This window comes from Molossus molossus, unplaced genomic scaffold (genome assembly GCF_014108415.1).
Source record: "Molossus molossus isolate mMolMol1 unplaced genomic scaffold, mMolMol1.p scaffold_m16_p_4, whole genome shotgun sequence".
Classification (NCBI taxonomy): Eukaryota; Metazoa; Chordata; class Mammalia; order Chiroptera; family Molossidae; genus Molossus; species Molossus molossus.
Window position 1 is genome coordinate 57,872,276 of NW_023425377.1, and position 284,903 is coordinate 58,157,178.

Consider the following 284,903-nt stretch of genomic DNA (forward strand, 5'->3'; position numbering starts at 1 on the left):
TGGTGATTCCCTGTGGCCCTCCCCTCCCAACTTTCAGGCCCACTTAAGCTGTTTCCAGTGGCTTTACCATAGGATTGGCCTGTTTTGGCTCCTGCTTCAGCATTTCCTAAATTCTCTCAAACAAGCAGCATCTGGCCACAGCGATCCGCATACCTCTTGCTAAGTGGCCCCAGGCCCGGCACTAGAAGCAGCCAAGACTTGGTTCACAGTTTGGCTTCTCCTGGGCACCTCCAAGCCCAGGACAAGAAGCAGCCATTGGCAGATTGCTTTGTAGCTTATGCCTAGTGGTCCTGGGTACAACACAGGCAATGGTTGACCTTGCCCCAGAGCTGGCGCACCCAGTGGACAGCTTCAGACCATGTCAAAGCACCACCACCCAACCACCTCGATAAGTGACACATTCAAGGAATGGACTCAGTGGGTACCAGAGCACTACTGAAGTGAGTCTTTCTCTGTGTGGTTGGGCCTCTGCACAGCTGATCCTCCAAGGTAGTCAGAAATTGGTGGTTAGTGGGCACAGCCAGTTCTTGAAGCTGATCAGCCTGAGTAAAACCCTCCCATTGACGTTCCAACAGCAATCAAGACTCAATTACAACAAAAGGGTGTAAAGTCCACACAAAGGATGCACCTCAAGGGCCCAGCTGGATGATCAGGGAGGCTGTGCCACAGGACCCTAAAGGACACTATTACATCAGGCCACCCTAGGAAGCCTAGGAGACATGGCAACTCTACCTAATACATAGAAACAGACACAGGGAGGCAGCCAAAATGAGGAGACAAAGAAACATGTCCCAAATGAAAGAACAGAACAAAAATCTAGAAAAAGAACTAAATGAAATGGAGATAAGCAATCTAACAGGGGCAAAGTTTAAAACACTGGTAATAAGGATGCTCAATGAACTTAGTGAGGGCCTCAAGAGCATAATAAATAACGAGTCAGAAATGAAGGATGCACTAACTGAAATAAAGAATAATTTACAGGGAATCAATAGTAGAGTAGGTGAAGCCAAGAAGCAAACCATCAAGTTGGAATATGAAAAAGCAAAAAAACACCCAATCAGAACAGCAAAAAGAAAAAAACTCCAAAAAAGGTGAGACAACTCACCTGTGGGACAACTTCAATCATGCCAACATTTGCATCATAGGGGTGCCAGAAAAAAAAAAAAAAGAGCGAGAACAAGAAATTGAAAACCTTTTTGAAACAATAATGACAGAAAACTTGCCTAACTTAGTGAAGGAAACAGACATACAAGTCCAGGAAGCACAGAGAGTACCAAACAAGATGAACCCAAAGAGGTCCGCACCAAGACACATCATCATCAAAAGATTACAGACAAAGAGAGAATCTTAAAAGTAGCAAGACAAAAGCAGTTATTACTTACAAAGGAGCTCCCGTAAGACTGTCAGCTGATTTCTCAAAAGAAACTTTGCAGGCCAGAAAGAAGTGGCAACAGATATTCAAGGTGATGAAAAGCAACAACTTACAACCAAGATCACTCTATCCTGCAAAGCTATAATTTAGAATTGATGACCATACAAAGAGTTTCTCACACAAGAAAAGGCTAAAGGAGTTCATCACCACCAAACCAGCGTTATATGAAATGTTGGCAGGTCTTTTTGAAGAAGATTAAAAAATGAACAATAAAATGGCAATAAATACATATCTATCAACAATTGAATCTACAAACAACATGAGAAAGCAGAACAGAAACAGACTCATAGATACAGAGAAGTTTTTGTCAGTTGCCAGATGGGAGGAAAGTTGGGTGAAAAAGATGAAGGGATTACGAAGTACAAACTGGTCTGGCCAGTGTGGATCAGTGGTTGAGCTTCGACCCATGCACCAAGAGGTCACTGGTTCAATTCCCAGTCAGGACACATACCCAGGTTGTGGGCCCAATCCCCAGTGTGGGGCATGCGGGAGGTGGCCAACTGATGTTCTTGTTCATCGATGTTTCTATCTCTCTCTCCCTCTCACTTTGTCTCTCTCTAAAGTCAATAAAGGAAAAAAATAAGTATATAAAAAAAAAGAAGTACAAACTGGTTGTTAGACTGATGAACGTCAAAGGGAAGGGCATTGGTGGGGTGGGAAAAGAAAAACCAAAGAATTTATATGCATATATACATAATCAATAGAAACAGACAATAGTGTGGAGAAAGCAGTAGGAAGACATGATTGGGGAGGATGGGGACAAAGTGGGGAGAGGGACATCTGTAATACATTCAACAATAAAGATAAGTTTTAAAAAAAGAAAATATCACAGCCCCAAAGCCAAAACCTGACAAAATCAATATATACAAAAATAATTAGGCCCATCTCAATTATAAATAGTGATTCTAACATTCTAACAAACTGATATCAGCTTTATGTTAAAAAAATATATATATATATATGAATTCATTCAATGTCACTTCAATAGATTTTTAAAAATCACATAATCATTTCAATAGGATTTGCTAAAATTTGCCATCTGTTCTTCAGGGGGGAAAAGGACCCTTTCTGAAACAGAATTTTAAAAATATTTTTTCTAACATGGTGAATAATTTCTATGTGAATACAACAATCATATATACTTGTTATTTCTCAAAATGTGTCTCGAATAATTATAAATCTAAGGGATTTTAATAGTAAGTGTAAAAATAGTGCTGTGGTCAAATAAATTTGATACATGATGAATTTAACCAATTTTTATGTGTTTATGTATATTCTAACTGTCCAAATGTTCTATACCCATACGACACTAGAAGACATTGCTCCCACACAGCATCTCACCAGACTAGTATTTTATAGCTATTCACTTAGGAAAATATTGTAATGACTGTCTCCACAATGATGTGGGAAACAAAATGAGAATGCTGCTGTTTTACATGAACCTTGTTCTAAAATTTCAGATCAAACTGTTGTCAGCTAACACATTGGTATGAATTGATATAAGAAATGGACAGATAATCATTGTGGCCATTGAAAGATGTGAATGATTCGCTCAACCAACCAGATCTACTGACATTTATAAAATGCTCCATCTAACAACAGCAGAAAACATTCTTCTCAGGTACATTTGGTATATTTTCCAAGATGGACCACACTTAGAACCATATAATAATTCTCATTATATTTACATTTATTTAAGTCATAGAAAACATGTTCTTTAGCTACAATAAAATTAAGGTATCATGCCCTGGCCGGTTTGGCTCAGCGGTTAGAGCGTCGGCCTGCGGTCTGGAGAGACCCGGGTTCGGTTCCCGCTAAGGGCATGTACTTCGGTTGCAGTTTGTCCCCGGCCCTGGTTGGTCGTGCGGGTGGCAGCCACTCGATGTGTCCCTTTCACATCGATGTTTCCCTCTCTCTCTCTTCCTCTCTCTCCCTCCTACTCTATCTGTACAAAAAATGGAAAAATGTCCTCGGATGAGGATTAAAAAAAAAAAAAGAACACATGCCCAGGTTGTAGGCCCGATCCCCAGTGGGGGGCATGCAGAAGGCAGCCAATCGATATTCTATCTCATCAATGTTTCTATCTCTCTCTCTCCTTCTCACTTCCTCTCTCTCTAAAATCAATAAAGAAAAAAAAGTTTTATTTAATTAAGACATCAGTCAATAGCAAATATATATATATATATATATATATATATGGACAATCCTCAAATATTTAGAAACAAAGTAACACAATCACTCATGGATAAAAAAAAAAAAAAAAGGGAAGAAGAAAGCAAAGCAATAACTAGGATGAAATGTATAGCACTAAATGCCTGTTTAAGAAAAAAAAAGAAATAATCCAATGCAATCCCCATCAAAATACCAACGACATACTTCACAGAACTAGAACAAATACTTCAAAAGTTCATATGGAACCAAAAAAGATCTCGAATAGCCACAGCAATCTTGAAAAAGAAGAACAAAGTTGGAGGGATCACATTACCACATTTCAGGTTATACTACAAAGCCACTGTAATCAAAACAGCCTGGTACTGGCATAAGAACAGGCAGATAGATCAATGGAACAGAATAGAGAACCCAGAAATAAACCCAAGGCAATATGCTCAATTAATATTTGACAAAAGGGGCAAGAGCATACAGTGGATTCAAGATAGCCTCTTTAATAAATGGTGTTGGGAAAATCGGACAACTACATGCAAAAAAAATGAAATTAGACCATCAACTTACATCATGCACAAGAATAAACTCAAAATGGATAAAAGACTTAAATGTGACTCATGAATCTATAAAAATCCTAGAAGAAAATGTAGGCAACAAAATTTCAGACATCATACGCAACAGAATTTTCACTGATACATCACCTAAGGCAACAGAAACAAAGGAGAAAATGAACACATGGGACTACATCAAACTCAAAAGCTTCTGCACAGCAAAAGATTCAATCATCAAAAGGGAAAGGCAACCCACTATATGGGACAGCATAATTGTCAATGATATATCAAATAAGGGGTTAATTTCCAATATATAGAGAGTGCTCATACAACTCAACAAAAGGAAGACGAAGAACCCAATTGAAAAATGGGCAGAGGAACTAAATAGACACCTCTCCAAACAGGACATACAAATGGCTAAGACACATATGAAGAAATGCTCAACATCACTAATCATCAGAGAGATGCAAATTAAAACAACAATGAGGTATCACCTCACACCTGTCAGAATGGCCGCCATCAACAAAACATCAAACAGCAAGTGTGGGCGAGGGTGTGGAGAAAAGGGGACTCTAGTACACTGCTGGTGGGAATGCAGACTGGTGCAGCCACTATGGAAAAAACTATGGTGTTACCTCAAAAAATTAAAAATTGAACTTCCATTTGACCCAGTGATCCCACTGCTAGGAATATACCCTAAGAAGCCTGAAACACCAATCAGAAAGAATATATGTACCCCCATTTTCATAGCAGCACTATTTACAATAGCTAAATTCTGGAAACAGCCCAAGTGTCCATCAGTAGAGGAATGGATAAAAAAGCAGTGGTACATATACACAATGGAGTACTATGCAGCTGTAAGAAGGAAAGATCTCTTATCCTTTGAGACGACATGGAGGGACCTGGAAAGTGTCATCCTAAGCGAAACAAGCCAAATAGAGAAAGACAAGTATCACATGATCTCACTTATTTGTGGAATATAATGAACATAACAGTCTGAGGAATGGGGTAGTCCCAGAGACATGGAAGTAGGGTACAGAGTGACAATTCCCAGAAGAGGGAGTAGTGGGGGAGAGATAAACCACAGAACTTATATGCATGTATGCATGAACAATGGACATGGACAACAAAGCTGGGGACAGGTTGGGGAGGAAGGGGGAAGGGAGAATCAGTGGGGTAAAAAGGAGAAACATCTGTAACAAAAATAAATTAATTAATTTAAAAAAAGAAAGAAAGAAAAAGAAATACTTCAGGCCAGAAGGGATTGGCATGACATATACAAACTAATGGAAATCAAGGGGCTGAATTCAAGGCTATTGTATCCAGCAAAGCTATCATTAAAAATTGAAGGTGAAATAAAGACCTTCTAACTATTGTTATCAGGAAGAAAGAAAGAAGACACAATTTAGATCAGAGAGTGACATGTCTTCAAGTTCTACAGATAATTAAAAAGATAATATGAGAATATCATGAACAAAAGTTTTAGCATAAATTCAACAACTCAGATGAAATAGACAAATTCCTTGAAAGACATAAATTACCCAAGCATGTTCAAAAAGAAAGAAATAACCTAAATATTCCTATACTTGTTAAAGAAATTAAATTTATAGTTTAAAATCTTCCCATGAGGATAACTCCATGCTTAGATGGCTTCAATGGTGAATTCTACCAAACATTTAAAGAAAAAATAATATCAATTCTACACATGTTCTTTCAGAAAATTGAGGAAGGAACACTTCACAATGTATTATATAAAGGCAACATTACACAAATACTTAAACCAAAGACATTGCAAGTAAAGAAAATCCCAATCAATATTCCTCATGGACATAGATATAAAAATTCTAAATAAAAGTTTAGCAAATTGAACCAAACAATGTAACAGAAGTATAATACTCATGACCAAGGGCAGTTTATCCCAGAAATGCAAGTTTCATTCAACATTCAACATTTGAAAATCATTCTATTGATTCACCATATTAACAAATTTAAAAATAAAAAGTATATTGTCATCTCAATAAACAAAGAGAAAGAATTTGAAAAAGTTTAACATCTGTTCCTGGTTTTTGTTAAAGACTCTCAGCAAACGAAGGATAGAAAGGAACTTCTTCAACCTTATAAAGATTATCTACAAAAACATTTACAAATAGCATCATACTCAACAGTAAAATACTGTGGTTTTCCCATCAGATTAAGATCATATTAGGATTTCTGTTCTCTCTGCTTCTATTCAACTTTGTACTAGAGGTTCCAGTCAGTGTAATAAGGCATTTAAAAAAATAAAGGCACCCAGGTTTCAAAGAAAAAAATAAAATTGTTCTTATTTGCAGACAATCTGTTTGTCTAGATAGAAAATCCAGTGGGGTCCACCAAAAGCTAGTAGAACAAATAAGCAAGATTAGCAAGATTGTCAAATCAATACACAAAGATCAATTGTATTTATAAACACTAACAAATAATTGGAAAATAAAATGTGTTAGACAATCTCATTACAACAGCATCAAAAAATACTAATGGGTAAGTCTGACAAAAATGGAAGATCTATGTGCTCTGCATCAAAGAAGTGGAGTGTAACTCTATACTCCTTAAGTGTGGCGTGTGCACAGTGACTTTCTTCAAAGAGAGCAGTATGTAAAGAAGGAAAAAGTGTAACTTTGCAGAGAAGAGCCCTGAAGAATACTGTATATGCCAGGCGATCAGGATTTGCATCAACAGTAGTAAGTCATGTTGGCAGTACATACCCTGGATATGATGTAATGGGATAGGATATGCTGAGAATGACATTTTACCTCTCTAGTCATCCTCTCAAATCAACAATCCCATCTAATCATAAGAAAAGCATCCCATACATCCCTACTGAATGACATTCTTCAAAATACCTGACCAGTACTCCTCAAACCTGTCAAGATCATCAAACACAAGGAATGTCTGAGAAACTGTCCATCTAAGAAGAGTCTAAAGAGACATATGTGATGTCCTGGATGGGATCCCAGATCAGAAAAAGGGACAATAGGTGAAAACTAAGGAAATATGAGTAAAGTGTGGTTTTAGTTACTAATAATATATCAATATTGGTTCATCAAATGTGACAAACACACCAGACTTACTTATATAACATGTGAACAATATCCCAGGGACACTGGGTATAGAGTAAGTGGAAAATCTCTGTGCTATCTTCACAGGACATCAACTTGAAAACCAGAACAGGCTACCAGGGGAAATGAAGAGCCCAAATCCTATTGTGCCTGGTTGGCTAATTGATGATACCACTGGTAAACTATTAGAAAACAGGCCACCTGTAACAGGAAGACCATCTTACTTAAGGGGAATGAAGGGGGTGATCTGAAACTGTGGCCGCTGGCAATCAACTTTTTTAGTGACTCATGTTAAATCTACACACCCACTTTGTATCAATAATCCAAATTCAGAATTATCCATTGGTCTCCTCATATACAGAACGTAGACTCTATCCCTGTGTTGCTGGCTGGGTGCTTGTTTAGAAGTAAGTTGTTCACTGACTAGGGTGATGTATTTTGTTCTCTTTTCTTGCTCTGCTTCAGGCATTCAAAAACTTGTTCTTGCACAGCTCACACATTGCTGCCATCTAGTGGGAAATCTGTGCAGCCTGCCAGAGCTAAGTTCTTAACACTTCATTCTAAATTCTTCAACAAATATTTTTTCAACTGATACCATTAGGTCTTAGGCCTGCCATCCAGGAGGAAAATGGTACGGTAATGGTGGAAAGGACCCCATATTAAACTAGAATTAAGCATTTAAGAGCCATCAAGCAAAGGACCATTCATCTAAGTGAGAACTTGGAATGGGTGGATGCTGAGTGGCAGGGTGGGGTGTGGAGAAGATGGAGAACTAAAGGGAAGGGAGAGGAGGAGCAATAATAACTCCAATGGAGCTATCCTTTGTGAACATTATAACATTTTAACAACTAGCCTTATATCAGATCTGCAAATGAGTCACTAAAAATTGATAGAAAACTTCTTGTGCAATAAACAGCAGGACCAGAAAAACTGGACATCTCGTCAACTTGGTCTTAAAACAGTTTAGCCCTGGCCAGTTTAGCTCAGCAGTTAGAGTGTCGGCCCATGGACCAATGAGTCGCGGGTTTGATTCTGGTCAAGGGCACGTACCTTGGTTGTGGTTTGTCCTGGCCCTGGTTGGGGCCATGTGGGAGGCAGTGGTCAGTATGTCTCTCTCACATCCATGTTTCTCTCTCTCTCTCTCCCTCTCCCTCTCCCTCCTTCCCTCTCACTCTATCTGAACAAAACAGAAAAATATCCTTGGGTGAGGATTTAAAGAAAAACAGTTTACATAAAAAGCTCACATTAATGATAACATTAGTGCCCTTGGAAATGAACTGGGCCAGAAGTATGCAGGCAATGGGCCTCTGGCCTCTGGGTGACTGCTCTGCAGTAGCTGACATCTCCATTTTTTCCTTTGTTCTATTTTCATTTTTTAAGACTTATGAATTCTTTGTGGATTTTTTCCCATCCCCTCAATTAGCTACATCCTCTTGCTTGTTTATCTTGTGGTTCTAGCACAATTCTAATCGCAATTATTTGTTTGTAAGTCTGCCTTCTACTCTAGACTGAGATCTCATTTGATCATTTTCTGTTGAACCTGGGTTTGGTGCAGGACCCATCTCTGCGCAAACTGTCAGGTAGAGGAAGATTCCTGGAGGTGTGTAAGCACAATCCATGCCACACTGCCTCTTCTCTCTGGCAAGTAAGCCCCCTGTGAAGGGGATTTATAGATAAACACTGAGCACAATTGTGTCAAGTGCTGAGGTCATAATCAAGAGATATCTGAGATGCAGGTAGAATCCATGGAGTCTGGCATAAATAGCTACAATACTTGGAAAATCAATTTCCCTTTTTTCTTAAGACAAAAGTGATAAAATTACCATCTAGTGGAGAATAATTCTGTAATTAATCTGAGAGTGGTAAAATCAATGGTGTTTCCATTCCTCTTCTACTTCTATCACCCTGGTTTTCCTTTGGCTAACTAACTCTTCCCTAGTGTGGCAGAGACTATGTTCTGTGACTGTTTCCTTGTCATCCTGGGACCACAGGAAACCTGTATTTCCCAAGCCTTTTGCATATAGGTGAGTTATGAAATGAGTTCTAGCCACTGGAATGCAAGTAAAAATGACATACCTATTTCTAGGGCTGACTTACTCTTCTCTTTCTCTCCCTCTTCTGCCAACACTGTAAGGCATGTGTTGAGGATGATGGTGCTGGAGAATGGAAGGAGCCAGGGTCACCATGTTACCACTTTGAGGAAAGACACACAGGAGAGCCTCCTGGCTTCGAATGGCCATGCTGGAATCTGCTGGAATAAACTGTCGCTGAGTTAGCCATTTTGATATAAATGTCCTGTGTTCCAAAAAACGTATGGTCTACTTTGGATGATGAAACATGCACCTTAAAAAGAAAATGACAGCCTGGCTGGTGTGGTTCACTGGTTGAGCATCGACCCATGCGCTAGGAGGTTGTTGGTTTGATTCCTGGTCAGGGCACATGCTCAGGCTGTGGGTCCAGTCCCCAGTTGAGGGCATGGAGGAAGCAGCCAATTGATGCTCTGTTTCATAGATGTTTCTATCTCTCTCTCCCTCTCCCTTCCTCTCTCTCGAGCATCAATAAAGAAAAAATAAAATGACAATAATAGCAAGCATTGCTATAGTGCTTATGATGAGCCAGGCATTGTTGCAAGCACCTCACATATAATAACGTATTTAATCCTCACTGTAACGTACAGGGTGGAAAATATTATCTCCAATGTTTGGATGAGGGGGCTGGGGCACAGAATGCTTAATTTACTTGCTCAAGAGCTCACAGGTAGTAAGTGACAGGTCTGGGATCTGAACCCAGATTAGTGAGGCTCCAGAGTATATGTTCTTAAATACTCTCCTGTCTGCTTATAATACAAATCAACTGACATTTATTCAGTACCTACTTGTGCAAGAAATTGTGCTAAATACTATGGGGGAATGAATAAAAGATGTCTCTATTTTTAAAGATAGCTGATAATCTCATAAGGTAAAACTGAGAAGTTTCTACTGAGTACTGAGTATTAAGTACTGACTATTGAGAACTGAGTATTAATACATAAGAGGTCAAAGAAGGAAAAGCTAGCAGTTCAGTGAGTGTAACAATAACTAACACCTACTGAGCACTGAGTGGACCAATGATCCAAGTGCAGTTTCATATACTAACTCATTTAAGCCTCCCAACAACCATAGAAAGGATGTACTGTTAATATACTCAACCTACAAAGGAGGAAATAGACACAGAATTTCAATGACTTGCCCACACTCCCAGCTAGAAGATGGTTAAACTGGGATTCACATCCACACAGCCCAGCTGCAGCACCCATGCTCTTACCCAGTAGAGTCTAAGGCCTCTTATGACTCAGCAAAAGAACTCAGGATGAGACTCCCGGATTTCACATTTTGTCATTTCCAAGACAAGAGGCTGAGCTCATTATTTAACTTCTCTTGGCTTCAGTTTCCTCATAAAATGGAGCTAACAGTTTCCCCTTTGCTCACTAAATTATATTTACTAATACTATTGATATTTTATTATTGATATTATTATTACCACCAGTATTATCATTGCATTCTGAGGTAAACAAAAGAATGAAGAAGGGTGGTATTCCAAGCAAACATGCTGAGGTAGAAATGCACAAAGATATGTAACCCTGCTATAAAATGTCTTGGAAGGTCTGCCAAGTATGAGAAATAACTCAGTCTTACTGAGTCAGTTAACTGCAAATATACCTTTGAAGATGTTTCTTTCTTGTTTTGTCAGGAAACTTTCCATGAGTGAAGGTTCTCCTGGCTTCCTCTACAACCTTCTTTTTCTACCATTTAACTTCAGATTATCAGTTTCATCCTATTCTATTTCCTATACTTAAGCTAGCAGGTCCCATGATCCACATTTTTTATATCATTTGCTGTAAATTTTATTTTCTTCAGAGAGGAGCACCTATATAATAGGAGGGGGGAAATAAAAATAAACAAACTCAACCTCTCTTGCAAACATGGATCACCTCTCAAGGCATAATTCCAACGTGTCATTTGGCAAAAGGTCCCCTTTATACCAAGTATGAGAATGAGACAGCACAAAAAAAGTGAAGGGACAAGCACGTTTGGAAAACAATAAGGAGACCAGTCCTTGCTGAAGCAGATTTTATTTAGATAACGTAAACAATTTAATGAAAGAGCCCTGGCCGGTTTGGCTCAGCGGTTAGAGCGTCGGCCTGCGGTCTGGAGAGACCCGGGTTCGGTTCCCGCTAAGGGCACGTACTTCGGTTGCAGTTTGTCCCCGGCCCTGGCTGGTCGTGCGGGTGGCAGCCACTCGATGTGTCCCTTTCACATCGATGTTTCCCTCTCTCTCTCTTCCTCTCTCTCCTTCCCACTCTATTTGTACAAAAAATGGAAAAATGTCCTCGGGTGAGGATAAAAAAAAAAAAAATTTAATGAAAGAAACCCTAAGAAATACAAAGTTCAAATTAGCATATGAGCTGGGAAGAGGAACCATTTTTACAACCAAAGCTGTTCCTTATAAGTCTACTCATGTACCAGCCAACCTTAGTACTGGTCCCTATCTGATGGAATGGGGCACATGGCATGGATTGCCAGGCAGCCACTGGTCAGGAGGTCCTTCACCATGATGGGTTGTCCCTGTCCTCTGGAGTGGGTGCTCTGGATCAGGACAGAGTGGTGCAGGGACTGCTGGCCAGCAGGGCTGGATATATGGAGGGGGCTCCAAGCTGGGGTGTGTTGAAGAGGTACAATCGGGGAACATGGGTTCAAGAAAATTGAAACAACTAGTAAGAGAGTTCAAATGCCCACCATAGGGTCCTAGTAAGATGCTAGGGGGAAGCTAACAGCCAGAGGACAACCAAGTCGCGTGATTGAAGGTGTAGGACATCACAAATGAGTGTAGCCCTGGCCAGTTTTTGCTCAGTGGCTAGAGTGTAAGCTGGTGGACCAAAGGATTATGGGTTTTATTTTGGTCAAGGGCACATTCCTGGGTCACAGGTTTGATCCTGGCCCCAGTGGGGGTCATGAGGAAGGCAACCAATTGATATTTCTCTCTCACATCAATGTTTTTCTCTCTAACTCCTCCCTCCCTTCCACTCTCTGAAAAAAAAATCAATGGAGAAATATCCTTGGGTGAGGATTAGAAACAACAAAAAGTGAGTGGGAGATAAAGATGGGAGCCCGTCTCCCTCCCTCTAGGCAGGATACCCGCAGTCCATCCCAGCAGGTGGTTAGCCCTTTTCTCCATGTTCTCTAGAGGAACAAAGCTGTCCTCTACTTCCTCACCTCTTAAATATGTTGGAAAAGATAAAAGATGTGTCCAGCAGTGGGAGTGCAACACCATGAATACATCGACTGAAACAAATTGCTGTGAACCCAGAGTCTCTTGAATTGCTGATGGATGAAAATGGCGAACCTCCGGAGTAATAGGGAAAATCAACGGAAATAACCACCAGAAATGGAAAGTCCACTGTAACTCTAGTCTTCTCTGAGGAAGGACTAACCTAAAGAGCTGTGAACAGCAAATCAGTAAGTTCTCCCCTCCTGCCCCTTTTTCTCTGAGGGGTCCACATTTGGGTCCTGTCAAGGTTTCCTGGTGTCCCATGAGCCACAAGATTAAGCTGAAAACAGCTGGTTCTGGGCAAGGACATCATAGCAGGAGTCTAGCTCACCTCTATCTGAACTCCACCCTGCTCTCATCACACACACCAGGCTGCCAGATGGTTCTGTGTTGTGGGATGAAGTTTGGTAGGATGAGTACTGTTTGTGTAACTATAGCACAGTTTAGCTGCCAAAATTATTCATCACATAATCTCAATGTAATAAAGTATTTAGGATTCCAAAATGACTGTGGAGTGAATGGAAGCTACACAGACCATCTCCCAGAACCAAACTGAAATTACAACTAAAACAAAGACAAATCAACGGGAAAAAGCAACAGAAAAGCAGCTTGCGAGGACCATATAACCAAGGACACTGATTCGATCCTATTGGATTGCAAAAGCGCGAGACGGGGGCTGCGGCAGCAGCCTTAGATGTGAGCAGCGCCCTCTGGTTAAACTCCCAAGCAGCTCCACAGCACAGAGCCAGGACAGAGGCTAAAATAGCCACAGTCACTCACCTTGGGCTCCAGCAGAGAGAGGGCAGACTGGACTGGAACTGTGTGGGGACACTCGAAATTTGGAGGGCGCTCAGAGCTTTTTCTGAGTTGCAGCCAGGCAGGATGGTGGCCATATTGCTCCTTCCGAAGGCTCTGGGGAGAGGCAGCAGCCCCTCCCTCAGAGATTCAACCCCACCCTGTGGGCCATTGAAATGCAAATTGAGGCTTACTAACAACCAGCATCTGCCCCACCCTTGGGAAATCCCCTTATGCTGAGCATGTGAGGGAGGTTTTTTCGGTTTTGTTTTTGTTTTTGTTTTTGTTTTCTTTCTTTTCTTTTTTATTGGGAGTTTTTCAATCAACTGACAACCCAAAACTCTTAAAGTAACCTCAAATGCTAGCCTCCAGGCAAAAAGCTAGAGGATAACAGTACCATTCCTGGGCTTACAAACTCTAATCAGGAAAGTAAGACTTGACAGTGCTGTTTAACATGGGTCCTCCCTCGCTCATCTAAACACAGGAGAGGGAGCCACAAACAGCAGAACACCAATACCTACAGGGAAAACTTGGCAGGCTCCAAAGCCCACTGAGATAGCCAAAATGGTGAAACACAGAAACAAAAGCCAAATGAAAGAACAAGAGAACTCCACCAAAGATAATATCAATGTGGAGCAGTTAGGCATGTTAATGGAGCTAGAATTCAGAGCCAAGATCTTGAGGAAGCTCAACAGTATGAGTAAGGACATAGAGATGCTTAAAATAAACCAATTGGAAATTAAAAACCACCAAGAAGAGATCAAGAGTGACATATCAGAAATAAAAAACATATTGGAAGGTCTAAAGAGCAAAGTAGAGGAAGCTGAGGACCGGATCAGTGAATTAGAAGAAGACAGGGTAGAAAAAAATCAACAAATCAGAAAACCAAAATGAAAAAATAACTAAAAAACAGGAAGAAGCTTAAGAGAACTGTGGGACAGCTGGAAACGTAAAAATATTCACATCATAGGAGTCTCCAAAGAAGAAGAAAATGAGCAAGGGTTGGAGAATATATTGAAAGAAATAGTGACAGAAAACTCCCCTAATTTGGTGAAGGAAGAAGGCATTCAAGTTCAAGAAGCACTGAGAGCCCCAAGTAAGAAAAACCAAACAGGCCCACACCAAGACACATAGTAATTAAAATGCCAAAAATTAAAGACAAAGAGAGAATCCTAAAAGCAGCAAAAGATAAGCAGCAGGTTACTATACAGGAACCCCCATAAGGCTCTTAGCTGACTTCTCACAAGAAACACTACAGGCCAGAAGGAAATGGCATGAAGTAATCAAGGTCATGAAAAACGGATCTGAATCCAAGACTACTCTACCCAGCAACGCTGTCATTCAAAATAGAAGGTCAAATAAAGAGCTTCCCAGGCAAAAAAAAAAAAAAAAATGGCTAAGGGAATGCATTAGCACCAAACCAGCACTACAAGAAATGTTAAAAGGACTGCTGTAATTAGTAGAAGAAATAGGAAGAAAAATAGAACCAAACTAAACAAAAATGGCAATAAATAAGTACATATCAATAATCACCTTAAATGTAAATGGACTGAATGCTCCGATAAAAAGACACAGAGTAGCTGATTGCATAAGAAAGCATGACTCATCTCTATGTTGTTTACAAGAGACTCAACCTCACAACAAAACACTCACATAGGTTGAAAATGAAGGGATGGAAAAAAATTTTCCAAGCAAACGGAGAGCAAAGAAAAGCTGGGGTAGCAATACTCATATCTGATAAAATAGATTTCAAAAAGAAGACCATAACTAGAGATGAATAAGTCTACTACATAACATTGAAAGGATCTATCCAACAGAAAAATATAACCTTGATAAACATATATGCACCCAATGTAGGAGCACCAAAATATAGCAAAAATCTTATGGAGGACTTCAAAGGAGAAATCGACAGCAATACAATCATAGCAGGGGACTTCAACACCCCATTGACACCACTGAATAGATCCTATAGACAAAAAACTAGCAAGGAAACAGACTCTAAATGAAGCACAAGACCAAATAGATTTAATAGATATCCACAAAGAATTACACCCCAAAACTACAGAATTCACATTTTTCTCAAGTGCACATGGGACATTCCCAAAGATAGACGACATGATAGGACAAAACCAAACCTCTACAAGTTCAAGAAGATTGAAATTATATCAAACATCTTCTCGGATCACAATGGCATGAAATTAGAAATCAATTGCAACAAAAACATGCAAAGACATCTGAACAAATGGAGGCTAAATAGCATGTTATTAAACAATGAATGGGTTACCGAGGAGATCAAGGAAGAAATTAAAAACTTCCTGGAAACCAATGAAAATGAACACACAACAATACAAAATCTATGGGATGCAGCAAAAGCAGTTCTGACAGGGAAGTTCATAGCACTACAGGCCTACCTCAAGAAACAAGAAAAATTTTTAATTGACTATCTAATCTCACAACTTAAAGAATTAGAAAGCAAACAGAAAGAAAACCCCAGAGCAAGTAGAAGGAAGGAAATAGTAAAGAACAGAGCAGAAATAAATGACATAGAGACCAAAAAAAGAACAATTCAAAGGATCAATGAAACAAAGAGCTGGTTTTTCGAGAAGATAAACAAGATTGATGGACCCTTAGCTAGACTCACCAAGAAGCAAAGAGAGAGAACCCAAATACACAAAATCAGAAATGAAAGAGGACAGGTAACAAATGACACCACAGAAATACAAAAGATCCTTAACAGCTACTATGAACAATTATATGGCAATAAATTTCACAATCTAAGAAAATGGACAAATTTCTAGAAACACACAGTCTCCCAAAACTGGACCGGGAAGAGATAGAAAACTTGAACAGACCAATAACAACTATGAAAATTGAAGATGTAATCAAGACTCTCCCAGGAAACAAAAGTCCAGGCCCAGATGGCTTCACGGGGGAGTTTTATCGAACATTCAAAAAAGAACTAACACCCATTCGCCCAAACTACTTCAAAAAATTCAAGAAGAAGTAAGACTTTCAAACTCGTTTTATGAGCCCAGCATTATTCCAATTCTAAAACCAGAAAAAAACACTACAAAGAAAGAAAACTACAGGCCAACATCCCTGATGAACATAGACACCAAAATCCTGAACAAAATACTAGGAAATCGGATCCAGTAATACATCCAAAAAAAATTATTCACCATGACCAAGTGGGATTCATCCCAGGGATGCAAGGCTGGAACAATATTCACAAGTCAATAAGTGTGATAAACCACATAAACAAAATGAAAAATAAAAACCACATGATCACATCAATAGATGCTGAAAAAGCATTTGACAAAATTCAGCATCCATTTCTGATAAAAATGCTCAGCAATGTGGGAATAGAGGGATCATATCTAGACATAATAAAGGCCATATATGAAAGACCTACAGCCAACATCATACTCAATGGGCAGAAACTAAAAACATTTCCCTTAAGAACAGGAACAAGACAGGGATGTCCACTTTCGCCACTCTTATTTAACATTGTACTAGAAGTCTTAGCCACAGCAATCAGACATGGAGAAAAAATGAAAGGGATCCAAATTGGAAAGGAGAAAGTGAAACTGTCATTATTTGCAGATGACATGATAGTATACATAGAGAACCCTAAAGACTCCATCAAAAATTTACTAGACTTAATAAATGTATTTGGCAAAGTAGCAGGCTACAAAATTAACGTCAAGAAATCGATGGCATTCTTATATACCAAGGATGAACTCAGAAAGAGAAACTAAAAAAACAATCCCATTTACCAACCCGGCAAAAATAAATTAAGATACCTAGGAATAAACTTAACCAAAGAAGTAAAGGACCTATTTGCAGAAAACTACAGGACATTGAAAAAAAAAAAATAGAGGAAGATATAAAAAAGTAGAAGCACATACTTGTTCATGGATTAGAAGAATTAACATCATTAAAATGTCCATATTACCCAAAGCAATCTGTAGATTCAATGCAATCCCCATCAAAATACTAATGACATATTTCACAGAACTAGAATAAATACTTCAAAAGTTCATATGGAACCAAAAAAGACCCTGAATAGCCACAGCAATTTTGAAAAAGAAGTACAAAGTAGGTGGGATCACAATACCAGATATCAGGTTATACTAGAAAGAGACTGTAATCAAAACAGCCTGGTACTGGCACAAGAACAGGCATATAGACCGGTGGAACAGAATAGAGAATCCAAAAATGGACCCAAGGCAATATGCTCAATTAATATTTGACAAAGGTGGCAAGAGCACACAGTGGAGTAAAGACAGCCTCTTTAATAAATGGCATTGGGAAAATTGGACAGCTACATGCAAAATATAAATAAATAAAACTAGACCATCAACTTACACCATACACAAAAATAAACTTAAAATGGATAAAAGACTTAAATGTGACCCATGAATCCATAAAAATTCTAGAAGAAAATGTAGGCAACAAAGTTTCAGACATCATACGCAGCAGAATTTTCACTGATACATCCCCTGAGGCAACAGAAACAAAGGCAAGAATGAACACATAGGACTGCGTCAAACTCAAAAGCTTCTGCACAGCAAAAGAAACAACCATCAAAAGGGAAAGGCAACCCACTGTATGGGAGAACATCATTGCCAATGATACATCACATAAGGGGTTAATTTCCAAAATATATAGAGTACTCATACAACTCAACCAACGGAAGGCAAAGAACCAATTGAAAAATGGGCAGAGGAACTAAATAGACACCTCTCCAAACAGGACATACAAATGGCTAAGACACATATGAAGAAATGCTCAACATCACTAATCATCAGAGAGATGCAAATTAAAACAACAATGAGGTATCACCTCACACCTGTCAGAATGGCCGCCATCAACAAAACATCAAACAGCAAGTATGGGCGAGGGTGTGGAGAAAAAGGGACTCTAGTGCACTGCTGGTGGGAATGCAGACTGGTGCAGCCACTGTGGAAAACAATATAGTGTTACCTCAAAAAATTAAAAGTTGAACTTCCATTTGACCCAGTGATCCCACTTCTAGGAATATATCCTAAGAAGCCTGAAACACCAATTAGAAAGAATATATGTATCCCCGTGTTCATAGCAGCACTATTTACAATAGCTAAGATCTGGAAACAGCCCAAGTGTCCATCAGTAGATGAATGGATATAACAGCAGTGGTACATATACACAATGGAGTACTATGCAGCTGTAAGAAAGAAAGTTCTCTTATCCTTTGAGACGACATGGAGGGACCTGGAGAGTACTATCCTAAGGGAAACAAGCCAAGCAGAAAAAGACAAATACCACATGATCTCACTTATATATGGAATATAATGAATGTAACAGTCTGAGGAATAGGGTAGACCCAGAAACACGAAAGTAGGGTACAGACTGACAACCCTCAGAAGAGGGGATGGTGGGGGTTGGGAAGAGATAAACCATAGAACTTATATGCATGTACACATAACCAATGGACATGGACAACAAAGCCCAGGACAGGGTGGGGAGGGATGTGGAGGAGGGTGTCAATGGGGTAAAAAAGGAGAAACATCTGTAACAAAAATAAAATAAAAAAAAAACAAAAACAAAAAACAATATGTAAATGAAAGGGTGTGGCTGTGTGCCAATAAAACTTTATTTACGGACACTGACAAAAAAATAAAAAATTTAAAAAATTATAAAAATAAAGTATTTGAACCATAATTGTTTTTTATTAATCCTCACCCAATGATTTTTTTTTTTTCTAGAGTGGATGGGAGGGAGGGGGAGAAAAAATGATGTGAGAGACACATCAATCGGTTGCCTTCTGCACGTCCCTGACTAGGCCAGGAATTGGACCTGCAACTCAGTTATGTCCCCATGACGGAGAATCAAACCTGCGACACTGAGGTCTAAGGGTTGACACTCTAACAGCTGAGCCAAACCAGCCAGGGTGAACCATAAATCTTTATATGCCCCTCACATTACATTCAGCTTTGCAAGGACCCGAACCAGCACTTACTTCTCCCCTTCCTGACTGTACCAGCCCTCTCCTGACATCAAATCTTCATAAAATGACCAGGTACTTACATGTCTAGGTGGCTTTGCTCCTTCTCAAAATATTTTTAATGATTTTATTTTATTCACGTTTGCAATATTCTTATAAAATTAATTATGTGCATATAGACACGTGCAATTTCATCAAAGCAATACAATTTCCCCAAATTTTGTATATATAACTTAATATACTCAAATTATTGTTTTCCTTTGCACTTTTTTGCCATTCTCTAAACTATGTTTCTTCTGGCTATGTGTTTTATAGACCTCTCATTTCTTTTTACCTAGAACCCATATGTCTCCAAATTCATTTTGGCTTCATGAGATTGTGTATTCTTTTCTGCAGCATTTATTTGTCCATAATTTTACTCATGGATCTGCCTAACTACCTGCACAGCCTTATCCTCTGACACTTTCCAACTTTTTCTCACACCCTCTAAGGGGAAGCTTTCTCACAGATGATAGAATAAGAGTAATAAAAAATAAATTAAAAAAAGAAAACATGGCCACTGGTCCCAAACAGAACGGGTTCAAAGCCTTGTTCTGAGCAAGTTGCTTAACTCTGTGCTTCTGTCTCATCTGTACAATGGCAAAAATTATTCTGGGTTGTGGCAAAGATAAACTTAGTTAATATGTGAAATGCTCTTAAAGTGTATCTGGCACATAATAATAGTTAGCTATTATCAAGGTGATTTTAACCAACAGATTGTTTTTATTTAACAGTCGACACCCTCTCTGATGTGCTATGATCTCTGCAGTCAACTAAAGATCTTTGCAGACATCAGTCTTCATCTATTTCTATTTTTGAAAGACACACTTAGGATGCTGTTTCTAACAGCTTCCTATCGTTCCTTCCCAATCCTCCACTCTGCACCATATCTGATCTTTGGCTTGCCCTTTCCAATTTGGACCTACGCCGGGAGTCAGGCTAAGTAGATAACACCAAGTCTACCTTGCAGAGAGTAAACAAGGCCCATGGAAGTGAAACAGCTTTTTGAGAGACACATACCTAATCAATAGCACAAAATGTATCCCCATCTCAGTTGATGGGAAAGGAATAGGTGGGCCTTTTCTTATACGATGTGTGCTACAGAAACTTGCCAAAGGATGTAACTTCCAACTCCAGACAACAAAGGATGAAAACACTTCCTGAAGGTATGCATTCCACTTACCTTTTCTAGGTGCTCTTCAATCTCTTTGGATTCGATCACTGTTTAGCCATATTGCACCCATGGGTTTCCCTCTTTGGAGCATCTGCCTCTTGGCTATACTGCAATTCCCTGCTCAAATGGACCCAAGCTTATGGCCAGTGCATACTCCAGCCTCTGCTGGGTCATCCTTCAGAGGGCAGAGTTCATAGCTGATGTGGGCAGGGAGTGTGCTAGGGGTTGGGCAAAACTTGGAATATAAACTGTGGTGTCCACAGGCATGAGCGTGAGCTCTGTCTGGTTATGGAATGAGGCCAGAGTAGGATAGGAGGTTGGGCTGTGGGCCTGGAATTTTTCTCTTGGCCCAAGTCCCAACAGTGTAAGGGTGAGCCTTTATGCTCCCTCTCCACCCCTACCCCCAACCCCTTGGAAGATTTTATTTTTCTTGATCACAATGCTGTGATGGGCACGCAACGAAGGCAGTGTAAGAGCCAGCTCTAGGCACACAATACTGGCTCCTGGGGGTCCCCACACTTGTCCTTGGGGCTGAGGACAAGGAATCTGAAGGATGTATTTATCTTTTGGTCACTATAAATGTTATATCACCTCTGGCCAGGTCTCCCTGTTTGGTATTTGTTGCTAGGTCATTTGGAGTTCGCTCACAATTTCCCAACCTCATGGCAGGTGTGTTGTACTAACTAGTCAGGCCTTATCTTATTTTTCCTATTCTCATTTTCCCTTTGCTCAAATATTTATAAAAGCTTTGTATAATGTATATATTTTTGCAAACCCCTGCTATGCCATTTAAACAGGGTGGGATAGAAAACAAAATGAGAAAGGAAGAGAAAAAGGTTTCATCAACACTATGACAGACCCGGGGAGCTCCCAGCACACACCTCTTTATTCCATGTTTTCAGAACCAGTAATGCCAGTGCCAGTTAACAAGGTCTGTGGGAATGAGCACCCAGCCTGCTCTCTCCCCTGATGTGCACTCTCGGTGCTTGCTTGGGGACAGAACAAGTGCTTTATATCTGGGTTCCTGCAAGCTCCTGGGCTGAGGTCTGGGTGCAAATCAACACACAATAGTCTCTATCTTCCACATTCTCATGCAGCTTGAGGGTGTCCCAGGGTGAATAAGCTATAAGGACACAGGGAGCCCAGAGGTCACCCACACTAACCTACATAGCACTAGCGACTTCCCAGGTCCATTGGTAGGTTCGTAGCTTGATCCTGAGCCCTCATGGCCTCTCTAGGATATAGTCTATGAATTTCTGACACCCAACTCTGCTGGGAATTAGACTTCAGTGGCCTGAGCATAACAACCTGGACATGCAGTGAAAACTCGTGAATTGGGACAGTCACCAAAACAAGGTCAAAGGCACCCATGAATGCTTCAGATGGGAGGTACTATTGGAAGGCCAGGCCAAGCAGCCTCTTGAACATTTCAATACAGACACACCCATGAAACAACCACATTTTGCTTTATTAGGAGTTCCATGGTAATATAACACAGAGTTCTTAAAGAATAATAAACACGAGACTTGTTTTTTTAACCATAATTATTTTGTCACTTAGAGAGTGGTTACCAAAAAAAAAAGGTGCTCTTCTGGCTACACACATCATGATCAGCTTTATCACTGAAAGTTCCTCCTCATGGGTCACAATCACAGTTCCAAGGGTTAAAAACCATCTATTATTAAATCCTACGCTGTTTTAGAGCATCAAGTCACTGCAGTTATTCAGTTCTGAGACACTGTCGATTTATTTTAGCATTTACATATGACATTCATTTAACAGACACACAAAGCAAGCCAACTGGTAAACATGCTTATACAGCCTGCGGAAATCTTCAGGTTTTAAGTTGTCTTAAGAAAACAATCCAAATAACCAAAATGACCATGGCCTGGTACAGGAAAGACAGGAAGACTCAAGTGAACACTAAAGAGCTGCAAGTGTTTCTTAGAATTGAAACAAAAAAAGTTTTTTTTCAATTGGTTCAAATTTCTTCTAAGTGCAGGTAAGAAAAAAAGTGAATATATTAAGTTAACCAATTAAGTCTTTAAAAGTGCAATTTCGTTTTCAAATAACAAATAAACAGCAACAATAAAAATAAACCCAAAGGCAAAAATATGTAGAGAGACAAATGGAATGATGGAATGACCTACTTTTTTGTGTTTGCTTTACAAAAGTAGATTTGGTTTTATAAAAGCCTGCAGACACAACATTGCTTAGAAGGACCTGTCACCATGCTTGGAAGGAATGCAACACAAATCAGCAAAGACAGGGATGGGCACAAAGGCAGTTAGTGGAGAGAGGGTCACTGAGACAAAGAGAGGGAAGATGTTGACACAGATCACCTTTGGTCTCTAAGGGGCCACATGTTTGATTTATAAGGTTTTCTCCTCACAACAGCTCTGCTGCGACATAGCATTCATTAAACAGATGTTTCCTCTTACAAAGTAAACTGGACTTTACGTCCAATTTCCCAAGAGTTTTCTGAGTTTAAAAGGCATCTTTATAGATTGATGTCCTTTGAAATAATGGGCCAAGAAAAAAATATTTTTTTCCCCAAAGTGAGATGCCCCATTTTGTTTTGGAACCCTAAGGGATGCTTAGCCGGGAAACAGCAGGCTCTTGGGGCCACACTCCCATGAGCTCAACAGTTCTGAGCTGGCGGTTGGCTTGAGGGGCTGGTTGGCTCACTTGGGTTTTGGGGCTCAATATACAATTTGATCATGTCTAACCAGCTAGCACTGCCTAAAGGAAAAAACTCTCACATCCTATAGCCTCAAACTTCTGCAATATCTCGGCAGTTTCAGGGTCTACTCTGGACCCACATGTAATAGTGTGGGTGAGTACCTCAGGCCTTCCCTGCACCTGGGAAGTGTCTCAAACTCACACGCATATCCTCATGGTGGTTGGTGGATAGCACCAGTCTTATAGGGACAAGGACAGCAGATTACTATGGTTGTGATGACAAGGCTCACCTCCTCCCAGGCAAGTTCTTATGACCATAGCAGAATCGTACAACTAGTTATTTGAAAAGGCAGTGGGGAAGGAGAGAAAACAGTGTCTCACAGACAAGGGCTGGAGGAAACACAAAGAAAGAGGTAGACATAAAATGAATTAAAAAGCTTGAGAGAAAGAGAAGAGAAGAGGAGAAGAGAAGAGAAGAGAAGAGAAGAGAAGAGAAGAGAAGAGAAGAGAAGAGAAGAGAAGAGAAGAGAAGAGAAAAGAGAGAGAAGAGACAAGAAAGAAAAGAGAATCCTCAAAAGATTTAATCTGCAACAAAATCTAGGCCAAAATGAAAACCTGCCCTTTATCAACAGTCGACCCAGAAGACTACAGAATGGTGATGTGGACATTCTGGAACTTCTCAGGAGTGTCACGAGTTTCCCAACCACCCTGAATCAGCTTGATGGTTACATAAAAATTGCATCATTAGGATGTCCAGTTCAAACCCCTTGTATTAATATTGAATTAGGCTTTCCAATTTAGTACTGTATTAAAAAAAATCCCCCCCCCCCCAACTCACCCTTCCCCAGCCCCAGAAAGAAAACTTTTTTTTTTTAATTTAAAAAGAAAAAGGCAGCTCTGGGCAATTCACTTTATCTTCCCTCCCAATGAAAGGAAGATGATAAGTACAACAGAGGTTAAAGATGGGAAACACTCTCATAGTGATTTGCTGTTTCTCATGTCTGTGTTGGATGCAGCCCCATGTGTGGGGTTGGTGAACAGACGTGGTGTGATATTTGTAGATGTATAGGGAAGTGGGTGAGCAAAATCAGTGACTCCGGTTGAGAGATGGAGTATGAGGCCCAAGAGGGAGCCCCATGAACTGGCTGCCCCACAGTAACTATCACAGGCTCTTAAAAAAAAAAAAAAAAAAAAAAAAGAGGAAGGAAGGAAGGTAGGAGGAAAGAAGGAAAGAAGGAAGTCTCAGAATGTCTTCAGGTGTTCCATCCCCCACCCTCCCATCCCCAAGTGGAATGGGCCTTGAACTCTAGCCCAGGCTGGTGATATTGGCACGGCCACCAGGAGGCGCCACAATGCGCTGGGTGGTGCGACGGGGGATGTTGTCATCAATCTGAGCACCTGGAGGGGAGAAACGGGTGAGGGTCAAAACAGAGTTATAGGAGTTCCTGCTTTAAGGGCTAGGTCCATTGTTTGTCCTCTTAAAACCTCACTGAAAACTTAAACTACAAAGAAATGATAAGCTTAAGGTGGCCAAAAAGTCAGAAGCCAGTCGGATCCATTACTTGAAAAATTAAAACTATATATGAAATAACACTACATTTCAGGCTTTCAAGTCACTCCAATTACATCCTGCCCCTGTTAGTCAGTTTGAGTGTGGCTTTTCTGAAGGCATAGCCCTCTCTCTGACATTATGTTCCCCTAACACTGCTCATCTCACTGTCTAATCAAAAAGTAGGGGCAGTGATGGTTCTTTATATTTGAATGCCCTGGTGACATAAGATAGCACAGATGTCATTACGCCCATTTTAATTTATGACAAAACTAAGGTTTGTTATTTTTAAATCTTTTGAGAATGGGTAATCTGGATATGGCATATATGGCAGTGTTCTAAAAACCAGTATATCTGACAAAAGAAAAAAGAGACCTAATTAACTGCTTAACACACCATAGAAATCTGGATACATTATCTTTAGCTCAGGGGGCTACAAACATGGAAGGATTCTAGTTATGGGCCAAACGAAGGACTGAACAAAATTTCAGTTGAGGAAACTCTAAAATCTTGACCCTTTCCTCTCATCACCCCTGACATCACACACTTTATCCAAGCCAATAGTTAACAACTCTCAAATGGCTCTATTCTAAGCTCTTTACATGCATATTAACTCACTTAATCCTCACAACAACCCCATAAGGTAGCAACTACTTATACCTATTCTAACCTATTCTATAGATGAGACTGAGTGAGGAGCAGCTAGCAAGCACCTGGACTACAAATTTAAGCTGTTGAAACTCCATAAGCTGAACTACAAAATATACTGTTGACCCTTGAACAATGCAGGGGCTAGAGGCGCCAACCACCCACGCAATCAAAACACTCTGACTCACCCAAAACTTAATTACAATTGGCACTTTGCATCTGTGGATTCAACAAAACATGGACCAAAAACACTATTTTAGATTTGTATTGGGAATCTGCGATTGGGAATGTGAAAATACTGTTTTTGATCTGTGTTTGGTTGAATTCACAGATGTGAAGAGCCAACTGTATTTATTGGAAAAAAAAAAAAAAACCACATATACATGGACCTGCTCAATTCAAATCCATGTTGCTCAAGGATCAACCATACTGCATATTAGGGGAGAAAAGAAATCCTGAAATACCATCACATCCTTTTTTTAGGATGGCCATAATACATAGAAAAAAAAAAAAAGATTCTTAATATAGTGGGTATTGTACACAGTGTATGCATCATGCCATCATATGTGATATAAACTGTTAATTCTGAAACACAACTGGCCACTGGCTGTGAATTACATCCCTGGTGATATTAGTATTTCCCACTTTGGGAAAAAAATGGGAATACCATTCCTTTCCACTTCTTCTCTTTCTACAAAAGTGATGCCAGACTCACCAACCCCTGAGAACTGGGCCCTCCCCAAACCATAACCATACCAGACAAACTGAATCCAGACTGGTGCAGGTTCCGGACAGGTGGGGCCTGCTGTTTTGCTGGAGATGTCTTAGCCGACGAGGCTGGAGTGACTGTCTTGGGTGTCACAGACACCTCACACACGGGTCCATCATACAAGCCACGAGGAACCCCTCTCAGCTCCGCCAGCTGCAAAACACAAGAGTCCTCAATTCAGGCCACATTCACAGAAGACAACTCCCTGGCAACCCTCTCAATGTGGAAGGAATAGAGGCTAGAACAGAGGTCTGTGAAATTTAGAGATGGAGGGCTCTTCTTATGGTGGGTAAGGCAGGGATAGATGTCAGCATGGGGACAGCCCCATGATTCCAGGCCAATGATCCTCCAAGGTGGGTCATGGGTAACTGATCAGTCTATAAAAATGAACATTTCTTACCATTTCCCAAGACACTTCTACTTAAACCTATGGAAATTCCAAACATTGTAAAAAGGATCTGTTTTCATGTTCAAGATCTGGCCCCAAAGTTTCTTGCCAATCTTACTCTCTCTTTAATTCCCTTACAACTCCATTCATCCTGGCCTCACAAACACTCTCTTCAAACCCCCCACCCCTCACCGTAGTGCTGCAGACTATTCACTATGTCCTAAATACAACAGACATTTTCCATGCTCATGACATTCTCTCTACATAATTACCTTGTTTCCCTTCTTTGACTCATCAAACTTCTACTTAACCTCCAAGACCCCACTCAAAGTGCCCTTTCTCCATGACACTTTCCTCCATGACTCCATGGCAGTGGTTCTCTCCTCTGAATCTTATCACAGCACATGTCACAGTCTCACTTCATTCTGGCTGGCTGTAGACACACCTGACTCCTCCACTGGTATTCTGAACCCCAGGAATAAAATAATAATAATAATAATAATAATAAACATGTTTCCTTTTTCTCTGAATCCTCTATACTCATCTTGATATTCTGATTCAAAGTGCTTAGGAAGGTTTATGAAATTGAATGAAATTCATGACAAAACAATTCACATGATCAGAGCTACTCACCCTGCTCCTTGCCTTGATACGCTTGTAAACAAAATCAGGGAATGGCTTTCGGGGGATGTAGCGCCCAGAGCCTTCAGTCACATGAAGTATGCCATCTTCTAGGACAATCTTCCCCTGGCTGATGACCACCAATGGAGAGCCACGACACTCCATGCCTTCAAAGATGTTGTACTCAAGAGCCTAGAGGAAGGGGGCACAGAAAACTTTAGGACACGCCTTGCCACCCTGGCTAGATTTAACCAGGCTAGCAGAACCCACTGCTCAACATCACCTGGACAAAAGAAAGGCCCAGAGCTGGAGTCCCTGCCCCAACTGACCACACCAACAGGCACTTAATCTTCAAGTCTTTTTTTTTTTTTTGGAAGGGAGAAAGAGGAAGAGAGAGAGAGAGAAACATGGATGTGAAAGGGACACATCGAGTGGCTGCCACCCGCACAACCAGCCAGGGCTGGGAACAAACTGCAACCGAGGTACGCGCCCTTAGCGGGAACTGAACCCAGGTCTCTCTGGACCGCAGGCCGATGCTCTAACTGCTGAGCCAAACTTACCAAGGCTAATCTCCAAGTCTTAACACCCCTGTCTAGAACATGGGATCATCTTTTCCCACTGGAAAAGCATGAGGATTTGTAAATGCTACACAAACATAAGAAAACGATTCCATGCATTAGCAGTGACTTTGTTCTCACTAACTCAAGCTCCAATCAGGTTCAAATGCAAAGGCCTTTTGTGACTGAGTTCCAAACTTAACCTTGAAGTGGGCCATCCTCAAGTAGGTTTTCCCACTGGTTTGCCTGGTTCTCCAATCTGTTAGCAGTGTGGTTAAACTGAAGTCCCTAAATGTGGTGATTTAAGATGCTTGCCTTCATAAGATGTTTGAGGTATAATTTCCCAAACATGCAGTCCTTTTGGTTTCAAGCATTTGAGTGAAAGAATAGCATATCTGTGTGCCCTCTTGGAAAATATGCAAGGCAACAGAAGTCAGGAGTACTGTGCTCACCATAAAAAACTCCATGTGTCACAGTCTCATCCCATAACTTCAGCTCACCCAGAGCTATCCTCAGGCTCCAGGAGGCCTCCTGCTTCTTCTTTTTTTTTTTTTTTTTTTTTTTAAAGATAAGTATTTATTTATTTTTTTATTTTATTTTTCTTTTATCCTCACCCGAGGACATTTTTCCATTTTTTGTTCAGGTAGAGTGGGAGGGAGAGAGAGGAACAGAGAGAGAGAGAGAAACATCGACGTGAAAGGAACACATCGAGTGGCTGCCACCCGCACGACCGACCAGGGCCGGGGACAAACTGCAACCAAGGTACATGCCCTTAGCGGGAACCGAACCCGGGTCTCTCCGGACCGCAGGCCGACGCTCTAACCGCTAAGCCAAACCGGCCAGGGCCTCCTGCTTCTTCTTACCTGCCTTGCTCACAGGTACCAATGTCTGTGCTGAGCCTAGGAATGGAGCATTAATAGGCAGCTCCAACCATAAATGCCACTTAGGCATCTGGGGGAATTCAGACCAGGTTATCTGCATTAGAGTTAGCCTATGAACAGAGAGCTGTCACTGCAGTAAAGGACAGCACCTCTGCTCAGTACACTGGCTTATAAGTATGGGGAAGCCCCGGCTGGCTCCTTAGCTCACATTCAGTGTCAAAATGCAGTGGTGCTGACTGAAAACAGTAATAAGGGACAGCCAGTAGTGTTCCAAGGCTCCAAGGGCTCATGTGGAAGCTACCAAAGGAACGAGCAGATAGGCACCTGGGAGGAGGGAAGGGATTCTACATGGGATTCCCAGGACCCGAGTGTGTGTCTCCAAGTCTTTCACCGATTCTAAGGCACTCTTCCCCGAAATCCAAATGTCTCTTACAGCAGATGGACCTGCACAGTCAGTCGCTGTCAGTGCAGACTGAACCAAGTGCTTTCAGGGAAAAGTGGGTTTGTTTTTCCCTCTGGCCTAGAGGATGGCCACACTGAATCCACTTGACATTAAGTTCTCAGCTTCAGGTTTGTCTGGACCCCGCAGGCAGCAGGAACTCACACCTCCAACTTGCCTGAGTACCAGCTTTCGGTTCCTATTCTCTGAGGAGGCATTTTGCCCTCTCTGTACGCAAAGCCAAAGTCAAGGCTCACAGACATTTGCCACCCCTTTCTACATGGCAGATTAACCTCTCACTTATCCTAAGCCAAGCACAGGCTGGCCCTTGGTGGCACAGCATATTTTTATAGAAATCTCCTCTTACCTTCCTCATCTTGTCTTGTTTTCCCTTTATGGTGGTACATAAACTAATGGAATATCTGAACATCGATGGCATTTAGATTTGGTGAAATCCAGAAGCTGTGATTATGGGCAGCTCACTTCAGCCCTGCCTCAGAACTTCAATCTCTTCAGCTGCCTCTCTCTCAAGGCTTGGTGATGATCACAACACAAAAAAAGCATCCTATGTGTGTAGATCACGTGAGAGAATTCTGCCATCTCTGAAATGACCTTGGAAAGGGTGTATGTCATCCTCTAAGGGCTAGATCAAGCCCCATCTCTTGCCATGTTGTTCCATAGCTAATTGTCTATATTCTCACAGACTCCTCTGCACCCTACTAGAGGAATGGAAACAACCTTGGACACAGTCCCATCTGGCTTGGTTTTACATCCTAGGTCTGCCATTTGCCAATTGTGTGACTTTGGACAAGTCCCTTACATTCCTTTGAGCCACAGCTTCCTCATCTATAAAAGGAAATGGCCCACTTTATAGGAATGATGAAAGGATCATAAGAAATAAAAGACAAGAGCATCTAGCATGCTACTTGGCAACAAGTAAGCATTTAGACAATACTTCTTCATTTACCATCTGGCTTTTTATTGCACTGTCTCAACAAGATTGCAAGCCCTTTAGTGTCAAATACATCGTAAGACACATATATTGCGTTTAACTACCTATAAAGAACTGATCATAAACTCCTGCAAGAGCTTTGAGCCATCTCCCATTCTGAAAAGATAGAGGAACCAGCCCCATGACTCTAAGTGACTTAAAACAAGTCAGTGGTCAGATCACAGCTCCTCTGGGTGTTCAGAACCCACCCTCTCTCTGTCAAACCATGAGGCAGTCAAGCTTTATCACCAGCTATAGAAATTTTTAACCTACATCTGCATGGGCCCCTAAAATTACTCATCTGGCTAGATGCATGGAAAATCCAAGCAGAGGCTTAGCAACAGGCTATCAATAATAGTTAGCTAAATGTTCCAAATTAAAGCTAATTAGCACCGTGGTAGGAAACACTGTGTTACACGGCATGGCCTCCTGTCTGTATTCTCTCAAATGATTAATGCTGCACAAGCACACTTAGTGTGGGCTCTTTAAAACAGGTAAGGGCTAGTTGGTCGTGCGGGTGGCAGCCACTCGATGTGTCCCTTCACATCGATGTTTCTCTCTCTCTCTCTCTTCCTCTCTCTCCCTCCCGCTCTATCTGAACAAAAAAAATGGAAAAATATCCTCAGGTGAGGATAAAAAAAAAACAGGTAAGGGCTAAAGATGCACTTGTGGAAGTCAGCAGTTCTTAAAGGTTTCCTGGAAGTAAAGACAAGGTAGTGCTACTGCCCCTGAAAGGTTCAGGTGGAACATCTGGAGGGCAGAATCTGTCTACTGGAATTCATCACTCCTTTACATCCTGTCTCTTCTGCCAAGTTAAGGTCTCCCAAGTGCAAGCTCCCATAATGCAATTTAAATCTAGTTCCTCCTTTATATTACCTCTAGGGAAAAGACTCTGCAAGAGAGGGGAAGCATTTTCTCCATTTAACCCTGACCCAGAGGCTGCATAAGCAGTCTGGCAGGGAAAAGCCTAGGACAATTTTGGGTTCTAATTCTGGTTCTACTGTAAAATAGCTAAGCTCTATAAGCCTCTGTTTATTTATCTTCCCAATTGGGATAATAATATCATCCCTTTATTGAAAGGCCAAATGAACGAGTAAATAAGAAGGAATATGATGTTAAATGCATAGGAATATAGGAGGGTTCACTGGGGAGGACCCTCTGACCTCTGCCTGTAAGGAAAGCCAACCTGAACCCCAAGAGGTGATCTAGGTTATAAGCTGGTGTGGTCATAAGCCTATGCTGCAAAGCTAAGCCAACCAGTGGGAAAGGATGGGGGGAAAAGTCAACTATAAATAAATACTGAGAGCTAAGCAGCCTTCCCAGAAGAGACCCACAATCCCAGCACCTACAGGTGCCAGTAGAAGTGAGAGCTGAGCCCTACACCTCAAAGCCATATGCCCAAATGGGACAGGACTGGAGTATGGCAAAGGGCCCAGGGCTGTCCTAGAGATATCCCTGAGCTGTCGTGGCACCTGGGGAGCGTGTCAGAACTTGCTGGCCCAGGTTAGCTGGGGTGGGCAGTCTAGAATTAGATTCCCTATTGAGCCTGTTTTCAATTCAGAAATTGAATTCAATTCAAGATTCATATGAGTTTCTGACAAAACACTTCTGTCCTATGCCCATTTCTTTTCCGAAGCTCCCCCTTTGCCCACATTCTTTCAATATTATATCTCTACAAATATATAGATATATCTATACATACACATGTATATGTAAGTTTTCTATGAAGAAACAATGGTGTCTAAGACCTCTGCCTAATGCCACTGACCTCACTGAATCAGAGGGCATTCAGAGATCTCATCTAAACATGTCAGTCTCAACTGAGAAGACTGAGCCATGACATGAAGTCACTTGCCCAGGGTCCCATTAACAAGACAGGGCATCCCCAAATTCTGTAGTCTAACTAAGAAACAAGATACCCAGGACCCAGGCCAGGTAGCTCAGTTGGTTAGAGCATCATCCTGATATGCCAAGGTTGCGAGTTTGATCCCCAGTCAGGGCACATACAAGAATCAACCAATGAATGCATGGATAAGTGGAACAACAAATAGATGTTTCTCAATCTCTTCTTCTCTTTCTCAAATAGATAAATACATATTAAAAATTGAGGGGGGGGGGGTGCCCAGGCCTGTGTGGCTAAGTTGATTGGGCATCATCCCATGCACGGGAAGGTTGCCGCTTTGACTCCTTCCTGGTCAGGGCACACACCCAGGTTGCAGGCTCCATCCTCAGTAGGGGGCATGCAGGAGGCAGCCGATTGATGTTTCTTACTCACATTGATGTTCCCATAAGGCTGTCAGCTGATTTCTCAAAAGAAACTTTTCAGGCCATAAGGGAGTGGCAAGAAATATTCAGAGTGATGAAAACCAAGAACCTACAACCAAGATTACTCTATCCTGCAAAGCTATCATTTAGATTTGATGGACACATGAAGAGCTTCCCTGACAAGAAAAAGCTAAAGGAGTTCATCACCACCAAATAGTATATATGAAATGTTGACAGGTCTTCTTGAAGAAGATAAAAAATATGAACAACAAAATGGCAATAAACACATATCTATCAACATTTGAACCTACAAACAAAATAAACAAGAACAAAAACAGACTCAAAGATACAGAGAACTTTTTGTTGGTTGCCAGATGGGAGGGGGTTTGGGGGTATGGACGAAAAAGGTGAAGAGATTAAGAAGTACAAACTGTTTGTTAGACTGAGGAACCTCAGAGGGAAGGGGGAAGGAGGGAGGTGGGCAGGAAGAGATAAACCAAAGAACTTATATGTACAAATGCATAACCAATGGACATAGACATTAGTGTGGGGTAGGCAGGAGGGGGGCAGGAGAGGGGAGGAAAGAGTCAATGGGGGAGAAAAGGAGGGGATATCTATAATATTTTCAACAATAAAGATAAGAATTTTTTAAAAAGATAAATAAAATTCAAATCAAGGAGAAAAAAATGGCTGTAGGGGATATTTTTTCTATTTGGAGAGAAGTCAAAGTCAATTAGTTTTAAAAAGAGCATCTGCCACTTAAATTTATAAAAGGCAACACTGACATTAGAAAACAATGGCTTAAAAGAACAAATATGCCTAGTGGGTACCACCTCAGGAGTGTTTATTTAGGTCCCTTGCTCGAAGCATTGCCATGAGAGTTGCTGCACCAAACTATAAAAATGGAATGGAGCCTGACTTCTAGAGACACTTCTAATGTCCTGGCATGACTTTGGAGGTTCTGAAGGTCTATAAATAGAGGTCTCTATCTATAAGAGAGGCTGCAGTACTCCAAAATGATGACAGTAACTTATTGTCAGTCTTATTGACCTCACTAAAGGAAAAAAAACTATTTTTTTCCTCAGCAAATTTCAAGTTATAATATATCCTTGGGAAGAGTTCATTCCTATCACAGTGAGTTCTTTTCATAAATCCTGGGGATTCGCCACATCTCTGTCTCTTTCTGTGACTGTGATTTATTGGGATTAGACCCGTGCAGTTCATAGGCCTTACACTGTTGTGGGTCTTGGCAGAGATGGTTTTAATGCTGTCGGGGTCCCAGATGACCAGGTCAGCATCAGATCCCACAGCAATGCGGCCTTTCCGGGGGTAAAGGTTGAAGACTTTGGCTGCATTGGTACTGGTCACGGCCACAAACTGGTTCTCGTCCATCTTCCCAGTAACCTGAAGAGTACAATACACACACACACCAAAAGCAGGTCAAGCAAAAAGCTGAAGGGTGGAATGCAACTTAGCAATAAAAGTAAACACAGTTTTGATAAATACAACAACTTAGATGGATGTTAAGGGCATTCTGCTGAGCGAAACAACGAATCTCAAAAGGTCACATATTGTATGGTTTTATTTACATAAACATTCTCAAAACAACAAAGTTACAGAAATGAAGAATAGAATAGGGTGACATGGAGATCCCTCCAGGGGTTAGGGATGGGTGTGACTATAAAGGAGCAGAATGAAGAGGGTCTTTATGCTGACCAAGGAAATGTGCATCTTGTTTGCAGTGGTGGTTACATGAATCTCCATAAGACGAAATGACACAGATACACACAGCACCATTGTTGACCTCTGTGCTTTGATATCTGACTATAATATGTGAGATGCAACTATGGGGGTAAACTGGAGAAGGGTACACAGGCCCTCTCCAAGTTATCTTTGTTACCTTTCTATAATTATTTCAAAGTGAAAGTGACAGGGCTGCAATGCCTCTTGAGGAAACATCATTTGACTTGAGTGGCTGTCCTTTTCAAGATACAGATGCAGACTTAGGCTTCTAGTCTAGCCAGGCTAGAAGTCTCAGCCCCATGTCTGGGTATTTGCAGCAATAGGTGCCAATCACGTTTCCTCACTTCCTTCCTGCACTTTCTCATCTCTACCACTTGAGCTCCATGTCCCTTTAAATGCAGAATTTGAGGACATGACTGCATATCTCTGAGTTAGAAAACCCACTCTAAATCTAGTGCAAAACTGGACAAAGGAAATGAGCTGGTATTAAATGAAAGAGAAAATATCAATGGCCCATAAGCATATGAAAAAAAAATATTCACTCCAATTAGTAACTGAAGGGATTCAATGCAAAACTAAATTCACCAATCAAATCAGCAATATTTGGGGTTTTTTTTATGATAACACCAATTTGGACTTGGTGAAAGAAACTGAGGGATGTCATATACTGCTGGTGGCATTCATATTGATGCAATCTTTCTATAAGTAACTTTGACAACGTATATAGCAAAAGCCTAAAAAATATACACATCCTTTGACCCAGCAATACCACTTCTAGAAATTTCTCCTAGAAGCATAATGAAAGATGTGTCCAAGGATGTTCATCCCAGTAACAAAATTAGATTCCATGTGGGACCATGAACACTGGATCAGTCCAGTGGATTGTGCTTGACAAGCCCAAGAGAGGCTGTCCATTTCTTCAGTAGGATGGGAAGTGGTTATTTGGTTAAAGTACAATTCAGAATGGCATATTCAGATGTAATTTAAAAACTCTATTTCACTGTTCATATCTATCAACAATAAGGAAAATTGTGCTTGGTGATGTTAAGACATAAAAGTACATGACAGCATTAGAATCATCACTACTTCAGCTTTCGTGTGCTCCAAGGCTTTCATAATTCAATTTTTTGGATTCTGTATGATAAAAATAAAATTTCACTGCAGGTGTAACAACTCAGTCACAGTAGAAAATAATTTCCACATAAAGGACATATCCAACTTCTCAACTTAATAAACATTGCAATAAAAAATCAGTTTCAAGACCACTTTTGCAGTACTACCAAATTGTTAGTAGTCAAAACAGAAATAAAAAACTTTTCCTGCATTAAAAAAAATTAGAAATATAAATGTTCAAATAATTGCAAGTGAATTACAGTTCAGCATTAAAATGGAATAGACTGCTATTAAAAAACAAGATTTTCAAATATATTTAAGGATGTGGAGAACTTTTCATGATATAGTATCTTTATAAAAGAGGCCACAAAATAATGTGTATGATGCCATGTTATTTACACACTAATACATGTACATATCATATACACAGATGTGTACTCTTGCACTGGCAAAAAATGGAAAGCCATTTTGCCAACATGTTAATTGTCATTAAATCTGAAAGAGGGTGTTATGAGTAGTTTTTATTCACTTCCATTCGTCTAGAATAAGGATATATTGTTTTCATGATTTAAAAATCAATTGAGAAACAGAAAACTTGTGCTGTTATTATGTTTTAAAGCACTGAAAATGAAAAAGTCACAAGACCCTAAAAGGTCAGTGTATGTTCTCCCAGCCACTGTGGGTCAGTGGACTGAGCGTGTCCCATGGACTGAGAGGTCCCAGTTCAATTTTCAGTCAGGACACATGCCCAGGTTGCAGGCTTGATCCCCGGTAAGGGGCATGCAGGCGGTGGCCAATAGACGTTTCTCTCTCACATAGATGTTTCTATCTCTCTTTTCCTCTCCCTTTAAAAAAAAAAAAATCAATAAAAATATATTGTTTTAAAAAAAAGGTCCTGGCTGGTTTTCTCAGTGGTTAGAGCATCGGCCCATGGACCGGAGAGTCCTGGGTTTGGTTCCTGCTAAGGGCACATACCTCGGTTGCGGTTTGTCCCTGGCCGCGGTTGGGGTCGTGTGGGTGGCAACCAGTCGATGTGTCTCTCTCACATTGATGTTTCTCTCTGTTTCTTCCTCCCCTTCTCCCTCCCGCTCTATCTGAAAATGAAGGCAAAAAAAAAATGTCCTCGAGTGAGGATAAAATGAATAAATGAATGAATGGATGGATGAATGAATGAATGAAAATTTTAAAAAAGGTCAATGTATGTTCAAAGCAGACTCAACAAAAGCCTGTAGTTGTAGTGGGTAGAAATGCTAAGCCCAGAGAGCCCTAAAAAAAACACTTTTAAGAAAATTGAGTCCATTTCCAATAGAAAATTAACTGAGAAAGTCACCAGGTTGCTAAGGAAGATTTTTCCTGACTGATCAAAAGAGTCACATTTTAAAGACTCTGAATTTTTGGTATTTTTTTAGTCTCGACTGATCAACGATGATAATGATAAAAAACATATATGAAATATTTAGGACGAAATTACCTATATAAGGACTGTCTTGGATTTCCAAATCTAAGAAATATTGTCACACAAGTACCAGCTTCTAGAATTTTCTCAACTGCCATTTCAAGGCCTACATAAGACCCATGGCCCTCAGATGAGGAGGCAGGGGAAAGCTGAGACCAGCTCATGAGTGAGACCACTGCTCCTTACCACAGCCTTATCCCAGATGACGGACATCCGCTCCTCGGTGCCATTGGTACCTTCAGGGATCAGCGTGAAGTTGTCCTTTCCTACAGCCTTCTGGGCAGTGTTGAAAGTACAATGGGCACTGCCAGTGACCTGCAGATCTCCACTAGAAGGAAAACATATGACTACCTTTTAACTAATCTTTGACTTTAAATCATCAAATTTCAATGTATTTTTTAATTCGCCAGGGCACAGATAGCTTTTGAAATAACCTATCCTCCCTTCAGGAGATAGGAAATTTGGAAAGATATGACATGATACTGAAGCTTCAGTGTAATACTGTGCATCTAAACCTATTTTGTGAGGCATCTTATGGGTGTCACTGCACCACAGTAAAATACTTTTGATACCTCATTCATCCCCTTTGTTTGACTTTCAACATGGTCCAAGTTTTCATTCTGAATCCCCCCCCCAAGAACAGTGTCAAAGTGATAATCCCCTGTTCCCAGTTAGTGATGGAGTTTGGAGAACAAGGCTCTGCCTGTCTGCAAGCCTGCTTTTGCCCACCACATTGTAACCTGCCAGGTCATGTTGGGTCTTAGCAAAAACTGAGCATGGAAAGTGTGAACAAGTGACCAAGACTCACCAGGACAGCAAGGAGTTCAGAAAGTCTGGAGTGGTCGGGTCCGGGCTCAGGGGTGGGGAGGTGACAAAAGCAGCAGCCTTGGCCCAGTTCTTGCTCCAGTAGTGGGAGCCATCAGTTCCCAAGCTGGCAGTAACAGGCTCGCCGTACACCACGGTTCCTGACAACAGAACAATAGCATTGAGTTCCATGCAGTGAGGAAACCACCCTTATTGGGAGTAGCCACTTGCCTGCAGCATGTCAGACTCTCGCCATCCCTTCAAAGAAGGTGCCCACCTGCTCTCACAGGTGAGGACACTGATGCCTGAGGAGGTCATATACCTCAGCCACCAATTCAAAGTGTGTTCCCCAAGAGCTAGCCTTGGGACCTTGCTCTTCTAACTCAACACACTCTCCCTAGGTGATCCCAAATGTCCCACTTCCTACACTACTGATTCTCAAATCTATTATCATTCTCAGACTGAAGGGAGCTGCCCTTAACACTACCAGATTCACAGCCGACTTTGTAAGAGAAACAAAGGACTTTGCACAGTTCAGTACTGAGATTTCAGAGCTTCCAGAAGACTACTCTAGCTCTATTAATACATTGTCAAGAAAGAATGTCAGTTCCCTGATGCTCAAATCATGTCTTCTCTGTCCATCACGCACAAGCCAGAAAGGTGGGAATCATTTATATCCATCAAATGCTAATGCTTTAATGCATGAAATACATCTTTTCCTCCACTCCACGTACCATCCCTAAAATCTTTCATCATTGCCCGGCCAGTGTGGCTCAGTGGACTGAGTGTGGACTGAGAGGTCCACTTTGATTCCCAGTCAGGGCACATGCACAGGATTGAGGTTGTGGGCTCAGTCCCCAGTAGGGGGTGTGCAGGAGGCAGCCAACGAAAGTTTCTCACATTGATGTTTCTATCTCTCTCTCTAAAAAATCAATAAAAACATATTTTTTAAAAATCCTTCATTATTTCTCCCCAGCTCATTCCAACAGAGCCTCCCAATCAGAGTTCAGATTTATTTTTGCTTTGCTAACCTTCCCTATCTCTCCATTCATTCTCCATGACACTCCCAAAGTGATTTTCCTAAAACATAATCTTCCCAGGCTATGTCCTTGCAAAAAATCCTCCCAAGGAGCATTTTGCCTTCAAGGACAAAAACAAACTCTTCACTGACACATCTGATGCCCTTCACTGTCTGGCAGTCTAACAAAGTTAATCTGCCCATAAACATCATCCAAAACTCAATCCTGTTCTCTACTCCAATAATCCAATAACTACCTCATTTGAATTTTTTGATTCTCCACTAGATGGAGATACCCTGAAGAAAATAAATCTGCCTGTGAATAGGAGGCGCTCAATAAATGTGTTAAGTTGACTAAAGGGTGTAATCTTTTATTAATGAAAGGCATCAGAGCTAGAATTTTATGTCAGGCCAGCCTTACGACCACCAGGAATTCACCTCTCCTCACCTCCTCCTACCACAGGGCTACCCCCATCCCTACAGTGGTCTTTCCAATCCTTCTTTGTTCTCCAAACATAGGGTCCTCAGGACCAAACACTTCTCAGTCAAGAATGTGTTTCCTTTCCTCTCCACAGCCTTTCCAAGGCCTTATCTCTTGATAAACCACAAAGCCTTCTCTGCTGCAGTGAGCTGGCTCCTCCCAGCTGTCCTCTCCAGTCTCAGGAATTTCATAGAGGAGTCCCTGTTTAGCCAGGGAGTGTTAGAGGCCACAGCAGGCAGCTCACTTGGAGAAATCATTAACAATCCAGAAGCCGGAGGGAGGGCTCCAAACCCAAGGGAAGCCTCACCCAGAAGAAAGCTCCCAAGAGAAAAAGGGTCACTGCTCAGAATCACCTGCAAGGTCTCGAGTTCCTGACCTACGCAAAGCCTCCCAGGGAGCATTTGGTCTGAGCCAGCTTTGTAAACAGCTCCAGCTCATCCCAAAGCAGAAAAACACTGCATAACAAGAAGGCCTTGGATGCTGCCAAGTCCGTTTATGAAAAGCAAATGGCTGAGCAAGACCCAGCACCTGCTGGTGGTTCTCACAGTACTGGTGGTTCTCACAGGGCCTCCGTTCCCAGCTTTGGGTTTGTAGCTCTTCTGCTCAGCCAGGTCTGATGTTCCTGCTGGCTATTGTCATAGCACAAGGGTAAGGTTGGTACAGGTCATTGGGAAAACAAAGAACTCATAACCCTAAAGGTTTCCTGGTTTTGTTGACATAAAAAAGTTCAAGAGAACAGAACCACTTGGAAAAGAAAAGAGTGGCTTACTGGTCTTTGAAAAATCCTTGATCAAGCATAAACAGTTTCCTAATTTCCCTGTAACTTGCTATTGCTCATCCTCAACCTGAATCTGCTCTTTGGTCCTGCTTTGGGGAAACTTGAGTACAAGGAGGGTAGGTTCCTGAATGCACCCTGAATCCCACACATATGAGTGCCCTCATCTGTGGTCATCATCTCAGTCTGTGATACACAGCCGCAGTCAAGTGTGGAGCTGGTGCCTGGGCTGGACCCCATTCTCAGCACACAGAACATGCACTCACCACAAAAAAATGAACTCAGCCTCCAACCTCTGGAAAATCCAGAAGTGGGTCAGAGCTCCAAGGCTAATGCTGACCAGACCTGCCTCCTTAGACCCAGGACTCCTGAGCCGAGACCAAGCTGAGACAGGGGCGCTTGGAGAAGGAGAAAGGCATGTTGAGGCTCATTTCTGCCTTGTCCTGTTCAGATTCCAAGCGGTTCCAAGGTGCTTGCTATCTGTTAGTTTATTCCTTTTCTTCAATCCCCAAAGGCAGGACAGGAGTTAAACCATCCTGTGGGAGATCCCCACCTCCAGGGGGAGTGTGGGCCCACAGACGGGGGCCTGCCTCCCAGCACCAATGGCACGCAGCCTGCCCAGGGTGCCCCTTGCGTTTTATACACACTGTACCTGTGCGAGCCATGGATGAGCTTCTGAACCTTAGTCAGGCCACAGACACCACTGACTGCATGCCAGAAACAACCACTAATAATAATAAACCACGGAATAGGCTCAACTGGCTGTTTTGCACTCCTCTGAACACACTGCTGATGCTTTCCTGGTGGAAGTTAGATCTTCTGGTTTTCTTCTCCAGGGAAAGTCTAAACTGAAGGATGTGACCCTGAGCCAGCAGCTGGCAGGTTCTCTAGACAAGCCTGGAATTGTAAGGGCCGTGGGGTGTCGTTTATTCACAAGGAGCCTGAGGACTGAGTGCATTCATGAGGAATAAATGTAAAGCTGGGATTGAGAAATGTTTGACAGCTCCTCCATGAACGAGAAGCAGAACAACTTCAGAGTAGAAACAATGGAAAACCAAGTACGTGTATTTCAACCCACAACCACAAAAGCACAGTTAAACGCTGCCTGGGTCTCTCTCAACATCTCTTGGTGCTTCACTGTCTCTCTACCTCTGTGTCTCTCTGTCTCTCTCTAAGTCTGTGCCAGAACCCAACAGTCCGACCCATCCATAAGTAATCCTGTCAGATTTTGGTACCAAGAATGGTTCCAGAGGAAGAGAATCAAAGTTCTCTGAATGAGTCTGGGGTTTGTGGAATTGGTTCTCTAATCTGATTTGACTTAAAGGCACGAATGACTTGTTTCCAGTAGTGAAGAGAGCACCCCTGCTGCGCACAAGCCACCACCAGATACTCCTGCTACTTATTCTAAGCATTGTTTTGGTTGACCATGTGTTTGATACCTGAGAACATTTGTGTCAACCAGTAAAAGGAGATTGGCTAGTTGTTCCTAATTATGCTGGACAATGGTGAGGAAAGAAAAGGGTGAGCTCAGGGATTCAAACTCATAGCCCAAAAGCCAAGGGCCAAGTGCCACAGCAATGACCCCAAAGTTTCTGTCTGCCCCGAAGGAGATCCTTATCTGCAGTTGCCTCAGGGTTCAGATGGCTGGAAACTAAACCCAGACTCACCAGTGGCTGTATTACAAATGCAAACTGAGTTCCCAACTTCTCTGTTAAAGTGTCTGCTGTTAAAGTGAGGGCAGTGACTGGAAAGGAATTTATGCCTCCAGACAGCCTTGGGGCTCCAGCTGCAACATCAACTCTTCCCCAAGTCTCCAAGACCCCTGGGCCCACCCTGCAAATTTCAAACTTGCCAGTGTCCACAACTTCATGAAATTCCTTAATCTCTCTCTCTCTCTCTCTCTCTCCCTCCCTCCCTCCCTCTTTCTCTCTCTCTCAGTTCTGTTTTTTTGAAGAGCTGTTGTTAACACAAATTTTGGTGAGATTTTATAACATGCACATGCCAATCCATTTCCATATTGTAGTGGTTATCATGTTCGCCTAACATTCACACGTCAAATCGTGTGCCACTCTGTGTCCAAGATTGCTACGTTGTGCATTAGCTTAACACTGAGGATTCATCCCCAAGTAGGGTGGTCCTCGTGGTCCCATAACCACATAGGGTTTAACATCCCTCAGCTGCCACCAGTTGTATTGAACATTTCTGCATCTGGGTGACAATGGTGGGTGAGGAAGACAACGAAGAAGGCTGTCTACCAGGTAAGGTCAGGCACTCACCCTACACACTACCACCCACACACAAAGCATCAGCAGCCTCGCTGGATTTCACATATGGACAAAATGCAGTCTGAGAGCCATTCCAGAGAAATCGCCACAGCGGGTCCTCAGTGGAGAGTGAGCTGGCCAGGAGTCTAGAACCCTAGGTTCCATTTCTCCTGGGCTGAATGATCTGGGGAGCAAAATATTCAATTTCCACATTTCAGTTTCTCTTTCATGATATGAGCCTATTAAGTTGACCAATGTCTAAGTTCTTTTGAAGAGTAAAAATTGCTCAAGGTAGTCTGGTCCTGGCTGTGTTTACATTTCCTTCTCTGAAGAATGGGGATGGTGACAGGCTGTCCTGCTGGATAGCACAGATTAAAGAGGCAGATTTAATCTGTCTCTGGGGAAGAACATGTGGTCATGGTAGGTCAAGTGGGCATGTGAAAATAGTTCTCATTTATATTTTATTTCATATCCTTGCTTACCCAAACACCCCATTTTAGATTTAGAACCAGCAGGTCTCTGGGTGGCTAACATATGGGGATCAATAAGAGAAGAAAATGTAGGATTATGATTTTTCAGCAGCTCCCATCTGCAGAGAAATAGTGAGTCCGTTTCCACAACCTGAGATAGGTGGTGGGCCTTCCTCTGTGCTCTGCCTTCACTTGGCTGCATCTCTTTGGTAACACTGACCATTTGCCATTGTGACTTTCTGCCTATGTCCCTCCTCTCTGGTAAAGGAGCTGAGGGCTAAGACCATTTCTCGTCTGTAGCACAAAGGCCTGAAGTATCACACAGTAAAAGCAAATACTAAAAGCTCTTAAATAAATAAAAAATCTCTCCAATTTATAGATGAAGAAATGGAGCAGCAGAAAGTTGGCCTCACACCTGCCTCCAGGGGCTAGAACCTACCTAAGAAAAGAATCCTTAGCAGAAAACCCTTGCCCTAGGTCAGCAGGCATCTTTCCTGTGATTTTCTAACCAGCCCTTCACTCATCAATCATGATTGAAGCAGGTATACTTATTATGTACATCTTTATGAACAGTATCTCATTTAAGCATCACTGTCACCCTGTGTGATGAGTCGCTATCACTACCCTCTCCTTGCAGATGGACAAATGTGACCTAGAGATGACACCTACCCTGCCTGGCATCATGTGCTAGTGCACAGTGGGCCTGGCATCTGATCCAGGAAAGGATATTGCTCCCAGAATGCGAACGCTTAATGCAGCCTTATATTCTTCTTCTCGATCCATGTTATCCATCAGGCTTCAGTTTTACCAAGTTTGTTGAGGAACTAAACCCCAACAGATACTGACTAGAAGATTGTCACATTTCCCATATTAAAAAAATCTCAAAGCATGAAGTCAGATATTAACATTGATATTCATGGCCTGACGTCAGATGGGCAATGATCAAAACTCATCTCCACCACTTGCCAGCTCCGAGGTCCCATTTACTCGGCTGTAAAGTAAAACAAAGTACAACGACCCCTGCTGGACCACCTCCCAAAGCTGTTCCAACAAGATAGAGTCTTAAGAGCCTAAAAAACCAGTGAGGATTTCTCATTCTTCCTCATAAGCACCCGAATGCATTGGAGATTTTCTGGCAGCTCAAGTTTCTCTGAATCAAAGGCTTCCACGGACTACAGAGTTAGCAAGAATGTGATGCGGGCACAGTTGGGACTTACACCTGGAAGGTTCTGGAATAAACAGACTTAAGTAGTCCTTTCTTCACGCTCACACCCTAATACTCACACAGGATCAAAGTCATAAAGACAACAGAGGGACATCATCAGACACTGAGTCACAGAGTATTAGAATAGGACTGGTTTGTACAATAACAAACTCCAGCTTCATATCTTCAAATGAGAAAACTGAGGCACAGAAAAGAGAAGGATCTCCAGTGCACCTGCCAGGGCTGGCCCAGAGCCCAGCACTCTGCAACCCAGACCAGGCAGCTCTACCTACCCTGACCCAGGTTTGGTGAGAGGCCCGACTCTTCCATCCTCCAATTTGGGCAAGTCTGAATTAAAAAACAAGGCCTCTGTTTTTAAATTATATTAAATTAAATGTTTATTATATTAAAATTACATTAAATGTTTAACTTTTTGTTTCTTATTATCATCTGGCTAGAGTATAGTTGTTAAAACAAATGAGATAAGCTACCCCGTCTTCCCCTTTTCAGACACTGTGCCCACTGTCCCCATGCTACGTGGAAGCAGCAGCTGTGACTAGTGGTGGGTGCTAAGGCTGGTTCCCACATGTGCCTGGCTGTATTACAAATGGGTGCCTGGGTGACAGAGGGCCCAGGGGAGGGAGGGTCTCTAACAGTCATCATCCACAATGTCTCTTAGAAACAACTCACAGCGCATTCTGAGTACATAAAGTTATTTTAGGTGAATGTTCTTTTATTTCAAAAAGGAAACTCCTTCCAGCTGCCAGGAAGAGGACAAGCTTTAGGAAGATGGCAAAGCAGCCACCTGATTTGATCTAGAGCCTGAGGAAAGAAGCCCCAAGAAAGTTCCAGGGAACAGAACCTTCTGGAAAATATCCTTTCTTGGGACTAGCTGACTCAGAGGTGACTCAGCAGCTTCTTCTAGGTCCTGCCCCAAGTCGCCCATCGGTAAGAAAATCCTAGTCCTCCTTATACATGTGGATCCCAGCCCACTGAGAACTAGAAACAAAACCACAGAAGTCAAACTGCTCCCACATTAACAGAAAAAGAGGGATGGAGAGAGAGAGAAATAAAGGGATAGAAGAATGAGAGAGACCAAAAAGAAATAAAGAGACCAGGAGAAAGAAGACACAAATCAAGAGAGAAATGGAGACACAGAGATGGAGAGAATAACAGAACAAGAAATAGAAGCAATGAAAAAATACAAAATTGGAGAGATCCAGAGAGGCAAAAGGGTGGGGAACATAATTGGGAGGAAGGAAAGAAGGAAGAAGGAAAGGAGAGACAAAGGCCCTGATGTGATATTAATGTTCATATCAGGCCAAGAGTCACCTTCAGAGTCCACTATATGTGATCAGGCTCTGTGCATGAAGCTACATTCCCAATCAAGGAACACATGGTGTGATCTAAACTTACTGCCAAGGGCAGGTTACAGCTGGGCTCTGCTGCATCCATAATAAATAAGGTGCCCAGGGAAGAGGCTCTGAAAGCTGCACTTAGTAAATTAGTTTCCAAGAACCTTCTCGATGGAATCCCAGTAATAAGAGAGCCAGCCTCAGCCCAGCATACATTAATATAATGTACAGGGAGTGACCTGGGCACCAGAAGGACTGGACATGACACATCCAGAGCAACATCCCCCACCCCACGCCCCCACAAGTCTCTCTTACCCTAGCGGAAATCAGTACCAGCCACAAGGGAAAATGCATTTTGCAACAGAAAGTTTCCCAGAAGGATGATTCTGTGGCAGATGGAAACTGATGTCATCTGTGAATGTGCCTAGTTTATTTAGACTGCATCAAATTAAAACCAACCTTTTTATAGAAGGGGGTGGCAGGAGGGAAATGTGCCCACACACTCTATGCTGTGTACAGCTTTAAGCAGTGGTTCTCAATCGTCCTAATGCCATGACCCTTTAATACAGTTCTTCGTCTTGTGGTGACCCCCAACCATAAAATTATTTTCGTTGCTACTTCATAACTGTAATTTTGCTACTGTTATGTCTTAGGCGACCCCTGTGAAAGGGTCGTTTGACCCCCAAAGGAGTAGCGCCCCACAGGTTGAGAACCACTGAAATAGAGACGGACAAGGCAACAGCAGTGGGACAGAGAGAGAAACTGGAGCTCCTTGCCTTGCTCAGCTGTAAGTAGGTTAATGCTAGAATGTGCTGAAAGCAGACTACTTGGCATGAGGGTCTGGAAAAGAAGCCTTCCTCTCCTCTGAACCAGCAGCACTTACCCTTTTTCCGGGCCTGGGCGATGACTTCGGCTGCGCTCTTGCTCATCACCTTGGTGATGTACAGGGGACAGTTGGTCTGGTTAGCAATGGTAATCGAACGATTCACGGCTTCAGCCTCAACCTACAGAAGAGCATCTGAATGTGAGAACTGTCCCCACTCCACAAGCTCATCTTTACCCTCCACCCTGCAAAAAAGGCTAAAATAGATGGGAGATCCCTGTGTCCTCAAGGTTCTACTCTGAGTGGCACTATAGAAGGGGGATGTGACTTGCCCTGTATATTAATTGAAGTGAGGGGGCATTCCCTCCTGGCCCTCCTGGATGGTTCTATGTGTGGTCTGCAGGCTAGCATCAGCCAGGAGTCTATAAGAAATGCAGATTCTTGGGCCCTGTCCCAGACCCACAGGATCAGTACCTCTTGGAAATGGGACCCAGAAATATGGGTCTTAACAACTCTAGGTGGTTTTTATGCTTGCTAACATTTGAGAACCACCATGCACAAAAGCATTGCTCCCAATTATAGCACATTTATTCCAGCTGCATGGTCTTGAGTCATGACCTTTAGTGATGTGATCATTTGTGCTGGGCTTCTGTTCGATGCCCACAGAGAAAGCCAGCACTACCAAAGGGACAATGTGGCCTCAAGGGCTCTGGGGATAGAACAGACAGCATTTGTGCAAACCAAAGTCCCTCTGTATGTAAAACATGACCATGGCCAGCAACAGACTGGTACGACCTTCAGCACAAGATGGGAAAGAACTGCTCTAATTAATAATCTGATTCTTTAAACCCAATGCTTCAATAGATGAGATTTCAGAGACCCCATGTGATGACTATTAAATACCTGATCAGGTAAGACTACTTAGAACAAGTTATATCTTACAAAGGAATCAGCCATGTATGAGTAGAATGGGCAACTGAAAAAACAAAACTGTGAAATGATAGATCTTAAAAAGTCTTTTGCTCCCTCTTAAATCATGGCAAAAGGCTGTGGCTTCAACTCTTTGAGGCACAGGGTTAGGTGTTACTCATTCTTTTGTATCCTCCATTGCCCACCCTCAGTAGTTCCCAACTTAATACCCAGTACACAGCAGGTGCTCAAAAATGTTTACTGAACAAATAAATGACTTCACTTTATGTTAATGGTTAAAACTACGCTATTCCATAAAGAGCTGTGATTTTTTTTTCACAAGAAATGACTGAACTCCTTACCAAATCATCTTAGCTAACCAAGTCTCTAGAGAAGCTTGGCCAAGAACTGAAGTTCTATAATTGCATTAACTGGTAATCTAATTTAATAAACTAAGACAACTTCTCTCATGTTAGTCCTTTCAGGCATCAAATATGTGAAGAGAAACGTCTAGAAATCTAAAGACAAACCATAATGGCTCTTGAAAAAAGCTCATTAAACATTCAAATGTTTTTAATTCCTAGAATAGCTAAATGATCAGCTCTCTCTTTCCCCTTGGCTCCAGTTACAACCAAAGTGCCTCTGGCCTGGGTAGCACTGAGGACAGACATCGTGCATCTCTGCAGTCACCTCAAAAATCTTTAGACTAAACAGTGAAAAGGACTCCCCTAGACTCCTCACTGCTTCCTAGGAGTGCCAGTGACTTCCCAATTTATTATCCCAACCAGAAACATTGAAAGTGAATAGAGGCACTATTTATAACTGCATGGGAGCAATGGGTGCGGATTGGACTGGAATGAGTTACCACCCTAATTAGGGAGTAAACGGAGTGAAAGTATCAGTTCTATTGGGCCCCTACCTCAAGAGCACTGGCTTCCAAGAAGACTGGCTTTGGTTTAAAGAATCTGGGTCCCACGGTCCCATCTGGATTTGCTCAACTGCTGTGAGGTTCTGTCCCCTCACCTACCCCAGCCCTGCACAGGCCTGGAGTGAGGGCAGAGGCCAAACTACAAGGTTACCTTGTGGAGAGAAAGGTCTTTTAAATACCAACTCTCCAGTTGCACCCAGAACCATGGAAGGATCCACATTTTACCCTCTGTGTGTACAGGTGTGTGCCTCTGACATACAACATAAACTGTCTTACACACACTGAGCTCTACTTTAAATATTACTGCTTTAAAACATTATAAACATTGTATTAGAGTTAAAAATAAAAACTTTCATTTGCCTCATTGCAGAGCTCTCAGGGTTTTAGGGGTCACTAGCCTTGCTTTCTGATTTTAAAGATGAGGCATCCCGACGTGCAGAGAGGAAAGCAAACTATATAGGAACACACAAAGTATCAGTACACACAACAATGTTAATATACACACCAGTTCTAGGACACACAAGTGTCAGTACACAACATGCTCAGTCCCCTCTCTACCCCCGTCTGCATAACCCTGGCACACCTTTCCCCAAGGCCGTTATAAAGCTCCTTCCCCAGTAAAGAAGTCTTCATCATCGTCACTGCCGAGTCCCCACTCTCTTCCCGGGGGCAGTCTCACGGCTGTAATTCACTCAGAGCCCCTACACTCTTGATTCTACCTAGTTACTTTTCTTCTTCCTCTTTCTTCCTCTCAGAAGGGGTCACATTATCATTCATCTCGCTTCCCCTCACAGGACCTTAATTGTAACATGCAATGCTCGGGCACCACTGATCACTGGGTGATTTCTAGATTTCTGCGTTTAACCGCTCAGCTGCAAACGGGAAGGCCCGGGTGGCCTCCCACGGTTCGGGAGAGCGGAGAGGGGCAGCAAGGCTCGGTGCAGTCCCGGCACACGACTACCATCAGGAAGCTGGCGGCGGGTCACCAAATGGGCCGGAACTACATTCTCGTGTGCCATGAACTACCATATCCTATGTATTAGCAGCATCTCCCTAGCTGAACTGTGAAGCTGAGTTCCCTCAGAATGGCTCTATGTTTTATTACCTTTATCATTCATGTAGGGCCTAATATACAACAGATCCCCAGCAACAAAATGAAATCATCACCAGTAGTCGAGGGCGAAGGTGTCGGATGTGCCTGGCGTTTGACAGGCTGTCATAAGAGGCACCAAGTCCTGTGCCTGGCAGAGGGCAGGTGCCTCTGAATCAGCTGAGAAAAGGATGACCTTGGAAAGCAGACAGAAGAGAAAGCCCCCAACAGCAGCCCCTCATGAGACAAGGGGACCCTCCCAAAGGAGCCAAGAGCTCCCCATATTGGAGCGTTCCAGGATCGGCCAGCCTCCAAAGAAGCCTTCTAATCCACTGCTGTGGATTCTGAAATTCTCAGAGCAACAACTACTACAAGAGAAGTCTCCTGTGTCAATCATGGAAAAATGGTCTTGATTTTTATGGTCAAAATGGCAACTAGAACAGTGCTCCTCTGGGAGTTTTGGCCTGTCCGGTGAACCCAGGGCAGGCTTTGCATTCTGTTTTGGGGTTTGCAGGGATCTGAGGACGCCGAGCAGACAATAGGGGAGAGCAGGAAGCAAGCCCCACAAAGACTCTAAATTTATAAGCACATGGCTCACAGAAACAGCCCCATGTGACAGGGTGAGTAGCATTTGCTTTCTCAGAGCCACCATCTTCTGCAACCTGTACAGTTGTTGGAACAGAGTGGGAGCAGCTCCTCGGCCAACCAATTGGATGAAGATGACAGGAAACTTTGTAATTAAGTCCTGCCCAGGTGTCACCACCTGGTTGCATAGGCCCACTGGCTCGACACTGAGCCGGGGCTCCCATGAGGCAGTCTGTGTGTTGGTACGCAAGCGTGTATACAAGATAGGAGGGTGCTGGGGAGTAGGCAGAACACTGCACCTTCCAGCTCTCTGACACTCGGCAATCATAACATCCCTCCACTGTGATTTCTTTATAAGAGACACATAGGTTATAAAGGCTTTGCACAACTCTAGGCAGCATCACACACAAGCAGTGGAAAATGAGTGGATTCCCTGGATAAAGCTGTGCAGTCTACATGTAAAGTAGGTTCTGTTGTGTCTCCCTCACAGAATGGTTATAAAGCTCAAATCTGAACTGTTGGGACAGGATCTGGAACCTCTGGGTGCTCTGAATGGGGTTTATAAGGAAAAGAAAGAAAGCACACGAGAGCCATGTCACTCCTCTGCCTCTCCTGGAGTCCTTGCAGCTCAAAGACCTGATTCCAAAACTGTTCAAGACTGAATGCAGGACCAACCAATTCTAAGGAGGATGTGCCTGAGGGCCATCATGGCCTATGCCATCCTTCCCACCCCAACAGGTTTATCCAAGGAAATTTGTTCACAATGGTCACCGAGGCAAGCTGTGAAGGGGAAACAAAGCCACAGAAAGGAATCTTCAGGGTGTCTGTGTAAGATAGGTTCTACATAGGTGTGTGTACATATGTGTAAATGTGCATGTGTATGAGCATTGCATTGTATCAATGCATATGTGTTTGTACGTGTGTACATACATGTGTGCGTGTGTGTATATATATGTGTGCACTTGTATCTGTGCATGTGTATGTGTGCATGCTTGTGCATGAACCAGCCTCAGGTGCTCTTAGCTTCAGCTACTGAGACTGTTTCCCTTTCTCCTACAGGCTGCCTCCCTGAATCACTCCACCAGCCAGTCATAGCATCGGGCTCCCTGCAGCTAATACAGGGGCCTAAAGAAGTCACCTTCCTCCCTCGCCCTCGTGATGGCTCCTGCTCCCACCTTCAGCTTTTTAGCACACCTGAGAAAGTAGCATGGTTATAAAAGGACCTATATCACATGGTCTGGAGAGGAACATGCAATACTGAAAATTTAACAGCTTCTGTCCTTTCCTGTAGGGAAAGGAAAATGTCCTCAGGGCCTCAAACAGGGCTGAAGGTGTCCTGGTGTGTGTGTCTGTGACTGCTTGTGTCAGCATGTGTGTCTGTGTGTCTCTGTGTCTATAACTATGTCTGTCTCTTCCTATCTGTCTGACTGTGTCCTTATCTATGTGTGTGACTGTGTGTCTACGTGTGTCTTTGTATGTGACTATGTGAGTGAGTTTGCAGTAGGAAGGGCAAAACAAGGAAGTGTGAACACTCAATGCAAGATATTCTGAGTGGCCCCACCTTCACTTCTTTCTGCCTTATATTCTTTCTGTTTTTCCAGCCTCAACCCTTCCCCAAAGCCTGAGAAAAAAAGGCCGTGGATGCTCTGCCACCTCACTCCCACCCACCCCAGGCAGCCTGTTGACAGAACCTTTGATTCAGCTTTTGTAAATCCATTTTCACTCTGGGGGAAACAGACATCTGCTGCACCCACAGGCCCTAATGTAGACACTTCCCAGATTCAGCCGAAACATCTCAGTTCTAAAGTTCTGAGATTTGGGGGCCCCGCTCCCATTCATACTCCTCTTGTCTATCTGCCCTTCTCTGCATCCAACCCTGTTCCATCACTTACTTCCAGTCAAGAGAAAGTCTGTTCATTTCCAGCAGACTCCCCAAAGTTCTCTTTACTCTGAGCCAAGTCCTCAAACACCTGACTTTGAACCTTTTATTAAGGAACCAACTCCTGAGAAGCACTGAAAGGCCATAAATTCTACTTTAGAGAAACTGATTCTCCATCACATACAATGTGGGCATTCTCCCATCCCTCCACCTTGTAACTGACAAGCCTCACCATCCAAGTCAGTGATTCTCAACCTTTGTGCCAACAAGGCCCCTACTCTTAATTTTCCCTTCCCTATTTTGAAAGAGTCTATCTACCAAACCCTGCTGATCACCCTGTACAGACTTACTATGGGAAAACATATGATTCCATTATGCTTCTTCGACATTTATTTATTTATTTATTAATCCTCACCCGAGGACACTTTTCCATATTTTGTTCAGATAGAGTGGAAGGGAGAGAGAGAGAGAGAGAGAGAAACATCGATGCGAAAAGTACACATCGAGTGGTTGCCACCCACAAGACCCAACCAGGGCCGGGGACAGACTGCAACCGAGGTACGTGCCGTTAGCGGGAACTGAACCCAGGTCTCTCTGGACCGCAGGCCGATGCTCTAACCGCTAAGCCAAACTGGCCAAAGCGCTTCTTAGACATTTAGAAGAGCTTTTAGATCCCTGTGACTTTGTTTTGGTGACTGTGAGATTTTGGAGGCCCCAGGGTATGAAACATGAAACTCAGATTGCAAGATGCTGATTAAAAAGTTCTTTGTCTCTCCAAGAAAGGGCTAGAGAATCAGAGACAGGAAGAGGAGTTATCAAGCTAAACAAGCCACAGTTTTACCCCTCGGCTCAGTCTAGCCCTTCCCTCTGCCTGAGTAAGACACACATGGGTAACCTGTGACTTCTCACAGGAACCAAAATCAGCATCTTGACAGGCAGGAGGGTGTGTTAGCTCTGGCAGCCCAAGGCAGACAGACGTTCATTCCATTTAGCACATGCTCACCTCCTCAGGCCGGCTCAGGACATGCCCCTCGGGGCCCGTGATGCCCAGATCCAGGATCCGCTGCTGCTCCTGCAATGTTTAAATAAAGACAGCTTGTCAGGGATTGCTGTTTGTATGTGTGCATGTGTGTGTGTCTCTGTGTGTGATTACAGGTGGCTCTGACTGCTAGACCTGGGTTAAAGTTACTCAGGCAAGATGTGTAAATGGCACTGCTGACCACTTGGCCCTGTTCCCAAGACCTGATGAACAGAAGGGCTTTCTACTCTGTTCTCAGTCCTGCCTGAGCTATGACAGATCAATCACAGCCGCTCACATACATGCAGCTGCTCCCCTGGGATACTACAGTGTAAAATATATATGGGGAGTCCACACCCCACCCCAAATAGACAGTTACATCACAGCACTGAGAGAAACAATGTTTCTATGGAAAGGGAATAGTTTGTATGTCCTACAGAACATACCAAGAGGTGACTCTGTCACACACTATCAGTGAGACTGTTAGCACAGAGCCCCAAGATAGTTACATTAGGTCCCCCTGGGAGTTGAGCTACAAAAGTCATTCCTTTCTCAAGCCTACCTCCCGCCCAATGGTTCATGCAGAAAGAAATGATGGAGAGGAAGGCACAGTACCTCTGCAATGATGTCGCCATTCTCTGCATGGACTTGGGCAATCGCACCAATATCTCGGATCACACTCAGTACTTCATAGATCTGAGAGAAGGGAGTTGGGGTCAGAGACAGGCACTTCCATCTTCCTGTTCACAAGTACAACCCTCCCCTGTCAGCCACAGGGATCAGAAATGGCACCCCTCTCGGCTGCTTCTACGAGCTGTTTTTTTACATACCCTGAAGGCAACGTTTCTGGCCCGTGTGGCAGAGCAGAACCTCTCAGTAATTAACAAAGGCAGAGTAACCTAAAAGGATGTGGATTGGGAGTAAGAAGCTCAGAGAAGCTGACTCTGAGTATACCTCTCAGCCACGCTGTCCCATGGCATGCTGATTCCAGAGCCTGGTAGAAGGCCTGTTGGGGGCCAAGGCACTGGGTTCACACCCTCCCTAAAGGTAAAGTTAGAGCAAGGACTTTATCTACCAGCCATGTCCCCTGAAGCTAAGGGATGTACATACAGTGGAGGCAGCTTTCAAGACAACAGCAGTGGTTGAGCGTACCAAAAGCCAGGGAACCTGCTCAGAAAAGCCAACTGTTCTCACCTGGGAATCTGTCAGCTGGAAGCGATCTTTGAAAGCCATGTACACGAGGAAGGAATTTACCCCTGGAGGACAGACAAAATGACGAGATTCATGACTATAACAGATAATCCAAATAATCTGGAAGGGAATAAAAGAGCTACAATTCCATCCATATGTATATATATACAAGGTGGGGCAAAAGTAGGTTTATAGTTGTTCATGTAGAAAAAGACATGCAGGTTATGATTATTACATTATTACAATGACTTTATTAACTCTGTTTCACGTACTCATAACTGTAAACCTACTTTTATGCCATCCTGTATATAGAGAGAAAGAGAGATGGAGATATAGAGAGATTGATAAAGCAAATGGGGTAAAATATAATAAACAACTGATAAATCTGGGAATAGGGTACAAAAGTTCCTCTTAGTATTCTTACAATTTTCCTCTAAGTTTAAAATGATATCAACATTAAAAGTTGCTGTATTTGTACACCCACACAAACACACAGCAACATTACTCACAATACCAAAGAGTGGCAGCAACCCAAGTGTCCACTGACAGATGAATGGATAAACAAAATGTAGCATAGCCATCTAACGGAATATTATTCAAGCTTAAGAAAGAAGGAAATATTTGAGGTAGGATAATAAGAAGCTGGGAAAATTCTTCGCCAAGTAAAATGGGGAAACTGGTAGAGAGCTGAGCAAACTGGCCAAGCAATTTACAGCCAGATATCGAAGGTCAATCCTTAGAGATAACATGTAGGGCTCAGTTATATGTTAACTCCAGGCCCAGAAAAGCAGCAAAACCAGGTGGATGACAGCAGAATCAGCTGCAATGACTAATGAAACCCTGCCCACACAACCCTGAAAGGACATACCTGAAAAACTGATGAATATTCTATTAAGATCCTCCCCCCTAAACTCCCAGTCTTTAAAAACCCTCAAAACAGCTTGGCCAGTGTGGCTCAGTGGTTGAAGGTCAACTCATGCACCAAGAGGTCGCCAGTTTGATCTCCAAACTGGGCAAATGCCCAGGTTGTGGGCCAGGTCCCCAGTGTGGGGGGCATGCAGGAGGCACCCAGTTGATGTTCTCTCTCATCGATATTTCTATCTCTCTCTCTCTCCCTCTCCCTTCCTCTCTCTCTAAAATCAATAAAGGAAAAAAAAATTTTTTTTAAGTAAAAAAAACCCTCAAAACAGTCCTGGCCGGTTTGGCTCAGCAGTTGAAGCTTTGGCCCTCAGACAAAAGAATCTCGGGTTCAATTATTGTCAAGGGCACGTACCTTGGTGCAGTTCGGCCCCCGGCCCTGGTAGGGGTCCTGCAGGAGGCAACCAATCCATGTATCTCTCTCACACCAATGTCTCTCTCTCTCTTTCTCTCTCCCACTCTGTCTAAAGATAAATGGGGGTGGGGTGCGGGGAGTAACCTCAGGTAAGGATTAAAAATTAATTAATTAAAAACATCAAAAAAAAAAAAAAAAACAGGGAAAAGATGGCAGTGGGCAGGACTGGAGGGAGGGTGAGTGTATGAGAGAGTGAGTGACTGTGTGGACGTGAAGGTTGACAACCAAACCCAAGCATTGCAGACACGCGGAGCAGAAGTTTCCTGTGCTGTGGATGGGAGCAGCCAGCTACCACGGTAAGTGGCCCTTCAGGGCACTTCTCCCTGCACATCAGGGAGGTCCTACCATTTTGGAAGATCCTGGGTCTTCCCTGGGAGGAGGCAGTGGGAGCAACTAGGGTCCAGCAACCTGAGCCCATGAGCGCACCTGGCACCAATGGACCAATGAACACTCTGTGTCAACACAGACCAGTGCACAGTAGTGGAGCTCCCAAGGTGCTGGTCACGGAAGCCACGGACAGCAGGGTGCCCAGCACTATCCCCCATAGTAGCAGCCCAATCAGAGTCAAGATATACCCCCAGCAACAGAGGCTGGGGGGCAGACATCCATCCCCAGGCAACAGAAGCACAGACCAGAAGCTGAGACCCATCCCCAAAACCTACAGCAAAAGCTGAGCAGGAGTTAAGCCCCACAGGGCAACAGCACTCCCCAGCCACCAGCGGTGGGACCTGGGGCTCCGCAGAGGCCTGTGCGGTCCAGCAGCTCACAAAAGCAGTGGGAAACTGCAGCCTAAGAGAAACTGGTGCAATGGAGCTGCACGCCAGTGGGACCTGCAGGGTGCAGGGACACCAAAGAGGCCTATGCGACCCAGCAGGGACTGTGTATTCCAATTACACATGGGGCCGGCAGTGTGCTGAAGCACCAGAGAGGCCTGTGCGACCCAGCAGGGACTGTGTCATCTAGTTACCTGCGGTACCTGCGGGGTGCTGAAGCACCAGAGAGGCCTGTACAACCCAGCAGCCCATAATACAGGGATAGAGTCGGGTCCCCAAATGGACTGTGCAATCCAGTTACCCACGGGACCTACAGGGTGTGGGGGCACCAGAGAGGCCTGTGCGACCCAGCTGTGCACAGGATAGGCATAGAGAATGTGAAAATGGAGCGGGGTGAATGGAAGCTACGCAGGCAATCTCCCAGGACCAAATGGGAATTACAACTGAAATAAAGACAAATCCTTGGAAAAATGCAACAGAAAAGCAGCAGGACAGGACCATGTAACCAGGGCCACTGGTAGGACCTGTGGAGGTGCAAGAGGGTGGTGGGCTGGGAGCCCACAGACAGCAGCAGCTGTGAGCAGTGCCCTTGGGAAATAAAGACCAAGCCTGCTCCACAGCGTAGAGAGCCTGGACAGAACACTAAAATAGCCACAGCCATTCACCTGGGGCCTACCACAGAGGGAGGGCAGACTGGGATGGAACTCTGTGGGAAAAAGCGAGATTTGGCGGGCACTCAGAGTTTTTGCTAAGTTGTGGCCACAAAGGACGGTGGCCAGTGTGCTCCTTCCAGAGCTGTAGGAAAAGCAGTAGCCTACCCCCCTCGAAAATTCAGCCTTTCCCAGGTAAGGCAAAGAAGTGCAAATTGAGGCTCATTAACAACCAGCATCTATCCCACCCTCTGGAAATCCTCTTATGCAGAACACCAGGGCTACATTCCAAGTCACTGAGTAACTGAGACTACAAGCCTCCAGAAAAAAGCTAGAGGATAAATGAACCTTTCCTGGGATTGCAAATCTATCCGGGAAAGTAACACTTGTCAGTGGTGTTTAACGTGGGCCCACCCAGGCCCATCCAAACCCAGTACAGGGAGCCACAAACAGCAGAACACCAACACGCACAGGGAAAATTTGGCAGGCTCCAAAACCAACTGAGATATCCAAAAAGGAAAAACAAAAAAACGAGTCCCAAGTGAAACAACAAGAGAAATCTATCGAAGATGAGATAAATGAAATGCAGTTAAGCAAATTATCAGAGGTAGAGTTCAGAACCATGATATTGAGGAAGCTCAACAACATGAGTAAGGACATCAGCACCATGAGTAAAGATATAGAAACACTGCCCTGGCCGGTTTGGCTCAGCGGTTAGAGCATCTGCCTGTGGTCCGGAGAGACCTGGGTTCGGTTCCCGCTAAGGGCATATACCTCAGTTGCAGTTTGTCCCCAGCCCTGGGTGGTCATGTGGGTGGCAGCCACTCGATGTGTCCCTTTCACATCGATGTTTCTCTCTCTCTCTCCCTCCCACTCTATCTGTACAAAAAATGGAAAAATGTCCTCAGGTGAGGATGAAAAAAAAAAAGATATAGAAACACTGAAAACCAACCAAGTGGAAATGAAGAATGACATAGCATAAATTAAGAACACATTGGAAGGACTAATCAGCAGAGTAGAGAAAACTGAGGACCGGATCAGTGAATTAGAAGACAGGCTAGAAAAAAAAAAATCAACCAATCAGAAAACAAAAAGAAGAAAACAATTAAAAACCAGGAAGACAGCTTAAGAGAAGAGTGGGACAACTGAAAACATAATAACATTCGCATCATAGGAGTCCCTGAAGAGGAAGAAAATGGGCAAGGGTTGGGGAACATATTTGAAGAAATAGTGACAGAAACTTTCCTAACTTGGTGAAGGAAAAAGGCATTCAAGTTCAAGAAGCACAGAGAGCCCCAAGTAAGAAGAACTCAAACAGGCCCACACCAAGAGACACAGTAATTAAACAGCTGAAAATTAAAGACAAAGAGAGAATCCTACAGGTAGCAAGAGATAAGCAACAAGTTACCTACAAAGGAAACCCCATAAGGCTCTCAGCTGACTTCTCAAAGAAACACTACAGGCCAGAAGGGAGTGGCATGAAGGAATCAAGGTCATGAAAAACAAGGATCTGAATCCAAGACTACTCTATCCAGCAAGGCTATCATTCAAAATAGAAAGTCAAATAAAGAGCTTGCAAGAAAAAAAAAAAAAAAACTAAGAAAATATATTAACACCAAACCAGCTCTGCAAAACATGCTAAAAAGACTGCTGTAATTAGTAGAAGAAATAGGAAGAAAAATAGAACCACACTAAACAAAAATGGCAATAAATAAGTACATATCAATTATCACCTTAAATGTGAATGGTTTGAATGCTCCGATAAAAAACACAAAGTAGCTGACAGGTTAAGAAAGCATGACTCACATATATGTTGTTTACAAGAGACTCACCTCACAACGAAAGACTCACATAGGTTGAAAGTGAAGAAATAGAAAAAAATATTTCAAGCAAACGGAAAGGACAAAAAAGCTTGGGTAGCAATACTCATATCTGATAAAGTAGATTTCAAAATGAAGACCATAACTAGACACAAAAAAGGTCACTACATAATATTTAAGGATCTATCCAACAGGAAGATATAACCTTGGTAAACATATGCACCCAATATAGGAGCACCAACATATATTAAAAATCATCTGGAGGATTTCAAAGGAGAAATCAACAGCAATACAATCATAGCAGGGGACTTCAACACCCCGCTGACATCACTGGATAGATCATCTAGACAAAAAACTAACAAGGAAACACAGTCTCTAAAAGAACTGCTAGATCAAATGGATTTAATAGATATCTACAGAGAATTATACCCCAAAACTGCAGAATTCACATTCTTCTCAAGTGCACATGGGACATTCTCAAAGATAGACCACATGTTAGGGCAAAAATTAAGTCTCTAGAAGTTCAAGATTAAAATCATATCAAGCATCTTCTCAGATGGCAATGGCATAAAACTAGATATCAATTGCAACAAGAACATGCAAAGACATTTGAAAAATGGAGGCAAAGTAACATGTTATTGAAGAATGAATGGGTTACCATGGAGATCAAGGAAGAAATTAAAAGCTTCCTGGAAACCAATGAAAATGAATACACAACAACACAAAATCTATGGGATGCAGAGAAAGCAGTTCTGAGAGCACTACAGGCCTACTTCAAGAAACAAGAAAAATTTCTAATGCACTATCTAACTTCACAACTTAAAGAACTAGAAAGCAAACAGAAAGAAAACTCCATAGCAAGTAGAAGGAAGGAAATAGTAAAGATCAGAGCAGAAATAAATGACATGGAGACCAAAAAAACAATTCAAAGGATCAATGAAACAAAGAGCTGGTTCTTTAAAAAGATAAACAAGATTGATGGACCCTTAGCTAGACTCACCAAGAAACAAAGAGAGAGAACCCAATGCACAAAATCAGAAATGAAAGAGGAGAAATAATAACTGACACCACAAAAATACAAAGAATCGTTAAAAAATATTATGAACAATTATATGGCAACAAATTTGATAATCTAAGCGAAATGGACAAATTTCTAGAACACACAGTCTCCCAAAACTGGACCAGGAAGAGACAGAAAACTTGAACAGACCAATAACAACTAAAGATATTGAAGATGTAATCAAGACTCTCCCAGCAAACAAAAGCCCAGGCCCGGAGGGCTTCATGGGAGAATTTTACCGAACATTGAAAGAAGAACTAATACCCATTCTCCTCAAACTATTTCAAAAATTTCAAGAAGGAAGACTTCCAAACTCGTTTTATGAGCCCAGCATAATTCTAATTCCAAAACCAGAAAAAGACACTACAAAGAAAGAAAACTACAGGCCAATCAATATCCCTGATGAACATACATCCCAAAATCCTTAACCAAATACTAGCAAATCGAATCCAACAGTACATCAAAAAAATTATTCACCATAATCAAGTGGGATTCATCCCAGGGATGCAAGGCTGCTACAATATTCGCAAATCAATCAATGTGATACACCACATAAACAAAATGAAAGATAAAAATCATATGATCATATCAATAAACGCTGAAAAAGCATTCGACAAAATCCACCACCCATTTCTGATAAAAATGCTCAGTAATCTGGAAATAGAGGGAGCATATCTTGACATAGTAAAGGCCATATATGAAAGACCAACAGCCAACATCATACTCAATGGGCAGAAACTAAAAGCATTTCCCTTAAGAACAGGAACAAGACAAGGATGCCAACTTTCGCCACTCTTATTTAACAAAGTACTGGAAGTCTTAGCCACAGCAATCAGACAGGAAGAAAAAATAAAAGGGATCCAAATGGGAAAGGAGGAAGTGAGACTGTCATTATTCACAGATGACATGATACTATACGTAGAAAACCCCAAAGACTCCATCAAAAATTTACTAGACTTAATAAATGAATTTGGCAAAGTAGCAGGATACAAAATTAACAGCATTCTTATACACCAATGATGAACTCACAGAAAGAGAAACTAAAAAAAAATCCCATTTACCATCGCAGCAAAAAAAAAATTAAGATACCTAGGAGTAAACTTAACCAAAGAAATAAAGGACCTATTCACAGAAAACTACAAGTCATTGAAAAAAGAAATAGAGGAACATATAAAAAAGTGGAAGCACATACATTGTTCATGGAGTGGAAGAACTAGTATTATTAAAATGTCCATATTACCCAAAGCAATCTATAGATTCAAAGCAATCCCCATCAAAATACCAACGACATACTTCACAGAACTTGTACTTCAAAAGTTCATATAGAACCAAAGAAGACTCCAAATAGTCACAGCAATCTTGAAAAAGAAGAACAAAGTTGGAGGGATCACATTACCTGATTTCAGGTTACACTACAAACCCACTGTAATCAAAACAGCCGCGTACTGGCACAAGAACAGGCAGATAGATCAATGGAACAGAATAGAGAACCCAGAAATAGACCCAAGACAATATGCTCAATTAATATTCGACAAAGGGGGAAAGAGCATACAGTGGAATAAAAACAGCCTCTTTAATAAATGATGTTGGGAAAATTGCACAGCTACATGCAAAAAAATGAAACTAGACCATCAACTTACACCATACACAAGAATAAACTCAAAATGGATAAAAGACTTAAATGTGACTCATGAATCCATAAAAATCCTAGAAGAAAATGTAGACAACAAAATTTCAGACATCATACACAGCAGAATTTTCACTGATACATCAACTAAGGCAACAGAAACAAGGGAAAGAATGAACACATTGGACTACATCAAACTCAAAAGTTTCTGCACAGCAAAAGAAACAACCACCAAAATGGAAAGGCAACCCACTCAATGGGAAAGCATCATTGCCAATGATACAGCAGATAAGGGGTTAATTTCCAATATAGAGAGAGTACTCATATAGCTCAACAAAAGGAAGACAAAGAACCCAATTAAAAAATGGGCAGAGCCCTGGCCACGTTGGCTCAGCGGTTAGAGCGTCGGCCTGCTGTCCGGAGAGACCCGGGTTCGGTTCCCGCTAAGGGCACGTACTTCGGTTGCAGTTTGACCCCAGCCCTGGTTGGTCGTGCGGGTGGCAGCCACTCGATGTGTCCCTTCACGTTGATGTTTCTTTTTCTCTCTCTCCCTTCCTCTCTCTCCCTCCCACTCTATCTGTACAAAAAATGGAAAAATATCCTCGGGTGAGGATAAAAAAAAAAAATGGGCAGAGGAACTAAATAGACACCTCTCCAAACAGGACATACGAATGGCTAAGAGACATATAAAGAAATGCTCAACATCACTAATCATCAGAGAGATGCAAATTAAAACAACAATGAGGTATCACCTCACACCTGTCAGAATGGCTGCCATTAACAAATCATCAAACAAGTGTTGGCGACAGTGTGGAGAAATGGGGACTCTAGTACACTGCTGGTGGGAATGCAGACTGGTGCAGCCACTGTGGAAAACAATACGGTGTTACCTCAAAAAATTAAAAGTTGAACTGTCATTTGACCCAGTGATCCCACTTCTAGGAATATACCCTAAGAAGCCTGAAACACCAATCAGAAAGAATATATGTATCCCCATGTTTATAGCAGCACTATTTACAATAGCTAAGATCTGGAAACAGCCCAAATGTCCATCAGTAGACAAATGGATAAACAAGCTGTGGTACATATACACAATGGAGTACTATGCAGCTGTAAGAACGAAAGATCTCATCCTTTGGGACGACTTGGACGGACCTGGAGAGTATTATCCTAAGCAAAACAAGCCAAGCAGAGAAAGACAAATATCACATGATGTCACTTATTTGTGGAATATAATGAACATTAACAATCTGAGGAACGGGGTAGTCCCAGTGACGTGGAAGTGGGGTACAGACTGACAATCCCCGGAATAGGGCATGGGGGTGGGGATAAACCACAGAACTTATATGCATGTATGCATGAACAATGGACATGGACAACTAAGCTGGGGACAGGACGGGGAGGGTGAGGGAGGGGGGGAAAATGATTCTTTGTATCAGTGGGGGAAAATGGAGAAACATCTGTAACAAAAATAAATTAATTAATTAAATTTAAAAATATATAATAATAAATAAATAAAAACGTCACAACAAAGGAGCCAGCCCGCCCACCTGTGGTCACCTTACTCCTCTATTTCCCCCATAAGCATGCATCTCCTAAACTCTAAAAGTCCCCAGGAGACTTGCAACTGGGGGAGCAGTGGACAGGGGCAGCTCATTCTGGGTTAACCCCAATCCTGTCCCCAAGGCCCCCTTTTCTCTGACTCTGCAGTGAGCTGACAGCAGCCCCACCTCGGCTTTCTCCTGTTGTCTCTTCTGTGCTAAGCCCTTCCTTGTTTCGCTGTTTCCAGCTTTAATATACATTCTCTAAAAATCATCTGGACTCATTTTTGTAAAATCTTCCATCATGAAGTGAAGAAGCCACACACTACTGGTGCCCGAGGCAGATGCGCTCCAGGCCCATCCCCTTTCCGATAACATTCTGATACATGTTACAACATGGATCAACCCTGGGAATATTATGCTAAGTGAGATAAGCCAGTCACAAAAAGACAAATACTGTAAGATTCCACTTATATGTCAAATTCATAGACAGAAAGTAGAATAGGAGTTGCCAGGAACTAGGGGTAGAGGGATGGGGAATTATTATTTAATGAGGACAGACTTTCAGTTTGGGAAGATGAAAAGTTCTACAAATGGATGATGGTGATGGTTGCTCAACAATGTAAAGGTACTTAATGCCACTGGACTGTACACTTACAAAGGTTAAGGTTATAGATTTTATGTTATACTGTATTTTACCACAATGAAAGTTAATAATTAAACACAAATGTTTCCCCCAAGTGTTGTGACTTGAATAAGAAAATAGATTAGTTGATCTTGTTGATGAAAATCTATAATAAAGTCTTTTCTTTGGTAAACAGATTGCCCTCCATGCTAATTTTTAAGAAAAGTACCTTGAGTGTGAAAAGCATATGTTGCAATTCTCATCCTGGTATTTTAGAGTTCCTGCCTCCCTAGGCACCAAAATAAACATCCCTGCCCAACATACATCACAGTGGTAAACAATTGTACTGACAACCTCCTAGCCTTGGAGCTTAATTCAAGCTAACCTGGGAGCTGGAAGCTGCCTAAAGTCAAGCCTCAGGACATCTTAGCCCTTCTCTGCTGCCAGGCAACAGTTGCTAAGTTAATTCTCTTGGCTGAGTTAGAGTAGATTCATTATAAGAATCAAAAGTTAAATCTTGGCATTCTCAAATGTGAGAAAAATCAAGGGTTAGCTATTTTCTTTAATGCTTGACTTTCATGCTATAAAGAATCTTAGAATATCTAGTCCAATACCCTCCTGTGAGAGACTTTTAAAAAAAAAAAATTGAGACTCAGAAAATTTAAGTGATTTGCCCAAGGTCATACAGCTAGTTTATGAAAGAGCAAAGCAATAAACCCAAGACTCTAGATTTTCATTCTGGGCTTCTTCTACCATATCTTTGCATATTTATCACATGTATGTCTAGCAATTTCCCTCCTGTCATTTTACTTACAATTCTTGGGACTTCTGAGCTTAGAAGTCTCCAACTCAAAAGCAATAGGTGCGTCCCCAAAAGTTAAGCTCCATTGAGGTCTACATATGACCCAGGAGTCAAGTTGAGTCTATAGCCAAATTCAGGGAGCCCTGGAAGACCTATTTGGGCAACACCACCCAAACCCCCAGGGTTCCTTTGGACAACAGGGTCCCAGAGGCATTTTGACGTAGTCAAGATTCCTCCAGCCTCCCTGGAAATCTTTCAGAACCTAATACTTAGAATCCTGCTCTTCAAAATAGTCCTACAGACCAACAGACCACTCAGGTTGTCCCAGGGCCTCCTCACCCTCAAATCTGTCCTGATTCTTCCGGGTTTGCAGGAAGAAGCTGCTCAAGCCCTCTACTCCAAGTCCCAGGCACTCTCCTACTACTGTCCAGAATCCTCACTGAAAAATCACTCTTATAGCCTCAACTCCCCAACATGGTTTAGGCATATAGTTTCCTCACACCAATAAGCTGCAAGCAGTTGTTACATAAGAACAGGTCCCTGAAATAAGGGTCGGGTTTTCATATCAATGAAAATGAGCTGCAACCAAAGCCCTCTCTCTCTGCAGGCCCAGGGTGAGGCCTAAAAGGAATCTATAAGTACTATTCACAGAGCTTGTCTCCACAGGGCCGTGCCAGTTCCTGAAATGAGGGTGCAGGATCAACACAACCTACCATGGTCCTTCACCAGGGCCTCCATCTCCTCTTGAATGCCCTTGTGCCACTCAGTGATATCCACGTGCAGAGAGTAGTCGCAGCAGGACTTGCTGTCGGCCCATTCCCTCCACTGGTCAAAGGCGGCCAGCAGGCTTGTCCCAGGCTCTGGCACGACATGGTCAACTAGAAAAGAAAAGATATTTGTCATCATCAACAAAAGCCTCAAGGACCTCTGGCCAACAGCTGTTTTCCCATTTCAACCCTGAAACAAGCCTTCTTGGTTTCAAAGTCGAGATGGAGATCTCTACAACCAGATTCTAAGAATCCACTTAAACCAGCTGACTACCCCCAAGAGGGAGAAAGCAGAAACTGAGCATGGCATGATTACTCCAGTGAAACCATGCATGAACTGTCCAGATCTGATTTCCCAGCTCAAAGTCCCTGAAAATACACACCTTGGACACATATCTTGGACAATGAGTCATTATGGACAATTGCAGTATCAAATGGCCATCCAGAGCTGCCAAACCCTTCTTTGTGTTGATAACTATTTTTGAGGCAAGTCCCCCCACCCCGCCCCATCACCAGACAGCAAGGAACTTGAAGTCGCTGGACCCCAGCCATGCAAACAGGGCCTTTTTAAAAATCCCCAGCGTATCCACTCTCTCATCACCACTCATATTTCTGCAGCATAATACCACTTTGTAATTTAAGGGAGAACTTTCATCATAAGAGTTCAAAGTGTTTTAAAACTGTGGTCATTGTTATATTATTACTGAGTTCCGCTGATATGGAGACAAAGGACTCTGGAGTCAGGCTGACCTGAGGTTTTGGGTTAGCTACTTAATCTCCAATACCAAGTTAAAATAGGGATATTGCCTACCACATACATTTGTCATGAGGATTAAATGAGACAGCATATTAACCTTAAGTTACTCCCCTATTTAAATCTGCCAATGGCTTCCCCTTGCTCTTCAGATAAAGATTAAAGTCCCCAATAAGGTCTACATGCTCCTGCCCAGCTTGGCCCATTACTATCTCTACAACATCACCTTGGAGCATCTCCCTCTTGCACTCTGCTCTCCAACCACACAGGCTGCCTTTCACTTCTTACAATATCAGCCTGCTCCCTTCTGCCATAGGGCCTTTGCACATGTTGTCTCTCTGAGGTCTTGGAGAACTTTCACCCGGTTACCATGGCAACATGAAGTTTACCAGAACTATCATTACTCATCTTCCACAGAGATACTTCATTACAAACTGAAATGACCTGTCCAAGGTCAAATCAAACTGGTGCAACAAAAAAAGAAGTAAAACCCAGGGCTCTTGACACCCTTAAGCAATCAATCATTCTTCTAAAAAATATTCGATTTTCTAAACCTAGGCAAGCAGTTCTCAACTAAGAAAATGCCAGCCCAAGCAATGCTAGTGGGCTCGTATTTCTGAAATGGATCAAATTTTGCAGATACTGCTAAATTAGAATCAACTGAGCTTGGCTGTATGTCTCAAAAATGTGGACACTAACCTGAATTTTCTTTCGACAAAATTTACTTTTTATAAGTGGTAGTATATGTAATTAAATGGGTACATACATAGCTGGTACTGTAATATGATATTGTCTAATGATAGCAATGAGGATGTGTGTACTTCTAATACAAGTCTGTTCCATCTGTAAAATGCTAACATAGAAACCCCGACAAAACAATTCCAGTATCTCTTCTTAAATTGTGTTTCCTGCCCTGGCCGGTTTGGTTCAGCGGTTAGAGTGTCCGCCTGCGGTCCAGAGAGACCCGGGTTCAGTTCCCGCTAAGGGCACGTACCTTGGTCGCAATTTGTCCCCGGTCCTGGTTGGGTAGTGCAGGTGGCAACCACTCGATGTGTCCCTTTCACGTCGATGTTTCATTCTCTCTCTCTCTCCCTTCCACTCTATCTGAACAAAATATGGAAAAATGTCCTCGGGTGAGGATTAAAAAAAAAATCATTTCCCTGACTTGAAAGGGGTGGGTGTTGGGGGAGTTTAGACTGAATCTCCCTAGTCACGCCCCCACACTCCTGGCTCCATCTCCCTCTCTCTTCCAAACCACTATTCTTAAGCAGGCAGAAGGATCAGAAGGATCCTTTCATCAGATTTCCTGATTAAATCCTTCAGGAGCTGGCCACCATCTTCAGAGTAAAAATTCAAACTCCTTCCTTGGGTTCTGTGGCTCCAGTCCTGGCTCATCTTCCCCACCTACTCTCTGTCACCTGCCCCCTACAGCTCACCACCTTCAGGCCACCCCAGCCATTTTCAGCCTATGACCAGCCCAACCCCTCCCAACCTCCAGGCCTTTGCACAAGCAGTACCCTCTCTCTGGAAATCCATTACCCTTGCTCTTTACTTGGGCATCTTCTCCTCATGGGCCTAAATGTCACCATCCCAGGGTTGCATCCCCATTTGCAGTCATTTCTGTATCAATTTCCATAACTGACTATCTAACCACTGCTACTACATTCTATACGACCTCAGAGCAGGGAATAAGTGCCTAGATACAATAAATGCTCAATAAATGTTTTCAACAAATGAATGATTTGTTCCCTTCCAGCTCACACTCCACCCTGCAAGACCAGGTCAAGCACAGAAGGAAGTGTTCTCCTGGAAACACATCCAGATTTTCCTGCTCAACCCCAACAGTGTGCTAGATCATCTGATACTTTGCTCCTCAATCATCAGGATATACAAAAATTATCTTAAGAGCTAATTAAAACATAGGTCCCTGGTCATCACCCCCAGAGTTTCAGATTCTGTAGGTCTGAGCTGGGCCGAGACCTGAGAATTTGTCTTTTTGTTGTTGTTAATCCTCACCTGGGGATATTTTTTCCATTGATTTTCTAGACAGAGTGAAAGGGAGGAAGGAAGGGAGAGAGAGAAAGAAACATCGATGTGAGAGAGATACATCAGTTGGTTGCCTCCTGCACGCACCCTGACCAGGGATCAAAACTGCAACCTAGGTGCATGCCCTTGACCAGTAATCAAACCCGTGACCCTTCAGTGCACACTGAGACACACCAGCCAGGGTGAGAATTTGCATTTTTAATAAGCTCCCTAGGTGCTAATGAGTCTGCCTTGGACCACTTGAAAATCACTAAGGGCAAATCTTTTCCCATTTACTTCTCCTGCCACCTCTATTCACTTGTGCCCATTTTACTACACAACAGCATTATCACTTACAAAAACAATCCAGTTCCCTGGCTGTCATACTGTGGCTTCCCCCCATATCCACAAAGTTGTGAAGCCTTGAAAACTCAGGACACAATCAAAGCTGAGGGCTTCAGAGAAATAAACACGTTTCCTCCAGGAACTCAAGACACTCAGAAACGTGTCCACAAAAAAGCTTCCACATGTTTTCCCACAGTTCTCTTTCCGTAGAAGCTCTCCTGGGAAGAACTGTTGCAGGGAACAGGGCAGAATGTCATGCTCACTTCCGGAGGGAGCAGAGGACACAGGCCTGAAATGACTTGCATGTAACTCACAGACCCTTTCTTGAGTGACTTTACTCAGCTATTTGTCCCTATATGAGCTTGGTTTTTGCCTTGCAGCTGACTCCAGCTCCCTAACCCAGCCTTCCACCAGGCAGTGAAAAGATGGACTTTGGGTTTGATGGGCCCCGAGCTCTGATTCTGAGTCTTGCTGTAGCACACTCTTACTGCACATGTTATCTCTGGGAACTCTACTTCTCCACATATAAAGCACGAGCATGAAACTACCTAGTGTTCAGAGCTGCAAGAAGTTTAAGAGAGTGTGTAAAAGCACCTGGTAAAATGGCTGCTACAGTTGTCATTCCCTCAGGATGAGCAAACAGAAACACCATTGTGGTTTCAGTAGTAGGCCTATGAATCTGGTTTATGAGGAACGTGCCTCAGGACAGTGGCCTAAATTGAGGGGTTATAACCAGTGTCCATAAGACACCAGCTATTTCCAAAGGACTATTATTACTTTCTTAAAACTGTCAAAGGATCCTAAATTTTTAACAGCTTTATTGAGATATATAATTCCCATACCATACAATTCACCCATTTACACAGTAGCATTCAACAGTTTTTAGTCTAGTCACAGAGCTGTGTAACCATAACCACAATCTATGTGTAGAACATCACCCACAAAAGGGGGATTACCCAAAAAAAGAAACCCTAGACCCTTGAGAATACCCCCCTGTTCCCTCCTAGCCCTGTTACTCCCAGCTCCAGGCAACCACTAATTTGCTTTCTGTCTCTATAGATTTCCCTATTCTAGATATTTCATATAAATGGAATCATATAGGATGTGGCCTTTTGTTTCTGGCTTCTTTCATTTAGCATAATGTTTTCAAGGTTTATCCATATTGTAGTGTGTGTCAGCACTACATTCCTTTTTACTACCTTGAGTGGTTCTAGTATCCTATTTTTTGTTTATTGCAAAGTGTTAGGCAGAATAAATAAGCTGCTCCTTTGGAATTTGTGGTATTTAAAGGACCCTAGCTTTTTACAACTTTTTATTTTGAGGTAATTGTAGATTCATATGCAGTTGTAGGAAATGATACAGTAAAATCCTCAGACCCTCCACCAAGTGTCGCCGAGGGGTGACATCCTGCCTAACTTTAATACAATATCACAACCAGGAAGTCGACATTGACATAATCCAAGACTCCAAGTTTTTAAAAAACCAGCATTTGGTATATCTGATCAGGTCTCAAGGGGCCCTTTTTATTTAAAACATGGAGATGCTAAAATGTCATCACCACTGTCCCTGTTGTGGAATTGCAGTGGCTGAGCAGGAACCACATTCCAGTCTGCTGTGGGGATTAAGCATGTGGGGCAGGAACAAGAGGGAAGGGGAAGGCGAAAACAGCCCTTCCACTAGGTCCCCACCACCACCTCTCCAAAGCCTCACACACAGTCACATACAAGGGCAGTTCTTGGCACTTCTGTAAGTCAGCACACACACCACCCTCACTCCCTAGGACATATACTCCATCAGAATCGCCCGTCTCCTGTTTGCTATTCCAGAATCATCATGGCCTCACTCTGGAGTCCCTGCACTTACCTGTGTGAACAGCAGCCTCTCCCCTTTCATCTTAGATAAATTAACGAACACGAATTAAAAGAATTAAAAGTGAACCATCAAGGAGATGACAATGCCAACCACTGCTGGCTTATCTGTGATGCTCCTATGCTGCCATCTACTCAGCAAAATGCTGGGTGACCCATTCAACAGGGAAGGGCTTTTGTTGATGAGAGATAAAAGGCCCTGGGAGCCCAGTCTGCAGTTAGGATAGCATGGTTTTGTTCTGGAAAAAGGCATAAAAGGAAGAAAAAAGCACCTCTCCCTGGGAATATACAGAGAGCCTGCAGGAGAGGTGGTGGAGGCAGACCGGGTGTAGATGCGCAGCATCTGACCAGTTCTGCCACTTACTCATCATGTGCCTTTGGACAAGATGTTCAACCTCTCTGGTCTTCAGAGTCCTCACCTGTACAATAGGGCTAATACTAGTATGTCGCCCCCAGGATCCCAGTAGGGTGAAAATAAGTTAATATGGGAACTACTTAAAAGAGTGCCCACTGCAAACTGTGTTCAGTAAACACCAGCAGGAAGACAGTTACATCCTCTATAAGGAAAACTACCATGCATAAACCCTTTAGTGAGGTATTCAAGTGCCGCTAGAGCACAAGCTGACAGGACTCACTACGTGCCTTTCGCAAATGCAGCTGGCCCTTGAGCTACATGGGTTTGAACTACTCAGGTCCACTTATACATGGATTTTTTCTATCTTTCAATCCTCACTGGAGGATATTTTTCTATTTATCTTCAGATAGAGTGGGAGAGAGAGAAACATCGATGTGAGAGGGACACATCGACTGGTTGCCTCCCACACAACTCCAACCAGGGCTGGGGACGAACCGCAACTGAGATACATGCCCTTGAGTGGAATTGAACCTGTGAGATCTTGGTCCATGGGCCGACACTCTAACCACTGAGCCAAACTGAGCAGGGTGGATTTTTTCAATAAAGACAGTAAAAGTTATTTTCTCATCCTTATGATTGTCTTAACATTTTCTTTTCTCTAGCTTACTTTACTGTATGAAGACATTATATAATACATAATACACACAAAATATGTGTTAATCAACTGTTTATGTTACTGAAAAGGATTCAGATCACCAGTAGACTATAATTAGTAGTTAAGTTTTCAGGGAGTTCAAAGTAGTTATACTTGGATTTTTTACTATGAGGAAGGTGGGTGCCCCTAACTTCTATGCTGTTCAGTCAACTGTATACTGCTTCTCCCACAACACAAAGAAGCATTTTCCAAAGAGGTGGAACTATCCAGAACGTTTATGCCTGATTTTCTCATCTACAAACCGGCAATAGTAACGTAGCTTACAGCATTACTATTTTCTTCTCTGTGCCCCCCAAAGCCCTGAGCAAGGGGACTGGCACACAGAAAGTTAAGCACAGAAGAGACCAAACATCACATGCCTCTGGCAAGCAAGGCCTTGGCCACCTTTATACTGGAGCGCTGGGAAATCTCTTCCTCCATGAGCCCAGCATGGGACTCCATGGCAATTACACCAATCTAAGAACCCATGGTGCCCCCCCACAGCCCTTGGAGCACACTGCAATCCCATCTAGCCTCACTGTGGCTGGCTTTAAAACCCTAGCTCTCCTGAATGCTGGTAAGGTACCCCACCGCTTTAGGTTAACACTAGTCAAAGAAATAGTGGCTAACTTTAATCTAAGGGTAATTCATATACTTCAAAGATGGGAATAATAATCAAAATAATTAACATGTATCAAACACTTCTTATGTATCTGGTACTATTCTGTGCATCTCCCATGAGTTATCTCCTTTCATCTTTACACCAGGCCGCTGACGTAGCAGCCAGGGTTGGCCCGTTTTCAGCTGAAGCAGCCAGCGGACTCAAGATTAAGTAACCTGCTCACATTACTTAAAACACACCCAGCAGAGGGCCTGGAAGGCTGAAGGTGTGCAACACTCACACCGCCCGTGACTCAGCCAAGGCAGGACCCTGGTGGAACTCTGGAAGATGGTCACCTTAGCCAGTGCAACTATTGAGGGCAGAGGTGAAATGTGACTCCAGATCCCCTACTTGTAACTACGCCTGCTCCAGATAGCGGGCAGGGGGTGTTGAGAAGTGAAATACAGCCTTATCCATTTATTGTTTATAACTACAGCAAGCAGTTCAATAATTCAATAAACCGAGTGGAAACCTGTGTGATTAGCCTAACAGTCACAGGCATAGTAACATGTGCTCCTAACTGCTCGAACCTGGATGCACTCCAGCAATCTGCTTATTTTTCCTTCCCAAATTTTCTCTAATGTAATCTTGTTTTTCAAATGGTATATCCATATAAACCAAGTGGAGCTGTAAGCAATTGCTCAGCACCCAGCAGTCACTGTTAGAATCATTAAACCAGAATCTGGCAGGAATAGGGCTGAGGCAAGATCCAGTGAAATGTATTTATAAACCAAACAAGCAAACTCAGGTGATCTGATGAGCACCCAGCTTTGGAGAAAACAAAGAGCTAAAAGATAGAAGCTGTGCCCTTAAAATATTTACATCTAGTTGGAAAAAAATTACATTTAAAGGTAACAAAGGAAATGATTCTGCATGATCCTTGGGCTCTGCCCTCTTCCCAGCCTATCCTTTCTACCAACTTCTAGAAAGAGCTGAATGCTGTGAATGCCCCAAGTTCTTACCTCCATTCCCTCTTGGCCCCCTGCAGCCTTGGCTCCACCTTGCCCCGCAACGTGCTCCTGGTTCATCCTATCCCTGTCCCCCTAGACCACTTTCCACAGCCATGGGGTGATCTTCGTAGCATCATAGCCTGTACCATCCACACTGGCCCAGCTTCCACACAGCACTCTAGAAGTCTGCCTCGGCCTCTCTGAGTATTTCTCGGCTTCTCTTTCTCCCCCACATTTTCAATGCTAGTGTCCCCTGGAGCTCTGTCCTACTGTGTTAGATTCCACTCCCATTTCTGGCATTTATTCAAAAGGTGCTGAGCTGAAGATCTGAACAGTGGAACAGCAGGTCCTTCTATGACTGGCCCAGCTGGGGCTCCTTTTCCCTGCTCTTGTCTGACCTTCTCATTCCTCCAGCCACATCTCTTGCCTCTCTCCTACTCTCCTTCCCTATTCCTTTGCTTTCCACACTCTTGCTCTATGCATCTTGGCCTCGATGCTCACCAGCTGATGGATTTGGGGACTGAAGCCCTCTTCAGTCTCAGGCAAATCTCTGTGATAAGCAGCTAAAAGCAGGTGGGACCCACAAGCTGCAATGCCTGTCAGGGTTGGCTTCTGTTGCATGAAGGAAGCTGCCCATCAGAAGCTGGAACTGGGCACCTGGGGCTGCCCACACCTGCAGCCCATGCTTCCTGCCCTCTAGATTTCCTTTCTGGTATCTTGGATCTGCTGAAATGAGGTTCCCGATTCTTTCCAGGATTCTGGAAGAAGACTCTGGGGGTCCAGGAGCCAGAGCCAGAGACTGAGGGTGGGAAAGGAGAGGTGGGAACAGGGTAGAGAGAAAGCACAGATTTTAAACCCAGTGCTATTTCTGATCTGAAGATGACCTTGGAAAGCCATCTTCAGCTTTTCATTGCACTTTCACAATCTAATACAAGCATAACCAGAGCTCTTACCTTTAGGAAAATATATTCAGATGTATTTTTTAATGGGAATGGAATGATTGAACCATGTTATAACTCCACACCACTATTTGCATTTATTTGATAGCAACATTATCAACCTCATATCAGTATAGCTTTTTAGCAGTTCATAAAGGGCTATCACATGACTTATCTCATTTGATGCTCAAACTAGGTAGCCAGGACAAGCTCACGATGCTCATGTCACAGATGAGGAAATTGGGGGCCAAGAGATTCGCCCCAAGTCATGCACTCACTCACTGACAGAGCTGAGCCCAAACCTGCCTTGTTTTATAGCCTTTCCTAACCACCGCCTTCTTGGCATTTCAAGAATAGCACTCACCTCAACTTTCCATACCTAAACTCTTTTCTATCATCGAAAACACTGAGAGGATCACGTAAGTGGACAGAGAGGGTTATTGCCAATGTGAGTCAGTGAAAGTTAATTTGGGATACCAAATAAAGAGCTTGCCAAAATGTCAGCAGCTCATAACACCCTTTTCTTTGAGGCTTGAAGTAGCTTGCACATGGCCTGCTGGCATGCAAGATCAAAGGCCAGGCTAATGAAATCTGTGTGTAGTGATGAAGAGTCATTTATTATGTGTAAATCCTAAGACTGACAAACCAAACACTGAGCAGAAAGAAATCTCATTGATTCACCAGAAACAGCCGTGGGGAGACAGGAAAAGCAGAGATCCCATCTGTAAGCAGGATGGGGTCAATCTTCCCAGGAAGGGGCCCACCAGAGTCAACCGGTGGGCATGGGGAGAGAGGGCCCAAAGTAAACCACTTTGCCAGAACCAGCTTTACTTGAAAATAAGCCTCCATGGCAGGACTTGGTAGTTTGCTCTTCACTCTACTCAGAATGGATGTGCATGAACAGATAGATCCTTGGGAAGGTTTCCTCACTTTAAAGGGCAGGAGTACTGTTAAACCGCCAGGAGTGCTTAAAAGACTTCAATCGTCTGACCACAATGATGCTACTAATTGCACATGAGTCTTACTGACATAAGCAAGCCTGGCAGACTCTACTGGAAGAGAAGGTTTAGTGGCTAGAATCAGGTTCACACCCAGGGACACTAAGAAATTGCTCTATCTTTTTACTGATGAGGAATCTGATTCCCAGGAAAGTTTCAAGAATTGCAAAAAGACACAAAATGAGATGTGGCATTATCAAAATTAATCCTAGGTATGAATCCAAAATCAGTGCTGTTTCCTTTTCTTTTTCTTTTTTTTTTTTAATAATAAGAGAAAATATTACCTATAAGCCGCCAACCTACCAATAACTATTAATCTTTTTAACTGTTAATCTTCCAGATTTGCCATGTGCATACCGAAGGTGTCCCAAAAAAACATATACAGGGCATCTAGAGATTCTATTATATTTTGAAAATGAAATGTATTTTAATAAACACTGGCTTTATAATTATTCAAAGTGTGTATACATTTTTTGGGACACCCTATATTTTATGTGGGTGTAATCACAGGGCATACTCACGTTTAACTGTGGCTTTTTTCTTAATACCATGTTTTTTTAGAGTCTTCATAATTCAATTTTTTATATAAGAGCTATTCGTGAGGAAATCTACTGTACCTTTCTTAGCCATTACCCAATGTTGAACCTATAGTTTCCTCTATTATACATAATGTTCTTATGAACATAATCACACAAATAACTTTCCCCCTATTTTAACTGGTTTTCTCTGGAGAGGGTCCTAGAGTAGAAATTACTGGATGACCTACGGTTCTTAATACAGATGACCACGTTGAATCCAAAGTGTTACCACTTTATACTGCTAGCAGCAACACAACGGGATGTCACCCCAGCCACTACTGCTATTTTTATTTTATTTGCTTCCTATTTAAGGGGGTAAAAAACAAAGCCCTATCACTAGACTAGGCCATCTCTGCTTCAGATAAATGGCCACCTTCCAAGACCAAATAGGGGACTGAGTAATCCCTAAGAGTTCAGATCCACCAGCTACACAAAGAAGTTACTGACAATTTAGTAAGAATATGATTAAATGGCTCCAACATCTTAATTCTAACCCCACTCAGCCTTCTCCCAGCTTTATCCACCTCAGTCCTAAGATGATTCCTACTGAGGCCACCTTGTCAGGTAGACATGAGGTAGGCAAGGAGGAGCTAAGTGGAGAGAGTTCTCACTTAAAAAGAAGTGCCACCCTTGCCAGTTTGGCTCAGTTGTTAGAGCACTGGCCCTCAGACCAATGAGTCTCAGGTTCGATTCCAGTCAAAGGCACATACCTCAGTTGTGGTTTGTCCCCAGCCCTGGTCAGGTCGTGCAGGAGGCAACCAGTCGATATGTCTCTCTCACATCGATGTTTCTCTCTCTCCCTCCCTCCTTCCCACTCTATCGGATGATAAATAGAAAAATATCCTCAGGTGAGGATTAAAAACAAAAAGGAAGTGCCATCCCCAAAGCAGAATGATGAAATTATGTCTGGGAAGAAGGCAAGGAGAGCCAAAGGTAAAAATCCCAGCCAAACTCATTAAAATGTAAAGCTTCAAACACCAGGTCCATGTAGAATTTTTTCAAGAGCTGCTGAAATCATTGGCTAACTGTGGGAGAAGGTTCTGTTTCCTGTAATTAGTCAGAGTCTGAAAAGAAGCCAAGTATCTCATATCCATGCACCATGCACTGCTGGGAGAAATACAGTTTACTTCAAGCTAGCATCTCGATCCTGGAATTCCTCCAGCATTCTGAAGTCCTAGGGAGTGACTTCTCTTGGACAGGGACTTCACATGTCCTCAAGCTTGCTGGCTCTCAAATGCCCTGCTCAGAAATCTGGCCCTCAACTCCACCACCTGAAAAGCTGAACTGAAAGATGCTCTCATCCATACAAGAAATGTCAGAGAACCAGAAAAAACAGTGCTGTGTGAGAATGGCCCTCAGTGCTTTTACTGTCCACACTGACTGTATGGGAAACAGCATGATGAAAACCCTCGGGGAGTGTACTCCAGAGCATACAGCTTTGGCTCCTGAGCTCACATGCTGATGTAGAATCTGAGCTGTGCCACTGACTAGTTCTAAGACCTCAAAGCAAACTACTTAATGCCCCAGGGTTTCAGTTTCCCCACCTGTATAATAAATAATAGCAGCGGTGCCCACTTTATAGATGACTTATGGAGTCAAGACTGCCTGAGCTGGCACCCCCAGCGCTGCCACCCACTTAGCTGTGTAACCTCAGGATCCTTTACCCTCTCTGGGCCTCAGTTTTCTTGTAAAATGGAGATAATAATAGTCCTCATTTACAGGGTTGTTATGAAATGGTATTTGTAAATGGTTTATAATAGTGCCTGGCACAGTTGGTCCTACATAAGCATTTGTTAAATAATTAAAAGTAACATTGGCTTGCCTGAGGATATAATTCTGCTCAACCCATTTCCCGGCATGCAGCTAGTCTTCGCCAAATATTCAATTTTACTTTGAGACATAACGTGAAGTGGGTCAGGGCTTGGGGGCTTTGGGGACATAGATTCTAGGAGGCTGAGGGGACTCTCCAGGGTGGCTGAGGGGTTAGCTCAGGACTCATGAGGAGTAACAGGGATGGGAAGGGATCACACAAAGGTATTATTGAGAGGAGGAGGCCCAAAGCTCCTGGTGCCACAAGAAAGATATGGAACATTGAGTCATTCATCTAACAGAACAATCTCCTGCATAAAGATAAATAAGACCAAAATGAGCAAAACTAATCTGTCCAGTGTACACAGCAAGTAGGCACTGGCCGTAAAATAAAAAATGGTAAGACCCCTGTCAACAGACATAAATGTAGGCTTTATACCTCCCGGGGTACCTCCCCCATACTCCTCCTAACCCCTGGATACCACCATGGAAACAATCCTTCAATCAAATGAAATGTATTAGGAATAAGTAAATTCACAATCCCCTATCCCCACCATGTTATTATGAATCAAACAAAAGAAAAACTGACAATCAGAGTGGATATGCAAACTAATCATCATTAACAGAGTTCAGGTAATTCCAATCACAAGCAAAAATACCTGATCCTACCCTTAAAGCATCACTTCAGTTAAATCATCAACAGCCTTTTTGACTGTTGAAACTGTATTTTCAGAAACCCTTAGGGATATGGGTTTTGTTCCCACAGGCAGGGATGGCTATCTGGTTCTCCCTTTCTCTTTCCCATACTCGGAGGAAAGGGCCTAGCAGGATATGCGTTTCCTAAGAGTTGCTGACTTTCCTAAGCAGAACCCCTTCATGAGCACCTCTTACTAGACACAAGACCCTGGGCACCAGGATACTGACCAGAGAGTGTCTGCATGTGCGTGTGTGCACAAGTATATGTGTGTGTACACGTATGTATGTACATGTGCATGTGTGTACACCTGTGAGTGCAACGGGAGTGAAGGAGGTGGGCTCCCTACTCTACCTCCCATGGCTTTCAAGCTGCCTTAAGGAAATGGAGTCTGCCATAAAATAAATTTCAGACTATGAACCAATTACTGAAAGACTACAGAGAAGTGATGAACAACAGGGAATAACCTAAAGGGACTCCACAGGGGTCCAGGTCAGACTCAGCTCTGAGGAGCTCCACCTCAAAGGAGGGGCAGCAGCTGGCTGTGTAGGACCAAAATGAGGTGGTTGGGAAACATGTGAGTAATGACACTTCCTCTGTTTGTCTCAGCTTTTGGTTGCCCGGGACTACCAGACCACAGATTTTGTGTGGGCATGCCAAAAATAAGAGGTTACAGGGCTGTGTGGAATATCAAAAAAGAACAAAAGTCATACCACATGCTTTCACGTGCAAAAACTGAGTTTCGCTGTTTTCCTTTCCTGATGGTTGCTTGTTGGGAAGGAAATCCAGCAACAAACTCAAGGACTTGTCAACAACAGGAAAGAACAAGGAACAAATAAATGAAACAGGGTCATGTTTACATTCCTATTGAAGTAGATAAACAAACCCTGATGACAATAACCCTTCTGTGCAAACATGAAAGGAAATAGAAAGCATGATGTTCACACCTACTATATTTCAGACATCATCTATGGACACACACCAAATCCTGTAACAAAGACACAAGCACCTAGTTCAAATAAGAACTAATGTATACACAGGACTCTACACCCTTATATAGTGAATGACTCTGGCTCTTGAATGCCCGGCTCAGGATTTGTATGGATGGTAAAGAAGATCAGCTATTGGACTGGAGTTTAACCCAGAAACAAAAGCATGAGGAGCCTGGTCTCTATTCTGTTTATTTCAATGCTAACAATTCTTCTTACATCGCCTCCAAATAAAGTCGAGCAGGAAAGGAAGAGATGGTGATGTCATATGTTGACTGGAATCTATCTAGAGCCAACATAATTGACGGGTGTTTTCCTCCTAGGAACCTGGACTGAATTCAAAAGCACAGCATAGTATCTCTGGAGCCTGAACCATAGCCATTGTACCACCAGTGCTCCCCATCTCAGCTGAGGGTTAACTGTTCAATGGGTTGGTTTTCTTCTTGCAGTGGATTAGTAAGACTGAACAAAAGCCAAAGTCAATGCATCTGGACCGCACGTTTAAGCCTGATAAGGGACCAGTTGTTCAGGGAACCTTTATTTTCCAACTGTGTGGACAGTTGAAGAGTTCGGGTCCCATGCAAGCACCAGCCCACACTACTGGACATAAATTCAAACACTTCCTCACATTATGTTCTCTTCCTTCCAGGAATGATGGGTAAGAAATAGTAACCCAGATGCAAAGGAATGCTCCAAAAGGACTTTTCTTTTTATAAAATTCCTTTAAATGCAAAAATATTTAAATGCCAAAAAAAAACTTGGGATACCAGAAAAAATTAATTTTCCATTATTCCATCACCCAAAGAAAAGTACTTTTAATATATTGATGTGTGTCTATTCAATCTTTTTTCCTACCCACTTATTCATACACATATAGTCTTTACAAAAGTAGTATCACAATTTTATGGTATGTAAATTGTATTTCCGTAACGCTCTTTTAAAAAGTATATTATCAAACTGCATAGTGATCATGACCTATCTTCTTCCATCATATATTATGCACATGTTTATATTAATATTTTCCACCATGGTTTTCAATGACTAGATACTAATATTTCCTAGAGATGGCCAAAATTTACTTTATCCAAACATCTAATTTGGTCATGTAGGTTGTTCCTAAAATTTTCTCATCATAAAAAATGTTATGATGAACATCCTCAATACTAAATGTTGCACACTGATTATTCTGCATCAAGGGCTATTAATATTTTTTGTTTAGAAACCTTTGAAGTTCTTATTAGATATTATCTGACTATCCTCCAGAAAGGCTACACCAGTGTAAACAGCTACCAGCAGTTTATGAGCACCCATTTCATTACAACCCTGCCAACACCTGGTATTATAATTCCTTTAATATTTAAAAATTTTGTAGACTGAAACTTAACTCATTGTTATTTTAATCTGTATTTTTCAATACTCATTCAGTTAAATATTTTTCATAAGTTTAATAGAATTATTTCTTTTGTGAATACTTTCTTCGTACCCTTTACTTTTGATTAGTGTGATAATTTTTATCAAAATGTTATTTCATATTTTAAATACATCAGTCCTTTATTACATATGGCAACTATAATTTCCTACTTCTTGTGTTTCTTTCAATTATTTTACTCATGTTTTTAATTTCTATGTAATGAAGTATTTCCATCTTTTCTGATTGCTACCTTTGATGAAATAGCTAAATTATATAACTCATCATCTGTATTTTCTCCCGATTCTCTTTTGACTTTGTTTAAATTTAGCATTAGCCCATATAAAATTTTGGTATGTGAGGTAAGAGGTTTACCTTTGTTTTCCAAATGGTTAACTATTCCAGCATAATACTATGATTATGTTATCGTTTCACCTAGAGTATGAAATGTTATTTTTTTCACACATGAAATACTTAGACACAGCTGTTTGCGCTTAATGGAATTTTTACTTTATCCTATTGATGTAGATGTCTCTTCTGCAGCTAGTGTCAGATCATTTTAATTATTATATTTCTATAATTTTTTTAACATCCAGCCAGTAGCAGTCTCCTGCCCATCTTCATTAAGTTATTTCTAAAATATTTTCCTGGCATTCATCGTCTGTTGACTATTCTACCTGAACTTCAGTCAAATGTCAAGAAACAAAAACAAACACACCTTTTGAGGTTTTGGTTGGAATCACACTAAATTTATAGATTAATCGCTACAGAATTTGCTTCTTAATAGGTTTGGGTCTTTCTATTCATTTTAATTTATCTCTTAATTTATTAATGTCTTCACTTGGATCCCACATATAAGAATGTATTCTTGTAATAGTTATTTTATATTTTGCATTGCTATTGTGACAATTTTAACAATATATTTAACAATTTTATATTTTAACAATATACATATTGTAATACTGGTCATCTTAACAAACTTTCTTCATAGAGCCAATATTTTCTTCAGTCAATTCCTTTGAATATTTTAGGTAAACCATCTTATCATCTTGTTTTTCCTTTCCAATATTTTTAGTTCTTATTTTTCCTACCTTATTTCATTGGCTAGGACTTCCAGAACAATGGAATAATAGAATAATAAAGATAATAATTGGCATTCTGGTCCCTAACTCATGAGAGAGGAAGACATTGAAGTAGTTATCCACAGGCCAAGAACCTGATGCAAAATGGAAGTTCAAGGCAAAGAGAAGACAGCCATTTCTACATATTTTCCACAACTGAACAAAATGCCTTTGAGAAACACATAAGATAATGAATACTGAAAAAGACCAAATGAAGACAATGCTAGTATTTTCTGTGGTAAACACAAGACTTAACAAGAAGGGGACTAGGTGGAGATGGTCAGATGTCAGACTTTTCATTAGCCCTGAAATGAAGGAGTGCTCAAAGCATCGCAACCTCAGAGCCCAGGGGCAGCCAGTAGCTGATTTCCTAGCTCTGTGCTTCCTCTTACTCTCTCAAGAGGAGGGAAGCAGGTACCCTCACTCATTCCTTACCTCCTCTTTCTGCAATTAGGTCCATCTCCCCCTCCTCCAGGAAGCCTTCCAAGGCTAATGTAAGCTGGCCACTTGCCCTTCAGACCTAGCAGAGTACTCATCTGGCTTTGACCTCCCCAATGGCATGACTTTCTGGCACACAATGAAGCCCTCTATCCCTGGCCACCTGACTCTTCACGTAACTCCACAAAGTTGCTATATAAGGCCTCCATTCAGTTAAAACAGATTGCTCTCAGGGAAATGTGGTCTGGATTCTCGCTCAGGGCCTGTATCTTCCTACTTTCACACAGTGGTGAGGATCCTAGTCATCAGGTTCCCAAACAGAAGGAAGACTTGAAATGTGAACATAAATGTGGGAGGGTGGCGAGCGCAGGCAGGCCTACTAACAGCGCTAAGAGAGAGAGGACAGGAAGGGAGGAGGCAGGAGAATGATGAAATGAAGACAAATATTCCCAATAGCTAGAGACCATTGGTGGGGGTTGTTAAAAGCCCAACACTTTGCAGGTAAGCACAGTGCCATAACATAGATCAAAATAACTGTGCCTTGGCTGGGTGACACAGTTGGTTAGCACATTGTACCATACACCAAAAAGGTTGTGAGTTCAATTCTAGATAAGGGCACATACCTAGGTTGCGGGTTTGATCCTCAGTAGGGGCATGTCCAATCAAAAGAGAGGTGGTGTGTGGATGGATAGAGGCCTGTGGAATTGGTAAATAAGAGTCTAGTAAGCTTTAGAATTTATAAGTACACCAGCAACCAAGCAATGTTTCTCTCACAAGGTTTCTCTCTCTCTCCCTTCCTCTCTCTAAAAAAATCAAAATCAATAACAAACATATCCTCAGGTAAGGATACAAACAAACAAAAAGAACAATCGTAAGTCATCAAAAGGCTCAAACGGTGTTTTATTCCCTTCACTTAGAAGGAACCACTACTCTTGAAGACATTATTTTTCATCAAAATAGTTAAAAGTGCTTTTATTTTAAAGAGTTAAATTTTCAGGAGAGGGTGGAAGGGACCTTTCAGAAAGGAAGGAACTTAACATTTATTAAGTGCCAGGCATATGCTGGGTACTGTGTACACTACCAAATTCAAGCCACACTATAACAGAAATCAGTGGCTCAGAATTACCATATGATTAAGCAATTCCACTCCTGGGTATATACACAAAAGAATTAAAAGCAGGGACTGGATCAGGTATTTGTTCATAGCAGCATTATTCACAATAGCCAAAGGCAGAAACAACCCAAGTGTCCATCATCAGATGAGCAGATTAAAAATGTGGCACTGCCCTGGCCAGTTTGGCTCAGCGGTTAGAGCGTTGGCCTGCGGTCCAGAGAGACCTGGGTTCAGTTCCCACTAGGGGCATGTACCTCGATTGCAGTTTGTCCCCGGCCCTGGTTGGGTAGTGCAGGTGGCAGCCACTTGATGTGTCCCTTTCATGTCGATGTTTCTCTCTCCCTCCCATTCTGTCTGAACAAAAAATGGAAAAATGTCCTCGGGTGAGGATTAAAAAAAAAAATGTGGCACTGCCTTGGCCAGTGTGCTCAGTTGGTTGGAGCATCATTCCATGCACCAAAGGGTTGTGAGTTCAGTTCCTGGTTAGAGCACATACTCAGGCTGTGGGCTCACAGGAGGCAATTGATCAATGTTTGTCTCACATTGATCTCTCTCCATCTCCCTTCCTCTCTCTCTAAAATCAATGAAAACATATCCTCAGGTGAGGATTTTTTTTAAAAGTGGCGTCTACATACAATGAAATAGCATTCACCCTTAAAAAGGAAGAAAATTCTGACACATACTACATCATGTATGGACCTTGGAGACATTATACTAAGTGAATAAATCAGTCACAAAAAGACAAATGGTAACTAGAGTAGTCAAATACACAGAAACAGAGAGTAAGATGGCGGTTACCAAGGACTAGAGTAGTGGGGAGAGTTTTACTTAATGGATATAGAGTTTCAATTTAGGAAGATGAAAATGTTCTGCAGATGGATGGCGGTGGTGGTTGTGAATATACTTAATGCCATTGAGCCGTACACTTTTTTTTTAAATCCTCACCCGAGGATATTTTTCCATTTTATTTTCAGATAGAGTGTGTGTGCTGGGGGGGGGGGGGGACATCAATGTGAGAGAGATACATCGACCAGTTGCCTCACGCACGACCCCAACCAGGGCCGGGGACCAAACCACAACCGAGGTGCACGCCCTTGACCAGAATCAAACCCACAACTCTGGTCTGCAGGCTGCCGCTCCCCCACTGAGCCAAACCAGCCAGGGCAAGCTGTACACATTAAAATGGTTAAAATGGAAAACTTTATGTTATGCATATATTACCACAGTCTTTTAGAATAGAGAGAGAAGAAGGGAAGAAGAAATAAATGAACTATGGCTCAAAGAAATGAAAAATGCTTCCCCACTGGACACCATGTGGCCAAATACAGAGTCCAAACCCTTTCCCTCCATGACACCTCCTGGGACTTCCCCTGCCCCCACTGCACACCCCTGAATACCTGCTCTCATATTGCAAAGGCATCCCTGTGGATGCCCTGCTTCTACCTCCAAGAACTGAATCGTTAGCAAAGGAGATTCCTCTGCCACCTGTCACCTGCTTGCCTGGCAGGCCACAGGCAGCCAGGAGACCCTCAGCACTGTCTAGGAGAGAATTGGCTGGACTGTGAGGGCAAAGAAAAGGGACTGGAAACTGGAGAGGGGCTGAGAAAAACAGGTAACCGGGGCTGACCTTCAAGCACAGTGAACAATGAACACCACTTGTGCCTCAGCCCTTCACACTACAACTCTCCTTTTAATCCCAGAAATACTGATTTACTTGTAAATTCTAAAACATATCACTTATTTACCAAGTTCCACAAGCCTCAATCCACACACCACGTCTCTTTTGGTTGGAAACCCGCTCCTGCTCACTCCAAGGCAAATTCTGATCATCCTATAAGTCTGGGCTCACAGGACCTGGTCAGGGAAGCCCTCTCCTAACTCTCACAGTCAGATTTTAAAGATTCCTTCTCTGTTGCCCCTGAATGTTAGTATAGAAATTATCACATTTTATTGTAATCATTAATATGTAGGTCTCCCCAACAGCCTGCAAGTCCCTTGAGGACAGGGGCCATATCTGCAGTTCTAGTGCCTACACCAGTACCTCCCACATGGCCTAGCAAACATGACAAATAATGAGATGAATGAGCAGGGATTTCTTAGCAGTGAAAACCACAGTGCTCATTAGCTTGGTTTAACCTGTTAACCGGGGAATTCCCTTTTTAGTTACGCAGCATATAACGGGCGCGAACTCTTTCAGAAGGACATGTAAATACGTCACGCCCAGAGGACGTAATTTCATATTATTATTGTTTTATTTATGCTTAAAATAAATGAAAAAACTATGAAATATATTTTTTTTTGTTTATTTATATATAAAGCACAAAGGAAAATACAAAATTACAAACAAATAGAAAAGAATACCAACATATATTTCAAGGACGTATTCATATGTCCTACCCGTACCCGATATTGTTTATGTTTGATGTATTTATACATCCCGCTCGGTTAACAGGTTAAACAGAGCAATAGATGTGATGGCAGTGGAAAAGTGACCACATCCCCTCTTCTCATTAGCACCGGGCCGAGAGTGCCAAGCCTGGCAGGCTCCAGGCTGTGTGCTATATCAGAAGAGGGGCACTACAGCAGAGAGTCTACAGGGCCTCTGCCAATTTCCCTTCTTGGCCCAGGCCCATTTACTTGCCCACCCTGCCAGACAGCAGAACAAAAGATGATCATAAAAGATGGCAAAACGGGACTCACTCAGGGCCATATGGTGAGAGGTAAGCAGCAAATCTGGAGGGGATGGAGTCAGCAATTCCTGCTAGCCAGGGACAGGGAATCCCAGAGAGAGGGCTCCAGGGAGTAAGAGAGGGGGAGGGCTAAGTCCTGCTTCTCTGGGACATCCCTGATTTCAATTCTTCTTTCTCATCACTATGAATATCCTCCTACTTTTCACATTAGATGTCTCCATGCAGGATTAGGAAAACATACTCAAAACCAAGTTTTCACATCATAGATCAAGATAAGTGTGGCTAAGAGTGAGTATAAAACTGAACTGGCCTTAAAGTAAAGCCTAAAGTCAAAACCACAATGAGATACTCACTCCCCAGGGATGGCTGTGACCAAAACGACAGATAAGTGTTCACAAGGATGTAGAGAGACTAGAGTCTTTAAACACTGCTGGTGGAAACATAAAATGGTACAGCCACTGTGGAAAGCAGTTTGGCAGTTCCTCAAAAAGTTAAAGATAGTATTACCCTACAACCCAACAATTCCACTCCAAGAGAAATGAAAACATATGCACATGTAAAAACTTGTCCATAAATGAACATTATTTTTTTAGTAATTTAACTTTTTTTTTTCAATCCTCACTCGAGGATATGTTTTTATTGATTTTCAGAGAGAGTGAGGAAGGGGAGAGGGAGAAAGAGAGAGAAACACTAATCAGTTGCTTATCCTGTACATCCCAACCAGCAATCAAATCCACAACCTGGTATGTGCTCTGACCGGGAATCGAACCTAAGGCCTTTAGGTATACAGGTTGACACTCCAACCAAGTAAGCCACACTGGCCAGTGCTGAATGAACATTATTCACTCACAACAGCCAAAAAGTAGAAGCAACCCAAATGCCATCAACTGATCAAGACATTAAAGAAGCCAGACACTTTACTAAAGGCCACATATTGTATAATTCCATTTATATGAAATGTCCAGAATAGGCAAACCCATGCAGACTGAAAACAGATTGGTGTTTGGCATGGGTTTGGGAATGGGGAGTAGCTGTGAACTGGTATAGAGCTTCTTTTGGGGTGGTAAGAATGTTCTGAAATTAGACAGAAGTGATGTTTGGTTGCACAATTCTGTGACTATGCTAAAAACCACTTAATTGTATACTTTAAAAAAGTAAATTTTATGGTATATAAACTATATATAAATTTTAAAATAAATTTTAGAGTCAATATAGTTTGTGTAAGCCAACACAGGAAGGAAGGAAGGAAGGAAGGAAGGAAGGGAGGAAGGGAGGAAGGGAGGAAGGAAGGAAGGAAGGAAGGAAGGAAGGAAGGAAGGAAGGAAGGAAGGAAGGAGCGAGCCTAAAATTATAAGACTCTGTTATTCAGCATCTTTTTTTTAATGAAATTCCTTAAAGAAGCAATTCAAATAGGCTGTAAGAACCAAGAGAATGAGGAAAAGAAAGGGCCAAGCCCACACATGAAGAGGTAAATCACATTTTCTGGTGCAATCATGGACGGAAAACCGATCGGTCACTAAAGGCCACCTCTAACTGGTACGGAGAAAATGGATATAAGGGACTTAGGTCAGAGAAGTAGAAATGGTGCACAGAATAAGGCGTCTGACTCTCCAAAACCTCAGTTATAAAAGTTCAAATGCCCATTCAGACAAGCAAAAGGACCCAGACAATACAGCTGAGTGAGAACTTTCCATCCCACCACAAAGGAGAATCTATTTTTTATCAATCATCTTTTCCAGTCTGACTTTCATGAAGAAGCCTTGCCATTTAAGGAAAATCCACATTTCACCACAAAGAGGGATGGTACCACCTTCTTCGATTGTTCTCTGGAATATATCTTTTTCTTAGAGATGAGTTTTTGCGGTGGAAAAGCTCTTTTGCATTACCAGCACTCACTGTCGGGAATAAGCTACAAGGCAACGTGCTACATAACATAGGCAGCACTAGTATAGATATAAACATGCACCACAGGAGAGAGGGCACAGAAGTTGCTGCAATCCTGCCCCCAAGGCCATACCACATAATGAGCCTTAGTTTCCCTGCTACAAAATGAGGAGACTGCAATAAACATAGCCCTCACCTGGTGTTTGCAATCAGGTGTCAGGCTCCCATGCATCCACCAGTAATAAAGATTTCAGTGTTGAAGCTGTACCTGCTCTTCAAACCAACCATTATTTAAAAATACTTTTTTCTATAACATAAAGGGAGAAATAATCAGCTATCTTGAATCTCCCTCTAAGCAAGATATAAATTTTACCAAAGTGGATCTTCTGTTTCCAATGGAAAATAAATTTTCATGGGGCAGGAGGGGCTCTTTAATAAACAGCTGAATGCTTTTAGCAAGAAAAGACATTCAGGTGAGGATGTGCCTCTGTAACATCAAAAAATGCCATTTCAGAGCTATGCTGACCATTTTAATTGTTTCTTGATGAAAGAAGGGTAAAAAAAAAAAGGTGTGTGGCGAAATAAGAAGGTTGGTGAACTCAATAACAAAAAACACACTTAGCCCTTCAAATCTCTAGTGTCCGAGTGTCATGATAAAAAGTTTTGACCATCAGGAGCAAAACTGGACTGAAGGGCCTAACCCCCACACCCCATGTAGGTAACCTGTCCTACCCACCATCTCCCTGAATCCTTACAGCAACCTTATTAGGCAAGAAAGGCTGACTCAAGCTCCTCTGACAAGTGACAAAAGTAAGACAGAGATGTGGGGCAATGTGCCTGAGCAAAGGAGCAGCAGAATCCAGACCAGAGTTAAGGTGTCCTGATTCCCAGCTCAGTAAAGATGTGTCGTCAAGAAGTTTAGGCCTTAAATTCTTTCTGTTACACCTCATGCTTCCCCTTGGATTATCTCCATAAAGGAAAAGCAACGTACAGAGAAGCAAACCCAACTCTGAGAAATTGTTTGATTTTCCTCCCTGTCCCTGTGCCTCCTCAAAAAATGCCATCTGCCTGAGGTGTTTCCCTACCAAAGAGTGGAGCCTAATGAAGCTCGATGAAAGACGAGACCCAGGCAAGAAGGCCTTTGAAGCTGCTTGCGTGATGGAGCTCAGCACAATCTGGCCCTGTGTGGAATACATGACATTAGTTACTCCTCTTGATTGCTCTCCAAATATGCCCTGGGAGGCAGGGGGAATCTAGGTCATTAATGCAGTGCTTCAGTTGGGCGACCAGAGGTACTCAACACACCATCATCTTGGTGAGCATCTTCCCCCACTGGGAACAGCCTCCTGCTTAGTGAAAGAGGTTCACAATCTGATCGCTTTCTTCCTTTATATTACAGAAAAAAAATACTTTTAAATAAAAGTTGGATCAAGGGACAGGATAAAGCTTAAACACCAAAATCTTTCTGTTTCTGAGGGATGGATCTAAGCTCAACACCTAATCGCAAACTCCAGGTGGGCGCTGCACCTGGTATGTGTGTGAAGCACCAGGCACAATGCAGGGCACAAAGCAGCATTCTCAAACACACTTTTTAATTATTAAAAGAAAACAGGGCTCTGTATCCTGTGATCTGTGGGCGCCATTGGCCCAGAGCTTGGATCAGAATTCCAGGCCTAACTCTTGCAAGCTCTGTGGCTTTAATCAAGTCACCTGGCTTATCTGGGCTCCCCACTTCCTCTTGTACATGGCATGAGGAGAAGCCCACCGTGGGGTCACACAGGGATACAGCCTGATTCCCCTTCCCAGTCAGTTGAATGGTGTCCACCTGACCAGTGACCACAAGGAACAGACGCAGAACAGCACAGAACCAGTTTTCCCACATCCTTCCCAGCCAGCAAGTTATTTGTCTTTAGCCTGCAAGTACAACCCCCTCCCTTCCCCACTGCTAGATAAGCCCCTGCAGGACCGACCCTGGCCCAGTGCAGAAACTTACCCTACCACAGCCATCCAGTCTTCCCTATTGTGTAAGTAATAAAAACTATGTCCTTTCCCTCGGGCCCCCACCTGGTTTTTTCAGACTATCAAAGAACAGCATGGCGCTCCCTGAATTAGAGCTCTTATAGTACAACCACCTATCTTCAGGGTTGACATAAGGATTAGATATAGTGTATACAGGGCTTGTGTGGCTCACAGATCCCCAATAAACAGTGTCAACTACCTACTCCCTCCAAATGACCATTCTTCTAACCATCTCATGTGCAGAGGATGAAGTAATGCAGCTCCTTGCTATGACTCCTTACAGGTCAGTGGAGGGGTCCAGAGAACAGCCACTGTCATTCCCTTTCTGAGCTCATCAGAGGATAAGAGGATTCAATGCAAGCCCCTGAGATGAAGAATGATGTATAACTGGGTTTACCTGGGGCACCGCTGGTATGCATTATTGTCCTGGGGTAAAAATTAATAGTACCCATTTTCATTCTCAAAAGCGCATCCATTTGGACAGTAACTTAAATGGCCACCCTACTTACAGGGCTGAAGCCTGTCTAATGGTGTAAAATGACACTTTAAAAACACACCACCAATACTGAGCCTGAGCTGTGACACTCTGGTTTCATTTAAAACTCTGAAGCACTGCATTTCTTCCAAAATACTAAGTCCAGCCCCTCCTTTGGGCTCAGAGAGGCCCCCAAGTCAATACCTAGGGCATAATTTTCTAACAACTATCTTCTTGCTTTACCTATGGATGTGCTCTGCTTGCCTTTTTATCCCCCATGATTTGTATAGCTAACAAACCAAGGCACAAACTAAATAAATAACAGTAATAAAGACTGCTAGCTGAATGAAAACAGCAGATGTGAACAGCAAAGTAAAAGCAGCTATCTCTCTGCCAGACTGGCAATGGGTAGGGGACCAGAACTTTCATCTGAGGAATCCCACACAGTCACTCCATTTGATGCCACGAAAAAAGAATGAGTCACTCACCACGCCTGACCAGAGGAGAGAGCCTTGCATCCTGCCAGGACTGACCCTCTATGCTTCTCTGAGTGTTAGGCCCTGAATAACTAAATGCTTCCTTAGCTGAAATACCCTCTGGGGAAGCACCCCCCACACACACACGCCCCGGGCCATGCTTGGAAGCTCTGCGAGTTACAGGGCTGTGCAAAGGGAAATACTGGTGAAGATTCAGGGAAGAATGCAGACCTCTTTGAAGAGACCATAATAAATCCACTAGAGTCAGAGGGGACTGGGCCTTCAACAGCTCAGTAATGACCAATTATAAAGTTGGTTTCTTTTGAATTCCTTTTTTTATTGAAAATTCAAATCTAGAACAAGTTATTAACTTTACGAGCTGTTTCCTGGTGCCACCACTTTGCATCTGCAGGACTAGGTGTGTTGTGAAGAAATGTAGACCCCAAATTCTCCAGAGATTATTTGGAGGAGAAAATAAGTGAAAAGCAAACTTTTTTTTTCCTTTATTGATTTTAGAGAGAGGAAGGGAGAGAGAGAGAGAGAGAGAGAGATGAAAACACTGATGAGAGAGAACATTGACTGGCACCTCCTGCATGCCCCCCACTGGGGATTGGACCCACAACCTGGGCATGTGTCCTGACCAGGAATAGAACCGGAGACCTCTTAGTGCATGGGTCGATGCTCAACCACTGAGCCACACCAGCCGAACAAAAGTAAACATTTATTTATTTATTTATTTATTTATTTATTTATTTATTTATCTATTTATTTTTTGTGTAAGAAGCTTCTTATACAGAGCTGTTTTTCCTTCTGTGTTCCAAACACAAACTCCATTATATGGGCTTGAAGATGAAGCAAGACTTCAACTCTCTTCCTGATCTCACCAAACAGCAATAAAGGGAGGTAACCTATCTGAAATCAGCTGACATGTGACTCTCCAGGGCTCAGGAGAGATGAATGGATGGAGAGATAGATGGATAGATAGATTCACACAAGTACGGAAAGTGTCACAATCTTTTTTTTTTTTTTTAGTGAGGAAAGAAAGGGGGAGGAAGAGAAAGAGGCAGAGAGACAGAGAGAGAAACATCAATATGGGAGAGACATCGGGGTTTGTCAGGGACCAAACTTACAACCTAGGTATGTGCCCTGAGAATCGAACCCGGACCTTCTGGAGCACTGGACAACACTCAGACAACTGGGCCATACCAGCCAGGGCCACAATAATCATTTTTAAATAGTTTGGTACAAACAATCTCACTTACTCTTCACATAATCCTAAGAAACAGGAATCTAGCCCTGGCCAGTTTGGCTCAGCAGTTAGAGCATCGGCCTGCGGTCCGGAGAGACCCGGGTTCGGTTCCCGCTAAGGGCACGTACCTCGGTTGCAGTTTGTCCCCGGCCCTGGTTGGTCGTGCGGGTGGCAGCCACTCGATGTGTCCCTTTCACGTCGATGTTTCTCTCTCTCTCTCTCTTCCTCTCTCTCCCTCCCACTCTATCTGAACAAAAAATGGAAAAAATGTCCTCGGGTGAGGATTAAAAAAAAAAAAAAGAAACAGGAATCTATTGTCTCCATTTTATAACATGGGATTAGCCATCTAGAAATATATTAGATGGTCACATTCAAACAAAAAGTACTAGAAAGAGAAATTACACATAGGTACTCTGATTCTTGGGGTGCTCCCATCCTGGCCTGTGTTGTTACTGCAATCTCACCTCTGAAGCATGTCCAGTAACTTTCACCAGCTGGTAGAGAGGCCAGGACAGATCTCAATGGTTGCCTTAAGAGCCCATGATTCTATGTTATTACCAGGCTCTTTTAATTTTTCCCTCACAGGCTCCCCACAAGGAAGGATTCCAGTTCTAACCTATCATTAGAGGGAGATTAGGTCATAAACACTATTGATTCAACCTAAAGGCAGAAGGGTTTTCTCAGGGAAACCAGCACAGCAGGTGGCCCCCATTCCAGCTGCACTCTGCCTTCGTTTCTCCCTCTCATCCCACCACCTGGCCCTATTCCTGCTCACCATCTCTCATCCCACTAACTCCAAGTCCTACCCAGTGTCCTAGTTAGCCAAGTAAAACCTCAGGACACCAAAAACAGAAACTGAAGGAGGCGGCCCTTTTCAGTGACATTAGCTCTACCCACCCCGCTTCATAAGCATCTAGAGATCACCTAGCTACAGAATCCACTCACCCTATGTCATCACAGTGTAATCTCCTTCCCTTCAAAGAGGACAAAAGTGTGACAGCTCTAGCTTTTAGATGTTCATTCAGTTTCAGCAAAAGTCCCACTGTTGGAAGAAGCACCTAGACCCATGGCTCTAAACCCTGGATGTCCCCTACAAGCTTGAAACTCCAACACCCAGGCCACCTTGAACACTGAAGTCACAAATTCTGGTCTCTGTATTTTATGAAAACTCCCCAGGGGATTCTAGTGTGCCTTTGAGGGTGGTAACTACTGCCCTGGCTCATTGCAAAATCCCTTCTACTAGATAGTCAGCCTCAGCCACAGAGACCCAACCCCTGTTGCACCCTCTCTATCATTAGGGGAACATTTAGTCACATTCAAAGAAAGCTGCCTCCCAAATGGGTTAACCAGAAAGAACTCTAATTTCTACTCACTGTAATGCTCCTGTATCATTATCATGCAGTTAAGATGGACTAAAAGCAAGGAATTTGGGTAATTGGCTTCAACCAACAACAGCAGCAAGTCAGAGGCAGAGCCCTCAAAACCCATAGAAATAAATAATCCATTTTCCTGAGAAGAAATAAGGAGATCGTCTCATAGAGGGGAAAGGGGGATGAAGAGAAGACCTCAAAGAGAGTGGGGTAATTTGGGGCCAGAGCTATGCACAGTAGGTAGAAAAACACAAATGACTTGGCCAACCACTCCCTAAGACAGTCACTTTTCCTTTAGAATATTGTGTACCATTAATTTTTTTTAAAGAAACAGTATTCACCTATTAGGGATTCTTGTGAAAAGCAAAGCAAACCAATGCAAACCTAGGCAGGGGAAATGAGTGTCCTGTCCTGGTTCTTGTCTTGAACAGAAGGAAGTATATCAAACAAAACCACTGAAAAGTTAGTGTGATTGTTAAGAGTTTTATTAAGTAACTAAGTGGGTATGTTCCTTCTTACTGAACACCCTTTTCCTACCATTTGACATGGGAGCTTTGCAGGGCCAAGGCTTTGGAGGGAAGATAAGCAATGGGGGCTGGGCTGTCTTCTTAGCTGTGCTTCCCCAAGCCCTAGGATTCCCCAGAGGGGCTGCCAAGATGGGGAGAGCAGGGAGAAAGGGAGCAAGGATCGGGGCTCCCCGACAGCCCACCATTCCAGCCAGAGCAGCTCTGCTTTAATCAGTCATATTTGCCAGCTAGAGGGGTCACATGTAAGATTTGTCATATAAAAAACAGTTGCCCCAGAAAGACAATGTTAAAGCTATCAAGAGTAAAAGGAGCAAGGAGGACAAGGTTTGGGTCCTGTCCATTTAGCTGCTTATCAGGCAGCTAACATGGGCAGTTTCCATGTAGGCTGAGGCCACACAAAAATGATAGTTCAGCCCTGGACAGTTTGCTCAGTGGTGAGAGTTTCGGCCCTTGGACCAAAGGGTCATGGATTCAATTCACCATTAAGGGCACGTACCTGTGTTGCAGGTTTAATCCCTGGCCCTTGTCAAGGTCACATGAGAGGCAACCAATCCGGTACATCCCTCTCTCTCTCCCTCCCTCCCATCTACTCTATCTAAAAATCAATGGAGCCCAGCAGGTGTGGCTCAGTGGATTATGCGTTGTCCCATGGACTGAGAGATCCTGGTTCAATTCCCACTAAAGGCACATGCTCAGGTTGCGGGCTCAATCCCTGGTAGGGAGCATGCAGGAGGTAGCCAATCGATGTTTCTCTGTCACATCAATGTTTCTATCTCTTTCCCTTCCTTTCTCTCTAAAAAAAAAAAAAAAAAATCAATAAAAACATATTAAAATAATAATAATAAAAATCAATGGAAAATTATCCTCAGGTGAGGATTAATAACAACAAAAAGATGAGAGTCCAAAAGTCTCTGCCCAGGTCACTCAGCCATGACAGAGACCAAGGGCATCCTTGGACATGTGTGTGCCATGCAGGCTCTTATCTAGCCATGCAGAACCCTGAGCCCATGGGATACTGACCACTGAAAGCCTGTCCCTCATATCCAAAGACTAGGAAGACTTTGTGGAGCCCCACAATTCCACTTCCCCCATAGCCTCTCCTGGCTCTAGCTGTCATTCTGGGCAACAGGATTGACAGGAAGTTCCCAACAGTCTGCACATCCTGCTCTATGAAAAGTCAGAGCATAGTCTCTGGGAGCACCCGAGTACTGACACTTTCCAAGCTCTGTGTTGGCAGAGTCAGAACTGGATGGAGAGGATGCAGATGCCATCATGAGAGAGGAAGGCCCACTCCCTTCGTGGGTAGGGCAATTTCCAAAGCTGCCAGTTCACAGGCCAGGAGCCAGGAAAGAAACCCTGGGAAGACTAATAACTACTACAATGTCCATGACATAGGGCTTAGAGATCCAAACAGGAATGCTCTGCTCTGGAAGGACCAGGCATACCCTAAACCCTACCAAGCCAGGAAGCTGGTGGGTGGAGACCAACCCAGCAGCAGCCATCATGAGAAAAGCATCCAGTAAAGTGTGTATGCTGGGTCTCCGGGAACGCTGTGCTATTTCTCAGGACACATCTTTTTCATGCTTTTTCTCCATTCTGCTCAGCACCAGGTATTAGGTGACAGCCCAAAATGTCCCAGGAAGTGGACAAATTCTTCCAGTCCAGCCATTCATAGGTGAGATTTGCACCGAAACACCTAGGCAGCCCAGTCTCGGTGTCTGCATGCAGAAGGCACTCATGTCCTCAGCCAAAATGTGTGACCTTGCCCATGTAAGGCCTGGGGAGAGGACTCAAGAAGGAGCAGACAGAGAGAGCCTATACCAACAGCTATCAGATGACATGGCTTTCTAATCACCAGGCCACAGGCAGATTTTATAGCGACTACTCTGGTCCTGGACTTTGAAACTTTAGTCTGATGTGGTCAGGCTATTTTGTAAACATTTTCTAACCCGAGTCAAATGAATGATGCAAAGGGAATAATCAAAGTATCAATTACAGATACATTCATATTATAGTGTGTGTGTGTTCACAGATGTGTACTCATCAGAAGTAGGAAGCAAACCCAAATGCCACAAGGATGAAAAAATGACAAGAAGTGGATGTGCCACAGTGACACTGAGCCACGTCTCTTGAGGAAGCCCAGCCAGCAGGGCATGGGAAGCCACCTCGCCTATTCTCAGGCCGCCTGCCTCATGGGCATGGCTCTCCAGAAGGAGCTGGGACAAACCCAGGAGTTGAGGAATGATCACTGGGTCTGCCATGGTACTCAGGGGCACTCCTCAAATAGATGTGACCCTGTGAACTCAGAATCAAACTCTCTCACAAAATGACCAGCATGAGAGCTGCTATGCCCACTGCCTTCAAGGATAATCCAGATGGAGGGAGCAGCCCCAATTACAACCTAAGGCTAAATGCTTGGGTTCTGTGCTTTCCCCTCCTGCCTCTCTCCCCAGCTGCTGCAACAAAATGGCTCACTGCAGGGGTAGGGGAGCAGCAGAAACAAGGATACTGTTGAAGAGGCAGCAAACACAATTAACATCAGACCCTTCTCCCTCCCCAATATTCTCAGTCTTCTGGCATCACTCAGATGAAGCAGAAAAACAAGTCCTGTTAGCGTATCCATCTATCCACCTATCCACCCATCCATTCATTCATTCATCATCCATTCATTCATTCAACAGCAAGTAGTTAGTGATGGAGTGCCTCAGGAGTGACATAGCTGGGTAGGGAATATTCAAACACAGGTTGAATGTCTTAAGGGCCATGGGATAAAAGCCCAATGTCTGCCAAAGTGCCAAGCAGATTTCAGTGAAGGGAGCTGAGGCGTTGGGATGGAGGTAGCACCTAGGCTGGTCCTCAAAGAATAATGATGATTCCCGTCAGCAGAGGAAAGAAAGGAAGGGCATTCCTGACTGAAGTGGCAAAGTAATTCAGGCTAAGCAGCAGGACTGAGCCACATTACGGAAGGCTCTACACTTGGGCTGCATTCTCCAAGTAAGAAGAGCCACAGAGGGTCTCTGAGGAGGGAGACAGGATCAGAGGAAAGAGCCCAGGCTGCAGAAGTCGGGGGGACGGGGCAATGAGACTCCTAAGAAGGCGAGGAGATGGCAGACGTCTGAGTCAGGGACAGTGAAGGAATGGGTGGGTGCAAGAGATAACACAGAGACAAAGCTGATTCAGTTCGGCATACCGTGACTGTGGTTTAAACCAGCATAACAATGAGGGCAGCCCTCTCTGGAGCTGGGCACCAGGAGAGAGGCAGGAGTATGGGAGAAATGGAAGTCTGACTGGAGATGGCTTCATGGAGGCACCTAAGGCACACCCAGGAGCCACATCCAGAAGGTAAATGACAAGTCCAGAATTCAGGAAAGAGGACCCTTTCAGCATGGCAGCAGCAGTCTGTCCTCGCCTTCTGGGTGCTCAAGTGCCATCCTGATCTCTGTTGAGTGTGGCACCTAGAGGCAGGGAAGGAAGCCCCCTTGTGCATGTTGTGCCCAGGGTTCTTTACCCTATAAGGGAAAGCCTTGAATTCAGGTTAGCAGAAATGACAGTCAGGCTCTCATCTTTGAGCTGTGGCTTCTGCTCCTTGGAGATCTAGAATCCACAGAGGTGGCATGGAACCCTGAGACCCATACTTTCAAAAGACAATCACCAGATTCAAATGCAGATTCACAGGTTACACCAGCAAATTCCCTCTTTGATAGGTTGGGTGGGGCTCGGGAAGCTGAATGTTTTAAGATGCATCCTGGTGACACCAGGATACACAGTCTGCTGACCATGCCCAAAGAAGCCCTGCTCCCAGCAAATGTTCAAGTCAGACCCTCCTGCAGCTGGAGCGTTTTCTCTGGCTCTCTTGAGAAAGTAGAGATCGGGTTGGAGAAGTCTCTACAGAGATGGGAGGTTGCTGGCACTAACAGGAGGGAAATAATACTAATTGTCACATCTGAGTGCTTACTACTCTAGCCAGGTGTGGCTGTGATGCCTCCAAGTCAGCATTTGAAACAATTCGCCCCATTTTGCAGTTGAGGAGATTGAGGCTTAAAGTCAAGTCATCCAGCTGATAGTGGTGGAGTCTTTCCAGAGCAGTAGGTTCTATACCTGTCACCTGCACTGATGCACAGAGTTAGTGTTAGCAAGTTATGCCCTTCCCTCTGGCCTCAGTCTTCCCCTCTATAAAATGGAGAGAACTTTTCCCACCTGCTTCCTGGAGACTCTGGGGTCCTAACAATGATGACCGTAACACCACTGGAAAGCCAGCAGCGTTTTCCCCACGCAGCAGCAGGGCCACCTCCGGGACACTTCAGCCAGTCAGGATGCTGCCTGCAGGGCACATCTGGAGCCTCTGCCCAACCATCACTAGATGGAAAGGGCAAAGGGCGTTCCTCTGCCCCACGCTGAGTGCTGCATACAAAGGTCTCACTATGCAAGTCTCAACAGAAGTTTCTTTGGTGGCAATAATATTATTTTCTGTTGCTGACATGTCACCTCCATTTTTAAACTGGGAATATTCAGCTGCCTTTTCCTCTGCAGGCAGTGCCATTTCAGACAGAAATGAGGCCTCCAGGTCTTATGACCTAGGAAACACAGCAGGGGGCAGATGGAGAGTCACCTGCTAGGACAGGTGACTTGGCTTGCAGAGACCCAGAAAGATGGGAAGAAGGAGGTACAGACTTTGTTGTACCAATTTACTTCAAAGGCTTATTTCTGCAAGATTGCACTTTAATTTTTAAGCATTTATTTCTGGTCTCAGTATTCATTAAAGAACCTACAATATCATTGAAGGAGCAGATCGCAGATTCCAATGAAGTCACCTTAAGCTAGCTCTTCCTCTTTGTAAGTCTCCCTCTCTGAAAAGCATGCATGGCCCTGGTCGGTTTGGCTCAGCAGTTAGAGCATCGGCCTTCAGACCAATAAGTCTCGGGTTCGATTCCAGTCAAGGGCATGTACCTCAGTTGCGGATCATCGCTGGCCCTGGTTGGTGCCCTGGGGAGGCAACCAGCTAATGTGTCCCTCTCACATCAATGTTTCTCTCTCTCTCCCTCCCTCCCACTCTATCTGAAGATAAATGGAAAAATAGCCTCAGGTGAGGATTTTTTTTTAAAAAAAAAGCATGCCTGGACCACTCAATCACTTGAAGCAATGCAGAAAGTATGACCAGCCAGTAGAAAACAAATCCTGATTTCCTCATCTGCATTATTACCACTTATCTCCTGAGGGAAGGAAGAGCAAACTAGTGGAATTTCTATGGAGTAACCATGGTGATTATCTGTAAGAGTAAACATATTTCTCCAGCTGTAAAAGCAGTCAGGCTGTAAAAGTTTGGGCTGTGACAACTCTGACCACATCCCTGCCACTTCTGATGCCTTTTATTTTTTGGAGTTTGCTCATTAAATCCCCTACTCTTTAGCATAACTGACTGCATCTCATACCCTGTATTAAAATGTGATCACATTCTGCCCAACTGAGCAGGGCAGGCACTCTGATTTTCATTTCTCCTTCATTTCAATTCTGCCATTAGGCTATCTGTTAACTATTCCATGTCCCCTGAGCCAGGTGTTGGACTCAAGAGGATGTCCCCTGTCCCTGCACAGAAGGAACCACCTAAAATGAAGGAAAAGCCCACAGCTGCTGAGAAAAATGGCCAAAGAGATAATTCAAGGCATCAGCAAGAAGGGATATGCCTGCCTGGTGAAGGTGGCGGGAAAGGGAAGGCACAAAAGGTAGAAGCAGGAGAGGGGCCAAATAATGGGTCAAGTGTGAAGAGTGCAGAAGAATACTCAGGAATGATAGGAGAAACAGACTAATTGGGTCTTTCAAGTACATCTGAGGAAAAACAGGGGACATTCTGTATCTGCTGAACAAAAATGCATTTTATTAGAGACAAACTCTGTCTCTGAGCTCAGTGGTAGGAGCTAGAAAGACCATCCAGGGTCATCTAGTGCAAATCTTTCATTGTGCTGAAGAGCAGCTAAAGCCCAAAGAATTGAAGTGACTTGCCAAGGTCATACAGAAAATTAGTGTTGGAGAGAGACCTGGACTGCAGACTCCTGGTTGGGGACATTTCCACCACAGAGAGCTCTGGCCAGCAGTTCCTCCGGTGGCAGACATCACTGATCACTCACTCAGGAAATATTAGTTGTGACTTATTAACACTCTGTGACCAATGCAGGGGCCTACGGGAACCCCAAAGACCCCTGGAACACCAGAGGCAGATTACAACCTTGACCTGACCTTGCAGGCTGACAGAAAGTGTCTGTGCTTTTCCAAGCTCCAAGTATGGCTCCCCAGCTGGCCTTGGAGGAAGGAATAGAAATGCCCAATGGTGCCAAGTGCATCCTGACAGACTCCGTTGACAAAACAGCAGGCTTTCCCACTAGGCCAGAGTTCCGAGGAGTGTGTGGAAGGCCCCCCTTGAGAATGTACCCACTAAGTTAGGTGATATATGCAGCAAGAAAGAAATACCAAGGCCTAAACTTGGAGGTAAACAAGGAGGTAAGTATGTGATTCAAAATGTAGGGGAGCTCAGACTAAGAGAGCATGGCAGGGCAACTTCTTCTAGGTGGTAGGATAGAAAAGAAGAAGCTTCAAAATGGACCCTGGCCCTGGCCGGTTTGGCTCAGCGGTTAGAGCGTTGGCCTGCGGTCCCGAGAGACCCGGGTTCAGTTCCCGCTAAGGGCACGTACCTGGGTTGCAGTTTGTCCCCGGCCCTGGTTGGTTGTGCGGGTGGCAACCACTCGATGTGTCCCTTTCACATCAATGTTTCTCTCTCTCTGTTCCTCTCTCTTCCTCCCACTCTACCTGAACAAAAATATGGAAAAACCTCCTCAGGTGAGGATGATAAAAAAAGAATAGACAAAATGGACCCTGAAGTCACAGGTAAAGAGACCATCAGCCTGAAAAATAACCAGTTAAAACAGGTTTTCCTAAAGCATCAATAGCTAAGTTCTTTTAACTTTGACCCTCTTCTGTTAGCTTTTAAGACAGACTGTATGTTGACTTTCACTCTTGGATAAAATGTTTTCTTCTTTTTTTAAAATATGTGTCTGCTGAGTCACTGTGCAGCTTGCCTGCCTCCCCAAAAATAAAATGATATTTGTCAAAAGGACAATCAGTAGGCATGTTGGAAACTGACCACAAACAAACCCCTAACATGTGTGCTATGATCCCAGGAAATATACTTTAGATTTGGCTGAAAGAAAAGCATAAATCCTGCAAAGCAAAACATGGCACCTAGCTGCTGATGGGAACAGTTTTCTCATCTAAATGACAATTAATATTACCTGTGGGTCCTTCTCCAAGCAGGGCTGCTCAATTCCATTTATGTCAAATCCAGGCTAGGAAGAACTGGCCCTATTTGATGTTCTTATCAGTGGAACAGAGATTCCTGGTTCAACATTTGCTGCATCATCCTCATGCTGAGAAGATGCACCCTCAGGAATTCTTTAAAAATCAGAATCAAATACTTATGAGCAACAGTTCTAACTGATATCTTTGAAGATTACTCTGAAAGTAACCACAATTAAATCACATTTTCAACTTAACTTTTGTCTAAAAGTTCTCAAGCAGAGAAAGCAAGAAGCCATTCCTTTTATCATACCACAATTCTCTAGATCTGTATTCTCACGTTCCACTGCAGAAGTTAGAGTTGGACAGAAAGTGTGGGTAAGAAAACAAGACAACCACCTGGCCCACCCACACTCCACTCCCTCATGTGGTAGATCAATCCACGGCTCATTTCAGCAACTTCTAGAAGGAAAGAGTCAAACACCACAGATTCATTTTCCCATGATAAAGGTTCCCAAGTCCTAAGATTATTATTTTAAGCTGTCTTACTGATCATGGTAGTTCCACCAGCCAGGGCTGCCTTGGTGCCTTGAAAGAAGTCATCGGCAGAAGTCATTCCCTGGTCAGGCATCTGGAAGCGGGTATGGACGTCGATCCCTCCAGGAATCACCATCCTGGAATGAGCCTCGATGGTTTTGACTCCTCCCGGTACAATCAAGTTTTCTCCTATTTGCCTAAGTTAAGAGGGTGGGTGACAATGGTGGTAAATGAAATGTCCTCAAATCAAATGAAATCTGACAGACAGTTTCACCAAGCCCTATCCTTCCCTATGTTCTCTAGACTTTTCCAGTTACTGTAATTACTCATAATATATGTGCACTCCCCACCCCCTACTCCCAACTAAGAAGCAATGCATCACTTACTGGAAAACAAGGTAAATAAAGCATCAGAGGCCAGATCCAGGAGGCTTTACCAGAAAACCCCTAAGATCTAATAATTGCAAGGCCCCAAAAAATGTACATAAAATGTCACTACACTTTATCTATAAACTCACAGTTGAGCTAATTATCCTATAGCAATTTCCTCCAGACCTGTTTGCACTTTACAAACATATTTTCACCAGATCCTTTGCAATATAGACAAAATAAGGGAGAAGCAAGAAAATAAATAAATGAACACTATGATTAAAACAATTGAGCCCTGGCCATTTTGGCTCAGCGGATGGAGTGTCGCCCTGTAGAACAAAGGGTCTCGGGTTCAATTCTGGTCAAGGACACATACCTGGGCTGCAAGTTCGATCTCCAGCCCCAGTTGGGGCCATGTGGGAGGCAACCAATTGATGTTTCTCTCTCCCATCGATGTTTCTCTCTCTTTCTCTCTTTCTCTCTCTCTCCCTCCCTCCCTTCTGCCCTCTTTAAAAGATCAATGGAGCCCTGGCTGGTTTGGCTCAGAGGTTAAAGCATCGGCCTGCAGTCCAGAGAAACCCGGGTTCAGTTCCCACTAAGGGTGCGTACCTCGGTTGCAGTTTGTCCCCGGCCCTGGTTGGTTCGTGCGGGTGGCAGCCACTTGATGTGTCCCTTTCACATCGATGTTTCTCTCTCTCTCTCTCTCTTCCTCTTTCTCCTTCCCACTCTATCTGAACAAAAAATGGAAAAAGTGTCCTCAGGTGAGGATAAAAAATAAATAAATTAATTAATTAATTAATTAATTAATAAAAGATCAATGGAAAGTATGCTCAAGATTAACAAAAAACAATTAGAAAATTTGAAAGCCTGTCATTAGCAACTCAGATAATAACACAGAAAAGTTAATATTCATTATGTTGAGGGATATGAATTCATTTTCAACTTTTAAAAAGAAAATGTTTCATCTTTCTACCCATTTAAAAAAATTTTTTTTTTATTGATTTCAGAGAGAGGAAGAGAGAGAGAGATAGAAACATCTGTCAGCTGCCTCCTGCAAGCACCCTACCAGACACATGCCTGCAACCCAGGCATGTGCCCCGACTGGTATCAAACCAGCAACCTCCTGGTACACCAAACGATGCTCAACCAACTGAGCCACACCAGCCAAAGTCAGGTTTGTTTTTGTTTTATTTTATTTTTTATTTTCACCCGAGGACATTTTTGCATTTATCTTCAGATAGAGCGGGAGGGAGAGAAGGAGGGAGAGAGAGAGAAACATTGACGTGAGAGAGACACATTGAGTGGTTGCCACCCACATGACCCCAACCTGGGCCGGGGACAAACTGCAATTGAGGTACGTGCCCTTAGCGGGAACTGAACCCAGGACTCTCTGGTCTGCAGGCTGACACTCTAACTACTGAGCCAAACCAGCCAGGGCCAGGTTTGTTTGTTTTTGTAAAAGGAAAACATAATCAAGGAGAAGTTGATAAAGTTCAAAAAGGAATTAGTGACAACTAAAAATAGCACTCAGGCTTGCTTACTTCTAGGCTAGTGTTTTTCTACTAGACCAGATCATGTGGCCTTCTAACTGAGGGAAAATGGGACAGGCAAGTCATGGTATGTGAGAGCCTGGAGCTGAGACTGTCATAAGCAAACACACACAGAGAAAACATTAAACGTGGAAATGGTAAGACCTATTTTAGGTCATAAATCAGGGTGTGAGTTTCCAGGCAACAGACACATCCACTACAGTTTCCACTCCTCAGGACTGGTTTGCTGTAGCACTTGAATGCTGTTTATTCAAAAGATGTCATTTGCAACAGTGTTTGTCTTTAAACAGATGTGCTATTTCTCTGGAGCCCTATGAGCTGTCCCAGTCAGAAGGGCACAAGGATACTGGTATGTACTCAACTCACTTAACCCTCTAGAATCCAAAAATACCCTAATGCAGTAACTGCTCTGTTGTTAGTAACATAATACACAAGCAACACAAGGGCAGTCTTATTGGTGTTTGTTGGCACTTAAAAAACGAAACCTAAAATTCCCTTGGGATGAGGCAGTAATTGTCTGTTACTTAATTTGTTTTCCTTTGGCCCCAATCACTTGGATTCTTCTTGATTCAAAAAGCAGATGTGCTATCTTAATAGAAGAGGATATACTCATTTGTATCCTTGTATTGGGCAAGCCTTGCAAACAACTACATTCTACGAAAACCTTTAGTACATTCAATAGATCCTAAACCGAGTATATGCGCTGGCAACAAGAAGAAATTGTGTCACCTATGTTAAAAATAGTAAATTACATAATGCATAAGGAAATGGGTGTGCATTTAATTGTGGCTTTGAATTCCCTAAATCTGAGTTTTCTAATTCACTAATTACTACCAATCAAAATGGGCTTAAACAGATATTAAGTCACTCTTTGAAGTCACTGAAGCTTGATATTAAGTGTGTGAATTGTAGGTAATGCTTGGGAATACTGGAAGGTACATGAATTCTTCTATATAATGAGTTACACTTACTTGATCAACCCATCTTCCATGTATATGTCTGCATAGAATGACTGGTCATCGTTAACAATTTTACCTCCTTTGATCAGAAGACGATCACTCTAAAACAAAAACATAATAAGGTCACCAAGCTTATCTGACCTATGAGGAACACTGTTACTAAGATAAATTAGCTAAGGACACATTTTCATTATTCAAAAGTGATGCTCAAAATGAGCCAATTTTGGAAAGGTTCAGTGACAATGGTGAAGCTGTATATAGCAACCTATTCATCACCTGAAGAGTCAGAACATGCTGGTAAAGCTCAAAGCTTATCATAGATTTTTTTTAAACCCTCTTTCCAGAAGACAATATTTTTTAAATGGCCTTAGGCTAAACTTCATTTAAAAAAAAAAATACACACACATGTAGGGAAGTCAATTCTTGGCAAGCTTTGTGTCGGGAAAAATTAACCAAAAGTCTGTTGTCATGGCAAACTCAACACAAACACACTTGGTTCCACTATAACAAGGTTTCAATTCAGCATGCTCATTATATTTATATTTCATTTTGAGGTAAATCACAGTGATTGTAGCAAAGAGAGAAAAAAAACTCTTCAAGTATGCACTATTTTAACTATTAAGCTGTTAAGGAAAAGGTAAAGTGTTATGATAAAATAGATGAGATGGCAAGTTCTAAAATCTAACACCACTATAAACTGTCGATTTACTTATAATATAGTGTAAAAAATATATATGACAAGCAGTACATGAGGGCCAAGAATGCAATGAAAATGTTACATTATGACTCATCTCTATTCCAAAGCCTTTAATGAATGAAAGGTTAAAATCCTGTGTTCAGAGGATATACACCTGTGCTATTCCACATTGGGTTGAAATGTTACAAGTTAAACCATAGATTGCCTTCTTAATATGCAAAATATCTCAAAGAAATGGCATTCATCTTGACAATGGTTAACTCAAAGTTGTTACAAAACAACATTCTCAGCAAATACTATTTATATTCAGCACTACCAAAGAAAGTATTATAGCAAATCTGTAATGAAAAATATATAAACTACAAGAGACCTAGAAAGATCCTTTTACACAAAAAATGCACATATGGGTTTGTTTACAAAGTGTTTGTTTACAAAGTATTTGTTTCTCTAACATAATGAAGAACAGTAAGATCATTTAAATTTTGTACACTTCACCCTGGCTGGTTTGGCTCAGCAGTTAGAGAGTCTGCCCGAGGACCAGGGAGTCCTGGGTTTGATTCTGGCCAAGGGCATGTACCTTGCTTGCAGTTTGTCCCGGGCCTGGTGGCAACCAATTGATGTGTCTCTCTCACATCGATGTCTCTCTCTCTCTCTCTCTCTCTCTCTCTCTCTCTTTCCCTCCCTCCCTCCCTCCCACTCTGTCTGAAGATAAACGTATAAATATCATGGGGGGGGAGGACTAAATAAATTTTGTACACTTTATCCTGCTGTAAACTTTGGAAAATCAAATGAGACTAGTCAATAACAATTCCTGCACTTGTATAAGATAAATGTAAGAACTTTTACAAAATCCAGTCAGGTAGGTGGAGCCAGATTCTTAACCCCATGACATATAAAGAAACTGAGGCACAGAGAGGTTAAGTCACTTGCCCAAGGTCACCTGATCCAGTAACTTTTCTCTGCCTACACAGATCTCCCCCTCAGGATCTGACTTTGACAGGATAAATACTGCCTGGGAGGCAAAGAGAAGCCCTACCCTTCACCACTTGCTCCCTCATTGGCTCTGGTACCTGTCCTAGCCATCACTGCGAATCCCAGAGCAAACGTCACACCAAAAAAATAAAAAATAATAAAAAATCACAGCCCTGTTCACTCTAGTGCCTTCCAGAAGGCTTCTTACATAAGAGGCTGGCCGTTATGATGGAAGGAGAGAAACCATGCTATAGATCCTCCATAATGCAACCAGATTTTTTTAAAGATAGAGGGGGCGCTCTTTTAAATCAGTCGTGTTTGCTTTTTAAATTACTTTTCTCCCCCCACAGTCAAAACGAACCTGCCTTTTTCATTTAAGAAGACAGTGAATTTATTTGAGGCTTACGGCAAATGTGCTCTCCACCGCCATTCTCCAGGCTTCTTCCTCCCACCAGAGAATACAGAACGTCCGGTCGCCCGGCTTTTTGGGATTTGGGGTCTTTGGCCTTCTAGAAAAAGCTACTACCCACCCTGTCCATAGAACAGCCTTGATCATCCTACAAAATCCTCTCCAGCACACGCCCCCTCCCCTGCTCATTTATTCCCACACCTCTCTCCTGTGGATGGGTGTGCCCTTGTGCATCTGGAGGAAGTCGGGGTGCCCCTGGCTAAGTAGGAAACCAGAGCGAAAGTGCGCCCCTCAAGTCCAGCCCTGAACACATCTACAATTTTCAAGGGTTCGTTCAGTCTCTGCCTCAGCTCTGGGTTCTACCCAGCAATCAGCTGGCCAATTGCAATTGCACATCATTATGTAACAATGAATTTTCCTCGTGTCCCACCCTCCCTCCCCAGGATTTCATTTGGGGATGTAGAGAACTAACACTGGCGAATTTTTTTCCAGTAAAAGATGGGGAGAGAATGGGTGCGGTGAAAGTAAGAACCTGTGTTCCTGGCTGAAGCATCGCCAGTTCCTGGCGTGGATCTTGTTCTCGTGATTTACAAACTAACCACCCAGGCCCCATAAGTGCGCCGACACCTCTGGCCGCCGCGATCATTGTCTGGCCCAGGCCAGGCCGGGCCATCTGCTCTGCTGCGTCGCGCAGCGCCATTACCTCCCCGAGCCGGGCTCTGATTTGTCCCCAACGCCCACCCTCCCAGCCCGCTTTGTATGCGCCAACTCGAACGCCTCCTGGCTGCAGAGAGGTCCGAGACTGAAGAAAGCGAGGCCAGAGCCTTGCCAGGGTCGCAGCCCCGAACCAGAGGGCGAGAAAGCCAAGAGGGCCACCAAACCGGCCCCTGGTCAACAAAAAGTCCACGTCTGGCCCCCACCCTTCTCTGCTCATCACCAAGTCCCTGTTTTTCCTTCCCGTTTCCACATCATCCTGGTACACCCTGCCCTTTCAGCATCCCTCTGCTGTCATTACGCCGCCAGGCTGAAACCGGCTCCTCTTCCTAAGGAGCCGGAGGAAGGCTCCAGAAAGTCCTCTGTGGTGGGGGCGGGAGACACAGGGAGAATCCATTTCCCATCTCCCCATCTAGCTCCTGGAGTCCAGCCTCGCAGCACGCAAGCCAGAGAACAATATCCGAGCTTCAACCACGCATATTCAATCGGGCATCCATTTGCTTACACCCCACAGGACAGCACTGCAGCATCTCTCTCTGACAATAAAAGGATACAGAGGATCTGGCGCGCTACCCAGGACGACCGCAATGCACTCACGCTATTTTAATGCCTTACAAATCATGTGGCTTATAATTCTATGATTGCGTCTCCCACCACTACGATCGCCTTCCTTAGCAATGGGGGAGGGGGGTGGGTCCCTCTTCCTCCCCCTCCTTTTAAAAAAATTCCTTAGATGTTGAGTGCCACAAAAGGTTGCTGGCCGACCGCAATTTCCCAGTACCAAACTCACCGTGATGCGTGGGATATTTTTCTTCCCCTGATAAGACATCTCTCTCCTGGGAAAAAAATTAATTTCAAGAGAGCAGCTTTAAAGCAAAAATTGCCAGGAAAGAGAGTTCGTATTTTTTGCAGGATTGAAAAAGGTGCAACAGCTTAGGTAGTCTTGCTGATAGCAAATTTCAGGAACGTAAGGGATAAACACAACCCTCTGTCTCTCTTTCTTCCTCTCCTCCAACACAACCCCAGCTAGGGCGGAAAAAAAAAAGAAAGAGAGGGAGAGAACAGGAGGGAAGGGGTGGAAATAAACTACAGCAATAAAAGCCTCGGTTCAAGTCGGCCACCGCGGCGCATGCGCCACCAGCCACTCCCTTTCCTCTCAGGCAAAAGCCAACCGCTTCGGGAGAGACGAGCCCTGATTGGCCGCAATCGTGAGGTATGCAAATGATGCAAGCGGGAGGGGAGCGGCGCGAGCGCGCGAAATGCTGTACAGTGCGGCGGCCGGCGCCCGCCCGGGGTGCGCGCCTCTCGCGCCCTTTCTTTGGGCCAGGGCATTGGGGACTGGCTGGTGGCAGCCCCAAATGCAGCAACAACAATCAAGGAATAATGGCGGAGTGATCATTACGAACGGAGAGAGCCCAGCCCGGAGTCAGTGGGCTTCCGTGCAGCCCGGGCGGCACGTACCCGTTCGTGCGCGCCCCGGTGGATGCCGGCCCGCGCGCCAATCCGCGGAGGCCGCCGCTGCAGCCCCGCGTGGGGTGACTGCGCCGAACCAATGGCTTCGCTGGCGGCGAGCGCGCGACTGCACCGCGGGCGGATGCCGCGCCGCCCGGGAGGGGCGCCCGAGCTCTCCTCCCGTCATCCTCGCCTTTCGCGAAGGCTCCTTCGGCCTCCGCCCAGGAGTCGACAGGGGAATTCAAATAGCAGCGAGCGGAGGAAAGGGAGAGGGGCGGATAGGGCTCGCCGAGGCGCCGCCCAGCCCGGGAGAGGGGCGGCTGGACCTGGGCCGGCGAGCGAGATGGTGCGGTATCCGGCAAGGCTTCCCCGGGGGCGGGGAGGGGTGCAGGCCAGAGGCGAGGCTGGAAATCTAGCCCAGGGGCAAGCGCAGGGCTGCAGGCACCCGTGGCCTGGCAGCTGGTAACGAGTCAGAGGTAGGGAAGGGGATGCAGCTGGAGAAGGCCGCAGTCCGTTGCTGGGGATGATAAACCCTGCCCTGAATCAGCCCACAAGGAACTTGGGGGCAGGCGGTTCGGCAGCTGCCTGTTAAGGCAAAATGGCCCAATCTAGAGCCCTGTTCTCTTTAACAGTCACGCCCACCTACACCCATTTATTGGTCGCATTTCTCCGGTGCCTGAAGATGTGTTGAGAAAAAGCTGTTGGAATTACAGCGTCCAAGGAGTCCAAAGAATTTCCAGTGCTGTAACGGGCCTGCACACAACATAATGAGGCAGAAAGCGGGGAGATGAACTGGAGAAGCAGGAAGAATGAAAGAAAGGAAAGTTTATTTCCCAAAAGAAGGGGAAACTGAGTCATGGAGAAAGCCTTCTGGAATCAGAGTTAGAAATACAGGGTAACCAGTGGATTGAACCTCGTCCCATGCACCAAGAGATCATTGTTTGGATCCCTGGTTTTGGCACATGCCCGGGGTTTTCGGCTTGCTTCCCAGTAGGAGGCATTCGGGGGACAGCTGGATGTTTCTCCCCCTCTCCCCTTTCCTCTCTATCTCTAAAATAAAATAAAATGAAAAACATTTAAAAAGAAAGAAAGGGCGGAGCCATGTTTGAAAAAAACACAGGGTAGTCTTTTTTTTTTTTTTTTTTTTTTTTTTTTTTATCCTCACCCGAGGACATTTTTCCATTTTTTGTTCAGGTAGAGTGGGAGGGAGAGAGAGGAACAGAGAGAGAGAAACATCGATGTGAAGGGACACATCGAGTGGCTGCCACCCGCACGACCAACCAGGGCCGGGGACAAACTGCAACCGAGGTACGTGCCCTTAGCGGGAACCGAACCCGGGTCTCTCTGGACCGCAGGCTGACGCTCTAACCGCTGAGCCAAACCGGCCAGGGCCACAGGGTAGTCTTGACTCCTCCAGTCAGAGATCTCAGGCATTCAAGGCATCTCATCTTGGCGCTAGCAGTTGAACAGGCCTGGGAGCCATTGGCTTGGCTAGTCTAAATTATGCTCCAATGCTCTTACTTCAGAATCCCTGTGAAAGAAAATGCTGGTCCAGTTGATCCTGAGCAATCTACAAGGGGTCATCTCTTTGGAAGGTTGCCCAGGCAGGTGCAAAGGCTAAAACCAAAGGCAGCCATGGCTTTGGATTTCTCTACTTGAGATCAAATAATAGCTAGAATTCCTACATAATCTAGACTATCCAGCAACCATGAGGAAAAGGGGAGGGAGGGGAGGTGTCTATATAATTGGCTCACACCTACTTAGCAGAGATTAGCCAGATAAATAGATAAATGTAAAATAATCCTGGGGCTACTGTGGGCCAGTGTTCTGATATCTTTCTGCATCTGGCCACTTTGCACCCTTTCAATCCTATTCCTGTAAATATAAAGTCCCAGAAAGGAGCTGTGAGACATGCAGGAAATTTCCCAACTGGTTCATTCATTCAAGTTCTAATTAGCTATGCACCTTGAAAATAAAATAGAAGCACTTCCCTTTCTATGTGATGTGCTAAGAGAAAAGTGAGTTGATATCAACAAGTATTGATGTTAGCCTATAAGGGTTCAAGCCACAAGTCTGAGAACGCATGAAACAGGCCCTCCTACCTTTCTACCTGTGAAAGCCAACAGTAAATTCCAATGTGGGGGGTAGGGTGGCCGAGGGCCAAGTGTCCTTATTAAATCATAAGAAAAATACCACTTGGCAAGCAAGTACATAATGAGATTCAAATTAATTTAAAACAAACTAACTTCTAATTATATTGTTTGTTTATATTCTTGTTATGTTTTGCCCTGGCCGGTTTGGCTCAGCGGTTAGAGCGTCGGCCTGCGGTACAGAGAGACCCGGGTTCGGTTCCCGCTAAGGGCACGTACCTCGGTTGCAGTTTGTCCCCGGCCCTGGTTGGTCGTGCGGGTGGCAGCCACTCGATGTGTCCCTTCACATCGATGTTTCTCTCTCTCCCTCTCTTCCTCGCTCTCCCTCCCGCTCTGTCTGAACAAAAAATGCAAAAATGTCCTCAGGTGAGGATAAAAAAATATATATATATTCTTGTTATGTTTTCCTGTTCCTGGATTGTTTGATCTTAATGGATTTAAATATATCTTGTTAATTGCCAATTTGCTATTGAATATTTTCCTTTGCAATAAAAGCTCCCAAGAGCTTTTGTGTCACTCTTATTTCCATAGCTTCTGATATAAGGTTCTTAGTCCACAATTGACATTTCCTCTCATGAATATCCAAAGATGTAAGGTTTAAATTGATTGGTCTGTTCTAAATAGATAGAGCCTAAGAGAATTTGGCACATGGGAGACAGCAAATAATTTTAATGGACCAAGGAAAAGAACTGCCTGCAATCTGCATTTCTTGCCATACTTACTGCTCTGCACTAAAAAAAATTATTCTTATACATTGTTTCACACTGTTTTTAGACAAACATTCCATGAAATTTTTCTGTCAAGTTTCGATCATTATCCTCTACCAAATATTTAAATCTATACTCAGATATGATTTTTCCAAAATTTTAAAAAACTAAATGCATGTCAAACATGAAAAAGCATTGTAAAATAATCTATTCTACATTATGACCCCTCCCCAAAGCCCCTGCCTTCCCATACTCCTCCCCCAGCGCCTAGAATGAGCAAGGTGTGATGACTAAATGATATTTCATTTAATGAAATGGTTCTCTCCCTGGCATTTTGGGTGGTCTGGGGGAAGGGGGAATCTGCCTAAACAGATTTATGAACAGGAGTGAATTCTACCCAGGTGCTGTATCAGACTGATCACAGTCTCTTCTGCAGCTTCATCTCTCATCCCTGATACCCACACCCTCATCCCCATGCTCAGGGGGTACATGTAGACACGCACCAACACACTCTGCCCCTTCTCAAATCTTTCCCTTCACCTCCCTCCTTCTTCCCTCAACACTTCCTCTAATAGTGAGCTTAAATATCATCTCCTCGCCCTGGCTAGTTTGGCTCAGCGGTTAAAGCGTCAGCCTGCGGTCCACAGAGACCCGGGTTCAGTTCCCGCTAAGGACATGTACCTTGGCTGCAGTTTGTCCCCGGCCCCAGTTGGGTCGTGCGGGTGGTGGCGGGTGGTGGCCACTCGATGTGTCCCTTTCACATCAATGTTTCTCTCTCTTCCTCTCTCTCCTTCCTGCTCTATCTGAATAAAAAATGGAAAAATGTCCTCGGGTGAGGATTAAAAAAGTATATATATATATCTCTCCTCGATAAAGTCTGACCCCTTCCTGCCTCCTAAAGTTTTAAGCACAACCTCCTGCATTCACCTTAACTGTAACATACATCCTGCTATATTAGAACATGACTCCTAGAAGCTAAAAGCTTTGCATTTCTTTGTCCAGAAACCAGTGCCGGGACTGATTTGTGGTGGGGGCCCTCAACATTGGGTGTATAAATAAATTTTGCCATTGTTATGGCAAGAAAACATGGAAAAATATGTCACATAGAGAATGTTTGTCACTGTTATGTCAGTGTCACTGTTATGGTGAGCTTTGACATTAACAATATGCCCAACTCAGGCATTTTTCTTAGCACTGTCACCTTGCTGGGTCTTCCTTCTTGGCAACCCAGCTCCTCGTGCAAGTCCCTGAAACTGCAAGAGAACCTTGTTATCATGCAGCTTTTTATTCCTCACATGGGTGTAGCTGCCTGAATTTTAAGCTACATCTTCCCTAAATAAACTGCCATATACCATGAAGCCTGAGAAAACACAGGGAGAGAGCATCCAATCCTAAAATGAACTCCAGAATCATAGGAGGCATCTCCAGTCATTTTTTCTCAACACCAATTCCTTAAAGGCTTCTCTCTCCACCCTCCCATTATTCTTTGTACATACCTATATTATACCATTTATCATATTATGCCACCTACACTATACTGCGCTCACCCATACTATCACTAAGTGAGCAAGACTTTCCTTCCATTTCAAGTTGAAACTCAGACTAGAAACTCTTTCAAAAGTCTTACTCATGTCTTACCCTCATATAGGCCCCAATCAGGTGAGGGTTCAAGAGGGATGGGATGCATGGATGGGTGTCCAAGTGATGATAGCCATTCAGTATTTTTAAGAGGTTTACATCATACAACCTGCCAGAAACTGGGGGTGGGGAGATTGAATGCTGTAACTCAAAGGCTGCTAGGTGACTGGCTGTGCTTTCAGTTCCTCAGCACCCTGCACAGTACATGTCCCATCCAGGACCAGTCCCGCCACTGCAGTTGTTTTCATCTTCCCCCTTTGGGAAGTTAGAGTAACTATTTCTGCTTCTGTGGCCCTACCTGGGCCTCTGCAGAAGTGTAATGTTTAGGATGTCACAGAGCAGAGAAACTCCAAAACAGAAATTGCTGACGGAAAGAATGGAACCTAAATGTGGCAAAGAAGAGAAACCCCAGTCCCCACATTGCTGCAGTACTGCCTCAAGGGCTATGGCCTCAGATGCGGCCTGCAGAGAAGTTAAAATTAACATTAGTAGCAAAGAGAAGGTACCAGAAATCTTTGCCAAAAACTGAAGGCATTGACTAGGACACTTGAGCTGAAAATGATGCCTTCTCCTCTGCTGATGGAACCAGGCTATAACAGCCACTTTCTTTGTGGGTGTAACCCTGAAGGGGTAGTCTGCAGAGGGACAGCCAAGGGCTGACAGGTCCAAGCCTGCCCATGACATTCCCCAGCTGGTGCCTCCTTTACCCGGGGGACAGAATGGTGACTGATAATGGTCAGGAGTCACTTGGCCCTCTGAAATAGATGCTGGTTTTGTTAGAATTGTAGAGACTATTGGTCAACTCAGTGGAGGCTGTGAAAGCATCTTGAAGAAGTCCTTACTGTGTAGACAGGAGACTCACTTGTCCAAATCCATCACAGCACAAAAGAAAGTGTGTGCTCACATCATCCAGCAAACTTGGCTTTCTCTTCTTATCTCCAGTTAGTATACAATCCTCTCAAATGACCCTTGCATTACCTACCTTGAACATCAAACATTCTCTATGTGACATATTTTTCCTGGAGGTTTTCTACAGAGCAGAAGACAGATGGCATTTTGCTCTGGCTGTCATGCCTCAGGCCTGTCCTCTGGCGGAGAATGTGGAGAGTGCACTGTGATTCCCCTCTGTTCTGGTCTGGTTGGTTGGTGACTCAGGACTAGTGTTCCTCCTGCGTCTGAACCAGCTGGAGTGAGTTTGCCTCTGCATTGGAATTCTTTGGGGCCCCAGCTCAGACATCCTGTTTAGAATCTCCTGAGATAAAGCCTAGGAATGTTAACTTGTTTACCTCTGGCCACTAGACCACCCCAGCCTCCTTTTACAGAAGAGGAAGCAAAGAGAACTCTCATTCCCTACCTAGGATTTTTCCAATTCCCTGGAGTACATCGATGCTCTGTTCTTTACCCAGTGGGAAGATCTTATGAAAGAGTGGTAAATATTATCATCATGGCCCTTCTACTTGTCTGCCTTCTACTAAAACACTGTAACGTAGTCAATAAGAAGGAAATAAACATTTACTAAGCACCTACCATAGTCTAGGTATAGCACTGGGTATTTTATTATTTTTTTAAATTATGTTTCTATTGATATTTTAGAGAGAGGGGAAAGGAGAGATAGAAACATCAGTGTGAGGGAAACATTGATCAGCTGCCTCCTGCCCACCCCCTACTAGGAATTGAGCCCACAACCCAGGCATGTGCCCTGACCAGGAATTGAACTGGGACCTCTTAGTCCATGGGATGATGCTCAATCCACTGACCCACAGTGGCTGGGCACACTGGGTACTTTAAATATATCTTATTTAATCCTTTCCAGAATCTTACTAGGTAAATCTTCATTATATAGACATGAGAGCAGAGCTTAAAGAAAGCTCTTATTCCTGGCCCAAGTTCATGCTAGAGCAAAATCTGGGTTCTAATTCAGATCTGTGTGATGGCCTAAAGCCCAAGGGGCTAATGCTTTATTTTATTTATTTATTTATTTATTTATTTATTTATTTATTTATTTTATTTTATTTTATTTTATTTTATTTTTGTTACAGATGTTTCTACTTTTTTACCCACTGACACCCTCCTCCCCCTCCCTCCCACCCCGTACCCAGCTTCGTTGTCCATGTCGATCGGTTATGCGTACATGCATATAAGTTCTGTGGTTTATCTCTTCCCAACCCCCACCACCCCCTCTTCCAAGAGTTGTCAGTCTGTACCCTACTTCCACGTCTCTGGGTCTACCCTATTCCTCAAACTGTTATGTTCATTATATTCCACAAATAAGTGAGATCATGTGGTATTTGTCTTTTTCTGCTTGGTTTGTTTCACTTAGGATAATACTTTCCAGGTCCCTCCATGTCGTCTCAAAGGATAAGAGATCTTTCTTTCTTACAGCTGCATAGTACTCCATTGTGTATATGTACCACTGCTTTTTTATCCATTCGTCTACTGATGGACACTTGTGCTGTTTCCAGATCTTAGCTATTGTAAATAGTGCTGCTATGAACATGGGGGTACATATATTCTTTCTGATTGGTGTTTCAGGCTTCTTAGGGTATATTCCCAGCAGTGGGATCACTGGGTCAAATGGAAGTTCAATTTTTAATTGTTTGAGGTAACACCATATTGTTTTCCATAGTGGCTGCACCAATCTGCATTCCCACCAGCAGTGTACTCGAGTCCCCTTTTCTCCACACCCTCGCCAACACTTGTTGTTTGATGATTTGTTGATGGTGGTCATTCTGACAGGTGTGAGGTGGTACCTCATTGTTGTTTTAATTTGCATCTCTCTGATGATTAGTGATCTTGAGCATTTCTTCATATGTCTCTTGGCCATTTGTATGTCCTGTTTGGAGAGGTGTCTATTTAGTTCCTCTGCCCATTTTTTAATTGGGTTTTTGTCTTCCTTTTGTTGAGTTGTATGAGTACTCTCTATATTTTGGAAATTAACCCCTTATCTGATGTATCATTGGCAATGATGGTCTCCCATACAGTGGATTCTCTTTCCATTTTGATGGTTGTTTCTTTTGCTGTGCAGAAGCTTTTTAGTTTGATGTAGTCCATGTGTTCATTTTTTCCTTTGTTTCTGTTGCCTTAGGTGATGTATCAGTGAAAATTCTGCTCCGTATGATGACCAAAATTTTGTTGCCTGCATTTTCTGGGCTAGTTCTTTAAATGATAAAGTACTTGTTTAGCCAAAACCAGGACCCATCTTGTGAGCAAGGTAGGCCTAGGTGGGCTCCTATCTCTTTCTTTACCCCTTTCACCATCCTTGCCTGCCACTTGAGCCTCCTAGTACTTGCATCAGTCCACCAAGACATGCATGAGTTCCTTAGACACTTCCCCTGGTCCCCAAATTAATTTTCTATTTCTCTCTTTTCTTATCACCCAACAGGACTCAGTTTCTCTCAGTGGCCTAGTGCTCCTCCCATTGGAAACATGATAAATTGACACCAAAGTTTAAATAAGCAATGAAAGTGCTGAAAGGGGAAGACTCTGACTGGCAGAATTTCAGACAACAAAGCAGGCTATTTACAGAAATCAAATGCAAACTGTTTATGAAGACTGCCTTCCTTCCCAGCCTCATTCTGGGCTTTCGTCCACACACAGCACCCTGGTTTCTTTCCATTTTCTCACAGTGGCCCCTGCTGCTGCTGTCTCCTCTTCTCCCATTCACTGCAGAACTGGCTCCTTCTCATTCTTCTTTCTCTGACCACCATATGAGTCCACCCACAAATTCGCCACTCTTCCCTATCTCAGCACTGTCTCTTAACACAATGATCATAAGTTGAAAGTATTTTTGTGTATTTGTTTACTTGGGTATTTCTAGTCTCTACCTCTCATTTGCAAACTTCCTAAGTCACCCTGTTCTCCATGCCATCTATCAAGGTCCTCATAACATTCAATAAACACAAATTGAATAAGCAAACCAATGACAGATTCTCTCCAGATTCCATGCAGGCAGGTTTCCTCCTGGCCCTGCCCCCCTAAGCCAAACTATAGCCAAGGCAACCAGGCCTCACCTTCCATCTCTGCTTCCCTGATATAAACCCAGGTTTTTTAAATGCCAGATGGCATGAATTCACCTCATTGGATTGGGTCATGTGGCCTGTAGTTCAATTATCCACCGCAGAGCATGAATAATCCTATTCCATTGAATCTTTCCATTAAAAGCATCAAACCTGACAGTCATAAAGCTCAGCTCCCCCTGCAAGTCCAGTTCGGCAACTGCAGTTAGGGTCCTCTTTCCAAACCCATATTTCAGGCTGGGGTTACACAACACCCAGGAAATATAGCAGATTCTTGTCACTCTGGACTCTCATTGATCAGAAGTTGTGTCAGTTCCACAAAGGGCCAAGAAAAAGTGTGAACTGTGTGCTCAAAGTGTGTCTAAACAATATTTCAGGAGTTTGTCTTAAAAGAATCAGCCATTTTCAAATACTGAGAACTCACTTATTCAAAAACACTCCATGCCCCTTGCCCATGCCTTCAGACAGGTTCCCTAGAGATCTCACTGGGTGATTTATTACCTTCATCTGTGAATTCTTGGAAGTGGTCCCATTTGGATATCATAAAGATTTTTTTTTTTATCCTCACCCGAGGGCATTTTCGACATTTTGTTCAGAGCGGGAGGGGGAGAGAGAGAGAGAAACATCAACACGAAAGGGACACATCAAGTGTTCGCCACCCACACAACTCAACCAGGGCCGGGGACAAACTGCAACCGAGGTACGTGCCCTTAGCGGGAACCGAACCCGGGTCTCTCCAGACCACAGGCCAAAGTTCTAACAGCTGAGCCGAACTGGCCAGGGCCGTAAAGATTTTTTTTAAAGCTGACTTTTCCTTTAATCATATTAATCTTCCTTTCCCCCTTTCTCACTCTCCCCTTTCCTGCCTACCCTCCATTTTTTTCAAGTTAGCGAGAGCTTATCATCCACCTGTGCCAGGCTGAGGAGACCAAAGAATAACCAAGACGTGAGCTTGCAAGCTGCTCTCTCAGCCCCTCTATGTTGTGCCCAGTGAAGCTATGGGTGGTGGCAGGTGCATGCCAAGTGCTTCACTGGATCCAGAGAAGCTGTGCTCCTCTGGCCTGGGCTGGAGGCTCTGTACCCAGACTGTCACCATCCAAAGAAACAGAGTGGGATCTCACAAAGACATACAGATAAGGTTCCATGAAAGAATAAACAGCCAATGGAGGTGTGCAGAGAGCAGACTGTCCATCACATATGTGGGCCTTTAAACTAGATTCCAGCCCTGGCCAGTCTGGCTCAGTGGTTGGAGCATCGGCCTGTGGACCGGACAGTTCTGGGTTCGGTTCTCGCTAGGGGCATGTACCAAAATAATAAAATAAAAATAAATAAACTAGATTCCACATCAGTAGGCAACATTGACTTCATGTGGGCATGCAGTCTCTCAGGGGAGGAGTCAAATGCCTGCACTTCTCCACATGGTCAGGAGGTCCCTTCTGTTTCTCAGGAATTAAGAAATAAAGTTAGCCCTGGCCAGTTTGGCTCAGCGGTTGCAGCATTGGCCTGTGGACCAGAGAGTCCTGGATTGGGTTCCCACTAGGGGCACGTAGCAAAAAAAAAAGAAATAAAGTTGAATTAGTGAAAATGCCACTTTAATGTGATTGGACTGAGAGAGAAAGAAAGCAATCCCAGGGGCCTGAGAGACTAAGGGGGAGGTAGTGCCCTTTCTCCCTCCTTCTCTCCTCTCCAGCTGAGGCCGCTGCCTTCACCTGAGGTGTCACCATCTTTCCTAGTTAATTACCTGGGACCCTACTTCTGGGACTTACTTTGTCCTGAAGTCAAGGTACTTTTTCAAAAGTGAAAATCTGACCATGTTGTTCTTCTACTTACAATATATCTATGTCATAAAGTCCAAAATCCTTAGCATGGTGTCCAGGCTTTTTGAATAATCCAGCCTCTGCCTATATCCCATGACTTCTTCTGTGCCCTCTGCACTCCTATTTTACATCCCATGCTCCAGCCACATCAAACTCTTTTCATTCCCTGAATGTGTCCAGTTGTTTGTAACCTCTGTGTCTATAATCATATTTCCATCTCTCCCAGCACACCCATTCCCTCTCTGTCTCCTCACATATCACCTCCTCTATGCAGCCGTTCCTGAGCCTGCAGGTAGAGCTGACCACTCCTTCTGTTATGTGCCATGGGACCCTGTACAGACTTCTAGTAAAATGCCCAAAACAGTTTCCTGCACTATTTCTTTTGTTTTGTTTTGTTAACCCTCACTCAAGGAGATTTTTCCACTGATTTTCAGAGATAGTGGAAAGGAGAAAGGGAAGGAGAGAAACAGCTATATGAGACAGACACATCAATTGATTGCCTCCCACACAACTCCGGGGCCAGGGATTGTACCTGCAAACAAGGTACATGCCCTTGACCTGAATCAAACCCAAGAATCTTCAGTTCACAGGCCAAAACTGCAACTGCTGAGCCAAACCAGCCAGGGATGCACTATTTCTTTATACATTGTTTCCTTCTCCTGACCTCTCCTAGAGTTCAGAGACTACACTTCAGCACACTTCATAGGGCCTTGCATACAACAGGCACATAACAAATTCTAAAAGGATGGATGGATGGATGGATGGATGGATGGATGGATGGATGGATGGATGCATGCAAAAGTTCTAGTTATAAAACATATTCACACTGGGGATTGGTCTTTCAGAGCATAAAATTCACAACTAGGCTATCTTAAGATCTATTGTTTTAGTTAAAGTTCCCAGGAAGATCAATGGGCACTCATGACAACCATTCTCTCCTACCAGAGGAGAATGCAGAAATGTCACTAAGATCTGGGCACCTCTAACTTGCTACCAGTACCACCTTATAGTCACAGATGGACTAGGCCCTTACTTTCCATGTTACAGAAACTTATTTTAGAGTGAGGAAGGGAGAGAGAGAGAGAAAGAAAAAAGAGAGAAGCATCGATGTGAGAGAGAAATACCTATCGGTTGCCTCCTGAATGCACCCCAAATGGGACTTGAACCTGCATCCAGGGTATGTACCCTGACTGGGAATTGAACTTTTCACCTTCTGGTGTACAGGATAACACTCTAACCAACTGAGCCACACCGCCAGGGGCTGCAGAAACTTCAAATCTGCAGACATGTCTCCAGTCACTTCTCCTTACTGGGGTAGAAGAATTGAAACAAAGGACAGTTTTACAACACTAGCATCCTCCAGTGTAACAAATATCCATCTTGGTTAGTATGGGGTAAGTTCAGGTAGGCAAAGGCAGAATGATTAAGTTTGCCTTGTGAAATGTTCTTTCAACCTGGTATTGAGATAAATGCTCCTTATGTTGCCCTCTCCCATATATTTCCTCTTTCTTTGGCTATATAGAGTCATTTGGCCTCTTAGCCTACAGAATGCCAGAAGTAGTCATGGTCTAGTAGATGGCCAAGGTCTTCACCAGAATTTCAGGTGATCTCTGGGGAGCCAACAATGTAAGCTCTTACCTTTCAGTCGCCCTTGGGGTCCAGGGCAAATCTGAGAGGTACAGTGTGAGTCTCACAAAGATGCTTCCCTGAGACCTCATTTCCTGGGGAGGTCAGATCTGCACATTTGTATGACTACCTCCAAATCAGAATGGAAAAGAGCGGTAAGGAACTGCATTCCATTCTTTCTGCTTTTCATTTTGATTTTCTTTCTGCCTTTTATTATTGAAAGTTTCTACTGACATTTTTTCAAGCTCATTCATACTTTTTTTGACAGTGTCTAGTCTATTTGTAAGACCATCAAAGACATCCCTCATTTCTGTTACTGTGTTTTGGTTTTCTAGAATTTCCTTTTGATTCTTTCTTACAATTTCCATCTCTCTGGTAACATTATCCATCTGTTCTTGCATGTTTTCCACTTTTTCCATTACACCCCTTAGTATATTAATCAGAGTTATTATAAATTTTCTGTTTGATAGTTTCAAAATCTCTGTCATATCTGAGGCTGGTTATGCTCTGCACCTTCAAATTGTGTTTTTTGTCTCTTAGTATGCTTTGCAATTTGTTGAAAGCTGGCCATGATGTACTGGATAAAAAATATCCAGTACTCACTTGTGTGGCTGGCTTCTGCTCTAATAAAATCTCATTCTCTGTATCAGTCTCTCCAATTGTAGGTACAGTAGTTTGCCCTGTGACCTCACTTGGACCTAATGGATCTAAGAAGAGCTGTTGATTCTCAGTTTTTTCATCACTTTTTTTGTGAGACTAAGAGTCATGACTTCTAAGCTCCTAACATGTCAGATAAGAAATAGGAAGACTTCTCATCTTATCTCATTTATTAAAATGTAATATACATAGGGTATATACACAATAAATGTAAATAAATGCATGTGTATAATATTTTTAAAGATTCTAGAAGGATATACACTAAAATGTTAATAGAATTAACATTTATGAGCAGTTACTGTGTGCCAGATATTGTTTCAAGCTCTTTACAATAATTATTATTATATTATTGTTATAATGTATAACTATATAATTGCTACTAGTAATAATCAATTTATGTAATTTGCTTAAATAATTTTTTAAATATGTTTTTGTTGACTTTTTTAGAGAGAAAGGAAGGGAGAGATAGAAACATTTATATGAGAGAGAAACATCAATTGGCTGCCTCCTGCATGTCCCCTACTGGAGATCGAGCCCACAACCTGGGCATGTGCCCTGACCAGGAATCAAACTGGGACCTCTCAGTCCATGGGATGATGCTCAATTCACTGAGCCACACCAGCCAAGCTAATTTGCTTATATAATTTAAGTGATTGTTTAAATAAATATTTAATGAAACATTTTATTTATTTATTTATTTACTTTAAATCCTCACCCAAGGACATTTTTCGATATTTTGTTCAGATAGAGTGGGAGGAAGAGAGAGAGAGAGAGAGAGAGAAACATTGACGTGAAAGGGACACATCGAGTGGCTGCCACCCACACAACCCAACCAGGGCAGGCAACAAACTGCAACCAAGGTACGTGCCCTTAGAGGGAACTGAACCCGGGTCTCTGGACCGTAGGCCGACACTCTCACCGCCAAGCCAAACCGGCCAGGGCTTAAATAAATATTTAATTAAATAATCATTTAAATAAATAAATAAAGAGTTCATTTATTTCTCACATCCATCCTAGGGATAGTTTGTCTTTACCATATCAATTTTATAGATGAAGAAACTGAAGCACAGTCAGGTAACTCACCTCAGTAAGTATTTGCACTTAGGCAACCCCTCTGCAGCATCGACCTGCACACTTAACAGAACAATAACAGTGTTATTCTTGGGGTGGGATTAGAGGTGAGAACCATTTCTTTCTACTTTTCTTCAATGTCTGCATTCTCTATAATGAGCATATATTTCTTCTGTAATAAAATAAATAAATAAAGATATTGCCTTTAAGAAAAACCAGTAGGGCCCTGGCCGGTTTGGCTCAGCGGTTAGAGCGTCGACCTGCGGTCCTGAGAGACCCGGGTTCGGTTCCCGCTAAGGGCACGTACCTCGGTTGCAGTTTGTCCCCGGCCCTGGTCGGTCGTGCGGGTGGCAGCCATTCTATGTGTTCCTTTCGCGTCGATGTTTCTCTCTCTCTCTCTCTGTTCCTCTCTCTCCCTCCCACTCTACCTGAACAAAAAAATGGGAAAATGTCCTCGAGTGAGGATTAAAAAAAAGAAAAACCAGTAGGAATGTAAAGCAGCCAGGGGAGGAAATAACAGGAAACATTTCAAAGTCAAATCTAAATTGCTCTTGTATCATCACATCACTATTTGTCTTCATAAAGGCTCTGGTTCATATACTGTATCTAGCAGAGATTTTAGACCAGTGTTTGCAAATATTTTGACTAAGTTCCTAGAAAAAATATATTTTAGCCTGGCCAAGTTGGCTCAGCGGTTGAGCGTCAACTCATGCACCAAGAGGTCACCGGTTCAATTCCAAGTCAGGACACATACTCAGGTTGTGGGCCTAATCCCCTGTGGGGGGCATGCAGAAGGCAGCCAATCGATGTTCTCTCTCATTAATGTTTCGATCTTTCTTTCCCTAAAATAGATATAGATAGATATATAGATAGATAGATAGATATATGTTACATCATGACATAGCATATATACGTATTCATACAACTGGAATACAACAATATATCTTCTTTTAAAAAAATTGTTCCAACCTGCTACAGTGTGCTCACCACTCACTAGCCCCAGTTGAAGGGCTCTTAGACAACTATAACAAAGCAATAGTTGGCAAGTCCAACTATTATGACTGCAAGTCCAACTCCCTGACTTTTAACAAAACTTAGTGTCAGGAGTTTAGAGGGTTATTCCACATATACACTTTGACTTCACTACTCATCTGCCATAGACCTTATCCATCCACTTCTCAGGTGGTCAATGTTCAAAACTGGAGACATCTCATGGCCTTTGGAGGTGATGGTCTACCACACAGCAGGTAACTGCTGCAAAGTTCAGCAATTCCTGTGACTGGTTAGTTTTGTGTGACAACTCGGCTGGGTCCCAGTACCCAGATATTTGACCAAACGTTATTCTAAATGTTTCTGTGAAGGTATTTTTAGATGAGAGTAACAGGTAAGTCCATACATTTTGAGTAAAGCAGTTAACGCCCGTAATTCGAGTGGGCCTCATGCAATCAGTTGAAAGCTTTAAGAGTAAAAAACTGCCCTGGACAGTGTAGCTCAGTTGGAGCTTCATCCTGAATACTGAAAGGTTGCAGGTTTGAAACCTGGTTGGGGCACATATGGAAGGCAACCAGTCTATGTTCTCTCTTACATCAATGTTTCTCCCCCCACCCCATCCGTTCCCCTCTTTCTAAAATCAATGAGCATATCCTTGGGTGAGGATTTTTAAAAAAACAGTAAGAAACTGACCTCGCACTGAGGAGGAGGAGGAAATTCTGGCAGCAGACCACCTTCAGACTTGAACTTTAACATCAGCTCTTCCCTAGGTCTCCAGTCTTCCAGCCTACCCTGCAGACTTGCCAGCCTCCATAATAATGTAAGCCAATTCCATAAAACAAATCTTTCTCTCTATGTATGCACATCATATTGTTTCTCTTTCTCTGGGGAATCCTGACTAATAAAGTGATTAAGTTACAAAAGATTACGACTCCCATCTTACTAACATCCTCTTTCAATGGCTTCTGCTTTCATGCTTTGACAAAGTGAGCTGCATGCTGGAAAGACCCACCCAGCCAGTAACTGAGGGTTTGCCAATAGCCAGTGAGGAAGTGAGACTCTCAGTCCAATAACCCACAAGGAAATGAATCCTTCTGACAACCATGTGAGTGAGCTTGGAAGCAGATCCTTCCCCAAGTCAAAACTGAGAAATATCTACAACCCTAGTTGGCACCTTGATCACAGAGCTTATGTGAAAACTTGAACCAGAAACTCACCTAAGCTGTGCCTGGAGTCCCAACCCACTGAAACTATAAGATAACAAATATTGCTTTAAGCCACTAAGTTTTTGTAATTTTGTATGCACCAATAGATAACCAATACATTATTATTAATAGTAACATAAAAACACAAATTATCAAAAGTATTACTATTAACATTGGGAATAGGGTTTTTAAATGTGGGAGGAGCCAACAGAGGTTTGTCAAGTTAGCAAATACTTTGGTGAAGTGGCAAGAGTTTGTGGCAAGAAAAAAAAAAAAATATATATATATATATATATATATACACACACATACACACACACACACACACGTATGTGTATGTGTGTGTGTGTGCATATATATATATATATATATATATATGCATTTTTTTTTTTAAAGTGCCCAGGCGATTCTGATACTTGGCCTCTTTGGGAGCCCTTGACATGACCCATGCCCTTAATTCCATGAAGTTATTTCATAATGAATGATGCTAAGCCTGGACAACCCACTGGACCACTATTTACCAGTGTAGAGGTACCTAAGGTGGTGCCCAAACAAACATTGCTTTTTATTATGCATAAGAAAAAACAACTAACATGTCAACCCCATATTGTTACAGATATTGTTGCTTAGACCTAAGTTAAAGTAAAAATATAAAATAAAATATGCAGCCTTGGCTGGTTTGGCTCAGCAGATAGAGCGTCAGCCCTCAGACCAAAGAGTCATGGGTTTGATTTTGGTCAAGGTCACAGACCTCGGTTGTAGTTTGGTCCCTGGCCCTGGTGGGGGTCATGCAGGAGGCAACCAATCGATGTTCTCTCTCACATTGATGTTTCTCTGTCTCTCTCTCTCTCTCTCTCTCTCTCTCTCCTTCCTTCCCTCCCTCCCGCTCTATCTGAAGATAAATGGAAAAATATGCTCGGGTGAGGATTTAAAAAATAAAAATAGCCCTGGCCAGTTTGGCTCAGCGGTTAGAGCGTTGGCCTGCGGTCCAGAGAGACCCAGGTTCGGTTCCTGTTAAGGGCCACATACCTCGGTTGCAGTTTGTCCTCGGCCCTGATTGGGTCATGTGGGTGCAACCACTCTATGTGTTCCTTTTACATCGATGTTTCTCTCTCTCTCTCTCCCTCCCACTCTATCTGAACAAAATATCAAAAAATGTCCTCGGGTGAGGATTGAAAAAATAAATAAAAAATAAAAATAAATAAAATATAAAAATTACTTCCCTCATTCTCTCCCTCCCCTTGTTTAAGACATGTCCTAGGTAAGTATTCTGTCAGTACACCCAGCAGAAGTGGGCTCCCATGACCAGGAAGTCAGTTGCACATACAGTAAATAAAAATATTGAGGGTAATGGCAGTCACATTTCTTACTGTCAGAAAAGAAAAAGAAAAAGCTAGAATAAATTCTCAAGTGTTGGATGGGAATTGAATGATTAATTTTTAATATATAGAGACACAGAAAGATAAATACATAGATATAGATGTGTGTGTCTGTATGTTTGTCAGTAATTATATACGTGTGTATATTTCCCAGGTCTGTACAGTGAGAGGCCTAGAAAGAATGGCAATGCAGTATCACTGAGCAAAGCTAGTACCTCAGCTAGCCCATATTTGATTTAGATGATATTTAGGTAAGACTTTGGACTTTAGCATTGATGCTAGAATAAATTAAGATTTTGGGGGCTTTTGAAATAGAATAAAGGTATTTTACATGTAAAAAGGAGATAAATTTGGGGGAGTTAAGGGGTGGAATGTTATGGACTGAATGTCTGTATCCCCAGAAAATTCATATGTTGAACTCTAATCTTCAATGACTAATACAGGTAGTCATGTAAAAAAGAAATAAATCATAAAAAAAACAGCAGACAAATCCAAATTGAGAGACATTCCACAAAATAATTAGTCTGTAATCATTAAGTGTCAGGGTTATAAAAGTCAAGGAAAGATTAACTGTTCCAGAATGAAGGATATTAGATATAAAAATTAAATGTAAATCCTGACTTGGATTCTGGACCTATAAATTACATTTTTGGACAACTGGCAAAATCTGAATGGAGTCTGAACATGAGTTGGTAGAACTGCATCAATGTTAATTTCCCAAGCATATGGTTACACTTTGGTTCTGGAAAGGAGCGTCCTTGTCTTTTAGGAAATATACACTGAAGTATTAAGGACTAATGGGGCATCAATATCTGCAACTTACTATCAATGATGAAAAAAAAAAAAAAAAAAAAAACCTACACAGTTGTGTGCATGTTGAGAGAGAGAAAAAGATTTAGTAAAATGCCCCAAATTTAAGAACACTGGGTAAAAGATATACAGAAAATCTGTACTATTTTTGCAACTAAATTTTAAATTACTTCAAGTGTAAAGTTATAAAACAAGCTTAGAAAACAGAAGTCAATTTTTCTAAAATATTGAATAAATAATAGGAAAGCTGACAGGTATGGCAAAAACTGATGACTGGAATTAGGGACCCAGCAGTGAATCATTCTGCAGCTCCTGAATTTGCCTTGACTTTGCAAAGCAGGGGCAGCCTGCCCAACTCAGGCCCCACTAATGGGAAAGTGGAGACTCAAGGCCATTCCTCGGCTTCTCCTGTGACACATGATTTAGGCAATAGTGAAGAAACTATTGCCTAATCCCGTCTGCAGGAATCACTCCTGTGCATTCACATGTTCTCTCTCCACAGCCATATGGACTCTACATGCAGGATGCCAGACTGGACTGTACTTTTGTTGTTAATCCTCACCTAAGGACATTCCTCCACTGATTTTTTTTCTATTTTTAGAGAGAGTGTAAAGGAGGAAGGAAGGGAGAGTAAGAGAGAGAGAGAGGAACATCAATGTGAGAGAGACACATTGATTGGTTGCCTCCTGCATGATGCCAGATGGGGATCAAACCTGACACCTAGGTACATGCCCTTGGCCAGAATTGAACCCATGACTCCTCTGTCCTCAGGCCAAGCCAAACCACTGAGCCAAACCGGCCAGGGCTGGACTGTATTTTAACATGGAGCAGAAACTATGGGCAGTGGCCTTGCTGAAGACACAGTTAGACTTTTTCCAAAGCAGTATGGAGGGAAATGGGACATTGGAAACCCAAGCGTTTATTTCCTCACCAATAAACATTACTTATCCTCCCATGAGAGTCTCAGGAAATTCTTTTCCTTGAGACATCACAAGAACCCCACTTCCACCAATAATAGGACATCAGGTTTAGTAGACATTTTCTCTCCTGTTGCCAAATAGAGAACCTTGGTGGCCCCAGTCAGGCTGTACTTACATCTCCCTGACCATTTTCTCACTGCCTTTCCTGTCAACAAAGCTGCACTCAGAATCTTCACTAAGAGAAACATATGCAAATGTTTCTCTTTGTTTCTGCTTTGCTTCTTTTAGTTTTATAACCAGATTCCTCTTTGTTTAAATACAATCTACTCCCTTCACAAATTCACTCTTCATGACTTGCTCACTTAATAATTTACTTTTTAAAAATGCGTTACCCATAGAGCACTTGCCATCTTGAAAGGAGAAAGCTATCTGAACTTGTAATGATACTGCACACAGATAATAGTGTTGTGTGTTGACATAAAATTCTTGGTTCCATTGGAGAGAAATATGCAGGCCCTGTCTGTGTCCTGGCATATTCATTTCGAGGCAATGACAACACATTAAAAATCTCAGTGTGACCAGCTCATCTAGGTAAATAATTACTTTACATCCCAATTCACAATATTGATCTATACGACACTACACTGAAAAGAATCCAAATCTCAGAATTCAATTTTGCATAAACAAGCCTAAAACATAGCATATCTTTCTTTCATTAGTTTTCTTCCATTGTCTCCATACTTACATTTTGTGAAAAAATTCAGGCTTCAAACTACAAAGAGATAATGTAACAACAGAGATAATATTTTGGTTTTAACTTTGTGCCAGTTCATGCTCTAAACACTGTATATGGAGAGTTCAACATGGTGGTAGGCAGGACTAGAGTGAAGGTGAGAGTGTTGAGTGGGTGTGAGTGTGGGTGGGCAGCTGCTTGTCAGTGGGGAGCCCAGAGTGGCCATCTGAGTACTCCAGGCAGAGGGAGCTGCCAGCAGCAGAAGTACATGCTCATCTAGGAGCTTCTCCCTGCCCCAATCAGTGAGGGTGCCATTGTGGAGGGTCCATAGAGTCCTCCTTGGGAGAAGACTGCAGGAAACTGCAGAAACCCAGTGCCCTAGGCTACAAATAGACATTTCCAGCCACACTACCTATCCCTTGACAGCAGAGAGGGACACTGTACCCTTGCAGGACCCCCCACCCCTACCATCAGCAGAAGAGTCTAGAGAGCCGCTATCCTATTGGCCCTGCTGCAGCAAAGAGCCACTGGCCCAGCTGCCACTGCTGAGAGCCACTAGCACCCCAGACAACTGGACCAGATCCCAGATCCAGCGCACATGACTTGCCGCAACCCAATGCCCTGGACACACTGACCTGCTCCCACAACCCAGCCTGCCCCACCTGACCATGAACTACTGGACAGATAAAAAGATGAGAAAAAGAACTCCCAAATGAAAGAAAAGAAAGAATCACCAGAAAAGAAACTAAATGAAATGGAGACAAGCAATTTATCAGATAAAGAATTCAAAGCAATGGTTATAAGAGTGTTCAAAAAACTTAGTGAGAATTACAAGCAACTAATAATAACTATAAATAACTCAGTGAAAACTACATAGGCATGAAAAAAGAGGTATAAGCTATGAATAAGAGCCAAGTGGAAATAAAGAATGGCATAGCTAAAACAGAAAAATATCCTGAAAGAATTCAATAGTAGAATACATGAAGCCGAAGACTGAATCAGAGAGTTAGAAGACAGGTAAAAAAAAAAAAAAAAAAATCCAATTTGAGCAGCAAACAGAAAAAAAGTTTAAAAGCAGGAGGAGAGTTAAGGGAGCTTTGGGACAGCATGAAACATAACAACATTCTCATCGTAGGGGTACCAGACAGAGAAGATTCAGAGAGAGGAATAGAGAACCTATTTGAGTAAATAATGATAGAAAATTTCCTGAACCTAGTGAAGGAAAAAGTCACACAAGTTCAGGAAACACAGAGAGTCCCAATCAAGATAAACGTAAAAGACCCATACCTACACATATCATAATTAAAATGACAAATGGTGCAAATTAAAACAACAATGAGGTATCACCTCACACCTGTCAGAATGACCGCCATCAACAAATCATCAAACAACAAGTGTTGGCAAGAGTGTGGAGAAAAGAGGACTCTAGTACACTGCTGGTGGGAATGCAGACTGGTGCAGCCACTATAGAAAACAATATGGTGTTACCTCAAAATATTAAAAATTGAACTTCCATTTGACCCAGGGATCCCACTTCTAGGAATATACCCTAAAAAGCCTGAAACACCAATCAGAAAGAATATATGTACCCCCATGTTCATAGCAGCACTATTTACAATAGCTAAGATCTGGAAACAGCCCAAGTGTCCATCAGTAGACGAATGGATAAAAAAGCAGTGGTACATATACACAATGGAGTACTATGCAGCTGTAAGAAAGAAAGATCTCTTATCCTTTGAGACAACATGGAGGGACCTGGAAAATATTATCCTAAGTGAAACACGCCAAGCAGAAAAAGACAAATACCACATGATCTCACTTATATATGGAATATAATGAACATAACAGTCTGAGGAATAGGGTAGACCCAGAGACGTGGAAGTAGGGTACAGACTGACAACCCTCGGAAGAGGGGGTGGTGGGGGTTGGGAAGAGATAAACCACAGATCTTATATGCATGTATGCATAACCAATGGACATGGACAACAAAGCCAGGGACAGGGCAGGGGGTGGGGTGGGGAGGAGGGTGTCAAGAGGGTAAAAAAGAAGAAATTATCTGTAACAAAAAAAATTTTTTTTAAAAATAAAAAATAAATAAAATAAAATGACAAATGATAGACAAATAAAGAATCTTAAAGGCAGCTAGAGAGAGATAGAAAGTTACCTACAAGGGAGCTCCCATTAGACTGTCACCTGATTTCTCAGTAGAAACATTACAGGCCAGAAGGGAGTGCCATGAAGTATGCAAAGTAATGAAAAGCAATGAACTGAATCCAAGACCACTCTATCCAACAAGGCTATCATTCAAAATTGAAGGGGAAATAAAGAGCTTCACAGACAAAAAAAAAGGCTAAAGGAGTTTACTACCACCAAACCAGCACTGCAAGAAATGCTCAAGGGACTGTTGTAATAAGAGGAAATAGAAAGAGAGAGGAACACAGATATAAAGAATAAAAATGGCACTCTTTGCCACATCTACTGCAAGGATGAAGACCATTCTCAGCAATCAAGCTGTTGACATCCCAGAAAATGTAAACATCACTCAGAAGGGACACACAGTTGTGAAGGGCCCCAGAGGCACCCTGTAGAGAGATTTCAACCACATCAATGTAGAACTCAATCTCCTTGGAAAGAAAAAAAAGAGGCTCAGTTGACAAATGGTGGGGAAACAGAAAGAAACTGGCCACGGTTCACACTATATGCAGTCATGTACAGAACATGATCAAGGGTGTTACACTGGGCTTCCATTACAAGATGAGGTTTGTGCATGCTCACTTACCCATAAACATCATTATTCGGAACAGTGGATCTCTTGTTGAAATCAGAAATTTCTTGGGCAAAAAATGCATTCACAGAGTTCGGATGAGGTCAGGTGATACTAGTTTAGTATCTCAAGCCCAGAAAGAGGAGTTGATTCTTGAAAGAAATGACATTGAACTTGTATCAAATTCAGCTGCTTTGATTTAGCAAGTAACAACAGTTACAAATAGGGATATCAGAAAAATTTTGGATGGTTTTTATGTTTCTGAAAAAGGAACCGTTCAGCAGCCTGATGAATAAGATCTAAGTTATCCAGCTATAGAAACACCAAGATGACAAAAGATTTTCACAGTTATTTGTGATATTTTAAAGATGCAATAAAAGCCTCATATTAAAAAATAAATAAAAATCTACCAGTAATATCTTTAAATGTAAGTGACTTAAATGCCCCAATCAAAAGACAAACTGTAGCTGAATGGATAAGAAAATATGACCCATAAATATGCTGTCTACAAGAGACCCACCTCAAACCAAAAGATTCACACAGGATGAAAGTAAAGAGATGGAAAAAATTTTTTTACATGCAAATGGAAACACAATAAACAAAACAGAAGCAAATACTCATATCTGAAAAAATAGACTTCAAAATGAAGGCCATAATAAAACGCATAGAAGGTTATTACATAATATTAAAGTGATCAATCCAAGAAGAGGATATACCCCTGGTAAATATATATGCATATGATATAGGAGCACCAAAATATCTTTTATAACTTCTGGAGAATTTCAAGGGAGAGATTGACAGCTATACCATCAGAGCAGGGTATTTTAACACCTAACTGAAATCATTGGATAGATCTTCTAGACAAAAAATTAACAAGGAAACAGAGAACCTAAAGGACACACTAGATAAGATGGATTTAAGTAATATTTACATAGCATTGCACTCCAAAGCTGCAGAATATATTCTTCTCAATTGCACATGAGACGTTTTCAAAAATACACCACATGTTAGGACACAAACTAAGTCTCTACGTGTTCAAGAAGATTAAAATCATATCAAGCATTTTCTCAGATCACAATGGCATGAAACTAGAAATCAAATACAATAAAAACATTCAAAAACATTCAAACACATGGAGGCTGACTAACATGTTATTAAACAATGAATTGGTTACTAATGAAACCAAGAAAGAAATTTTAAATTTCTGGAAACTAATGAAAATGAACACATAACAACACAGAATCTATGGAATAAAGCAAAAGCAGTCCTGAGAGGAAAATTCATAGCATTATAGGCCTACCTCAAGAAACAAGAAAAAGTTCTAATAAACTATCTAACCCTACAACTTAAAGAACTAGAAAGTGAACAAAAAAAAAAAATCCCTAAGTAAGTATAAGGAAAGAAATAATCAAGATCAGAGGGCAAATAAATGACATAGAGACAAAAAAAAAAAAAAATACTAAAGATCAAGAAAACCATGACACCACACAAAGGATCATTAGAAAACACTATGAGGACCCAGGAAAGTAATACTGGCAGTGCAGTTTAACATGGGTCCTCCCATACTCATCCAAACCCAGTAGAGGGAGCCACAATTAGCAGAACACCAACACCTACAGAAAAAAATTTGGCAGGCTCCATAACCCACTGAGACAGCCAAAATGGTGAAACAAAGAAACAAATCCCAAATGAAAGAACAAGAGAACTCTACCAAAGAAGAGATAAATGAAATACAGTTAAGTAAGTTATCAGAGGTAGAGTTCAGAGCAATGTTAATGAGGAAACTCAACAGCATGAGTACAGAGCTCAACACCATGAGTAAAGATATAGAAACATTGCAACCCAACTAATTGGAAATGAAGAATGACATAGCAGAAATAAAGAACACATTGGAAAGAATAACCAGCAGAGTTAAGGAAGGTGAAGATTGGATCAGTGAATTAAAAGACAGGGTAGAAAAAAAACACCCAATCAGAGAATCAAAAAGAAAAAACACTTGAAAAACAGGAAGGCAGCTTAAGAAAACTGTGGGACAACATGAAACATAAAAATGTCCACATCATAGGATTCCAGAAGAAGAAAAAAATGAGCAAGAGTAAAGAATAAAGAATATATTTGAAGAAATAGTGACAAAAAACTTCCCTAACTTGGAGAAGAAAAAAGGCATTCAAGTTCAAGAAGCACAGAGAGCTCTAAGTAAGAAGAACCCAAACAGGCCCACACCAAGACACATAATAATTGAAATGCCCAAAATTAAAGACAGAGAGAGAATCCTAAAGGCAGCAAGAGACAAGCAACAGGTTACCTACAAAGAAACCCCCATAAGGGTATCAGCTGACTTCTCAACAAAAACACTACAGGCCAGAAGGGAATGGCATGAAGTAATCATGGTAATGAAAACCAATGATCTGAATTCAAGATTACTCTATCCAGCAAGACTATTATTCAAAATAGAAGGTGTAAAAAAGAGCTTACCAGACAAAATTTTAAAAAGGCTAAAGGAATATATTACCACCAAACCAGTACTGCAAGAGCTGTTAAAAGGACTGCTATAATTAGTAGAAGAAATAGGAAGAAATATATAACCACAATAAACAAAAATGGCAATAAGTAGGTACATATCAATAATAACCATAAGTGTAAATAGATTGAATGTTCTCATCAAAAGACACAGAGTAGCTCTGGCCAGTTTGGCTCACCAGTTAGAGCATCAGCCTGCGGACCAGAGAGACCAGGGTTCAGTTCCTGCTAAGGGCATGTACCTTGGTTGCAGTTTTTCCCTGGCCTGGTTTGGGATCATGTGGGTAGCAAACATTCGATGTGTCTCTCTCACATCGATGTTTCTTTCTCTTTCTTCCTCCCTCTCTCCCTCCCACTCTATCTGAAGATAAGTGCAAAAATGTCCTTGAGTGAGGATAAAAAAAAATACAGAGAGTAGATAATTGAATAAGAGATCATGACTCATATATATGTTGTTTACAAGAGACCCACCTCAGAACAAAAGATCCACATAGGTTGAAAGTAAAGGGATAGGAAAAAATCTTCCAAGCAAATGGAAAGAAAAAAAAAGCTGGGGTAGCAATACTCATATCTGATAAAATAGACTTCAAATTGAAGGGCATAGCTAAAGACAAATAAGACCACTACATAATATTGAAAGGATCTATCCAACAGGAAAATATAACCTTGGTAAACATATATGCACCCAATATAGGAGCACCAACATATATTAAAAAATCTTCTGGAGGACTTCAAAGCAGAAATTGATAGCAACACAATCATAGCAGGAAACTTCCACACCCTGATGACATCACTAGATAGATCCTCTAGACAAAAATTAGCAAGGAAATAGAGACTCTAAATGATGCACTAGATCAAATGGACTTAATAGATATCTACAGAGAATTACACCTCAAAACTGCAGAATTCACATTCTTCTCAAGTGCACATGGGACAGTTTCCAAGGTAGACCACATGTTAGAACACAAACTACATCTCTACAAGTTCAAAAAGATTGAAATTATATCAAGCATCTTCTCAGATCACAATGGCAAGAAACTAAAAATCAATTACAACAAAAACACACAAAGACATTTAAACACATAGAGGCTAAATAGCACATTCTTAAACATTGAATGGGTTACCAAGGAGATCAAGGAAAAAATTAAAACCTTCCTGGAAACCAATAAAAATGAACACACAACAACACAAAATCTATGGGATGCAGCAAAAGTAGTCTTGAGAGGGAAGTTCATAGCACTATATGCCTACCTCAAGAAACAAAAAAAAAATTCTGACTATCTAACCTTGCAACTTAAAGAACTAAAAAGCAAACAAAAAGAAAAACCCAGAGTAAGTAAACAGAAAGAAATAGTAAAGATCAGAGCAGAAATAAATGACATAGAAACTAAAAATAAAAAAAAAAAACACCCCTGGCCTGTTTGGCTCAGTGGTTGGAGAGTCGGCTTGCAGACCAGAAAGTCCCGGGTTTGGTTCCCACTAGGGTCACGTACCCAAAAAGAAAAAACAAAAACAAAAACAGTTCAGAAGATCAATGAAACAAAGAGTTGGTTCTTTTTTTTCAATCTTCACCCAAGGACATTTTTGCATTCATCTTCAGATACAGCGAGACGGAAAGAGGAAGGAAGAGAGAGAGAAACATCGATGTGAGAGAGACACCGACTGGTTGCCACCCACAAGACCCCAACCGGGGCCAAGGACAAACTGCAACCGAGGTGGGTACCCTTAGTGGAAGCCAAACCCAGGTCTCTGTGGATCGCGGGCCAAAGCTCCAACCACTGAGCGAAACCGGCCAGGGCAGAGCTGGTTCTTTGAAAAGATAAACAAAATCGATGGACCCTTAGCTAGACTCTCCAAGAAACAAAAAGAGAGGACCCAAATAAACAAAATCAGAAACAAAAAAGAGGTAACAACTGACGCAGCAGAAATATAAAGAATTGTTAAAAAATACTATGAACAATTATACGACAACAAATTAGACAATCTAAGTGAAATGGACAAATTTCTAGAAGCATAGTTTCCCCAAATTGAAGTGGGAAGAGATAGAAAACTTGACAGACCAATAACAACTAAGGAAATTGAAGATATAATCAAAAATCTCCCAGCAAACAAAAGCCCAGACCTGGACAGCTTTACAGGGAACTTTTACCAAACATTCAAAGAATAAATAACCCACGTTCTCCTCAAACTATTCCAAAAAATTCAAGAGGGAAGACTTGCAAACTCATTTGATGAGGCCACCATAATTCTAATTCCAAAACTACTGGAGAAAGACACTACAAAGAAAGAAAACTACAGGCCAATATCCCTAATAAACATGGATGTCAGCATCCTTTTTTTTTTTTTTTTTTTTTGTGGTACGTTCCCTGAGCGGGAACTGAACCTGGGTCTCTCTTGTCCGCAGGTCAACACAACCACGGAGCCAAACTGGCCAGGGTAGATGTCAACATCCTTAACAAAATATTAGCAAATCAAATACATCAATACATTAATAAAATTATTCACCATGACCAAGTGGGATTCATCTCAGGGATGCAAGGCTGGTACAGTATTCGCAAATCAATAAATGTAATACAGCACATAAACAAAATGAAAGATAAAAACCACATGATCATATCAATAGATGTTGAAAAAGCATTTGACAAATTCCAACACTCATTTTTTATAAAAATTCTTAGCAGAGTGGGAATAGAAGGATAATACCTCAATATAAAATAGGCCATATATGACAAACCTACAGCCAACATCATTCTCTATGGGCAAAAACTAAAAGCATTTCCCTTAAGAACAGGAACAAGACAAGGGTGTCCCCTTTTGACACCCTTATTCAACATAGTATTGAATGTCTTAGCCACAGCAGTCAGACAAGAAGAAAAAGTAAAAGGCATCCAAATTGGAAAGGAGGAAGTGAACTATCATTATTTCCAGATGAGATAATATTGTACATAGAAAATCCTAAAGATTCAACCAAACAATGACTAGATTTAATAAATAAATTCAGGGACTTCCGGTCCAGATGGTGACGTAGGTAAACACGGTACCACCTACTCCAACAACTACATCAAAATTACAACTAATCTACAAAACAAGCACAATTCAAAACCACCTGAATGATTTCCTACCGAATGCAAGTTCTACAATTACAAAATTAAAGAAATCACATTGAGACTGGTAGGAAGAGCAGAGTCGTAGATGGGTTGGTCCTATACCATTTCGTAGAGGACAAAACTCAGGAGGAAGAGACTTCCGGTCAAGATGATGGCCTAGGCATCAAAATTTCTGACATCATACACAACAGAATTTTCACTGATACATCACCTAAGGCAACAGAAACAAAGGAAAAAATGAACACATGGACTACATCAAACTCAAAAGCTTCTGCACAGCAAAAGGAACAGTCATCAAAATGGAAAGGCTACCCACTGTATAGGAGAACATCATTGCCAATGATACATCAGATAAGGGGTTAATTTCCAAAATATATGGAGTACTCATACAACTCAACAAAAGGAAGACAAAGAACCCAATTAAAAAATGGGCAGAGGACTTACATAGACACCTCTCCAAACAAGACATACAAATGGCCAAGAGACATATGAAGAAATGCTCAAGATCACTAATCATCAGAGAGATGCAAATTAAAACAACAATGAGGTACCACCTCACACCTGTCAGAATGACCACCATCAACAAATCATCAAACAACAAGTGTTGGCGAGGGTGTGGAGAAAAGGGGACTCTAGTACACTGCTGGTGGGAATGCAGACTGGTGCAGCCACTATGGAAAACAATATGGTGTTACCTCAAAATATTAAAAATTGAACTTCCATTTGACCCAGTGATCCCGCTTCTATGAATATACCCTAAGAAGCCTGAAACACCAATCAGGAAGAATATATATACCCCCATGTTCATAGCAGCACTATTTACAATAGCTAAGATCTGGAAACAGCCCAAGTGTCTATCAGTAGACAAATGGATAAAAAACAGTGGTACATATACACAATGGAGTACTATGCAGCTGTAAGTAAAAAAGATCTCTTATCCTTTGTGACGACATGGAGGGACCTGAAAAATATTATCCTAAGTGAAACAAACCAAGCAGAAAAGGACAAATACCACATGATCTCACTTATATAAGAAATATAATGAACATAACAATCTGAGGAATTCGGCAGACCCAGAAACATGGAAGTAGGGTACAGACTGACAACCCTCAGAAGAGGGGGTGTTGGGGGAGGGAAGAGGTAAACCACAGAACTTATATGCATGTATGTATAACCAGTGGGCATGGATAACAAAGCCAGGGACAGGGCGGGAGGTGGGGGGGATGGGCAGGAGGGTACCAATGGGGTAAAAAAGGAGAAACATCTGTAACAAAAATAAAATAAATAAATATAATAGAAAAAAAAAAGATGGTGGCCTAGGTAAATGCAGCATTGCCTCCTCTCACAACCACTTACAGCTAAACTACAGGACAACCATTATTCAGAACCACCTGAAATCAATCTGAATAAAAGTGCTACAACTCAAAATTAAAGAAGCAGCCACATCAAGACTGGTAGGAGGGACGAAGGCATGGACAGCCTGGTCCCACACCCACGCGTAGCAGATAAAAATTAGAAGGACAGCTTGGCTGGGAAGTCCTCCCCAAGGAGGGAGGGGTCCCTGTCCCACACCAGGTGCCCTGCTTAGGGTTCCAGTGCCAAGAAGAGAAGTCCCCATAACTTCTGGCTGTAAAAACCAGTGGGAACTGAAGCTGAGGGAGGATGAGGCTTCTGGAGCCCCAGTTAGCTCCTCTTAAAGGGCCCACACACAGACTTACTCAACCTACTCCCTCTAAGCCCAGAGGGGAGGCAGCTTGAAAGGCACCAGAGACATACAGGGAAGAACTGAGCTGTTTGGCCTCGGGTCCAGGGCTACCTTTGTTCCTCTGGTTAGCTCTTCCCTGGGTGGTAGATGGGCACCATATCTGGGACTCCAGTAACCTGACTCACATTGTTTGCCCTGCCTTAGTGATTCCCTAAGGCCCTGCCCCACCCAACTTTCAGGCCCACCCATGCTGTTTCCAAAGTCTTTACCATAGGATTGGCCTGTCTTGCCTTCTGCTTCAGAGTTTCCTAAAATATCTCAAACAGGGAGCATCTGGTCTCAGCTAGCCCCATATTTCTCGTTAAGTGGCACTGAAAGCAGTCAGCCTTGGTTCACAACTTGCCTTTTCCTGGGCACTTCCAAGCCCAGCACAAAAAGCAGCTGTCTGCAGATCACTATGTAGCTTATGCCAGGTGGCCCCAGGTAGAACACAGGCAGAGGCTAACTTTGCCCTGAGCCAGCATACCAAGTGGACAGCTTAAGACTATATTGAAGCACCACCACCCAGCCAACTCCACAAGTGACACACTCAATGAGTGTACTGAGTGGGTACCAGAACCCTGCTGAAGTAAGTCTTGCTCTGTGTCTTGGGCCCCTACACAGCTGATCCTTCAGAGGAGTCAAAGGCAGTGGTCAGTGGGGACAGCCAGTCCTTGCAGCTGGTCAGCCTAAGTAAATCCCTCCCATTGACATGCCAACAGCAGTCAAGACTTAATTACAACAGAAGGGTATACAGTCCACACTAGGAGTGCACCTCGAGGGCCCAGCTGTGGTGATCAGGGAGTCTGTGCCACTGGATCCTACAGGACACCTACTACAATAGGCCAGCTTAGAAATCCTTGGAGATATAGCAACTCTACCTAATACATAGAAACTAACACAGGGAGGCAGCAGCCAAAATGAGGAGACAAAGAAACATGTCCCAAATGAAAGAACAGAACAAAACTCCAGAAACAGAACTAAATAAAATGGAGATAAGCAATCAATCAGATGCAGAGTTCAAAACACTGGTTATAAGGATGCTCAATAAACTTAGTGAGGGCCTCAAGAGCATGAAAAAGGACCAGTCAGAAATAAAGGAGGCACTAATGAAATAAAGAATAATTTAAAGAGAATCAATAGTACTTCAGGTGAATCCAAGAAGCAAACCATCAAGTTGGAATATAAGGAAACACAAAACACCCAATCAGAACAGCAAAAAGAAAAAAGAATTCTAAAAAATGAGGATAGTGTAAGGAACCTCTGGTACAACTTCAAACATACCAACATTCTCATCATGGGGATGCCAGAGAAGAAGAGAGAGAGCAAGAAATTAAAAAAAAATATTTGAAAGAAATGACAGAAAACTTCCCTAACTTAATGAAGGAAACAGACATACAAATCCAGGAAGCACAGAAAGTCCCAAAGAAGATGACCCCAAAGAGGCCCACACTAAGACAAATCATAATCAAAATGCAAAAGGGTAAAGACAAAGAGAGAATCTTAAAAGCAGTTAGTTACCTAAAAGGGAGCGCCCATAAGACTGTCAGCTGACTTTTAAAAAAAAAATTTTGCCGGCCAGAAGGGAGTGGCAAGAAATATTCAAAATGATGAAAAGCAAGAACCTACAACCAACATTACTCTATCCTACAAAATTATCATTTATAATTAATGGATATATAAAAAATTTCCTAGATAAGAAAGAGCTAAAGGAGTTCATCACGACCAAATCAGTATTATATAAAATACTGAAGGGTCTTCTTGAAGAAAAAGAAGAAAAAAATATGAAAATAAAAGAGCAATAAATACATATCTCTCAACAATTGAATCTGCAAGCAAAATGAACAAGCAGAACAGAAACATTCACACATACAGAGAACCTTTTTGTTGTTTGCCAGATGGGAGGAAAATTAAGGGATGGGTGAAAAAGGTGAAGGGATTAAGAAGTACAAATTGGTTGTTAGACTGACAAACATCAAAGGGAAGGGAGGAGGGAGGGGTACAAAGAGATAAACCAAAGAACTTATATGCATATATGCATAGCCAGTAGACACAGACAATATGTGGAAAACAGGAGGGGGTGGGAGCAGAGAGGAAGAGGTCAACAGGGGAAAAAGAAGGGACATCTGTGGTACATTCAACAATAAAGATAAGTTTAAAAAAAAAATAGGTAAAATAGCCCAGCCAGTGTGGCTCAGGGATTGGGCATCAACCCATGCACCAAGAGGTCGCTGGTTAAATTCCTGTCAGGGCACATACCCAGGTTATGATCCAAATCCCCATTGTGGGGCATGCAGGAGCTAGCCAGTCAATGTTCTCTCTCATCAATGTTTCTATCTCCTCCTCCCTCTCCTTTCTTCTCTCTCTAAAATCAATAAAGAAAACAAATATTTTTAAATAATAATAAATAAGTAAAAAAAATGAATTTGGCAAAGTAGCAGGATACAAAATTAACATCCAGAAATCAATGGCATTCTTATATACTAATAATGAACAATCTTAAAGAGAAACTAAAAAAAAAAAAACAATCCCATTTATCACTGCAATAAAAAAAAAAATTAACATACCTAGAAATAAACTTAACAAAGGAGGTAAACAACCTGTGTTCAGAAAACTACAGGACATTGAAAAAAGAAATAGAGGAAGATATAAATAAGTGGAAGCATATACCATGTTCATGGAGTGGAAGAATCAACATTAAAATGTCCATATTAGCCTGGCTGGTGTGGCTCAATGGTTGAGCATCAATCCAATCACCAAGAGGTCACAAGTTCAATTCCCAGTCAGGGTACATGCCCAGGTTGTGGGCCAAATCCCCAGTGGAGGGCATGCAAGAAGGCAGTGAATCAATGTTTTCTCTCATTGATATTTCTATCTCCTCTCCCTCTCCTTCCTCTCTCTCTAAAATCAATAAAGAAAAAAATTAAAATAAAATGTCCATACTACTCAAAACAATCTATAGATTCAATGCCATCTCTATTAAAATACCAACAGCAACCCTGGCCGGTTTGGCTCAGCGGTTGGAGCATTGGCCTGCGGTACAGAGAGACCCGGGTTCGGTTCCCGCTAAGGGCACGTACCTCGGTTGCAGTTTGTCCCCGGCCCTAGTTGGTCGTGAGGGTGGCAGCTACTCAATGTGTCCCTTCACATCGATGTTTCTCTCTCTCTCTCTCTTACTCTCTCTCCCTCCCGCTCTATCTGAACAAAATATGAAAATAAAATAAAATAAAATAAAATATCAACAGCATATTTCACAGATCTAGGACAAATACTTCAAAAGTTTATATGGAACCAAAAAAGACCCCAAAGAGCCACAGTAATCTTAAAATGAAGAACAAAGTTGCAGAGATGATAATACTGGATATCAGGTTATACTATAAAGCCACTGTAATTAAAACAGCCTGGTACTGGCACAAGAACAGGCCTATAAATCAATGCAACAAAATAGAAAACCCAGAAATTGACCCAAGACTTTATGCTCAATTAATATTTGACAAAGGAGGCAAAGCATAGAATGGAGTAAAGATAGTCTCTTCAATAAATGGTGTTGGGAAAATTGGACAGATACATGCACAAAAAATAAACTAGACCATCAACATACTCCATACACAAAAATAAACTCAAAATGGATAAAAGACTTAAATGTAATTCGTGAAACCATAAAATATTAGAAGAAAATGTAGGCAACAGAATATAAGACATTACAAGTAGCAGAATTTTCACCGATATATCACCTAGGGCAAGAGACAAAGAAAAAAATCAACAAATGGGACTACATCAAACTAAAAAGCTTCTGCACAGCAAAAACAAAAACAAAAACCAGCATCAAAATGAAAAGGGAACCCATACAGAAAGTACTCATACAATTCAACATATGGAAGACAAACAATCCAATTAAAAAATAGGCAGAGGACCTGAATAGACACTTCTCCAAAGGGGACATGCTAATGGCCAAGAGACATGAAAAAATGCTCAACATCACTAATTATCAGAGAGATACAAATTAAAATGGCTATAAAGTATCACCTCACACCTGCCAGAATGGCTATCATCAACAAACCATCAAACAACAAGTGCTGGCAAGGATGTGGAGAAAAGGGAACCGTAGTACACTACTGGTGGGAATGCAGACTGTTGCAGCTACTATGGAAAATAATATGGTGTTTCCACAAAAAATTAAAAATGGAGCTGCCACCTGACCCAGTGATCCCACTTCTAGGAATAAGTCCAAAGAAGCCTGAAACACCAATCTGAAATAATATATGCACCCCTATACTGTATTCATAGCAGTGCTATTTACAATCGCTAAGATCTGGAAATGGCCCAAGTGTCCATCAGTAGATGAGTGATTTAAAAAGCTGTGGTATGTTTACAGAATGGAATACTATACAGCTGTAAGAAAGAAAGATTGCTTAGGCTTTGAGATGACATGGAGGAACCCAGAGAGTATTATGCTAAGCGAAATAAGCCTGTCAGAGAAACACAAGTACCACATGATTTCACTTATTTGTGGAATATATTGAATAAAATAGATCCAGAGTCATAAAAGTAGGGAACAGAGTGACAAACCTCAGAGGGAACGGTGGGGGGGAGTAAGAAGAGATAAACCAAAGAACGTATATGCTTATATGCATAATCAATGGATATAGACAATAATGTGGTGAACATGGAGTGGAGGGGAGCAGGGAGAAGGGTATCAATGGGGGTAAAAAGGAGGGACATCTGTAATACTTTCAACAGATAGATAAAGTTTAAAAATAAAAATGAATAAATAAAAATTTTAAAGAAATTGTATATATGCCCTGGATGGTTTGGTTCCATGGTTGGAACATTGGCTTGCAGACCCATGAGTCACAGGTTCGATTCCAGGCACGTACCAGGCATGTACCTCAGTTGTGATTCATCCCCGGCCCTTGTTGGGGTTGTGTGGGAGGCAGCCACTCGATGTGTCCCTTTCACATTGATGTTTCTCTCTCTCTCTCTTCCTCCCACTCTATCTGAACAAAAATGGAAAAATGTCCTTGAGTAAGGATATAAATAAATAAATAAAAAAGAAAGACACTGTATATGGCCCTGGCTGGTTTGGCTCAGCAGTTAGAGTATCAGCCTGGAGAAGGAAGGGTTGTGGATTCAATTCCCAGTCAAGGGCACATAGCTGGGTTGTAGGTTCAATCCCTAGCCCTGGTCAGTGTCATGCAGGAGGCAAGCAATCAATGTATCTTTCTGACATTAATATTTCTCCCTTCCTTCTACTCCATATAAAAAAAAAAAAAAAAAAAGAATCAATGGGAAAATATCCTTGGGTGAGGATTAACAAAAACAACCTGTATATATACTATTCATGTAATGTCCCTAAACAACCCTTAATATTATGGACTAAATGCCTATATCACCCCCAAATTTATATGTCACAATCCTAAGTCCCAGTGCAACGGTGGACGAAAAAGAGGCCACATACTAAACCTGACAGGCTCAGGGGAGACCTGCATGGCAGTTCCACAAACTCAGAGACCTAAAGTAACCACATAGGATGATCTGAAATTAAAACTTAACTAAAAGTGAGTCATGGTGGGTAGTCATGTTCTAGGGTGGCATTTTTTTTTTTTTCCTAATGAAGGTAAATCTTTACTTTAACTCAGCCTTTCTGTTGTCTTTTTGCGTCTAAGATAACATACTTCATAACATACCTTGGGAATACCATACCTTGAAAATTTTCTTCTTTCTAGACCCCTAAAAGTGATAGGGTACAAGAGTAAAATAAAAATATAATTTTTATTTTTTTCTCCTCTTTTCTTCCTTTCTCTTTTCTTTCCCTCTCTCTTACTAAAAGGATGTTTAATTAATTAATCAACTGTATATGCTTACCCTTATGTTCTGGCTAAGATTTTTTGCAGTTCCCAGTTGACCAGGCAAGAACAAAGAGACTTAATTCAGTCCTGAACTTCCACCCCTGGCCACCAGGAATTTGGAAGCTGATTGTTCAGGTCTGAAAAACACTGGGATGGTGCACACTGATCACCATCTGACCAGTTTCAGAAGGCTGCCAATCCTGTTCTGGGGACCAGTAATGAAGACATTTATCAAGACCCAAGACCCCCACAGGGATTCAAATTCTAGGACTACAAATCACAAGAAACCCCCTGTACTACTTACACATATTCCCTTTCCCTGATTCCCCTATATAAGCTTTCTCCTAACAAGCTTAAGGGAAAGGTGGATGTTAGGGTTTTTACCTGTGACCTTCCCAGATTTCTAGCACCTGGTATTATTAAATGTGCAGTTATAATCCAATCCCTCTGCTTTTTTCGCTGGGTAGTGACAGGTAACATGAGTTCCAGACTCCATTGACCTCCAGTTTCTAAAGCACAACCGCTGCACCAGAGCAGAGATCACAGAAGCCCTTGTTGTTACTATTATCATGTTCATTGTTAACTAATAACTATCCTATACCCGCCTACATAGAAGAAGTAAATCTCTATTCCTTTTACTTTTAATCCAGTCCCAGAGATCTGCCCCACTGCTTTGCTTTCTCCCACCTCCCTAATCTATCACCAATGGATTTGGAAGGCTCTCTTCCTCCTTTATAAGGACACTAATAGCATCATGGGGGCTTTACCCTCTTGACCTAATCACCTCCCAAAGGTCCCACCTCCTACTGCAACCCAACTGGGGTTAGGGTTTTAACATATGAATTGGGGTGGGGAGGAGACAAGCATGCAGTCTATAAAATTAAAGGAAAGAAGCCAATCACAAAAAGTTTTATATTGTATGATTCCATTTATATGAAATGTCTTAAATAGGCAAATCCATAAAGAAAGCAAATAAGTGGTTTCTATGGGATGAAAGTAGAGGGAATACTACCTGAGTTTATTTGATTAAAAAAATTCCTGAAAGTAGATAATGTGGTGGTTGCACAACTTGTGAATAAACTAAAACCACTGAATTATATACTTTAAAGGCTGAAATTTTATAGTATGTAAATTATATTTCAATAAAAATGCTTTACCAAAACTCAGTCTTCTGAAGTCTACCCTGGGTCTACTTACTCTGGGAAGATACCCTCTCCTTCTCTTTTACCTAAAAATAAAGCTTGTCTTGCATCAACTCCCTCAAATGCCCTCCCTTCACCTTCAGTCTGATCCCTGGGGTCACAGAGTCTCTTCCCAGCTGCAAAGAAAGCCCAGATCATCCTGAAGCAACCACATACTCTGCACTTGAAGCCAATCGCTTCTTCCTTGTCAGGGAACCACAGCCCCACTTCCTCCCTGTCCTGCCTTCCCACTGGGGCTTCTTCTCATTACACAAACATGATCAGGTTCCCCATCTTGTCAAAAGCAAATGAACTTACAAACTCACAAGGTCCTCCTTCCCTGTGCCTGCCTTTGACCGCCCACTGTACTGCTGAGCAAACTCACCTAGACACTTAAGCCCCCAATCCCCACACTGTATGATGTCCCTCTCTCTCAGGAGTTACCTTGGCCTCTTTCCCTGGGGAAAGACCTCTGTCCTAGGGGAAGGTCTCCAGCTGTGGGGGATATTCCCCTCTCAAGGAATTGTCAGTGCTGCCCAAATAAAGTTGGTTGTGTGCTACTGCCATCTAGTGGTCATTTTTCTCTTTATGAGCCTGGATATCCTCATGGACATAATCATATGGATTATAGAACAGGGGTGGGGAACATCAGGCCTGTGGGCCATATAAGGCCTGTGAAATCATTTGGTCTGGCCCTGCCAAGGCAACCATGGGTGGGACTAAAAATTCAATAAATCTTGGAGCTTTTTCATAGCCACATAAATTTATATTAAGTGAATCATAATAATAATAACGTAAATTTTGAGTGACAATCAAGGAACATCTAATATGGAATAGACAGAACACATACATGTAGATGACGGGACAGACACGTATGCTTCTTGTCAGCTGCGTGCTGCCCATCTGCCTGTATTTCAGTGACTCAGAGGACAGTCGGTGCCAGGCAGGCTGGGTTGTACACGTTAAGAAAGTGTTAACACAGTGGCAAAACTACTGCAATCCAGTGATGATGAGACCAGATGTGATGAGATGATTCCTCTCGATGTTGATGACCTTGCTTCTGATGATTGATGATGATGTTGAGAAGATAACACCAATCCAACCGTTAGCCACATGTCCACGATCAACAATCCTTGCAAAAACTGAATCTCAGATGAAGATTAAGAAAATTACAGTACACAGAAAAGACAAGAGTCAATGATACAAACGTTGGATATGTTCCAATCCAAGATGCAAAATTAGAACAGCAATCAAAGCAAAATAATCACACCGCTGGCGACACAATGTATAGTAATTAAAACTTAAGTGGTGTGACATCCTACAAATGGTGACTACAAACAAAAGTTGATGCAGAGGGTCAATCTTTCCAAGAGAAATGGACAAATGATTATTTTTTGTTGAAGTCAAAGGCCAGCCTGTGTGCCTAATTTGTGGTGATGCTTTAGCAGTAATGGAAAAATCAATCTGGAGCATCATTACAGCTCAAAACATGCTAAACTCAATGAATTGGGAGGCCAAATGCATCTGGATAAAATCAATGGTCTTCAGCAGAGTTTGGAATCACAACAAGACACTTTCACTAGTCCTCATTGTGACAGACAACATTATTCAGACAAATCATGTAGTGAGCAAGCTAATGGTAAAGAAGCTGAGGCCTCATGCAGAGGGAGTTTGTGAAAGAGTGCATGGTGGCTGCTGTGGAGTTGTTAGCACCAAAGTAAAATTGTTTCAGAGTATTAGTTTGTCTCAAAGAACCATCTCAGATTGGATTAGTGATTTAGCACAAGATATTGAAAAAACACTGAAGGATTCTGCAGATTTTCAATTTTTCTCTCTGGCTTTTGATGAGACAATGGAGATAACAAATACTGCCCAACTGGCAGTATTGGGATAACTGCAGAGTTTAACACACAAAGGAACTGCTGTCACTGGAAGCCATGCATGGCACTACAAGAGGTGATAATTTGTTTGAGAGACTTGTTTTATCACCAAAAACACTTGAGCTGACATTTGAAAAGTTAAGTGGCCTTACTATAAATGGAGCACAGCCATGGTTGGATCGCAAAATGGGTTAATTGCATTTGTCAAGAAAGATCTGAATCATCTCAGTCTTTAGGCAAGTGATTTAATTATATGCCACTGCCTCAGACACCAAGAAAGTCTCTGTGCACAGTCGTTGTGGTTCAACAATGTGATGTCAACAGTAGTGTCATGCATACATGTTGTCAAAAACAGAGGGTTTAACAGCCAGCAGTTTAAGGAGTTACTGAATGATCTTGACTGAGTCACGGAAACATGCTCATGAGGTTTTACAAACTTCGGGATGAAGTCAAGCAGTTAATGGAGATGAAGGGAAAACCTGTCAAAAAACTTAATGATAACAAGTGGCTGTGTGATTTAGCATTCATGGTGGACACTACCAAGTACCTCTCAGAGCTGAACATCAAGCTGCAGAGCCCCAACCAGCTTCTCGGCACCCTGCTTTCAAATGTGAAATCATGTGAAGCTAAATTAAAGCTGTGGAAAGTGCAACTCAGGACCTTCCAGTCAACATGGTGGCATAGGTAAACACAGTATCGCCTCCTCCCACAACCACATCAAAATGACAACTAAACTACAGAACGACCATTTTTCAGACCACCTGAAATCAAGCTGAATAGAAGTCCTACAACTACGAAATTAAAGAAGCAGCCACATTGAGACTGGTAGGAGGGGTGGAAGCATGGAGGCGCAGATGGGCTGGTCCCACACCCACGTGTGGAGGATAATAATCAGGTGGACACCTCTGCTGGGAAGGTCCTCCCTGAGAAGCAAGGTGCACCCGTCCCCCACCAGGAGCCCAGCTCAGGGTTCCAGTGCCAGGAAGAGAAGTCCCCATCACTCCTGGCTGTAAAAACCAGTGGGAACTGAGGTTGAGGGAGGCTGAGGCTTCTGGAGCTCCAGGTAGCTCTTCTTGAAGGGCCCATGCACAACATTACTTGGACCCATTCCCTCTGAGCTCCAGCACCAAGGGGAGGCAGCTTGAAAGGCACCAGAGACATACAGGGGAGAACTGAGTTGTTTGGCATCAGGGCAATAACTGGAGAAGGAGCTTCCTCCTGGACAGAGGTGCTGGTGAAGGCCATTGTTCCCTTGGTGAGCCCTTCCTCCACAGAGCAGGCAGAGACTGCCATATCTGGGACTCCAGAAAACTGGCTGATACTGTTTGTCCCACCCTGATGATTCACTGAGGCCCCTCCACACACAATTTTCAGGCCCATTCAAACTATTTCCAGTGGCATTACCATAGGATTGGTCTGTTTAGGATCCTGCTTCAGACTTTCCTAAATTCTCCCAAACAAGCAGCATCTGGCCACAGCAAGCCCCATACCTCTCACTAAGTGGTCCCAGGCCCAGCACTAGAAGCAGCCAGCCTTGGTTCACAGCTTGGCTTTGCCTGAGCACGTCCAAGCCCAGGATAAGAAGCAGCCATCAACAGATCACTTAGTAACTTATGCCTGGTGGCCCTGGGTAGAACACAGGTAGTGGTTGACCTTGCCCCAGAGCCAGCATACCCAGTGGACAGCTTCAGACCACAGAGAAGCACCACCATCTAACCACCTCCACAAGTGACACTGTCAAGGATTGCACTCAGGGGGTACCAGAGCTTTGCTGAAGTCAGTCTTGCTCTGTGTGGTGGGCCCCTGCACAGCTGATCATCCAAGGTAGTCAGAGGTCAGTTAGTGGGCACAGCCAGTCCTTGCCGCTGATCAGCCTGAGTAAATCCCTCCCACTGACGTGCCAATGGCAATCAAGACTCAATTACAACAGAAGGATATAAAGCCCACAGGAGGGGTGCACCTTGAAAGCCCAGCTGGGTGATCAGGGAGGCTGTGCCACAGAACCCTACAGGATACCTAATACAATAGGCAACCTGAAGAAGCCTACGAGACATAGCAACTCTACCTAATACATAAAAACAAACACAGGGAGGCAGCCAAAATGAGGAGACAAAGAAACATTTCCCAAATGAAAGAACAGAACAAAACTCCAGGAACAGAACTAAATGAAATGAAGATAGGCAATCTAATAGATGCAAAGTTCAAAACACTGCTTATAAGGATGCTCAATAAACTTAGTGAGAGCCTTAAGAGCATAATAAAGGACCAGTCAGAAATGAAGGATGCACTAACTGAAATAAGTAATTTATGCAGAATCAATAGTAGAGTAGGTGAAGCCAAGAAGCAAACCATCGATTTGGAATATAAGGAAGCACAAAACACCCAATCAGAACAGCAAAAAGGAAAAAAAAAAATCCAAAAAAAAAGAGGATAGTATAAGGAGCCTGTGGGACAACTTCAAGTATATCAACATTTACATCATGGGAGTGCCAGAAGGAGAAGAGAGAGGGCAAGAAATTGAAAACTTATCTGAAAAAATAATGACAGAAATCTTGGTGAAGGGAACAGATATACAAGTCCAGGTAGCACAAAGAGTCCTAAACAAGATGAACCCAAAGAGGCCCACACCAAGACCTATCATCATCAAAATGCAAAAGGTTAAATACAAAGAGAGAATCTTAAAAGCAGCAAGAGAAAAGCAGTTAGTTACCTACAATGGAGTTCCCATAAGACTGTCAGCTGATTTCTCAAAAGAAATTTTGCAGGCCATGAGGGAGGGCAAGAAATATTTAAAGTGATGAAAAACAACTTCTAGTCAAAATGGTGGCGTAGGTAAACCCGGTATGGCCTCCTCTCGCAACCACATCAAAATTACAACTAAACTACAACACAACCATCATTCAGAACTACCTGGAATACAGCTGAATAGAAGTCCTATAACTATGAAATTAAAGAAAGAGCCACATAAAGACTGGTAGGAGGGGCGGAGGTGTGGACAGGCTGGTCCCACACCCACGTTTGGCAGATAAAAATCAGGAGAGACACTTAGGCTGAGAAGGTCCTCCCTGAGGAGTGAGGGGTTCCCATCCCACACGAGGTGCCCAGCTCAGTGTTCCAGTGCCAGGAACAAAAGTCCCATAATGTCTGGCTGGAAAAACCAGTGTGGACTGAGACTGAGGGAGGCTGCAGCTGCAGGAGCTCAGGCAGCTCTTCTTAAAGGGCCCGTGCACAGACTTACTTGGACTTGCTCCCTCTGAGCTCAGAGGGGAGGCAGCTTGAGGGGCACCAGTGACATACAGGGAAGAACTGAGCTGTTTGGCCTCAGGACGAGGGCTGGAGGGGCAGCTTTCTCCTAGACGAAGGTGCTGGCAGAGGCTGATGTTCTTTTGGTGAGCCCTTCCCCAGGCCTGCAGATGCTGCTATATCTGGGACACCAGTAACCTAGCTCACATTGTTTGCCCTGCCTTTGTGATTCCCTGAGGACCTGCCCCACCCTACTTTCAGGCCCACCCAACCTGTTTCCAAAGGCTTTACCATAGGATTGACCATCTTGGATCTTGCTTCAGAGTTTCCTAAAGTCTCTCAAACAAGCACCATCTGGTCTCAGTGATCCCTATACCTCTCATTAAGTGGCCCCAGGCCTGGCACTAGAAGCAGCCAGCCTTGGTTCACAACTTGGCTTTTCCTGGGCACCTCCAAGCCCAGGACAAGAAGCAGCCATCTGCAGATCACTTTGTAGCTTATGCCTGGTGGCCCTGGGTAGAACATAGACAGTGGTTGACCTTGCCCCAGAGCCAGCACACCCAGTGGACAGCTTCAGAACACATGAAAACACTGTCACCCAACCACCTCCACAAATGACACAATGAGCAGACTCAGTGGGTACCAGAGCCCTGCTGAAGTAAGTCTTTTTCTGTGTGGTGGGCCCCTGCACAGCCGATCCTCCTCCAAACTAGTCAGAGGCCAGTGGCTAGTGGGCATAGCCATTCCTTACAGCTGATAAGCCTGAGTAAATTCCTCCCATTGACATTCCAACAGCAGTCAAGACTTAATTACAACAGAAAGGTGTACAGTCCACACTAGGGGTGCACCTCGAGGGCCCAGCTGTGGTGTTCAGGGAGACTGTGCCACTGAATCCTACAGGGCACCTACAACAATAGGCCACCCTTTGAAGCCTAGGAGATATAGTGACTCTACCTAATACATAAAAACAATCACAGGGAAGCAGCCAATATGAGGAGACAAAAAAACATGTCCCAAATGAAAGAAAAGAACAAAACTCTAGGAAAAGAACTAAACAAAATGGAGATGCAGAGTTAAAAACACAGGTTATAAAGTTGGTCAAGGAACTTTGTGAGACCCTCAAGGAACTTAAGAAGACTTCCAAGGAACTTAGAACATCAACAACATAAAAAAGGACCAGTCAGAAATGAAGGACACACTAACTGAAATAAAGAATAATTTACACAGACTCAATAGTAGAGTAGGTAAAGCCAAGAAGCAAACCATCAATTTGGAATATAAGGAAGCAAAAAACGCCCAATCAGAACAGCAAAAAGAAAAAAGAATAAAAAAAAAAAAAAATGAGGATAGTGTAAGAAGCCTCGGGGACAATTTCAAGTGTGCCAACATTCGCATCATGGGGGTGCCAGAAGGAGAAGAGAGAGAGTAAGAAATTGAAAACCTATTTGAAAAAATAATGAGAAAACTTTCCTAATTTGGTGAAGGAAACAGACATACAAGTCCAGGAAGCACAGAGAGTCCCAAACAAGTTGAATCTAAAGAGGTCCACACCAAGACACATCATCATCAAAATGGAAAAGGTTCAAGACAAAGAGAGAATCTTTTTTTTTTTTTTTATTATCCTCACCCAAGGATATTTTTCCATTTTTTGTACAGATAGAGTGGGAGGGAGAGAGAGGAAGGGAGAGAGAGAGAGAAACATCGATGTGAAGGGACACATCGAGTGGCTGCCACCCGCACAACCAACCAGGGCCGGGGACAAACTGCAACCTAAGTACGTGCCCTTAGTGGGAACCAAACCCGGGTCTCTCCGGACCGCAAGCCAACGCTCTAACTGCTGCGCCAAACTGGCCAGGGCCAAAGAGAGAATCTTAAAAGCAGTTAGTTACCTAAAAGGGAGCTCCCATAAGATTGTCAGCTGATTTTTCAAAAGAAACTTTGCAGGCCAGAAAGGAGTGGCAAGAGGTATTCAAGGTGATGAAAAGCAATGACCTACAATCAAGATTACTCTATCCTGCAAAGCTTTTATTTAGAATCGAAGGACATATCAAGAATTTCCCAGACAAGAAAAAGCTAAAGGAGTTCATCACCACCAAACCAGTATTATATGAAATGTTGAAGGATCTTCTTGAAGAAGAAGAACAAAAATATGAACAATAAAATGGCACTAAATATATATCTATCAACAATTGAATCTACAAACAAAATGACCAAGCAGAACAGAAACAACCTCATAGATACAGAGAACTTTTTGTTGATTGCCAGATAGGAGGGGTGTTGGGTGAGAAAAAAAAAATGAAGGGGTTAAGAAGTATAATGGTTGTTAGACTGATGAACCTCAAAGTGAAGGGGGAGGTGGAGCAGGAAAAGAGAAACCAAAGAACTTACATGCATATATACATAACCAATGGACACAGATAATAGTTCAGGGAAAGCAGGAGGGGGCAGGATTGGGGAAGAAGGGGTCAAGAGGGGAAAATAGAGGGACATCTGTCATACATTCAACAATAAAGGTAAGCTAAAAGAAACAAAAAGAAAAGTGCAACTTGAAAGAAATAACATGGTGCATTTCCCCACTCTGGAAGGACAAAACCTTCTACAACACTTAAATATGCTGGTGAATGTGTGAAACTAATTGAGGCATTTAATGAAAAAATTCAAGGAAGTGGAAAGTAAACAAATGGAATTGAACATCTTTGCTACACTGTTCAATGTGGAACAAGCTGATGTGCCTGATAACCTACAAAAGAAATCATTCAGCTGCAAAGTGATGATGAGCTGAAAGCTAGGTACAACAACCTCCCACTGCTTGAGTTCTATAAACATTACATAAGCAATGATGAATTGTCCACTTTGAGGAGACGTGCACTGAAATATGCATCTGGCCCTGACCAGTTTGGCTCAGCGGTTGGAGCGTCCGCCTGCAGACCAGAGAGTCCCGGGTTCGGTTCCTGCTAGGGGCACATACCAAAATATATATATATCTGTTTTTGGAACAACTTACTGCTGTGAGCAATTCTTTTCAAAACTTACATGACAGAGTTGACTACAATCCAGACTGAATGATGCTAACATAGACCTCTGAAACAGAGAGGAAAAAAAACAATTGCTGATATAGAGTGATTTCATATGGGTAAAATCCACTGGTATTTCCCAAATTCATAAGTGACAAGTGACATCCTTCTTTTTGCCCATTTCCTATTAATGTATTCATATTTTAAACATTGATTCATAAAAATTATATATTAAAATGTGTCTACTTTAATGTCACATTACACATTTTTTTCCCTAGTTTGTCTCTAATTTTTATGGTCTTCATTTTTTGGCAAATTTAAATTTAAATTTTACACAGTTAAGTCAATTCATGTTTTCTGACATGTTTTTTGTTTTTCAAGCTATTACTTATATTTTATTCTAAAACCTTTTTGGGTTTTGTGTTTATATTTAAATCTGGCAGTTAATTTTTGTTTATAACTTGAAGTAAGATATAAGTTTTTCAGATAGTTAGGTAGTTGTCTCAATGGTAATTACGGAATAATTAATGTTTCTTCACTTATTTCTTATATACTCAACTTAGTGTGTATGTCTGCATGTGTTTTGGCTCCCTGTTCTTTTCCATTGATCTTCCTTACTAATTTTGTAATGGTTCTATAACCACTTTAGTTACTGTAATTTTCTAATTTCTTCATTAATTTATTATTTACCTGCATTTTCCAAGACAGATATTTTCAATTACAGAACACTATTGTGATTTTTACCACATTATATTACATTTATATACTGAATTATAGGAAATTTTTTTAAGATAGCGAGCCTTTCTACCTAACTTTATATTATATCCCTTTTTTATTTATTTTTATTTTTAGTATTTTTATTTTATTTTATTATTTTTTAAATCTCTATTGTTGAATGTAGAATGTATTACAGATGTTCCACATTTTTCCTCCATTGACCCCCTCCTCCCCACTCCCGCCCACCTCTCGCCTTTTCCCACACTATTGTCTGTGTCCATTGGTTATGCATATAAGTTCTTTGGTTTATTTCTTCCCACCCCCCCAACCCCTTTCCCTTTGTGGTTTGTCAGTCTAGCAATGAATTTGTACTTCTTAATCCCTTCACCTTTTTCACCCATTCCCCCAACCCCCCTCCCATTTGGCAACCAACAAAATGTTCTCTGTATCTATGAGAATGTTTCTATTCTACCTGTTCATTTTGTTTGTAGATTCCATTGTTGATAGATATGTATTCATCGCCATTTTGTTTGTTCATATATGTTATCTTTTTCTTCAAAAAGACCCTTTATCATTTCATATAATAACGATTTGGTGGTGATAAACTCCTTTAACTTTTTCTTGTCTGGAAAACTCTTTATATGGCCATTGATTCTAAAATACAGCTTTGCAGGATAGAGTAATCTTGGTTGTAGGTTCTTGGTTTTCATCACTCTGAATATTTCTTGCCAATCCCTTCTGGGCCTGCAAAGTTTCTTTTGAGAAATCAGCTGACAGCCTTATGGGAACTCCCTTGTAGGTAACTAGCTGCCTTTCTCTTGCTGCTTTTAAGATTCTCTCTTTGTCTTGAACCTTTTGCATTTTGATGATGATGTGTCTTGGTGTGGGCCTCTTGGGGTTCATCTTGTTTGGAACTCTCTGTGCTTCCTGGACTTGTATGTCTGTTTCCTTCACCAAGTTAGGGAAGTTTTCTGCCATTATTATTTCAAACAGGTTTTCAATTTCTTGTTCTCTCTCTTCTCCTTCCAGCACCCCCAAGATGTGAATGTTGGCACGCTTGAAGTTGTCCCAGAGGCTTCTTACACTATCCTCATTTGTTTTGGATTCCTTTTTCCTTTTGCTGTTCTGATTGGGCATTTTTTGCTTTCTTATATTCCAAATCGATGGTTTGCTTCTTGGATTTACGTACTCTACTGTTGAATCTCTGTAAATTTTTCTTTATTTCAGTTAAAGCCTCCTTCGTTTCTAATTGTGCATCGATCATTTTGACTGGTCCTTGTTTTATGCTCTTGAGGCCCTCACTGAGTTCATTGAGCATCCTTATAAGCAGTATTTTGAACTCAGCATCTGTTAGGTTGCTTATCTCCATTTCGCTTAGTTCTTTTCTTGGGGTTTTGTTCTGTTCTTTCATTTGGGACCTGTTTCTTTGTGTCCTCATTTTGGCTGCCTCCCTGTGTTTGTTTCTGGGTATTACTCAACGAGAAGTATGGGGCTAGCTGAGACCAGATGCTGCTCGTTTGAAAGAATTTAGGAAAAACCTGAAGCAGAATCCAAGACAGGCCAATCCTATGGTTAAGCAAGTGCCAACAGCTTGGGTGGGTCTGAAAGTTGGGTGGGGCGGGGCCTCAGGGAGTCACCAGGGTGGGGCTACCAGTGTGAGCCAGGTTGCTGGAGTCTCAGATATGGTGGCTGTCTGCTGCCCCAGGGAAGGGCTCACCAAAGGAACAAAGGCCTCTGACAGCACCTTTGTCCCGGAGAAAGCCCCCTCTCCAGCCCTCGATCCAGTGCCAAACAGCTCAGTTCTTCCCTGTATGTCTCTGGTGCCCCTCAAGCTGCCTCCCCTCCAAGCTTAGAGGGAGAGAGTCCTATAAGTTCGTGCGCGGGCCCTTTAAGGAGCTACCTGGGGCTCCAGCCGCTTCAGCTTCCCTGAGCCTCAGTTTCTGCTGGTTTTTCCAGCCAGAAGTTATAGGGACTTCTCTTCCTGGCACTGGAACCCTGAGCAGGGCACCTGGTGTGGGATGGGGACCCCTCAGTCCTCAGGAAGGACCTTCCCAGCCGAGGTGTCCTCCTGATTTTTATCCGCCACACGTGGGTGTGGGACCAGCCCGTCTCACCGCCGCCTCTCCGCCCCTCCTACCAGTCTGGATGTGGCTGCTGCTTTAATTCCGTAGTTGTAGGACTTCCATTCAGCTTGATTTTAGTGGTTTTGAATGATGGTTGTTCTGTAGTTTAGTTGTAACTTGGATGTGGCTGTGGGAGGACGCGATACTGTGTTTACCTACGCCGTCATCTTCTGTGTGTCCTTTTTTATTTTTTTAGGTACTTTGTTCTATTTCTCCGAAAATTTTTGTTACATTTGTTCCCAGATGTTTTGTTGCTATTGTGAATGGGAAATTTCCCCATTATATTTAGAACATTACATTCTGGTTGACTCTTGTGTTTTATATTAATTAATAATGGATTGCCTTACTGAGCTAACTCTTGGTTCTAACAGTTTTTAATTGATCCTCTTTTCAATTTATGACCTAATGTTACTTTTAAAAAAATATGTTATTATATTTTGTAGAGAGAGAGAGACAGAAACATTGATCAGCTGCCTTTTGCACACCCCTTACTGGGGATTCAGCCTGAAACCCTGGCATGTGCCCTGATGGAGAATCGAACTGGCAACTTCTAGGTGCATGAAAGGACATTCAACTAACTGGGACAGGGCCCTAATGTTACTTTATGTCTTTTTCCCAGTGCCTTTATTTATTATTTCTCTTTGTCTGATTACATTGGCTAGACCTTGTAGAAACATATTGGATAGTGATAGTAGTATGAGGGATCCCTGTTTGATTTCTGACTTTAATAAGTTCTCTATGCTTTATTATTGTTTGAGAGAGATACTCTCAATCCCGTTAAGTAATCATTCAATTCCTACTTGTGCATACTGACAATATCTTTCATCTGGTCACCACCAGGACATCACCTATAGTTGTACAAGTTGGGTTTATTACTTGTTGCATTGAGGGAGAATGCATAACATGGAGAACCGTGGGGTCTCTGCAGGAGGGTACTACACAGAGACCCAAGCTTTAGTGAGGTAATTTTGGGGAGGATCCAAGGAGTGAAGATTCCTTCTGGACTGGTGCTGTCATAAAGTGGGAAGAATCCATGATTGGGTATCTCAGAAAACCTTATCTGTGCAAGGGCAGATTAGACTGAGGCCAAAGCTGTGACTGGTAAAGAAGCCCCAGCACTTACATTAGTTGGGAGAGGGAGATATTTGTTATTTGTGACTTGTGCAGTGCTTATATTTTATTAGACATGATTGTTGAGGGGGTCTCATTTTTGTCTTGCTCCACCATGGTCACTGAGTGGCCTTGTCTGATGTTGATGCTCTATGTCATTGTAATCTACAATCAGCATGGTACTTTGTTGTGTTACCTCTAAATAATAAAACAAAATAGAAAATAAATTTGATTTATTCTCAAATTTATTTTTCCTATATTTAGCTTGTTAATCACTGCCCTATAAATATTATACATATATAATACTACATATGTGTGTGAATACACACACACACACACACACACACACACACAGGAATTTTCTTTGTATGAGCAGGATCCTAAGATAGAAAGATCAGACCTACACAGTGCCCAAAACACTCAAGAATACTAACCTATTGCAAATGCTATTCTTAATAAATTTCAAAGCTTCCATAAAACAACAGAATTTAGTTACACGAATATCATTCTAGGAAATGAAGCTTTGGAACTTCTTTGCTAGATCTCAATTGATCTGCAGTCCTAGAACAGCCAAGGATAATATAACATCAAAAGCATAAGAAACAGCCTGGCCATTGTGGCTCAGTGGCTAAAAGATCAACCCATGCACTGAGGGTCACAGGTTCAATTCCCAGTCAAGGACACATACCTAGGCTGCACGTTTGATCCTCCCCTATCCCCCAACTGGTGTACGTGTGGGAGGCAATCAATCAATGTGTCTCTCTCATATCTATGTTTCTCTCCCCTCTCCCTCCCACTCTCTAAAAATCAATGGAAAAAATATATTCTTGGTGAGGATTAACAAACAAACAATAAAACATAAGCAACAAAAGAGCATTTAAATAAATTAAACTTCATCAAAATTGAAAACTTTTGTGCATCAAACAACACTCAATAAAGTGAAAAGAGAACCCACAAAATAAAAGATATTTGCGAATCATGTATCTGGTAAGGGGCTACTTTCCAAAATACATCAAGAACTCATACAACTCAACAAGAAACAGATAAACAAGTCAATTTTTAAAAATTTACAAGGGACTTGAATAGATTTTTTTCCAAAGAAGATATACAAATGGCCAACAAGCACGTAAAACGATGCTCAACATCATTAGTAATTAGGAAAATGCAAATCCAGACCAAAATGAGATAACACTTCACACTCATTAGGATGGCTATAATTTTTTAAAAGGAAAAATAATCTCTACGCCATTGTGGCTCAGTGGATTGAGCATCGTCCCACGAACTGGGAGGTCCTGGTTCAATTCCCAGTCAGGGTGCATGCCCAGGTTGCAGAGGCTCAATCCTCAGAAGGGGGTGTGCAGGAGGCAGCCAATTGATGTTTCTTTCTCTCTCTCCCTTCCTCTTTCTCTAAAAAATCAATAAAAACATATTTTTTTTAAAAAGGAGAAATAATCTGTGTTGTGGAGGGTGTGCAGAAATTGGAACTCTTACAGATTGTTGGTGGGATTGTAAAAAGGTGGTAAAATTGTTTGGCAGTTCTCAAAAAGCAAAACTGAGGATTGCCATATGAGGTTTCAGTGGCTTCCTTCACTGCTGGTGTGTCTGGTCCAGGTTCAGCTGGTGGCCCAGGTACCCAGGAGCAACCCCAACCACTGACACTATTGGTAGGGTCTACCCAGAGGGGGCTTTTGCAGCAACAGCAACAAGACTTCAATCCTGTGCAGCGCTATAAGATGCTCATCCTGCAGCTGAAGGAGAGTCTTCAGACTTTGATGAAGGTTGCAGCCCAGAACTTGATTCAGAACACTAACATTGACAATGGACAAAAGAGCAGTGACAGACCCATACAGCACTTTGACAAATGTCTGTAGGAGTTCTACACACTGTGACCAGCTGGAGCTCTGCCTGAATATGCCTCTGGGAGGAAGAAAAATGGCGGTGGAGTGAACAGAAGCTACACAGATCGTCTCTTAGGACCAAACTGGAATTACAACTAAAATAAAGATAAATCATCAGGAAAAACCAACTGAAAAGCAGCTGGAGAGAACACATATAACTAGGGACAGAAAGAGGATGCCAAACTGAGACTGGTAGGAACTGCAGCATGGGAGGGTGGGCTGGGAGCCTATGTACAGCAGCGAGGGCTGCCTTTTTTGTGAGCAGTTCCCGCTGAGAAAGCAGGGGTTTTTTAAAGTACCAAATCAGCTACACCCACTCGTCTTGTACTGGACTGGACTGAAACTATGTGGAGAGAGTCTGGGGTTCCTGGCTCAGGAGACAGCTAGAGGGGAGGACACCAGGAGTTTTGTGCTAAATCACTCCCTCATAGGAGAGTAGACATTTTACTCAATGAGCCCTTTCCCAGAGTCCTGGGGAGGAGCAATGGCCCCTCCCTTGATATTCAACACCACTAGGCCAGGCCAGAGAAATGCAAATTGAGGCTTATTAACAACAAGCAAGTGCCCCACACACTGGAAATCCTCTTACACCCGAGGGCTACAAATCGAGGTTCATCAAGTAACTGAGACTCTTAATCTCCAGGCAAAAGCTAGAGGATAAATGAAAGTTTCCTTTATAAAGCCAGATGAAGACACTACAAAGAAGGAAAACTACATACAGGCCAATATCCCTGATGAACATAGATGTTAAAATTCTTAACAAAATATTAGCAAATTGGATCCAGCGATACATTGAAAAATTACCCACAATGACCAAGTGGGATTCATCTCAGGGATACAAGGCTGGCACAATTTTCACAAATCAATAAATGTGATATACCACATAAATAAAATGAAAGATAAAAACCATATAATCATATCTATAGATGCTGAAAAAGCATTCAACAAAATCCAGCACCCATTTCTGATAAAAATGCTCAGCAATGTGAGAATAAAGGGACTATACCTTGACATAATAAAGGCCATATATGAAAAACCTACAGCCAACATCATACTCAATGGGCAAAAACTAAAAGCATTTTCCTTAAGAACAGGATCAAGACAGGGATGCCCACTTTCACCACTCTTATTTAACATAGTTCTGGAAGTCTTAACCACAGTAATAGACAAGAAAAAAAAATAAAAAGGATCCAAATTGGAAAGGAGGAAGTGAAACTGTCATTATTTGCATGATATTATACATAGCAAATCCTAAAGACTCCATCAAAAATCTACTAGATTTAATAAATAAATTTGGCAAAGTAGCATGATACAAAATTAACATCAAGAAATTGATGGCATTCTTATACACAAATAATGAACTCACAGAAAGAGAGACTAAAAGAACAATCCCAAGTATCACTGCAACAAAAAAACTAAGATGCCTAGGAATAAACTTAACCAAAGAAGTAAAGGACCTGTTCTCAGGTCCTTGAAAAAAGACATTGAAAAAAGAAATAGAGGAAGATATTAAAAAGTGGAAGCAGCCCTGGCCGGTTTGGCTCAGCGGTTAGAGCGTCCGCCTGCGGTCCGTAAAGACCCGGGTTCGGTTCCCGCTAAGGGCACATACCTCGGTTGCAGTTTGTCCCCAGCCCTGGTTGGTCGTGCGGGTGGCAGCCACTCGATGTGTCCCTTTCACATCGATGTTTCCCTCTCTCTCTCTTCCTCTCTCTCCCTCCTACTCTGTCTGTACAAAAAATGGAAAAATGTCCTCGGATGAGGATTAAAAAAAAAAAAAAAAAAAAAAGTGGAAGCATATGCCTTGTTCATGGAGAATTAACATCATTAAAATGTTCATACTACCCAAAGTAATCTATAGATTCAATGCAATCCCCATTAAAATACCGACATATTTCACGGAACTAGAACAAATACTCCAAAAGTTTATGTGGAACCCAAAAAGACCCGGCAATCTTGAAAAAGAACAAAGTAGGGGGAATCACAATACCAGATATCAGATTATACTACAAAGCCATTGTAATCAAAACAACCTGGTACTGGCACAAGAACAGGCATATAGATCAAAGGAACAGAACAGAGAACCCAGAAATTGACCCAAAACAGTATGCTTAATTAATGTTTGACAAAGGTGGCAAGAGCATAGAATGAAGTAAATACAGTCTCTTTAATAAATGGTGTTGAGAAAATTGTACAGCTGCATGCAAAATAATGAAGCTAGACCACCAACTTACACCATGCACAAAATAAACTCAAAATGGATAAACTCAAAATAGATAAACTTAAATGTGACTCGTGAATCCATAAAAATCTTAGAATATGTAGGCAACAAAATTTCAGACATCACAGGCAGTAAACTTTTCACTGATACAATGCCTAAGGCAAGAGAAACAAAGGGAAAAAATAATAAATGGGACTACATCAAACTGAAAACCTTCTGAACATCAAAAGAAACAAGCATCTGCCCTGACCAGTTTGGCTCAGTGGTTGGAGCGTTGGCCTGTGGACCAGAGAGTCCCAGGTTCGGTTCCCGCTAGGGGAAGAAAAAAAAGAAAAGAAAAGAAAAGAAAGAAAGAAAAGAAAAGAAAAGAAAAGAAAAGAAAAGAAAAGAAAAGAAAAGAAAAGAAAAGAAAAGAAAAGAAAAGAAAAGAAAAGAAAACAAGCATCAAAATGTAAAGGGAACCCATTATATGGGAAAGCATAATTTCCAATGATACATCAGGTAAGGGGTTAATCTCCAAAATAGAGTACTCATATAACTCAACAAAAAGAAGACAAAGAATCCAATTAAAAAATGGGCAGAGGATCTAAACAGACACCTCTCCAAACAGGACATACAAATGGCCAAGAGACATTAAAAAATGCTCAATGTCACTAATCATCAGAGAGATGCAAATTAAAAGGACTATGAGGAAGAGCAGGGACCTGGCAGCGGACTGCGAGCGAGCCATCAACCAGGCCTGCGGCGGGCGCCCGCACCATGGGGGAGAAACCTAGGACTAGCTCACTGTGTATTTGGGCAAGCAGGACTTTGTAGATCACCTGGACAAAGTGGATTCTGTAGATGATGTGGTGCTTGTGGACCTTTACTACTTGAAGGACCGCAAAGTGTTTGTGACCCTCACCTGCGCCTTCTGCAATGGTGGTGAAGACCTGGATGTGCTGGGCTTGTCCTTCCGCAAAGACCTGTTCATTGCCACCTACCAGGCCTTCTCCCCAATGCCCAACCCACCCCGGCACCCCCCACCTGCCTGCAGGACCGGCTATTGAGGAAGCTGGGTCAGCAAGCCCACCCCTTTTTTTCGTAATACCCCAGAATCTGCCCTGCTCAGTCACCCTGCAGCCAGGCCCAGAGGACAAAGGAAAGGCCTGCGGTGTAGACTTTGAGATTCGAGCTTTCTGTGCCAAATCATTAGAAGAGAAAAGCCACAAAAGGAACTCTGTGCATCTGGTGATCCGAAAGGTACAGTTTGCCCCAAAGAAACCCAGCCCCCAGCCTTCAGCTGAAACCATGAGCCACTTCCTCATGTCTGACCGGTCTCTGCACCTTGAGGCTTTCCTGGACAAGGAGCTGTATTACCAAGGGGAGCCCCTCAGTGTCAATGTTCACGTCACCAACAACTCCACCAAGACTGTCAAGAAGATCAGAGTCCCTGTGAGACAGTATGCCGACATCTGCCTCTTCAGCACTGCCCAGTACAAGTGTCCCGTGGCTCAGATTGAACAAGATGACCAGATATCTCCCAGTTCCACGTTCTGCAAGGTGTACACTGTAACCCCGCTGCTCAGCAGCAACTGGGAAAAGCGTGGTCTTGCCCTGAACGGGAAGCTCAAGCACAAGGACACCAACCTGGCTTCCAGCACCATTGTGAAAGAGGGTGCCAACAAGGAGGTGCTGGGGATCCTGGTGTCCTATAGGGTCAAGGTGAAACTGGTAGTGTCTCGCGGTGGGGATGTCTCCGTGGAGCTGCCTTTGTTCTTATGCACCCCAAGCCCCATGACCACATTATTCTCCCCAGGCCCCAGTCAGCTTCTCCTGAAACAGATGACCCTGTGGACACCAACCTCATTGAATTTGATACCAACTATGCCACAGATGATGACATCATATTTGAGGACTTTGTCCAGCTTCAGCTGAAGGGGATGAAGGATGACAACTAGAATGACCAGTTCTGCTAGGAAGGGGGGGCTGGAAGATGGGAGTGGATGGTGCTGGGAGAGGTAGGGACAGACCAAGATCTCCACTGTAATGGGGGTGGGTCCCAGCCTCTTTTCCCTTCCCCTCCATCGAGCAGCTTCCTCAACCAACCCCTTCCATCCCTCCCTCCCCCACCCCCACCAGATATGCACTGGACCCATCTCTTGTTGAACATGGGCATTATTTTTTTTACTACAGCTGTGCTTCCCTAACCCCCTCAATGGGTGGTCAGCTGTGTTCATACTTAAATTTCTTGAAGGGGGACGCTGAAAAGAGGAGTGATAGTAGGAAAAGGGGGGAGGAAGAACTGCACATTCAACCTCACACCAACACTCCCTCTTGTCACTATCTCCCTCCCATTCCTTCAAGCTGAGACCCTTTGCAGGGGCAAGGCCACTTCTTTGTTTCCAAGCATAAAGAATAAACCTTTTCATAGGAAAACAAAAATAAACAAAATAATAATAATAAAAGGACTATGAGGTATTACCTCACACCTGCCAGAATGGCTGCTATCAACAAATAATTACACAAGTGCTGGTGAGGGCGTGGAGAAAAGGGGACTCTAGTACATTGCTGGTGGGAATGCAGACTGGTGCAGCCACTACGGAAAACAGTATGGTGTTTCCTCAAAAAATTAAAAATTGATATGCTATTTGATCCAGTGATCCCACTTCTAGGAATATACCCTAAGAAGCCTGAAACACCAATCAGAAGGAATATATGCACCCTTATGTTCATAGCAGCACTATTTACAATTGCTAAGATCTGGAAACAGCCCAAGTGTCCATCAGTAGATGAGTGGATAAAAAAGCTGTGGTACATATACACAATGGACTATGCTGCTGTAAGAAAGAAAGATCTCTTACCTTTGAGACAACATGGAGGGACCTGGAGAGTATTATATTAAGTGAAATAAGCCAATCAGAGAAAGACAAATATCACATGATCTCACTTATTTGTGGTATATGATGAACAAAATAGACTCAGAAGCATAGAAGTAGGGTACAGACTGACAAACTTCAGAAGAGGGGTTGAGGGGGAAGGAAGTAATAAACCAAAGAATGTATATGCATATATGCATCACCAGTGGACATAGACAACAATTCTGGGGGGTGAGGGGAGATCCGGAGGAGGGTGTAAATGGGAGAAAAAGGAGAAACATCTGTAACAAAAATAAATTAATGAATAAATTTTTAAAAAAGAATTGCCATATGATCTACTTCCCCTCCTAGGTTATAATATAGTTAAGTGAATTGAAAACATGTGTTTAAATAAAAACTTTTAAAAGAATGCTAATAACAGTATTATCCATAATAGCCAAAGAGTGAAACCAACCCAAATGTCCATTATGGTGAATGGTAAATAAATGTGCTATATATAAATAATGGCATATTATTCAGTGATAAAAAAGAAATGGAGAGACAACTACAATGTGAATGAACCTTGACAACACTACACTAAATGAAAGAAGCCAGACACAAAAGGCTACTATTGCATGATTTCATTTATGCAAAATGTCCAGAACCGGCAAAAGTAGATTCATGGTTACTAACGTGGGGTTGGGGGTGAGGCGATAATGGGAAATGACTGCTTTTAATGGATAGGGAGTTTCTTTTTAAAGTAATGAACTGTTCTGGAATTAGGCAATAGTGATGGTTGCACAACATTATGAATGTACTAAAGTCACTGAATTGTACACTAAAATGGTTAAAATGAGAATTTTATGTTATGTAAATTTTATCTTTTTTTTTTTTTCCACATCTTTATTGTTGGATGTATAATGTATTACAGAAGTTCCACATTTTTCCCCCATTGACCCCATCCTCCCCCCTGCCGCCCCCCTCCCACCTTTTCCCAAACTATCGTCCGTGTCCATTGGTTATGCATATAAGTTCTTTGGTTTATTTCTTCCCACCCCCCCCCAACCCCTTTCCCTTTGAGGTTTGTCAGTCTAGCAATGAATTTGTGCTTCTTAATCCCTTCACCTTTTTCATCCATTCCCCCAACCCCTTCCCAACGGGCAGCCAACAAAATGTTCTCTGTATCTATGAGAATGTTCCTGTTCCTCCTGTTCATTTTGTTTGTAGATTCCATTGTTGATAGATATGTATTCATTGCCATTTTGTTTGTTCATACATTTTATCTTTTTCTTTAAAAAGACCCTTCATCATTTCATATAATAACGGTTTCAGAGTGATGAACTCCTTTAACTTTTTCTTGTCTGGGAAAGTTTTTATATGTCCATCGATTCTAAATGACAGCTTTGCAGGATAGAGTAGTCTGGGTTGTAGGTTCTTGCTTTTCATCACTCTGAATATTTCTTGCCACTCCCTTATGGCCTGCAAAGTTTCTTCTGAGAAATCAGCTGACAGCCTGATGGGAACTCCCTTGTAGGTAACTAGCTGCCTTTCTCTTGCTGCTTTTAAGATTCTCTCTTTGTCTTGAACCTTTTGCATTTTGATGATGATGTGTCTTGGTGTGGGCCTCTTGGGGTTCATCTTGTTTGGGACTCTCTGTGCTTCCTGGACTTGTATGTCTGTTTCCTTCACCAAGTTAGGAAAGTTTTCTGCCATTATTGTTTCAAACAGGTTTTCGATTTCTTGTTCTCTCTCTTCTCCTTCCGGCACCCCCAAGATGCGAATGTTGGCACACCTGAAGTTGTCCCAGAGGCTCCTTACACTATCCTCATTTTTTTGGATTCTTTTTTCTTTTAGCTGTTCTGATTGGGCGTTTTTTGCTTCCTTATATTCCAAATCGATGGTTTGCTCCTTGGATTTACGTACTCTATTATTGAAGCTATGTAAATTATTCTTTATTTCAGTTAAAGCCTCCTTCGTTTCTAACTGTGCATCGATCATTTTGACTGGTCCTTGTTTTATGCTCTTGAGGCCCTCACTGAGTTCATTGAGCATCCTTATAAGCAGTATTTTGAACTCAGCATCTGTTAGGTTGCTTATCGCCATTTCGCTTAGTTCTTTTCTTGGGGTTTTGTTCTGTTCTTTCATTTGGGACCTGTTTCTTTGTCTCCTCATTTTGGCTGCCTCCCTGTGTTTGTTTCTGTGTATTACTTAATGAGAGGTATGGGGCTCGCTGAGAGCCTATGCTGCTCGTTTGAAAGAATTTAGGAAAAACCTGAAGCAGGATCAAAGACAGGCCAATCCTATGGTTAAGCAAGTAGTAACAGCTTGGGTGGGCTTGAAAGTTGTGTGGGGCGGGGCCTCAGGGAGTCACCAGGGCGGGGCTACCAGTGTGAGCCAGGTTGCTGGAGTCCCAGATATGGCGACTGTCTGCCGCCCCAGGGAAGGGCTCACCAAAGGAACAAAGGCCTCTTACAGCACGTTTGTCCCCGAGAAAGCCCCCTCTCCAGCCCTCGCTCCAGTGCCAAACAGCTGAGTTCTTCCCTGTATTTCTCTGGTGCCCCTCGAGCTGCCTCCCCTCCAAGCTTAGAGGGAGAGAGTCCGATAAGTCCGTGCGCAGGCCCTTTAGGGAACTGCCTGTGGCTCCAGCCAGGTCAGCTTCCCTGAGCCTCAGTTTCTGCTGGTTTTTCCAGCCAGAAGTTATGGGGACTTCTCTTCCTGGCACTGGAATCCTGAGCTGGGCACCTGGTGTGGGATAGGGACCCCTCAGTCCTCAGGAAGGACCTTCCCAGCCAAGGGAGGCTCCTGATTTTTATCCGCCACACTTGGGTGTGGGAGCAGCCCATTGCGCCGCCGCGCCGCTGCCGCCACCCCTCGCGCCGCCGCCCCTCCTACCGGTCTGGATGTAGCTGCTTTCTTTTTTTTTTAATTCCGTAGTTGTAGGACTTCCATTCAGCTTGATTTCAGGTGGTTTTGGATGATGGTTGTTCTGTAGTTTTGTTGTAACTTGGATGTGGTTGTGGGAGAACGCTATACTGCGTTTCCCTACTACGCCATCTTGACCGGAAGTCTGTAAATTTTATCTTAATTAAAAAAAAAAAAAATGCCAGGGATAACATAGCTTTCTTTCAGGGCCTTTAATGGAAATGGGAGAAGGAGCCTTAAACATTAAGGTCCAGCCTGATGACAGTCCCAGGTCAGGTAACTGGGCAGTTAGCAAAGCTAGTGAATGACAGAGCCAGAAAGACAAGCTGGGCGTCCTGACTTCTAGCCCAGAGTTCTTTCTGCCAGAGAGTTGCCTCAGAATCAAAGCCTAGGCAATCTATTAGGTCTCAAAAGCAAACCCAAGCTGCCTTCTAGACCGGGCGCTTCCCCTTCAAAGCACTCTTTGTGTGCTGCTCTTGGCCTATGCTACCAACCACCAAATTCAAGTGTCCATCATCCCACCTGCCAATCAATGCTTCTATTAATGGCTGCCTCATTATTTGCTTGTCCTCCATAATCTACATCAAGTGGGAAAATCACACTGTCATCACATTGCTCTAATCTTAGAAAAGCATATCATTCATACTCTCAGAAATGGCTTCTATCCCAGTAATATTTAAAGACATCTCTTGTCTTTTAAAAAAATCATCCAGAATATCCACAGTTTAGGGCACATTCATAAAGAGAAATCAACAGTCCCCTTTATAAATGACTTCAAAGAGTATATTGCAAAACAGAAAACAAAAAAAAGTAGGCACAGAATTTTTTTTGCAATAGTGAATTCTTTGGAGATAAAATGAGAAAAGAATAGTTGATATAGACAGCAATTCAGTACTTCACAATGATTAAGAGGCTCTTTAGTCATAGACCTGGGTTCAAATCCTGTATCTGGCTTTTAGTTAGCAAGTTGCTTTGCACGTTTCTTGTACCTTCAGATATTTCTTTTGCAAAATAAGAATAGCAGTAGTACCTACTCAGTACAGTCTTAGCATTAGTAACATAGAACATAGAAAATATTTAGCACAGGGCCTACCCCTTAGAACATAAGAAGTTTAGTGAAATATGAAATATTTCACCCACAAAACTAAAATGTATCTTTATGTTCACTATCTGTGATAGTGAAACTGGGCTACAGAATGGTATGTTGCAAGAAATGTGGGACTGAGTCAGGAAACCTTAGTTTAAATCCTAGTTCATGTACTTACTAAATAGCAAGACCTTGGGATCCTCAGTAAATATCACTAAGATTTGGTGTCTTTATTTACACAACGGGAATAATGTTGGGGCAAGTTTTAAAATAATATATTCTATACATTCTAAAATACAGCATCTAGAATGTAAACATAGATACTAGAGTTATAATGTTACATAAATAACAAGGTTTTACTGGTATAGGAATGCAGTGGGACTAGGCAGTGAGAGGCCTGGGGCTGTTACCTGAGTTCCATAGGATGAATGCTGTTTTTCTGGGCATCATTTTCTGCACCGCTAGAATGAGGTCTCCTTTAAGCTCTGGCATTCAATGGTAGTATACATTGAAATCCTTGGTCAATTCTGACTCTCATTTTCTCAAGTAGAAATTGACACTGCCACCAAAGGACCCATAAGAATATTTGGCTTATCTTTACCAAAGGTAGAAAAAAAAGCCCTGGCCAGTTTGGCTCAGCGGTTAGAGCGTCGGCCTGGGGTCTGGAGACACATGGGTTTGGTTCCCGCTAAGGGCACATACCTCGGTTGCAGTTTGTCCCTGGCCCTGGTTGGGTCGTGTGGGTGGCAACCACTCGATGTGTCCCTTTCATGTCGCTGTTTCTCTCTCTCTCTCTCTCTCTCTCTCTCTCTCTCTCTCTCTCTCTTCCTCTCTCTCCCTCCCACTCTATTTGAACAAAATATTGAAAAATGTCCTCGGGTGAGGATAAAAAAAGAAAAAGAAAAATGCCCACCCCTATTCAGATTCCCATGGGCCATGAGCTCATGAACTATGCAACATTCAAGAGGTCATGCCAGATGTTGTCACTCAAAATTCAATGACAGCAATTCTCTCCACCTTTGAGGTACAAGGGAGAAAGATGTTTAGCTGGTGGAAGTTTTCTTCTACTTAAGCCTTGGCCTTGGTGGTGGTGGTGGTGGTGGTGGTGAGGTCTATTTCATCCCAAATGTAACCTTTCTTACTTCCTCCCATAATTCATTGCAGGTCTATTAGTTGAGCAACAATTTTTTTATATCAGTGACTCATTAGCCTGGCTGGTGTGGCTCAGTGGATTGAGCATTGTCCCATGGACTAAGAGGTCCCAGTTCTATTCCCCATGAGGGCACATGCCCAGGTTGTGGGCTCAGTCTCCAGTGGGGACATGTGGGGGGCAACCAATCGATGTTTCACACATCAATGTTTCTATCTCTCTCTCTAAAAAATAATAATGATAATAATAATCAATAAAAACATATTTTTAAAAATTGAACTAATTATAGGAATATTATTCAGCCATAGGAAAAAGAAAGAAATCCTGTCACATGCTATGTGGATGAACCTTGAAGACATTATGCTAAGTGAAATAAGCCAGTCACAAAATGACAAACACTGTACAAATCCACTTATATGAAATACTTAGAGTAGTCAAATGCATAGAGACAGAAAGCAGAATGGTGGTTGGGGAGAGGAGTATATGGGAAGTTATTGTTTAATGGACAAAGAGTTTTAGTTTTACAAGCTGAAAGGCTCTGAAGATGGGTTGCACATCAATATGAGTATATTTCTTACTACTGACCTGTACACTTAAAAATAGTTAGGATGGTAAATTTTACTTTATGTGTATTTCAGCACAATTAGAGTTTTTAAAGTTAATGAATTATCTGATTACTGCAATAATCATTTGGGAAATCAAGAGCAACCAATAATTATGGATTATCACCATTTCCTTCTCTCAAGCACCCCTCTCCCTTTGAACCCAGATAGGTCCTAAGTTTTTTGGAATCCTGAACACATAAATGTTCAGATTTGTGTCTCCTCTTTTGAAACAATGTGTCCTCTGAAGTATCAAATCAATACTCTTGTTCTAGGCTCCCAGCCAAACCTCTACCACATATTGTGCTAACTAGATGTTCTTGTTGAACAGGCTAGTGCTAGCCTATTATCAAGCATCTCTAGGGACATTTTGTGTATCAATCATTCACAGAAGATATGGATGCCTTCAATCACGAGAATTTCTTCCTAGCTATTATCACAAGGTAGGTATTTTAAATGGGGGTAGAGGGGCAAAGGGGAAGAGAGTAATCTCAGAATTTGTTGCTTTTGGAGAAAGAAAGATCTAGAAGAAGCATCACAACCAAGAAGGGGTGGGGCAGTGTTAAAGAGGGCAGCAGAGTCATTGGGCACCCATTGCTGGGAGATAATCAGTTTGGTGAGAGGGGATGGAGACATGGAATGGAAGGGAATATCAGAATGCATTTTACAGAGTTGGTAATTTTGTCAAGTTCAGCAGCACTCTTGTGTACCTGCCCTGAAAAGTGGAGAAGCATTCTTCTGCCTCTCTAATCTATGCAGGTTGTTTGCTGCTGGGAAAAGGGCCTGGGAGCCCTTTTGGACAGAATACTCATGATCTAATTTCCTTGGTAGAACAGCTGGTCTAGTTAAGCTGTGTCTGAGATGGAATTGAGGGTATTCCTAAGAGGATGGGAGGAGGTTGAGGGACCTCTTGGCACTGGCAAGGGAGATTTGGCCAACAGTGTTGACCTTCTGCTCTCTATTCCAGGAGGCTTAGAGTCCTTCAAAGTGGTCATCAATTAACCTCACTACAGCCAAAGGTAGACTTCCCCAAGGACACAGAGGAAAAAAAAAACAGTAATGAGATAGAAGCTTTTCTTATTTGCATTCACAACATTGGCTCTTTTCCTTCACCAAAACCTAGCAACCCAGCCTAAGCCACACCCTGTGCTTTCTGGTGCAGACCTGCTAACACTAGCAAATGCAGCTGCAGACACTTTTCTTTTCTGCAGAACACTGAGTTCCACAAGCCATCTTGTGCTGGGCTAAGGAAGCCTGTTCCCATCCTTCTCAAAGCCTTGGTGAAGGAACAGCAGAACTCCTAGTTCAACAGGTGGACAAAGCCACTTCTGACCAGGCATTAACAACACCTATAAACAAAGATTCAGGGGAGGAGGAAGGACGTGAATTAGGCTGAGATTCACTCACTTAGTTCTACCCCGCCTCTCTCTGTGCCAGGGCTTCAGATAGGAATGCACTGAGATGCTGGCAGTCACCCTGTTCATTAGCTGAAAACTAAGTAATGGCTACTTGATTCCATCAAAATTGTGGGCCCAATTGTGCTTTGGAAATCATTTTTACATGTGCGTGCACACACACACACACACACACACACTAAATACCTTTGTTTTCTTGCATAGATGTGAAATATTCAAACACTATTAAGTACTGATCCTGGTAAATACTCTCAGTCATGACTGAAACAAATGCCATAGGCAATCCTTATGTGATAAGGCAAGATCGAAAATGAAAATTCAGGGAAGGCTGCAGAAAGACCAAGCCAGAATCACCCTCTGTTACTGATAACCAGGCAACCGAAGTAAGTGTGGGTTTGCAGAGGCTAAAACTGCCTGGGGTTTGGGTTGGGTATTTCCTCTTTAAATTTCTCTTTCATGTGCCCTAGGCTTACAATTTAGAATTTCAATTAAATTTGGAATGTGTTCAAACAAGTAGCTCTGATGATCAAATATCTAAGATTCTAAATAATCAGAAAAAGAGATGTGTCATTCAACCCAGGAAAGTTCGCCTTTCAAAATTGAATTTTAATTCACTGCCATCGTTTTCAAGGAAGCCATTTGTAATCTCTGTCCCCTGAGCTGCCATTTTTCAAAAAATGACCTCTTCCTTATCTCAAGGCATTTTTCTGCTCCTTTTAAGTCATTAGAATCATCAGCAAGCACAGTGTGTAGAATATGAGAATATGCATAACCATGATGCTATATGGTCATGATTTGGCCCCCACCCAAAATATTCACATAGGGAAGTACTTCATACTCATTCAGCTTTCAGTATCAGCTAATTATTAGGAACTTTACTTCAGCTCTGGCTGGTGTGGCTCAGTTGGTTGGGCACTATCCCCTGAACCAAAAGTTACAGCTTTGATTCCCAGTCAAGGCATGTGTTCAGGTTGTGAGCTTGATCCCTGGTAGGGGGCATTCAGAAGGCAGCCGATGGACATTTTACTCACACAGATGTTTCCCGCTCTCTCCTTCTCCCTTCTCTCTCTAAAAATCAACAAAATATATTTTTAAAAAAGAAACTTTACTTCCATTGTAAAAGTTTGTCTAATCAACTGAAACAAAGGGAGTTTTTTGGATTAACTTCTTCTGGTTGACTCATAGTGAAATATGGATATCAAATACTCCTGTATATGAATAGATCAGAGGACAAGGCTGGGGGGAGAGGAATCGAGTAATTAGTTGCCCTCTCTTTTAAAAATAACAGCAAATGGTTTATCCTTCCCAGAATTGGCCCTATAAAATGAAAACTTCAAAACTCTATGACAGATCAGGAAACAGCAACATGTTTGGGCCATTATCACTAACTGTTAATTGTCTTCCGATGTGTTCATTGTAAGCACATAGCCTAAATAGTGAGCCAAATAAATACTTGTGGAATCACGCAGTGAATATGTATAGATCACCGCCAGCTACTCTGGAAGCTCCTTAAGAAGCAATTGCCTTGAACTTTTAATGTAATTAACCTCCCCCCAGCCCCACAAAGGAGGCACACAATAGATATTCAATAAGTCAATCAATCATCGACTCATTTCTCATCTTCACCATCGGGCCTGGGAGAGAAACAGCAAACAAATGTTAAAATATTTTACATTGTAATTCATCAGTTGAGAAATTAAGGCTGGCGGGGGTGGAATTGCACAAGTATGAAGGTCACGATGATAAAGAAAAAGCTGTGAGAAGACAACTGCACTTAAAATGCAAACTGTACATTTTCGCCAGAGGTGCCGAACATTTTCTAAAATCAAGGTTTACAAAATTGGTTCTCTTTGTTTCCTTAGTAACACAGTATAAAGGGGTCCAATCCATCTTTGACAATCTATTCAAAACGTGAAGGTCTTCCCCCTTTTTTTTTTTTTTTTCTTTTTACCCTTTGAACATAATCCACTTAGTCCCCATCTCGAAAGCACCTCCCAAATAGGGTGTGTGGAGAGGGGGCACTCTGGGAAGCCTTTGCTGAGATACTTAGCGTAACTTTGTTCTCCACATGGGCTATTTAGGAGCTTCTGTGTTTTCTCGGGTGACTCCACCGCCTCCCTAAGGTTCCTCTCACTTTTCGAACAGGAGTCGGAGTGATGCGATTCTCCAAGGCGGTCCGGAAGCCGCTGACCATGGTCCTGGCCTCCAGCTCAGGACACAAGCGTGGATCGCGCCGGAGAAGGTGCAGTGGAGAGCGCGCGGGGCACAGAGGAGAGCAGCGGTCTAAGCCCCCGCCCCTACGGACCCCCGGGGAGCCCGCGGGCATTCACGCCAACCCCCATGGCATGCTCCAAGCTGCATCATAAAAGGGTGGGACACCTAGCCATAGCTGCATTCGGAAGCCGCCTCAGAGGATTTAAGAAGAATGGAACCGCCGCCCATCCCCACCCCCCAACATGCGACCCCCAGCCGGGGATCAGTCCATCCTTCCTTCCCCATCCTCCACCTCCCAGATCCAGATAGGCGCAGGCAGCCTTTGTGGGCGCACAGCTGCCCACCGCCTAGCCCCAGCCTCTCCGCACCCAGCGCAGAGGAGGGTAGAGTAGGGTGGGGTGCTTGTACCGTTTCGGGGAGGGGCAGGGCCGTGGACATGTTGGGATGAGAGGGAGGGGCGATCCCTGTGCCTCGTCCTCCTTCTCAAACCTCCCCCTCCCCATACCAACCTGGTCGTAGATGTTCTGCAGGGCTTCCTTGCCGGAGGCCCGCCGGATCTCCACCTTCCGGCCCGATTCAACAGATGGCTCTCCGCCGGCAGGCCGGCCCTGCCGTGAGTACGGCGGTTGTGGGTCGGGGCCCAAGTGGGCGACGTCCCGCTGCTGAGCCACTACCTGTCCCGAGCCCCGGCCCACCGATAACGAATCGAAGTCGATGGTCTTGTTCTCCGAGGACCCTTCCACCGGGCAGAACATGCCACAGAATTTCTGCCGGGGCTTGGGGCTGCCTGAACCCAGGTTTTTAAAAAAGGCAGGGACCTCTTCGTCCTCTCCCGCCTTCCCGGATTGCTTCCTTTCGGCCATGGTGCGGGGGCTCGGGAAAGGTTCCCTCCGTCCGTCCGTCGGTCTGCGGTCCCTAAGTCTGCCTCTCGCTGTGCACAACCCCCTGGCTGCTGCCGCCACTGCCGCTCTCTGCCTACCGCAAGGTGCACAGAAAGGAAGGAGGGCTAGAGAGCCGGCGACCCTCCCTCCCAGTTCCTCCCCCTGACCCCGCTGTCTCCCCTCCCGCCCACGCCCCCCACCGCCACTCGAGCTCACGCGAGCTGCAAAGTTGGTTTTGGCAGGGCGGCCGCTGCGGCAGCGGGAATGAGAGGCGGCCAGTTCTCGGCAGCCGCGAGCGGAGGGAGGCGGGGGCGGGGCGCTCGGGAAAGGAACAGCTCTGCGGAGGGAGGAAGGGCCGCGCAACCCAGAGCCCCGCGCTCCGGAAGTGAAGCGACCAGACCACCGGCTAATGGATGAGGAGCGGAGGGCCGGCTGACCGCTCTTGGCTCCAGGGTGAGTATGGGACAGGTACGCGGGGATGAAGATCAGAGGGCGAAGCCCCTGGGCCCCGTGGCCTTCTCTTCCACCTGTCCGGCCCAGGCGCCTCTCCTATAGCATTTCGGAGGTGGGCCAGGGGCGTAGACCCACAGTGGGGAGGGCTCCTTCCCCCTTACCCCGGGCGTGAACTGATGGGTGGGAAATTCGGGGCAAACTGGCTGGCGCCAGAAACCCAGGGAGAGAGGAAGGGGCCTCACTGAGAATGGGGAAGAGGTGACGCAGGCCTCGCAGAGAGGTGGGGGACGGAAGACGCCTGGGACACCAAAGCTTTAGTCTACCCACAGGCTTTAGTGGACAATTGGGAGCAGAAGTTGAAACGAGAAGGTTCTTACTTATTTCATCCACAGAGGTGTGGGGCGCACAGCATGGCCGAGAGAAATGCAGAGGGGCGTAGCAAATGATGGGGGGATAGTGTAAAGAGAGATGTAAGTCTACAGGCCCGTGGGAGTGTAGCCAAGAGTGCAGTTTGAAAATCCTGTCCCAGCACAACTGATTGTAGTGAGCGAGAATGCAGACAGTGCGGGAAGGAGCACAGACCATTAATTGCGCCACTGCGCCACTGCACCACGAAGGGCCCAGAAGAAAGTCTTAATATGGTATTCCGCACCCCCTCCCCCCCCCAAAGACTCACATTGTAGCCCAATCCCCAAATTGCCAGTCCATCCATGTCTGATCCCCCTCTCCCCTGTTGAGCACTTAGCCAGCGCCACGTGCAGAAGGTCTAAGTGAGGGTGCGAGTGTCCAGTATAGGGTAGGAGATGGGGTGCTTTGACTTGTGTGTGGCGAAGCAGGCAAAAGATGTGTGGGGATTTATTATATATGTGCAGTGAGACCAGCTACAGTCTCGGGGTTGGTGGTTATCCAGGATGCATTTTGATTTGTGCTGCTACCACGACTCCTGAGGGTTCTTCATTGCTTACTCGCATCCCCATGTCTTTCCCTCTATCAGTATCAATCCCTCCCTCTAGTAGATTACAGCCCCGCCGCTCTTTACACAGAGGCAAAATTCTGTAGAGATGTTGCCCATATTTTGACTGCTCAAGAGAGAGGTCTGGGCATACTCAGTAACCAGGGTGGGTTTGGGCCAAAGAGGCTGTTTACTGCAGAGCCATAACTCTGGACAGTGTGACCAAAGATTCTGTCTTATTGTCAGTCCTTGCCCCTGGAATTAAATGCAGACACTCTAGTCCTGGACGGTTTTGCTCAGCGGTTAGTGCATCATCGGCCTGCAGACCGAAGGATCGAGGGTTTGATTCTTGGTCAGAGGCATGTAAGTGGGTTGCAGGTTCGATTCCCAGTCTGGTCTTGTGGAAGGCAACCAATCGATGTGTCTCCCATCGATGTTTCTCTCTCTCTCTCTCTCTCTCTCTCTCTCTCTCGCTGATGTTTCTCTCTTTCTCCCTCCCTCACTCTCTTCCACTCTATCTAAGAATCAATGGAAAAATATCCTCGAGTGAGAATTAACCAAAAAAATTAAATGCAGATACTCCTACCTCCCCCTACCCCGACCCCCAATTGTGAGGAATAGTTTGGTGAAAGGAGTTACATTTTTTGGAGTTAAATTTGGAGGACTACCAGTCATAGTTTGAGGATGAGTCTATTGTGATGATGGGGTGGGGGTGATAGGAGTCTTCAGATGAGAAGGAAAGAAGGAGGAAGGAGAGGAATACATGTGTAGTGGTTGACAGACCCAGAAGCAGGCATTTGGACTTCATGGAACCAGATGTGCTTTTCATTTGAATAAAGTGCTGCCACATAAATTGCATCACTTCCTACTCACAGCAGCCAGAGAGATGAATGCTTTACCATACCGTTTTCCAGGGAAGGGGACAGATTTAGAGAGATTGAGGGGCTTTGCCCAAGGTCACTAACTAAATGATCCAACAAGTTCAGTGGTGATCTTCCACCTAAAAGTCTGGCTCCTTTTCCAACTAACCCTATTTTTGTTAGAAAATACAAGATTTTCACAAATTTTTTTATATCCAAATATTTCAGTCTGTGGACTTAATTGTGTATCAAGGACCATGGTTCACTTGCTATCTTTGTATTTGAAGGTCGCCTTGCGGGGAGAGATTGCCTTTGAGATTAAGCCACTCAAAGGTGTCTTTAAATCAGCATTGCCGTTGTTATATAGACTTTGGAGATATTTCTTCCTGGGCACACAATGCCTTCTTATATCTCATGTTTCCTTGAAATATTACAATGAAGAGGAAGGTCACCCTCATATATTTGAAGGGGAAAGTGAAGCATGTAGAAGTCACTGGACTCAGATCACTGGGGCTGTTGGGCTGGGGTGTGATCCACCACTTTGCCCTCCTGGCTCTTGGGTATACACCATGCCTTCTGAACCATCCAGAAGGGACTGAGGAAATGCACCTGCAGCAGGAGCAGCTGTCTTTATGGTTTCACATAGGCATCTGTGGCTTGTGGACCCCACCCGGCTAAATGGAGATTTTCAGGCCTAGGGAGAAATGGTCAGGGCCTCTTGACACCCACTCACCAACAGTGAGTTGAGATGCTAGGCACTCTTCCCTTTTTATGTTACCCATTCTCCACTGGTTCTCCATGTATTTCCTCTCTTTTCCTTTTTCTCCAAATGACCCTGCTCAAGTTTAAATGCTATGGAGAAAATGTCATGATAGTAACTTAATATTTATAGCAAAAGGAACACCTAGTTGTGCATTTGCAAAACCTGCCTGGACATAACAAAAGAGCATGACTTCATAATTCCAAATTTAACTTATTTGGCCCTGAGATTTAAAAAATTGTTAAACCTATATTAAATTGTTATGCTTATATTATTGTAGTATATTACATGTTATATTGTTATACTGATACAGGTTTTAAATGTTCAAGTGATTTCTAATTGGAATTTCTAATCAAAGAACTGAAGCAACTATATTGTTTAATAGATTTAATTACATTGTGAAGGACTGTCATATTTTTGAATAAACACATTAACAGTCTTCATTATTGGATATTATCAAGCCATAAAAATACACCATTATAATTTACGTGTAATAGGGCAGCTTGGCTTGGCTGGAGCTAAGAAGGACCCAGACACGACCATTGTGTGGAGTTGGGTAACAACTTCCTGTGCTAGAAGCTGAAAAAACAAACTTCTTGATTCTCATGGAACATTTTGGAATACATAAACAGGTATCTGGCTACATCTCCTGATTTCATTCTTCATGCGGGAAGGATCTTGAGTCCTGGCCACAAATGGGCTCAGATGTTAATTGACATGTCCGATGAGAGAATGGTGGGGAAGCCAAATTGCAGCAGAGTCCCCAAGAGGAAAAAAAAAAAATGTCACCATAAGCAAAGAGATCTGACAGAGTGGGGTAGACACAAATACAATGCAGGGTAGAACCCCAGTCTACCCTCACTTCTGTCCCTAATGAGAGTGTTCATATTTCCTGGGAAGGAGAGGGCTGTGTGGTAACTGACCATTGTTTCACTAGGAGTCCAAGCCACTCTGCTGTAAGACTTCTCTCCAGGAATTCTGGGTTCCAGAATGGAGGTGTTTCCACACTGACTAGAGAGAGGTGGGGCGGAGAGTGTGAAGGCAGCTCTCATAGGTGCCTCCGTTGGTCAGAGAAGGGTCAACACCACTACATGTCTACTAGCATCGGGGAGAGAAACAGCAGTGCAGAACTACAGAGCCACTGGTAGTGGCACTGTTGTAACTGAGACACTACCCACCCACCTTGGATCAGGTTTAGAGACAACCAGAAGTGCCAAGTTCTTGCCACTGGGCAAGTTAGTGTTACTGGTCCAGAAGACTTTGGGACTGCTGTTGGAGTGACTTGACCTGAAACTCATTCCCTGGTGGGTTCAGGAGTTTATCCAGGATACTTGAAACCTAAGGGAGTGCCTACCTGCACTACAAGTTAATTGTACCCATAGAGTTAGAGCAAATAAATAACTGACAATGGCGCTGGCACTGTTGGAGGACTGGTGCCGGATAATGAGTGTGGATGATCAGAAATCACTGATGGTTATGGGGATACCAGTGGAGTGTGATGAGGCTGAGATTCAGGAGGTTCTCTAGGAAACTTTAAAGCCTGTGGGCAGGTGTAGACTGCTTGGCAAAATATTCAAGAAGCATGAGAATGCCAGTGCCATCTTATTAGAGCTCATGGAGGATACTGATGTCTCAGTGATCCCCAGTGAGGTTCAGGGAAAGAGGAGTATCTGGAAAGTGGTCTTTAAGACCCCTAACCAGGACACTCAATTTCTTGAAAGACTGAACCTCTTCCTAGAAAAAGAGGGGCAGACAGTCTCAGGTATGCTCTGAGCCCTTGGGTGGGAGGGAGTGTCTCCAGTTGCAGTGTCCTAACTGTCACCAGTTTACTGGCCCATTTTTTGGGACAGGCAATAGCACATGCCCCTCAGCCCCTGCTACCAATGAGATATCGGAAGCTGAGAGTGTTCTCAGGGAGTGCTGTGCCCTCCTCAGAGGAAGAGCCCTTTGAAATCTGGTTGGAACAGGCCACTGAGATAGTCAAAACTTGGCCAGTAGCGGAGACAGAAAAGAGAGGAGAGGGAGAGGGGGAGGGGGGAGGGGGGAGGGGAGGGGGAGGGGGAGGGAGGGGGGAGAGGAGAGGAGAGGAGAGGAGAGGAGAGGAGAGGAGAGGAGAGGAGAGGAGAGGAGAGGAGAGGAGAGGAGAGGAGAGGAGAGGAGAGGAGAGGAGAGGAGAGGAGAGAGAAGAGAAGAGAAGAAAAGAAAAGAAAAGAAAAGAAAAGAAAAGAAAAGAAAAGAAAAGAAAAGAAAAGAAAAGAAAAGAAAAGAAAAGAAAAGAAAAGAAAAGAAAAGGTGGCTGATAGAAAGCTTGCGTGGCCCCGCCCTGGACCTCATGCACATAATGCAGGCAGACAATCCTATAAGTGTGGAAGAGTGTTTGGAGGCATTTAAAAAGTGTTTGGAAGCCTGGAGAGCCACAGGACCTCCCAGGTAAAATATCTGAAGACCTATCAGGAGGAAGGAGAGAAAGTCTCAGCCTATGTGCTTCGGTTAGAGACCCTGCTATGGAGAGCTGTGGAGAAACGAGCCATCCTTAGGAATATTGCAGATCAGGTCCACTTGGAGCAGGTCATGGCTGGGGGAGCCTCAGTGAGATCCTGTGGTGTAGGCTTAGGGAGCTGAAAGACCAGGGACTGCCCCCCAGCTTCCTTGAGTTAATGAAGGTGATCTGGGAAGAGGAAGAGGAAGAGGCCTCATTTGAAAGTGAGAATATTGAAGAGCCAGATAAAGGTGATGGCTATGGCCACTAGGATAACAAGGCAGATAACTAAAAGCTGACTCAGAATGGGACCTACAGCCCATGGGTCTGGGGACATTTGTTTTACCAGACTACGACCTTTTCCATATTCTTTTCTCTAATGAATGCAATTGAAATAAAGGCAAGTCTTGATTCTTTCTAAGAAAAAATTATCTGGGAGTTTCTTGGACCTTACATAGATTACTAATAAACAAAATATTAAATTCCAAATGTGATAGAGTAACTAGAGGGAATTTCAGGTTTCCTTTAAATATCCCCAATAGACAGAGTTTACCCATACCATAGGAGAAATAATTAACATTATCTCTTGTAATCTACCTAAAAATCTAAGTTTTTTGACTCATCAGGTATTTTTCTTTGTCAAATCAGCAAATTCTGTGTACCTGAAGCAGTATGAGGTACTGTTCAAGGAGATAACAGTCATCAGAGCATAGTCAGAAAGCTACAGTCTCATTGAGGACAATGGCCTCCGCATGTGGAAGCTGAATAACCTTATGTGTAAATAAGCTCATGACGCCAATAGAAGTGTCACTGCCAACTGAACACAACCATCTCCCCCTTCAGGTCTCTTTCTGTCCTTATTTGTGAAGCACTCCTTCCAATTCCCTGCTAGGTGTCAGATAAAGGGGTTCAGGCACTGTGTTAGGCCTGGAAGAACAAGACTCTGCCTACTCCCTGCTTTCAAGAACTTCTCAGTATGAAAGGCACCCTCAAGAAAGAGCAGATAGTACAGGAGGGCTAGCTGGAGAGTTTGGATTTAGTGAGCAGGCCCATCTAGTTGGAGAAGATTTTTAGTAGTGACATAGGCAAAAAGGAGGGATAGGAACTCACAGTTGAGGGCCTAAATGCCAGGTGTTGTTTGCATCTCTCATTTAATGTGTACAGCAACCCCAATGTGTATAATTTTGCTTTTTTTGAAAGAGAAAGAATAACAGAAGCTCCAAGGAGCTAAGTGGTCTCCTCCACATCAAATTGCTAACAAGTGGCAGAGCAAAGGCAGGAGTCTCGAACTCTCTTATTTGCTAATCCACCCTCCACCATCATTGTAGTTTTCAAGTTGTGCAGAGACTTTTCAGCAGTGCCATCTTTACAATGTATTTCAAACCCTTTAAATCTCTAATAAATAACAGGTAGGAGCAAGTGTGTTGATATCCACATCTTAACACCCAGGCATTCACCAGCAGGCTCACTTTTGTTTACAGACCTTGGAAAAAAGATTCCTTTGCGCTATCTGAGCATGTAGCCAATTTCTCTCTTTTTCCTTTTTATTGAATTTATTTGGGTGACATGGGTTAACAACAATTACACAATACATCATCTGTCCACTGTATTGTGTGTTCACCACCCCAAGTCAAGTCTCCTTCTATCACCAGTTATGCCCCTATACCCTCCTCCACCTCTCCCCACCACACCCCAACTTCTCTTAATGTTCATAGATTAAGGGATCTATAGCTCCTCATGGATGTTTAAATCAGGCCCTTGTGTGTCCTTGATGTCAAGTGTGCTAGTAGAGCCACGAGCACCATTCAGTGAAATGCTAGTTGATGTAGCACAGCATGGTAACTTTGTGTGTACAACAAAGTTGCTTAACTCCTCTGAACATCAGTTTCCTCACCAGAAAAATGAGAAGGTAATAGAATAGGGCTATGTTAAGATCAAGTGACATAATGCCTCTTAAGCACTTAGCATGATGTCTGGAAGATAGAAAGTCCTCAATATATTGAGACTTATTGTCTTCATGATGCTTATTGTGTGCTCAATGCGTGCTCTCTTTACTGTTCTAACAGTTGTGCCATAGCAAGTAAATATGTAATCTGTGAGTCAAGTTGTGACAACATTGCATTAGAAACTATTTTAGCTCTTAGGTTAAGTTTGAGTGTTTCATGTCTGTTATGCTGTGATAAGAATTCCAGCCATTGTACACTATTTCTAGTGATTCGACTTTGAAACAATAAGTTATCCTTTCTGATTGTGGATAATTTTAACTGAAAAATATCTTGAGATTGTAAGAAAAGCATCTTTTTATAAAAAATTCTTGTATGATCATTTGCCTTTCTAAGTTATATTTTTCAATACTGTTCAACCTTGATTTCATGTGTTTTTATACTCATAAAAATGCCCTCGCTGTTTTCATTTATTTGACAGTATGTGAAGTAAAATGTTATAAATGTGAATTTATAAAATAAATACACACTAATAAAATTCTGAGTTTTTTCTGTTTCATGCAGTGTGGTTTTGTATTAGCTATTGCTTGAAGAAGGAGTTTTATTAGAAAAAGAAAAATTTTGATAGGTAAAGTTAGAAAATCACTCCAAAGCAAAAAGGTCTTGAACTCTTCTACATGAAAACTTGAGAACAAAATACTGGACTATGAATACTTGGGCTTTGTCTCCAGGGATGAGAGGGGGGCTCCGTCTACCTATTGTTGATTTTTCCTTAAAATATAAGTGACAGATGGAGGCAAGTTCCCTCAGAGACCTTCAACTCATTGTGCAAGCAAGTAATTGTATAGAGAAATTCACCAGCCTCTATTCTGCTAACAGTAAAATGACCAAAAGCTGAAATATTGCATGTCTTGAATAAAGTCATTTTCTACTATGTAGATGTGCATGGTAAAAATTTTCTCACCTTTGGTCTTCTTGAAATTGTTTCTCTTCCTTTTTTCTACAGTACAGTGGGAGAGCATTCCTCACTGGGCTATACAGAGAAAAAATCAACCCGTTACAAGACAAGTGTCCTGAGGGATACTGAACACCCTCTCCCAATGATTTTAGTAAAAACTTCCTAGGAGACTGGTCTCACCTTATACTGAATATCTCCAGTCCTGACCCTCAGAGACTGAGGCCTCCAAGTTTACTTAGCCCACTGTTGCAATCGCTTTTTACCAGAGGCCATGAGCCTCTTCAAGCCTCAGGTGTCATCTGACATCACCTGTATCAGTCAGTTCTTACCAACCTTCTTATCCTGTTTTTTTGTTTTGTTTTTTTTTTTTGCTGCCCATCCTAAATGCAAGACTCTCTGATCATCAGTTCTCATCTTTACTGTCATGTCTGTGCTTCCTCCCTAGTAGTGGCCTTTAAGATCCTCCAACATGCCTACTGGATATTCCATGATGCCCTAAACAAACTAGCCTATATCATCAGTGTCCTTGCAGAATTCCCTCACTGTATTCCTTAGCTGACCACTGGTTCTCTTGGTAGTCTGCTGCCCTTGAGTCCCCTGAATGGAAGCTGTTTAGTCTCCTCACTTCAGGAGAGATGGGAAGTGGTGGTAGCATTTCTTTTGGCTCACCATCATCACCTCCCCATTTGCAAACACATTTGCTCCTTCCTGGAATATGTTCACCCACTTTGCCCCACCACCCACTGTGGACCAGTCTAACACCTTAAAAGAACATTGGCAAAAAAGCTAAAGAAGGGCCCATTTAGGACTGAATCTGGCTGGGATCATCTAAAGCAACAAAAAGTAGGAAGAAAAAAATAACGAATGTAAACCATGTTCCAGAGAGTTCTGCAAGTCAAGACTGGGAAAGCAGAAGGGTGGGAACTAGAGTTTTAAAGAGGTGGAACCTAAAATGAAACATAGAAGTGAAGTAAGAGGATCTGAAATAGAATTGTAAAATGCGCTAAAGATTTGTTTTTTGTTGCCCACCAGCATAATTTTTGGATAATTTAAAGGCCTGGGATCGTGGTAGAGCTCTCTCCCATCCCCTTTTTGTCAGGGTGGGCCAGGAATTCCTTGAGTTTGCCCAGGGAGAAGCTCATCGAGAAGCAAACTCGAGGTGAAAGATAGTGCTTCTCGATGGGCTTCTCAGAAGCTAGCCTTCCCCGTGGACTTGTCCCTGGTCCAGAGCTACATCACACAACTCTCGGACGTGCCCAAGTGGCTCTTGACATCACAATGGACGTTTGCTTAAAAACTAGAGTAACTCCAGAAGTGAATGTCAAAATCAATTTTATCAGAAGAAAAAAGGTGTAGGATTTCAGCCTCTCAGGACACCAACTGGAGCTGCCCATTTAATTGTCTCGGCTGTTTTAAACAGCAGCTAAGACTTTTTCCCAAGCTGCCCCACCCCCACCCACCCTTGAAGGGAAAAATTACCAAAGGGAGGAGTTACCCAGACTGTGTGGCGGTGCTGAAGCTGAGAGCCACTGCGGGAAGTCCCCAAGGAAGTCAGGGGAAACTTGCCCCAAGCCCATCCTGTCCCAGACCTGTCCCTGCTCTGCATAGCCCAAAGGCAGACCCACTGAAGGTCTTTCCTGGCTTCTTGGAACAACAGCTAGGCCAACAACTCAATTGCTAAAATAAGATCTTGTTTGAAATAACAAGCAACTGTCACAGAAGTAAACTTCATTATTCCCAGCTTTATTAAGGTATAATAAACATTGTATACATATTTAAAAGTATGTGATGTTTTGATATATACATTGTGAAATGATCTCCACAATCAAGCTAATTAACATATCTTTCACCTCACACAGTTATCATGTGTGGTGAAAACACTTAAGATCCATTTTCTTAGGAAATTTCAAACACACAATACAATATTGTTAACTGTAGTCATCATGCTGTACACTAGGTCTCTAGAACTTACTCTTTGTTACCATTGACCATCTCCCCACTTTCCCATCTGCTTCCCTGCCCCTAGCAGCCACCATTCTACTCTCTGCTTTTATGAATTCAAGATTTTTAGATTCCACATAGAAGTGAAATCACACAGTATTTGTTTTTTTGTGTCTGGCTTATTTCACTTAGCATAATGCCCTCTAAGCTCTTCTATGTTGTCACAAAGGCAGGATTTCCTTCTACAAAAGTAATCTCTATACTATGTGTGAAAATAAGTAAGAGGTGGAAACCAGGTTGTTGAATAAGGGACTCTGAGTTCTACTGACCAGCCATCACATTGCACTCCTGGCAATATCCCACACGAGGGCGTCGGCCCTGATTACACTTGTTGAGCTTGGGGACCCTACTATTCCAAACAGTGGCTCATGGACACTCTAAAGGTTCTAAATAGAAAGGTTCGGTATAAGCCAAGACAACTGTGAATGTGTAGAGGTAGGTGTGCTACCATCTTGGGAGAAACATCTACCAACCCAGAATTGTTGGGGCTGTTTCCAATTTTAGTATGATTTATGGGTCTAAAACTAAGGTAGTCATTTTTTGGACTCCCAAGAACTGTCACTGGCCTGGGTTTATGGACAACATGTGGCAATGTGGGGTGAGGACCCAGGCTGTAAGAGGTTCCACAGCCCATACCCAGGGCTTTGCATAGGCTTTTAGTAGATCACTAAAGGGGCAATTTGGCAGAACTGTGGAATCTCTAGGTCACATTTCTTCACCAGAACCACTGTTTATCATCAGGAGAACTACTTGGGAGCTATCTCTCTTTGTCTGAAGCCCATCTATAATTTCTTTGCTGCTTCAGAACATGTAATGGCATGTTTCAGACACATGAATATTTTGGCTCAGCTTAGGAACCCATTAAAGTTGTAATGTAAGGGATAAATGCTGGGTGTATCTACTTCTCTATTACCAGGCAGGCTGTGATGATTGCCAGGAATGGGCAGTTTAACTTGATCTGGGCATCTGTTTATGAAGCAGATAAGGTTTACATAGGCATGCGGTTGGGAAATGACACATACTGAAGAATAAGGAGAGAGCACATCATAGTCAAACTGCTGTAACCAAAAATGAATTGCTCTAAACCAAGAACATCTTGAAAGCAGCCATAAGAAAAAGGTATATTACATACAAAGGAATAGTAATAGGAATTACCGCTGACTTATCATAAGAAAACATGGAGGTCAAAGATGGCAATAACATCTTCAAACCAGAAGATAAATAGGGATTGTTTTTTCAACCAAGGTTTAGTAAAAATTTGCTTTTTAAAATCATCTGAGGTCCTGACCGGGTAGCTCAGTTGGTTGGAGTCTTGTCCTAATATGCCATACACCAAGGTTGCAGGTTTGATCCTGATCAGAGCACATACAGGAAGCAACCAGTGAATGAATGAATGAATAAATGGAACCACAAATTGATGTTTCTCTCTCTCTCTCTCCCTTCTTATCTCTCTCTAAAATCAATAAAATAAAAATACAATCATCTGAACCTAGAATATATTTTGAGGTGGGCAGTTGGGATAACTGGGGAGAAATTTCTAACTACTGATTGGATTTCTTTAATGGTAACTGGAATATCTGGGTTTTCTATTTGCTTCTGATATCAATTTTAGTAGGTCAGATTTTTCTAATTTTTCCCATTTTATGTAAGTTTTTCAAATGCTATTATAGCCATAAATTTGTTAGTGTTTTCTTCAGATTTATATTTTTCTTTTTAAAGATTTTTTATTGATTTTATATTTAGAGAGAGAGGAAGGGAGAGGGAGAGAGACAGAGAGAGAGAGAGAGAGAGAAAGAGAGAGAGAGAGAGAGAGAGAAACATTGATGTGAGAGCAAAATATCCTACTGCAACCCCTACCAGGATTAAGCCTGCAACCTGGGCATGTGCCCTGACCGGGAAGTGACCTGGCAACCTTTGGGTGCATGGGACCGCACCCAACCAACTGAGCCACATTGGCCAGGGCCTCTTCCGATGTTTTAAATGATGAATGCTTCTGTCATTATGACTCCTTTTTCATTCCTAATATTAATTAGTTGTGGGTTTTTTCTCTTGCTCTCTGGGTTAATATTCTCAGTATTTTAGCTATTTCATTGATGTTTTTAAAGAATCAGCTTTTGGGTTTGTTTATTCTCTTTATCATTATTTTATTAATTTCTGTTATTTTATTGCAGTCATGTGCACATATGACGTTTTAGTCAATAATAGACCATGGTGGTCCCGTAAGATTATAATGAAGCTGAGAAATTCCTATCACCTAGTAACATTGTAGCTGTCATAATGCCATAGTGCAACACATAACTCAAGGATTTGTGGTGATGCTGGTGTAAACAAACCTACTGTGCTGCCAGTCATATAAAAGTATACCACACACAATTATAGTGGTATATATAATTGGTAGTGATAATGAATGACTGTTATTAGGTTGTATACTATACTTTTTATTATTACTTCAAAGTGCTCTCTTTCTACTTATAAAAAAAAAAAAAGTTGCTGTAAAACAGTGTGCCATGTTACACCAGCAGCAACTTCATACATTTTGTGTTTACCATGTCTCTTGATGGCATCATTTTCTCGTGCTTAATTTAATCTAGTGTTATTTATCATGGCTCCTAAGTGTACAAAATCCACTGCTAATGTTGTCAGTAAGAGGCCATGATGAGCGATTCACCTGGAAACAAAATTAAAAGTGATTAAGAACTACAAGGTGGAAAACCAGTGGTGGTTATTGTTCACCAGTCAGGCATGTCCCCATTCCACCACAGCTCTGATCCTGAACAACAAGAACAAAGTGACAGGGCTGTTAAAGGATCAGATACATGGAAGGCAATGGACTAAAAAAAAATTTAAGAAGAGTCCTGGCTGGTTTGGCTCAGTGGTTAGAGGGTCAGCCTGCGGTCCAGAGAGACCCGGTTCGGTTCCCGCTAAGGGTGCTTACCTCGGTTGCAGTTTGTCCCCGGCCCTGATTGGGTTGTGCGGGTGGCAGCCACTCGATGTGTCCCTTTCATGTCGACGTTTCTCTCTCTCTTCCTTTCTCTCCCTTCCACTGTCTAAAAAAAAAAGACGGGTACACAGGTATCTCATAAAATATCAGGATAGGAAACACAGTCAAGTCTCATAAGGGCCTGGAACCAGGAAGTGGGACCAAATGGCCTCTCATCTTCTTGCACTTTACCCTGCCTTTCTCTTTCTGCCTGTCAGCATGCCCCACCTCTCTGTGACATAGAAGAAATGATCTGAACAAAAAAACAAAAACAAAAAAAGAAAAAATGTCCTCGGGTAAGGATAAAAAAAAAATTTAAGAAGAGCCTATGTCAGACATGGAGAAACTCCTAATGACCTGGATTGAAGACCAGACACAGAATTTTGTCTCTCTCAGCATTGTGATTATCATGACCAAAGCCAATAGTTTGCAATGTTAAAAGAAAAAAGCTGGACCTGACTATGATGTTGAATTTACCACTACTTCTGGGTGGTTTAAACAATACAAGAATCGTTATTCATTATATAACATGAAAGTAAGTGGTGAGTCTGCTAGTCCTGATGTGAAGGCAGGTGAAGAATTTTTGGGAACTCTAGATAAACTGATTATGGAGGGCAATTACTTGCCAGAGTGAATATTCAATATGGATGAAGCCTCTCTATTCTAGAAATTGATGCCTGAAAGAAAATTAATAAGGAGATCAAGTCAATACCAGGTTTCAAGGCTTTTAAGGACAGGATAACAGTCTTGCTTGGGGGCAATGTTGCAGATTACACATTGAAACCCTTTGTGATCTGGCACAATGAGAACTCCAGGGCCTTTGAGCTTATCAATAAGCACATGCTGCCAGTGTCCTATAGAGGCAACGGGAAGTCATGGATGACCCAGCTCCTCTTCCAAGATACTCTCCTGAATTTCTGTGCCAGTGATATGGAGAAGTAATACTTGGAGAATAGCATGCTTTTGCTTATTGTTGATAATGCTTCTGAACATGATGATTTTGTTTATTGTTGATAATGCTTCTGGACATTGTCCTTTTATTGGTTATCTTCATCCCAATATCAAAGTGGTGTTTCTCCTTCCAAACACTACCTCTCTGATCCAACCAATGGATCAAGGAGTTATAGCAGCTTTTAAGGCCTACTGTCTAAGGAGGACCTTTGCCCGGGCTATTGCTGCAACTGAGAAGACACCAATGCAATTTGGGAAGAATTATAACATCTATGATTGTATCAAGAACCTTGCTTGGGCTTGGAGTGATGTCACTAAGGAGTGTATGACTGGCATCTGGAAGAAGACACTCAAGAGTTTCATACATGACTTCAAAGGATTTGCTAAGGATGAGGAGGTTGCAAAAATCAACAAGGCTGTGGTTGAGATGGTAAGTAACTTTAAGGTGGGTGTGAATGAGTATGACATTGAGGAACTCCTAGAGGTTGTTCCTGAGGAACTGACTAATGAGGAGTTATTGGAACTGGAACAGGAATCCATAGCTGAAGAAAGTCAAGAGCAAAGGAAACTGCAGGAGAAGAAAAAGAAGAACCCCCAAGAAAATTCAGTGAAGGGTTTAGCAGAAGCTTTTACAGACCTCAACATGCTCCTTAAAAAGTTTGGAAAAATGGACCCTAACACCAAAAGGTTTTCAATAATAGAGAGGAATGTTTGTGATGCATTATCTGATTACAGGCAAATCTATAATGAAAAAAAATAAACAAACCAAGGAAATCACCATGGACATATTTCTGAAAAGAGTGACACCTTCTCAAGAAGATCCTCAGTCAGGTCCTTCAGGAGAAAGTACAATCTATGATGTTCTCACAAGGACCAAATCACCTAATAATGCATTTCTTAGAAGGTATCCTTATCCTTAAGCAGTGCACGACTGTATATGACATTCTGGAAAAGACAAAATTATAGAAACAGTAAAAAGATCAGTGGTTACCAGAGGTTGAGATGGAGGAGAGGGATGAATAGATGAAGCAGAGGATTTTTAAGGACAGTAAAAATGCTCTGTATGATATTATCATGATGGATATATAGCATTATACATTTGTCCAAACCAGAGGATATACTATACCAGGAGTAAAGCCTTAGGCAAACTATGGACTTTGGGTGATAATGATGGGTTCATGTAGGTTAATGTAGGTTCATCAATTATAAAGAATGTAACCACTCTGGTGGGAGAAGTTGATAATGGGAGAGGCTATGCATGTGTGAGAACAGGAAGTATATGAGAAACTTCTGTAACAACTTCTCAAGTTTTCTGTGACCCTAAAACAGTTCTAAAAAAATTAAATCTTTTTTTAAAAGTTAGAGACTTTTCTCCAGTTAGTAGAAAGGGAAGTCAGATTCAAAGTGGAAAATATGACACCATTGCTGCTTTGAAGATGGAGAAAAATGTGGGCCTTAGGGAGCTGATGGCAGACCCTGGCTAGCAGCCAGCAAGGAAACACAGACCTTAGACCAACCTACAACTGGGTTCTGCCAACAGCCTAAATGAGCTTGAAAGTAAATTCTTCTCAAGAGCCTCCAGATGAGAGTCCAGTCTAGCTAACCCCACAATGTGAGATCCTGAGCAGAGAAAGCAGTCCAGCCCACCCTGATTTCTGATCTACAGAATTGTTAGGTAATACACGGGTTATGTTTTAAGCCTCCAAGTTTGTGGCAATTTGCTATAAATTAACAGAAAACTAATACCATACACTCACTTTGAGGAAGTTTTTTTTTTTTTTTTTTTATCACTAATGAATGTTGGGTTTTGTCATTTGTATCTATTGAGATATTCATAGGGTTTTTCTTTTTTTATTGAGTGGTTGTTTTTTTTTCAGTCTATTTATATGGGGAATTATTTTCAATAATTCGCAAGTGTTAAACCAAACTTGCATTCCTGGGATAAATTCCACTTGGTCATGTACTAGCCTGTTTACAAATCATATAAGTTATTGAATTGGATTAGCTAAAATTTGTTAAAATTTTCTTCACCTATATATATGAGGAATATTGGTCTTTAGTTTGTTTTTGTTTTTTTTGTTTTTTTGTAATTTTTTAGTCTGGTTTTAGAATGACAGTAATGCTGGCCTCATAGCATGAATTGGCAAGTATTCTCTAATCTTAAATTTTCTGGAAGAAGTTAGAATTGTTATTTCTTCCTTAAATGTTTGGTAGAATTCATCAGTTAAGCCGTTTGGGACTGGGGTTTTCGTTGTGGGTAGGGTTTTAACTACAAATTCAATTTCTTTAATAACTATAGGGTTACAGAGATCATGTCTTTTCATGTAAGTTTTGGTTTTTGTCTCTTTCAAGAATTTTGTCCATTCTGTCTAAGTTGTCAAATTTATTGGCATAAATTTTTATAATACTCTCTTACTGTCCTTTTGTATCTGTAAAATCATCCCTCTTATTCCTCTATTCTATTGGTAAATTGTATTTTCTCTCTTTTTCTGACCAATCTAGTAAGAGGTTTATCAATTTTATTGTTCTTCTCAATGAATCAGTTTTTATTTATTGTTTTTCTGTTTCATCTTTCACTTATTTCTACTCTTATCTTTCTTACTTCTTTTCTGCTCACTTGAATTTTCTTTGCTCTTCTTTTTCTACCTTCTTGAGGTGGAAGATAAAATCATGATTTGAGACTTGCATTTTTGTATAATACACGTTTAGTAATATAAATTTTCCTTCAATGCTGATTTAGTTGCATATCACAAATTTGGATGTGTTTAATTTTTACTTAGTTCAGAATAATTTCCAGTTTCCCTTTTGATTTTTCTTTGATTCATGTCCTATTTAGAAGTGTGCTGTTTCATTTCCAAATATTTATAAATTGTTTCAGATATTTTCTGTTTGGGTTTTACAATTTAATTTTTTATTGTAATTTAGAATCCTTTCAGATTTATTAAGATTAATTTTATGTTCCAAAATATGTAAGTGTTAGACGTGCATTTAAAAATAATGGGAATCCTGCACTTGCTGAGTAGAGTGTTCTATAAATGTCAATTAAGTCAAGTTGATATTGTTGTTCAAGTCCTCTCTAGCTTTATTGAACTTCAGTCTACCTTTTCTATTACTTTTTGAGTTTCTAAAATCTTTTGTGAATTTGTTTATTTCTCCTTGCAGTTTTACCAGTTTTTCTCTATGTGCTTTTTTTTCTAAATATGTTTTTATTGATTTTTTTTTTTTTAGAGAGAGGAAGGGAGAGAGAGATAGAAACATTGATGTGAGAGAGATACATCAATCAGCTGCCTCCTGCATGCCCTCCCACTGGAGATCGAGCCCAAAATCCCGGCATGTGCCCTGACCAGGAATCAAAGCGGGACATCTCAGTCCATCAGATGATGCTCAGTCCACTGAGTGACATTGGCCAGGATGCTCTATGCATTTTAAAGCTCTGTTATTAGGTTCATAAAATAAAAAACAAGGGGGATTGGAGGAACAGAAAATAAATATGAGATTGTTTTCTTCTTGATTTTTTGACCCTTTTATCATTATAAAATTACTCTATTTATGGTAGTATACTTTGCTTTGAAATTTACTTTGTCTCCAGCTTTCTTTTGATTAGAGTTAGCATGGTATATCTTTCTCCGTCTTTTCTCTTATCACCTGCAGCATTTTGTAATTTAATGTATGTTACTTGTAGACAGCATGTAGTTGGATCTTAACCAATCTAGTAATTTAGCCTTTTAACTTAGTGTTTAGACTACTTACATTTAATGTGTATGGCTATTTGATTTTTATTTGTCCCATCTATTTTCTGTTCCTTCCATCCCCCTTGTTTTTTGTTGTTGTTTTGCCTTCTTTTGTATTGAGTATTTTTATATGATTCATTTTATCTTCTTTCTTGGTCTTTTATATAATTTTGTTGCATTATTTTGGTGGTTGTTTTAGGGTCTATAGTATCTATCTTTTCTTACCACAGTCTAACTCCAAGTGATATTACATCATTTTATATATACTTTAAGTATCTTACATTAGTGCACTTCCATTTTTTTTTTGGGGGGGGGGACTTTGTGCTACTCTTGTCATACATTTCACTTCTATATATGTTATAAGCCCAAAATACATTATTATTTTTGGTTTAAATTGTCAATCATTGTTAAAGCAATATAAACCTAATAATATTACCTAATAAAAAACCTATTAAAAAAACTAATAAAAAAACCTATAAATATTATATTTAAAATATAATATATTTACTTCTGTCATTGTCATATCCAGTGCTCTATTCCTTTGTATAAATCCAATTTTCATTTTCCTTCTGCTTGAGGGACTTCCTTTAACATTTCTTGCCATGCACGTTAGCTGGATGAGTTCTTTCAGCTTTGGAATATCTGAAAATGTCTTTATTTCATGTTTGTATTTTAAGATATTTATGCTGAGTAAAGAATTCTAGGTTGACGTGTTTTTCTTTCAGCACTTTAAAGATGTGCTTTCCTGAGTTTCAGCTTGCATTGTGTCCAATGAGAAAGCTTTATCTTTGTTTTATATGTAGTATGTCTTTTATTACTGGCTATTTGTATGATTTTCCCCTTTATCTCTGGTTTTGAGCAACTGTATTATTATGTGCTTTGGTTTAGATTCTTTATACTTCTTGTGCTTGAAATTTATTGAATGTCTTTGATCTAGCTATAGTTATATAGCTTTTCTTTTTCTTTTTCTTTATTGATTTTAGAGAGAGAGGAAGGAAGAAGGAGAGAGATGGAAACAACAATGAGAGAGAACATCGATTGGCTGCCTACTGCATGCCCACTACTGGGGATTTGGCCCACAATCTGGGCAAGTGCCCTGACTGGGAATTGAACTGACGACCTCTTGGTGCATGGCTTGGTACTCAGCCACTGAGCCACACTGGCCAGGCTAGGTATATAGCTTTTATCAAATCTGGAAAAACTTTGGCCATTTAAAAAATATATTTTTCTGTTTTCTCCTTTCTTTATTTTTTAATTATTTTTTTTCCTTTATTGATTTTAGAGAGAGAGGAAATGAGAGGGAGAGAGAGATAGAAACATCGATGAGAGAGAACATCAATTGGTGGCCTCCTTCATGCTCCCCACTGGGGATCGGGCACACAACCTGGGCATGTGTCCTGACTGGGAATCGAACCGGCGACCTCTTGGTGCATGGGTTGCTGCTCAACCACTGAGCTACACCGGCCGGACTCTGCTTTCTCCCTTCTTTGATGACTTTAATTACATGTATATTAAGCCACATAAAGTGCTCTAACTCACTGTTGCACTGTCATCTTTTAGGTCCTTTTTCTCTTTGGTTTCTTTTTGGCTCATTTCTTTCTTTCTTTCTTTTTTTTTTTTTTTAATCCTCACCCGAGGACATTTTTCCATTTTTTGTTCAGATAGAGTGGGAGGGAGAGAGAGAGAAGCATCAATGTGAAAGGGACACATCTAGTGGTTGCAACCCGCACGACCCAACCAGGGCCAGGGACAAACTGCAACTGAGGTACCTGCCGTTAGCAGGAACTAAACAGGGGGTCTCTCTGGACCGCAGGCCGACGCTCTAACCGCTGAGCCAAACCAGCGAGGGCTTGGCTCATTTCTATTTGCTATGTCTTCTGATTTGTGGATCTTCTCTTTTGCAATAAATAATCTATCATTAATATTATTTGATGTATTTTTCACTTTAAATACCATAATTCTCCATTTGTAGAATTTTGATATGGTTTTTTTTTTTAATATCTTTTGTATTCCCACTTATCATGGTTAATCTTTTCTTTAGCTTCTTAAACACATGGAATACAGTCATAATAATTCTTATAATGATCTCTTCTATTTAATTCTATCTTCTGAGTCATGTCTGGGTCAGTTTTCATTTATTTTCTCCTTATTATGAGTCATATTTTTCTGCTTTTGTGCATGCCTGGTGATTTTTGCCAGACATTGTGAAATTTTCCAGTTGGATATATATATTTTTAATCTTATAAATATTTTTTAACTTTGTTCTGGGATGTGGATAAGTTACTTGCTAACAACTTTATCCTTTTGATTCTTATTGTTAGGCAGTACCAGTATAGAATTTCACTTAGGTTTACTTTGCCCCAATACTGTGACAAACTCGTTATGAGCACTCTACCCAATGCTTCATAAATTATGAGGCTTTCCACTTTGGTTGGTGGGAAAAGGCACTATTCCTAAACCTGGTGTGAGTACCAGTACCAGTGACTGTTTCCTCTTTTTTTTTTTTAATCCAAGGATACTTTTCTATTTATTTTTTTTCTTTTTTCTTTCTGTTCTTTTTTTATTTTTATATTTTTCTCAAATCTTTATTGTTGGATGTAAAATGTATTACAGACGTTCCACATTTTTCCCCCATTGACCCCCTCCTCCCCACTCCCGCCCCCCTCCCACCTTTTCCCACACTATTGTCTGTGTCCATTGGTTATGCATATAAGTTCTTTGGTTTATTTCTTCCCATCCCCCCAACCCCTTTCCCTTTGAGATTTGTCAGTCTAGCAATGAATTTGTGCTTCTTAATCCCTTCTCCTTTTTCACCCATTCCCCCAACCCCCCTCGGAACTGGCAACCAACAAAATGTTCTCTGTATCTATGAGAATGTTTCTGTTCTACCTGTTCATTTTGTTGGTAGATTCCATTGTTGATAGATATGTATTCATTGCCATTTTGTTTGTTCATACATTTTATCTTTTTCTTCAAAAAGACCCTTCATCATTTCATATAATAACGGTTTCAGAGTGATGAACTCCTTTAACTTTTTCTTGTCTGGGAAATTTTTATATGTCCATCGATTCTAAATGACAGCTTTGCAGGATAGAGTAATCTTGGTTGTAGGTTCTTGGTTTTCATCACTCTGAATATTTCTTGCCACTCCCTTATGGCCTGCAAAGTTTCTTTTGAGAAATCAGCTGACAGCCTAATGGGAACTCCTTTGTAGGTAACTAGCTGCCTTTCTCTTGCTGCTTTTAAGATTCTCTCTTTGTCTTGAACCTTTTCCATTTTGATGATGATGTGTCTTGGTGTGGGCCTCTTGGGGTTCATCTTGTTTGGGACTCTCTGTGCTTCCTGGACTTGTATGTCTGTTTCCTTCACCAAGTTAGGGAAGTTTTCTGCCATTATTGTTTCAAACAGGTTTTCGATTTCTTGTTCTCGCTCTTCTCCTTCTGGCACCCCCAAGATGCGAATGTTGGCACGCTTGAAGTTGTCCCAGAGGCTCCTTACACTATCCTCATTTTTTTGGATTCTTTTTTCTTTTAGCTGTTCTGATTGGGCATTTTTTGCTTCCTTATATTCCAAATCGATGGTTTGTTCCTTGGATTTACGTACTCTATTATTGAAGCTGTGTAAATTATTCTTTATTTCAGTTACTGCCTCCTTCAATTCTAACTGTGTATCCATGATTTCTAACTGGTCCTTTTTTATGCTCTTGAGGCCCTCCCTAAATTCACTGAGATTCTCACTAAGTTCATTGAGCATCCTTATAAGCAGTATTTTGAACTCAGTATCTGTTAGGTTGCTTATCTCCATTTTGCTTAGTTCTTTTATTGGGGTTTTGTTCTGTTTTTTCATTTGGGACCTGTTTCTTTGTCTCCTCATTTTGGCTGCCTCCCTGTGTTTGTTTCAGTGTATTACTTAATGAGAGGTATGGGGCTCGCTGAGACCCGATGCTGCTCGTTTGAAAGAATTTAGGAAAAACCTGAAACAGGATCCAAGACAGGCCAATCCTATGGTTAAGCAAGTGGCAACAGCTTGGGTGGGCTTGAAAGTTGGGTGGGGCAGGGCGGGGCCTCAGGGAGTCACCAGGGTGGGGCTACCAGTGTGCGCCAGGTTGTTAGAGTCCCAGATATGGAGACTGTCTGCTGCCCCAGGGAAGGGCTCACCAAAGGAACAAAGGCCTCTGACAGCACATTTGTCCCGGAGAAAGCCCCCTCTCCAGCCCTCGCTCCAGTGCCAAACAGCTCAGTTCTTCCCTGTATGTCTCTGGTGCCCCTCAAGCTGCCTCCCCTCCAAGCTTAGAGGGAGAGAGTCTGATAAGTCCATGCGCGGGCCCTTTAAGGTGCTGCCTGGGGCTCCAGCCACTTCAACCTCCCTGAGCCTCAGTTTCTGCTGTTTTTTCCAGCCAGAAGTTATGGGGACTTCTCTTCCTGGCACTGGAACCCTGAGCGGGGTACCTGGTGTGGGACGGGGACCCCTCAGTCCTCAGGAAGGACCTTCCCAGCCGAGGGAGCCTCCTAATTTTTACCCGCCACACTTGGGTGTGGGACCAGCCCGGCTGCCGCCTCTCGCGCCTGTGCCCCTCCTACCAGTCTGGATGTGGCTGCTGCTTTAATTCCGTAGTTGTAGGACTTCCATTCAGCTTGATTTCAGGTGGTTTTGAATGATTGTTGTTCTGTAGTTTAGTTGTAACTTTGATGTGGTTGTGGGAGGACGTGATACCGTGTTTACCTACACCGCCATCTTGACCGGAAGTCCCCTCTTTTTTCTTTCTTTTAAATAGAGTGGGAAAGAGGAAGGGAGAGGGAGGAGGGAAGGAGAGAGGAAAAAACATTGATGTGAGAGAGACACATCAATTTGTTGCCTCCTACACGAGGCTGACCAAGGCTAGAGATCAAACCTGCAACTGAGGTATGTGACCTTGACCAGGAATTGAACCTGAGACCCTTCGGTCTTTGGGCCAATGCTCTAACCCCTGAACCAATCTGGCCAGGGCTAATCTTTACTTTTCAAGAATATTTTCACTACATATAGAGTTCTAGGTTAGCAATTTTTTATTTCAGCACATTAGATGTCATTTTTTTCTGTCTTGCACTATTTCTGACAGAACTTCTGTAGTAAGTTTTACTTTTGTTCTCTTGTATATAATGTGCTTTTTTTTTTTTTTTAGTTTCTGTAAGATTTTCTCTTTCTCACTGCTTTTCATCAATTAGATTATTATGTACTCTGATGGGGTATTTATTTATTCTGCTTGTTGTTCATTGAGCTTCTTGAATATCGAGGTTTATATTTTTCAACAAATTGGGAAAATATTTTACTATTTTCTAATTATTTTCTGATCTCACTTCCTCTTTGGAATGCCAGTTACAAATAAGTCAGGCTATTTGATATTGTCCTATTAGTAACTGGTTTTCTGTTTGTTTGTTTGTTTGTTTGTTTGTTTGTTTGTTTTTCCCAGCCATTTTTTCCCTTTCTGTGCTTCTACTTAGAGTTTCTTTACTATGTCTTCAATTTTATAGTTTTTTTTGTTTTGTTTTGTTTTTGTTTTTACTCTGTAGTGTCTAATTTAAGCCCATTTGGTGAATTTTTCACTTTAGATATTTTATTTTTCAACTCTAGGTATTCCATTTTGTTTCTTTTTATTTATACCTTCTATTTATCTCATTATCTTAAGGTTTTTCTTTAAATTATTGAGCATATTTATGATGGCTCTTTTAAAGTCTTTTCTACTAATTCCATCATCTCTGTCACATCTAAGTCTTTTTATATTTTATTCTATTTATGGGCCCCATTTTCCTGCATTATTGCATGTCTAACCATTTTTTTATTCAATGCTAAATGTGATGATGGCTTTACAATATGTCAGCTTGGGCAGGTTGTTAACAGTCCTCAGGATTTCCTTTCTTGGATGTTTCAGTTAGGGAAAGATACAAGAGATATTCTCTCATGAGAACTGCAGAATAAAAGGAAAGAAGCAGTGATTCTGTAGGAAACACATGTTATAACCCAGTAATTCTCCATCCGCCAGAAGAAGGAACCTCTCCTGGGTTCCTTGAACCTGAGTTGTTTTTGCAAAAATTCTTGAAGTGATGCATCAGCCATGACCACAAGGGTATTGACCATGAGCTTAACTAATCAGGAGATGCCAGACGGGACAATGAGGCATTCAAGGCTAGGGTTTAGTAAATGTTAAGAAATATAAAACAAACAACTTGTGCAGTTACTAACTGCTGATATCTGCTTCTGTACATGTAGCTTGCTTGTTCTGCTAAACTCTTGAGTAACCCCTGTCCTATATAAGCAACCCTCACCCTGAGCTCGGGGCTGCAGTTCTCCTCTGTGTAGGTTGGCTGCAGTCCCTGCGCAGGTAATAAAGCTCCTAATATTCAAAATTACTTGATGTCTGAGTGAGGATGACTCTCCTGGGTTACAACACACACACACCTTATCCCACTTATTCAGTTAAACACATTGCGTCCCTGAGGACTCTAGCAGAGGTAAATTTTCACTGGTCATGAGGATGAGGGGCAGGGGCCAGGGTCAGCTCTCCTCTGAGGGGAAAGCACTGTCCATGTGCCAAGGCTGACAAAGAACCTCCCCCCCCCCAAAAAAAAAGGGATAAGAAGCTAGAGCAAGCACTGTTGCTCAGAATGTGCAAACTGGGTCCTTTTCCAAAATTACAGAACACTTGCTATGTTGCTCTAAATAGTGCCAGTTAATGCTGCTGTCAGCTTTTTTCAAACCTCATCATTGGCATCTTTTAACCCCTTGGTGAACACAAGTATGGCCCTACAAAGACACTGAGACCTGCCCTCCTGGGCTTGTGAGAGCTGCCCCATGGCTTGTCTGAATATTCTGTACTTGCCTTGTCTGATCTCATTTTCAATGCTGGCCATTACTCCCAAGAAGAGAAAGGCGAGGTCTGGCACATTGAACAAATAATTCTTTAAAAGGAAGCCTGTTGCCATGGGAACCGATTGTCAAATGTTTTCCTGCAAGGGAGGTGTGCTTTTCCTAAGCACTGCCTGCTTTACTCTTTAATTTGTGACTAGAACAATGAAAGATTGGAAAGGGAGTAGGGGGTAAGTGCTCCTCTGTCAGAAACTTACCCTGAGAGTGAGCCCCACAGGGGCTTAAGGTATGGCCTGTTCTAATGGAGCCTTCAAATTGCTGTGCTTCAGAATGGAGGGGCAGGACACACTGGAGCCTGGATGAGGAAGCAGTGAGAAGCCACCTCAGGGCTTTCACTCTGTGTTCAGCCATAGGCTGGTCTCTGTAGGGATGCTGAGGAAGTGAGACACAATCTGTAGCGCTGAAGAGTTCACACCTTGTTGGGGAAGAGGAACCAGGACACATAGAATGAGAAAAATGTACCACAGTGAGTGATATTGATGCATGTTGCTACTCTAAAGAGGCCCTATCTCCGTGGGCAATACTGCCTAGCATAGATGCAAACTCTGAGAAGGACATATCCACACCTGACCCATATCCTTGAAGGACTGTTTCCCTTTGCTTGGGACCAAGGTTAGTGTGGCAGGAATGGAGGTTCACTGCTTTGATGGGCCACCATGAAAGCACTGGTCCATTCACTAGGCATGAGGTTAACTGACAGACTCCAGTTATTAACTCCTTTGGGTCTGCTTCAGCTTGGGGCAGCCAAGGCAGTGACTGAGCATGATGCCGCAGGAGTGCTTGGCTGCTCCCTCCCACCACTCCTCTGGCAGAAGTGTACTGCTTCTCTGACTGCCAACCCCCTACCACCCCTTTCCTCTTCCTGCATTTTTCTTTCATGAGTGTTACCCCTAATAAACCTTTTTACTTTTAACTCATCTTGGTGTCTGCTTCCCCAAAGACCCTAGCAGAGCTAAATTGTCACTGGTCACTAGGTGACCATTGGAATCTATAGCCAGACCTAGGCTATTGGCAGTAACTGGCCTTAGAAAGCATAGTGCAGATGTGTTACCCTTATGGGCTCAGGGATGCCTCAGAATCTGGAGAAAAAAAAGAGCTATTTTTTTTTTGTTAAGGGGTTGGTCTCTCCTTGTTGCTACTCTCTGGGAGCGCCCAGAATCTCCCTTTCTTGAGACCCTCCACTCCTATAGGTGGCAACTAAAGCACTGCAGTAATTGTTGTTGGTTTTACAAGGTCTTTGAAAACAGTCCCTTTATTAAAACCTCAACTAGCCTGCCTTGCATGAGTCATCTGTTTCTAGGTGAGTCTGATAACACTTTTATTTTTTAAGATTTTTTAAAATTATTTTTTATTCTTACAAATGTTTCTCCTTTTCCCTCCGAGACACCCTCCTCCCTATCCCGCCCCCACCCCACAAGCATTGTTGTCTATATCCCTTGGTTATGCATACATGCACATAAGTTTTTTGGTTTATCTCGTCCCTCTCCCCGACCCTCTTCTGAGGTTTGTCAGTCTGTACCCTATATCTCACTGGGTCTATTTTGTTCATCAGCTTTTTTTTTGTTAATTATATTCCACAAATAAGTGAGATCACATGATATTTGTTTTTCTCTGATTAGCATAATACTCTCCAGATCCCTGCATGTCATCTCAAAGAATAAGAGATCTGTCTTTCTTACAGCTGCATAGTGTTCCATTGTGTATATGTACCACAGCTTTTCTATCCACTCATCTGTTGATGAACACTTGGGCTATTTCAAGAGCAATTGCAAATAGTGCTGCTATGAACATAGGGGTACATATATTCTTTCTGATTGGTGTTTCAGGCTTCTTAGGATATATTCCTAGAAGTGGAATCACTGGGTCAAATGGCAATTCAATTTTTAATTTTTTTAGGTAACACCATATTGTTTTCCATAGTGGCTGCACAAGTCTGCCTTCTCACCAGCAGTGTACTAGGAGTCCCCTTTTCTCCACACCCTCGCCAGCACTTGTGTGATTGTTGATGGCAGCCATTCTAGCAGGTATGAGGTGATACCTTATAGGCCTTTTAATTTGCATCTCTCTGATGATTAGTGACATTGAACATTTTTTCATATGTCTCTTAGCCATTTGTATGTACTGTTTGGAGAGGTGTCTATTTAGGTTCTCTGCCAATCTCTTAATTGGGTTCTTAGTCTTCCTTTTGTTGGGTTGTATGAGTACTCTACATATTTTGGAGATGAACCCCTTATCTGATGTATCGTTGGCAATTATGCTCTCCCATATAGTGGATTTCCTTTCCATTTTGCTGGTTGTTTCTTTTGCTGTGCAGAAGCTTTTTAGTTTGATGTAGTCCCATCTATTAACTTTTTCCTTTGTTTCTCTTGCCTTCGGCATTGTACCAGTGAAAATTCTACTGCCTGTGATGTCTGAAATTTTGTTGCCTACATTTTCTTCTAGGGTTTTTATGGATACACGAGTCATATTTAAGTCTTCTAACCATTTTGAGTTTATTCTTGTGTATGGTGTAAGTTGCTGGTCTAACTTCATTTGTTGCTTGTAGCAGACCAATTTTCCCAACACCATTTATTAAAGAGGAAGTCTTTGCTCCATTGTATGCTTTTGCCACCTTTGTCAAAAATTAATTGAGTATAGTATCCTGGGCCAATTTCTGGATCTCAGTTCTGTTCCATTGATCTATATGCCTGTTCTTGTGCCAGTAGTAGGATGTTTTGATTACAATGGCTTTGTAGTGCAATCTGATGTCCGGTATTGTGATCCCTCCTACTTTAATCTTCTTTTTCCAGATTATTGTGGCTATTTGTGGTCTTTATTAGTTTCATATAAACTCTTGGAGTTTTATTTGTTTGTTTGTTTATTTGTTTGTTTATTTATTTATTTATTTTAATTTTTGTTACAGATGTTTCTCCTTTTTCCCTACTGATTCCCCCCTCTCCCTCCTTCCCCACCCTGTCCCAGAGTTGTTGTCCATGTCCATTGTTTATTCACACATGCATATAAGTTTTGTGGTTTATCGTTCCCCCATCATCCCCTCTTCTGAGGGTTGTCAGTCTGTACCCCACTTCCATATCTCTGGGACTACCCCGTTCTTCAGACTGTTATGTTCATTATATTCCACAAATAATTGAGATCATATGATACTTGTTTTTCTCTCTTTGGATTGTTTCGCTTAGGATGATACTTTCCAGGTCCTTCCATGTCATCTCAAAGGATAAGAGATCTTTCTTTCTTACAGCTGCATAGTACTCCATTGTGTATATGTACCACTGCCTTCTTATCCATTTGTCTACTGATGGACATTTGAGTCATTTCCAGATCTTAGCTATTGTAAATAGTGCTGCTCTAAACATGGGGGTACACATATACTTTCTGATTGGTGTTTCAGGCTTCTTAGGGTATATTCCTAGAAGTGGGATCACTGGGTCAAATGGAAGTTCAATTTTTAATATTTTGAGGTAACACCATATTGTTTTCCATAGTGGCTGCCCCAGTCTGCATTCCCATCTGCAGTGTACTAGAGTTCTCTTTTCTCCACACCCTTGCCAACACTTGTTTGATGATTTGTTGATGGCGGCCACTCTGACAGGTGTGAGGAGATACCTCATTGTTGTTTTAATTTGCATCTCTCTGATGATTAGTGATGTTGAGCATTTCTTCATATGTCTCTTAGCCATTTGTATGTCCTGTTTGGAGACATGTCTAGTTCCTCTGCCCATTTTTTAATTGGGTTCTTTGTCTTCCTTTTGTTGAGTTGTATGAGCACTCTCTCTATATTGGAAATTAACCCCTTATCTGATATGTCATTGGCAATTATGCTCTCCCATACAGGGGGTTGCCTTTCCATTTTGATGATTGTATCTTTGCTGTGCAGAAGCTTTTTAGTTTGATGTAGTCCCATGTGTTCATTTTCTCCTTTGTTTCTGCTGCCTCAGGTGATGTATCCGTGAAAATTCTGCTGCGTATGATGTCTGAAATTTTGTTGCCTACATTTTCTTCTAGGATTTTTATGAATTCATGAGTCACATTTAAATCTTTTATCTATTTTGAGTTTATTCTTGTGTATGGTGTAAGTTGATGGTCTAGTTTAATTTTTCTGCATGTAGCTGTCCAATTATCCCAACACCATTTATTAAAAAGGTTGTCTTTACCCCATTGTATGCTCTTGCCACCTTTGTCAAATATTAATTGAGGATATTGTCTTGGGTCCGTTTCTGGGTTCTCTGTTCTGTTCCACTGGTCTATATGCCTGTTCTTGTGCCAGTACCAGGCTGTTTTGATTACAGTGGCTTTGTAGTATAACCTGAAATCTGGTATTGTGATCCCTCCAATTTTGTTCTTCCTTTTCAAGATTGCTGTGGCTATTCGAGGTCTTTTTTGGTTCCATATGAACTTTTGAAATATTTGTTCTAGTTCTGTGAAGTATGTTGTTGGTATTTTGATGGGGATTGCATTAATCTATAGATTGCTTTGGGTAATATGGACATTTTAATGATGTTAATTCTTCCAATCCATGAACAAGGTATGTGCTTCCACTTTTTTATATCTTCCTCTATTTCTTTTTTCAATGACCTGTAGTTTTCTGCAAATAGGTCCTTTATTTCTTTGGTTAAGTTTATTCCTAAGTATCTTAATTTTTTTTGCCACAATGGTAAATGGGATTGTTTTCTAAGTTTTTTTTTTTTTTTCTGTGACTTCATCATTGGTGTATAAGACTGCCATCGACTTCTGGACGTTAATTTTGTATCCTGCTACTTTGCCAAATTCATTTATTAAGTTGAGTACATTTATTATCAAGTTTTGGGGTTTTTCTACGTATAGTATCATGTCATCTGCAAATAATAACAGTTTCACTTCCTCCTTTCCAAATTGGATCCCTTTTATTTTTTCTTTATGTCTGATGCTGTGGCTAAGAGTTCCAGTGCTATGTTAAATAAGAACAGCAAAAGTGGGCATCCCTGTCTTGTTCCTGTTCTTAAGGGAAATGCTTTTAGTTTTTGCCCATTGAGTATGATGTTGGCTGTAGGTCCTTCATATATGGCCTTTACTATGTCAAGATACGATCCCTCTATTCCCACATTGCTGAGCATTGTTATCAGAAATGAATGCTGGATTTTGTCGAAGGCTTTTTCAGCATCTATTGATATGATCATGTGGTTTTTATTCTTCATTTTATTTATGTGGAGTATCATGTTTATTAATTTTGAAATATTGTACCAGCCTTGCATCTTTGGGATGAATTGCACTTAGTCATGGTGAATAATTTTTTTGATGTATTGCTGGATCCTATTTGCTAGTATTTTCCTCAGGATTTTGACGTCTATGTTCATCAGGGATTTTGCCTGCAGTTTTCTTTCTTTGTAATCTTTTTCTGGTTTTGGAATTTAAATTATGCTGGCCTCATAAAATGAGTTTGTAAGTCTTCCTTCTTCTTGAATTTTTTGAAATAGTGTGAGAAGAATGGGTGTTAGTTCTTTTTTGAATGTTCGGTAAAACTCCCCCGTGAAGCCATCTGGGCCCGGGCTTTTGTTTGCTAGGAGAGTCTTGATTACGTCTTCAGTTTTCTTGGTTGTTATTAGTCTGTTCAAATTTCCTATCTCTTCCCGGTCCAGTTTAGGGAGACTATATGTTTCTAGACATTTGTCCATTTCACTTAGATTGTTGAATCCGTTGCCATATAATTGTTCATAGTAGTTGTTAATGATCTTCTGTATTTCTGTGGTGTCAGTTGTTACTTCTCCTCTTTCATTTCTGACTTTGTGTATTTGGGTTCTCTCTCTTTGTTTCTTGGTGAGTCTAGCTAAGGGTCCATCAATCTTGTTTATCTTTTTGAAAAATCAGCTCTTTGTTTCATTGATCCTTTGAATTGTTTTTATGGTCTCCATGTCATTTATTTATGCTCTGATCTTTACTATTTTCTTCCTTCTACTTTCTCTGGGGTTTTCTTTTTGTTTGCTTTCTAACTCTTTAAGTTGTGAGGTTAGATAGTCTATTAGAGATTTTTCTTGTTTCTTGAGGTAGGCCTGTAGTGCTATGAACTTCCCTCTCAGAACTGCTTTTGCTGCATCCCATAGATTTTGTGTTGTTGTGTGTTCATTTTCATTGGTTTCCAGGATGTTCTCAATTTCTTCCTTGATCTCCTTGGTAACCCATTAGTTGTTTAATAATATGCTGTTTAGCCTCCTGTGTTCAAATGTTTTTGAGTATTCTTGTTGCAGTTGATTTCTAGTTGTATGCCATTGTGATCTGAGAAGATGCTTGATATGATTTAAATCTTCTTGAACTTGTAGAGATGTAGTTTGTGTCCTAACATGTGGTCTACCTTGGAAAATGTCCCATGTGCACTAGAGAAGAATATGAATTCTGTAGTATTAGGGTGTAATTCTCTGTAGATATCTATTAAATCCATTTGGTCATTTAGAGCCTCTTTTTCCTTGCTGATTTTTTTCTAGAGGATCTATCCAGTGACGTCAGTGGGGTGTTGAAGTCCTCTGTTGTGATTGTATTGCTATCGATTTCTCTTTAGAAGTCTTCCAGAAGATTTTTAATATATGTTGGTGCTCCTATATTGGGTGCATATATGTTTATCAAGGTTATATCTTCCTGTTGGATAGATCCTTTCAATATTATGTAGTGGCCTTTTTTGTCTCTAGTTATGGCCTTCATTTTGAAATCTATTTTATCAGATATGAGTATTGCTACCCCAGCTTTTTTTTTCTTTCCATTTTTTTGGAAGACTTTTTCTCAATCCCTTCACTTTCAACCTATGTGAGTCTTTTGTTGTGAGGTGGGTCTCTTGTAAACAACATATAGATGAGTCATGCTTTCTTATCCAATCAGCTATCTGTGTCTTTTTATCGAAGCATTCAATCCATCTACATTTAAAGTGGTTATTGATATGTACTTATTTATTGACATTTTTGTTTAGTGTGGTTCTATTTTTCTTCCTATTTCTCCTGCTAATTACAGTGGTCCTTTTAATATTTCTTGCAGTGCTGGTTTGGTGCTAAAGTATTCCCTTAAGCTTTTCTTGTCTGAGAAGTTCTTTATTTGACCTTCTGTTTGGAATGAGAGCCTTGCTGGGTAGAGTAGTCTTGGATTCAGATCCTTGTTTTTCATGACCTTGATTACCTCATGCCATTCCCTTCTGGCCTGTAATGTTTCTGTTGAGAAGTCTGCTGAGAGCCTTATGGGGTTTCCTTTGTAGGTAACCTGTTGCTTATCTCTTGGTGCTTTTAGGATTCTCTCTTTGTCATTAATATTTGGCAGTTTGATTACTATGTGTGTTGGTGTGGGCCTGTTTAGGTTCTTCTTACTTGGGGCTCTATGTGCTTCTTGAACTTGAATGCCTTCTTCCTTCACCAAATTAGGGAAGTTTTCTGTCACTATTTCTTCAAATATATTCTCTAACCCTTGCTCATTTTATTCTTCTTTGGGTACTCCTATGATGCGAATATTATTACTTTTCCAGTTGTGTCACAGTTCTCTTAAGCTGTCTTCCTGTTTTTTAATTGTTTTTTCCTTTTGGTTTTCTGATTGGTTGATTTTTTCTACCCTGTTTTCTAATTCACTGATCCAGTCCTCAGGTTCCTCTACTCTGCTGTTTAGACCTTCCAATGTGTTCTTTATTTCTGATATGTCATTCTTCATTTCTTCTTGGTGGTTTTTAATTTCCAACTGGTTGATTTTCAACATTTCTATGTCTTTATTCATGGTGCTCATGTCCTTACACATGCTGTTGAGCTTCCTCAAGATCGTGTCTCTGAATTCTAGTTCTGTTAACTAGCTTAACTGCACCTCATTTATGTCATCTTTAGTAGAGGTGTCTTGTTCTTTCATTTGGTTTTTGTTTCTGTGTTTCACCTTTTTGGCCATCACAGTGGGCTTTGGAGCCTGCCAATTTTTCCCTGTGGTTGTTGGTGTTCTGTTGTTTGTGGCTCCCTCTCCTGGGTTTGTATGAGCCAGGGAGGACCCACGTTAAACACCACTGTCAAGTCTTACTTTCTTGGTTAGAGTTGCTAGCCTAGGAATGGTTTAGTTATCCTCTAATTTTTTGCCTGGAGGCTATCAGTAGTGGTTACTTGAAGAGCCTTGGCTTCTCAGTTTAATGAGAAACTCCCTCAAGTGTTCAGCATAAGAGGATGTCCCAAGGGTGTGGCAAATGTTGGTTGTTAATGGGCCTCAATTTGCATTTCAATGTCCACCAGGTGTGGTTAAATCTTCGAGAGAGGGTCTGCTGCCTCTCCCCAGAGCCCTGGGAAGGAGTAAGATAGCCACTGTCCTGCGTGGCTGCAGCTCAGCAAAACTCTGAGTGCCCTCCAAACTCCAAGTGTCTCCACACAATTCCAGTCCAGTCCGCCCTCCCTCTGCCATAGCCCAAGATGAATGGCTGTGGCTATTTTATCCTCTCTCTCGGCTGTGCGCTGTGGAGCCACTTGGGAATTTAACCTCGAGGGTGCTGCTCACAGCTAAGGCCACTGCTGTCTGTGAGCTCCCAGGCTCCCTCTAGGGCCTCTGCAAGCCTACTAGGATTGATGGGTGTCCCTGGTTATATGGTCCTCCAAGCTGCTTTTCTGTTGCTTTTTCCTGACAATATGTCTTTATTTTTGTTGTAATTCCAGTTTCATCCTGGGAGATGGTCTGTGTAGCTTCCATTCACTCTGCTGCCATTTTGGAATCCAACTCTTGGAGTGTTTGTTCTAGATCTGTGCAATATGCCATTGGTATTTTAATGGGGATTGCATTGAATCTATAGATTACTTTGGGTGGTATGGACATTTTAATGATGTTGATTCTTCCAATCCATGAACATGGTATATGCTTCCACTTTTTATATCTTTCTCTATTTCTTTTTTTCTTTTTTCTTAATTGGTACATTTATTAAAAATATAGATTAATGGTCCTGTGCTTAAACGTTGTGGTTGTGTGCTGGCTTCCATAAAACATAACTAATCATAAGGATCTTTTCAACAAAGATAATCCAGGCAAAAGTAAAAAGGTCAACAGAAATGACTGACAAGACAGTGCCACTACAGACGTAATTCCCTTATATAATTAATACTTGCCAGAAAATGGAGTTTGACATTATTTACAATTACACCAACATTCATGGAAGCTGAATATCACAGGCATAAAAAAATGTCTTTTCATACTTCCCAAATAGTTTTCTATTTTAGCTATGAAGGTCAGTTTTCACAACCAAACTTGCTCTTAAACAAGTAGAAGTTTTATGTCCATTCAAAGAGTCTCTTACATCTTTCTGAGCCTATTCATTTGCAGATTCATATGCAGAGTAGAAACCAGATTCTTCATATCATGCATTCACATTTGATGTTCAATCTTTATATGCTGTCCAATTTCTTTAAGATAAAAGGAGTGACTCGCAGCAGGGCCACATAGATAAGGAAATTCCGTATGGAGGAGATCACATCCTCGTGCATCTTCCGTTTCATCTCCTCGGGGTCCAGCTTCGGCGCGAGGCCTTCAATACGGAACATCGCGGCTCTGCCTCACCAGATTCCAACAGCCGCGCTCTGCTCTCTCTCTCTCTCTTTTTTTAAAATATGTTTTTATTGCCCTGGTCAGTTTGGCTCAATGGTTAAAGTGTTGGCCCATAGACCAGAGAGACCCAGGTTTGGTTCCCACTAAGGGCAGGTACCTCGGTTGCAGTTTGTCCTTGGCCCCAGTTGAGGTTGTGTGGGTGGCAACCAGTCAATATGTCTCTCTCACGTTGATGTTTCTTTCTCTCTCACCCTCTCTCCCTCCTGCTCTATCTGAAGATAAATGCAAAAATGTCCTTGGGTGAGGATAAAAGAAAATTAAGTTAAAAACAATCTGTTTTTATTGATTTTTTAGAGAGAAAGGAAGGGAGAGAGAGATAGAAATGTCAACATGAGAGAGTTACATCAATCAGTTGCCTCCTGCATGCTTCCTACTGGGATCGAGTTGGAAACCTGGGCATGTGCCCTGACTGGTAATCAAACCAGGACCTCTCAATCCATCAGACAATGTTCAGTCCACTGTACCACACCAGCCAGGCTCTACTTCTTTTTTCAATATCCTGTAGTTTTCTGAGACCCAGTTTTTTACTTCCTCAGTTAAGTTTATTCCAAGATATCTTTGTGTTATTATTGTTGCAATGAATAATGGGATTGTTTATTTAGTTTCTCTTTCTGAGTGTTCATTCTGGGTGTATAAAAATGGCATCAATTTCTGTATGTTAATTTTGTATCCTGCTACTTTGCCAAATTCATTTATTAAATCTAGTTTTTTTTGGTGGAGTTTTTAGGTTTTTAAATGTACAACATCATGTCATCTTCTAATAATGACAATTTCACTTACTTCTTTTCATTTTGGATGTCTTTTATCTCTTTTTCTTGTCTAATCATTGTGGCTAAGACTTCTAGCAGTATGTTGAACTAGAGTGGTGAAAGTGGACATTGTTGTCTTGTTCCTGTCCTTAAGAAAATTTTTTTAAATTTTTGTGCATTGAGTATGATGTTGGCTATAGGTTTGTCATATATGGCCCTTATTTTTTGAGGTAAGATCCCTCTATTCCCACTTTGCTAAGGGGTTTTATTAAAATAGGTGCCGGATTTTGTCAAATGCTTTTTCAACACCTATTGATATGATCATATGATTTTTATCTTTCATTTTGTTTATGTGATGTATCACATTTATTGATTTGTGACTATTGTACCATCCTTGCATCCCTGGGATAAATCCCACTTGGTTGTGGTGAATATTTTTTTTAGTATATTGCTGAATCCAGTTTGCTAATATTTTGTTGAGGATTTTGGCATCTTATATTCATCAGGGATATTGGCCTGCAATTTTCTTTCTTTGTAGTGTCTTTACCTGGTTTTGGAATTAAAATTATGCTGTCCTCATAACAAGATCTTGGAAGTCTTTCTTCCTGTTGAATTTTTTGAATAGTTTAAAGAAAATAGGTGTTACTTTTTCTTTTTTTTTCTTCCAAATCTTTATTGTTGCATGTAAAATGTATTACAGATGTTCCTCATTTTTCCCCCATTGACCCCCTCCTCCCCACTCCGCCCCCCTCCCACCTTTTCCCACACTATTGTCTGTGTCCATTGGTTATGCATATAAGTTCTTTGGTTTATTTCTTCCCATCCCCCCAACCCCTTTCCCTTTGAGGTTTGTCAGTCTAGCAATGAATTTGTGCTTCTTAATCCCTTCACCTTTTTCACCCATTCCCCCAACCCCCTTCCCAACTGGCAACCAACAAAATGTTCTCTGTATCTATGAGAATGTTTCTGTTCTTCCTGTTCATTTTGTAGATTCCATTGTTGATAGATATGTATTCATTGCCATTTTGTTTGTTCATATATTTTATCTTTTTCTTCAAAAAGACCCTTCATCATTTCATATAATAATGGTTTCAGAGTGATGAACTCCTTTAACTTTTTCTTGTCTGGGAAAGTTTTTATATGTCCATCGATTCTAAATGACAGCTTTGCAGGATAGAGTAATCTTGGTTGTAGGTTCTTGGTTTTCATCACTCTGAATATTTCTTGCCACTCCCTTATGGCCTGCAAAGTTTCTTTTGAGAAATCAGCTGACAGCCTAATGGGAACTCCTTTGTAGGTAACTAGCTGCCTTTCTCTTGCTGCTTTTAAGATTCTCTCTTTGTCTTGAACCTTTTGCATTTTGATGATGATGTGTCTTGGTGTGGGCCTCTTGGGGTTCATCTTGTTTGGGACTCTCTGTGCTTCCTGGACTTGTATGTCTGTTTCCTTCACCAAGTTAGGAAAGTTTTCTGCCATTATTGTTTCAAACAGGTTTTCGATTTCTTGTTCTCTCTCTTCTCCTTCTGGCACCCCCAAGATGCGAATGTTGGCACGCTTGAAGTTGTCCCAGAGGCTCCTTACACTATCCTCATTATTTTGGATTCTTTTTTCTTTTAGCTGTTCTGATTGGGCATTTTTTGCTTCCTTATATTCCAAATCGATGGTTTGCTCCTTGGATTTACATACTCTATTATTGAAGCTGTGTAAATTATTCTTTATTTCAGTTACTGCCTCCTTCAATTCTAACTGTGTATCCATGATTTCTAACTGGTCCTTTTTTATGCTCTTGAGGCCCTCCCTAAGTTCACTGAGGTTCTCACTAAGTTCATTGAGCATCCTTATAAGCAGTATTTTGAACTCAGTATCTGTTAGGTTGCTTATCTCCATTTCGCTTAGTTCTTTTATTGGGGTTTTGTTCTGTTTTTTCATTTGGGACCTGTTTCTTTGTCTCCTCATTTTGGCTGCCTCCCTGTGTTTGTTTCTGTGTATTACTTAATGAGAGGTATGGGGCTCGCTGAGACCCGATGCTGCTCGTTTGAAAGAATTTAGGAAAAACCTGAAGCAGAATCCAAGACAGGCCAATCCTATGGTTAAGCAAGTGGCAACAGCTTGGGTGGGCTTGAAAGTTGTGTGGGGTGGGGCGGGGCCCCCGGGAAGGGCTCACCAAAGAAACAAAGGCCTCTTACAGCATGTTTGTCCCTGAGGAAGCCCCCTCTCCAGCCCTCGCTCCAGTGCCAAATAGCTCAGTTCTTCCCTGTATCTCTCCGGTGCCCCTTGCGCTGCCTCCCATCCAAGCTTAGAGGGAGAGAGTCTGATAAGTCCATGTGCGGGCCCTTTAGGGAGCTGCCTGGGGTTCCAGCCACCTCAGCTTCCCTGAACCTTAGTTTCCGTTGGTTTTTCCAGCCAGAAGTTATGGGGACTTCTCTTCCTGGCACTGGAACCCTGAGCGGGGCACCCGGTGTGGGACGGGGACCCCTCATTCCTCAGGAATGACCTTCCCAGACGCGGGAGCCTCCTGATTTTTATCCGCCACACTTGGGTGTGGGACCAGCCTGTCTCGCCGCCGCCGCCGCCGCCCCTCCTACCAGTCTGGATGTAGCTGCTTTTTTTTAATTCCGTAGTTGTAGGACTTCCATTCAGCTTGATTTCAGGTGGTTTTGAATGATTGTTGTTCTGTAGGTTAGTTGTAACTTTGATGTGGTTGTGGGAGGACGTGATACCGCGTTTACCTACGCTGCCATCTTGACCGTAAGTCTCTGTTACTTTTTCTTTAAAAATATTTGATAAAACTCCCCTATGAATCCATCTGAACCAGGGCTTTTGTTTGCTGTGAGTTTATTGGTTACTGCTTAAATTTCCTTTGTTGTTATTTTTCTGTTCAGGTTTTCTGACTCTTCCTTGTTGAATTTATATGATTCTAGGAATTTGTGTATTTTGCCTAGGTTGTCCAATTTGTTGCCATATGATTGTTCATGGTATTTTCTTACAATCCTTTGTATTTCTGTGGTGTTGGTTGTTACTTCACCTCTTTTGTTTCTGATTTTATTTATTTGGGTCCTCTGTTTCTTGGTGAATCTGGCTAAAAGTTTATCAATCTTGTTTATGTTTTCAAATAATCAGATCTTGGTGTCATTGATTTTTTGTAATGTTTTTATTAGTCTCTATGTCATTTATTTCCACTCTGATATTTATCATTTTCTTATTTCTACTTTCTCTGGGTTTTTATTTTTGTTCTCTTTCTAATTCTTTAAGTTGTAGGGTTAGATATTTTATTAGATATTTTTCATTTCTCTTGAGGTAGGCCTGTAATGCTTGAATTTTTCTCTCAGGACTGCCTTTGCTGTGTCCCATAAATTTTGTGGCGTTGTATGTTTTTAATAGTTTCCAGGAAATTTTTGATTTCTTCATTTCATTGGACCCATTCATTGTTTAATAATATGCTATTTAGCATCCATGTGTTTGAATATTTTTGAGTGTTTTTATTGTAATTGATTCCTAGTTTCATGCCATTGTGATTCAAGAAAATGCTTGAGCCCTGGCCAGTTTGGCTCAGTGGTTAGAGAGTCGGCCTGCAGTCTAGAGAGACCCGGGTTCGGTTCCCGCTAAGGGCACGTACCTCGGTTGCAGTTTGTCCCCGGCCCTGGTTGGTCATGCGGGTGGCAGCCACTCGATGTGTCCCTTTCACGTCGATGTTTCTCTCTCTTTCTTCCTCTCTCTCCCTCCCACTCTATCTGTACAAAAAATGGACAAATGTCCTCGGGTGAGGATAAAAAAAAAAAAAAAAGAAAGAAAGAAAGAAAGAAAATGCTTGATATGATTTCAGTCTTCCTGAATTTCTTAAGACTTAATTTGTGTCTTAAACATGTAGTCTATCTTTGAGAATGTCCTGTATACACTTGAGAAGAATGTATATTCTGCACCTTTGGGTGAAATGTTTTGTAAATATTAATTATTAAATATTAATTTAGCATTTCTTGCAGTCCTTGTTTGTTGGTAATAAACTTCTTTAGCCTTTTTGTTTGTTTGTTTGTTTACTTCACCTTCAATTTTAAATGATAGCCTTGCTGGATAGAGTAATCTTGGTTTCATTCCCTTGCTATTCATCACTTTGTATACTTCATGCCACTCCCTTCTGGTCTCAAGTGTTTCTATTGAGACATCAGCTGACAGTCTGATGGGAGCTACCTTGTAGGTAAATTTCTGTCTCTTTCTTGCTGCCTTTAAGATTCTTTCTTTGTCTTTACCATTTTCATTATGATATGTCTAGGTATGGGGTCTTTTGGGTTCATCTTGATTGGAACTCTATGTGTTTCCTGAACTTGTGTAACTTTTTTCTTCACCAGGTTCAGGAAGTTTTCTATTGTTATTTCTTCAAACAGGTTCTCTATTTCTCTCTCCGAATCTTCTCCTTCTTGTATCCCTATGACGTGAATGTTTATGTTTCATGTTGTCCCAAAGCTCCCTTAAACTCTCCTCCTGCTTTTAATTTTTTCCCCATTTGCTGTTCTAATTGGGTGTGTTTTTCTACCTTGTCTTCTAACTCACTGATTTGGTCCTCAGCTTCTTCAAATCTACTATTGTATCCTTCCAGGGTATTCTTTATTTCAGCTATGTCAGTCTTTATTTCTGTTTGACTCTTATTCATAGCTTCTACATCTTTTTTCATGCTGATCTAGTTCCCATTGAGTTCTTTATAATTTTCATTGAGTTGCTTGTAAATTCTCACAAAGTTGTTTGAGCACCCTTATAGCAATTACTCTGAATTCTTTATCTGATAAATTACTTTCCTCCATTTCATTTAGTTGCTTTTCTGGTGATTCCTCCTTTTCTTTCATTTGGGGGTTGTTTCTTTGTCTCACCATTTTATCAGTCCATGGCCTGAGGCCAGATGAGGTGAGTTGGGTCATGGGAGCATGTCGGTGCATCCAGGGGCATCGCATCACATCAGGTCATGCATCTGGGGGTGCTAGGGCTTTTGGTGGCAGTTGTGGCAGCAAGGCCAGTTGCTTGCAGCAAGGTTGGCAGCTTTTGTGGCTGGTCCAGTAGCTCTTGTTGACAGTGGCAGCAGCAGCAGGTTCAGTGGCTCTCTGCCACAGTGGGGCTGGTGGGACAGCAGCTCTCGATGTGGTGGAACCTGTGGTTCTAGCAGCTCATAGCTATGATGGGGCTAGTAACTTTCTTCTGCTGGTGGGTCCCTCTGCCACTGGTGTATCCTGTGGGAGTGGTTGGGCCCTCTGCTGCTGGTGGGTCCTGCAGGAGCAGCGGGCTCCTCTGCTTCTGGTGGATCCGTGGAAATCACAGCCCTTTGCTGCTAGGGGAGAGGCGGTGGAGCTGGGCATGCCTATCTGTGGCTTCCAGGTGCTGGATCTCTGCTGTTTCCTGTAGCCTCCTACCCAGGGGACCCCTATGGATACTCCAAAATGGTACACTCTCTGATCTCAAGTGGGGAGAAATGCCTGGCCGGGGAGTACGCTTCTGCAGCTGGCAGCTCCCTCTGCCTGGAGCACCCAAACTACCCTGGTTTTCCCCACTGACAGGCAGATGCCCACCTACACTCACACCCATGTACACTCTCTCTCATACATGGTCACCCCCTCACACTCTCACTCCAGCTCTGCCTGTTGCCATGTTATTTCCATTTGTGTCAAAAGAGCTATTTTTCTATGCTGGTGTGGACATACAAAACCTGACAAGTTCAGGGAAGGCCTGCATGGTGGCATTACAAACTCAGAGACCCAAAGTAACCATAGAGGATGGTCTAAACATAAATTTCCTAACTAAAATGTCCTAGGCCAGTAGCTTCCTTGACAAAGGTCAGACTTTACCTATGTGATCTTGTCTATTGTCTTTTTGCATCGAAGATAACATATCTTTGAAACGTCTGAGTAATCAATCTTCTTTCCAAACCCCTCAGGACACACCCACCACACCAGAGACCACAGAATCCCTTATCGTATCTTGTTCCCCAAACACCATCTCTTTGTGCTGTAATTGTTGATTGTTAACTATCCTGTACCTACCAAGGTAAAAGGAGTATGTGTGTCTCTGTTTTACTTTTATCTAATCCCAGAGATCTCCCTGCTTTGCTTTCTCTCACCCTCTTAATCTTCCACCAATGGATTTCATGTAACTGCCCTTACATCTTCTCCTTTGATTCTAAAATAAGCTGCAAAACTGCCATTCTACAGAACATTTTCTCAATTTGTTGAGATTTTGCTTTCTAGCAACCGTCGTCATTTTGGCTCAAATAAACTCACAAAAATTCTCTACAGCCCTGGCTAGTTTGGTTCAATGGTTAGAGCATTGGCCCATGGAACAAGTGTCATGGATTTGATTTTGGTCAAGGGCACATACCCTGGTTGTGGTTTGGTCCCTGACCCTGGTCGGGGTTCTGCAGGAAGCAACCAATCGATGTGTCTCTCTCACACCGATGTTTCTCTCTTTCTCTCTCTCCCTCCCACTCTATCTGAAGATAAATAGAAAAATATCCTCAGGTGAGAATTAAAAAAAAAATTATCCACATGTTTGGATGTTTCTTACCATCAACACAGGTGTGAAAATTAATAAACAGAAACCTCATTTACAATAGAGTCAGGAGACTAGAAGAGAGAACTCTCATGTATGTGTCACTCAACATGCACTGCTGACCCCAACAGAAATAGCTGTACCTGAATCTCAGAGAGAAAGTGACACTACTTTACTACCTCAGGAGGAGGAAGGAGAGTCCTTGCCCATTAACAGCTCAGCCAATGGGAGACAGCCATAACGCAGCCAATAAAAAGTCAATGGCAGGTTCTAATCTTTAGGAGGAGACCTAGAAAGAGAAAGGCCATTCTCCTCTGACTATAGAACCAAAGTACCCAAAGGTCACCACACCTGGAAGTAAAGGGCTGACCATTAAACAATGTCTTTTCTTTTCTTTAATTTTTTTCATTTTAATTAAATTTTTTTCAACAAAAATGTCTTGATAGTTGATGTATATAACATGTGGGGCTGGACTTGCTCAATTGAACTCCTCCTGCTTCAGGTCCAATTCAGCTATAATTTATCGTTTGTCCACTATTTGTCTTCCTTACTAAGCTGTGAGTTCCTTAAGTGTTCTTTGTGGTCCCAGTTGATGGTGCAGTACCTGGCTCTGGTAGGTGCTCGGTAAATAATGTTGGAAGTATGAACAAATGAATGAGTCCTTGGCTGAGGAGCAGCACTGCCGCATATACTAAATCAGGCAATGACTGAGCAAACAAGGTATCAGAGAGAAGCCACAGTCACCCCAAACCCCTGTAGGAAGCTCAGTGGTCCCTTGTTGGAATTGTTTACCAGGATTCTTTGTACTTCTAAATGAATTTGACAGATGTGAGTTTTTAAAACACACACATACCTGGTGTATTAAGTAAACACAAGGTGGCCCGTGGCCAATTTGGCTCAACGGTTAGAGTGGCGGCCCACAGACCAGAGAGTACCAGGTTCAGTTCTCGCTAAGGGCATGTACCTTTGTTGCAGTTTGTCCCTGGCCCCAGTTGGGGTCGTGTGGGTGGCAACTACTCAGTGTGTCTCTCTCACATTGATGTTCCTCTCCTCTCCCTCCCTCCCTCTCTCCCTCCCACTCTATCTGAAGATAAATGCAAAAATGTCCCAGGGTGAAGATAAAAAAAAAAAGTAAAAGGTGTTTTTTCTATGTATTGAAGCTGAATTGACTTAATTTCTTTCACTTGATCTTTGTATGTTTGGTGGGAGGGACTGTAAACAGCATTAGAGAAGGTAGAAGAAAGGTTCTGGACTTCTCAGAAGCATCTGATTCATTGTTTATCCAAGGCCACAGAGCCCAGAATCTTAGCATCCTCACTATGAAATGTTCCCACGGAAACCATGCTTGTGCTATGCATACAGAAAGGCAGCTTCTAGTACAATCAGCCCTGGATCCTGAGAGAATGTAGTGCCTGAGATAAGAACCTGCAGACAAGTTGTCAGGAGGGAACAACAAAAAGATCTTTGCTCAACAACAAGAAAACACACATTCTTCCTCCCTCCTCTGGGTCCATTGATGGGAAATATGCCATCCTGATAGGAAATATGCCAGCCCCTCAATGACATGGAGCACAGACCTCCCTTGTTCTGAGTGATGGGCCAAATAGGCATCTGCCTAGGAAGACTAGAATGTCCATTGCACTCTGTCATGCCAGAGGAGGAAATAAGCCAGGATTGAGGGGCAGAGAAGGAATTTGCTTAGGCAGTATCTTTGATGCATTCTGCTATGTGGACAGATGATAATCAGGAATAACCAGGACAAGAGAAAAAGATCTATTGCTTCCCTGGACAGGGAAATGTTGGTCACTCTACCAACCCCTGGCTCCTAGTTAGCTGGTCAGTCTTTCAGGCAGAAGCTACTGAAGTTGCCATCTTTGCTTCTAATGCCAGCTCCATACCCATTTCCATGGCACTTACCAGTTGTGTGACCTTGAGACACTGTATGACTTCTCTGAGCCTCTGTTTCCTTGTCTGGCAAATGAAGATAATAATATCTGTTGTGGGTCAAAAAAATGGCAGCAGAGTGAATGGAGCTACACAGACCATCTCCCAGGAACAAACTGGATTTACAATGAAAATAAAGACAAACCGTCAGGAAGAAGCAACTGAAAGGCAGCCTGGAGGACCACATAACCAGGGACACTGACTCAATCCTGGTAGGCTTGCGAGGACACAGCGGCCTGGGCTGGGACCAGCGAACTCAGCTGTGACCAGGGGGCTCGGCGGGAAGCTGCTGCCGCCTTGGCTGCGTGCTAAGCCCTCGGCTGGTGCTGCACAGACTCGGCTGAGACCAAGGGGTTCAGCGGGAAGCTGCTGCCGCCTCCGCTGTGACCGCGGTTAAGGCTGATGCTGCAGACTCGGCCGCCCTTAGCTGGGAGCAGCACCATCGGGTTAAAAGTCCCAGGTGGGTCCATGATGCAGAGTCTGGACAGAGGCTAAATTGGCAGCAAATTTAGGCAAAAAAAAAAGCTAGAGGAAAGTTAAGACGACACCTTGGGCTCTGGCAAAGGGAAGGCAGACTGGACTAGAACTGTGTGGGGACACTTGGGAATTGGAGAGTGCTCAGAGCTTTTGCTGAGTGCAGCCACGCAGGACTGTGGTCATCTTACTCCTTCCCTGGGCCCTGGGAAGAGGCGGCGGCCCCTCCCTCAGAGATTCAACCCCACCTGATGGCCATTGAAATGCTAACTGATGCCCATTAACAACCAGCAGCTGCCCCACCCTCAGGAAATCCTCTTACACTGAGCACCTGAGGGAGTTTTTCAGGCAACTCAGAAACCAAGGTTCTTCAGGTGACCTCTACTAATAGCCTCCAGGCAAAAAAAAAGCTAGAGGAAAGTTAAGATGACAGTGGTGGTTAAAGTGGGTCCTCCCTGCCTCATCCAAACCCAGGACGGGGAGCCACAAACAGCAGAACACCAACACCCACAGAGAAAATTTGGCAGACTCTAAAGCCCACTGTGATAGCCAAAATGGTGAAAAACAGAAACAAAAGCCAAATGAAAGAACAAGAGACCTCTACTGAAGATGAGATAAATGAGGTGCATTTAAGCAAGTTAACAGAACTAGAATTCAGAGCCATGATCTTGAGGAAGCTCAACAGCATGTGTAAGGACATGAGGACCATGTAATAGAAATGTTGAGAATCAACCAGTTGGAAATGAAAAACGACATATGAGGAAACACATTGAAAGGTCTAAAAAGCAGAGTTGAGGAACCTGAGGACCGGATCAGTGAATTAGAAGACAGGGTAGAAAAAATCAACCAATCAGAAAACCAAAAGGAAAAAACAATTAAAAAACAGGAAGACAGCTTAAGAGAACTGTGGGACAACTGGAAACGTAATAATATTCACATCATAGTAGTCCCCAAAGAAGAACAAAATGAGCAAGAGTTAGAGAATATATTTTAAGAAATAGTGACAGAAAACTTTCCTAATTTGGTGAAGGAAGAAGGCATTCAAGTTCAAGAAGCACATAGAGCCCCAAGTAAGAAGAACCTAAACAGGCCCACACCAAGACACATAGTAATCAAACTGCCAAATATTAAAGACAAAGAGAGAATCCTAAAAGCACCAAGAGATAAGCAACAGGTTACCTACAAAGGAAACCCCATAAGGCTCTCAGCTGACTTCTCAACAGAAACATTACAGACCAGAAGGGAATGGCATGAAGTAATCAAGGTCGTGAAAAACAAGGAACTGAATCCAAGACTACTCTACCCAACAAGGCTATCATTCAAAATAGAAGGTCAAATAAAGAGCTTCTCAGACAAAAAAAAAAAAAAAAAAAGGCTAAGGAAATACATTAGCACCAAACCAGCACAGCAAGAAATGTTAAAAGGACTGCTGTAATTAGCAGGAGAAATGGAAAGAAAAATAGAACCACACTAAACAAAAATTGCAATAAATAAGTACATATCAATAATCACCTTAAATGTAAATAGATTGAATGCTCCCATAAAAAGACACAGAGAAGTTGATTGGATAAGAAAGCATGACTCATCCATATGTTGTTTACAAGAGACCTACCTCACAACAAAAGACTCACATAGATTAAAAGTGAAGGGATGGGAAAAAATCTTCCAAGCAAATGGAAATTTTAAAAAGCTGGGGTAGCAATACTCATATCTGATAAAATAGACTTCAAAATGAAGGCCATAACTAGAGACAAAGAAGGCCACTACATAATGTTGAAAGGATCTATCCAACAGGAAGATATAAACTTGATAAACATATATGTACCCAATATAGGAGCACCAAAATATATTAAAAATCTTCTGGAGGACTTCAAAGGAAAAATCGATACCAATACAATCATAGCAGGGGACTTCAACACCCCGCTGACATCACTGGATAGATCCTCTAGGCAAAAAATTAGCAAGGAAAGAGAGACTCTAAATGAAGCATTAGACCAAATGGATTTAATAGATATCTACAGAGAATTACACCCCAAAACTACAGAATTCACATTCTTCTCAAGTGCACATGGGACATTCTCAAAGACAGACCACATGTTAGGGCACAAACTAAGTCTCTACAAGTTTAACAAGACTGAAATCATATCAAGCATCTTCTCCAATCACAATGGCATGAAACTAGAAATCAATTGCAAGAAGAACATACAAAGACATTTCAACACATGGAAGCTAAATAGCATGTTATTAAACAATGAAGGGTCGCCCTGGCCAGTTTGGCTCAGCGGTTAGAGCATCAGTCTGCGGTCCACAGAGACCCAGGTTCGGTTCCCGCTAAGGGTACGTACCTCGGTTGCGGTTTGTCCCCGGCCCTGGTTGGGTCATGTGGGTGGCGGCCACTCGATGTGTCCCTTTCACATCGATGTTTCTCTCTCTCTCTCTTCCTCTCTCTCCCTCCTGCTTTATCTGAATAAAAAATGGAAAAATGTCCTTGGGTGAGGATTAAAAAAAATAAAATAAAATAAATTAAAATAAATAAACAATGAAGGGTCACCGAGGAGATCAAGGAAGAAATCAAAAACTTCCTGGAAACCAAGGAAAATGAAGAACAACACAAAATCTATGGGATGCAGTGAAAGCAGTTCTGAGAGGGAAGTTCATAGCACTACAGGCCTACCTCAAAAAACAAGAAAAATCTCCAATAGACTATTTAACCTCACAACTTAAAGAACTAGAGAGCAAACAAAAAGAAAACCCTAGAGCAAGTAGAAGGAAGGAAATTGTAAAGATCAGAGAACAAATAAACAACATAGAGACCAAAAAAACAATTCAAAGGATCAATGAAACAAAGAGCTGGTTTTTTTTAAAGATAAACAAGATTGATGGAACCTTAGCTAGACTCACCAATATTTGCAAATCAATAAACATGATACACCACATAAATAAAATGAAGAATAAAAACTACATGATCATATCAATAGATAACGAAAAGCCTTCGACAAAATCCAGCATCCATTTCTGATAAAAATGCCCAGCAATGTGGGAACAGAGGGATCATATCTAGACATAATAAAGGCCATATATGAAAGACCTACAGCCAACGTCATACTCAATGGGCAAAAACTAAAAGCATTTCCCTTAAGAACAGGAACAAGGCAAGGATGCCCACTTTTGCCACTCTTATTTAACATAGCACTGGAAGTCTTAGCCACAGCAATCAGGAAGAAAAAATAAAAGGGATCCAAATTGGAAAGGAGGAAGTGAAACTGGCATTATTTGCAGATGACATGATACTATACGTAGAAAACCCCAAAGATTCCATCAAAACTTTATTAGACATAATAAATGATTTGGCAAAGTAGCAGGATACAAAATTAACGTCAAGATATCGATGGCATTCTTATACACCAAGGATGAACTCACAGAAAGAGAAACTAAGAAAACAATCCCATTTAACAATGCATCAAAAAAATTAACATACCTAGGAATAAACTTAACCAAAGAAATAAAGGACCTATTCACAGAAAACTACAGGTCATTGAAAAAAGAAATAGAGGAAGATATAAAAAAGTGGAAGCACATACCTTGTTCATGGATTGGGAGAATTAACATCATTAAAATGTCCATACTACCCAAAGCAATCTATAGATTTAATGCAATCCCCATCAAAATACCAATGGCATACTTCACAGAACTTGAACAAATACTTCAAAAGTTCATATGGAATCAAAAAAGTCCTCGAATAGCTACAGCAATCTTGAAAAGGAAGAACAAGGTTGGAGGAATCACATTACCAGATTTCAGGTTATACTACAAAGCCACCGTAATCAAAACAGCCTGGTACTGGCACAAGAACAGGCATATAGACCAGTGGAACAGAACAGAGAACCTAGAAATGGGCCCAAGGCAATATGCTCAATTAATATTTGACAAAGGTGGCAAGAGCATACAGTGGAGGAAGGACAGCCTCTTTAATAAATGGTGCTGGGAAAATTGGACAGCTACATGCAGAAAAATGAAACTAGACCATCAACTTACACCATACACAAGAATAAACTCAAAATGGATAAAAGACTTAAATGTGACTCATGAATCCATAAAAATCCTAGAAGAAACTGTAGGCAACTAAATTTCAGACATCATACGTAGCGGAATTTCCACGGAAACATCACCTGAGGCAGCAGAAACAAAGGAGAAAATGAACACATGGGACTACATCAAACTCAAAAGCTTCTGCACAGTGAAAGATACAATCATCAAAACGGAAAGGGTACTCACTGTATGGGAGAGCATAATTGCCAATGATACATCAGATAAGGCGTTAATTTCCAATATATATAGACTGCTCATACAACTCCACAAAAGGAAGACAAAGATCCCAATTAAAAAATAGGCAGAGAAGCTGCATAGACACCTTTCCAAACAGGACATACAAATGGCCAGGAGACATATGAAGAAATGCTCAACATCACTAATCAGAGAGAGATGCAAATTAAAACAATGAGGTATCACCTCACACCTGTCAGAGTGGCCGCCATCAACAACTCATCAAACAAGAAATGTTGGTGAGGGTGTGGAGAAAAGGGGACTCCAGTACACTTCTGGTGGGAATGCAGACTGGTGCAGCCACTATGGAAAACAATATGGTGTTACCTCAAAATATTAAAAATTGAACTTCCATTTGACCCAGTGATCCCACTGCTAGGAATATACCCTAAGAAGCCTGAAACACCAATCAGAAAGAATATATGTACCCCCATGTTCGTAGCAGCACTATTTACAATAGCTAAGATCTGGAAACAGCCCAAGTGTCCATCAGTAGACGAATGGATAAAAAAGCTGTGGTACATATACACAATGGAGTACTATGCAGCTGTAAGAAAGAAAGATCTCTTATCCTTTGAGACTACATGGAGGGACCTGGAAAGTATCATCCTAAGTGAAACAAGCCAAACAGAGAAAGACAAGTATCATATGATCTCACTTATTTGTGGAATATAATGAATATAACAGTCTGAGGAATGGGGTAGTCCCAGAGACGTGGAATTGAGGTACAGACTGACAATCCCCAGAAGAGGGGATGGTCGGGGAGAGATAAACCACAGAACTTATATGCATGTATGCATGAACAGTGGGCATGTACAACAAACTGGGTACAGGGCAGGGAGAGGGGGGGGATGTGGGAATCAGTGGGGGGAAAAGGAGAAACATCTGTAACAAAAATTAATTAATAAACACACTTCTGATAAAAAATAAAATAAAAATAAAGAAAAACACTACTACCACATTCACAGATACAAAAAGGAGATTTTGGTGGTTTGACCTTCTACACCCAGTTTACCCAGTGTACTGTATAGCACAATTACCATAGTGAAATATACTATACTGTATTGCATATTTGAAAGTTGCTAAAAGAATAGAGTTTAAAAGTTCTCATCACAAGAAAATAAATTTTGGCACTATGTGTGGTGATGGATGTTATCCAGACATTGTGGTGATCATTTGACAATATATACAAGTAGCCAATTATTATGGTGCACACCTGAAACTAATAAAATGTGATATGTCAATTATAAAAAGAAAGATCTGTTGTGTAAGTTTATTGCAGTTCAGAAAGGGAGGGATATATGGAAGATTCCTATCACAGTTGTGAGCATGAATAGGCATTCAGCCAATGTTCTCTTCCCTTCCCATTAGCACCCCAATGCCCATTCTGTCAAGAGAACTGGCTTTTCTTCCTTTGAAATGTCTCTTAACATACTCCTCCTCCCCATCCTCTTTCTGTATCTATTTATATGGACTATGCTCAAGAGCAAATTAGAATCTATTAGAAGAGTACACAGGCCCTGGCCAGTTTGCACAGTGGTTAGAGCATCAGCCTGTGGTCCAGAGAGACCCGGGTTCGGTTCCCACTAAGAGCGCATACCTTGGTTGCAGTTTGTCCCCGGCCCCGGTTGGGTTGTGTGGGTGGCAGCCACTCAATGTGTCCCTTTCACATCGATGTTTCTGTCTCTCTCTTCCTCTCCCTCCCTCCCACTCTGTCTAAAAAAGAAGAAGAAGAAGAAGGGTACACAGGTATCTCATAAAATATCAGGATAGGAAACACAGTCAGGTCTCATAAGGGCTTGGAACCAGGAAGTGGGACCAAATGGCCTCTCATCGTCTTACACTTTACCCTGCCTTTCTCTTTCTGCCTGTCAGCATGCACCACCTCTCTGTGCACATGGGAGAAATGATCAAGCCAGTCTTGACTCCACGTGGCTTCTGACTGTATGTTCAATAAGCACTAGAAGAGTCTCCGTGCCAGGCCCCACTTCCAGGAAGATCATCTCATTCATCCACATTCAGTCAGGTGATCCTCTACTCCATTTAACTGTGACCAGAGACTGTTGCTAGGGTCAGACCCTCTCCTGCAGGGGGAGTTATCAAGAAGCGAGCATGGGATGAGCAGACACCCAAAGTCTTCTTTGGTTCCCCAAAGTCCTTCTTAGTGGATTTGTGCCAAGTCTTTGGGAAGATGACTCAGCAGGAGGTTGTGGCTGGACATTCTTTTAACACACATCCTGTCATGGATGAAACAGGCTGCTAGTTCCTGGGAGAAATTCAGGTTTCCATCTGTACCCTTTATATGGCCACATCATCCATATGCAAAAGGAGACATTCATAACCCAACACAGGAACTTCCTGCCTGCTATGGTAGGGTGCAGATATTCAACTCTCACAACTGTGTCCATATTTTGGCATCTGGTATACTAAGAGCTTCCTTTAAGCTCTAAGATAAAGGCGATGATGTGAAATACGAGCTAAATTTCAGGCAGAGTTGGATGCTGGGAGAAAGAAACATTACTTACTGAATCCTTTCCCAGAAAGTCAGAAGTCATTCTCCATAGCTGAGTTTAATCAGATTTATCTGTTTTAGAATCATTTGCATTTGTGGTGATTTTTTTATCTTCATCATTATGCCAGCCTCAGAAGATAGCCAAGATGATCAGTTTGTATTGCGAATCCTATAGGAAAGTGATTCATTCAACAGATATTTGAGTACTGAAGATAAAATGGTGAGCAAAAGCTGGCAAAATCCCCAGCCTCATTGAGTGCACAGTCTAAGAGTGACATAGGCACTACCTAAACCACACAAGCTGTATAAAATGGCAACTGTGACAGTGGTGTCACAGGACAGAGCCTGTGCTGTAAGGGGGAGGTTTGTTCCACTCAGGGAGTGAGCTCCCTTGCAAAGTGATGCTTGAGCTGAGTTCAAGGTGTTCCTAGGAATTAAGAAGGAAAAAGAACTTGAACTGGAAGAAACTGCATGAGCAAAAGGCCTGAAGTGTGAGGGGTATGGAGAGTAGGAGGGACTGAATCAGGCTAGTGTGAGTGGAACAGGAAGTGAGGGTTGTGGGGTAAGGACTATATTATGGTTTCTTTTTTTTTAATTTTATTTTTGTTACAGATGTTTCTCTTTTTTACCCCATTGACACCCTCTGCCCTGTCCCCGGCTTTGTTGTCCATGTCCATTTGTTATGCGTACATGCATATAAGTTCTGTAGTTTATCTCTTCCCACCCCCCACCACCCCCTCTTCTGAGGGCTGTCATACATTAGGGTTTCACCACTCTGGAAGTAGGAAGGTAACATAATGAGATTTGCATGTTGAAGAGGTCATTCTAGCTATTGTCTCATTTGCAGTAGTTCAGGTGAGAAAAAAAATCTAGCTGAAACTGGGTTGTTACTGTTTTTGGCAATGGTGGTGTGGTAGAGAGAAGTGAATGAATTTGAGAAATATTTGGATCCACATTGGCAGCACTTGGATAAGAGGATGAGGGATGGGAGAGGTGAGGGATGGCACTGAGGACTCAGACTTGCCCAAGTGGGTGGTGACATGCACAGAGACAAGGATTGCTAGAAGAGGATCAGAATTAGGGTCAAGTCAGAGGTTTGATTTGCAGCTGTTAACAATAAGGAAAACGCTGAGCTATTCAAAAGATAATACCAGTCTGGAACTCAAATGACATGTTTGGGCCAGAGATCATTTCAGGGTTTCCTGTAGTTATGTGCAAATCATAGATGTGGCTGGATGAGGGGAGTTAGGAGACAACATGGAGTGAGAGGAGTGACTAGGATCTCTCTTGAGAAAAAGTAGCCATGGCGCCCAAGCAGAGAAAGTGGAGCCTGCAAGGGAATCGCAGAAGGAACGTCTCCAAGGCTGTAGAGGTCCAGGGCAATGCTGGGTCACTGAGGCCCCGAGAAAGAAAATATCGAGAAGCAAGAAGAGTGATCGATAGTGTTAAGTTCTGCCAAGTAGTCAAGTCTGCCGTTATTGTTTAAAATAAGTTTTCAATTTCTTGTTCTCTCTCTTCTCCTTCTGGCACTCCCAAGATGCAAATGTTGGCACGCTTGAATTTGTCCCAGAGGCTCCTTACATGATCCTCATTTTTTTTTATTCTTTTTTGTTTTCTGTTCTGATTGGGTGTTTTTTGCTTCCTTATATTCCAAATCGATGGTTTTCTTCTTGGCTGTACCTACTCTATTGAATCTGTGTAAATTATTCTTTATTTCAGTTAGTGCCTCCTTCATTTCTGACTGTGCATTCTTCATTTCTGACTGGTCCTTTTTTATGCTCTTGAGGTCCTCACTAAGTTTGCTGAGATTCTCACTGAGTTCATTGAGCATCCTTATAAGCAGTATTTTGAACTCAGCATCTGTTAGATTGCTTATCTCCATTTCGCTTAATTCTTTTCCTGGAGTTTTGTTCTGTTCTTTCATTTGGGACATGTTTCTTTGTCTCCTCATTTTGGCTGCCTCCCTGTATTTGTTTCTATGTATTACTTAACAAGAGGTATGGGGCTAGCTGAAACCAGATGCTGCTTGTTTGAAAGAATTTAGAAAAACCTGAAGCAGGATCCAAGACAGGCCAATCCTATGGTAAAGCAACTGGCAACAGCTTGGATGGGCCTGAAAGTTGAGTGGGGCGGGGCCTCAGGGAATCACCAGGGCGGGGCAAACAGTGTGAGCCAGGTTGCTGGAGTTTAGATATGATGGCTGTCTGCCGCCCCAGGTAAGGGCTCACCAAAGAAACACAGGCCTCTGACAGCATGTCTGTCAGGAGAAAGCCCCCTCTACAGCTCTCATTCCAATGCCAAACAGCTCACTTCTTCCCTGTATGTCTCTGGCACCCCTTGAGCTGCTTCCCCTCTGAGCTTAGAGGGAGCAAGTCCTAGTAAGTCCCTGTGTGGGCCCTTTAAGAGGTGCTGCCTATGACCTGGCCAGTCTTGCTCAGTGGTTAGAGCGTTGGCCTGTGGTCCAGAGAGACCCGGGTTCAGTTCCCGCTAAAGGTACGTGCCTCAGTTGCAGTTTGTCCCCAGCCCTGGTTGGTCGTGCGGGTGGTAGCCACTCGATGTGTCCCTTTCACGTTGATGTTTCTCTCTCTCTCCCTCCCACTCTATCTGAATAAAAAATGGAAAAATATCCTCAGGTGAAGATAAAAAAAAAAACCAAAGAGGAGCTGCCTGGGGCTCCAGCTGCTTCAGCCTCCCTCAGCCTTAGTTCCCGCTGGTTTTTCCAGCCAGAAGTTAGGGGGACTTCTCTTCCTGGCACTGGAAACCTGAATGGGGCACCTGGTGTGGGACAGGGACCCCTCAGTCCTCAGGGAGGACCTTCCCAGCTGAGGTATCCTCCTGATTTTTATCTACCACACGTGGGTGGAGGCCAGCCCGTCGCGCCTCCGCCCCTCCTACCAGTCTCAATGTGGCTTCTTCTTTAATTCCGTAGTTGTAGGACTTCCATTCAGCTTGATTTCAGGTGGTTTTGAATGATTGTTGTTCTGTAGTTTAGTTATAACTTTGATGTGGTTGTGGGAGGATGCGATACCGCATTTACCTACGCCACCATCTTGACCGGAAGTCCCAGGCTCTGCCCTTTCAGAGCTCACAGACCAGAAGGGGGATGAGGTCAGTTTATAGACCTGGAGAGACAGGGAAGGAGAGTCAGAAACAGCCCCATGGGGGAGCAAGTAGTCCCCCCAAACCAGCAACCACCTACTGCTAGTTGCAGTGAACTGTGCTGGGAGCTGGAACAAATACAACCTTTCCCCTCAAAAAAGTCAGTCTAGTCGGGGGGTGCAGGAGTGGGCAAAGGAAGGAATGCAAACAGACACTGCTAAGCCAGTGTCATATGTACAGTAATAGCAGTGCATATTTAACACAACAATAGCACAGGAGAGTACTTGAGCTGGGTTTTCAAAGCACAGGAAGGATTTCAACAGAGTGAGAAGGAGAGAAAGCCATATTCTAGTCAGAAGGAGCAGTACGTGCCAACAGAAAGAGGCAATAATGTTCTGGGCATGTTCATATTAGGTAACTAGAGAGAGCAGGTGTGGGAGGGCCTTCAAAGTGAGGGTGCAGAATTTAGATTTACTCAATTCATCCATCAGTCTTTTTTGTTTGTTTGTTAATCCTCCCCAAGGCTTAACATATTTACTAACACATTAATAGTATTTAAATATTTCCATTGATTTTTAACAAGAATGGAAGTGAGGGAGGGAGGGGGGAGAGAGAGAGAGAGCGAAACATCGATGTGAGAGAGACACATCAGTTGGCTGCCTCCCACATGACCCCTAGTGTGCCTGGGGATCAAACCTTCAACCCAGGTACGTGCCCTTGACTGGTAATCAAACCCGAGACTCTTCCGTCCGAGGGCCAACGCTCTAACCACTGAGAAAAACTGGCCAGGGCCATCAGTCATTATTTTTTTAATGATGGAAAAAATAATATTTACCATCTTGACCATGTTTAAGTTCAGTAGCATGAAGTATATTTACATTGTTGTGAAACAGATCTCCAGAATTTCTTTATCATGCAAATCTGAAACTCTGAACCCATTAAACAACTCCCCCATTCCACCTTTACTTTCTGTCTATGAATTTGACCAATCTAGGACCTTATTTGAATGGAATCATACAGCATTTGTCTTTTTGTGATTGGTTTATTTCACTTAACATAATGTCTTTAAGGGTTATCCATGTTGTAACGTGTGACAGGATTTCCTTCCTTTTTAAGGCTGGATAATATTCCATTGTATGTATCTATCACATTTTGTTTATCCATTCATCTGTTGATGGACAATTGGGTTGCTTCCACCTTTTAACTAATAATGCTGCTATGAACATAGGTGTACAAATATCTCTTTGAGTCTTTGCTTTCAATTCTTTGGAGTATATACTCAAAAGTGGAATTATGGCATCGTAATGGTAGTTCTATTCTTTAACTTTTTAGGGAGCATCCTACTGTTTTATATAGCGGTTGCACCATTTTACATTCCCACCACCAGGGTACAAGGGTCCAATTTCTCCACATCTTCACCAACACTTGTTATTTTCTGGGTTTTTCTTTTTTATATAGTAGTCATATTTGAAAGCAAACTGTGCATGGGAGGATCTCTCTGGCAGCAGAAAGGTCAAGATACAGGAGATAGTGAAGGCTTTGGTAATGGTCAGAAAGAAGGAAGGGACTCCTGACCAGGGGTGGTGGCAGAGAAAACAAGGGTCACAAAAGGAAAGAAGCAGTTAGACTTATGGCAGGAAAGGGGAAGCCAGGGAGAGAGAGGGGGAAGAGGTAACCCGATTTCACAGCACAAAAGACTGAAAATATAGCAATATAGTGAGAAAAATAGGAAGTCGCAAGGGACAGCTGCTTGTGAGGAGGTACTGAGATCCGACAGATGCTGAAAGTTGTTGATGTAGGACTGGTGCCCAAAGATAGTGCGGGGCTAGAGTCAATCATGACATCTATACATGCAGCACTTTTATTTACATGATCCCCCTCCATTCTCATGACACCTTTGAGGTCAGCCCAAGCCGGTGTCATTTACACCAGCTGAGCAATGAGAAACAAGGAAGTACAAACAACAAGCCAAGACCACATGGCATGTCAGAGTCAGAGCCTGAGTAAGCTCCTGAATCTAGTTCTAGTCCAGAAGCCTCTTCTTTTCCTGATATAAGACTTGTCTAGAAGTACACAGAGGGTTCAATGAAAGACTCATTCATGCATTCAAAAAATATTTTCTTGAATGCCCGGCAGTGTTCTTGGTACTGGAGATTCACTAGTTAATAAAATAAAAAGAATAGACGAATCCTGCCATCAAGGAGCAAGTTTGTGTAGATGACAGAACATACCCACTGGCCTTTTGACCATTTTTCTGGAAGCCCAGGTAATTTCCCAGAAGTGTCTCAAGGTGAATCTAAGCCTCACAGATGGAGGCTTCCCTGCTGTTTGTCATGCTAATTCAAGTAAACACACATGCTAACTCAAATGGACACACGTGCAGTCAAAAAAGGAAAGCTTCCTGGAAGAAGAGACATTTCAGCTGAGCCCTAAAGAATTTGAAGGAGGAGAAAGAGCTAGTAAGAGAAGGAAAGAGAATAAGAGGGCATGAGAAGAGAGAGAAGTGTTCTAGATTGGAGAAAAGAGAATGAGCAACTGGAACAAACTAGAGCACAATACATTTGAAAAGCTGAGCTTCCAAGGGTCTGGGTAATAGTGTGAGATGCAGAGAGAGGCACAAGATTTGAGACTGATTTTTTAGTTCTCTGTGTGGCAGCTTAGAGAATGGAGAAAATGAGAAGGAGACCAGCAGGGTGAACCCTGTTGATCTGATGGTGAAATCCTGCCTACCAGACATCTGCTTATTGTGGTTGCTATGGCAACATTAGATCACAGACCCAGAAGCATCTAGTCAACCTCTCTTATTAATGACACTAAAAACAAGACTGGAAAAGAGATTTGCTGGTTTTCTTACTGGCAGTGTGGGAACTCCTCCCATTTTTTCAACATGTGTAGTGGTGAAATATACATAACAAAATTTACCATTTTCGCCATTTTAAGTATATAGTATAGTGGTATTTAGTACATTCACAATACTGTGCATCCATCACCACTTTCATCTCCAGAATTTTTTTTCTTTTTTATTATTTAATTTATTTTTGATACAGATATTTCTCCTTTTCCCCCATTGACATCACCCCACCCCCTGCATTGTTGTCTATGTCCATTGGTTACACATACATGCATATAAGTTCTTTGGTTTATCTCTTCCTCCCCACCCGTCTTTTCTAAAGTATGTCAGTCTACTAAACCCTACTTCCCTATCTCTGGGTCTATATTGTTCATCACCTTATTTTGTTCAGTATATTCCACAAATAAGTGAGATCATATGATACTTGTCTTTCTCTGATTGGCTAATTTCACTTAGCATAATACTCGCCAGGTCCTTCGATATCATCTCAAAGAGTAAGAGATTTTTTGATCATCCAAAACTGAAACTCTGTACCCATTATGCTAACTTTCATCACCTCTTCCCTTTGCTCCTGGTAGCCAACATTCTACTTTCTGTCTGTATGAATCTGAGTGCTCTAGGTACCTCATATGAGTAAAATCATACAGTGTTTGTCTCTTTGTTACTTAGCGTAATGTCCTCAAGGTTATTCCATGTTGTAGTATGTAAGGCCAAATAATATCCCATTGTATTTATATACACATTTTGCTTATCCATTCACTCATCAATGGACACTTGGGTTGCTTCCACCTTTTAGCTATTATAAATAATGCTACTACAAATATGGGTGTACAAATATCTGTTTGAGTCCCTTATTAATTAAATTTTAAATTCATAATATATCTTTTTTTTTAAATCCTCACCCAAGGGTATTTTTCCATTTATTTTCAGACAGAGTAGGAGAGAGAGGGAGAAACATCAATGTGAGAGAACACATTGATTGGTTGTCTCCCACACAACCCTGACCAGGACTGGGGACCAAATCGCAACAGAGGTTCGTGCCCTTGACTGGAATGAAACCTGAGACTCTTTGGTCCACGGGCCTACACTCTAACTGCTGAGCCAAACCAACCAGGGCCATAATATGTCTTTAATTAATTTCACTTTTTTTTGTTTTAGATAATATCTTTTTATATTTCTTTATTGATTTTTAGAGAGAGAAGGAGGAAGAGGGAGAGAGAGAGAGAAACATCAATGAAAGAGAATATCGATTGGTTGCCTCCAGCATGCCCCCTGATGGGATTTGGCCCACAACCTGGGCATGTGCCCTGACCGGGAATTGAACAGATGACCTCATGGTGCATGGGTTGATGCTCAACCACTGACCCACACTGGCTGGGCTAATTAACTGCATTTTAATGGCGGTATCCCATTGCTTACTCAGACAGAGCTATATTATTTGTCCTGTGGGTACCAACTATGGTGTCTTAACACCAGGTTGCTGCATCAGTTAAGAAACTAATGTCTTTGGATCCCATGCAAGAAGTGAAGAAAATGCTTCCCCTGCCTTGGTTTGTCACCTTTGCCTCCAATTGTTGCCTCATGGGAGGTCCAGCTTCCTGAGGTCTCCGAGTTAGACACACAATATCAATTCGAAGAAGGCATAGCTGAGGCCAGTCAGAGAAGAGAAATATTTATTCTGAGATATCAGAGCAACCACTCAATACATTCTTTTCCATGAAATAATAACATTGATAGCTAACATTTTCATGTGCTTACTCTGTGCCAGGAGCTTGATAAGCAGTATCTCATTTAATTGTTAAATAAGCCTGAATTAGGCACTATAAGACCCCTCACTTTATAAAACAAGAAATAAAGACACAGAGAAGTTAATTAACTTGCCCATGGTCACCCAGCTGGAAAATGGCAGAGCCAAGGTTTGAGTCCGGGCAGTCTGACTTCACAACATGCTGAGCAGAAAAAGAAGGCAACACTAACTGCTCAGGCTGAGAGCAGTTTTCAGTTATGCTGAAGTTAACCAGCCTCTTTTTAAAATAATGTTTTTCTAAGTTTGAATATTATTTACTGAATAAATTTTGGAAAACACACACAAAAATTTTAAGTTACTTAATCCCACCAAGAACGATAACCACTTTTAACACATTAGAATGTTTCCTGACCCCACCAGTGTGTCTCAGTGGATTGAGTGTCATCCCATGGACTGAGATGTCCCGATTTGATTCCCCATCAGGGCATAAGGGCATGCAGGATTCAGTCGATGGATGTTTCTCTCTCTCTCTCTCTCTCTAAAAAATCAATAAAAACATAATTTAAAAAAGAATGTTTCCTCACAGTAGTTTCTTCTTACATATATATTTTAACTTAGTTGATATACAATCAACCTTCTATATCCATGGGTTCCATATCTGGGGATTCAACCAACCACAGTTGAAAACTATTCCAAAAAATGTTACATCGTTGCTGATGTGTACCGTGTAGTTAGGTCTATGATTGTTAACGTCTGTACGAAACATGTACAGACTTCTTTTCCTTGTCATTATTCCCTAAACAGTACAACTATTTACATAGCATTGATTTTGTATTAGATATGATAAGTAATCTAGAGATGATTTAAAGTTTACGTGAGGATGTGCATAGGTTATAGACAAGTATCACATAATTTTATATAAGGAATTTGAGCATCTGTGAATTTTGGTTCCTGTGGTGTATCCTAGAACAAATCTCATGTGAATACCAAGGGATTACTATACTGAAGGTCTTTATTCTCTTAGGAAAGAGGCATTAGTCCTCCTATGCTGATAATCTGCCATTTCATCCACTCTCCCTGCCTTCCCGCCAAGTGATGCAATAAAATGAAAATATTCATTTATAATAAAGATGGCAGTTGATACCAAGTGTTCACCATTGCAGGGTCCTGTGCTGGGGAAGCACTTGACATATGTTATCTCATATAGTTCCCACAGTCACTGTATTAGTGTACATTCTACTTTTATTATGCTCATTTTACTGTTGAGGAACCTGAGACAAGATTTCATGTGTGGATCTTCCTCTTCCCCTTCCCTTACTGAATAACTTAGTCCTAAAGCCATGTGATGAGGGCTAGAAAAGTAGGTACCCACACAAGGTGGGGTATGTGGGAGGGGTCCAGACCACGTGCTGGAGCCCCCACTTCACCCCAAACAAATGGAGAGGATGTTTGCATGAAGTTTGAAGGCTCTTGGTTCAGGGTTGATTCAGTGTGGGGTGTTTAGACACTGAGCATGGTGAGAAGCATCCACAGTGTTTTGGGGTGTGGTCTAGTGTGGAGTGATAAGACCCAAGCATAGTGAGAACAGGGGGGTGGCATGGAACATCAGAGCCCAAGAAGGGTGAGGAAAGCAACTGTGTGTGTGAGTGGGGTGCTAGAGCCCGAGTCTGGTGGGGACAGCATCTATAAGAGGGTGGGGTACCAGTGGCAGTGGGAAATTGGTTACTTAGAGAGGAGATGGTCAATAAGTAGTTATATTACAGATAATGTAAGCCAGATTTCTCCCTGTTGGAGAAAGGCATTATAAATAAAGCAGGGAAACTAGAATGTGGTGCTAGGTTGGTGTGAGGTATTGGTATGTGCTCATTGTTTTCAAGAGTACAGGTAGCTATAGAAATAAATATATATGTATGGATATAAATATATGAATGTATCTTCAGTATATCCCAACCTTTGTCCACCTAGAGCACTTGGGAGTGGTATTCCCCCAAATATAATGAGCAAATATCAATTTCTAAATCCATTCTCTGCTAAAAAGAACCAGTGCTCCTAGGACAAATAGCTGGGGCAGGGAGAGGATAAGATGTACCTAAAATATTCTTATATTAGTCTTTTTCTTTTTAATAATTTGTCTTTTTTTATTTTAGAAAGAGAGGAAGGGAGAAAGAGACAGATAAAAACATCGATGAGAGACAACATCGATTGGCCACCCTCTGTGTGCCCCCCTCCCTGGGGATCGGGCCCAAAACTTTGGCATGTGCCCTGACTGAGAATCAAACCAGTGACCTCTTCGTACATGGGTTGACCCTCAACCACTGAGCCACACCAGCCAGGCTTATACTTGTCTTATAATAAATAAGAAAGCAATCAAAGATTGATGGTTGCCCTGCCCAATCATTGCACAGGGTCCTGCATATAGCAGGTGGTCAGTACTTGCCAAATTGTGTTTTCACTTACCACCTCAATCCCTGACACTTGAGAGTATTGTGTTCTTTGATTCCTGAGCAGGGAGAGCAAAGTTCCTGGCACTGTGTGGTATTACAGCTTCCGGGACTTCCCAGAGCTTACTCCAGAGATAGCTGAGCTGCGTCTGTGACATCTGCCGGAGAGATTTGGTCTCTTCCCACATGAGGACCAAGGCCAAGAGAGGCCAGGGCTCAGAAGCTGCAAAGGCAGAGAAGGGCTAAGGGTGTCGAGGGGCCCTGCAACAGATGCTGAGGGGCTGCCTTCGCTCAGAAGGAATCACACAGCTGCACCTAACAGTTTAACTTTCTGATTCTCAGATAGGATGGGAGATGACAGGGAGTGTTTTTTTTTTGTTTGTTAATATTTTTATTTTTAAATTACAGTTGATGTACAATATTATTTTAGTTTTAGATATACAATCCCATGATTAGACATTTATGTAATTTACAAAGTGATCAGCCCAATAAATCTAGTACCCTTCTGACATTTATATAGGTATAATATTATTGACTATATTCCCTACACTGTACTTTACATTCTCATGACTATTCTGTAACTACCAATTTATACTTCTAAATCCCTTCACTTTTTTCACCAATCCCCCCATTCCCCCTCCCTTCTGGCAACCATCAGAATGTTCTCTGTATCTATGAGGCTGTTTTCTGTTCTGCTTATTTGTTTTTGTTTGTTTTTTTATTCTTTTTTTTTTTAAATCCTCCCACCCAAGGATATTTTTCTATTTGTCATCAGACAGAGTGGGTGGGAGGGAGGGGGGGAGAGAGAGAGAGAGAGAGAAAGAGAGAGAGAGAGAGACAGAGAGAGAGAGAGAGACATCCATGTGAGAGAGACACATTGACTGGTTGCCTCCCACACTACCTGACCAGGGCCAGGATGAACTGCAACCGAGGTACGTACCTTTGACCAAAATCAAACCTGCGACTCATTGGTCTGTAAGCCAACGCTCTAACCACTGAGCAAAACCAGCCAGGGCTTGTTTTTGTATTCCATATATAAGTGAAATCATCTGGCAGTTGTCTTTCTCTGACTTATTTCACTCAGCACAATACTCTCTAGGTCCATCCACATTGTTGCAGATGGAAATATTTTATTTTTTTATGGCTGACTCATATTTTGTTGTATATATGAGCCACTTCTTTTTTATCCATTCATCTATTAACAGACACTTAGGTTGCTTCCATATCTTGGCTATTGTAAATAATGCTGCAATGAACATATGAGTGTATACACCTATTCAATTTAGTATTTTGAGTTTCTTTGAAGGAACACCCAGAAGTGAAATTTATGGGTACTTCATTGTCTCTTGTTATAGCTTTTGTTTTAAAGTCTATTTTGTCTGGTATAAGTAATTCTACCCTGGCTTTTTTTTTTCTTTTCCATGAAATATCTTTGTTTGTGTGAATCTTTCAATCCGAAGTGAGTTTCTGGTAGACAGCATATGTAAGGGTCTTGTTTTGTTATTCATTCAGCCACCATATGCTTTTTTTAAAAAAAATCTTTATTGTTGAATGTAGAATGTATTACAGATGTTCCTCATTTTTCCCCCATTGACCCCCTCCACCCTACTCCTGCCCCCCTCCCGCGTTTTCCCACACTATTGTCTGTGTCCATTGGTTATGCATATAAGTTCTTTGGTTTATTTCTTCCCACCCCCCCAACCCCTTTCCCTTTGAAATTTGTCAGTCTAGCAATGAATTTGTACTTCTTAATCCCTTCACCTTTTTCACCCATTCCCCCAACCTCCTTCCCATCTGGCAACCAACAAAATGTTCTCTGTATCTAAGAGAATGTTTCTATTCTGCCTGTTCATTTTGTTTGTAGATTCCATCGTTGATAGATATGTATTCATTGCCATTTTGTTTGTTCATATATTTTATCTTTTTCTTCAAAAAGACCCTTCATCATTTCATATAATAATGGTTTGGTGCTGATGAACTCCTTTAACTTTTTCTTGTCTGGGAAAGTCTTTATATGGCCATCAATTCTAAATGACAGCTTTGCAGGATAGAGTAATCTTGGTTGTAGGTTCTTGGTTTTCATCACTCTGAATATTTCTTGTCATTCCCTTCTGGCCTGCAAAGTTTCTTTTGAGAAATCAGCTGACAGCCTTATGGGAACACCCTGGTAGGTAACTAGCTGCCTTTCTCTTGCTGCTTTTAAGATTCTCTCTTTGTCTTGAACCTTTTGCATTTTGATGATGATGTGTCTTGGTGTGGGCCTCTTGGGGTTCATCTTGTTTGGGACTCTCTGTGCTTCCTGGACTTGTATGTCTGTTTCCTTCACCAAGTTAGGGAAGTTTTCTGCCATTATTGTTTCAAACAGGTTTTCGATTTCTTCTTCTCTCTCTTCTCCTTCCAGCACCCCCAAGATACAAATGTTGGCACGTTTGAAGTTGTCCCAGAGGCTCCTTACACTATCCTCATTTTTTTTGGATTTTTTTTTCTATTTGCTGTTCTGATTGGGCATTTTTTGCTTCCTTATATTCCAAATCGATGGTTTGCTTCTTGGGTTTACGTACTCTACTATTGAATCTGTGTAAATTATTCTTTATTTCAGTTAGTGCCGCCTTCATTTCTGACTGTGCATCCATCATTTCTGACTGGTCCTTTATTATGCTCTTGAGGCCCTCCCTAAGTTCAATGAGGTTCTCACTGAGTTCATTGAGCATCCTTATAAACAGTATTTTGAACTCAGCATCTGTTAGGTTGCTTATCTCCATTTCGCTTAGTTCTTTTCTAAGGGTTTTGTTCTGTTCTTTCATTTGGGACCTGTTTCTTTGTCTCCTCATTTTGGCTGCTTCTCTGTGTTTGTTTCTGTGTATTACTTAACGAGAGGTATGGGGCTATCTGAGACCAGATGCTGCTTGTTTGAAAGAATTTAGGAAAAACCTGAAGCAGAATCCAAGACAGGCCAATCCTATGGTTAAACAAGTGGCAACAGCTTGGGTGGGCCTGAAAGTTGGGTGGGGCGGGGCCTCAGGGAGTCAGCAGGGCGGGGCTACCAGTGTGAGCCAGGTTGCTGGAGTCCCAGTTATGGCAACTGTCTGCTGCTCCAGGGAAGGGCTCCCCAAAGGAACAAAGGCCTCTGACAGCACGTTTGTCCTGGAGAAAGCCCCCTCTCCACCCCTCACTCCCGTGCCAAACAGCTCAGTTCTTCCCTGTATGTCTCTGGTGCCCCTTGAGCTGCCTCCCCTCCAAGCTTAGAGGGAGTGAGTCCAATAAGTCCGTGCGCAGACCTTTTAAGAAGTTGCCTGGGGCTCCAGCCACTTCAGCTTCCCTGAGCCGTAGTTCCTGCTGGTTTTTCCAGCCAGAATTATGGGGACTTCTCTTCCTGGCACTAGAACCCTGAACAGGGCACCTGGTGTGGGACGGGGACCCCTCAGTCCTCAGGAAGGACCTTCCCAGCCGAGGTATTCTCCTGATTTTTATCCGCCACACGTGGGTATGGGACCAGCCCGTTGCGCCTCTGCCCCTCTTACCAGACTCGATGTGGGTGCTGCTTTAATTCCCTAGTTGTAGGACTTCCATTCAGCTTGATTTCAGGCAGTTTTGAATGATGGTTGTTCTGTAGTTGTAACTTTGATGTGGTGTGGGAGGACGCAATACCGCATTTACCTACACTGCCATCTTGACTGGAAATCCACCATATTCTTTTGATTGGAGCATTTAATTCATTTGTATTTAAAGTAATTGTTGACTCAACTGTCCATCAGTGGATGAGTGGGTTACACAATGGAATACTACTCAGCCATAAAAAGTAGGAAATCTTACCCTTTGCATGGATGGACCTGGAAAGCATTATGCTAAGTAAAATAAGCCATTCAGAGAAAAACAAGTACTATATGATTGCACATATGTGGAATCTAATGAACAAAATAAACTAATAAACAAAATAGAAATAGACTCATAGATAGAGAACAGACTAACAGCTGTTGGGGGCAGGTAAGCAGGACTGTGAGATAAAGGTAAAGGGATTAAGCAAAAACAAACAATACTCACAGATAACAGTATGGCGATTACCAGAGGGAAAGTGGGGTGAGGGGAGGTAGAAAAGGGTAAAGAGGGATAAATGGCGATAGGAGGAGACTTGACTTGGGGTGGTGAACACACAATAAAATATACAGATGCTGTGTTATAGAATTGTACCCCTGAAACCTATATAATTTTATTAACTAATGTCACCCAAAAAAATTCAATGAAAAAGAAAAAATAATTGTTGATAGATATATATTTATTGTCTTTTTATTTCTTCTTCTTCTCCTTCTTCTTTCTTCAAAAAGACCTTTTAATATTTCTTGTACTACTGGTTTAGTGGTGATGAACTCCTTTAACTTTTTTTGTCGGGGAAGCTCTTTACCTGTTCTTCGAGTCTAAATGATAGCTTTGCTGAGTAGAGTAATCTTGGTTGTAGGTCCTTGATTTTGTCACTTTAAATATGTCATGTCAATCTCTTCTGTCCTGCAAAATTTCTTTTGAGAAATCAGCTGACAGTCTAATAAAAGCTCCCTTGTAGGTAACTAACTGCTTTTCTCTTGCTGCTTTTAAGATTCCCTCTTTGTCTTTAACCTTTGGCATTTTATTCTATTTTTTAAAAACTTATCTTTATTATTGAATGTATTACAGATGTTCCTCATTTTCCCCCCATTGACCCCCTCCTCCCTACTCCTGCGCCCCGCCCCCGTCTTTCCCTACATTGATGTCTGTGTCCATTGGTTATGCATATATGCATATAAGTTCTTTGGTTTATTTCTTCCCACCCCCCAAAACCCGTCTCTTTGAGGTTTGTCAATCTAGCAACCAATTTGTTCTTCTAAATCCCTTCACCTTTTTCACCCATTCCCCCAACCCCCCCTCCCATCTGGCAACCAACAAAATGTTCTCTGTATCTATGAGAATGTTTCTATTCTGCCTGTTCATTTTGTTTGTAGATTCCATTGTTGATAGATATGTATTCATTGCCATTTTGTTTGTTCATATATTTTATCTTTTTCTTCAAAAAGACCCTTCATCATTTCATATAATAACGGTTTGGTAGTGATGAACTCCTTTAACTTTTTCTTGTCTGGAAAACTCTTTATATGGCCATCAATTCTAAATGACAGCTTTGCAGGATAGAGTAATCTTGGTTGTAGGTTCTTGGTTTTCATCACTCTGAATATTTCTTGTCACTCCCTTCTGGCCTGTAAAGTTAATTTTGAGAAATCAGCTTATGGGAACTCCCTAGTAGGTAACTAGCTGCCTTTCTCTTGCTGCTTTTAAGATTCTCTTTTTGTCTTGAACTTTTTGCATTTTGATGATGATGTGTCTTGGTGTGGGCCTCTTGGGGTTCATCTTGTTTGGGACTCTCTACGCTTCCTGGACTTGTATGTCTGTTTCCTTCACCAAGTTAGGGAAGTTTTCTGCCATTATTGTTTCAAATAGGTTTTCAATTTCTTGTTCTTGCTCTTCTCCTTCTGGCACCCCAAAGATGCGAATGTTGGCACGCTTGAAGTTGTCCCAGAGGCTCCTTACACTATCCTCATTTTTTTGGATTCTTTTTCTTTTTGCTGTTCTGATTGGATGGTTTTTCTTCCTTATATTCCAAATCAATGGTTTGCTTCTTGGCTTTACCTACTTTACTATTGAATCTGTGTAAATTATTTTTTATTTCAGTTAGTGCCTCCTTCATTTCTCACTGGTCCTTTATTATGCTCTTGAGGCCCTCCCTAAGTTCACTGAGGTTCTCACTAAGTTCATTGAGCATCCTTATAAACAGTATTTTGAACACAGCATCTGTTAGGTTGCTTATCTCCATTTCGCTTAGTTCTTTTCTTAGGGTTTTGTTCTGTTCTTTCATTTGGGACATGTTTCTTTGTCTCCTCATTGTGGCTGCCTCTCTGTGTTTGTTTCTGTGTATTACTAAATGAGAGGTATGGGGCTATCTGAGACCAGATGCTGCTTGTTTGAAAGAATTTAGGAAAACCTGAAGCAGGATCCAAGACAGGCCAATCCTATGGTTAAACAACTGGCAACACTTTGAGTGGGCCTAAAAGTTGGGTGGGGCAGGGTCTCAAGGAATCATCAGGGCGGGGCAAAAAGTGTGAGCCAGGTTGCTGTAGTCCCAGATATGGCAGCTGTCTGCTGCCCCAGGGAAGGGCTCACCAAAGAACAAAGGCCTCTGACAGCACATTTGTCCCGGAGAAAGCCCCCTCTCCAGCCCTTACTCCAATGCCAAACAGCTCAGTTCTTCCCTGTGTGTCTCTGGCGCCCCTCAAGCTGCCTCCCCTCCAAGCTGAGAGGGAGTGAGTCCAATAAGTACATGTACAGGCCCTTTAAGAGCAGCTGCCTGGGGCTCCAGCTGCCTCAATCTCCCTGAGCCTCAGTTCCCACTGGTTTTTCCAGCCAGAAGTTATGGGGACTTCCCTTTCAGGCACTGGAACCCTGAGTGTGGTGCCTGGTGTGGGACGGGGAACCCTGAGTCCTCAGGGAGGACCTTCCCAGCCGAGGTGTCCTCCTGATTTTTATCTGCCACATGTGGGTGTGGACCAGCTAATCCACCTCCACCCCTTCTACCAGTCTCGATGTGGCTGCTTCTTTAACATTGTAGTTGTAGGATTTCCATTCAGCTTGATTTCAGGCAGTTTTGAATGATGGTTGTTCTGTAGTTTAGTTGTAACTTTGATGTGGTTGTGGGAGGACATGATACTGCATTTACCTACACCGCCATCTTGACCGGAAGTTCTTAACCTTTGGCATTTTAATTATGATGTGTCTTGGTGTGGGCTTCTTTGGGTTCATCTTGTTTGGGACTCTCTGTACTTCCTGGACTTATATTTCTATTTCCTTCACCAGGTTAAGGAAATTTTTTGTCATTGTTTTTCAGATAGGTTTTCAATTTCTTCTCCTCTCTCTTTTCATTCCAGCACCCCCATGATGCAAATGTTTGTATGCTCAAAGTTGTCCCAGAGAATCTTTACACTATCCTAATTTTATGGATTCTTTTTTCTTTTTTTTAAGTTTTTATTTATTTTTCTTTGTTACAGATATGTCACATTTTTTACCCCATTGGCACCCCCCTCCCCACCCCACCTCCGCCCCGTCCCCGGCTTAGTTGTCCATGTCCATAGGTCAGGCATACATGCATATAAGTTCTGTAGTTTATCTCTTCCCACCCCACCCCCACCCCCTCTTCTGAGGGATATCAGTCTGTGCCCTACTTCCTTGTTTCTGGGTCTACCGTATTCCTCAGACTGTTGTGTTCATTATATTCCGTATATAAGTGAGATCATGTGGTATTTGTCTTTTTCTGCTTGGATTATTTCACTTAAGATAATACTTTCCAGGTCCCTCCATGTCGTCTCAAAGGATAAGAGATCTTTCTTTCTTACCGCTGCATAGTACTCCATTGTGTATATGTACCACTGCTGTTATATCCATTCATCTATTGATGGACACTTGGGCTGTTTCCAGAATTTAGCTATTGTAAATAGTGCTGCTATGAACATGGGGGTACATATATTATTCCTGATTGGTGTTTCAGGCTTCTTAGGGTATATTCCTAGCAGTGGGATCACTGGGTCAAATGGAAGTTCAATTTTTTATTTTTTGAGGTAACACTATATTGTTTTCTGTAGTGGTTGCACCAGTCTGCATTCCCACCAGCAGTGTACTAGAGTCCCCTTTTCTCCACACCCTCACCAACACTGTTGTTTGATGATTTGTTGATGGCGGCCATTCTGACAGGTGTGAGGTGATACCTCATTGTTGTTTTAATTTGCATCTCTCTGATGATTAGTGATGTTGAGCATTTCTTCATATGTCTCTTGGCCATTTGTATGTCCTGTTTGGAGAGGTGCCTATTCAGCTCCTCTGCCCATTTTTTAATTGGGTTCTTTGTCTTCCTTTTGTGGAGTTGTATGAGCACTCTATGTATATTGGAAATTAACCCCTTATCTGATACATCGTTGGCAATGATGTTCTCCCATACAGTGGGTTGCCTTTCCATTTTGATGATTGTTTCTTTTGCTGTGCACAAGCTTTTTAGTTTGATGTAGTCCCATGTGTTCATTTTCTCCTTTGTTTCTGCTGCCTTAGGTGATGTATCAGTGAAAATTCTGCTCTGTATGATGTCTGAAATTTTGTTGCCTACAGTTTCTTCTAGAATTTTTCTGGATTCACGGGTCACATTTAAGTCTTTTATCCATTTTGAGTTTATTTTTGTGTATGGTGTAAGTTGATGGCCTAGTTTCATTTTTTTGCATGTAGCTGTGCAATTTTCCCAACACCATATATTAAAGAGGCTGTCTTTACTCCACTGTATGCTCTTGCCACCTTTGTCAAGTATTAGTTGAGCGTATTGCCTTGGGTCCATTTCTGGGTTTTCAGTTCTGTTCCACTGGTCTATATTCCTGTTTTTGTGCCAGTACCAGGCTGTTTTGGTTACAGCGCTTTGTAGGATAACCTGATATCTGGTATTGTGATCCCTCCTACTTTGTCCTTCTTTTTCAAGATTGCTGTGGCTATTCGAGGTCTTTTTTGGTTCCATATGAACTTTTGAAGTATTTGTTCTAGTTCTATGAAATATGTCGTTGGTATTTTGATGGGGATTGCATTGAATCTATAGATTGCTTTGGGTAGTATGGACATTTTAATGATGTTAATTCTTCCAATCCATGAACAGGGTATGTGCTTCCACTTTTTTATATCTTCCTCTATTTCTTTTTTCAATGACCTGTAGTTTTCTGCAAATAGGTCCTTTACTTCTTTGGTTCAGTTTATTCCTAGGTATCTTAATTTTTTTGGTGCGATGGTAAATGGGGTTGTTTTTTCACTTTCTCTTTCTCTGAGTTCATCATTGATGTACACGAATGCCGTCGATTTCTTGACGTTAATTTTGTATCCTGCTACTTTGCCAAATTCATTTATTAAGTCTAGTAGATTTTTGATGGAGTCTTTAGGGTTTTCTACGTATAATATCATGTCATCTGTAAATAATGACAGTTTCACTTCCTCCTTTCCAATTTGGATCCCTTTTATTTTTTCTTCATGTCTGATTGCTGTGGCTAAGACTTCCAGTACAATGTTAAATAAGAGTGGCGAAAGTGGACATCCCTGTCTTGTTCCTGTTCTTAATGGAAATGTTTTTAGTTTCTGTCCATTGAGTATGATGTTGGCTGTAGGTCTTTCATATATGGCCATTATTATGTCGAGATATGATCCCTCTATTCCCACATTGCTGAGCGTTTTTATCAGAAATGGATGCTGGATTTTGTCAAATGCTTTTTCAGCATGTATTGATATGATCATGTGGTTTTTATTCTTCATCTTATTTATGTGGTGTATCACATTTATTGATTTGCGAATATTGTACCAGCCTTGCATCCCTGGAATGAATCCCACTTGGTCATGGTGAATAATATTTTTGATGTATTTCTGGATCCGATTTGCTAATATTTTGTTCAGGATTTTGGCGTCTATGTTCATCAGGGATATTGGCCTGTAGTTTTCTTTCTTCGTAGTGTCTTTTTCTGGTTTTGCAATTAGAATTATGCTAGCCTCATAGAACGTGTTTGGAAGTCTTCCTTCTTCTTGAATTTTTTTAAATAGTTTGAGGAGAATGGGTGTTAGTTCTTTTTTGAATGTTCGGTAAAACTCCCCCGTGAAGCCATCTGCGTGTGAAGCCATCTGCGCCTGGGCTTTTGTTTGCTGGGAGAGTCTTGATTACCTCTTCAATTTCCTTAGTTGTTATTGGTCTGTTCAAGTTTTCTCTCTCTTCCCGGTCCAGTTTTGGGAGACTGTGTTTCTAGAAATTTGTCCATTTCGCTTAGATTGTCAAATTTGTTGCCATATAGTTGTTCATAGTAGTTATTAACAATCTTTTGTATTTCCGTGGTGTTGGTTGTTACTTCTCCTCTTTCATTTCTGATTTTGTGTATTTGGGTTCTATCTCTTTGTTTCTTGGTGAGTCTAGCTAAGGGTCCATCAGTCTTGTTTATCTTTTCGAAAAACCAGCTCTTTGTTTCATTGATCCTTTGAATTGTTTTTTGGTCTCTATGTCATTTATGTCTGCTCTGATCTTTACTATTTCCTTCCTTCTACTTGCTCTGGGGTTTTCTTTTTGTTTCCTTTCTAACTTTTTAAGTTGTGAGGTTAGACAGTCAATTAGAAATTTTTCTTGTTTTTTTGAGGTAGGCCTGTAGTGCTATGAACTTCCCTCTCAGAACTGCTTTCGCTGCATCCCCTAGATTTTGTGTTGTTGTGTGTTCATTTTCATTGGTTTCCAGGAAGTTTTTAATTTCTTCCTTGATCTCCTCAGTGACCCATTCATTGTTTAATAACATGCTATTTAGCCTCCATGTGTTGAAATTTCTTTGCATGTTCATGTTCTTGTTGCAATTGATTTCTAGTTTCATGCCATTGTGATCTGAGAAGATGCTTGATATGATTTCAATCTTCTTGAACTTGTAGAGATTTAGTTTGTGTCCTATCATGTGGTCTATCTTTGAGAATGTCCCATGTGCACTTGAGAAGAATGTGTATTTTGTAGTTTTTGGGGTGTAATTCTCTGTAGATATCTATTAAATCCATTTGGTCTAGTGCTTCATTTAGAGTCTTTGTTTCCCTGCTAATTTTTTGCCTAGAGGATCTATCCAGTCCTGTCAATGGGGTGTTGAAGTCCCCTGCTATGATTGTATTGTTGTCGATTTCTCCTTGTACGTCCTCCAGAAGATTTTTAATATATTTTGGTGCTTCTGTATTGGGTGCATATATGTTTATCAAGGTTATATCTCCCTGTTGGATAGATCCTTTCAATATTATGTAGTGGCCGTCTTTGTCTCTAGTTATGGTCTTCATTTTTAAATCTATTTTATCAGATATGAGAATTGCTACCCTAGCTTTTTTTTGCTTTCCATTTGGTTGGAAAATTTTTTTCCATCCCTTCACTTTCAACCTTTGTGAGTCTTTTGTTGTGAGGTGGGTCTCTTGTAAACAACATATTGATGAGCCATGCTTTCTTATCCAATTAGCTACTCTGTGTCTTTTTATGGGAGCATTCAATCCACTTACATTTAAGGTGATTATTGATATGTACTTATTTATTGCCATTTTTGTTTAGTGTGGTTCTATTGTTCTTCCCATTTCTACTGCTAATTACAGCAGTCCTTTTAACATTTCTTGCAGTGCTGGTTTTGTGCTAATGTATTCCCTTAGCCTTTTTGTGTCTGGGAAGCTCTTTATTTGACCTTCTATTTTGAATGATAGCCTTGCTGGGTAGAGTAATCTTGGATTCAGATTCTTGTTTTTCATGACTTTGATTACTTCATGCCATTCCCTTCGGGCCTGTAGTGTTTCTTGTGAGAAGTCAGCTGAGAGCCTCATGGGGTTTCCTTTGTAGGTAACCTGTTGCTTATCTCTTGCTGCTTTTAGGATTCTCCCTTTGTCTGTATTTTGTGGCATTTTAATTACTATGTGTCTTGGTGTGGGTCTGTTTGGGTTCTTCTTACTTGGGACTCTGTGTGCTTCTTGAACTTGAATGCCTTCTTCCTGCACCAAATTAGGGAAGTTTTCTGTCACTATTTTTTTGAATATATTCTCTATCCCTTGCTCATTTTCTTCTTCTTCGGGGACTCCTATGATGCGAATATTATTACATTTCCAGTTGTCCCACAGTTCTCTTAAGCTGTTTTCCTGTTTTTTAATAGTTTTTTCCTTTTGTTTTTCTGATTGATTGATTTTTTCTACCCTGTCTTCTAATTCACTGATCCGGTCCTCAGCTTCCTCTACTCTGCTTTTTAAACCTTCCAATGTGTTTTTCATTTCTTATATGTCATTTTTTATCTCTTCTTGATGGTTTTTAATTTCCAGTTGGCTTATTTTCAGTGTCTCTATGTCCTTACTCATGCTGTTCAGCTTCCTCAAGATCATGGCTCTGAATTCTAGCTCTGTTAACATGCCTAGTTGTTCCACATTGATCTCATCTTCGGTGGAGGTCTCTTGCTCTTTCATTTGGCTTCTGTTTCTGTGTTTCACCATGTTGGCTATCACTGTGGGCTTTGGAGCCTGTCAAGTTTTCCCTTTGGTGTTGGTGTTCTGCTGTTTGTGGCTCCCTCTCCTGTGTTTAGATGAGCGAGGGAGGACCCACGTTAAACACCACTGTCAAATCTTACTTTCCTGGTTAAAGTTGCTAGCCCAGGAAAGGTACTGTTGTCCTCCAGCTTTTTGCCTGGAGGCTAGCAGTCTAGGTTACTTGATGAGTTTTGGGTTGTCAGTTGATTGAAAATCTCCCTCAGGTGCTCAGAAAACAGGGGATTTCACGAGGGTGGGGCAGATGCTGATTGTAAATGAGCCTCAATTAGCACTTCAATGGCCCACAGGGTGGGGTTGGATCTCCGAGGGAGGGGCTGCTGCTTCTCCCCAGAACCCTGGGAAGGAGCAATGTGGCCACCGTCCTGCGTGGCTGCACTCAGCAAAAGCTCTGAGCGCCCTCCAGATCCCAAGTGTTCCCACACAGCTCCAGTCCAGTCTGCCCTCCCTCTGCTGGAGCCCAAGTTGAGTGGCTGTGGCTGTTTTAGCCTCTTCCCAGCTCTGCGCTGTGGGGCCGCCTGGGACTTTAACCCGAGGGCACTGCTCCCAGCTAAGGCCGCTGCCGAGCTGCTGACCGTGGGCTCCCAGACCCCGTCTCGTGCCTTCGCAAGCTACCAGGATCAAGTCGGTGTCCCTTGTTATATGGTCCTCGCAAGCTGCTTTTCTGTTGCTTTTTCCCGTCAATTTGTCTGTGTTATAGTGTTGTAACCCAGGAGATCGACCAAACTCAGACGCCAAGATGGGGTTTAACAAAAGGAGTTTATTGAGCTAAGTCCGCAGACACCTGCAGTATGTCCCACACAGGAGTAACTGCGGCCCGGGAGAGCTAAAATGGCTCCTTTTTATAGGATTTTGTAAGGGGGTTGCTACATGTAAGCAAGCATGTTACAGAAGCGGAATTTAGCAGTTAGTTAATTCCCTCTTACTCAGTTTCCCAGACATCTCAAAGGTCAAGATGTTTTCAATAGATTATCCCTGGTGCCACCCAGGATTACTCAAGGGTTAGTTATTACTCCAGGGTTAGCGATTACTTAGGGACTAGTTAGTGAAGAATGTTCTTCAGTAAATGAGTAAACTGACAACCCCTTTGGATGTCGTGAAGGCCTCTGGGAGTTTAGGTCAATGGCACTGAGTTATAACAATAGTTGTAATTCCAGTTTGGTTCTGGGAGACGGTCTGTGTAGCTTCCGTTCACTCTGCTGCCATTTTTTTCACCTCTTTTTTCTTTTTGCTGTTCTGATTTGGTGTTTTCTGCTTCCTTATCTTCCAATTTACTGATTTGATCCTCTTCTTCATCTGCTCTACTATTGATTCCCTGTAATGTATTCTTCATTTCAGTTTGTGTAGTATTCGTTTCTGTTAAAATGTTTTCTATCTCCATTTTTATGTTTCCCATCCCTTTGTTGAAGTTCTCATTAAATTTCTCTACTCTTTCCCTAAGTTCATTAATGATTCTTATAACCACTGTTTTGAACTCTGCATCTGGTAGATTGCTGATCTCCATTTTGTTTAGTTCTTTTCTAGAGTTTTGTTCTGTTCTTTCATTTGGGATATGTTCCTTTGTCTCCACATTTTGGCTGCCTCCCTGTGTTTGTTTCTATGTAGAGCTACTAGGTCTCCAGATCTTGGTAGAGTGGCCTCAGGTAGTAGGTATTCTGTAGGGCCCAGTGGTGTAGCCTCACCACTCACTGAGCTGGGTGCTCTAAGTGGGCCCCCTATGTGGGCTGTGTGCATCTTCCTGTTGTAGTTGAGCTTTGACTGCTGTTGGCATGTCAATGGAGGGATCTATCCCCAGGTCAATAGGCTGTGAGGACTGGCTGAGACCACAATGGAGGATTTGCTGTGCAGGAGCTGACCCCATGGAGCAGAACTCTCTTTAGTGGGGCTCAGATAGCCAGTAAGTCCACTCTTTGTGTGTTGAATGTGTCACTTGTGGAGATTGAGTCTAAAGCTGTCCACTGGGTGCACTGGCTCTGGGTCTCCTGGGAGGTGCTGGCCAAGGTCAGATGCTGCTTGTGCCCTGCCCAGGGCCCCCCAGCATGAGCTACAGGGTGATCTGCAGATGCCTGCTACTTGTGCTGGGCTTGAAGGTGCCCAGGAGAGGCCAAGCTGCAAACCAAGGTTGGTGCCACTAGTGCCAAGCCTGGGACAAGTTAGCAAGAGGTATGGGGCACAGAGAGGCCAGATGCTGCTTGTTTAAGAGATTGTAGTATAGTTGGCAGCATAGGCCAGACAGGCTATTTGTATAGAAAAGTTACTGGGCTTGGGTAGGTGGGCAATTTGGGTGGGGTGGAGTCTCAGGGAATCATCAGGACAAGGATAATGGTGTAAGCCAAGTGGATGGAGACTCATGCATGGTGCCCGCCTGCTGATTCTGTGGGCGTAGGGCTCAGAGAAGGAACAATGACCTCTGCCAGTACTTCTGTCTGGGATAAAGCTGCCCCTCTAGCTCTCACCCTGATGCCAAACAATTCAGTTCCTCCCTGTATGTCCCTGGTGCCTTTTGAGCTGCTGCCCTAGCGCTGGAGCTCAGAGCCAGTGAATCTGAGTAAGTCTATGTGAGGGCCCTCTAGGAGAAATGCCTGTGACTGCAGCAGCCCTCTGACTTAGCCACAATCTCCCCTGGTTTTTACAGCCAAAAGTTATGGTGAATTCTTTTCTGGCACTGGAGCCTAGGATAGAGAACCTGGTGTGAAGCTGGGACCCTCTCACTCCTCAGGTGGGACCTCCACAGCCCAGATATCCCTCCCAATTTTTAAGCACTATACATGGGTGTGGGACCAGCCTGTTCTGCATCTCTGCCCCTCCTACCAGTCTCTATGTGGCTTCTTTTTTCTTTTTCTGGTTTTTAATATATAAACTAATTATTTATAAAAGTCTCACTGTTTAACATATCTAATAATACAAATCCTTTGCAATGTTTAAATCACTTAAATAATAACATGGATACATTATTTTCAGTCTGAGTATGAATAAGTGCACTAGTGTGAATAAATGGATTTTTGCAATATACAGAATCAAGACAGTGGACAGTGTTCTCTTCAGCCAGGAACAAATGCAGGTCTTTGTGTGTTAAAATACAAGAATGTTTTATGTCCTATCTATGTCTACATTTAGTCATTAAATATTTAAGCTATGCATATAAACTGTACTAATATTCTATTGGCATCATTTTTTCATTTCTCTTAGCTCAATGTAATTTTTCAAATAGACTTTATTTTTTAGATCAGTTTAGTTACAGAAAAATTAAGGAGGTAGTACGGAGTTCCCATGTACCCTCTCCCAGTCTCTCCTGTTATTAACAACTTACATTAGTGTGGTACATTTGCTACAATTAATAAATAAATATTGATATATTTTTATTAACTAAAATCTATAGTTTATTAAAATTTCCTTAGTTTTTTAAAATAATATTTATTTATTTTTGTTACGGATGTTTCTCCTTTTTCCCCCACTGATACCCTCCTGCCAATCCCAACTCCTGCCACCAGCATTTTTGTCTATGTCCTTGTTTATGCATACATGCATATAAGTTCTTTGGTTTATCTCATCCCTCCCCCCACATCCACCTCTTTCGAGTTTTGTCAGTCTGCACCCCACTTCCATGTCTCTGAGTCTATTTTGTTCCTCAGCTTTTGTTCATTGTATTCCACAAATAAGTGAGATCATGTGATATTTGTCTTTCTCTGATCGGCTTATTTCTTAAGGTATATTCCTAGAAGTGGGATCACTGGATCAAACAGCAGTTCAATTTTTAATTTTATGAGGAAACACCATAGTGTTTTCCTTAGTGGCTGCATCAGTCTGTATTCACACCAGTAGTGTACTAGAGTCCCCTTTCTACACACCCTCGCCAGCACTTGGGTGATGATTTGTTGATGACAGCCATTTTGGCAGGTGTGAGGTGACACTTCATAGTTGTTTTCCTTAGTTTTTATTTAATATCATTTTCCTGTTCCTGGATCCCATATTACCTTTACTTGTCATATCCTCTTAATCTCCTCCTTGGGAGTGACAGTTTCTCTGATTTTTCCTTGTTTTTGATGACCTTGGTAGTTTGGGAGAATACTATTCAAGTACTCTGTAGGATGCCTCTGGAATGGATCTAATGTTTTTCTCAAGTTTAGACTTAAGTTAAGGTTTTGAGGAGGTAATTTTCCTGGATACTTACAGTTTAAAAACATATCTAGATTTCATCCAACTGTTGCCAGTAGCATAACTCATATAACATTTTTGGTACTGTGCCTCTTCTGCATGATTAGAGACAGAAAAGACAGTCTTAAGAAAAGAATATGATTTAAAAGCCATGCTTTAAAAAATAACTAAGAGGCAGATAATATTATAAAGACAGCTAACAGTAGTAACTTTATTTTACTTTCCTAAGTAAGCATGTTCTCTATGAATTAAAATGACCAAAACCGCCCTCTTCGGCTTGGCTCAGCAGTTAGAGCATCGGCCTGTGGGCCAAAGAGTCCGAGGTTCCATTCTGGTCAAGGGCATGTACCATGGTTGGGTTCATCCCCTGCCCTGGTTGGGGTCGTGTGGGAATCAGCCAGTGTATGTGTTTCTCTCACATCGATGTTTCTCTCTCTCTCTCTCTCTCACTCTTCCTCCCTCCCTCACTCTATCTGAAGATAAATGGAAAAATATCCTCAGGTGAGAATTAAAATTAATTAATTAATTAATAGAATTACTAAGAAAGTCAGACAAAAATGCATAAATAACATAGTTCAATTCTATATATCTTCAGAGGTACAATTTTGGATTTATGTAAATAAATGTTAATCAAGTATTTCAGTGTTTTCAAAGCACAGTCTCATATGTTTGACTACCAAATAAGCAAAAAAATAAATACTGTACAGGACTCTCTTGTCTACAAGTCAAAAATAGTCTGTCTTAAATCCTTAGATTTTGTATAGTAGACAATCATTCTCAAAGAATTCTCTCTTGAGAAGTGGTTCTCAAACTTTAGTATATATTAGAATTCCCTGAAGGGCTGTTTAAACACAGATAACTGGGCACAATCCCCAGCAGTTTCTGATTCAGTAGGTCTGGGGTGGGGTCTGAGAATGTCCATTTCTAACAAGTTCCCAAGTGATGCTGATGCTGCTGGTCTGAGGCCCACACTATGAAAACCACTGCATCAGTGTCAACAAGGAAGTTACATTCATTCATTAAGTGTCTATGATGATTAAGGTGTTTTACATATATTACCTTATTTAACTAGTTATAAAATCTTATCAAAAGTATAATGCCCCTTGCCTGGCTGGTGTGACTCAGTGGTTGAGCATTGAACCATGCACTAAGAGGTCGCCGGTTTGATTCCCAGTCAGGGCACATGTGGGGGGCATGCAGGAGGCAGCCAATTGATGTACCCTCTTATCGATGCTTCTCTCTCTCCCTCTCCTTTCCTTTCTCTCTAAAATCAATAAAGGGAGAAAAAAATTTTTAAACATATCTTTTAAAAATATAATGCCCCAAGAGAGAGAGAAAAAATGGCGGCGGAGTGAATGGAAGCTACACAAACCATCTCCCAGGACCAAACTGGAATTACAACGAAAACAAAGACAAATCGTCATGAAGGGGCAACCAAAAGACAGCTTGGAGGACCACATAACCAGGGACACTGACTCAATCCTGGTAGGCTTACAAGGAGGTGAAAGGGGGCAGGGAGCCCATGGTCCACAGTGGCCTGGGATGGGATCTGCTGCGGCCTCGGCTCAGACCTGAGGCCTCGGCTGGGACCTCCTGTGGCCTAGGCTGGGACCAGCGGCCTCAGCTGGAAGCTGCTCCTTCGGCTGGGTCCTGCGACCTTGGCTGGGTGCTACACCCTCGGCGGGGAGCTGCCGCAGCCTCGGCCACCCTTAACTGGGAGCAGCGCCATCGGATTAAAAGTCCCAGGCAGCTCCAGAGTGCAGAACCCAGACAGACGCTAAATTGGCAGCAGCCACTCACCTTGGGCTCTGGCAGAGGGAGGACAGACTGGACTGGAACTGCGTGGAGACACTCGGGATTTGGAGGGTGCTCAGAGCTTTTGCCGAGTGCAGCCACGCAGGACTGTGGTCATATTGCTCCTTCCCAGGGCCCTGGGGAGTTATCAGACCCTCTCTCGAAGAGTCAGCCACAGGAGGTGGCCATTGAAATGCTAATTGAGGCCCATTAACAACCAGCAACTGCCCCACCCTCTGGAAATCCTCTTACACTGAGCACCTGCAGAAGTTTTTAGTCAACTCAGAAACAAAGGTTCTTCAGGTGACCCCGCTACTAATAGCCTCCAGGCAAAAAAAAGATAGAGAATAATTACCATTCCCTGGGCTAGCAACTCTAACCAGGAGAGTTAAGACTTGACAGAGGTTTTAAAGTGGGTCCTCCCTGCCTCATCCAAACTCAGGAGGGGGAGCCACAAACAGCAGAACACCAACACCCACAGGGAAAATTTGGCAAGCTCCAAAGCCCACGGTGACAGCCAAAATGGTGAAAGAAGGAAACAAAAACCAAATGACAGAACAAGAAACCTCTACCAAAGATGAGATAAATGAGGTCCAGTTAAGCAAGTTAACAGAGCTAGAATTCAGAGCCATGATCTTGAGAAAGCTCAACAGCATGTGTAAGGATATGAGCACCATAAGTAAAGACATAGAAATGTTGAAAATCAACCAGCTGGAAATTTAAAACCACCAAGAAGAAATGAAGAATGACATATCAGAAATAAAAAAACACATTGGAAAATCTAAATAGCAGAGTAGAGGAAGCTGAGGACTGGACCAGTGAATTAGAAGATAGAGTTGAAAAAATAAACCAAAAGGAAAAAATAATTAAAAAAAACAGAAAAACAGCTTAAGACAACTGTGGGACAACTGGAAACGTAATAACATTCGTACCATAGGAGTTCCCGAAGAAGAAAATGAGCAAGGGTTAGAGAATATATTTGAAGAAATAGTGACAGAAAACTTCCCTAATTTGGTGAAGAAAGAAGGCATTCAAGTTCAAGAAGTACACAGAGCCCCAAGTAAGAAGAACCCAAACAAGCCCACACCAAGACACATAGTAATCAAAGTGCCAAAAATTAAAGACAAAGAGAGAATCCTAAAAGCAGCAAGAGAGAAGCAACAGGTTACCTACAAAGGAAACCCCATAAGGCTCTCAGCTGACTTCGCAACAGAAACATTACAGGCCAGAAGGGAATGGCATGAGGTAATCAAGGTCATGAAAAACAAGGATCTGAATCCAAGACTACTCTACGCAGCAAGGCTATCATTCAAAATAGAAGGTCAAATACAGAGCTTCTCAGACACAAAAAAGGCTAAGGGAATACATTAGCACAAAACCAGCACTGCAAGAAATGTTAAAAGGACTGCTGTAATTAGCAGTAGAAATGGGAAGAACAATAGAACCACACTAAACAAAAATGGCAATAAATAAGTACATATCAATGATCACCTGAAATGTAAATGGAATGAATGCTCCCATAAAGAGACACAGAGTAGCTGATTGGATAAGAAAGCATGACTCATCTATATGTTGTTTACAAGAGACTCGCCTCACAACAAAAGACTCACAAAGGTTGAAAGCGAAGGGATGGAAAAAAATCTTCCAAGCAAATGGAAAGAAAAAAAAAGCTGGGGTAGCAATACTCATATCTGATAAAATAGATTTCAAAATGAAGGCCATAACTAGAGACAAAGAAGGCCACTACATAATATTGAAAGCATCTATGCAACAGGAAAATATAACCTTAATAAACATATATGCACCCAATATAGAAACATCCACATATATTAAAAATCTTCTGGAGGACTACAAAGGAGAAAGCAACAGCAATACAATCATAGCAGGGGACTTCAACACCCCGCTGACATCACTGGATAGATCCTCTAGACAAAAAATTAGCAAGGAAACAGAGACTCTAAATGAAGCACTACACTAAATGGATTTAATATATATCTACAGAGAAATACACCCCCAAACCGCATAATTCACATTCCTCTCAAGTGCACATGGGACATTCTCAAAGATAGACCACATGTTAGGGCACAAACTAAGTCTCTACAAGTTCAAGATGACTGAAATCATATCAAGCATCTTCTCAATTCACAATGGCATGAAACTAGAAATCAATTGCAAGAAGAACATACAAAGACATTTGAACACATGGAAGCTAAATAGCATGTTATTAAACAATGAATGGAGTACCGAGAAGATGAAGAAAGAAATTAAAAACTTCCTGGAAACCAGTGATAATGAAGACATAACATCACAAAACCTATGGAATTCAGGGAAAGCAGTTCTGAGAGGGAAGTTCATAGCACTACAGGCCTACCTCAAAAAACAAGACAAATCTGTAATAGACTACCTAATCTCATAACTTAAAGAACCAGAGAGCAGACAAAAAGAAAACCCCAGAGAAAGTAGAAGAAAGGAAATAAAGGTCAGAGCAGAAATAAATGACATAGAGTCCAGAAAAAAAAACAAAAAAAAACAACAATTTAAAGGATCAATGAAACAAAGAGCTGGTTTTTCAAAAAGATAAAGAAGATTGATGGGCCTTTAGCTAGACTCACCAAGAAACAAAGAGAGAGAACCCAAATACACAAAATCAGAAATGAAAGAGGAGAAGTAACAACTGGCACCACAGAAATACAAAAGATTGTTAACAACTACTATGAACAAATTATATGGCAACAAATTCGACAACCTAGCGAAGTGGAAAATTTTCTAGAAACACATAGTCTCCCAAAACTGGACCAGGAAGAGATATAAAACTTCAACAGACCAATATCAACAGAAGAAATTGAAGAGGTAATCAAGACTCTCCCAGCAAACAAAAGCCCAGGCCCGGATGGCTTCACGGGGGAGTTTTACCAAACATTCAAAGAAGAACTAACACCCATTCTCCTCAAACTATTTCAAAAAATTCAAGAAGAAGGAAGACTTCCAAACTCGTTTTATAAAGCCAGCATAATTCTAATTCCAAAACCAGAAAAAGACACTACAAAGAAAGAAAACTACAGGCCAATATCCCTGATGAACATAGATGCCAAAATCCTGAACAAAATACTAGCAAATCGGCTCCAGCAATACACCAAAATATTATCCACCATGACCAAGTGGGATTCATCCCAGGGATGCAAGGCTGGTACAATATTCGCAAATCAATAAACGTGATACACCACATAAATAAGATGAAGAATAAAAACCACATGATCATATCAATAGATGCCGAAAAAGCCTTCGACAAAATCCAGCATCCATTTCTGATAAAAACATTCAGCCATCTGGGAATAGGGGGATCATATCTAGACATAATAAAGGCCATATATGAAAGACCTAAAGCCAACATCATACTCAATGGGCAAAAACTAAAAGCATTTCCCTTAAGAACAGGAACAAGACAGGAATGCCCACTTTTGCTGTTCTTATTTAACATAGTACTGGAAGTCTTAGCCACAGCAATCAGACAGGAAGAAAAAATAAAAGGGATCCAAATGGGAAAGGAGGAAATGAAATTGTCATTATTTGGAGATGACATGATACTATACGTAGAAAATCCCAAAGACTCCATCAAAAATCTACTAGACTTAATAAATGAATTTGGAAAAGTAGCAGGATACAAAATTAACGTCAAGAAATCGATGGCATTCTTATACACCAATGATCAACTCACAGAAAGAGAAACTAAGAAAACAATCCCAGTTACTATTGCGGCAAAAAAAAATTAAGATACCTAGGAATAAACTGAACCAAAGAAATAAAGGACCTATTCGCAGAAAACTACAGGTCATTGAAAAAAGAAATAGAGGAAAATATATAAAAGTGGAAGCACATACCCTGTTCATGGATTGGAAGATTTAACATCATTAAAATGTACATACTACCCAAAGCAATCTATAGATTCAATGCAATCCCCATCAAAATACCAATGGCATACTTCATAGAATTAGAACAAGTACTTCAAAAGTTCATATGGAACCTAAAAAGACCTCGAATAGCCACAGCAATCTTGAAAAAGAAAGACAAAGTAGGAGGGATCACATTACCAGATTTCAGGTTATTCTACAAAGCCACTGTAATAAAAACAGCCTGGTACTGGCACAAGAACAGGCATATAGACCAGAGAACCCAGAAATGGACCCAAGGCAATATGCTCAATTAATATTTGACAAAGGTGGCAAGAGCCACCTTGCCATATACTTGAGTGTGGAGTAAAGACAGCCTCTAATAAATGGTGTTGGGAAAATTGGACAGCTACATGTAGAAAAATGAAACTAGACCATCAACTTACACCATACACAAGAATAAACTCAAAATGGATAAAAGACTTAAATGTCACTCATGAATCCATAAAAATCCTAGAAGATGTAGGCAACAAAATTTCAGACAACATACGCAGCAGAATTTTTACTGATACATCACCTAAGGCAAACAAAGGAGAAAATGAACACATGGGACTACATCAAACTAAAAAGCTTCTTCACAGCGAAAGCTACAATCAATAAAATAGAAAGGCTACCCACTGTATGGACGATCATAATTGCCAATGACATATCAGATAAAGGGTTAATTTCCAATATATAGAGAGTACTCATACAACTCAACAAAAGGAAGACAAAAACCCAACCAAAAAATGGGCAGAGGAACTAAATAAACACCTCTCCAAACAGGACATATAAATGGCCAAGAGACATATGAAGAAATGCTCAACATCACTAATTATCAGAGAGATGCAAATTAAAACAACAATGAGGTATCACCTCACACCTGTCAGAATGGTCGCCATCAACAAACCTTCAAACAACAAGTGTTGGCGAGGGTGTGGAGAAAAGGGGACTCTAGTACACTGCTGGTGGGAATGCAGACTGGTGCAACCACTACAGAAAACAATATGGTGTTACCTCAAATAATTAAAAACGGAACTTCCATTTGACCCAGTGATCCCACTTCTAGGAATATACCCTATGAAGCTTGAAACACCAATCAGAAAGAATACATGTACCCCCATGTTCGTAGCAGCACTATTTACAATAGCTAAGATCTGGAAACAGCCCAATTGTCCATCTGTAGACAAATGGATAAAAAAGCAGTTGTACATATACACAATGGAATACTATGCAGCTGTAAGAACGAAAGATCTCTTTTCCTTTGAGACTACATGGAGGGACCTGGAAAGTATCATCCTAAGTGAAACAGGCCAAACAGAGAAAGACAAGTTTTATATGATCTCACTTATTTGTGGAATATAATGAACATAGCAGTCTGAGGAATGGGGAAGTCCCAGAGACGTGGAAGTGGGGTATAGACTGACAATCCCCAGAAGAGGGGTTGTGGGGGAGAGAGAAACCACAGAACTTATATGTATGTGTGCATGAACAATGGACATGGACAACAAAGCTGGGGACAGGGCAGAGAGAGAGGCGAAGGGGGGAATCAGTGGGGGGGAGAAACATCTGTAACAAAAATTAATTAATAAAAAAAAATATATATATATAATGCCCCTTTTGTAAATGGGGTACCTAGGCTCAGAGAGACTAAAAAATCTGCCTGAGAAAATAACAGAATTAGGAGGCCAAACTGCAGTTCAGCTCTCCGATTCCAATGCCCGTGTTTTCTAATACAACATATTGCTCCCTTGTTGATGAAGGAGTAAATGTATGCATTCCTGGCATGTTCATTTGAAAAAGAGACTGTATCAAAGATGTATACAGTGATTAGTAAACTAAAAGATTCTTGCTGAAAACTAGGTAAAGGCTCAGGGTCATGAAGAGAATTCATTTATCTCTAAACTTCTGAAATAAGGGTGAAGTGAATTTACTGCAGAACAGGAAGAAAATGTATTTAATATAGTACTGAATATTCCTTAATTACTATTATTTTATTCTTCCCTACAGAAAAACACACATTTAAATAAAAGTCCTTAAAAGAATAATTTCATTTACATTTAAGTTTCACGCATCACACTATTCTAAGTGTCTGCAGCTTTAACACTATGTCACCAATCTACCACTACTTACTCTGGTATTGAAGTAATGCAGCAAAATGGTCTTCAGTAAAATACTTTAACAATCACTAAAACATTTATCTCCTTTCACAAAGCAAATCAAAAGCAATGACATACAACAAAATAAGCAAATTAAATGTTAAGAAAAGTAGTACATCTTACCGTAAATAAATTGCTAAAAATGAGGTTGCCAATAATATAAATTTCTGTCGCTTTGTTATATTCTATATAAAAAAGGACATGAGACACAAAATTATATGTGGCTTCTCTTTTATATCCTTAGTTATAGGACTTCTGTTCAGCTAGATTTCAGGTGCTTCTGAATGATAGCTGTTCTGTAGTTTAGTTGTGATTTTGATGTGATTGTAGGAGGTTTAGAGTTACCTACGTCACCATCTTTACTGGAAGCCCAGTGTGTTTGTTTGTTTTTTCTCCCCTCTTGAAAAGTCTCAGGTAACCATTTAAACAAAGCTCTTTGGATTTTCTATATTTCTTTTTTAATCTTTATTGTTAAAAGTATTACAGATGTCCTCCCCTTTTTTCCCCCACTGACACCCTCCTCCCCACTCCTGTGCAACAAGACCCCCTCCCTTCCACCCCCCACCTTCTCCACACTGTTATCTCACTGTTGTTTGTGTCCATTGGTTATGCATATATGCAAATAAGTTATTTGGTTTATCTCTTCCCGCTACCCCTTCTCCCTTCCCTCTGAGTTTCGGCAGTCTGTTCCCTGCTTCTATGTCTCTGGATCTATTCTGTTTGTCAGTGTATTTTGTTCATTAGATTCTACATGTAAGTGAGATCATGTGATACTTGTCTTAGTCTGTGACTGGCTTATTTCACTTAGCATAATACTCTCTAGGTCCCTCCATGCTGTCTCAAAGGGTAAAAGATCCTTCTTTTTTTATAGCTATATAGTATTCCATTGGGTAAAGCTACCACAGCTTTTTTTATCCACTCATATACTGATGGGCACTTGGGTTGTTTCCAGATCTTAGCTATTGTAAATAGCACTGCTATGAACATAGGAGTGCACATATGCTTTCTGATTGGTGTTTGGAGATTCTTAGGATATATTCTTAGAAGTGGGATCACTGGGTCAAACAGCAGTTCAATTTTTAATTTTTTGAGGAAACTCCACACTGTTTTGCACAGTAATTGCACCAGTCAACATTCCCACCAGTAGTGTACTAGGGTTCCCTTTTATCCTCATCTTTGCCAGCAGTTGTTTTTGATTTGTTGATGGTAACCCTTCTGGCAGGTGTGAGGTAATACTTCATAGTCATTTTAATTTGCATTTCTCTGATGATTAGTGATGTTGAGTATTTTTTCATATCTCTTGGCCATTTGTGTGTCCTCTTTGGAGAAGCATCTATTCAGGTCCTCTGCCTGTTTTTAATTGGACTGCTTATCTTCCTTTTGTTGAGTTGTATTGAGTATTTTATATATTTTGGAAATTAATCCCTTCTCAGAAGTATCATTGGCAAATATGTTTTCCCATACAGTGGGTTCCCTTTTCATTTTGATGCTGGTTTCTTTTGCGGTGAAGAAGCTTTTTAGTTTGGTATAGTCTCATTTATTTTTTCCTTTGTTTCTCTTGCCCTAGGCTATGTATCGGTGAAAATTCTGTTATGTGAGATGTCTGAGATTTTGCTGAATATGGTTTCTTCTAAGATTTTTATGGTTTCACAACTTACATTTAAGTCTTTTATCCATTTTAAGTTTATCCTTGTGAATGGTTGTTGGTCTAGTTTTATTTTTTTTTCATGTTAGCGTGAAATTCGTAAAATCCATCAAGACACTTGTTTAACCTGTATCCCTAGTAGATAGAAAGCAAAAAGGTAAACTTTGAAAAAATTATTCTAGCCAAATACAGAAACCACAGGATAAAACCCAATAGCTCCTCACTTTTCCTCTGCAGTCACCTCTGTCCACACCACCCTCAGTGGGCAGCCTCCCTCTCATCTCCTCCCTTATTCCTCTTGTCCTCATGGACCCACCATCTTTCCACCAATTCCAGCCCAAACCATGAGCTTCTGGCTCAGGTTGTCCATTAGTTCCACCTGTGTTAAGGCCATGGCACTGGAGGAGATGAGCTGGTCTGATGAGCTGGGGGGATGGTGGAGGTAGAGTGTCACATACAGGAAAATGGGCCCTCTTGGACTATTTCACAGTGACATTTCTAAAAGACATGCCTTTCTTGATGAGGTGGTTTGCTTCTAAAACTGCCACAACAGTCCCTCCCATCCACATCAAGAGATGGGGTCCACATCCTTCTGCTGAGTCCTGCTAGGTCCTGTGACTTGTTTAGCCAACACAATGCAGAACTGACATTGAATAACTCCTATGCCTTGGCAATAAAGGCCTCTTGGAACCCAGCTGCCATGATGTTAAGAAGCAGTCTGGCCTACAAAAAAAAGAAGGGGTTCCATGGAGAGCGGAGAGACTCCTGCTGATGGCCAATACACCCTGCTTCCCACATGAGAGAGGCCATCTTTTCCCTCCCAAGATGGGCTCCCATCGGACTGCACCAGGCAATAATGTGCAGCAAAATCACCCACCTGAGCCCATCCCAGAAGGCAGATTCATGAGCTAATAAATGGTTGACTTAAAATGTTGTTTTAAGTCACTAAGTTTTACGGGTGGGAGATTGTTAGTTACACTGGACCGGTAACAACACATGCTAAAGCTGGCTGCTTTTTCTAGCAAGACTCAGGTGTGTTAGATTAAAAGAGTCTGTCCCTTTTCTTCATTTTACCAGGGCACTCCATCTTAGTATCCTGGCTTAGTACGAGCTGAGGCCCCAGTAAGCGGCAAACATAAGTGTCCTATCTCAGCAAGTGGGACAAGGATGCAACCTAGCAGCTATACCTGGAAGTGCCTAGTGAACTCCATTCAGCATGAATCTAAGTGCTATAGAAACACAAACTCCAAGAAACTTACATTCCAGATGAGGAGGTAAGACTCATGAACGTAAAACAATGGCAGATAATTCACAATCACAGAAGCACGTAAAATGACACTGAATGCTGTATGAGTTCACAGAACAAGGCTGCAGCAGTCAAGGAAGGACTGAAGATGGACATAGGGCTTGAACTAGACCTGGAGGATGGGAAGGACTGACTGATGTGGGAGAGAATGTTTTAGGTGTGTGTATGGAGATACCCTTGGAGGTGGTATAAAGATCTAAGTGAACTTGCTGAGAAGAGGGGCAGTGGTAATGCTGAGAGAAGGAAGCCTGGCCAGAAGGAAGAGAGGCCTCACAGCCATCTCTCACTCAGTGCTGCCCATAAGGTTGATTGGAATGTTTGGATGACATTCAAGAGTTGACATCAGCAAAGACTTCTTGGCATCCCATCATGTAAAGTTCTGAGGAAAGATGGTAAGTCCAGGAATGAGCCTGTCATCAAAGCAGGACCCACTTGGAGAAAAAAGCAAGGCTGGGCCAAGTTACAGAGGGCTTGGCTGACTATTGCACTGTTTGCATTTATGGACAAATTATGTCAGGCTCAGCCCTGACTATTTCATCAATCAAGCTACTGCCTGAATCATGGTCCCATGTTTGGCACAAAGACAATCTTCACCTGCCCTGGCCAGCATCCCAAACATTCACAGAGCCAAGATCTGCCCTGGGGAACATCAGTGTCATAACGTCTCTCTCTGCCAAATCCACCACACCTTTCCAGGCTTCCTACTCCCCTCCCTTTGGGGGTTGCCACCCTCCCTGCCAGGTTTCTCTGTGTAGCTTCAGCCATGCCAGGGCACTGACCTCACTAGGAGGATACTCCCACTCCATCCCACAAAAATGACAGTTCCACCCACCAACTGCCTTAACATGGGAGGAGCTATTTAGGACTGCACCTACTCTATGGGAAGCTAAACAGTCAGTATCCTTACTTCCAATTTCCAGGTGGAGAAAATGAGTCATGGAAGTGACATACCAAGGCATTCAAAACACTTCAGTGACTCAGTGAGATCCAAATCCCACAGAGTCCAACCCACAGCTTTTTGACCTCAGGCACCTCACTCTGCTCTGCACTGTATTGCTGACATGGGGCCTGGCTGGTACCTGAACTTTTGCCTAAAGCTCTGCTGTGGTTCTGAGATTCAGCCTCTCAGACCCTGTTATGTTGCCACCATTAAAGCTAATATCCCAACATGGACTTGCAAATCAAGGAATTCTGGCTGAGGATAATTTGGATGGTTCTATATACCTATGATGAGATAAAGCCATCAAATGTGTCTCTGTGTATGTCCATCCATCAATGCCAGTGCATTCCCTCTGCTGTGATAGGTAAAAATCCCCAAATGAAAAATAGACAAGTAAAGACCATAAATAGAAATGCAGACCTAATCTCTAAGGGAATATGCATACCAGAAACAGATGGCCAGCTAGGGCATGTGCATGTTCTTTTTGACCCTTGGACACATATTCTAATGAACTCTATTTGGCTCTTAGCTGTTTTTGTACAGTGTCCAGGGAAGCCTCACAAGTTAACTTCTTTTTTCCAGAGGGAAAAGGACTAAGGTTATTAAGCACCTTATGCTGGGAGAAGCACTATAGTTTTACATATATTATAAATTTCACCACAGTGAGATCCTGTCCAACTACAGAAGGGGACTTTGAGGCTACTTTGGCAAGGTCACACAGAGAGCTGCAGCCTCCCTCACACCTGCCTTGCATCCACCTCACACCAGTTCACAGCTGGTGGACTCTGCAGGGTTCTGGGCTGGCCCAGGATCTTTCTGGTGCTCCATCCAATACTCCAGTCCTGGGCTCCAGCAAGCCCTTGCCCCATACCTCAATCACTTCATTCCCTCGGCCTCGGGTACCCACAAGACCACTGGGCAGATTGCCCCCATCTTTCAAAGCTCACACCTCCTCTGTCTTGATGCTCATAAACCCCACTGACAAACCCTTATAAAGACCCCTCTAGCGTATTCCAAAATGGCTGCAGAGTGAATGGAAGCTACACAGACCATCTCCCAGGACCAAACTGGAATTACAACTAAAATAAAGACAAATCGTTGGGAAAAAGCAACAGAAAAGCAGCTTGTGAGAACCATAAAACCAGGGGCACTGAATCAATCCTGTTAGGATTGCGGAGGCCCGAGAAAGGGCTGGGAATCCACAGAGAGCAGCAGTCTTAGCTGTGAGCAGCACCCTTGGGGTTAAACTCCCAAGCTTGCTCCATAGTGCAGAGAGCCGGGACAGAGCGTTAAAATAGCCACAGCCTATTACAAAAGCACATAGTAATTAAAATGCCAAAAATTAAAGACAGAGAGAATCCTAAAGGCAGCAAGAGATAAACAACAGGTTACCTACAAAGGAACTCCCATAAGGCTATCAGCTAACTTCTCAAAAGAAACACTACAGGCCAGAAGAGAATGGCATGAAGTAATCAAGGTCATGAAAAACAAAGACCTGAATCCAAGACTACTCTATCCAGCAAGGCTATCATTCAACATAGAAGGTCAAATAAAGAGCTTCCCAGACAAAAAAAAAAAAAAAAAAGCTAAAGAAATACATTAGCACCAAACCAGCACTCCAAGAAATGTTAAAAGGGCCCTAGCCGGTTTGGCTCAGCGGTTAGAGCGTCCACCTGCAGTCCGGAGAGACCCGGGTTCGGTTCCCACTAAGGGCATGTACCTTGGTTGCAGTTTGTCCCCGGCCCTGGTTGGTCGTGCGGGTAGCAGCCACTCGATGTGTCCCTTTCGCGTCGATGTTTCCCTCTCTCTCTCTCTCTTCCTATCTCTCCCTCCCACTCTATCTGTACAAAAAATGGAAAAACGTCCTCGGGTAAGGAAAAAAATAAATAAATAAATAAATAAAATAAAAAAGAAATGTTAAAAGAACTGCTGTAATTAGTAGAAAAAACAGGAAGATAAATATAAGCACACTAAACAAAAATGGCAATAAATAAGTACATATCAATAATCACCTTAAATGTAAATGGACTGAATGCTCTGATAAAAAGACACAGAGTAGCTGATTGGATAAAAAAGCATGACTCATATATAAGTTGTTTACAAGAGACCCACTTCACAACAAAAGACTCATATAGGCTGAAAGTGAAAGGATGGAAAAAATCTTCCAAGCAAACAGAAAGGAAAAAAAAGCTGGGGTAGCAATACTCATCTCTGATAAAATAGATTTCAAAATGAAGGCCATAACTAGAGACAAAGAAGGCCACTACATAACATTGAAAGAATCTATCCAACAGGAACATATAACCTTGGTAAACATATATGTACCAAATATAGGAGCACCAAAATATATTAAAAATCTTCTGGAGGATTTCAAAGGAGAAATCAACAGCAATACAATCATAGCAGGGGACTTCAACACCTCGGTGACATCACTGGATAGATCCTCTAGACAAAAAATTAGCAAGAAAACAGAGACTCTGAAGCGCTAGATCAAATGGATTTAATAGATATCTACAGAGAATTATACCCCAAAACTACAGAATTCACATTCTTTTCAAGTGCACATGGGACATTCTCAAAGACAGACCACATGGTAGGGTACAAACTAAGTCTCTACAAGTTCAAGAAGATTGAAGTCATATCAAGCATCTTCTCAGATCACACTGGCATGCAACTAGAAATTAATTGCAACAAGAATATGCAAAGACATTTGAACACATGAAGGCTAAATAGCATGTTATTAAACAATGAATGGGTTACCGAGGAGATCAAGTAAGAAATTAAAAACTTCCTGGAAACCAATGAAAATGAACACACAACAACATAAAACCTATGGAATGCAGCAAAAGCAGTTCTGAGAGGGAAGTTCATAGCACTACAGGCCTACCTCAAGAAACAAGAAAAAATTTTAATAGACTGTATAACCTCACAACTTAAAGAATTAAAAATCAAACAAAAAGAAAACCCCAGAGCAAGTAGAAGGAAGAAAATAGTAAAGATCAGAGCCAAAATAAATGACATAGAGACAAAAAAAAAAAAATTGAAGGATCAATAAAACAAAGAGCTGGTTTTTTGAAAAGATAAACAAGATTGATGGACCCTTAGCTAAACTCACCAAGAAACAAAGAGAAAGAGCCAAATACACAAAATCAGAAATGAAAGAGGAGAAGTAACAACTGACACCACAGAAATACAAAGGATCATTAACAAATACTATAAACAAATATATGGCAACAATTTCAACAATCTAAGTGAAATGAATAAATTTCTAGAAACACACAGTCTCCGTAAACTGGACCAGGAAGAGACAGAAAGCTTGAACAAACCAGTAACAACTAAGGAAACTGAAGGGGTAATCAAGTCTCTCCCAGCAAACAAAAGCCCAGGCCCGGATGGCTTCATGGGGTTGTTTTACCAAACATTCAAAGAAGAACTAACACCCATTCTCCTCAAACTATTTCAAAAAATTCAAAAAGGAAAAAGACTTCCAAACTCGTTTTATGAGGCCAGCATAATTCTAATTCCAAAACCAGATGAAGACACTATAAAGAAAGAAAACTACAGGCCAATATCCCTGATGAACATAGATGCCAAAATCCTGAACAAAATACTAGCAAATCAAATCCAGCAATACATGAAAAAAATTATTCACCATGACCGAGTGGGATTTATCCCAGGGATGCAAGGCTGGTACAATATTCACAAATCAATAAATGTAATACAGCACATAAACAAAATGAAAGATAAAAATCCTATAATCATATCAATAGGTGCTGAAAAAGCATTCGACAAAATCCAGCACCCATATTTGATAAAAACGCTCAGCAATCTGGGAATAGAGGAATCATATCTCGACATATATGAAAGACTTACAGCCAACATCATACTCAGTGTGCAAAAACTAAAAGCATTTTCCTTAAAAGCAGGAACAAGACAGGGATGCCCACTTTTGCCATTCTCATTTAACACAGTACTGGAAGTCTTAGCCATAGCAATCAGACATGAAAAAAATAAAATAAAAGGAATCCAAATTGTAAAAGAGGAAGTAAAACTGTCATTATTCGCAGATGACATGATATTATACAAAGAAAACCCTAAAGACTCCATCAAAAATCTACTAGATTTAATAAATTAATTTGGCAAAATAGCAGGATACAAATTAACGTCAAGAAATCAATGGCATTCTTATACACCAATGACGAAGTCACAGAATAGAAACTAAAAAAACAATCTCATTCACCATCACGGCAAAAAAAATTAAGATACCTAGGAATAAACTTAACCAAAGACATAAAGGACCTATTTGCAGAAAACTACAGGACATTGAAAAAAGAAATAGAGGAAGATATAAAAAAGTGGAAGCACATACCTTGTTCATGGATTGGAAGTGACCTGGGCCCCAAGGGTATGGAAACTAGATTCCATTCTTATGTGGGCCTCTTGGCTAAGGCGACTAAATAACTCTCTTTTTATCATCAGAACCTTCCTCAATATTTTTCTAATAATAGGTTAATTACCCCTAGAAGTAAAGGAATTTTGCCTAAGATTATAGTTGCCCCACATATTGGGAGGCATTTGCAGATTCCCGTGTCAGCATTCACAGGCATTTGCAGTTTCCAGTATCAGTATTCACAGGCATTTGCAGTTTCTAGTATTGGTCTTCGCAGGCATTTGAAGTCTTCAAGTACCGAGTACCTGCAGGCATTTGCAGGTATTAGTGAGCCTGGTGAATAATGCTAATTTTGATTTCTGTAATCGCTGTCAGGACCACTATTGTACCGGTCCAGGGAAGGGAGGGGGAGAAGAATGAGGCTTCTGTTTTTAAAATCGGATGAGCAAGAATTGTGGGTGCTGATCTGAGGCAACACTATGTCTGCTGGCGAGAATAAAGCGCTTCTTTACAATTGGGCTGTGTGTCTCTGGCTATCTCACTGACACATTATAACATTGGAGGCCCCAGCGAGATCACTGGTGCTTTGCTACACCAAGGGCTAGATGCCTAGGACAGGCAGCCTCTCTCAATCCAGCCGCCAGACCCCTATAGATCTGAGGGGAGGCACCCCCTGAGTTCCAGGGCCCCAAAGATCCTACTTGGGTTTCTGACGAGTGGCCAGGAGATGCCAAGATGTCCCCAAAAAGTTTAAAGGAGACCTGGTAAAAGCCTCTGGAGGTGAGTTCTGGGTGACTGGTTTATCTGGATGAGAGTGAGAGGGCTGGATGCAGCTCAGCCTCTCCTCTCCTGGGAATCCTCCTAAGACATTAGGTGGGGTTCAAATCTGGCAAATTCTGGCTCAAATCTGGCAAATTCTGGCTCAAATCTGGCAAATTCTGTTCATTCAGACCCGCCACTGGGGAGACTGATCACCTCCCAAGCAGCATAGGTGCCATTCAGGATAGGGAATTTCTGGAAGGAAATTCAAATGGTATGTGAGTGTGACTGTGTGAATGTAATTGTGTGTGAGTGACCATGCTCCATGACATTTGTTATGGAGCCTGTGTGAGTCCTACCCTGTGGTTCCGTGATGGCCTTATACAGCTAAAAGGCAGTATCAGGTTCATGGAGCACTCTGGTGTTCCACCAGCGAACCTAATCCGAGTTGGGGGCTTATTCCAACCTGCCACATGCCAAGAGGCATCTGAAATCCCTGCGAGGGGAGCGGCCAGGTGGACAAAGCGAAAGTTTCTGTTTGTGTGTTTCCCTTGTCTCCATTCCTTATATGTGGCCCACGTGCTTGTTCTGTCACTTTAGCCTGTTTGTCCGTTGTCTCCTTGAGGGTATACTTTGGTTCCGGCCATTCCTATTAGAGGTTGAAAATATTTTATCCTGGCTCACAGACTTTCTACTACAAGAGAACCTACAATTCTTTAGCCCTTGGGAACTTTCAGTTTTCTCCTTTTTTCTGTTTTATCTGAATCCGGCTCGAGGCTCAATTTATCTGTCCCTGGAGAGGATGGGTAAAAAGGAAAAGTTCTCAAGAAACCCCCTTCAGATATCTCTATGGCATTTAAGGGAAGCTTTTGAAGAATATGGGTATGGGATTAAATTCTCAAAAGGTAAATTGCACATTCTCTGCGAATTAGAATGGCCCACTTTCAGGGTAGGATGGCCTAATAATACAGGCTCTTTTGACCCTGAGTTAGTGCAGGCAGTTTGGAATCAGGTCACAGGGAATCCTGGACATCCAGATCAATTTCCCTATATTGCTCAATGGCTTGATTTAGTGAGATATCCACCCCTATGGCTAAAGATCTGTGCACTCCAGACTGGCGCTAGAATACTGGTTGTAAAACAAAGACCTCAAACCCCCACTGCTCCAAAGGCCAAATATCCTATACTTACCCCTTCCTCTGAGGAACCTGAATTCCCACCTACCTACAATCCAAGAGCAAAGTCACTTTCAGGGGATTCAGGTCCATTCCCTTCACCGCCCCATACCAGGAATGGATTGAATTCTAGAAATCCCCCAGAGGAAGGGGGAGGGGATGCAATACTACCCCTAAGGGAGGCACCTCCGAAAGGAGAACATGCAGGGGGTCACCCTTTTCTGGTCTATGTTCCCTTCTGCACCAGTGATCTTTATAACTGGAAGGCCCAAAACCCCCCTTTTTCTGAAAAACCACAGGTGCTTATTGGACTGATGGAATCCATTTTTCATACTCACAGGCCAAATTGGGACGACTGCCAGCAGCTCTTGGCAGCCTCTTCACCTCAGAAGAGAGGGAGAGAATTAAACTAGAAGCCAGAAAGGCGGTTTTGAGCCCCAGTGGGAAATCCTTAGGGGAGAATAAGGATAAAGTTGAGGGTGTTTTTTCCTACCCTCAGGCCTGATTGGGACCCCAATACCCCTGGAGGAAAAATTCACTGGACACTTTTCACTAGTACTTATTAAAGGGATTAAAGGCAGCTGCTAGAAAGCCTACTAATCTTTCCAAGGTGTCAGAAGTGATGCAGGGTTTACAGGAATCTCCTGCTGCCTTTCTGGAGCGTCTTTGTGAAGCATACCGACTGTACACCCCAATAGACCCGGATGCTTCAGAAAACCAGCGAGCAATAAATGTGGTCTTTGTTACCCAGTCAGCCCAAGATATTAGAAAAAGTCTCCAAAAGCTAGAGGGTTTTGAAGGAATGAATCACTCCCAATTGGTTGGGATTGCTCAAAAGGTATATAATAATGGGGACACCCCTGGGGAAAAACAAGAGAAAAGAATAGCAAAGGTGGTAGTATCAGCCTTAAGGGAAACAAGGCCCACGGGGAAAGATCACCTTAGGAAGGGAAACATGAAGAAGGGTCAGGACAGCAAGCCTAGGACCCAACTAGGGAAGAACTAATGTGCCTACTGCAAAAAGGAAGGACTTTGGAAGCGAGAGTGCCAAATAGAAATATTCCAGCCGTCCTTAACTTAGAAGAATGACGGGTCCAGGGTTCCTTTCAGCTCAGCCACCGAGAGCCCAGGATCATTGCACAGGTAGGGGGCAAACCAGCTAATTTCTTAATAGGTACAGGGGCTACACATTCAGTCCTAACTGAGCCTCAGGAGCCACTAACAACTAAGAAGACCTCAGTTCAAGGAGTGACAGGTGAGACTGCCCTCTATCCTTGGACCACTAAGGGAACTGTAAATCTTGGAAAGGGCACCATTACACACTCTTTCTTAGTTATTCTTGGATGTCCATATCCACTGTTGGGGCGTGATCTCCTCCGAAAGTTACAGGCTACAATATCATTTATTGGAGAAAAAGCACACTTTACTGTAAACCCGGAACATCAGGATTGACTTCCAATTTTCCCTTCAAAAATACTTGTAACCTGCCCTTTGTCGGAGGAATAACTTTTACAGGAAGAAATCCCAGGCCCTCCAGAAATGAACCCTGAGACATCGACTTACATGAAGGAATTGCAACACCTCTTCCCTCTGTCTGGGCTGAAAACAATCCTCCCAGACTAGCTGGCCACTAGCCACCAATTGTGGTTCAACTGCTTGCCATGGTGACGCCAATCAGGGTAAGACAATACCCCATGAGTCACGAAGCAAAGAAGGGCTTTGCCCTTCATATTTGTAGGCTCCGGGAGGCTGGGATTCTGGTTCCCTGATATTCATCCTGGAATACACCCTTACTTCCAGGGTTGAAACCTGGCACTAAAGACTTTAGGCCGGTGCAAGATTTGTGGGAAGTAAACAAATGGGTGAAACCATACACCTGATGGTCCTAAACTGCTATACTCTATTAAGCCTACTTCCACCAGAACACCTATTCTATACAGTTCCAGATTTAAAGGATGCCTTCTTTAGCAACCCTTTAGCCCGTTAGCCAGCCTGTCTTTGCATTTGAGTGGACAGACCCTGAAGAGGGATTTTTGGGACAATTAACCTGGACAAGGCTGGCCCGGGGTTTTAAGAACTCTCCTACTCTATTTGATGAAGCTCTCAGTTCTGACTTACAGGCCTTCAGACAAGAGCATCCTGAATGCACTCTACTCCAATATCTAGATGACATTCTCCTAGCGGCAAAAGACAAGAACAAGAGGTACTGAGCACCTCCTGGGCAGTTTATGGGCATTAGGGTACTGGGTCTCAGCCAAAAAGGCTCACCTGTATTCCCTGGAGGGTACTTGCCTAGGATATAAGATCAGCAAGGGCCAACAAACTCTATCCTCTAGCCGCATAGAGGCAATTTTACAGATCCTAGCCCCAAAAACCAAGAAACAGGTCCAGAAATTCCTAGGGGCAGTAGGATACTACTGCCTATGGATCCCAGGATTCGCAGCCATTGCTAAGCCACTGTGTACATGTACAGGAGGGGCACTACCTTTGACTTGGACTGAGACAGAACAGAAGGCCTATGAGACTTTAAAAAGGGCCTTAATTTCAGCACCCGTTCTTGCCCTACCAGATGTCACAAAACCCTTCCATTTGTATGTAAGCGAGGCTAGAGGCATAGCAAAGGGAGTTCTCACTCAAAACTTGGGACCCTGGAAGAGACTGTAGCCTACTTATCCAAAGGACTAGATCCTGTAGCAACCGGATGGCCGGCCTGCCTCAGAGCAATGGCAGCTACTGCAGTCCTAGTAAAAGAGGCAGACAAGTTAACTCTAGTGCAAGAGTTAGCTTTAACTGCGCCCCATGTGTTTGGAGCCCTTGTCTGGAGTGCTCCGGAGCACTGGATGTCAAACACCTGAGTCACCCAACTCCAGGCGCTTCTCCTAGATCAACCCCACCTGGGTTTGATCCACAAAACACTGGCCACCAATCCTGCCAACCTGCTCCCTGATGATGACCTGGAGAAACCTCTACACGACTGCCTGGAGGTAGTCAATACCATGCAGACAGCCCGACCAGACCTCAAGGATGTCCTGCTGCCATCATCAGATGAGGTCTCATTCACAGATGGGAGCAGGTATATCCAAGAAGAAATCAGGCATGCTGGGGCAGCAGTAGTAACTCTGGACAATGTCATTTGGTCTCAGGCATTAAGTAGGGAAACTTCAGCCCAAAGGGCTGAACTCATAGCCCTGATCCAGGCCCTATGCTGGGGAAAGGATAAATCAATAACCACCTATACAGACAGTAGATATGCCTTTGCTACAGTACATGTGCATAGTGCCATTTATTGGGAACAAGGACCTCTGACCTCAGCCAGGAAGGATATTAAAATAAGGAAGAAATTCTTGCCTTATTAGATGCAATTTAGTTACCAAAGGCTGTAGCTATAGTACATTGTAAAGGACATCAAAAGGGGAACTCCATAGAAACCGCACTACTGACCAAGAAGCTTGAGAAGTAGCCTTAAAACCAGTGGGGCCACTCCAGATATTAGTTAGACTCCTACTTACACTAGTCAGAAAATGACTTGGCCAAGCAGAAACAAGAAATAAAGGAAAACAGTGGATGGTGGATAATATCTGATGGGTGGTTGTTGGTCCCAGAGGTCTAGGGAGGACTTTAGTTGATCAGCTACACCAAACCACTCATTTAGGCCACACCAAGCTTACTGAACTCCTGAGATGTAGGTACTTCATACCCAAGTTAGACAATATAGTGAATAGCACTGTGTCCAGGTGCACGATCTGTGTCCAGGTTAATGCTAAGCAGGGTACAAAAACTCCCCTGGGAATCCGGGCTCAGGGAGCCTTCCCAGGAGAACACTGGGAAGTAGATTTTACAGAAGTTAAGCCCCAAACATCAGGATATAAACACCTCCTGGTTTACTTAGACACTTTCTCTGGGCTGACACTTACCCTACTAAAACAGAGACAGCCACCACTGTAGTTAAGAAACTACTCCAAAAAAAGATTTGGGTTACCTGTGACTCTAGGGTCAGACAATGGCCCTGCCTTTGTAGCAAGAATATCACAGGACATAGCCAAGGTCCTGAATATTAATTGGAAACTCTATTGTGCCTACCAGCCCTAAAGCTCAGGGCAGGTAGAGCGCATGAACAGAACTTTAAAGGAAATCTTAACCGAATTTACTTTAGAAACTGGTGAAAACTGGACCACTCTTCTCCTCCTTGCCCTCTTACAAATGAGGTACACCCCATACCAAGGAGGATTCTCTCTGTATGAAATTATATATGGTAGGCCTCCTCCCATTCTTCCCAAGCTCAGGGAAGAATTGAAAGCTGAAATTCACAACTGCTCCTTACTCAGGATCTTGCAGGCCCTGCAGTCCACTCAGAAGGCCATCCATAAACATGTCCGTGACACCCTGCCTAAGCCCACCTCAGACACTGTTCACCCCTTCCAGCACAGGGACTCCATGTGGGTAAAGAAGTTCACCACCCAGGAACTAACTCCAGCTTAGAAGGGACCATACACTGTCATCCTGACCACCCCTATGGCAGTAAAAGTTGACAGCATTCCAACCTGGTTACATCACTCTCAGCTGAAGGCAGAAAAGACAATGTGATCAGCAGAAGAGACTCAGGACCCCTTAAAGATAACACTCTTGCATTTATCAGGACTTCGATTTTTTTGGTTATGACTGTTCAGGGGAATCCTTATAGACCTGGGTCCCAATGGAACTAGGAACTTAGAAATGGTCCTACAAAATAAGAGAGGATTAGACCTCTTATTTCTTTCTTTTTTTTTTTTTTTTCTTTTTTTAAAATCTTTATTGTTGAATGTAAAATGTATTACAGGTGTTCCACATTTTTCCCCCATTGATCCCTCCTCCCCACTCCCAACCCCCTCCCGCCTTTTCCCACACTATTGTCTGTGTCCATTGATTATGCATATAAGTTCGTTGGTTTATTTCTTCCCACTCCACCCAACCCCTTTCCCTTTGAGGTTTGTCAGTCTAGCAATGAATTTGTACTTCTTAATCTCTTCACCTTTTTCACCCACTCCCCCAAACCCCCTCCCATCTGGCAACCAACAAAATGTTCTCTGTATCTATGAGAATGTTTCTGTTCTACCTGTTCATTTTGTTTGTAGATTCCATTGTTGATAGATATGTATTCATTGTCATTTTGTTTGTTCATATATGTTATCTTTTTCTTCAAAAAGACCCTTTATCATTTCATATAATAACGATTTGGTGGTGATGAACTCCTTTAACTTTTTCTTGTCTGGGAAAGTCTTTACATGGCCATCAATTCTAAATGACAGCTTTGCAGGATAGAGTAATCTTGGTTGTAGGTTCTTGGTTTTCATCACTCTGAATATTTCTTGCCACTCCCTTCTGGCCTGCAAAGTTTCTTTTGAGAAATCAGCTGACAGCCTTATGGGAACTCCCTGGTAGGTAACTAGCTGCCTTTCTCTTGCTGCTTTTAAGATTCTCTCTTTGCCTTGAACCTTTTGCATTTTGATGATGATGTGTCTTGGTGTGTGCCTCTTGGGGTTCATCTTGTTTGGGACTCTCTGTGCTTCCTGGACTTGTATGTCTGTTTCCTTCACCAAGTTAGGAAAGTTTTCTGCCATTATTGTTTCAAACAGATTTTCGATTTCTTGTTCTCTCTCTTCTCCTTCTGGTACCCCAAGATGCGAATGTTGGCACGCTTGAAGTTGTCCCAGAGGCTCCTTACACTAACCTCATTTTTTGGTATTCTTTTTTCTTTTTGCTGTTCTGATTGGGCATTTTTTGCTTCCTTATATTCCAAATCGATGGTTTGCTTCTTGGATTTACGTGCTCTACTATTGAATCTGTGTAAATTATTCTTTATTTCAGTTAGTGCCGCCTTCATTTCTGACTGTGCTTCCATAATTTCTGACTGGTACTTTTTTATGCTCTTGAGTCCCTCCCTAAGTTCACTGAGGTTCTCACTAAGTTCATTGAGCATCCTTATAAGCAGTATTTTGAATTCAGCATCTGTTAGGTTGCTTATCTCCATTTCGCTTAGTTCTTTTCTTAGGGTTTTGTTCTGTTCTTTCATTTGGGACCTGTTTCTGTCTCCTCATTTTGGCTGCCTCCCTGTGTTAGTTTCTGTGTATTACTTAACGAGAGGTATGGGGCTATCTGAGACCAGATGATGGTCGTTTGAAAGAATTTAGGGAAAACCTGAAGCAGAATCCAAGACAGGCCAATCCTATGGTTAAACAAGTGGCAACAGCTTGGGTGGGCCGGAAAGTTGGGTGGGGTGGGGTGGGGTGGGGTCTCAGGGAGTCACCAGGGCGGGACTACCAGTGTGAGCCAGGTTGCTGGAGTCCCAGATATGGCAGCTGTCTGCCGCCCCAGGGAAGGGCTCACCAAAGGAACAAAGGCCTCTGACAGCAGTTTGTCCAGGAGAAAGCCCCCTCTCCAGCCCTCGCTCCAGTGCCAAACAGCTCAGTTCTTCCCTGTATGTCTCTGGTGCCCCTCAAGCTGCCTCCCCTCCAAGCTTATAGGGAGAGAGTCCGATAAGTCCGTGCGCGGGCCCTTTAGGGAGCTGCCTGGGGCTCCAGCCGCTTCAGCTTCCCTGAGCCTCAGTTCCTGCTGGTTTTTCCAGCCAGAAGTTATGGGGACTTCTCTTCCTGGCACTGGAACCCTGAGCGGGGCACCTGGTGTGGGACAGGAATCCCTCAGTCCTCAGAAAGGACCTTCCCTGCCGAGGTATCCTCCTGATTTTTATCCGCCATACGTGGGTGTGGGACCAGCCCATCTCGCCACCGGCCCTCGCGCCTCCGCCCCTCCGCCCCTACTACCAGTTTGGATGTGGCTGCTGCTTTAATTCCGTAGTTGTAGGACTTCCATTCAGCTTGATTTCAGGTGGTTTTGAATGATGGTTGTTCTGTAGTTTAGTTGTAACTTTGATGTGGTTGTGGGAGGATGCCATACCGCGTTGACCTACACCGCCATCTTGACCGAAAGTCCAGACCTCTTATTTCTTAAGGAAGGAGGATTATGTGTTGCACTGGGAGAAAAAAAGCTGTTTTTATGCAAATAACTCAGGGATTAATCAATAAAGTTTATTACTAGTTAGAAAAAAATATTGAGGAACAAGAAAGAAAAAGGCGATAATCTGAAAATTGGTTTACAACTCTATTATCCACCATTGCCGGCCCTCTCACTATATAATTATGTTTACTCCTAGCATTTGGGCCATGTCTAATAAATGGCCTCATATAAAAAATAAGTCGAGTCTATGAATTGACTTGTCAGGAAAACCAGTGGGGAATGACCTAGGCACCAAGGCTTAAGCAACTAGATTCCATTCTTATGTAGGCCTCATGGCTAAGGTGACTAACTTCATTTTTATCATCGATGGACCTTCCTCAATATTTTTCTAATAATAGGTTAATTATCCCTAGAAGTAAAGAAATTTTGCCTAAGATTATAGTTGCCTCACATGTTGGAAGGCATTTATAGTTTCCAGTATTGGTATTTGTAGGCATTTGCAGGTATTCGTGAGCTTGGTGAATAATGCTAATTTTTACTTCTGTAATCACTGTCACGCCCACTGTCGTACCAGTCCTCGGAAGGAGGTGGGGAAAAGGAGGATGGGGCTTCTGTCTTTAAAATTGGATGAGCAAGAAGAATCTTGGCTGCTGATCTGAGGGGAGACTATGCCCTCCGCAGTCCACCGGCGAGAATAAAGCACTTCTTTACAGTTTGGCTGTGTGTCTCTGGTTATCTCTCTGACACATTATAAAAGAAGAATTAACATCATTAAAATGTCCATATTAACCAAAGCAATCTATAGATTCAATGCAATCCCCATCAAAATACCAATGACGTATTTCACAGAACTAGAATAAATACTTCAAAAGTTCATATGGAACCAAAAAAGACGCTGAATAGCCACACAAATCTTGAAAAAGAAGGACAAAGTAGGAGGGATCACAATACTGGATATCAGGTTATACTACAAAGCTACTGTGATCAACACAGCCTGGCACTGGCACAAGAACAGGAGTATAGACCAGTGGAACAAAACAGAGAACCCAGAAATGGATCCCAAGGCATTATGCTCAATTAATATTTGACAAAGGTGGCAAGAGCATACAGTGGAGTAAAGACAGCCTCCTCAATAAATGGTGTTGGGAAAATTGGACAGCTACATGCAAAAAAAATGAAACTAGACCATCAACTTACACCATACACAAGAATAAACTCAAAATGGATAAAAGACTTAAATGTGGTTTGTGAATCCATAAAAATCCTAGAAGAAAATGTAGGCAACAAAATTTCGGACATCAGACGCAATTTTTCACTGATACATCACCTAAGGCAACAGAAACATAGGAAAAAATGAACACATGGGACTACATCAAACTAAAAAGCTTCTGCACAGCAAAAGAAACAACCATCAAAATGGAAAGGCAACCCACTGTATGGGAGAGCATAATTGCCAATGATACCTCAGATAAGGGGTTAATTTCCAAAATATACAGAGTACTCATACAACTCAACCAAAGGAAGAGACAAAGAACCCAATTAAAAAATGGGCAAAGGACGTAAATAGATACCTCTCCAAATAGGACATACAAATGGCCAAGAGACATATGAAGAAATGCTCAACATCACTAATCATCAGAGATGCAAATTAAAACAACAATGAGGGGAGCTGCTGTCCAGTTGGAATCGCAGAGAGAGGAGTTTGTCAGTGATCAGGTCTAACAATGGACACCCAGGAGGATGTCCAACCCCCAGAGCAGCAGCCAATAATATATATCTGTGGAGAATGTCACACAGAAAGTGAAATAAAATGCGGGGATCCAGTCAGATGCAGAGAATGTGGATACAGAATAATGTACAAGAAAAGTACTAAAAGATTGGTGGTCTTTGACACTCGATGAAACATGTAATTCAGAAGAATATCTTCCCATTTGGATTTGCTGTTAATGTTGCACAGCTTTTGATTAGTGTACTTACTTTTATGAATACAACTATATACACACAATTTCATTTTATTTTATTATTATTATTTTTTAATCCTCACCCAAGGACATTTTTCCATTTTTTGTTCAGATAGAGTGGGAGGGAGGGAGGAAGGGAGGGAGAGAGGGAGAGAGATAAAGAGAGAGAGAGAGAGAGAGAGAGAGAGAGAGAGAGAACATCGATATGAAAGGGACACATCGAGTGGCTGCCACCCGCACGACCAACCAGGGCCAGGGACAAACTGCAACTGAAGTACGTGCCCTTAGCGGGAACTGAACCTGGGTCTCTCTGGACCACAGGCCGATGCTCTAACCGCTGAGCCAAACCGGTCAGGGCCACACAATTTCATTTCAAAAACTGTATTCTATTTCAGTATCTATTAATCATTTACCAGGGTTCACTTTTCTTGTTTGTGTGATAGGCATGAAATTATAGCACCTATCTCAAAGGTTTGTTGCAAAATAAAATAATCCATAAAAACTCAAAAGAACAACAATGAGGTATCACCTCACACCTGTCAGAATGGCCGCCATCAACAAATCATCAAACAACAAGTGTTGGCGAGGGTGTGGAGAAAAGGGGAGTCTAGTACACTGCTGGTGGGTGAGAATGCAGACTGGTGCAGCCACTATAGAAAACAATATGGTGTTACCTCAAATAATTAAAAATTGAACTTCCATTTGACCCAGTGATCCCACTTCTAGGAATATACCCTAAGAAGCCTGAAACACCAATCAGAAAGAAAGTGCCCCCATGTTCATAGCAGCACTATTTACAATAGCCAGGATCTGGAAACAGTCCAAGTGTCCATCAGTAGAGAAGTGGATAAAAAAGCTGTGGTACATATACACAATGGAGTACTACACAGCTGTAAGAAAGAATGATCTCTTATCCTTTGAGACGACATGGAGGGACCTGGAGAGTATTATCCTAGGCGAAAGAAGCCAAGTAGAGAAAGACAAATATCACATGATCTCACTTATTTGTGGACTATAATGAACATAACAGTCTGAGGAACAGGGTAGACCCAGAGATGTGGAAGTAGGGTACAGACTGACAACACTCAGAAGAGGGGGTGGGGGGAAGGGGACAGATAAACCACAGAACTTATACACATGTACGCATAACCAATGGACAAGGACAACAAAGCTGGGGACGGGGTGGGGTGGGGTGGGGAGAAGGGTGTCAATGGGGGAAAAAAGGAGAAGCATCTGTAACAAAAATAAATTAAAAAAAAAAGACCCCTCTAAAGCTGTCTCCTTCTCAGGGTCCTCCTGGTGACCTTGTATTCCTGTTCTGCATCCTACTCACACAGCCCGGCACAGAATAGCTGTAGGTCCTGCTAGGGGTCACCGAGTGCCCTCTCCAACCCTCCCCCACTACCTAGCACCCCGACCCGACCCTGACTTCACTCCTCTACCGCGCTGAAAACGGCCTAGAAACGTGCGGTGACCACAGACACCCTGGGCACAGTGACTGAGAGGGAGCTGAGGCTCTGCTAGAGCCTGCGAACCCAGTCCAGCCTACGTGGTAGGCGCAGCTGCACGCACCGGGGGCCCTGGCCCGAACCCTTTCTTCCGAAGCTCAGGCTCTGTCTTCTCACCTAAAGAACCAGTAATGGTTCACCAGACACAACATTCTCTGCGGGAAGACAGGGAAGCAGGGGACTCCTGCGGAGACCAGGCCTCTGCCTCAGCGGTAGGGGGTGCTCCCGCCCCACCCCCTATCTCCTCCCAATCCCTCCCACTCCCCCCAACCCTGTTCAACACTGCTCCTCTTCCTTTCTCCTTTCCTCCCACCCCTTGTCACTCTCCCCTGCCCACCCAGTTCTTTTCCTCTCCTCCCCTGCTGCTCTCCTCCACCCCTCCACCCTGCTCCACCCTACCTACACTTATCCTCTCCTCACTTCATCCCTTTCCTCTTCACCTCACAGTGCCTCTTCTTCCCACCCGACCCCCAAGCCCTGGCTCCCCTCCCCACTGTCCCTGGGCTTCTTTCCAGCTGCGGCCCCAGCATCTCCCCAGCGCCTCGCGGACCCGGTGGTGCAGTCTCTCAGACACTACACGTCACTGCTCGTCCCACCTCTTTCCCAGCCAATCGGTCCGGGGCTTCACACCCGGCTTGTCCTCCCCAGGGAAACCCGTGGCGGGAGATGCTGAATCCGAAGGTTTTGTGCAATAGTAGGGCGGAAGGGCAACTCTGGGTGCGGAAGAAACCAGAAGATGGGCGGGTCCAAACATCAATCATTTGGCAGAAATCGTGGAGTTCACATTAGTTAGTACGTTTAGCACTTTATGACTTACAAAATGCTTTCCTATAAATGATCTCACAACAACCCCGTGAGCCAGGTGTCATTATCTGTTTTCACAGGAGAGGAAATTAAAGTGGGGAGAGATGAAGTTGCCCGGGTCCCAGGCTGGGCGGCGGAGCCGGGTTAGGTCAGATGCAGATCCAGGCCAGACTCCACCACCCTCCTACTCAAAAACCGTGGGCAAGTTGAGTAACGGGTACTTTTTCTCGGTGGTCCTCATTTGATATCCAGTTGCCTGGACTACTCTTCCAAGATAGCTGGACTGAGAAGCGGAGTTTCGGGAGGACGTTTAGGTTGAAGAAGCGGAGGGAATGGCAAAAATCCCAACGTTTACCTTGGGGTTTCTTCTACTGCAAGTTTGGCTGCTCTAAGGAAGGAATTTTTTTTTTTTTTTTTCCATTTTAAAAAGAAAGCCAAAGATAGAAAAGCCTTGGGAGCTACAATGAATAGAGAAAGCCTAGGCAGACCACGCTTTACTTGTGTCTCCAAGGACGCATATCACAACCTGGCGCTCCGTGCATGCCTGCGCCTCGCTGTCCTGCAGTGCCGCTCAAATTACAGCTCAGAAACAGAAAACAGTGCAGCCAGGGCACACCCCAAACAGAGGTCTGAAATAAACACATATTGAGGATGGGCCCCTCCTTCGCCATGTTACCAGCTCACTCGGCTCCAGCCTTCCCTGGATAGACCCCTCTGCCTCAGTGCCCGCAAATCTTTCCAGGTGCTGTAGTTTATTCCTCCAGGTATCTGCAGAGCTCACCTCCTCTGCTCAAAGGCCTCCTTCCTAGTGAGGCCTCCCTCACTCTTTCACTGCCTACTTTTTCTCCCTAGCTCTCCTCAGAGCCTAAGAAGTGCTTCTCAAACCTGGATGTCCCTTTAAACTACCTGGGCATCTTGCTATACAACACAGATGTACATCCAGGTGGTCCAGGGTGGGTTCCCGAGTTTCACAGACCAGCTCACATTGTGCTGCTGCGTCTCTGCCTGTGGATCTGTGGAGGACGTTTTAAATAGAAAGCATCTAAAACACTATGCTGTATTTTTCATCTTTATCTTGTTTTACATTTTTTCTCCTACACTAGATTATAAATTCCAGGAGGGTAAAGATTTGGTTTGTTTTGTTCCCTGCTATATCCTCTGGGACTAGAACGATACCTGGCACACAATGGGGGCACATGATTATTTATTGAAGGAAGGTAGAAAGAAGTAAATAAAATACAAGCCAAAAATAAAGCAGAGGTGATAAACCTAATGTCATACAAAGTAAAACTCAAGGTGAAAATTAAATGGAACAAAGGTTTATTTTGTATTTATATTTAAAAAAAAAAGAGGGTCCTGGTTGGTTTGGCTTAGGGGTTAGAGCGGCGGCCCGCGGTCCAGAGAGACCTGGGTTCAGTCCCACGAAGGGCACATACCTCGGTTGCAGTTTGTCCCTGGCCCTGGCTGTGTCGTGCGGGTGGCAACCACTCGATGTGTCCCTTTCACGTTGATGTTTCTCTCTCTCTCTCTCCCTCCCACTCTACCTGAACAAAAAATGGAAAAATGTCCTCAGGTGAGGATAAAAAAAAGAGAGGGACAACAGTCAAAAACGTTGGGTCTGGAGTAGTATATCAACTTATTTAAAGTAAAAACTGTCAAAAGGGGATGAAAAACAAATATATTGTTTTACTTTATTTTATTTATTTATTTATTTTTTAAAGAATAGTTTATTGACTTGTAGAGAGAGAGGAAGGGAGAAGAGAGAAACAGTCATAACATTGATGGACATACCTCCTCCCAGGGATTGAGCTCCGCAACCCGGAATCGAACCAGCAACCCTTCAGTGCACTGGACTCCCAGGCAACTGAGCCACACCAGCCAGGACTCACATTGATTTTTAGAAAGTTAAACTCCCTCTATCAGTCACAACTCTTAGGCAAAAGGTAACATAGGAGACTTGTATAAAGACATTAACTTAAGAGCTCTGTATTTATCTCTCTGTTGTGATAAAATACACATAACATAAAATTTAGCATTTTAGCCATTTTAAATGTATGGTTCAGTGACATTAAGTACATTCACATTGTTGTGCAACTATTGCCACTGTCCATCTCCAGAACATTTTGTCTTCCTAAACTGAAATGCCATACCCATTAAGCAGCAATTCCCCATCTCTTGACCACCAGCCCCTGGCAACCACCATGCTAAATTCTGACTCTGAATTTCACTACCCTAGTCACCCCATATAGATGGAATCATACAATATTTGTCTTTTTGTAACTGGTTTATTTTGCATACATAATGGTTTCAATGCTTGCACATATGTCAAGGCATGTGTTAGAATTTCCTTCCTCTTTAAGGCTAATATTCTATTGTATGTATATACACCGCATTTTTTGGGGAGAGGTGTTCTATTCATCTATTCTATTGATGGGCAGTTGGGTTGATTTCACCTTTTGGCTATTTTAAATAATGTTGCTATGAACATGGGTGTGCAAATAATATCTCTTCAGGTCCCTGCTTTCAATTCATATATATATCCCCAAAAGTGGGACTGCTGGATCATACAGACTATTCTTTAATTTTTTGAGGAACCACCATACTGTTTTCCACAGCAGCTGTACCGTTTTATATTCCTGCCAGCAATGCACAAGTATTCCAATTTGTCTACATCCTTGTCTGCCTTTGTTATTTTCTTTATTATTTTTATAACAACCATATGTTGGATGTAAAGTGTTATCTCATTGTGGTTTTGATTTGCATTTTCCTAATGATTAGTGATGCTGAGCATCTTTTCATGTGCTTCTTGGCCATCTGTATATCTTCTTTGGATAAATGTTTATTCATGTTTGGCTATTTTCTAATTATATTGCTTTTCTGTTGTTGAGCTGTAGGAGTTTTGTTATGTATTCTAAATATAATCCCTTATTAGAAATATGATTTGCAAGTGTTTTCTCCCATTCTATAGGATGCCTTCTCATTATGCTGACAGTGCCCTTTGAAGCACAAAAGTTTTTAATTTTGATGAAGTCTAATTTATCTATTTTTTCTTTTGTTGCCTGTGCTTTTGGTGTCATATCCAAGAAACCATTCTCAAATCCCCTACTTTTTCTTCTAAGAGTTTTATAATTTTAAGGGCTCTGTATTTTTTTTACAAAGAATATATATTCTTTTTTAAAGCTTGCTACATTTTAAAGTAGAAATTGTGCCACAATAACTAGGTGCAATACGATAAAACTCAGTAATTAACATATTAGTAATTGTATATTTGAGAGTTGCTAAAAGAGTAGATCTGAAAAGTTCTCATCCCAAGAAAAAAATTGTTATTATGTATGGTGATGGATGTTAACTAAACTTACTGTGGTGATCATTTCTCAATATATGCCTCTATTAAATCATGTTGTACACCTAAAACTAATACAACATTTTATGTCAATTCTATCTCAATAGAAAAAAAGAAAACAAAAAGCACTGGAAGCTGAAGTAAATAATTGGGACACAATTCTCTACAAGGGTTGCCTTACCCATCTTTGTTTCTTGTGAAATTCAACATAATGTCATCATACAGCTGGTGTCAATTAATGCCAGCCAAATAAACAAGTGTCTCCTCAAAACACACACACACACACACACACACACACACACAGTCTTCCCACCCACCCTCCACTCCACCATCAAACTAACTAGTAATTAATACCAAAAGGTTAACCACTTGGGAAATGTTAGAACCCTCTAACTCTTGGGTCAAAGAGAAACTCAAGACTGAAATGATAGATTGGTTAGAAAATAACACTGAGAACATTTACCTATGAAAAATAAGGTTAAGGACATGAAAAGGAAGAAATTAACGAGGATAAAGGGAAAATAAATTTGTTAGAAAATAAAAATAGTAGTGAACAAATAAAACAATAAAGGTATTTTCTATTTAAGAAAAATGGATAGAGGGGATGTCCAGGAATTAGGGGAGAAGTGCAGATGATGCCAAAGAGGAGTTAGAAAAGGAAGTAAAGGAATATTCATCTTTCTCTGCTGCCTCCCATAGCCTGAGGCTGCCCCAGAGTTCAGGTTTGACAGTCCTACTGTTACA

At 42.1% G+C, this 284,903-nt stretch overlaps 3 protein-coding genes, 2 long non-coding RNA genes and 2 pseudogenes across 7 annotated transcripts; 3 read left to right on the forward strand and 4 right to left on the reverse strand.

The window, feature by feature from the left end:
- Positions 1 to 24,080: 24,080 nt before the first annotated feature.
- DPYSL2 (dihydropyrimidinase like 2) lies at positions 24,081 to 174,025 on the reverse strand. Of its 2 annotated transcripts, none has more exons than XM_036240655.1 (14): positions 173,631 to 174,025; positions 103,576 to 103,664; positions 100,699 to 100,883; positions 64,383 to 64,547; positions 53,442 to 53,503; positions 52,863 to 52,943; positions 52,233 to 52,301; positions 45,899 to 46,019; positions 37,453 to 37,609; positions 36,831 to 36,972; positions 33,566 to 33,736; positions 27,212 to 27,391; positions 26,178 to 26,343; positions 24,081 to 24,622 (listed from the first exon to the last, which is right to left on the reverse strand). In XM_036240655.1, the coding sequence occupies exons 1-14, from the start codon at positions 173,982 to 173,984 to the stop codon at positions 24,531 to 24,533; spliced, it is 2,034 nt and encodes a 677-aa protein (XP_036096548.1). In that variant the 5' UTR covers positions 173,985 to 174,025; the 3' UTR covers positions 24,081 to 24,530. The 2 variants fall into 2 exon arrangements, with proteins under 2 accessions (XP_036096548.1, XP_036096549.1); XM_036240656.1 differs by lacking the exon at positions 173,631 to 174,025 and adding an exon at positions 107,146 to 107,462.
- LOC118615588 lies at positions 129,995 to 130,586 on the forward strand (annotated as a pseudogene).
- LOC118616406 lies at positions 157,757 to 162,852 on the forward strand (annotated as a pseudogene).
- An 8,389-nt stretch (positions 174,026 to 182,414) lies between the features above and the next one.
- LOC118615944 lies at positions 182,415 to 217,776 on the reverse strand. Of its 2 annotated transcripts, none has more exons than XR_004956504.1 (3): positions 217,726 to 217,776; positions 199,171 to 199,388; positions 182,415 to 182,482 (listed from the first exon to the last, which is right to left on the reverse strand). It is a non-coding gene; the product is annotated as an uncharacterized LOC118615944 (long non-coding RNA). The 2 variants fall into 2 exon arrangements; XR_004956505.1 differs by lacking the exon at positions 182,415 to 182,482 and adding an exon at positions 187,410 to 187,455.
- LOC118615943 (mitochondrial import receptor subunit TOM5 homolog) lies at positions 208,005 to 208,470 on the reverse strand. The gene has a single exon (XM_036241254.1). The coding sequence runs from the start codon at positions 208,468 to 208,470 to the stop codon at positions 208,315 to 208,317; it is 156 nt and encodes a 51-aa protein (XP_036097147.1). The 3' UTR covers positions 208,005 to 208,314.
- A 30,799-nt stretch (positions 217,777 to 248,575) lies between the features above and the next one.
- LOC118616376 lies at positions 248,576 to 262,288 on the reverse strand. The gene is made up of 5 exons (XR_004956549.1): positions 261,300 to 262,288; positions 260,997 to 261,118; positions 259,462 to 259,523; positions 251,476 to 251,554; positions 248,576 to 248,619 (listed from the first exon to the last, which is right to left on the reverse strand). It is a non-coding gene; the product is annotated as an uncharacterized LOC118616376 (long non-coding RNA).
- A 15,979-nt stretch (positions 262,289 to 278,267) lies between these two features.
- Positions 278,268 to 278,444, forward strand: LOC118616375 (DNA-directed RNA polymerases I, II, and III subunit RPABC4-like). The gene has a single exon (XM_036241956.1). The coding sequence runs from the start codon at positions 278,268 to 278,270 to the stop codon at positions 278,442 to 278,444; it is 177 nt and encodes a 58-aa protein (XP_036097849.1).
- Positions 278,445 to 284,903: the final 6,459 nt, after the last annotated feature.

Bases quoted from the DNA above. Each gene is read 5' to 3' on its own strand.
- DPYSL2 (XM_036240655.1), bottom strand. From the start codon at position 173,984: ATGGCCGAAAGGAAGCAATCCGGGAAGGCGGGAGAGGACGAAGAGGTC. The intron at 53,504-64,382 runs GTAGGTTGTGTT...TCTGTCCTCCAG, and splicing joins GGCCCTGGTGAAGGACCATG to GGGTAAATTCCTTCCTCGTG. The intron at 27,392-33,565 runs GTAAGGCCTATG...CCCTTCCTCTAG, and splicing joins CTGCCAAGACCCACAACAGT to GCTCTTGAGTACAACATCTT.
- LOC118615943 (XM_036241254.1), bottom strand. From the start codon at position 208,470: ATGTTCCGTATTGAAGGCCTCGCGCCGAAGCTGGACCCCGAGGAGATG.
- LOC118616375 (XM_036241956.1), top strand. From the start codon at position 278,268: ATGGACACCCAGGAGGATGTCCAACCCCCAGAGCAGCAGCCAATAATA.